Source organism: Delphinus delphis, chromosome 12, assembly GCF_949987515.2.
Source record: "Delphinus delphis chromosome 12, mDelDel1.2, whole genome shotgun sequence".
Lineage (NCBI taxonomy): Eukaryota > Metazoa > Chordata > Mammalia > Artiodactyla > Delphinidae > Delphinus > Delphinus delphis.
In genome coordinates, this window is record NC_082694.2 from 56,138,325 (window position 1) to 56,384,944 (window position 246,620).

At 39.5% G+C, this 246,620-nt stretch overlaps 2 protein-coding genes, 1 long non-coding RNA gene and 1 pseudogene across 5 annotated transcripts; 2 read left to right on the forward strand and 2 right to left on the reverse strand.

The window, feature by feature from the left end:
• Positions 1-12,828: 12,828 nt before the first annotated feature.
• Positions 12,829-165,419, reverse strand: EML4 (EMAP like 4). 2 transcript variants are annotated; one of them, XM_060026734.1, is made up of 24 exons: positions 165,156-165,419; positions 96,334-96,516; positions 81,571-81,700; positions 78,452-78,625; positions 76,468-76,596; positions 75,975-76,000; positions 75,742-75,774; positions 63,136-63,259; positions 61,706-61,855; positions 57,866-57,935; positions 56,698-56,808; positions 54,451-54,546; positions 49,189-49,323; positions 48,939-49,074; positions 39,996-40,147; positions 38,788-38,913; positions 38,571-38,702; positions 37,775-37,842; positions 26,324-26,412; positions 24,827-24,924; positions 18,412-18,499; positions 17,831-17,929; positions 14,721-14,851; positions 12,829-13,811 (listed from the first exon to the last, which is right to left on the reverse strand). In XM_060026734.1, the coding sequence occupies exons 1-24, from the start codon at positions 165,178-165,180 to the stop codon at positions 13,338-13,340; spliced, it is 2,979 nt and encodes a 992-aa protein (XP_059882717.1). In that variant the 5' UTR covers positions 165,181-165,419; the 3' UTR covers positions 12,829-13,337. The 2 variants fall into 2 exon arrangements, with proteins under 2 accessions (XP_059882717.1, XP_059882718.1); XM_060026735.1 differs by lacking the exon at positions 75,742-75,774.
• Positions 165,420-194,299: 28,880 nt separating this feature from the next.
• On the reverse strand, positions 194,300-229,132 carry LOC132435456 (uncharacterized). Of its 2 annotated transcripts, XR_009521546.1 has the most exons (4): positions 229,047-229,132; positions 228,774-228,874; positions 220,563-220,657; positions 194,300-194,575 (listed from the first exon to the last, which is right to left on the reverse strand). It is a non-coding gene; the product is annotated as an uncharacterized lncRNA (long non-coding RNA). The 2 variants fall into 2 exon arrangements; XR_009521545.1 differs by lacking the exon at positions 229,047-229,132 and having other exon boundaries at positions 228,774-228,969.
• Positions 216,262-216,778, forward strand: LOC132434956 (ubiquitin-ribosomal protein eS31 fusion protein-like). Its single transcript, XM_060026738.1, has one exon. The coding sequence runs from the start codon at positions 216,265-216,267 to the stop codon at positions 216,730-216,732; it is 468 nt and encodes a 155-aa protein (XP_059882721.1). The 5' UTR covers positions 216,262-216,264; the 3' UTR covers positions 216,733-216,778.
• LOC132434955 (large ribosomal subunit protein eL6 pseudogene) lies at positions 216,783-217,575 on the forward strand (annotated as a pseudogene).
• Positions 229,133-246,620: the final 17,488 nt, after the last annotated feature.

A 246,620-nucleotide genomic window follows, 5' to 3' on the forward strand; every position in this document is an offset into this window, starting at 1 on the left:
AGGGTGGGATTGACTGTTACAGCACTGGCTGGCTTTCTTTGGTTTATATACTTTTCCTCTCCGTTATGTGTGTGGCCCTGGGCTGGCTTCTCAGGCTTGTCTGACGTTGAGGTTCCTAATGCCCAAGTCTTCTATCGGGCTTTTCTTATGGCTGGAAGCTGTGCAAACCTTTCACTTTCTGGCCTGTTGATACTCAGTAGCTAGAGGTTATACCAGGGACAATAATGATTGACTGCTTAGAAATTCTGATACTGTCTGGTTCCAGTGATTTAATACTTTTATTTGACATTTTGACTGCACGTATCCTGGATTGGAGCACTCTTTAATCTAGCACCAAACACTGCCCGCGTCGGGGTTGAGAAGTGGGACCCTGGCCTTAGTGCTCCTCTTGTCAGATTCAGTGGCTGTCAACCTTGGTCATCCAGGGCTGCCTCTGACCCACAGTCAGTCATTAAGGAGTTCCACTAATCTGCTTCTTCCAGATATTTAATTAGCGTGCCAAAGCCTGGGACCCCAAGATGAATCAGATACTTTGCCTTTGTAAGCAAACACTGTGATTATATTTAAGGAAACTGTTATAAGAATTATTTTTAGGTCCTTTTCAGGTTGTCTCTCAATCGCTTAGGGTTGGTAAACCACATGGTCAAGAAACTCTGTTATGAAGGAATTCTGTTATCCTTCACCTGTCCTGATTTGGGAGCTCCATAAGACTGGTGGGGTTTGGTTGCTTGAGGACAGGTTGCCCCCCTGGCTGGGTGCAGGTAGAGGAAGCCTGGCTGTGGCTTCTGTTCCGGGACCCATGTTGCACCTTGGCTTCGTGGGTCGGCCCCATAGTTGGGAGCATCAGCTGACCCTGGCTCTCATTACATGAACAGAGCAACTGGGGTGGCCCAGCCACCTCCTGGCGGAAGATTAGAGGGGATGGGTCATTTGCACTTGCATAAGCTCGAATCAAGAATCCTGACCTTTGTGTGGCGTGGGCGTGCTGTGCTGCTGCAGGATGGGTTGGGATGGCCAGATTGAGATGAGATGCTGTTTGCTCAGGGTCCAGAGTCTGTTAGAGCTCTTTTCTAAGGAAGCTGCTGCAAACTAATGGAAACAGGGCAAGCGGGGTGGCTGGAATATCATTCTTTAGATACTTCTTTTTTTTTCTTGAGTTCTGTCACAGCCCTCCTAGGACATCATGGCCGGACCTTGTCTATTGACACTGAGCTTTGTCATGGTCACATGGTTGTACCTCAGGGCCCAAGCATAGGTCTTTCAGACTGTCCAGCGTGTACTAGCCAGATTGGAATCCTTGCCTACTCCAAATAGCATTATGATGGGAGTCGGCTGAAGTGCCCTAGGCTGTAAGAAGTGGTGGGGTTGCCTCCCAGTTGGCAGGGAAAGTTTTAGAAAGAAGCAGAAGAAGCTCACTGCGAAAGGGCCTAGATATGGCTATAAACTGTAACTGACAAAATTAGGGACCTGGGTTTTCAAAGGCAGAAAAGGAGAGGCTGGTACTGGGGCCGGGTGGTGGTGGTGGGGGCGGTGGTGGGGAGGAGTGCTGTAAGGGAAGTCGTCTCGGAAATAAGGGTGTTTCCTGAGGGCACCTCGCCAGGCAGGAAGGCCACGCCCTGGCTTTTCACACGTTTGCGCACTCTGAGCCAGAGGGACAGACAGGCGGTGGGGGGCAGGTAGGCAAGGGTAGAGAGGAGGTGCCTGCACCGGGCCTGCTGGCCCCAGGGTCCGCTTCAGGCTGTGGCTGTACCGGGCTTATGCTGAAGGTGTTGAGAGATTAGAGCCTGAGCCCAGGACTTTGGGAGACGTCCAAGGAAGGAGGCAGCCTGGTTGCTCAGCTCAGCCTGGGCCCCTCCCCTCAGGGAAGTCCTAGCAGGAGTTACAGAAGTGCCTTGCCACTGGAGAGGGTGGGGGAAGAAGGATGTAAGATGCTCTAGAATTGGTTAATACCTGTCAGGCTCCAAGCCCATCTTCCACTCCCCGACACCTCCCCTGCTTAGGCCACAAAACCTTGTGAGATAGCAGATTAATTTGAAAATTGAGCTGCAGCTGGATGAGTTGATGTCAACTTCAGAGTTCAGTTGTGTTTAATTAAAGCCATCCAGAGACTAAACCTGCTCCCAGGAAATTATTCTGACCGAATAATTAAAAGAGAATAAAGGTTAGATTTGTGTTTCTGGCTAAGTCTCTATTGCATTCGGCATCTACAAAACATGAATTCCATTAACCTTTTGTGAACCAACATTAAATTGCTTTCAGTTAGTTGTCATTCTAATTAAAGTAGAGTCACACAGAAGAGCCTTTGTTTATACTTGGTGTCTGTTCCCTTTTCTTCTCTGGAATTATGTCCTTGAAGAAACGGTCATTTGGAAAATCGGTTCATAACTTTATGTGTCTGCCCATCCCTCCCTTAGTCGGGGTCCTGTTCACTGAGCATCAGAAGGAATTGCACCAGGGGAAGTAGGCTGCAGCTGCAGAGGACGGCTGGGGTAAGTAATCACTGCGGGTGCTTGGACTGAGGTGTGTAATTTGCAAAAAACATGTCCTGCGGCCACGGGAGATAAAATGAAGGACTAGTTAAGGTCGCCTGCCCAGTTCAGGCCAACTTGGGCAGGGGCAGGCCCCAGGGAAGGTCTTCCCAGAAGGGCCTTGTGGGTTGGGAGAGGGTGTCCTGCCATACTGTGACCTAACTCCCCCTGGGCCTCTGTGCTTTGGGTATGGGTGGCTTTGTTCCTGCTGAGTGATGGGTCAGTTCATCCGGGCCTGTCTGCAGCCTCAGTGTCCTGAAGGAGTCAGCACACTCGGGCTCTGGGCTCGTGACTGCAGCAGCGGGGAGGGAGACGGTGAGATAGAAGGTCTGTGTCTCTGCTCTAGGACTTACCTGTACCTTGTCATGCAGCATATTTTCCTGCATGATTGTGGATGTGAGGTGTTATGAACAAGAGTCTCTAAGCCAACCCAGGATTTCTCAAGATGGATCATTCACTCCAGGCCCCCAGAACTCAGGAGGCAGGGAGAGGAGATCTGCTTTCTTCAGCTTCAGGTCCGGACAGAGGTCAGAGGTGCTGACTGTACCCTTATTTGTGTGTCTTGGGAATGGGAATGTGCGGGGGTTGCTTGCCGGTCTTTGCTGAGCTTGTGCTGTGCTCTGGGCCTAGAAGAAGCTCATAGTGGTCTGGGATCTGGACCAGATGCTGCTAAAAACAGAAGGGGCAGCCTGACTCCACTTGGGAAGATGGTCATGCCTCAGGCTTCAGACCCAGGAGCGCCTCGGGTCTGCGGTTTCCTAGTGGTGCCAGGCGACCTGGCCATGTCTGAGCTGGGGCTTGAAGTCAAGTTGGCTCTTCTCTTTCCTGGTTCCCCAGCTCCCTGGGCTGTCTCTGACTCCTGATGAGTTTTCTGGCCTTCCCTCATGGGCCATCAGGTGCCCTGTTGTCTTTTCTCACAGGGCTTTTCCGTGAGCAGATCTGGGGTTACCTGAGGATTGGCACCCCATCTCCCTAGCAGACTGGGGACTTGCCCCGTCTTCACCGTCAGGAAGCTTTAACAGCATGTACCATTCATTCCGTAATTGCTGCGTGCCAGATTCTGTGTTGGGCAGTAGAGACCAGAGAGAGGTGATGCCGTCCTTGGTCCCCGAGGTCAGAGAATGATGGGCACAACCAAAGTGCAACACAACTGTCCAGAGGCAGGGCCAGGGTCCAGGAAGGCCAAGGAGTGGCAGGGACACCCTCAGAGGGGACACTGTGGAAATTGCATAGTGATGCGTCAGGAGTTCCTTGCTAAATACAGTGGGGAAGGACATTTGGCCTGAGGGAAAGGTACTTGCTGATGTGTGAGAGGAGGTGGGGGAGAGGCAGGCTCAGGCCAGGGGCCGGGCCAGAGCGGGCTTGGACTCTAGTCGGTAAACAAGAAGGGTATGTGTTGGGATGGCCACAGAATCCAGTGTTCTTTTGGTTCTTTTGAATCCATGGTGCCAATATGGAGGACAGATTGGAGGGGAAAAAGACTCGCAGCCTTGGGCTAGTTAAGAGTTATAACAGTTCATTTGAGAGATGATGAGAGCCTGGGGACCAGTGGCAGCGGGCATGGAGAGAGAGGCGTGAAGCCCAGGGATGTTAAGAAGGCAGAGTGAACACAGCCTGACGCTTAGTTGGACATCGGAGGTCAGGGTGAGGCAGGCTTCTGGGTGCTCCCGGGATGACTTAGCCTGGCTCCTGGGTGAGTGGAGGTGCAGGACTGGGGGGTCAACAGGGCAGGGCACGTATGGAAAACAGTGGATTGCCTGTGAGCCCTCTAGGCAAGGAATTCCAGTCAGCAGTTGTGTCTGGAGATAAGCCCAGGGGTCTGGACTGGAGGTAGGAACTTGAGAGGTGGCAGGACGCAGGGGCAGTGGAAGCCTGGGGTCTGCTACATTGTTAGGAAGTGTATGAATGTGAGGAAATAGAATGGGGGAAATACCAGTATTTCAGGAGCAGGTGGAGAGGACAAGAGCTTGTGATGGCTCCTAGGGTCTAAGAACATAAGGAACACAGACATCATGTTGAGTGAAAGAAGCTGGACACAAAAGAGAGCATACCCTGTGATTGCATTTAGATAGAAGTCAAAGCTGGGCAGAGCCAATCTATGGTGATAGAGGTCAGAACAGAGAGGGAGTACTGACAGGAGGGTATCACAGGGCAGGCTTCTGTGCCGGGAACGTGCCAGCTCTTCATCTGGGTGGGTGTGTACACGTGTAGGCAGATAGGCAGATACCCTGAGATGTCTGCACTTTACTGTAATTTATACCTAAAAAAAAAAAAAATCTTTAAAAGCTTAAGAAAGAAGGGAAGGAAGATGGAAGTGTAGGGGAGGAAAAGTAATTTTCCTTCCACCCTGTGAGTTCTTGGCTGAGACCCCTGTAGTAAAAGACAGATAAACAAGAGACAAACAGAAGTTTACGAACACATATACCTCATGTGTACATGGGAGGTACTCAGGGAAAAATGAGCAACTCCCCAAGCGGGCTTAAAATTCAGGCTTAAATACCATCTTAGTAGGGAAAAGGGAGGGAGGGAGGCCTCCTAGGGGAGAGTGCATGATTTTTAGGGAAGATGAAGGACCCTTAGAATGGTGGATGGGAGGTGTGATGGTTTGTGACAAGTGTGTCTGGGTGTGGTGTGGACTCCAGTCTCCTCTCCTGGGATGAGAGTCAATCTCCCTTGGTTGATGAAGCTCCTGGGAGGGGATTTTTTTTTTTTTTTTTGCGGTACGCGGGGCTCTCACTGTTGTGGCCCCTCCCGTTGCAGAGCACAGGCTCCGGACGCGCAGGCTCAGCGGCCATGGCTCACGGGCCCAGCCGCTCCGCAGCACGTGAGATCTTCCCAGACCGGGGCACGAACCCGTGTCCCCTGCATCGGCAGGCGGACTCCCAACCACTGTGCCACCAGGGAAGCTCCAGGGAGGGGATCTTTGACAATTGAGTTCCTTTTGGAGCATCTGTCTTTAGGCAGATGGGGAGCTCAGAGAAAGCCTCTCACTGGATTGGCTGTTTTTCAGGTGCCTACAGCTCAGAATAATCAACATACCAAAGTGGCATATTTGGGGCTGGCATATTCTGCTGCTCTTCAGAAGGAAGATGGAAGGAAGGAAAGAAGGGGAAATAAGGAAGGAGGAAGGGTGGATGGAGGGAAGAAAGAAAGAAACCTGAAGCCGGTGGTGCCTGGCAGGAGAGGATAGGGTTTTCAAGAAAGAGGATGTGACCAGTGTCGCTCACACGCCTAGAGATCAAGCCCTGGGCTAGCTCCATAGAGTGACCTGGAGGCTGCCCTCCCAGTCCTCCCATGGTCACTAGAGTGTGTCCCCAGCGCTGCGGAATGAGTGGCATAGAACAGACCCTAACATTGAATCAGGACAGGGAGGGCATACCTGAGAAATCTCCCGTGCTTGGGTCATAGTTTCCAGCAGTGCAGATGGCCCCTCTGGTTTCCTGAGTGTCCTCCCAGGCAAATCCCGGTGTTGAAATTTGATAACGTTTAATAAAAAATGTTATTATCTACTATAATTTAAAAGAACTTCCTTCTGTTTCAGTGTGAGGGTTTCCCATAGAAACCACTTCAGCCTGGGCGGCTGTGAATGGCGGCTTTATTAACAGAGCCATCTGCAGGCTTTCCTAACAATCTGTCGCCCTGCTCATGGCTTCTAGTGCAAACATTGTTTATTGTGATGTAGGCCTCAGCCTGTCACCCGTCACCTGGAGGGGGACAGCCTTCCCTGCGCCCCGAGGCAAGAACAGCTCATCTGCTTCCCTCGAGCCCCTTGGACGCAGGGCCCTCGCAGAGCAGGGGCGGGCAGAGCCCTCGAGCTCATCAGGAGGTCTCTCCCCTGAGAATCAGATGCCCCCGGTGGGCAAGAGACCAGGGAGACGGGGCCTAAACTTACCTAAACTCATAGTGAAACATGCCCTTTTCATTGCAGCCTTAGGTTTTTTATGTCAGATACCTGACTTGCCCTCACGGAAGGGCTGACTCACCTTCAAGTGGGACTGGTGTGAGAGAGACCTCACCAATGCTCCAGGGGCCTGAGGGCTTGAAGCTAACACATTCTTTCGAGAGAAAAGGGACTCTTGGCTCAGCTCAGAATTAATTCATCTTTTAAATGGAAATGTCAAAGCCTGGCAAGCACTCCTGCTCATGATTCTGGTGCTGAGATATTCATGGGCAGCAAACAGTAGGCCACATGAAAATGGATTTTGCCATTGAAACCAGAGGGGACTATCGCTCTCAAAGGAGAAAGCCTGATCACCTAATCTCAATTCTGCCGCAGTTTCACCAGGGCCTGCTATATAGTGGAATTCTTCTTTTTCTTGTCATTTTATTACTTCTGAGTAAGGGAAGGTGATTTAGCCCAAGCACCTGAGGCAAGGCGGCCGTGGGGCGGCTTCAGGAGAGCATTTGCAAGAAAGGGAGTGAGCATCAGTGACACTCAAAGCAGTCAGAAGGGGAAGCCAGTGAGGACCCAGGAGGAGGCCTCGAGAAGGGGTGCAGAATGCCCAACGAAGGGGAGGACTCCTCTGGCTGCAGGGGTAATGCACTGGCTGCTTCTGGGGGGGCAAGCAGGTAAAGCCTCTGTGTTCCCAGACACACCTCTGACCAGCGCCCCTCCCTTGCCTGGGGCTCCTCCAGGCCCACACTCAGCTAGGAAGTCTCGCACAGACCCCGTGGGGGCAGAGAAGTGGCAGGGAAAGCTGCAGGGAGCGCCGTTTCACATCAGCAGTGTTTTATTTGATCACAGATGGAGTACCTCAAGTGCACAAGGACAAATTTTATTTAAAAATTTTTGTTGTATTAAGGCCCATATTTGTTTCCATATTCCTTTCAAAAGCATAAAAGAGAAGGGAGTTTCTATATCATTATTTAAAAAAAACTTATTTTGAAATAATTATAGACTTAGAGGAAGTTTAAAAAAAGAGAGACTGGTGAACCCTTCCCTCAGCTTCCCTCAGTGGTGACATCTTATATAATGTGTAGTTTTATGTCCAGGAAATGTTCATTGGTACAACAGAGCCATGCAGACCACAGACCTTAATCAGTATCCACCAGTTCTGCCTGCATTCCTGTGTGCGCGTGTGCAGTTCTGTGCGATTTAGTCCTGCTTATAGATTCGTGTAATCACCACCACAACCAAGATGCAGCCTGTTCATCATCGGAACCCCCGTGCTGCCCCTCTGTAGTGATATCCCCTCCCCTCCGTCCCTGTCCCCTGGCAACCACTAGTCTGCTCTCTAATGTTGCTGTTTCAAGAATGTTATAAATGGAGATGTACAGTTGGTAAGCTTTCCAGACTGGCTTTCCAGGATCCATGCTCCGAGAGGGTAGGGCCTGCATCTTTCCATTGCTGGATTCCACGCCGAGCCCAGTACAGTTTGCACATGGACCCGATGAAACAATGACTCCTAGTCGCATACAAATTCGCCGGGTGCAGACTGGCTACCACTTTGAAGGTGTCGGCAGCACAATACGTTTTTAGTGTAGAGTGAGTGAAGTCTGTAGAAGGAAGAGGCCCTGCCCTTCCTGGTCATCCGACTTACACAGTTGCGTTAACCGAGAGAGAGTTCTGCGGCTGATGCGGTAAGAGAATGCCAGCTTCTGGTTTCCCTGCTTCCAACCAGGTCTCCAAGTCAGCCCGACCCAGTGTTGGCTGAATGGGCATCACTGTGCTGAGATGGGCTCCAGAGTACGCTTTGACCCTTCCCAGGATGCACTATGGCTTGGTGGAACATCAGGAATGAAACGGGATGACCAGGTATGAGGGCTTTGCTTTTTATTAAAAAGTTATTTTTCTTCCCTGAGGCCCTTTTAGCACTTTGTCTCCAGCTCCTTTAGTGTGAGATCCGGCAAAAATGAACTCTGCCAGGGGTTGAAATCTGCGTAATCCCGCAGAGATACTGAGTCAACACTGGCAGTTATGCATATTCACGCTTGTCCCTGGGTGGCTCCCTAGGAAGATCTATTTTCAGGACTGCGTGTTTACACTGCTGAGGGAGAGGAGAGGCAGGATCAAAGCCCTCTGGCTGAGCCTGGGCTGGAGGATTAAGGGGAAGAAGCACTTGACTGGTGAAGGAAGAAGCTACTATGCTGCTTTTTTGGTGAAATGGAAATTGCTCAAAGGTTGGAAAATAAGGGAGCAGCTTCTCCACACAAATAGGTTTAAATTGAACATCAGGGACTGAGGACACAGGAGCCAAGAAAGGCAGGAAGGGCAGGGAGTCACTGGCAGCAGGTGCCGCAGCATGCCTGGAAGCTCTGCCCCGCACTCCAGTTGTAGGGATGACAGGAGGGGACTTGTGCAAGGGAAGGGTCCCTCCAACTTTGTGACTGTTCAGAGCCCAAAGACGCTTTTTCCAAAGCCTAATCACTTTCTGTGGTTTCTGCATATACTGGTCTCAAATCCTTCCTACCAGAAGCTCAACCCATTTCATTCTCTTTTTGTTACTAATAATCACTAAATTAACTGTTCTGCAGTGAGCATCTTCTGCAGTGCTGCACAGCAGAGCACGGGGCTGGCCCCAGGAACTCTGGGGGCAGGAGGACCTGCCTTCAAATCTTGGCTCAGCCACTTGCTACTAGGGTAACCTGGCTTCTCATCTGTAAGTTTACTCGTCTGTAAAATGGAGATAATCGAATTCAGGATTGTTGGAAGAATTGAATGAGTTAGTACGTGGAAAGCACTTCAGTGTTACGTTATGTGTTAGCTGTTACGGCTGAGTAGCATTTCGTTCTGTGGATGTGTGCCATATTGTAATCATTGAGCACTCAGTTTCTTATTTTCCACATTTCTTGATGTTTTTGTCCTTTGAGATACAGAAGTGGCACCCTTAAGTTTTTCTGCTAGACTTTTGGATTGGTAAAATTAAAACAAAAAACACAAACGTGTTCAGTTCTGTAAGCTATGGTCTCCTGAGGATGTCACCCATGGATATAGAAATGAAACACACTGACGTTTCTAGAGACAATGAAACTTTGTTTTCTCCTTTTGGGATTCTTTCTCTTTTAGTTTCTTTGTCCACTTTGTATCAGAGGTTACTGTAGGGGTCTATTAATGAGGGTGGAGTCGAAATTCAGGTTTCCTTTGGAAAAGATGAACTGATTAGCACAAAAGGTGTAATATTATCAGAGTCCCTGAGGAGAGCAGGAGTTGCCCCTTTACAAAGGAGACGTTTACTATGGTCCTTGAAGATGCCAGTCCTGGGCATCCTGGACAAAGGCGGCTCTTCAGCAGGGCCTATTTCTGTGATGGGGACAGACGTGCAGCGTTGCTGTGGGCAGTGCCCTCACCCTCTCCTGAACTGAGGACTGAGATGACATAGTCCTCTGCTGTTTCCCCGTCTCCTTTCCAAAAATCTCTGAATCTTCACCCACATCTTTTCCTTCTTCCTCCATTTATAGAGAATGTCGTTCTCCTCGTGTAAGTGGAAGAGGCTCCAGCTTTCCAAGTTACAACACACGAAGTCCTGGCGTGGCAGTTATCTGGGTAAGTGAACGCAGGCCTGTTCCTGAACCTCTCCAGCCCGCCCCTTGCCCACAGGGCAACACACCCCTTGTCATTGCGAGCTGGGGTGTCTGGGGGTGCACTGGCCACACGGGGACTCCTCCAGCAACAGCTCTGCTCCGCTCCACCCAAGTCCTGAACACATGCTCTTCAGCCCCGTCTCCTTTGTCCTAAAAACATGTCCTTGTCCTAAACTCTCATTGTAGTTCCACCTTTAAGCTAGAAACCTAGTTCCTTATAGAAGTTACACTAACAAACACCTCAATATGTCCAAGATCTAATTCATCATTATTTCCCCATAGAGGTTCCTTTTTTGGATCTCCTTTTTTATTAAGAAGAAAAATCATATTGTTTAGTGGGTTGGTTCTGGTGTCTGTCAGCTGTTTTGTCTCTGAATTCTTGAAAGAGGAATTCCTGCCCCAAGACAGCATCTCACAGGTTAGTATATGCGAGTGGCTGTGAACATATATTCATAGTTAACAAGGATGAATAAGATGATGATGAAAACCCCATCATTTCCATGACTGTAAAACTGGGAATGTATGGGATACTCTTAGTCTAATGCTTCATAAAGAAAAATTTGTAGCAGCTAATTTATGGTTGCGGTGTACAGAGGATGTGTCACTAAGCAACACGGGAGAGATGGCGAAAGCGGGACGCTGAGTTCAAGGGCTTCTGGCAGGCTACACCGGGGAGGCAGGCAGTGGAGGCGGGTCAGGCAGGTAACCAGGATCACCAGGATTACCTAACAAACACTGGAGAGAGTGTAGACATGAAATAAATTAAAACAAAGCTATTCCCTATTAAATGGAAGCATAAATGAGAAGTAATTTCCTCTAACATTATGAGATGGAGTCTGTCACTCCAGAATAGCTGTATCCATAGCAGTGGCAGTGGTCAACTGATAAATGTGTCCTTCTGAACTGTCATGTCTTCTGATGATTGGACAGTCACGGAAACTAGCAGCATAAATGAAAAAAGACTCAAGACACATTTGGAGAGACAAATGAAACATTTTATTTTTTAATATCTTCAAAATCTTCTGCCATAAGACAGGAATGCATGATAGAAATGGCTCAACATCTTCACATGAAACACTTGGATTCATTTTCATTCACAAGTTTTTCTAAAAACATCTACAATTTCATAATCCCACCCACTTCCAACCATTATCACAGATTTAGTTGACTGTTAAACAGTAGTCGCCAGCAGTAGAGCTGGAACGCTTTCTGCGTATTAGTAGTGTCTTTGGAAACTACCACCCAAGATATCACGAATATAAATTTCATGGTACACAGCAACCCCAAAGGTGACTGATGTCCCCAAATAAACTCCCTGCTTATCATGGAGAGTGGTATCCCCCGGGTACTTAACGAAATGCTTTTTCTTCTCCTAGAATTACTTGTTCATCTCATAGTATTTTTCTTGCAGGGTATATAGCACATGCTGACCTGATGATTCAGTCACCATAGCTAATAGGCAAATATATATGCCTGATACTACTGCTGCTCTCTGATAATTATGTACAAACATACTGAAAAATGATGGGTTGCTTGGAGTCTACCTCCCTTCTTCTGAAGAGAACTACTTTGAGGTTTTTTTTTTTTTGAACAGTTGTAAACAAAAGGAAAGAGAAATACATGGACATATATCTATACACAGAGATAACACACTGAGTATTTTCAGTGTGGTGCATATCTTCTTATATAGAGATACACAGAGTGAGTGTCTACACTCACCCCTTCACACATACCCACACCCTTACATACAGCATGTGAATACAAATGTCGTGAGTGTCCTTGGGAGTTCACTGAAGTTTGTGTATTACCAAATGATGATGAAATACCTGATTTGTATTACTCCTGAGAAGACAGTAGAAGGGAATGACAGTTCTGATGCACTTTGGAATGGCACAGTCACGTAAACACTTGCATACTTAAGACTTTTGAACTCATCCAAAGTTTCTAAACATGATCTAACCAAAAAAAAAAGATATCAAAACATTGCAAGTTAAAAAATAAAAGTCTTTTTTTATAATCAAAGTATAAACAAATATATAGGAAATGCATATTTGTCAGTAATTATTTTGAAAATAGGAAACACATACTTAAGAAAAACAATCATCTGACAAAACTTAAAAAAACAACTATCCAATGCATAATAACACATGCACTGCCCCCAAACAGCAGAGGATAGCCACATCAGAACTGCAAGGCTTACAGCAACTCCACCAGAGAAAGATCACTGTGTATAGCAGGTCTGTTAGTATGCAATTTATCAAAAATGCCTGTGACTATTATTCACACTTATATAAAAAAGAATTTGCCATTTGTTGAGTATTTTATCCCTCAATAATCTGTATAAAAATTACACCTAAACCAGTGAATTTCAAGCACCAATTCAATCATTTAAACTTTATTAATATTTCTGTTATTGAAGGAGCAAATTATGATGAAGGCTAAGCTAAGATTAGCCAAGTGTAATTTTATAGGCGTGCGGTTTCTTCTGTTCATTCACTTGAATGCCAAACATTTGAAAATGTTTAGGCCAGCAAAGGAATCCTTGGAGGAATCCATTATTTCGGAGTATCAATGGTTTAATATACATTAAAAGCTCTTTAACAAACCACTGCTTTCTTAGTTCTAAGATAAAATAGATTTGCACACAGGAAATTAAGGGGCTTAGAAAAGGCAGCACCTACATGGTAGACTAACAAGCACATCTGGACATCTGCTGGCTACGTAAGAAAAGGGTGTTATTATTTAAGAAGGCAACACCACTGCTCATGGCACTAATGAAGTTTTTAACTAAAAAATTTCCACTAGACATTTGGGGTGGGAGGTTTTTTTTGGTTTTTGTTTTGTTTTTCTGATTTTCAGCATCAGGAAAAAAAAGTAGCACAGTCTGAGCCAGCAGATGAGTAACAGTGTTTGTGATGCCTCTGCTTGTTCCTGAAGAAAACCTGCTCAGATAATGAGGGGTTTATTTAAAATCTATACAACCGCTATTTTTGTTTCCAGTATTAACATCATACCACTCACGTACACAGTAATTTCCGAGACACAATTAATGTTTCAGTCTTTTCCTACTATTAAGTTTGGTTAATTTTCAACACACATCAAACCGAACCTTTAGGTCGACTGCATTTAAGAGACGGAAGATAAGACTATTGAAAACAGATTACGTGGAAACCAAAATCTCCGTCAATAGTGATTCTCCATCACTTCCTGGCCTGTTATCTGAAACTTTATCACAAGACCACATCATGCAGCTGGAGGAAAAAAGTGAGTCACGCGGAAGTCCTGGTGTTAGGACAGGGGTGAAGGGTCTTGCTGGTCCCCGGGAAGAGCGCCTTCGCTCTGCTCATCACTCATCTCATGGGCTGGCTCTTCATAAACAGGCTCACCGAGGTCTTCGCTGCCCCCCTCACTCTGCTCCTCACTGTGGTCTTCGCTGGGCCCCACAGTCTGTTCCAGGCTGTTCTCCAGAAGTGTGGGAGAACTGCTTATCCTGCTTTCTTCTTCAGCTGTCTCATTTAAGGGCTGGGAAGGAGGTGGTGTGGGAGCATCAGACTGCATGACACTTTCAATGGAAGAGATGGGGGCTTTGGTGAGCGCAGTATCTGCTACAACCTCATTTTGAGGCAAAGATAACTTTTCCACTAGTTTCCACTGAATGATGCTCGTGTCTTTTCCACCAGTTGAAATCAGGTGACTGTCATTATGAGTAAAACTGACATTGGTGACATGGCTGCTGTGGGCACTGTACTTGTGACTGGGAGCCTACATGAAATAAATCAGATAGGAAAATTAAACTCATTCTTCACATGCCTACTTACAGCAATGGAGGTGACTAGGTTAGGGAGGTCATTCAGTTTGTGAAACAGGTAATTCAGATCAAAACCACAAGTCATTGACTCTGAGGAATAAAGCTAGCAGTAATTTTCTTTTTAATACCTATTTATGTGGGAGAAACAAAGTAACTGGACAGCTGTACTTTCAGACTGTAAAAAAAATGTCTCTTCTGCATACTTGTTAAGAGTTTAGTGACTATTCTACTGAGACGGCTAGGGGAGAATTTACTAGGTTGGAAAGATTAGAGACGATTTGGGAGTCATAATGTTGATCATGTACCAAAAATAAAATGTTTTAATATGTTTAGAAGAAATTTAAAACTACCAAGGTATCGGGCTTCCCTGGTGGCGCAGTGGTTGAGAGTCCGCCTGCCGATGCAGGGGACACGGGTTCGTGCCCTGGTCTGGGAAGATCCCACATGCCGCGGAGCGGCTGGGCCCATGAGCCATGGCCACTGAGCCTGCGCGTCCGGAGCCTGTGCTCCGCAACAGGAGAGGCCACAACAGTAAGGCCCGCGTACCGCAAAAAAAAAAAACAACAAAAAAACTACCAAGGTATCAAAATGAAAAAAAAAGGACAATAAACAAAAATGAATAAAACATCATCAAGTGGCTTCTCTGTCTTCTCCTTTACCTTAATGAGGAAGGAAAAGACAAGCACTGCCTGCTTGGATGCTTACAGATGACCCTATTCCCTCCCCACAAGCACTGTAGTATCACAGACAGTAATTAGTAACCCTATGAATATTTTCCCACCATTGACACAATATATTCCCAAACAAAAATTATCCCCAAACAAAAGGCCCTATAACACTAGTTTTCATTAAGTTGACTTTACCTTTGCTTTGGAGCAGGGATACTGAAACAGGTGGACTTTGCAAAAGTCATCAGCAACAGCTATCACCTTTCTATTGTGGGATCGCACCAGTGCATTGATATCTGTCCCATCAGATCCTTCTGGCCAGACACCTTTGATATGGAAACATGGTGGGGGCGGGGGGGGGGGGATAGAAAAATTAGCCTGAAAAATACAACTGCCATGCTACGTGTGTTTATTTTAGAATCTTAATTTTCATCCGTGTTCAAACTCTTAGCTGCTAAATTTCCCTTAAAGATTTCTTAGTGGCTCAATACTTCATTCAAATGATGAAATTTTATCCAAAATCTAATAATAAACTGAAATAACCTCAAGATGGAAAATTTAAGACTTTAAACTTTAAGACTCAAAATACTCACTAGTAACCAGCAGGTGGTGCTAATAAATTTAGTTTTAGGTCGTCTCACCTTGACCATAAGCTCCTCCTGTTTAAAGTTTCCAGTTGGAGGGGAAATTCTCAGTTATTTCTGTAGCACAGTGCAGAAACAATGCCATAGCACTAATTCTTCAGAGTGGACTCTGCTCCCTTTCAGGCAGGCACTTAAAAAAAACACCTCATAGAGATTCTTAATGGAAATGTATAGGCCATCCACTAGTCTATCATGTTATCCATAGAAGTCTCCATAAACCATTACTTATGTCCAAAGGTTGACACAGCGAATTTAATTATTCTGAATCATTATGAGGCACTGGTAATCATGTTCAACATAATCAGCACAAACCTCTACTAGACTAAAAACATACAATATATAACAGTTGAGATGCTGGCCTCCTGTAGTTCAGTACTGCTCTAGAGAACAATTTTTTTTTTTGTAAATTCACTAAAGATGAAACACTTCTTGACTGACATCTCTTAATAAGTAAATTAAATATTGTTTCACTAAAATAACAAGGCAAGTTACTAGCTATTGGCCACTGCTTCAGCTTCACCCAGAATAATGAATTTGTTTACGGACTAGTCAGGGTTATTTTGTTTTAATTTCTTCCAAGCCTGGTAGGCTTCTTCATCTCAGTAGCAGTTGTATTTAGAACAAGTACCCATAATGGATTACTTTTCTAATGCACACAGCATAAAGAAATTTTCAGATCTACCATCAGAGTGCAGGAGAGAGTCCAACTTTTCAGAAGGCAGAGATACACTGTTAATGGAAAAATATCTAATATTTTGGGAATTGCTTTAGGTACTGGTGCCACATCCATATCCAATATTCTAATTAGAGTATAACATCTCTTTTTAATCCTAACTTTCTCAGAAGAATTCCTACAGATTGGCAAAGACTGAGAAAACTGTCAAAGGACAGGATTTCTAGAAATGTCCAAAACATGAGGTTAGGAATGATCTCCACATTTTATCTTTAAATAATGTCTACTGAAAATGCCTTTATATGTCAGTATGGTACTGGGATAATTGGACACCCACATGCAAAAGAATAACAACTGTTGACAATGATGTGGAGAAACAGAACCCTCGTACACTGCTGGTGGCAGTGTAAATGGTGCAGTCACTTAGGAAAACAGTCTGGCAGTTCCTCAAAAGGTTAAACACAGTTACCATTTGACCCTGCAATTCCACTCCTAGGTATAACCCAAGAGAATGAAAACATGTCTACATGAAAACCGTTCACAGCAGCATTATTTATAATAAAAAGTGGAAACAACTTAAGTGTCCATCAACTGATGATGAACCGAATGTGGTATAGCCATACAAAGGGATGTTATTCAGCCGTAAAATGAAGTACTGATACATGCTATAACATGATGAACCTTCAACACCTGTGCTAAAGGAAAGACGTCAGTTTCGATGGATCACATAGTACATGATTCCATTTATATGAACTGTCCTGAATATGCAAATCATTAGAAAAAGAAAGAAGATCAGTGGTTGCTGGGAGGTTGTGGAAGGAGGAGGGAGAGAGTGACTGCTAATGGGCAGAGTTTCTTTTTGGAGTAATGAAAATGTTCTAAAATCAGATAGTGAAGATGGGTGCACAATCCTATGAATATGCTAAACCCACCAAATTGTGCACTTTAAACAGGTGAATTATATGGTATGTGAATGGTATCTCAATAAAGCTGTTATTTTGAAAATGCCTTTACAAATTTGAAAGCTTCAATTTTCACTTGCAGGAAAAAATTGTGAAAGGCAATCTATACTATTATGTAAATGCCTTTCCTTTTTAATTGTCTTTCATATTTATTGGGGACCAAAAGTCTGCTGAATTCTGCAGAGAATAAACCTCATATTGGTTCAATCGTAAATACATTCAGCTTCTCTGAACTGTGCATTAATAGTGATAACACTAAAGAGTACTAAGTGAAGTGAGTCAGAAAGACATACTATATAATATCACTTATATGTGGAATCTAAAATATGACACAAATGAACTTATCTATGAAACAGAAGTGAGAGAGTGGCATGGACATATATACACTACCAAACATAAGGTAGATAGCTAGTGGGAAGCAGCCGCATAGCACAGGGAGATCAGCTCCGTGCTTTGTGACCGCCTGGAGGGGTGGGATAGGGAGGGTGGGAGGGAGATGCAAGAGGGAGGAGATATGGGGATATATGTATATGTATAACTGATTCACTTTGTTATACAGCAGAAACTAACACACCATTGTAAAGCAGTTGTACTCCAATAAAGATATTTAAAAAAAATACACTCTGCATCTCTTATTAAAAAAAAAAAAGAAACAGAATGAGGGACATAGAGAACAGACTGGTGGTTGCCAAGGGGGAGGAGGGTGGGGGAGGGTTGGATTGGGAGTTTACGGTTAGCAGATGCAAACTGGTATATACAGAATGGATAAACTACAAGGTCCTATAGCACAGGGAACTATATTCAATGTCCTGTGATAAACCATAATGGAAAAGAATATGAAAAAGTATGTATATGTATGTATAACTGAATCACTTTGCTGTACAGCAGAAATTAACACAACATTGTAATTCAACTATACTTCAAAAATTAAAAAAACACATGTAGACTATTTTTCATTTAGAAATTTAAGTATTATACATAAAAACACCACAAATCGCCTTTTCCCATCAAGTGCAATGTCCTTACCAAAGACTTGAAAGCCTAGCACACAGGTGTATGTTGTCCAATCGATGTCCTTACAATCTGATCGATTCCTGATTAGTTTGCAGCCATTTGGAATGTCCCCTTTAAATTTAGAAACAGGAAGTATAATCACAGTGCTAGTGTACAAATGTATTTGAAAATGCATCTTGACTCAAACTAGCCACGTTTACTTGTATTTATAATCCATACACTGAAAATGTTAAGACACACTTGAAAAGAAAGTGTTTAACACGGTTTATAGAACTATAAACTGTTTCCCACTGAAGTTGTTTTGTCTTTAAAATGCATAAATGCCCATCCATTGTACTCCTTCCTGCCTCCAGGAAAAGTTGTTAAATACAGAACCATTCAGAGCAGGATCAGTCCCCCTGAATAATTTCTCATGACATTCAAGTGAACTCATTACTTTGAGATTCTCATTCCTTAGCCAGCTCCAAGTAGCACATGCTTCTTCAGGTTAGAGGGGCCAGTGTGCAGTGGCTGCACAATTCAGAGTCCATGCAGCCTGCTCTTTACTGCCCCTGACAGACACATCTCAGCCGTATGTAATCATTCATACTTACAGTACAGAATCTCATAGTCTCCCGAGTTAGACATTATGTACTTGTTGTCTGGAGACCAGTCAAGGTGTGTGATATAGCTGGAATGTCCCTAGGAAGTAACACATCAACTATTAGAAAGCGTTTAGAGTTCTGAATGATAAATAGTCTCATAGTAGCCAGTACTGTCTTCTGAGTAGCCATTCACTGGGAATTCCTGAAGTAGAGAGAGCAGTACCATGGCCTCTGGAACTGAACAGGGCTCAGAACAGGTCTTTGGTTCTTTTTCACACTATCTTCTTGGGAGCTAGAACTGTGGAACTGAAGAGATCTGACCACAGTGGAAATGGTAGGCACTTGGAACCTGGGAGTATCCTGCTGGTCTCTCCATTTTGATACCAGCACCAAGTACTACCTGTGCTACACTTCCAAGAAAGACAGTCTCTTAAAAGACACTGAAACAGATACCACAACCTCAGGCCTTATTTCAAGTCACTAATGTCCCTAATTAGGGTGACTTCCTTTTTGATAATGAAGTATTGGTTCCATGTGTGTACAAAAAGAGTACAGTTTTCCTGGGCTGCTGCTTCAGTACCCATGGCACATGGAGGTCTAAAAAAACTCCTATCTCCAAAGAATATTTTTTGGGAAAAGTTATCCAACATCACACTCCCTCCAAACAGCTGGATCCAATAATCATCTGACTCCTTAAACAAGAAGACAGTGATCTTTTTCTGCCTAGGTTTTTACTAACACCAGGAATTCAAACAAAAAAATTACCAAATGCCATATTTTGTTGGCTTCACATGTAAGCATTTGATTATTTCCAATAAACTGCAGATAAATCACACAGGTCTTACAGTTTACACCAAAGCTGACAGAGCCTCAAAAATCACTTTTATCTCCTACACTCTGTATTAAAACATTTAATTTCAATTGTACATTTTGAATTACTAGCTTTCTGCTCACATGGTTTTTATTTTTTATTTTTTTTTTGCGGTACGCGGGCCTCTCACCGCTGTGGCCTCTCCCGTTGCGGAGCACAGGCTCTGGACGCGCAGGCTCAGCGGCCATGGCTCACGGGCCCAGCCGCTCCGCGGCATGTGGGATCTTCCCGGACCGGGGCACGAACCCGTGTCCCCTGCATCGGCAGGTGGACTCTCAACCACTGCGCCACCAAGGAAGCCCATGGTTTTTATTTTTAAAGTTAATAAATTCAAAATACCTTAGGTGTAGTTTTCAATGATTTTCACAAAGTATTTTAATTATTCCAGTAGCCTTCTGAAGCCAAATGACATAACCTAAAACCTCTCTGGAGCTATATCTCCACAAAAGTGCTGCATGGCAAATACCCACATTTATACATTTAAATGAATTTAAATTATGTGAATTTGAGACCTGTGAAGCTTCCTGAAGTCCCTGGAGATTAGCTGGTATGTCAGCAAACAGGTTGGGAGTCACTTGCGAGGCATGTGGGAGACCTCCCAACTTAACAAGAAATCAATTTCAATGCCAGAAAGACACATGTGGTTCTTGGGTATTTTCTGAATATGGCAGGAGGGTGGGGTTCACACAGATCTTTTCCATAGTGTTCATGGATCTGATGCCTGGCTCTGGAATCCAGAGAAGCCAGGCTTCTAAGATAAGAAAACTGGTGCTACATGAATGAAGGATTTAACCAGATTAATCATGTCAAAGTGTTTGAACCTTTGTGAAAATACTTTAATAGTATTATTTAGAAAAGCATCAAAGGCAACGTGTGGATACATAACATGCGTGTAATTCACATCTGTGTTGGACACAGCATATTTAGATGGTAAGTCAATATAAAGGATTCTCAAAGAGAACTCGAGCAGGAAAAGCCCCCAAATTTAGAAAAGACCTTCGGGAAAGTTATCAATTTATATTGGAAAACGAAGTGAGTATTTTTTCGCTGATGTGGAGTCCAATAAAGAAGCAAAGAAAAGAGTAGATGCAACTGTCTGTCGGGAGTCTATGGTGCTGCCTTCCCAGACCACCTCAGAGGACCCTTGTCTCACCCAACTCTTAGGCCACGCAAGGCACATACAAGACTTGGGGGAAAACACCCTCAAACGTCACCCCACAGGCACAGACACAGTTGGGAGCAAAAAGTACACCTCGCTGAACAGAAACAGAGTACTCTTAAGCTGATACTTTCATCACTGCCTTTAAGCAGCTGAATGGTGTAACCACAATAACAATCACAAGTGATGGTGCCTAAGAATAACTGGAAAAATAAGAAATATCTCAGCTGAATCTTTGTTAATCACATGGAAGGTTGTCATCTGCATCAGTGGTTTGCAACCGTGGCTGTATATTAATATTACCTGAGGAGTTTTCAAACAAGTACCAGAGGCCTTCAGTTAGGGGACTAACTTTTTTCCTAAGTAGGTATCCAGGTGTCCCCTCACCCTCTAGGGTAGTGACATCCAATGGACCTTTCTGCAGTGATGAAACTGTGTATCTGCACAGTCCAATGCAGAAGTAACTAGCCACCTGTGGCTTCTGAGTACTCAAAATGTGGCCAGTGCTCCCAGGAAACTGAATTGTATTTAATTTCGTAAACAAAGTTGTGGTTAGTAGCTGTGATGCAGGCTGAGAAGAGTCCACTGTCTCTCTACTGATTTGAAATACCTAAACTTCCACATAAACAGAGATTTGCTTTTGGACTCTCTTTTCTGTTCCATTAGTCTATCTGCCTATTCCCAGCCAACTGTGATAGTTCCGTGGTATGAGGAAAATTTCAGATGAACTTTAGAACCATTTTATCAAGCTCATAAATATTGTGCATCAAATTTAGAGAATAGTTTGTAGAGAACAGACATGTTTATGAAGTCTTTTCTTCTAGAAATATGTCTATTTTTTCATTTCTTAGTTTGTGTTTCAGCCATGTTTCACATAGCTTCCTGTGCTTTTCTTGCTAGGTCTATTCTCAAAGCATCACAGTTTTTGTAACTACTGCAATTAGGATTTTTTTCCCATCACATTTTTGACGTGCTTTGCTGGTGTGAGAGAAAGCTGACCTTTAGAGTGTGGACTGTAGAGTGTAGCCTGTCCAATCCAATCTTTAGACTGTAGATTTGTAGAGCATAGTTTATCCATTCCACATGCTCTTAAGTGCCCAGTTAAAACACTGTTATTTCCTAATCTCTTTTGCAGCTATGGGTGGCAGAAGTCACTGAGTGGGGCTTCCAGGAAAACTTTAAAAATCGACTTAGGAGGAAGAGTGTCTTTTTCCCCCTTGCTCTGTCCCCCTAGAACTAAGATGGGATGACTGGAATTCCAGCAGCACCTTATTGAGGATGATGGAGTAGAAAGAAAGAAGGACCCTGAGTCCCTGATGACTTCTTTTAAATAGGAACACATCCCTCATTTGTTGAAGCCACCAAGTATTGCAATATAATTCCTAACTGTTATGGTAATATTGAAATACGTACTGCATTAGTTTTATGGGTAATTTTCTTGGAGATTTCTAGGTAGACAGTTTTAAAAGTCTTTTACTCTTCTCTTTCTTATATATATTTTCATTCACCAAAATCCTGACCAAAAAACACTTATTTTACCAGCACTTCTTGCGTATTCTAACAGACTCTGTAATGCTTTTTTAGTATATCACTACAACTTCATTACACTCCATCTCCTGGGCTAAGATCTTTGAGTAGCAGTGTTAAAGGTATACAGGAACTGGAGTCAAACACAGAGCTATTATGTTGGCACTCAGGGACAGTTTCAACTGCTTGGTTACAATTTATTAGAGGGACACTTCCTAAAGTTCTAAGCCCAGTATGTTTCTGAAGCTATAGGGTCATTTAAATGTTAACTAGTAACAGGAAATATTGGAAACAAAAGAGAAAACAGCATTTGTATTTGGAACTCTGAGAGTAGGTCTAGTTGCCACATTTTAATCTTTACAACAATCCTATGAAAGTAGGAACTATTATAATCTCCAGTTTTAAGATAATAAAATTAAGACTCAGAGAAGTTAACTTGCCTAAAGTTGCAAACTAGTAAGCAGCAGAGCCAGCATTAACCCAGTTTTTTTTGTCCTGTATCATAGCAGACAACAGATAAAAGGAGTTAATATGAGACTATAAGACCAGCTGGTGGAAGCAGACAGCAAGAAGTGAGAGCTGGAAGCAAAGCACAGAACAGAAGATAATTAGAAAAGCAGAGTGGCTGAGCCTTTCATTATAGCCTCAAAGAGTACTATAAGCTTTAACAGTTCCTGAAGATATTTCAAAATAATACTTCATATGCTCTAAAGATAAAAGCTGCCTAACTGGAGAGGGCAAAGTGTCATGCAATTGATAAACTTGGCAGTTCTCAACACTTCCAAGGTCGTCTCATTATCCCATGTCCAACACTGCTCTTTCCTTTCTGCATCAGTTGCTGTACTCTGAAAGCACAGTACACTGATATACACACTGAAAAATCTGAGGCCTTTTTGTACCTTGGGAAGTCTGCTCTACTAAGAGTTAGGAGAACAGGGTTCAGGACCCAGATCTGCCACTATGTCAAGATGTGACCAAGGACAAGCCATTTATCTTCTCCGAAACTCAGTTTCTTCATCCGTAAAATGAGATCTAAGTTAAGTGCTATAGTGCGACCTGTAAAATTTTATGATTCCACAAGATTAAATTATATTTGATAATACTCTGTTTATTAAGACATGGACTTTTTTAAAAGGTTGGGGTAAAAAATAATTAAGAAAAATTTGGTGCCTGGTAGGGTAAACTTAAGTAATCTGAAAATTCCTTTCAGTGGAATATTTCATTTGATCATGCTGTACAATGAGGCACTATTATACTACTATTCCCAAGTATTAAGATAATAAATCGATTAAAAGATGTATTTAAATAAATTAATGGATATTGATTCATAATTTTTGTCGAAGTAAATGAAAATATTTTGGATAAATTATAAAACTATAAAGTTGCTTGTAGATCAGTTTATAGGCTGGTTTTAGCACATGGTACAAAATACGCCCCATCCCCCCCCAAAAAAGCAAAAAGCAAATAAACAAAAAAAAAGCAGTAAGTCTCTTCTCTGAATAGAAAATGGCCTGGGTTTTACTTTTGTATATACTTTTAAAAATTCATTCTTTTATTCATTCCCCTAAAACTCTTTTGTGATAAAGACTGTTAAAGGGGGATTTCCCTGGTAGTCCAGTGGTTAAGAATCCATCTTCCAATGCAGGGGATGCTGGTTCAATCCCTGGTAGGGGAACTAAGATCTCACATGCTGCGGGGCAACTAAGCTCATGTACCACAACTACAGAGCCCATGTGCCGTAACTACAGAGCCCACGTGCCACAACTAGAGAGAAGCCCGCGTACCGCAACTAGAGAGAAGCCCGCGCACTGCAACCAAGACCTGACGCAGCCATAAAAAATAAAATAAATATTAAAAAAAAAAGACTGTTAAAGGATCTGTGCCACTAATTCATCAAGTAATTTGCTAATCCTAAATTGACTGGTAACATAGATACCAACTACCTCATTTTCTATAAATTCATAGTTAACATATACTGAGTACTTTTTATTTGCCAAGCACTATTGTAAGTATTTTATATGCCTTAACTTGTTTTAATCCAGTGAAGTAGAAAGTACTACTATCTTCACTTTACAGATGAGAAGACTGAAGTAGAAGGTTTAAATAACTTGCCCAAGGTCACATTTGTGGGTGGTGAAACAAGAGTTAAAATCCAGGTAGTCTGATCCCAAGTTCATGCCCTTTAGCCATTATGCTATACTTCCTGCCTCTCTCATCCTGTTCTCAGCTTGAATGCGTACTTTTTGAGGACCATGAGCAAATCTTATGCAAATCCCCAGGGCCTAGAACATTCCCCTAGTTAGCAGACTGCCTGCCATAAGATAAGTACTATGTCTAGAATTGAATCTAATCTTCATCTTAAAATGATAAACTAATCAATCAGAAATGCAGTAAATTAAAGGAAATATGCTTCTATTAATTCTCTTAATACAGACAAACCTCCATATAAATTATGTTTAGTGCTAGAGAGGTCACCTAGGAAATTGCAGAGTGTCAAGGATGGGCAGGATCATGGGACATTGAGATTAAAATGTTAGAGATACCCTTCCATTTCTGACTCACTCCATTTTAAAAAAGCATTGTTTTCTAAGGATTTCCTAAGAAAATAGCTTTGATTTAAGAAACTGCATTAAAACTAGTAGTCAGAGAGAGAGAGGTAACAATATTAAACTCTCATCAAAGGAGAAACCTTTCTAGAGCATACAGGGAACTGCAAGATTCTACTGTCAGGTAATTTCAGTTTCAAAGATAGAGATTAAATTTTAAATCTGCTAAGTTTAAAGGTGATACATCAATGTAAACATTTAACTCTCTTTTTACAGAAATAAAATTTTCCAACAATTTTATAGATTGACTTCACTACTTACAGTGCACTTTCCATGTCTGCTATACTTTCTTCCATTTTCTGAGACTACATAGAGGTAAATAAAGTTGTCATGAGACCCCACAGCCAGGAAGGTGCCATCTGGAATGAAACAGGAAAAAATGTTGAATATAGAAATACACTGATAGGTTTATTTACTGTCACTTTACTGGACCTACACCAAATGGTATTTTACAAATGTTGTTAAATCTCATCAACTTAACTATTCTTTGGTGTTTAATGAATGACTCCTTCCATCACTAAACATACTTGAAAACCAAATGGTCATCTGGTTGAGTACACAATCCCTTCTTGCAAATGCTCACGGGCCTTGGACTCTTCCCTTAGTCTCATCTCCTTCTAGTTAGCGACAGACTGGCCCCAGGGAGGTTAACCTACTTTTATGGGTCTAAGTATACAGTATTCATATGGCAAGCTGAGTGTACAATTGCTCATTTCAGCTGAGGACATGTGATCTCTCCAACTACAGGGTCCATTCTCTTGGGAAAGGACCATATTCTCTCACAAAGGACCATTGTACTCACCACGTAACAGATGGTCAATAAAGTCCATTTGATCTTTGGGTTTTAAATGCTACATCTGCAGTAGTTATTTGCTATTACAGCATTGAAAAAAGCCAAACCAAGACAGAAAACCTTTTCTGCTTCAAGACAACTCTTGCCAAGCTTAGAGCTTGAAGCAAATACTTTTCCTTCCTTGTTCAACACAGAGAATAGCATTCTGAGCTTCCTCTGAAATGACTCAGAAGAAATCAAAAAGATCATTTGGACTCCACACTGACCCAACAACTACTGGAATATATTTTTGAATATAAGAAAATGTCACTCGAACTAACTCCAGGGAAGAATTATGTGGATCAAAACCATATTAATAGCGGGAAAAAGGAACCGACTATCATGGAAACTTAATTAACATTTTGAATAAAGTATGAAAAGAAGTATTCAAAGTAGCTAAACGAATTGATCAAATTCATGAGTTGCTGAGTACTTTATCTAATTAACAGACCAATCATTACTATGTAACCAGTAAAAATCAAACTAGATTTTAAAGAACTTGAAGGGCCTATAAAATTTGTATATTTTGAATATTATTATAATTTATTTTCTATTATCTTATATACAAAGAAAAGGTTGCTAAATAGATTAACATTCAGCCTAATACAGTACCTATTCAAAATTCTAAGTATTTGTAGTTCCAAAAAAATGGGATTTGATTGCACTGTATTCTGTTTTCAATTGCAAATGCAGTTGTAACAGTTTGTTCTAAATTTATGTTTGCTTGATGATTTAGAATGTTGTTTAACTTTAGCAGATCTTTTGCAGTTTCCTGCAGCAGAATTTAATCTAATGTTGGGGGAAACATATTCAATACTTAACAACTCTAGAGAGTAGAGAAAAAAGTAGTCAGCTTTACTGGAAGTGAAAATATGCAATTACAGAGAAATGCTGTAAATGCCAGGAGTGGGAGTAAATCTGCCTACCTAATGAGTAGCGCATCACAGAGAGCTGTTCATTCCCGTCTGTGTGGATAGAAACTAGATCTCTGGTTTCTGCATCCAGAACAAACCACCTGTTAAGAAGTAAAAAATCAAAAATTTTCTCAGATATTATAGCATTTATAGAAAAAAAAAAAGGTTGCTGACTTTTTCTTCCTTTTAAAAGAAAAAGAAATTCTAATAATGCCCTTAAGCTGGACGTGTTTCCCTTTTCTAACAAAGGATGAGTGCAAAATGTTGCGAGATACAATATAAATATACTTATACGGGCCTAGGCATGTTCTCATTTCTATTTAGGTATTCACTGAATGCCGATGATGTCTCTTTTCGAGGCACTGTCCAAATAGAAAATGACAGGATTATCAGTGTCCTTGAAGATTACACTAGAGCCAGGAAAAAGGAAATGAGCCAATTAAAACAACGATTAAGCGCCAATCTCACCGATGGTGACTACATACAGCAGAAGAACTCACAGAAGGGAAATGAATAGCAGACAGAAAAAAACCTTCGGGGAGGATGTAGAATATGAGTTGAGCTGAATGTTGCGGGAAAGAAGTAGAGGCAGTTGAGGCAGGAGGAGTGACAGCTGCACTGCCATGGAGGTGGGAAGGAGCATGGACAGTATGATGGTGGGAGGGAAAGGCAGAGGGCCATTCATTTGGTGAGAGTTCAAAGGGACCAGCAGGGGGCACTCCTCCTCTCCAGTACCCCCTGCACATGCAAGCTCTAAGTTCTTTGAAAAACACGTCTTCATTCACATTTACAGGAAAAGTCAAAATGTAAAAAGCCTCTGGACAGGTAAAACAATGACTTAAATCCAACTACAGAATAAGTGACTCTTATCAAACCCTGTTCTAAGAGCACCTGAAGGAAGAGATGGTACTTCAGAAGAGCATGGTGAGATACTGGGTACAAAGCAAAGACTGGGAATTAGGAAGGACAACTAAAGGATAGATAAGGGAGAGGAGGGCAGGTTATGGACAGCACACACAGTTAGTTGGAGGAGTTTGGAGGTGAGCACTGCCTGGCTCAGAGCAGGCACTAAAATAAATATTTATAGAATGTACAAATGAACAAATAGAAGATAAGTCTCGAACCTGACAAATGCAAAGGTTTAGCAAGAATTATGTGGCAGCAGTGCAGTGTGTAGGAAGAAGTGGTTGGGGTGGCAACAATGGAACAGGAGCAGAAAATTAAAATCACTGTCTTAATCTCATGGAACTGGATGGGACAAAAGAGCAGCAAGTTTTGTTTCTAATTATTCAGATGGAAAAATTCCACCACTAAATTCAGTAACAGCAATCGTAACGACAGTTCCTTTTAATTTGGAAGCATTATAAATAATATCTGGACAGAGACCACTATGCCTTCAGATAAAAAGAAGTATTAGGGCTTCCCTGGTGGCGCAGTGGTTAAGAATTCACCTGCCAATGCAGGGGACACGGGTTCGAGCCCTGGTCCGGGAAGATCCCACATGCCGCGGAGCAACTAAGTCCATGAGCCACAACTATTGGCCCATGCGATACAACTACTGAAGCCTGTGCACCTAGAGCCCGTGCTCCACAACAAGAGAAGCCACCACAATGAGAAGCCTGCGCACCGCAATGCAGAGTAGCCCCCGCTTGCCGCAACAAAGACCCAACACAGCCAAAAATAAATAAATAAATAAATAAAAGAGAAATTTTAGGAGACAGTAAAGGGCTTAAAAGAATTTAAAAAAAAGAATAGTGATGTTGCTTAACATGCCTTCGTATATTCAAGGTAGAAGATAAAAAACTAAAGGATCCTGACTCTTCACCTATCACTGAAATCCCTTTCTAATTAAACATGTTCATGAATGAATTAGTAATTTGTGAGTTATGGGTTGAAACTTCTACGTAGCTAACCTAATTCATAAATTCTGTCTTCTACTCAGGTAAGAGAAATAGCTTCTATCTGTGAATACTTGAGTTTATTAAAAGCCAATTATTAGCAGGAAATTGGCACTTTGAAACCCTGCGCTGAATGTTTGATCATTTCCACTTCAAAAGGTGCATGAAGAACATATCTTATTGCAACTGGACAGCATCCACAGATTATAGGTTTCTTCTGAGAATGTAATTCATTAATCAATTTTTATGGCTGCCACCATGGAACTCCTAGAGCCAAGAAATGCCAAAGCTGATGCCAAGTGAACCACCTTTTCAGAGTAAGGAAACAAAATATTCCAACTTGGACTGAACAGACATACCTAAAGAACAATGAGACACAGCACCGCTCTGTAGGTATGAGGTTTCAAGTTTTTAATGAGTTTATAGAAACTTTACTATACTTTCTTAGGCATTTAAAATCACCAATTTTTATTTTGGAGAAGCCTCAACTGATACTATTTCCAGTTCAGTTTAATCTTCCTATGGAAACTGCAAACAATTTTATCTCTTTGAAAACTCCCTTTAAAAGTAATAAAAAAAGGAATTCCCTGGAGGTCCAGTGGTTAGGACTCTGTGCGTCCACTGCAGGGGGCACGGGTTCAATCCTTGGTTGGGGAACTAAGATCCTGCACACCGCACAGTCAGCCAAAAAAAAGTAATGAAAAAACCCAGAATGTCTGTTGGTATAATATGTAGAAACCTAAAACTCTGAGTCATTTACTGGTTAGAGATGGCAGCTCTCAAAAAAGAAAAAAAAAAACCAACAACAAAACCCTACCTACTTTTTCTGTTTCTTTAATTACATATCAGAGATTAATTCTTCCACTTTTGGCAAGGAATTTTTAGTAATAATAACTTTGCTGTTAAAAGTATACAACTTCCATATGGATCCCCAGCAATAATTTTAAAGCTCCCACCCTTTTCACTGCATGAATTACGTTCTACCTTCAGAAAAGACTTTCTGGCTCAGGACCTCTATCCTTAACAGAAGTATGGAGAGGATTACAAATCCTTTAGCAAAGGGAATTTTCTAGAAATAAATATTAAGTTTTCACTGTGCTCACCTGCATTCTCATTCTAGTCTAGATTATACACATTGAAACCAAGCTTCTGCTTTAAGGTAATTTGCAATCATTACGGGGCTCTATAGGGCCTAAAGGACTTAAAGAATCTTTCTAAATGTCATTGCTCAGCATCAGAGATGGGAAATCTTTGGCCATATATTTAAACTAATCTGACTTGTGAGTCAAGTACCCATACACAGTACCACCATTAACTAGATGACTTTTTAAAAAAGACACTTACTGATTTCTTTAGTGGCAAAAAGAGAATCATAAGATTTCAGAGCTGGAAAGTATCATACTTTACAGTCCCTAAATGAATATATATGTGTTCATAATAGGAGTTAAAAAATATTCATCATAATATAAAGTGTATCCTCTGGGTGGCAGGTTTATAACTTTTTCCCAACTGCTTTTATGAAGCTTCTCCTTATAAGAATAGGAATGTGGCTTTTATAATCGGAAAAACATAAAGTCAAAGTCAGGGGAAAGAAAAGCCCAATTCAAGCCCAATTCAACCCTCTTATTTTACAAATAAGAACATTGAAATCCCATGATGTCAAAACGCTTGGCCAGTCATCAACCAACTAGTTAGTGGCAGAGCCAGGATAGAGCTTCTAGCCCTTGGGCTTTTCACTACATCACACCAGGGAAGGGTGTGATCCCATGGAAAGTGCTCTCTCTGCCTGAGCTACACTAACATTCAGGATCTAGAGAAGAAAGAAGTCAGCAAAGGAGGCAGAATTGGCGTTTATAACCCAACCGGGGAGACGGAGTAAGTTCGTAAAGTGGTAAATAGTTTAAAGTAAAATGAATGACACAAGTTAAGGATTATGAGGTTTCAGAGCAGGAAGCAATCACTGAGGATGTGGGTGGTCTTGGATTTCATCACATCAAATGTGGCAAGGAGAGGTGGGATATAAATAGGTGGAGAGGGATAGGTAAGAAACTACAAAAAGGGCTGAGGTGTACCTGAAGGACAACGACTTAACCATTCTCGCTGGAATGGTGAGGGGAAAGATTTTTAATGGGCTTTAAGGGCCAGGCTAAACAAGTTTGGATTCCACTGTTTAGCAATCAAGAGGCCTTTAGGAATGTTCTAGTCCAGTTAGCTCATAGTTTCTTGTGTTTGCTCAATCCATTCCTCCTGCTTGATATAAGCTCCTAACTCTTCACTGCTTCTTCAAAATCTCAGAACTCTGTCAAGGCAGGACCAATTCCACCTCCTCTGTGAAGTGTTCTCTGACCACTCAGGCTCACAGTAATTTCTCTGTTGATCTTCAAGCATTACTGCCTGTTTATGCAAGTAAACTACTGATATGACATGCTCTATATCTTTTTATGTAGTATCTAATTAGGTTATAAGCTATTTGGGGTAGAGACCATGTCTTATATAATATTTCTTTGTGCCACTCACTGCATCTAGTGCTTTACAACTTGTAGGAGCACAGAGTGACTCCGAACTGGAATTATAACAAGGCAGAACTCAAGGAGATTCATGCTGATAGAGTTCAAAGACACTGTACACCCTGGGAAATGAGCTCTGGAGTACCGATGGGCCAAGTTCAGCAACATCAAATTACAGAGGGAAACAAGCTATTCTTTTCTAATTAGAAGTTTTCTCTTTTAATTATGTCTAAGAATAAAGTCTCAGCTAGTGCTAATATGTCTTTAACATCTCCCTTCTGAGCTAAAGGAGCATTTCTTACACTCAGAACCTTTCTAGTCAACAGTAGAATTTGGTAACAGTACTTCAGCTACATTGCTGGTTTGCCAAGGTTACAGTCATCATCAAAACTAACCTTTAAAAATTGTATAAAAAATTCAAAAAAAAATGATGAGTAGAGCTGGATCACTTAAGTCTCTCCAGGTCTAACGTTCTGTAATTCCACATCGAAAACTAAATCTAATTTTTTACCTTTCTGCTCACCAGGTGCATTTTCCCAGCTTGCTCTTCCTTGTCAAAGCTATTACTATAGATCAGAAACTTTGGGGTCTCTTTTGAAGTCACCTCTCTCAGTCTGCCCTCTCCCCTTTCCATTCCAGTATGGTTATATATAGTATGTTTTATATACTGACTCAAGTCCACGGATTTCTTTCTTTGAAACAATTTGAACTTTAATCTTTGCTTTTTATTCTCCCTACCATCATTTCAAGTCTATTGATTTCCCTACCTCTGGGTGTCTCACCTCCATTTACCAGCCTATAAAATGACTATGGCAAAAACTTCTTTCTTAAATAGTGTATTAGAATAGTGGTTTAGAAATAGAAATGGGTCCAACGAGGAAAAGAGTAAAGTTCTGTGCAAACTGCTTGGGGAATTTTGTCTGAGCTGACACCTGACATCCTGATGGGATGGCAAATATATTTGTGGTTTCTCTAAGGCCTGCAAGTGGTATAAAGATTAAAGCGCCTTTTGAGAAACTAGTTTCAAAAAAAAGGAAGGGAGGGACTTCCCTGGTGGCGCAGTGGTTGAGAATCTGCCTGCCAATGCAGGGGACATGGGTTCGATCCCTGGTCCGGGAAGATCCCACATGCCAGGGGGCAACTAAGCCCGTGCACCACAACTACTGAGCCTGTGCTCTAGAGCCCGCATGCCACAGCTACTGAAGCCCGTGCTCCACAATAAGAGAAGCCAAAGCAATGAGAAGCCCGCGCACCGCAACAAAGAGTAGCCCCCGCTCGCCGCAACTAGAGAAAGCCCATGTGCAGCAACGAAGACCCAATGCAGCCAAAAAATAAATAAATTAATATATACATATATAAATATTTATTTAAAAAAGGGAAAGGATGATTAATTGGGGTCTTGGAAAAATCAAGCAGAATGTATTTTACCAATAATTCAGAGATTATAAACTTTCAAATTCATAACGGCTCAGGTTCACATGTATTGTGAGCTTCATGAAGAACTTTAAATTCCATCAAGAAACACAAATTTAAAAAAATGGGAGAATGTTATATTTGAAAATGTGTGGTATGCCTAAGTGCAATTTATTAATTAAATGGCTTATATAGTCAGTGGTTCAACAAATCTAAAATTTCGATAACTAATGATTAACAATTACCAGTATATACTAATTTTTATCCATTTGTATGCTTTAAGGCTTCATTTCGGTTTAGGAGATATCAGGTCTTATTTAAAGCCTTATTGAAGTGCCAGTATTACCCTGGCAAAACCAAAGACATCACAAGAAAACTACAGACCAATGTACCTCAACAATATAGATGAAAAAAATCTTCAACAAAATACTAACATACTGAATCCAGTAATATATAAAAAGAATTCTATGCCATGACCAGGTAGGATTTATGTCTGGAACACAAGGTTGATTAGACATTTGAAAATCAATTAATGTAATACTCCATATTAATAAAGGACAAAAACCATGTTATTTCAATAGACTGGAAAAGGCAGCTGAAAAACCCAACACTCTTTCATGATTAGAAATTCTCAACAACAGAAAGAAAATTTGTCAATAGGATAAAGGGCATCTATGAAAAACCCACAACTAACATTATACTTAATGGTGAAAGGCTGAACGCTTTCCCTCTAAAATAGAGAACAAGATCAGGATGACCACTCTTGCCATTTCTATTCAATATTATACTGGAGGTTCTAGTCAGGACAATTAGGCAAGAAAAAGAAAAAACAATTCAGACTGGAAAGGAAGAAAACTATATTTGCAGATTACATGATCTTGTATGCAGAAAACCCTGAGGAATCCACTAAAAAAACTATTACTAAGAAAATAGGTCAGCAAAGGTGCAAGATAAAAGATCAATATATAAAAGGTAGTTGTATTTACATATACCAGCAATGAATATTCTGGAAATGGAAATGCAATTTCATTTAAAATGGCACCAAAAAAATGAAATACTTAGGTGTAATTTAACAAATGTGCAAATTTGTACCCTAAAAACATCTTTGAAAAAAACTGGAGACCTAAATAAATGTAAAACATCTCCTGTTCATAAATTGGAAGGCTTATTAAACTGTTAAAATAGTGACATTCCCAAATTGATCTATAAAGAGAAAAAACAATCCTTATCAAAATGCCAGCTGGCTTCGTTGTAGAAATTGACACGTTGATCTTAAAATTCATGTAGAATTCAAGGGATCCTGAATAGCTAAAACTGCTTTGAAAAAGAACAAAGTTGGAGGACTCACATTTCCCGATTTCAAAACGTACTGCAAGGCTATAATAATCAAGACTGTGGTACTGGCATAGGATGGACAGAGAGATCAATGGAATATAACTGAGAGTCCAGATAGAAACCTATATGTTTATGGTCAATTGATTCTTGACAAGGGTGTCAATATGATTCAGTGCAGAAAGAAAAGTCTTTTCAACAAATAGTGTTGTAACAACTGGATATCCACGTGCAAAAGAATGACGCTGGATATCTATACAAAGATTAGCTCACATCATATACAAAGATGAACTCAAAATGAATCACAGACTTAAAGGTAAGAGTTAAAACTATAAAATTCTTAGAAAAAAACCATAGGAATAAATCCTGAAGACCAAAAGACAGAGGAAGAATAGATAAATGGGACTATATTTTTATATAGTAAATTTATATAAATTATGTAATTTTTATTTAAAACTTCAGTGCAACAAATATTACCATCAAGAAAGTGAAAAGACAACCCTTGGAATGAGAGAAAATATTTGCAAATCATGTTACCTGATGAGGTACTGTATCCAGAATATATAAAGAGCTCTTACAACTCAACAATAAAAAAACAAATCAATTCGAACATGAGCACAGGATATGAATAGACATTTCTCTAAAGAGGCTACACAAGTGGCCAATAAACACATAAAAAAGATATTCAACAGCATTAGCCATCAGAGAAATGCAAATCAAAACCACAATGAAAAAGTGCTTCACAGCCACTAGGATGGCTATAATCAAAACACAGGCAATAACAAGGGTTGGCGACCATGTGGAGAAATTGGAACCCTCATACTTTACTGGTAGAATTGTAAAATTGTGTAGCTGTTGTGGAAAACAATTTGGAAGCTCCTCAACATGTTAAACATAGTTAACTCTACTCCTTGGTATATACCCAAGAGAACTGAAGACGTATGTCCATACAAAAACTTATGTATGACTATAACTCAAGTGGTTATTTGAAGTATATCCACACAATGGAATATTTGGTGACAAAGGGAATGAAATGCTGACACATGCTATACAACATGGATGAACCTTCAAAACATTAGGTTAAGTGAAAGAAACTAGTCACAAATGACCACATATTATATAATTCTATTTATATGAAAGGTGCAGAATAGGCAAACCTATAGAAACAGAAAGTAGATCAGTTACTCAGGGCTGGAAGTGGGTGGGAGCAATGAGGAGTGACTGCTAACGGGTACAGGAATTCTTTTTGGGTTAATGACAGTGTTCTGAAATTGAGCTTGTGATGAAGGCTGCACAACTCTGTGAACGTCTTAAAAACTACTGAATTGTATACTGTAAATGGGTGAGTTTTATGATATATGAATGATATCTCAATAAAGCTGTTAAAAAGACTCCTTACTATATGAGGATTAGCAATGTTAAGGAAGTACTATGTCCACTTAGGGCCATGCATTGAATTTTCTTCTCTTAGAAATATTAGTAACATATTCTTTTAAAATGATATTTTTTTAAATCACTGTGATAATTTATTCATACTTGTGCTTACTTCTTTTTAATTCTTTTTTTAAAACTAATTTATTTATTCATTTATTTTTGGCTGCATTGGGTCTTCATTGCTGCATGCGGGCTTTCTCTAGTTGCAGCGAGCAGGGGCTACTCTTCGTTGCGGTGTGCAGGCTTCTCACTGTGGTGGCTTCTCTTGTTGCGGAGCACGGGCTCTACGCACATGGGCTTCAGTAGCTGTGGCACGTGGGCTCAGTAGTTCTGGCTCGTGGGCTCTAGAGCACAGGCTCAGTAGTTGTGACGCATGGGCTTAGCTGCTCCGCGGCATGTGGGATTTTCTTGGACCAGGGCTCAAACCCGTGTCCCCTGCATTGGCAGGCAGATTCTTAACCACTGCGCCACCAGGGAAGCCCTTACTTCTTGACTACAAGAAGTAGAAGATTTCTACATATGGACATGAAGACATCTTTAAACATTTTGCTAGTCAGCTTTTCTGGATCATGAACAATTTGGACACGTGTTGTATTAAACTAACAACAACAAAAATCCTTGCCCTAAGTGTGACTTTTTTTAGGCTTAGGGTCAGTGATAATAATCTGAATGGCTACATTGAGGAATTTTCTGTTTTAGACAGTACAGCCACATATTCACAGATCCATGTAAAAAATAATAAAGGAGAAAGTTCTCTAAGAAACAACAGACTAACCAGATGTGAAACCAAAGACAGGAATTAAGTATAAAATGAACACTGATAACTACATCTCCCCTAGATTTTAAATAATCCCCAACTCCACACCAGAAAGGATTTTTTTTTCCACTTTTTATTTAGTTATCATATCACTTTCATTCATAAGGTGCTTTCTACTCGCAACTCCAAGAGGAAACAATTGGCTTAGCTTTAGCTTAAGTCACTTAAAGTAAGTGACTTTTCCTGTTAAGCTTGCTAATGATGACTTCACAGTAACACTAAATGTTAGAAAGTAACTTCAGTGCAATTTAATTACAAATTGGGGCAAACTGTATTTATGTGTATGTATATATTGCACATTCATCCAATGAAGTGGTGAGTCTTAATGATTCAAGTCCTTCTAACCCTTACTACTCCACTTGGTGTTTAACTCCTTCTTATACACAGTAAATGCTTTTAAAATACTATGTCAGCCAGTGATTTAACCTTCAAAGATAAACTTTCCTTATAATATTTCTAAGTAATGCTACAAACACCATAAGTACATCTCAAAGAGTACTGGTGGAGTAGTGGAAAGAGACAAGCTTTGGAACTATATAGAACCTGAGTTAAATCCCAGCTCAATCACAAGTGATTGAACCTCTATGGATCTTGGTTTCCTGTTTGTGCAAAGGAGATATTAACGAACATTCTGTTGCATTCTTGTGAAGACTTAAAGTACTATATGAAAAGAATTTAGTACAAGGTCTGTCATCAGATACTGAATACAGGGTGGCTCTTATTCTTACTACTTCATTGATTTTAGCATTTGTGATATTTGTTCAGCTGCCCCCAAAACAGATCTGACCTGCCATATGCCTGTTTAGTCCAACTTTAAGTAATAATCTATTACTGACATGTATTTTGGGGAAATCTGAGATAGTAAAGCCATCTGTATTTGCAAGTCATCACCTATTACTCTCCCAAGCAGCCTAATTCTAAAATTCCACTATTTCAGAACCACTCAAATAGCACCTCCAGTTACATGTCCACATTTCAAAGTTTATCTTTACCTTAAAGATCTATTTTTCCATGATGCTGAGCACTATATATGAGGAGGATTTTGAATATGTTTTGACTTTCTAGAGGTATTAATTTGTATCCAAGAGCCAAAGGGGAAAACTTGCTACAAAAAAACTTCACATTGTTAAATTTAGTTAGAATTAAATAAACTGGCTGATTTGAAATATTTGTTACATAAATAAAAATATTTATAGAAGTGTGTTCACAATATTTTCACTTCATTAGAAATCAGCATTCCATATTTTCTATGGGTTTAACTTTTGAAAATTTACTTTATCTTTTTCCTCTGACCCTTTAAAAAAGAAATTAAGTTATTTGTGATGAGGGCTACTTACCAGCAGAGGCAATAAAAAGGACTCAATTAAAAAATACAGATAATAATATATATTACCTAATAACCTTGGAAAGGTACTATACAATGTCTGCAAAGATAAGTAATTAATAACAATTTCAGGAAACATACCTTTACTTATCTACCTGTGTAGCATTTAAAAAAGAAAAAAGCTATAGCACAAACAAAAGCTCAACTGGGTTATTTCAGGTTCATTTTCCTTCCCTAAAAGATAACAAGAGAAATTTTCGATACCACAGAAAATTTCACAAAGGAGGTCAAGTCTGCTGAACTGTCACCTTCCTTAATGAAGACTATTCTGACCTTCCTATTTATCGTTTTGCAACTGCACCCCTTCCAGTTCCCTCTTCCTATGCTCAACCCTCCCCCACCATAGCTCTTCATTTGCTAACTTAATTAGTTATAATGCTTATTTTTCATTCTGCCTCCACCCCTGACACACACTAAAATGTGGGCTCCACAAGGGCAGGGATTTTTGCTTTGCACTCTGATGTAGCCTGAACACCCACAATAGTGTCTAACAAACGGTAGGTGCTCAAATAATTACTGAATGATTAAATGAGTATACATAAAAGAAAAGAACAAAAAGCATAAAACTGTGCCACTTAAAAGATTAATTTTCCAGATCAGATAGAGAACATTCCTGAATAATGGTTAAACATCCCACCACTTAGATTACTCAGCTCACATTTCCCTTAAAGACCCTACCTGCCTGAGTGCGTTCCTATGGCCACCACTGTGCCACTTGGATGAAAATCTGCACAGTGTCCTGGTTCCTAGAAGAGAGACAGACAACTGTTGGGGAGTACATGAGAAAGTCTCCCTAGATCTATGGGAATAGTGGCAAAACATATTTGAAAATAACTTGTTTCACATAAACATGAAATCTCAATCAACTTTACTGTAGCCAATGGTAATACCACATGGACTTAAGAGGAAAAAGGATTTCAGAGAAGGAAGGGGACATGCTGGCAGAGTGGTGAGGGGGAAGGACCACCAGCTTGTGGCTAGGCAGTGGAACAATGGTAAGGATAACAACAAACATTTGTACAGTTCTTTAGAGTCTGCAAAGAACGTGTACACACCTTTTAGGCTAGAAAAGGTGGATATCTGGGTGGGGTAGGGAGAAAACACAGTAAGAGACCAACTCAAAAAGAAGAGAGCAGAATCTGTTAGTGGGCAGTACTTACTGAACCCAACTGCACCACCACCAGAGACCTAAACATATCCATAACAATTAATACTTCATAAAGATGTGAAATATTTTTTATTTTTACTATTGAACCTGACAGAAAAACTGAGCTTCTGTCCTGTTAATTTGCTACTTTGGAGTGGGTTCATGTACTTTGTGACTAAACACTCTCCCTCCACCCCTTCCCCTTTACTGAACTATAGAAATACACTTGGTTTTAACCAATGCTGAGTCCTATTTGCTTTGCTGCTACCATCTGCCATTTTAGGGAGATTCTGTGGGAAGATTATAATCACATTCTGTTTTACTCACATCTACGAGCCTGGTCCATTCCAGCCTGTGTTCCACCGAGTTCCACATGCACACCTGTCTGTCCTGAGCACATGTCAAGAGCAAATCTTTGAAGGGATGTGTGGCAAGACCCCAAAGCTCATCAGTATGACCCTGAAAATGAAATACACCCATTGTTATAAGAAACAAAGAGTATCATCAAAAATACTCAGTTAATGGTTAAAATCATACAGCTTACCTGTACTTCTATTTGGAAGCCATCATTAAACGTTCCCCGTAAAATAAAGTTTCGTGATGTGCCTACCAAAAATTGATCTGCCTTTCCTTCTGCTACAGCTCTGATTGTTCCATACTGATCAGGAACCTAAAAAAAATTTTGTAAAGTCACCATACACATACTAACATGCAATAATTACCACCTGAAGACCGTAGTTATAGCTGTATGCAATTATGTGGTAATAAATGACAGAATTCCAAATTTGAAAGTAATCTTATACTAATAAATTATTTGTTCAGACAATTACATTTTATTACACAGAAGTTATAATGCATTAACAACATTCTTTGGTTCAATTTTAAATTCATATTTTTATATGATTTCAAGAGTTAATGATTAGGAGTAGCGGATAAAGGAATAAGTTCTGATAGACCACATGAAGACTGTGATCTGGTTTTGTTACTTACTGGTTATATTATTCTGGGTAAGTCATTTAGCCTGAGACAAATTTCTTTATCTATAATATGGGGATATATCTTCTTGGAAATGAAACCCAAGAGCAGTACTATCAGAATCCTCTTTTTTAGAGAAGATTTTGTCTACAAAGCACGTTATGAGTAGAAAAGACTGAGCATAAATTCAAAATTTAAGTCACCAACAAACAGAAGCAATATTAAACTGAGTGAATTGCCTTTGCTCTGGCAATCATTGACTAAAATACTATTCTTAACCCATTTCACTTCCTGAGATCTCAGTTCAGTTAACAAACTTTCACTGAGCACATAATACCTGTCAGGTTTTATGGATACACTTGGTTCATGCAATGAAGCAGACACATATGTAGATAAATAGCAATTATCATTAAGCCCACTGTTATTATTTTCAAGTTTTAAAATTAAGCTGGTCATTTTGTATACCTTGGAGTAGGATACAGTTTTCAATGAATGTCTGTTAAATTTTAAGTTTACATGGTTATATTTTTGGGTCACTAAAAATATAATCTCAGAAATAAATAAGCAAATTAATTATTCTGCTGATTTTTCTTATTCTTTCAAACTATTTTGTTTAGTGAATAGTCCTTTTTTTTTTTTTTTATTTTGAGGGAATGAAATGACAAGAATGTGCACCAAATTTCTCAGAAAAGTGTAAGTTATCTCAATGTGGGACAAAAGACATAAGTTTAGAGGGTTTAATATTTAAAAATTTTTATGTTCCGTTTTCATCCTTACCTCTATTTCTCTTTCAGGATTCAGATCGTGATCCCACAGAATTATTTTTCTGTCTTTCCCGCCTCCAGTTAATAACATACCATTTCTCATCTGACAAAGTGTGAACACACTGCCATCATGAGCTTTGATTTGTTTGCTGATCTGATAAACACCTAATATGATGAGGAGTAAAATAAGAACGTGAGTGATAACATTTTCCATCAGATTTTAGAGTCTTTTTGGAAGAAAACTTTAGCAGAACTGTAGAGTGATTGCTGAATGACTCAACAATTAAAAACCTATTTTCAGCAAGTCTTCTGCAAGGCAGGTAGTAAAGCTTTAATACAACCTTTTGCATTTATGTCAATAATCAGTTACTCTGAAAATATTTCAAAATACATTCTTACAAAAAGGTAGACTAAAGCAGTGATAATTCCACAGACAACAGAGGGTATATTAACCTCAGAACTTTACTACCTTTTATAATCATCTTACATGGTAGTTAGGGTAGGTATTATTACTCTTCTGATTTTAGAACTAAGGACATAGGTATAGAATTGGCTTAGCCAATACCACACAGTTAGCTAGTGACAAAGCTGTGACTAGGACTCAAGTCTCTTTACTCAATGTTCTTTTACGTTTGCAAAAAAAGCCTTCATTTCCTCTTGAGGCAACAGTCATAATATTTAACATTTAACCACTGCTGAACTGGAGGACTTCTGCTCTGTCAGGGATAGTAACCCCTTTTATTTGCTGAGATACTGGGGAAGGTGTGAGGCAGAAGAGGCACTGGCAGCTTGCAGCAGTGGCTTTTGACCAACCAGAAAAGTATTTTAAAAACTGATCCAGTCACACCAATGTGATAGCTGAATGACAGCCCAGTTTTCTTGTATGCTCTCAGCACTTCACAAGTACCCAGGAAGGGACAAGGCAGGTACGAAAATATAATCAGAGCCTCTTTCTTAAAGGTGAACATAAGATTTCATGATGCCTTACTCAGAGAAGCTCTTCATTCAGCTAGTGAAGCTGCTAGAGTAAGAGAAAAACTTTTTAGAAGATGAGAGCTTGCAGAATTAGTTACCAGGTTCAAAATGGCAAGGTAGAACCTGGTTTAAGTATGACCAAAGTCAGTTAATAAATACACCTTAGATCCCTTGGAAATGAAAAAAATTACAAGTTTAAAAATTGTTCAGTGGGGGCTTCCCCCACACTGAACAACGGGAGAGGCCACAACAGTGAGAGGCCCACGTACCGCAAAAAAAAAAAAAAAAAAAAAAAAAAAATTGTTCAGTGGGGGGCTTCCCCAGTGGCGCAGTGGATAAGAATCTGCCTGCCAATGCAGGGGACAAAGGTTCGATCCCTGGCCCAGGAAGATCCCACATGACGCAGAGCAACTAAGCCCGTGTGCCACAACTACTGAGCCTGTGCTCTAGAGCCCATGCTCCACAACAAGAGAAGCCACTGCAGTAAGAAGCCCGCTCATCACAACGAATAGTAGCCTCCACTCGCCGCAACTAGAGAAAGCCCGTGCGCAGCAACGAAGACTCAATGCAGCCAAAAATAAATAAATAAATAAAAATTAATAATAATAATAAAAAAGTTCAGTGGGGAAATGGGTGAAGGTGGTTAAAGGTACAAATTTCCAGTTATAAGATAAATAAGTTTTGGGAATTTAATGCACAGCATGGTGACTATAGTTAACAATACTGTATTGTACATTTGAAAAACGTTGCTAAGGTAGTGCACCGTAAAAGTTCTCAGAACAAGAGAAAAACCTCTACTGTATGAGGTGATGGTTGTTAACTAAACTTATTGTGGCAATCATTTTAAAATATATACATATATCGGGGACTTCCCTGGTGGTGCAGTGGTTAAGAATCCGCCTGCCAGTGCAGGGGACATGGGTTTGATCCCCAGTCTGGGAAGATCCCACATGCTGCGGAGCAACTAAGCCCGAGTGCCACAACTACTGAGCCCGCGCTCTAGAGCCTGTGAGTCAAAACTACTGAGCCCACGTGCCACAACTACTGAAGCCCTTGTGCCTAGAGCCCATGCTCCGCAACAAGAGAAGCCACTGCAACGAGAAGCCCACATACCGCAACAAAGACACAACACAGCCAAAACTAAATTAAAAAAAATAAATGTATTAAAAAAAATGTGAACTGTAAAAAAAAAATTAAAAAATATATATATCAAATCATTTTGTTGTATACCTTAACTTACACAATGTTATATGTCAATTATACCTCAAAAACCTGCAAAAAAAATTGTTCATTTTCTAATAAAATTTTTCATCAACTTTAAATGGATAAACAAAATGTGGTATTATTCAGCCCCAAAAAGCAATGAGGTACTAATACATGCTATAACATGGATGAACCTTGAAAACATTAAGGTTCGACTGAAAGAAGTTGGTCACAAAAGACCACATATTCCATGATTCCATTTATATGAACTGTCCCACACAGGCAAATCCACAAAGACCAAAAGCGACAAACAGTTGCTAGGGACTGAGGAGAGAGAGGAATGGGAAGTGACTCCAAATGGGCACAGTGTTTCTTTTTGGGATGATGAAAATATTCTGAAGTTAGTGGTGATGATTGCACAACTCTGTGAATATATTAAAAATCACTGAATTGCACATTTTAGAAGGGTGAATTTTATGGTATGTGAAGTATATCTCAGTAAAGCTGTTATTGAGGTTGTTCATTTTTACTCATCTATCTGAGCTGCCATTACATTGTTAAAATTAAAATTTGTAGAGTTTTGGTTTCCTAAAAAAAAATTATGCTACAGCTGACTCTCAAAATTACTCAGTGTGAGGCTGCTAGTGGTACAAATATTTAATAGATGGGTATATTTGGCAGGGAGAAAGGAACGGGCTTGCCTGCTTTGGAGTAGGGCTTGCCTGATTCAGCAACGCTAGGAGCAGAACTCCAACAAACTTGCTATTCAGGTCAACTGCCTCGGCTCACATCAACATTCATCACGTAAAAATACTTTAAACATTGAACAACACAACTGTGCCCAGCAGGATAGCCAGCCAATTATCTAGCATAGCTCTGATGTGACCAAGAGAGAAAGAACATCTGAGAGATGTGAATTTTCTGAGAGTATTGCTGGCTTTGCTTGGGCATTTAAAAGTGGGGGGAAAAGTGGGGGCAAAGGGCTTATTTTTCTCATGCATGGTCAAATTAACAAGAGTAATCTGAAAGTACCACGGTACCATGTAAGAAATTACAAAACGCAGAGGTGTGGCATTTCATAGCTCTCTATCAGAATGCAGGAAAGTTAAATACAGTTTCTCTATTTTTAATTCAGTTTTCCCTACTTCTAAACATGACAAATACTTTGTTAAACACTTAAGATCTTCCTAGAAAAATGGAGTCTTAGAAAATGAAAAACTGAAGAACAAATGCTTCATCAAGAATAAAAATACCCTATATAAGTAATCAACATGGTGAGATACCCACTTTCTGCCTCCTACCACCCCAGGATAGTTATTTCCTGAGGAGGACCTATATTAATTTAGCTAAAAATATGTCTGTGCTTTAAATTTAAACAAGTTACCAAAGCTTGCTTTACACAGTATTTACCCACAAAATAATTTATAATCCAAGATTTCCTTCTCATGGGTCTATATTTCTGACACTTTAATTTAAGCCAAATAATGTCTGAAATACCTGCCAAGAAAAATAATTATCCTTGTATTACAAACCTATTGTACTTCCTGGCACAATCATGGCCAAGTCCATCCAAGCTTACTTGCAAATCCCCCCTTTCTTCTCAACTCTAGCAGAAACAAGCTTCTGTAAAAACCAAGTTTACCTTGACTGCCAAATAAAGATCCTTTGGAGGGCTTTCTGTGCCTGTTTAACTACAGAATCAAATATCAGGGAGACTTTGAAATTTATGTTATATTCTTAGCAATGCGCAAATGGATCCATGTTGATTATTTGGAGATCAGGTAAAATGGTAGTATTTCTTAAAGAAACCTGGCAAAGATTTCAGAATAATGAACATTTTAATGGTGGTGTTGATACTCTCAACTTCCTCTCCCCCACTTAAAGAATTATGAATTATTTCATATAAGAAAAATTCTGAACCATTTCCTATATGTAGGAAATAACAAATACCTTATACCCACATAAGAAATAGAAAATACTGAAACAACCTAAGTGTCCATAGATGGATGAATGGATAAAGGAAATGTGGTATATATATACAATGGAATAAAAAAGAAGGAAATCCTGCCATATGCAACATGAATAGACTGTGAAGACACTATGCTAAGTGCAAAAAGTCAGAGAGAGAAAGACAAATGCTATCAACATATGATCTAAGTTATATGTAGCATCTAAAAAAAATAAACTCACAGAAACAGAATAGACTGGTGGTTGTCAGAGGCGGGGGAGGTGGGTAGAAGAAATGGGTGAAGGTAGTCAAAAGGTACAAACTTAGAAATTTAACGCAAAGATGGTGACTACTGTTTATAATACTGTAATGTATATTTGAAAGTTGCTAAGGGAGCAGATCTTAAACGTTCTCATCACAAGAAAAAAAAACTGTGAGGTGATGGATGTTAACTAAACTTATTTTGGTAATCATTTTACAATATATACGAATATCAAGTCATTATGTTGTACACCTTAAGCTAGACAAGGTTATACATTAAAAATGTTATAAAACTGGAAAAAAAAAAGAGAACAGAAAATACTAATTACTTTGAAGATTCCTGTTAAATTACACTTAAGGTAAGGAAAAAATGGTTTGGAAGCTAGAGAGCTCCTTATGAGGCATAAAACACAGTTTTGGTTTGTCTCCTATTTACTAGAATAAAAGGTTTAGCTGTGAAATTATACTTCTGCAATCCCTCAAAGTCCCTTTTTCAGATGCAGTATCACGGTATAGTCAAATTTTGGTTGATAAAGACTGCCATGGGTACAGAAATATCATATTAGGGAATATGCAAACTGGATTAATCTACTGAAATTTTGGGCAAGAATTTAAAAATGGAAACTATGAACATCTGTTCTGATCTGGGCTTACACATTTATTTCACTAAACTCACCAAATCCTTTCCAGCCATATTTACATAGCTCAAAACTCCAAATATAAAGGAAGAAACAAAATTCTCATCAAGTTTGCCCATAATAGGGTCAATCATGTAGCAAATTTCATGTGCCCAGCAGTTTACAAGATTAGATTTTCTGTTTTCTGTTCGTGCATATGCAGATTTTCTCTGCACAAAGGCTAAGCCACAAGTTTTTCAGATGAAAACCAAAATAAAAACAACTTCTGAACCTCTCCCTGCCTCTCACCTTGCACATTAAGGCTAATGAAGAGTGCATTTATACCCAAACTCTGCTCAGAGTGGTAGGATAATATGTCAACAATTTAAGTCACTGTTTTGATAATATAATACTGTTCCTGGCATTTCTGATACTGAAAAAAATGTGCCCAGGAAAAAGAAAAGAGAGGTAAGTGGGGAGGGCAACTGATAATACTGTTCTTTTTTCTTAAGAATCCTTAACCAGGAGCTTCTGGGTTGGTGAACACATGGGGATTCAGGGAGAGTGGTGCGCCTGGGGAGGGCATGTAGGCTCTTGGCGGGCCCTTTTCCCTGGCCTTGCCCTGTGCATTTTTTCCATCTGGCTGTTCCTGAGTTATCTTCTTTTATCATAAACTGGTGATCTACTTTACACTGGCTACAGCGCTCAGGCCAGGTGTCAGTACTGGAGGGAATTTGGTGTCCATCCACCGTGATGCCTCCAACTGCACATATGGCCACTTGCTCACACTAAGGATGACAGTGAAATACTTGGAAGATCATCAAACTGAAATCAGAGAACCCATTTCAACTGCTAGCTCTGCAGACTCTGGGCTAATTAATAAATGTCTTCAATTCTTAGTTTTTATGCATGGAAAAGGGGTGTGAAGTGGAATAAAGTGATGTCATGGATATAAAAAAATCCCCAGGGGAATGTCTCAGGAACCTCAGGTTGGTTCCCTGTCACCTCCTTTTTCTTTCTCCCCCTCCTTTTTTTTTGTGGAACTCAGAGACTGACAGGCCTAGCTAGTTTTCTTTCTACTGCTACTACATGCTACGCTAATAAAGAATCTCTCTCTGCTCCCAGCCTACTGATTTTAGAACAAGGTCTGTAATTTTCCTCTCATAACCTTCTACTTTGAAGGAAGTATATGGTTCTCTGGATATTTTTTCAGTTTTATTGTCCTTAAACAGAAAGGAAAAATGAGATTGAAAAAAAGCTATTTTTTTAAATTTAATTTTTATTTTATATTGGAGTATAGCTGATTTACAATGTTGTGTTACTTTCAGGTGTACAGCAAAGTGATTCAGTGACATTCTTTTTCAGATTCTTTTCCCACATAGGTTATTACAGAATATTGAGTAGAGTTCCATGTGCTATACAGTAGGTCCTTGTTGATTATCTATTTTATATATAGTAGTGTGTATATGAAAAAAGACTATTTTCAATGTTTTTCCTCTAATTTTTTCATGTACCATAGAAAAGGGCAAAGTGGACCTGTATATTTGGGTGCAAATGGGACTTGAGGATAAAATATATCTGTGTTTTTGAGGAAAACCAATTTGAGGTAAAGCTGAATGAATTCCAAGGCCCACTACTGGGGCTGGGAAGAGGAGCTGTAGTGAGAAAAAGAAAAAGAAGAAGGGGACTAATGATGAGTTATTCTTTTTATCTCTCCTGTCCCATTTTACCATATGGCCATACACACTGTTCTTACACATATTGTATCTCCAGACCCAGCCCAGGACAGTAAAACCTACAGTCGGTTGCTATGTTGGGAAAAGGAGAAGAGAAAGGGAGGAAACGTAACACAAATGTAGTAATTGGGACTATCTTTCTATATCACAGATAACTATGTTAACCAACAGCTGTTAAGAAAAGGTCCTTGGAACCATCCTTTTGTGAGTTGATATGGACAATTTTAATCACTAACTATTTAGAAAATGATACCTCTAAATTTGTAGGTCTTTGGTTTTAGTATTCATTTATTATAATAAATCCAATTTCCATAGGCAAGTCAAAGGTTTCAGCTGGATTCCAATTCCAACAAGTAGAATTCTGAAGTAATGGAGTCTGATTATGTGATATTTTACTATATTACTACTCTTATATTATCCATTAACAATAAAAACTTCAACTTTTTAACAGGGAGCCACTTTTACTGAGAGTAATGTCATCCTGCATGACCTCCACCATTTAGCCACATAAGATCTCGGGATAGAATGTAGGCTATTACTCTTTTTCAAGGATAAAATCTTTCTTCTTACACTCAAACCAGTTATTCTCATCTCTCTCTCTAAGATTTTTAGTCTTTTTTCCACCACAATACCCAGTTTACTCTCAGGTTTTAGGCAACCTTAAAAAGACTACTGATTGATTCTAGCAACTTTGCCTTCCATTCCATTTTCAACTAGGATTCTCAAAATTCTCCATTTTATTATTATTATTTTTAATACATTTATTTATTTATTTATTTTTGGCTGTGTTGGGTCTTTGTTGCTGCGCACGGGCTTTCTCTAGCTGTGGTGAGCTGGGGCTACTCTTCGTTGTGGTGCGCGGGCTTCTCATTGTGGTGGCTTCTCTTGTTGCGGAGCACAGGCTCTAGGTGTGCAGGCTTCAGTAGTTGTGGCGCACGGGCTTAGCTGCTCCACAGCATGTGGGATCTTCCCGGACCAGGGCTCGAACCCGTGTCCCCTGCACTGGCAGGCCGATTCTTAACCACTGCGCCACCAGGGAAACCCAAAATTCTCCAATTTAAAACTGGATATTCTATACTTAGCTGTTCTACGGCCTTAATGTTCTATTGAAATTGCAAGCTCCTTTGGTCTTTCCTTGGTTCTTATTCTTCTTGATCTCCCTAGAGCACTGAAACTCCTGGGAATTCTCTGCTTCCTTGTTCAGGCACTAAATAAAAAGTTCTATCTTGCTAACTTTTTTTTTTTTTTTTTGTGGTACGCGGGCCTCTCACTGTTGTGGCCTCTCCCGTTGCGGAGCACAGGCTCCAGACGCGCAGGCTCAGCGGCCATGGCTCACGGGCCCAGCCGCTCCGTGGCATGTGGGATCTTCCCGGACCGGGGCACGAACCCGCGTCCCCCGCATCGGCAGGCGGACTCCCAACCACTGTGCCACCAGGGAAGCCCTTTTTTTAAAATCTCACTTCTGTAACCCCTGTAGGCTCTTTTCTGGTCATCTAACTGTGGGACTAAGGATCCTTGGCCTCACAGCTCTTCTCTCTTCCATGGTGGACTCAACCAGTTTTTAGGATTCTTGTGGATAACTCGGAAAATCTGTATCTTTAATCCCTATTTGAATTTTCATTGGCTTAGTATATATTAGTTTAAATTGATAAGAGAAACTGCAATTCACTACTATTTTTTAAAATTGTATTTCCTTCATGCTGGCTATCTCTTGTTTTTGTTAACACATGACAAGTTATTCACACTATCCTGGATGTTTCACGTTCATAACCATCTTTGTCCCTGAACTTACACTGATCCCTAAGTGGGATCAAAGTTCCATATCTTTTGTAGTGTTGCACATTCATTATGGCTTAACAGAAATATCATTTCTTCTGTGAAGGCTTCACAAAATATTGAAGATTGGGATGACTTCTCTCTTAATCTTTACGGTGTTTAAATTAACATGTATCTGTATCATCTCTAATTATTTTGTATTAACCTCCTGGAAGGAAAGGTACAGTGTAGTAAAATGTAGGTTACATATGCTTAATAAATGAGTAAATAATTTGATTTAAAGAAAGACTATTGTGAAGAACCTTAAAAACAAAATGTATGTTGGTGACTCTCATACTGACTCCCTGCAGCTTTCTCTCTCCTGGTCTGGATAAGAGATGGCACTGCAATAGCAATATGCGCAAACTGAAAGGAATGACTTCAATATGAGAATACTGTACCTTTAGGCCCTTTCCCAGGTGTGGGTTCTACAGTAGTTTTGCTCCATATAAGTATGACTCCACCTGAGTCTCCAGTAAGAACATCTCCATTCCCCAAGAATGTCAAACACTGCACAAATTTTGGTTTTTCATATTTCTACAATGAAACAATGAGAATTTTCAGTTTTCCCTTTGGCATGATGACTTTATGCTTACTCAACAATTAAAAAATTCAAGTTTTATAATGAAGTTATAACATTCTGGTCCTTACCCCAAAAACTCCCTGTTTTCTTGTTAGTGAATTGCCACTCCAGGTCCAGAAAAAAATGTGAGATTTACCACAGGTTATTATAGTATTTGCATCTGTTGGATGGAATTCCACAGCCAAAACAACTTCATTTGTTGTCTGTGGAAAGAGAAATAAAGTTTTAGATGAATGTATATACTTATCTCCATTAAGTACCAATTACAGGTACTGATAATCAAATATAGGAAAATTTTTAAGGAAATGCCTTTTCTTCAAAGTTCTATTTTCCTGAAAAATTTTAATAATAGATTTTTAGAATAATGATTTAAACTTGATGTCCTTATCCTATTATATCATCTTTTATGCTATCTATATATAATAACTCTGCACTAGGAAGATATTTACATGAATTAGTTTTAGGTTGTTTTAATTTCTTGCATATTCAAGGAAAAGTACGCTAAAACTACCAAATGAAAGAACAATGTACATGCTGTCTTAAAGACATTGCCATTTTGGTCTTAAAAAAAACAAACCAGTCTTATCTTTATTTGTACCATACTACTGACCATTCATTCAGGAAAATATTACTGATTTAGAGATTCAACCCCATGCTGAAGATGTAAAAAGTAGATACAGAATGGTCACTACTGATTCCTACAGAATGAAAAAACAAAAAACAAAGAGCTTTTATGCTCTTTCCTCAAAAAAACCTAGGAAAGGGACCTCATTAAACTTAAAAGCTTTCGCACAGAAAGGAAACCATAAACAGAACAAGAAGACAACCCGAAGAATGGGAGAAAATATTAGTAAACAATGCAACTGACAAGGGATTAGTCTCCAAAATATACAAATAGCCCATGTAGCTCAGTATCAAAAAAACAAACAAGCAAATCAAAAAATGGGCAGAAGAGAAACAGACATTTCTCCAAAGAAGACACACAGATGGCCAAAAGCCACATGAAAAGACGTTTAACATCGCTAATTATTAGAGAAATGCAAATCAAAACCACAATGAGGTATCACCTCACACCAATCGGAATGGTCATCATCAAAAAGTCTACAAATAATTAATGCTGGAGAGGATGTAGAGAAAAAGGAACCCTCCTACACTGTTGGTGGGAATGTAAATGGGTACAACCACTACGGAGAACAGTATGGAGGTTCCTTAAAAAATTAAAAATAGAACGACCATACGATCCTGCAATCCCACTCCTGGGCATATATCCAGAGAAAACCATAATTTGAAAAGATACACGCACCCCAATGTTCACCGCAGCACTATTTACAACAGCCAAGACATGGAAGCAACCTAATGTCCATCAACAGATGAGTGGATAAAGAAGATGTGGTACATAAATACAATGGAATATTGCTTAGCCATAAAAAAATGAAATAATGCCATTTGTAGCAACATGGATGGACCTAGAGATTATCATACTAAGTGAAGTCAGACAGAAAAAGACAAATAACATATGCTATCACTTATATGTGGAATCTAAAAAAATGATACAAATGAACTTATTTACAAAACATAAACAGACTCACAGACCTAGAAAACAAACTTATGGTTATCAAAGCGGAAAGGTTGGGGGAGGGGCAAATTAGGAATTTGGGAGTAACATATACACACTACTACATATAAAATAAACAATAAGGACCTACTGTATAGCACAGGAGACTATACACTCAATATTTTGTGATAACTATATAAGAAAAGAATCTGAAAAAGAATATATATTGTGTGTCTATATATGTGTATGTGTGTGTATACATATGTATAACTGAATCACTTTGCTGTACACCTGAAACTAACACATCATTGTAAATCAACTATACCTCAATAAAAAAATATATAAAAAAGTACACTAGGGATGTAATGTACAACATAATAAATATTATTAACACTGCTGAATGTTATATATAACACTTGTAAAGAGTAAATCCCAAGAATTCTTATCACAAGGAAAAAGATTTTTTTCTATTTCTTTCATTTTCTATCTATATGAGATGATGGATGTTCACAAAACTTATTGTGATAATCATTTCATGACAAATGTAAGCCAAATCATTAAGCTGTATACCTTAAAGTTATACAGGGCTGTATGTCAATTATATTTCAATAAAACTGGAAGGAAAAGAGAAGAAAAAGGAAAAGATAATGTGTTGATAACAAAGCAAAATTAGTCACCTCTCTTCCAGAATTGGAATCTTTTAAAAACTGATTCAGCAGTCCTTAGTTTTCACTTGGAAAAAATCAAAACTACTCAACAGTTGGATCTTATGCCAAACCGATTAATCAAGGATTATAAAGCTAACTATAAATATTCCCAAGTATACAAACCCATGGTTCCAGTGGTAAGATATTCAAGATATAAACTGAATAATCTATGAAAATAAATCACTTTGGGTATGAGTGTGGCCTTACAGGGTATTTTAACTTTTTATTGATGTGTACTATATAATCAGAAAAGCTCACAAATCCTAAGTACATAGCTTGATAAGTTTTCACAAATTGAACACACCTCTGTACAGCATCTAAAGCAAGAAACAGAACATTACTAACATCCCAGAAACATCCCAGATCCCTTTTCTACTCACTATCCCCTCACTGCTGAAGTAACCATGATCCTCATTTGCAGTAGCGAAGATTAGCTTTGTCTGTTTTATTTAAATGGAATAATACAGAAGGTATTCCTCTGTGTCTAGCTCATTTTATCAATATTACATTTGTGAGATCCACAAATGTTGGTGCATATATTGTAATTTGTTCATTCTAATTGCTGTATAGTATTCCTTTGTATGGAAAGACCACATTATTGATATATCCGTTCTCTTATTGATGGGCATTTGAGTAATTTTTTCTTTTATTTTTGATTACTTGTATATACTTCTTTTGGGTTTATACCTAGAAGTGGAACAAGATGGGTCAGAAGGTATGCATATGCATGTGTTCAACTTTACTAGGTAATACCAAACAGTTTTGCAAAAGGGCTATACCAATTTACATGACTAGCAGCAGTATACGAGAGTTCCAGTTACTTTACACCCTCACCAATCTTGGTGATTTTGTCTGTTCTTACTGATTCATATTTCCACATATATTCAGCTTGTCAATGTCTATAAAAATCATGCTGGGATTTTGACTATGTTGAATGTATAGACCAATATGCAGAGAACTAACATCTTTACAATACCGGCTTCTATCCATTACTACTGTATAATCCTCCAATTATTTAGGTCTTCTTTAATATCTATCTGTCAATAAGGTTTTGAAGTTGCCTTACTGAATTTTAAATATACATAAATTAACAAGTAATGTATTAAATCCCCAATCCTTGTGACATAAGCCAGGACAGAGCTTATCTACAGAAGAATAAAGTTAACACACAGGGAGAAGCTAAGAGGGGAGACAGAGAATCAGTGATGTAGTCCCTGAATCAAATCATTCCTGAGGCAAAATCTCCCTCTGACCTTTACTAGAGGTTTTCTTTAACTCCCTAAACATGAATCAATAAACTCTCGTTAAATTTGCTTTAGTTGTTTTGAAGTTGTTTGCAATGAAAGAGTTCTAATATAGATATTTGGGATACAGAGTTGAGTGAACTTGCTGACTGACTGGGTGTGAAAGTGAGGGAAAAGGAATCATGAACGATGCCCAAGTTTCCAGCTTGAGCAACTAAGTGCAATGTGATGTTAGTCACGGACAGACAAACTGGTTGGGGGCTAACAAATATGATTAGTACAGATTTGGACACTTTGCTTGTGACTTGCGGGATTCAAATAAAGATGTCCAGCAGGCAACAAGAATTGCTCTTGTTACTCTGGGCTGGAGTGAGCTGATGTGGGACATGGCAGGTAGTAACCAAGGCCATGGAAGCAACAGGAGCAGCATATGATATCAACAGAAGACATGGGGTATAACTCTCAGGAACACCAACACCAAAGGTTCTGGAAAGGAGGTCCAGGAGTGGCCACTAGGAGGAAAACCATAAGACTTCATCCGGTAGCCTTTCCTACAAAGGACCAAAATTCACATATTTCACTTCAGTGTAACTTTCCTATGTTTCAATGTTAAATTACTCTGAATGATGGCTGACAGACAATCTATCTTCATTTATGTTTTTTAAAGTCTGAGGTTTCCTGATACCTTATATTCCTTTCAAGTACAATCAAATCTACTCTGCTACTTTCAAAAGATTAACTTATACTACTTAAAAGAAATAACCTCTTTTCATCCAACAAGCCGAAGGCTTGAAGCTTACACAAAACTAGGAGAGCGCACAATTGAAGAGGAATGTGACGTTATTTAAGAGTATAGCAAATATGTCACAGGCTTTTAAAAGCCATGCTGTCAGGACTTCCCTCGTGGTGCAGTGGTTAAGAATCCACCTGCCAATGCAGGGAACATGGGTTCGATCCCTGGTCCAGGGATTTCCCACATGCCGTGAAGCAGATAAGCCCGAGTGCCACAACTACTGAACTTGTGCTCTAGAGCCCGCGAGCCACAGCTACTGAAGTCTGCATGCCTAGAGCCCTTGCTCCGCAACAAGAGAAGCCACGACAATGAGAAGCCCGTGCACTGAAGAGAGCCCCCGCTCGCCGCAACCAGAGAAAGCCCACGCGCAGCAACGAAGACCTAACGCAGCCAAAAATAAATTAAATAAATTAAAAAAAATTTTTTTAAACCCATCCTGTTGCTTTGAATCCCTTTGAACCTGTCAGAGGGAGGCCGTTTCTGAGCCATATGAATGCAGTTGCAATGCTAACCTCATTCCTCTCTTACAAGTTATAGCCTGCTCTAAACGAAAGGATTAACACTATTCTATAGCAACTATAAAGGCTGTAGTATTTTATTTAATAATTCCATACACATAATTAAAACCAAAAAACTTATCATTACATATGCTTTTCAGTTATGTCAGCCATATTCCAAAGGTTGAATTTTTCCCTTAGATTTGTTAATCTTTAAAGATTGAAAAAAATAACATATTTTGTTAAAGAAAAAGAAGCCAAGTAGAGTATACAGTCTTAACTTTGAGATTACACATCCAACTACTTTGGCATTTCAGTAGTACAATGTGTCTGAAATATCACTGAAAGTGGTTGAAGCTGCTTGACTACTGTATCTTAAAACTGACTACCATAAGAATAATGACAAATCAATAAATTTGATGAATTTGGCCAGCTGGTGCTTTCTTGAAACCTAAGGATATGCAATATACTTCCAAGGATTTACAAAACAAATAATGTATTCTAAAAGATAATACCCAATTAAAATGTTTTTACCTTTATTTCTGCTCCTTTTGATTTCTTCTGCCAATCCCATACAGTAAGCATATGCTCATTGGAGTCATCAATAACACATAAATGAACACCTGAATCCTAAAGAAAAGTCAATTTAAATAGGCATTTAAAATTTTTCAGATAAGGCTGACTTTCTAAAAAGAAATACCATATTATTAAAACTGCCAAGTTTAAGATAATCCAAAATCCTTTAAGCTCATGGTTCCTTGAAATATAATGAATACACTATTTACTAAGACTGTATTTTCTTCAGAAATATAATAAAAAGTCTTTAAAAATTGTTTTTCCATTTCTAATTTTTTCCCCTAGGTTGATCTCCACTTGCTCTCTAGCCACTCTTATTATTCAGAGATAGCAAATAATTAATTTGGAGGACACCCTAGTCCCTTCTGCAGCTTAAAGTATTTTCTGCTTTAAAGTAGTCTGACTGCATTTAAAGTATTTTCCTTTGAGGTAGATGTGAAATGTATATAATTTTATAACTTTGCTCCTAAATTTTGGTAGTTTGATAGAACAAGGTAAAATTAATGGCTACTTTAAAGTTTGCCAATTTGTTTTCCATGATATACCTGATTTACATTAACATGAATAAATAAGATAAAAACATAACTAATGCCTCCCAGTTTAAGAAAAAGAACTGTGGATGATACTAAAAGATTATTTTTTTCTAGTAGCATTTGTAGTATATGCCTTATGATGTCTATGGAACAAAGAAATATTGTGGTGATAAGTGAGAGGTACCGAGGAAGGGCAGAGCTTACTTTCCTCTTTATCTTTCTTTTATCCTGTATTGGAATGATTACCTAAATGAGGAAAAGTCAGAGTGTGAGGCAATCCAAGATACTCTTAACACTGTAACAATGGTATCAACAAGATGACAACAGTTCCTGCTACAGAAATTTTGGGGGGTAAAAAAGGTTTAAAAGTATTTCCCTTCTGTCCTCTGATCTCCTTTTCTAAATGCCTTTCTCCCAATTCCTGACTCATTATACCCCTTGACATTCAGTGCCTGCAAGCTAGTAAAGTTCCTATATCCACCCAAACTGATCTTTCTGCTCTAAAAATGTCCCTTGCTCCTCCATGTCCCACAAAACACTCATAATCCAGAATATAGCTGCTGATAGTTAGGAACTGAAGAGACAATATGAATACATAAATATATCCTAAAGCATGAATGAGGCCCAATAAAATCTGGAGGTATATTTGTAATTGAAATTAAAAATTATGATCCTAAAATAAAGAAGTTTTCCTGTATACTCTATAATAATTACATATAATTCAAGAATAAATAGAATGTTTACATGAGCAACATCTTGTTTTATTTTCACAAAATAAAGTCTCAAGGCTTAGGTAAGATTGCTAGACACTGAATTTTAAACTTAAATTTAAAATCATGCTGTCGGGGCTTCCCTGGTGGCGCAGTGGTTAACAATCTGCCTGCCAGTGCAGGAGACACGGGTTCGAGTCCTGGTCCGGGAGGATACCACATGCCGCAAAGCAACTGAGCCCGTGCGCCACAACTACTGAGCCTGTGCTCTACAGCCCATGAGCCACAACTACTGAAGGCTGAGCACCTAGAGCCTGTGCCCCGCAACAAGAGAAGCCACCGCAATGTGAAGCCTGCACACCGCAAGGAAGAGTAGCCCCCGCTCGTTGCCACTAAAGAAAGCCCGCACACAGCAACGAAGACCCAATGCAGCCAAAATTAAATACATAAATAAATTAATTAATTAAAAAAATCATGCTGTCATCAATTCAGAACCAAAACAATTCATGATTTTAGTGAACGCAAAGGTCTGACTGTTTCCTTTACTCCAATATGACATTAAGAAAAGACAATACTTGTGGGAGAACTGGCCAAGTTTCATGTCTGTACATTTTCTAAATAAAATAGATCTCCATGATTCAAGCTGAAGCAAAAGCACATCTTACTGCTTGTTTCAATTTTACTATGCTACGTATGCATTCCTTTAACCATTTCCTGCTATTACGTTAGAATCCTATTTCAGGACAGAACAAAGTTAAGTATAATTAAGCGAAATATCCTGGATCCTATCTAAACCAAAGTACTTTAGCACTTAGGTTAAAATGCTGGCCACTGTTAAGCAATAGCTAACATCTAATTTTTCAATTCAATTATCACTTTCCATGAACACAGACACAAACAAAACTGAGCTTAACTTCTTTTCTGTGTCTTTGTGCAGCTGGCTAACTCCCTTAAATACTTACTGCTTTTGAAAAATCCAGGCATCCTACTCCACGCTCAAAAGTTCCAAGTCCAATAATTTGCAGTGTAGATAGACTAACTGAATCCCACACTCTGACATGGGGTTGCAGGGGCTGCAGAAACAAGGGGAAAAACACAAGACAGCAAGACAACTAGTATTTAGGTAGATGAAAATAAATACCACTCCCACAAGAACTGTTTACATATGCCCCCAAAGAATCTTGAGCAGGTATTTTCTTCTCATACCATGAAAGTAAGGAAATAACAAAAGTGATAACAGTAGCAGCAAATGATTTGAAGTATTTACTATGTGTTATATACTATTCTGAGTATATTACATGTATTAATTCATTTAATTCTCACAGACCTATGGGTTAGGTGCTATTTATTATAACCACCATTTAACAGATGAGGAAACTGAAATGGAGGTAATAACTTGTCTATAGTTATCCAGCTATTAAAAGGTGGAGTCAGGATTCTAACATCAGCAAATTTGCTCTGGAAATCCTGCTTTTAGCATTACTTTCATTCCTGAGAAAATAATACTTTTTAAAAGAATCAGTGTCCAATAAATTGCTAAGCAAACAGTCCTTAAATAGAATTTACAACTGGAAGGGTCTTAAAAGTCATCCAATATAACCCCTCTAACTCCTTTTTCTTTAAAGAAACTTTAAGTCGGAAAATGTCATGAGTAGTCATACACATGCTTATCAGTCATCATTAATATTCACTGTCGATCCTTACAAATAAGGGATTTGTTATGTAAGCCAATTTAACAGTACTGAATAATAACTGAAAAATTTTAAGTGTTATCATTTCTAGTCATATATAAAATCAAGGGATTCATCAATTTAGGGCAACATTGATAAATTATTCTCTGTTTAAAAAAATTTTTTTAACAAGCTTATCAGTTCTCCCATTTTTACAAGTAAATAGTTTCCTTAGGGAGAACACTTATTTTTTTTTGAAACAAAATTTTTACTTTGACTCTCTTTTGTTTTTTTGGAATGTTATTACATCCTAATATTTTTTTTCCCTGCTTATACTAGAAATCCCTTAATAATTAAATTTTAAGAGAATAAAATAAATGAGTTATGGTTAAAATTACAATCAATTCCATTCTAATATCAATATCACTAGGTACAGAATGCATAAAACTGTGCCACTCACCCTTCCATCCTTATCCACTCCAGCTATCTGTCCAGTTGCAATCCTAATTTTGTCAGGATGTATAGCAAGGCTAGAAAGCAGTATTAACAACAATTTTAAATACAGGAAAGACATAAAACAGCAGAAATATGCCTAAGTATCAACATTTTTCAAACAGTTTTTAATCATTAAAAATATCTCAACGTGACCCATTTGATTTACTTTAGCAAATCAAATAAACAACAATTACCTAAAGGATTTCTTTCCTAAGTTTTCAGCTGTACTACTTCCTTGTTAAACTGAACAAATTATTATTAGAACACTAAATCTGAAGAAAATATTTACTCATAATTGTGGCATGATAAATTAAACTGTTCTCATTTGTTCAAGTTCCTTTGCAGTCCTGCACCTAGGAAAAAATATTCACATGGTTTTATTACAGTGAAGATGCAATATTGCATTGTGTAATTTTACTTTATTAAAACATAAGCATTGGGCTTCCCTGGTGGCACAGTGGTTGGGAGTCCGCCTGCTGATGCAGGGGACACGGGTTCGTGCCCCGGTCCGGGAAGATCCCACATGCCACGGAGCTGCTGGGCCCATGAGCCATGGCCGCTGAGCCTGCGCATCCGGAGCCCGTGCGCCGCAATGGGAGAGGCCACAACAGTGAGAGGCCCGCGTACCGCAAAACAAAAAAACAAAAAAACAAAAAAACCCAAAAACATAAGCATTGGCTTCCCTGGTGGCGCAGTGGTTAAGAATCAGCCTGCCAACTCTGGGCAAGAAACTTTTAAGTACAAATTGAAAATACTGCAAAATATATGCCCACATTTCTCATGCTAAACATATGAGTGATGAGCAAGATTTTTAAAAGGATGTCTTCACATCCGTATCTAGAATTCTTCTACATCTTGCAACCAAGGGGTAAGCGCAACTGAGAATGTAATTTTGTTCTTGGTATGTATTGCTCATTAATCTCCGGAAGAGTAGTATCAGTTTAAACTGTCATAAATAAAAATGTTTTAAAAGTGTCACTAGGGCTTCCCTGGTGGCGCAGTGGTTGAGAGTCCGCCTGCCGATGCAGGGGACACGGGTTCGTGCCCCGGTCCGGGAGGATCCCACATGCCGCGGAGCGGTTGGGCCCGTGGGCCATGGCCACTGAGCCTGCGCGTCCGGAGCCTGCATGTCTGGAGCCTGCGCTCCACAACGGGAGAGGCCGCAGCAGTGAGAGGCCCGCGTACCGCAAAAAAAAAAAAAAAAGTGTCACGAAAACTTCCCCATATTAAGAATTATACCTTTTAAAATGCCTTGATAATTTGATTGGTATAAATGGTATCAATTTTTTGGGGGGGGCCACTCTGGGTCTTTCTTGCTACACGTGGGCTTTCTCTAGTTGTGGTGAGCGGGGGCTACTCTTTGTTGCAGTATGCAGGCTTCTCATTGCGGTGGCTTCTCTTGTTGCGGAGCACAGGTTTCAGTAGTTGCAGCACACGGGCTCAGTAGTTGTGGAACGTGGGTCCTAGAGCGTGTGGGCTTCAGTAGCTGTGGCACGCGGGCTCAGCAGTTGTGTCTCGTGGGCTCTAGAGCTCAGGCTCAGTAGTTGTGGCGCACAGGCTTAGTTGCTCTGCAGCATGTGGGATCTTCCTGGACCAGGGATCGAACCCGTGTCCCCTGCATTGGCAGGCGAATTCTTAACCACTGCACCACCAGAGAAATCCAATGGTATCACTTTATTTTCTTTTATTACTAAGGAGGCTAGAGTTTATCAATGTTTCTTTAATTCTATTTCCTCTTACTTAAATAGTTCACATCCTTTATTGTGGTCAATTATATTAAAAGTAATTAAAACCCTAACATTAACATTTTGCCATATTAAAATCCAAAAAAGAGGGGATATATGTATACGTATAGCTGATTCACTTTGCTGTACAGTAGAAACTAACACATTGGAAAGCGACTATACTCCAATAAAAAAATAATAATAGATAAATAAAAGTTGTGGAAAGAATTTAAATACAAAAAAACCCAATCTTTTAAAACACATTTTAAAAAGTGAAATTGCTGGACTAGGTAATATATATGCATGGTTCAAATATCAAAAGCTATAAAAACACATATTGAAATTCTGCTAAAATCTCATCTACCTTGCTATTATCCCTACTCCCTGCAACCCCAGGTAATCACTGTAATCAGTTTCTTTTTATTAATAATTCTGGAAGAATTTTACATATGTGGAAGCCAACATAAATATTTATCTTCCACCTCCTTTCTACACAAATGGTAGAACACTACACACACATTTTCTCGTTCAAACTTTATACTTAGGAGTATGTCTTAGGGATCTTTCCATATTAATACACAAAGACCTTCCTCATTCTTTCTTTTTTAAAAAAATTTATTGAAGTATAGTTGATTTGCAATGTTGTATTAATTTCTGCTGCAGAGCAAAGTGATTCAGTTATACATATATACTTTTTCATATTCGTTTCCATTACAGTTTATCACAGGATATTGAATAATTCCCTGTGCTATACAATAGGACCTTGTTGTTTAACCATCCTCTATATAATAGCTTGCGTCTGCTAATCCCAAACTCCCAATCCTTTCCTCCCCAACCCCATCTTCGCCTTGGCAACCCCAAGTCTGTTCTCTATGTCTGTGAGTCTGTTTCTGTTTCGTACATATGTTCATTTGTGTTGTATTTTAGATTCCACATATAAGTGATATCATATGGTATTTGTCTTTCTCTTTCTGACTTACTTCACTCAGTAAGATAATCTCTAAGTCCATCCAACCTTATTCTTTCTTTATAGCTGCATGGTAACCTATAGGTACACCACAATGTTACTAGTCCCCAGCTAAAAGATATTTAGGCTGTTTCCAATCTTTTCTATCACAAATGATGTTGTAATAAGTAATTCTGTACACATATTATTCTTCTAGTGAAAAAGGCAATATTTTAATCATCTCTAAAAGTTTAACAATATCTATATAATATTTTAAGTCTAATATATATTACAGTAATTTTTTTTTTTTGCGGTACGCGGGCCTCTCACTGTTGTGGCCTCTCCCATTGCGGAGCACAGGCTCCAGACGCGCAGGCTCAGCGGCCATGGCTCACGGGCCCAGCCGCTTCGCGGCATGTGGGATCTTCCCGGACCAGGGCACGAACCCGTGTCCCCTGCATCGGCAGGTGGACTCTCAACCACTGCGCCACCAGGGAAGCCCTAGAGTAATTTTTTTCTAGATAAAGATATAGTTGCCAGAATAGTACAGACATAGAAGAGAAGATTTTAAATGTTGGAAAATAATGAATCTAAGCAATAGATAATTAAAGTTAACTAAGAAGTAGTAAAATTAATTGAGTACTTTAAAAACATGCCAAGTATATAAAAAGAGTTCTCACTTTTTTACAGTTTGACACCCTATGGGATACTTTAATCCTTATTCAGCCATGATTTCCCTCTCCCCCCAAAAGCATCAAGTTCAAAATTTACCTACATAAAATAAATCCTCAAGAAATATTTAGTAACCAATAATCACTCTTAGAAGTATGCAAAAGTCTAGAATGCCCCACATATATCTGATGTTTTAGGCCAGAAGAAAAAGACCATAAAAGATGTGGGAAAGAAGAAGAGGTCCCAATTGAGATTTATAGATGATATGTTTTATTGCAGTGGATATCACACCAACCATTCTGGAGGCCTGTCTGTCTTTTTTTTCTTTCTGAAATTATCTACAGAATGCCCATAATATCCTTAAGTTCTGAGTTTTCCATAGGAAATCATTTCCAATAAAAATCCAGATTTAAAAAATAAGAGCATGAAATTAAAAAATGAACAAATGTTAAACGATACCAACCATTTCACACAGTCTGTATGACCCAGGTAGTGTCGTTGAGTTCTCTCCTCATAATTAAATAGTACTACTACTGATGCTATGAAATAAACGATTTCCCCGGTAGGAAGAAGGTAAACATTAGCTCGACAGTCCTTTCCTCGATAACCATATCTTAAAAGAGTCAAGGTTTTTAATAAACATAATTTTCAAAGTTTAAATAAACAACTTTTTCATGGATACTTAAGGGAATCAGGAAGGTATAAGAAAAGAGGACTGGAATGGAACTAGAAAGCTCATGTCCTGCCATTAGCCCTTGTGGAACCCCAAGAACTTTTAACATGCTTAAATCTTAGTTTCCTCATTCAAAGAACAAATACATATTATGCTCCTAGTATGTGTCAGGCACAGAGCTGAACACACACATCTGAACAAAACAAATGTAGGCATATGTCTCTAGAGTTTATGCTTTACAAGGTGACAAAAATTAACACCAAATATATCATTAGAAATTGTGGAAAGAAAAATAACAGGATGCTAGGAGAAACCATAAAAGGAGTATCTAATTTAAATGGAGAGAGAAAAAGACAGAGATCACAAGAAGGGCTATCTGAAAAAGTGATACTTAACGCTTGACCTAAATGATGAATAAGAGATAGCCAGGCACAGTCTGATATAGGCAGAGTGTCCACTAAGAAGCTGTACAGAATAACAGGATTGGTGAGTTTTCTCAAGCTAATTTCTGCCAAAAGGAGGGACTGATTCAAGGGGTCGGGCAGGAGGATGTAGGAGAATGAAGGCAGAAAGCAGAGTTCAAACTATTAGCTCCTTCTGCTTCACTGAGAGTTTCTTAGAGGGTCTAAGAGAAATGAGACTTTCTAAGTGAAATAAGGAGCACTTTGTTTTATATACTCATTTTTTTAAAAAGCCTGGCGGTGAAGAAGTTAATTCTCAAATTAGAATCCACCTTGCTAATTTGAGCTCTTAATAAAATAATTCACATTATTTCACAGCTTACAAAACGCTTAACTGATGTTTTCTTACTTAATTCTTACAATGGACCTGTGAGATAGGGATTATTAACATCTTTTTGTAAGTGAAGGAAGTAAGGTTCATTAGGGATAAGTGGCAGAGCCAAGGCTCAAACACTAGCCTTCCAATTCTAATCTGATGCCTCTTCTACCACACCACAAGCACCTGCCTCGATGTTCGTAGGATATTGCTTACCTTATCTGAAAATATTAATTTTGGTAGTTTTAAATTGCTAATAGCAAAATACATGTAATATGTGAAAGGATTAGAGATGACATCTCTTTACTTTCTCAAGTGGTTGCTATGTTTATTACATTTCCTTTTTTTGACATAAAGACAATTTTGATAGAGGTCAAGTAAACTAAATTTTCTTAAACTAAAGACAAAGCAAACAAATTTGCTGTCACAATAGAAAAGGATACACCCACTCCAGTTTGAGCTTCTCAGGAGGCAGCTCTGTTCTGATGTCATCATAGTTGTCAACATCAGAAGGAATGAACATTGTAATTGGTCGACCTCGCATAAACATTTTAATATATTCTCCTTCTGTTAAGACACAAGAAAAAAATTAAGACAGATGTATTTGCTGAATATTCATAGAAAAGCGTATTATTAATGTGATACAACAAAAACAGATAAAAAATAGCTACTTCAGAGTTCTAGTCTCATTATACATGATTGCTTTTGTATAAAGACCTAGTCCAAAACACTGTAGGAAAAAAACCATTGGTCATTTCCTTAAGTAAGAATAACTATTTTCATAATTAAAATATAATTTATCTATGAGTTGACACATTTCAACAAGACGGCCAGGAAAGTTGAGGTACAGAAATGAAAAGAAAATAATTTTGTGATGGCAGTTTCTCTGACAATTGAAAAAAGGTTGTCAGAGTAGAAAACAACCATGTCCACCACACTACCTGATCAGCCTACTGACATTTAACGGCATACAAAACATGGCCTCAGAATACACCATGAGGAGTGAAGTCAGACACCCTCATAAGTCAGGAAGGGGAGAGAGACTAAGCGCTCTGCTACATAGGGCAGTGACCAGAGCTGGATGGAAAGAGGACCACGGTCCCCTACTTCACAATCATGCCTACAATCAGCCTTGAGTCTAAGCAATTAAACTATAATACACTAACATTTTAAAGACAGTGCTAGGAAACAGTTTTCGAGTTAGCAGCAAAAACATCTTTTATTTATATAAACCAATAGCTGTTTTTAAGATGTGCAACAGTCTAAAACTAAAAATGTTAAAAAGACAACTCCAGAATCAAATCAATATTTATTGTACACCTTTTACAAATGAAAACAACACTTAAGTGAACAGATGAGACTGTTTTATGTCTTAAAAACAAAACAATACTTAAGTGAAAAAATGAGACTGTGTATGAGACTGTGTTGGGATCCCCGGTCGCAGCATCCCAACCTACATACAGACAGGTTTAATAAATGTTGATGGTGGTCGTGAAATGTTTACAAAAGAACCTAAGCAGGAGGGAGAAAATAAGGGACCGAGTACAAAGGCATAGGCAATGTCTAGAACTTGCTAACTTGTCTGTTATATGAAAATCATGTTAAAAACAGACTGAAATGTGATCATCAACCAGAGGCTGATACAACCTTAGGACCTCTAATAATGACCTAAGCTACTAAGGAGAAGAGTAGATAATCCAATAGCTTATGTAATGCAAACCATGGAAGAAGGAAAGAAATTATTTGCTGAATGTCTGTAAATATTTCTTCAGAGTCAGATTTTAAAACTCTGCTTGTTATGGGTTAGAAGTTCGCATTATTTTTATTATTATTACTCATAGTGTGTTCGGCCTCAGGGTTTGATCTAAGAACAGGCTAAGACCTCCCACGCCATAGTTTTAATACCACATGATGTATGTCTCTATTACTTCTGAATCTAAGAGTGGGCTCTGCTTCCTGATGAGTTGTAGCATAGCTGGACTTTGATGATAACTAAATGATTTAGTTATCAGCTGTAACTATTTCCCTTCAGCAATCATCTTTATCTGTATCTCCTTGTCATTTTTTGTATAGTTCACTTTCTTATAGGTGTCAATTTGTTACCTACTTTTCCCTCTAGTTGTTGTTGTTTTTTTTAAAGAATATGAATTCTTTTTTTTTTTGCGGTATGCGGGCCTCTCACTGTTGTGGCCTCTCCCGTTGCGGAGCACAGGCTCCGGACGCGCAGGCTCAGCGGCCATGGCTCACGGGCCTAGCCGCTCCACGGCATGTGGGATCCTCCCGGACCGGGGCCCGAACCCGTGTCCCGAACCCGTGTCCCCTGCATTGGCAGGTGGACTCTCAACCACTGCGCCACCAGGGAAGCCCCAGAATATGAATTCTTAAAGGGAAATATCCTGTCCTTTGGAATTTCTTCCAAGATCATTGATCAGAGGTGTATAGCATAAATGCTTTCTGAATGGAAAAAAATAAAATATTTAATAGATGCTTCTATTGCCAGTTAGAAGAGATTATATGTCCAGCAAAGGGACTGGGTTAGGGATAGCATCAAAGAAAAAAAAAAGCCCTCTCCTTTGCTAATAGAGACAGCTCAGAATACTGCACTGATCCCTTTAGCAACTGTCAAGCAGCACAAGCAACTAACTATAAGCAAAGGAACTATGCATCTAGCGCCTGTGAACTTTTCTAATATAAAAATGGCAATGCATGTTAGGATGAAAATGCTTTTCCTGCCGATAAAGTGGCAGTATGCATGCTGGACGCAGAGAATATAATCTAGACACTGGGAACAATTCCTGAGACTGAGAGGGAGGCAACACATTACAGTGGCAAGAGCAGGAGCTTTGGAGAAAAAGACTGATAGGGATCTGAATCCCAGCTTTACCCCTTCCTAGCCATGTGACTTTGGCCTCATTTTCCTAATAAATAAAATGATACTACTACTTACCATTCAGAATTATGACTGAGTAAATATCACACTGTAAAGTGTAAGGTCTTTGACAAATATTTATTCCCTTCCCTTTGTGAACGATTTATGACCATTCTAAACACTGTCTAGGAATTGCTTGTAATACATGATTTAACACACGGTAATCTCTCTTCATAAGCTTTAAAGTGACTGTCCACAGAACAGCAAGTGCAGCAAATAAGTTAGAATTCTGAGGGTTCTATCAGGTACACTATAATACATGGGTCACAAGTTCAAATATCTACAGGCCCAGGCAGGAAATGCAAAATGAGAGCAGTGGGAGAATACAGGATGACTGGTTGGGGTTCGGGCACTGGCATACACCAGGCCCCATCTCAGGAAGGCAGCAGTTAATCATTCTCAGGAAAGATGTGAGCCCAGTGCTGCTAGATCTTCTCATTTTTCAAGAGAAACAGAAAATCTATACGTTATTGTGAAATCTCCCAATTTTTAAACGTTTATTCCCTTGCCAAAAAAGGGAGAATACCATGTGAAAACACACCTTTGGCCTGCATGTAGCTCACTAGTTTGCAACCTAAGAAGAGTCTTTACCTTGGGAATTAGGTAAAATATATAGATGAAGAAGAACCTCTTTCCTCCTCAATCACTGTTGAGTCAAATTCTCACTGCAAACCGTTTTTTGAGGCTGTCAGGCTTATTGATCTTATAGTCGAACAACTTAACAATTTGTTTTACCCAAATGCTACTTTCTGGCTGTCTTCACTGTATACCAGCATGAAAGTCAAGGGGAAGAGATGGGCCATGGGACTGGTCAAAGAAGAGTATGAGATCAGTAACACTAATTAATACATTAATAAAGTCTGGTGGTCCAGAAAAGTAATGAGAAAGAAATGATTAAATTATCTCATAATAATTAGTAAACACACTATAGGGCTATCTGTATTCAATAGTGAAGCTGCTGCTTCTTGAAATGTAATGAATCTCAACATTTTATCTCCTATTTTGACATTGTGAAAATTCCTGGGACTGAGAGGGAGGCTATACAGTATAGTGGAGAGAACACAAGCTTTGTGATAAACGCAGACCTTGTTTGAATCTCAGCTCTACCACTTACTAGCTTATGCTCAAATAAAATATTCTTAATTGAATCTGATCAATGCTTAATTATAAAAGAAGAAATTCAGGGAATTCCCTGGCGGTCCAGTGGTTAGGACTTGGTGCTTTCATTGCTGGGGCCCAGGTTCAATCCCTGGTCGGGGAGCTAAGATCCCACAAGCTGCATGGTGTAGAAAGCGAGAAAGCGAGAAAGCGAGAAAGCGAGAGAGAGAGCGAGAGGGTGAGAGGGCGAGAGGGCGAGAGGGCGAGAGGGCGAGAGGGCGGGAGGGCGGGAGGGAGGGAGGGAGGGAGGGAGGGAGGGAGGGAGGGAGGGAGGGAGGAAGGAAGGAAGGAAGGAAGGAAGGAAGGAAGGAAGGAAGGAAGGAAGGAAGGAAAATTCTGGGGGATATTGTTGATACCATAAATACCATAAATTTTATTAGTTCATTTCTCTAGACATATATAATGCTGGAACTGGAAGAAATCTTAGAGCTTACCTAGTTCAAACGGCTACTTTTACAGAAGGGGAAACCAAGGCTCAGAGAGGTCAAATGAGTTCCTAGACTGTGTTCTGTTGGGAAATATTTTCATTCTAAACTATGTTCTAGATCTGCACTATCCAAAATGATAGCCACTGGTAGAACACTTAGAAGGCAGCTAGTGTGAACTGAGACATGCTGTAAGTGTAAAATACACAACAGATTTTGAAGATTTAGTATGAAAAAAAAAGTAAAACATCTCATTAATGTTTGTTTATATTGATCACACATTGAAATGATATTCTGGATATACTGCGTTAAATATACTAAACTTAATCTTACCTGTGTCTTTCTATTTTTAAAATGTTGCTACTAGAATATTTAAAATTATATGTGTTATACATTATATTTCTATTGGACAGTACTGTTCAGACAGTGGTGGTATCTTTAGGCTCGTCCACATAAGTCCAATTACCTGACAGTACAGCTTCCTTATAATCCAAATAGTATTAGCTTGAGCTCTGGATCCCAACAACAGGAAATCAGAGAGTACAACAGAAGAGGAAGATGTTTCTGCTCTATTATCTTTTGGAAGAGTGAATGCTAGGCAAAAATTTGAAATACTGTATTTCCATGTCCTTCTTGCACACCTCTTAGTCCTTCTCCTTCAGCCTCCTCATGTGCTTCTACTTTAGCACCTCCCCTGGGCTGTCCTATCCTCCAAAGTGCTTCAAATTGCAAAATGATCATTATATTCCCTAATCCAAACTTTTTGGCATAGTTATTCTCAGGTGTTCTGAGAAAAGCAGTATTGCTGAAATAATTCATACTGATATAAATAACTGGTTATTAACATTATATGTTTAAAAGATGCTTATCAAAATTTATTAATCTTTCACAGATTATAACAAAGCAAAAGGAAAAATTCAAGGAGAGTGTAGAAGAAAATTAGTACTGGGCATACTCTGCTCCAAGATTGGTTCCTCCTGTGCTTTTTTTTTCCTTTTAAATAGCTTGCTCGATTTCTGCACCTAGAGATTTAAAAAAAAAAAGCCTTTCAAAGGCAACAGCAGAGCTTCAAGGGTCTGGACTATGACTTGTACTTGTTTATGTACTGGGTATTGCTTTGTAGAAAGCCTTCTGAACTTCTAGAATGCTTACAATTTAAAGCATCTTTCTCCTAAAGTTTTCACTTTAGGAATTCATTTTTATATTTTACGATCTTTAGAACTAAAGAGCTCCCCCCACAACTGAATTTGAATTTTATATTTAACTAAAATGTAGCTAGCTGTGAGATGCTACCTAATTCCAGCAAACAAACAGAAAATTTAAGAATCTTTACTTAATTTGAGCTTTTTCTCTGATACTACCAGTTCCATTCCCCAAAACCACAGAGCTACAGAACAGGCTGGTAAACAAGATGCTAGAAATACTGTCCACAATTTTACGGTAGAAAGTGACAAAGACCATTTAAGGAAAGCTAAAATCTTTTCTTGAAACTCATTTATTTTTAAACAAAGTATTTCAAGTCCCAGTTAATGATCCAGTTACACTCGAGTAATAATTTTAAAAATTCCAATGAAACAATGTAATCTGTAAGGATCTTTGAATTTTGAACAAGGAAATTGATTTGTGCTATAATAAAGTCTCAATTTCACCCCTTTCAAATGTCTAGCTGTAAAAATAGATCATAAATGTAGACTCCAAAATAAAAAGGGGAGTCATGAATTTAGAAGGATATATAATCTAATCTTATTGTGCTCATTTAAAAAATTCCTAATTGTGCTTGCCAAATATTATGTAGTTAGTTTTACTGGCTGGGACAAGAACACAGTTCTGAAAAATCTGACCAAATACTAAAATGCTACCTTAATTTTCATTGTTCTATAGGTAGAGTTCTACTAGCTGGTAAATTTTATTGAATTCTTAATTACATGGGGGTTGGGTGAGGGTATACAATGAAGATGTAAAATGTGTTAACCTAGCCTCTTAGGAGCTTAGAAGACAGGCATAACCAAGTCTTATGTATCTGCTGGTCAACACTTATCTAATTACAGTAACAAGCCAATTTGCAGTTAAGTAACTTTCTTGAATCTAAACCTCCTTTAATCAGATTTTTCTTTGCTGTTTTGCTTTTTGGGCTTTTTTTTTTACAACTGTGATTGTTATAAAATTACTTGAAAGTATCAGACATGGGACCTTGCGTAAGACTTTTAATTATTTTTACTGCGTGAAAAAGGCTTTCTTTGGTAAAAGATGGGAAATACGTCTATTCCAACAATATAAGGCACATAAAACTTCTGAAAGATTTGCTATACTGCTGAAAACATTTCTGAACTAAGCAAAACATGGTTGTACTTTACAAAGTCCCTCAAATCACTCATTTATATCCCCAGGAAAAGTTATCTTAAACACTAAATGAAAAAAATTCTTCATTTTATCTGAATACACCAAGTTGGATTTAATTTTTTAAAAATAAGAAATTAAAAAAAGAAACTTCAGATATCAAAATATTTATCCCTCTCTTTCTCAATTAACTATAGCAGAAAGAAAATCAAGAGGCCCAAGGGGAACAATAAAAACTTATATATGAAATTCTAAAGAGTATTAAAGAGTATTGAGAGATTTCATCTTTAATGTTTTATTTCTTTAAAAAAAAAAAATAGGGACTTCCCTGGCAGTCCAGTGGTTAAGACTCCATGCTCCCAATGCAGGGAGCATGGGTTCGATCCCTGGTCGGGGAGCTAAGATCCCACATGCCGCATGGCGTGGCCAAAAAAAAAAAAAAAGTTAATTAAAAAAACCCCAAAAGCCTGAGTCAAATAAAGCAAAATGTAAAGATCTAATAAATCTGGGTGGTCAGTATATGGGTGCTTGAAATATTATTTGCATGTATTTTTAGAAAGATGAAAATATTTAATCTTTAAAAAGTTTAAAAAGCATTATTTAAGGAAATAATCAATAGAATATTTTTGGTGAAATTGTTCCTTGGAGAATCAACTATGAGTATAGCTCAGGAATGTGACATGTGATTTACTATGCCTTTTCTTGCAGTTTTGTATATGTCACTGATCATTTGTACCTCTTTTCTGCTACACTAATCACAAGTTTCAGAATTCTTTTCAAAGTGCTTCAGGAAAACAGTAAACAGTTGATACAGTGAACAACACATTGTGGAGTCTAATTGCGGTTTCTGGACAGAACGGATTTCTAACTATACTAGCTCAGTTAACTGGCATGCTTAAGGAATGGAGATTTTCTAGTTAATTACATTTTCTACTTTAGATTTTTTTAAAAAAAAGTATGCCTACAGTTGTGAAAAGTTCAGTATGGGTGAAAAGTCTTCAACTGGAATAAAATAAATATGCACAAGACTAGGATACTCTCATGAAAAGTCATATTCTCCATGTTCAAAGGGGGCACTTGGGACTTTTTTCTCAGCTGAAAATAAGGAAAGAGGATGTCAAGAACACATATTCTTAGAAGTTGGGATAATTTATACTAAAAAAATTGGACAGCCTTTAAATACATTTTAATCTATAAGACTGTCACCAACAGATACCAGATCTCTGCTTAAAAAAATCTCCAACAGAGAAGAGGTTCCCCCTTTTTGGTCTCCTTTTAAATACAGGTAATACTTGGACAAAGCCCAGACCTAGGGATCCAAGTAATGATTATATACCCTATTTAACATATGCCAATAGGTAAATTTTAGAAGTGAGTGTATTTTTTTGGAGGTGCAATATTTGGTTTCCTGCCCTTCCTGCTTATTCACATTTAAAATAGACTTAAAGCTAGCACCTTTCTTTCTAAATTCTGGAACTGCAAAGTTTTGGATATCATCTCAGAAACAGCAAGGAAAGATTCTATCTGTAGCACAATTAAGGGCTTTTGACTTCTTTGGTTTGTTTCAAACTGTACACCCCCTCAGCAGGGGACAATATACTTCCTCTCAGTAGGTAACACAATATACAGACAGTGTCAGTAGGACTGCTATCCTATATTCTTACAGGTAAATTTTAGTTATTCTTTCAGATACAATGCTCAGTTTACACAGATGTGATCAGGTTTTAGGACAGAACATGCCTGGAGCCAACAGGTCAGAAAACAATACAAGGCACTGAACAAAAGCCCCTGTATTCAAATTCGTTAAAGGTAGATTAAACATGAGTTAGTGAAGGTATGGGGGCTGCCTTCCATTTTCTATTTGCTGCAGGAAAGAGCTTTTAAAAAGTTATTAAAGAGACTCTCGGCAACGTCTAATCTAAGCCTAAGTATATGTAAGAAAACTGAGGTCCAAGGTCTCAAGAGTCATAGGGAAAAATTTATTATCAGATGAAGGATGTTCTATTTTTTTTTTATAACTTCCTTTGGGAAATGAAATTTTTAGTTTCTCCCCAACCAACACTCATAATTTTAGTCATTGTAGGATTCTGATTCTTTAAACTTCTGTGATTCACCCCTAACTAGGTCTCATGCTTATTATTATTATTATGCTCTTTCCACTAAACAACTTTGCTTCTCTTTCCTAAGTGAGGTGTCTAATGACTCTTCTGTTGCTTAGAATGAATCCATATTTTATAAATGTAATGGTTAACAAATACAAAATTGTGTGCACACTACGATCAAGGACCTTCTTGCTGCTCCTAACACAGCAAGAAAGCTCTTGCCTCAGGGCTTTTGTACTTCCAGTTTTCTCTGTTCATGAAATTCTTTTCTCCAGATACACAAATTGTTCACTCACGTCATTCAGGTGGCTCAAATGTCACTTTATCACTTTATCAGAGATGTCTCCCCTAACCACTCTACGTAAAATAGCAATTGTCTACTCTCCTTATTCTTTCCCAATATGTATTACCTACTGACATATTAAGTATTTACTGTCTGTTTCTTATAGGTAGAATATAAGTTCCACAGAGATCAGACAATGTAACTGCTGTATCCCCAAGTTTCTGGGACAGGTCCTGACAAAGTACACTCAATAAATACTTGTTGAATGAATCTTTAAAATTTTAAAAATGTGTATCTGATAAAGAAACAATAAAGAAACACATCAGAACTGTAATAGTTGTTAAAATGACAAGATTATTCAGTTTTTTTTCTTTCTCCACTTTTGTAAATGAGTTTATATTGTATATTTTTAGATTATTTGAATGACTGTTTGGCTAAAACAAACTACTGAAGGATTTTAGACAGTATGTATTTCAAAATGACTTTTAAAGTATTTTTCATCTGAAGCCATTTTGGACAGATAGCTAGGCAGCTAGTAAGAATTAGTCACCTCTCAATTTTCTAAGATGTTACAGTAATAGTTCAATCTAAATACACCTGTAGTTAAGCTACTACTGCACTGGTTTGGTAGTTAAGCAAGAATGAATTTAATCATAGAACAGTGAGGCAGCTCTATAAGAGGAAGTAAAAGTGTGATTTGGTGACTGAGGAGTTCTTTTCCTCAATTAAGCAGATTTCTCTCCAGTAGGAACCTGAATCATTCAGGTTCTCAACATGACCAGACAATTAAAAGAGTTTAAGATGTGACAAGAGAAAATTGATTTAGGATTACTCAAGCCTGAAAAGGACAGTTAACATGCAATAATTTGAAGACATTCAGGTTCTGCTCTGGAAATGAGGACATGTGACACTTATTTTCCATATTTTAAAAATGTAATATACTAGATAGTGATTATAAGATGAGCTTATGAGCTGTACTCATTTCATTACAAAATTTACCTAGTATATTATTTCTCTTGTGATGGGAGAGGATCCAACAGAATTAGGGAGAAGAGTAATGAAAAGGGGCTTAAGTTTCAAGGATCTGAGTGTAGATAAGGATCTAATTCAGTAAGAGCCTCTTTTTATAGGACATGGTGTAACATGTCCTTCCCCCCACATCTAGCCTCGGAGATTGCCCTGTGTACATCTCATTTCACCTCCCACTGCTTTCAACCATGGTTTACTTCCTTCTGTCTAAGTGCTGATCAGAATATGCAGATTTATGCTCTTCTACTCTGCTGTGTCTGAAGGACACAGTCATTTCAAGTGAAGTTTTCTCTGCTACCACTCACTTATATGTACCAAATATAAATCGCCTTGTTCCCAAAACAAAGCAGATGACTTACAGCAAGTCACACTTGTCACTGTCAAAAAAAAAGAGCTAAAGAATAAATCACATTCTAAAAAGACTGTCCAAAAATGACAGATATTTTTTTAAATGACGTATTTTAGATTAATACCTAAAGTATAAGAAAATGTGCTGTGAAATATGTTATGCAAAATGAATACCAAACTTAAATTTATACACAACTTACATCAAGTGAAGATCATCTATTTAACGGTCATCTTTTCATCTTAACTCCATATATTTGAGTACAAGGTTGAGTACTGTCACACTTATATTAATAACTAAAATTTATTTGGTGCTATGTGCCAGGTACTATGTTTAAACACTTTATTATCTTTAATTTTTATAATAACCCTTTGAGGGTTTATTATTGTCTCAATTACAGATGAGAAAACAAAGACTTAAGAAGGTGAATTAACCTGCCTATGGTCACAAGCTAAGTAAATGGTGAAACCAGTCTTGACTTCAATTACACATGTTTAAACATCTACACTATGTTGTTTGTTACACACCTCTACGAGTAAATTAAGATTTATAAACAACTCAAGTGTAACTGTCCAAAACCAAACTATTCTTTTCTACACATCTACTCCTCCTCAAATGTTCCTTATTTTAGTAGATGCCTCTTATCTACTTTCAAGTTAGCCTTCATAGATTCCCTCCGTTCCTTATCTCTCATACCCTACCTGTAATCTCCTAAACCATCTAGAATCCATCTACTTCTTTCCATAGGCTCTGCCTCACAGGCAGGCCTGAATTATATAACAGGCTGAGGCACAAGAGTTTTCCTTCAAGATACACTCTAATGATAAATATAGCTGATTAAAATGGCAAAGGAACAGGCTCAAATTCCAAAAATAAGGCTTAATGCAAGCAACATTTGCAAGCAACAATTTTAAAATTCCAACATCTGGAACAATCTTCTTCAGCTAACAATTCTTGTACCAGAATTGAACTGGCTTTTCCAGTTTTTCATTTCATCCTTCTTCCCCACTTTAGTGATGCTTCTCTAGCAAAACCCTTCCCTTTTAAATACATTTACTTACCTGCCTATTTGAATGGTTTTGAAAATTGTCACCAACACAGAGCACTCACTTACATACTAATCATAAGTTAGATCGCTTTTCCTTCCAAAGGACATACCACAGCACGACAAAGAGAAAGACAGCCCTTTCTCATTTACCCTCTAAGGATTTTTATAAAATGTAAGCTCTTTGGCAAAACATGTAATAATAGGAGCACCTTTTTATAGGTACAGTGTTTTCTGTTTTTAAAGTACTTTCATACATATTATTTCATCCTTCAGCAGTCCTGTGAAGTAAGCTTTATAGTTATATTCTCAGATTAGAAAACTACCCAGAGATGTTGCCATTTTGCCTGGGTCACAAGGTTGTTATACAGTAGAGCCAAACACTAAACAGAGACTCTCCATTCACTGCTCTTGCCACTATATATCACTATCTCTCTCTTTTTAAAATGTTTTGACACATAATAAGAATTGTCTTTGTAAATAAAATTTCATTTGTCCTTAAGGTATTTCAACTATTACTTAATCTATACTTAACTATAAATTATAAAAGAGGGAGTAAGACCTAACTGAAGGAGAACAGCAGCAATAATCAGCTTCATTTAGAATGTCTACGTAAAAACAAATGATCCAAAGAAGATTGCAAATACTCTTCTTATCAGAATCAAAAGTGAAAATCTACAGAAATCAAGTTAAATCTCTGACAAAAATTTTAACCACATTGTATATGGTTAATATAATAAATAACCCAGAAAATAAAGATAACTATGACACATAGAAATGAGCTGTAAAAAGCATGCACGGGAAGGACATGCTTTTATTTAGAACAGCATGCTTCAATTAAATTTGCAGGCAATTGAAGGAGAATGTAAAACTGATGTATAAATCTTACCTACTTTGCAATTAAATTAAGTACACATTTACAGAAAGTCTTCTTTCCTTTTTTGGGTCAGAACAAGCCAACAACAGCAAGTAGCCAGAAATTACAATTAATATAAAAGAAAAATTTAAGAGGAAATGGATTTGCTAGACTTATTATATTTTAAGTCTTAGCTTCAAGAAATGAGTGATTATTTGCAATGAAGTTGGCAAGACAGGAAATCGAGTTAAAATTTATCAATCTTTTAAATGGCTTTTCTAAGTACAACTTTTATTTTTTTTAAAAAGGGGGAAATTCCCCTTGGTATTATACCTCTTTGTAATGATATCTTTATTCCTACTGTTGACCTTAAAACTTCAGAGCTCAGAGAAATAGAAAAGTGGTTGGATTCACTAGTTCAAATTACTATATTTCCTTTATTAAGAGGAAAGTCAGGTAGTGTAAAAAATGAAAAGCCAAATAAGAGATCCAGGAAGAAATTAACTAAGAAGGCGACCAACTGTGTAGCTTATTCTTACCTTGGCTGTTTTTTTCACGGGTTGACATTTTTGCTGGTTGAGACAAAAATGACATATCTTACAATAAAAATTAGATAGTTTCTTAAATGACTATAACAACACACTTCTTTTTTATCACTGTGAGCTAATAAATAAAGTACACTGAATGAAAGTAAGTCAATATTCTTATCAAAAGAAAAAATTTAACTGATGTAGAAAAGATAAACATTTTTAAAAAAGAATTTTTAACTTACCTTGGTTGATGATGACATCTTTATGCCTACAAAAGGAATTCAAAGACATTTATTTTATAATTTTATTTGGCTATTATCATCACCTGAAGAAACTGCAAAAGATTCAATGTCTAGGCCACACCCCAGATAAATCTCCAGACATGAAATTCAGGCACCAGTATTTGTTAAAGTTTCTCACTGGTCTAAACTACTAATATACTGTTTCATAAAAGAAGGAATATTCCATTAGGATCACTTAAACAACAAAAGCATAGAAAGAATTTATGAAAAATACTCAAATTTTATGAGATTATTGAAATTTATTATGAGTTCAGAAGTATTAACAGGAAGACAGCCTTTTCTAAAGACACAAAAGGAAAAATGCACTTCAAAGAAAAAAAGATATCAATACAGATTTTTAGAAATGATTTAAACGTGGCATATAATTGTACATGCAAATGTGATAGTCAAAGAATTAATAATTTTCAGATATAACTTAAAGTATAATACTTACTTGTCTGCATTTTTTATAACTTTTGATATTAATTTTGATGTTGAAACTGCCCTCAGCAATTTATTACGGCTATCGTCTGAATTTTCCCATGAATTATGTGACTTTTCAGCTGTTGGTAGTCGTTTTATGCTGGAAGAAACATATTAGTTTCTTAGAAAAAAATTCTAAGAGTAGCAATTGACAGTTTGACTAGAACATAAAAGCAGTGATTAACATTTTCTTAAAGCTAATCCAGAAAAGAGAAGGAAGGATTAGTTGAAAGTTTCTGTGCCTGGATGAGTCAAGGAGTTAAACAAGGCAATTACCAAGTCTGTTTTTTAATTTTCACTATTATTCAGAAGATTCACTAGAACAAATATTACTTGATCTAAAAAAAAAAAAACCCATTTGCTTAAATATAAATAATTACTATCTCTCAGAATTTATGAAATTGCGTGAATTTGTGAAAAAACCTATTCAAAATCATTACAAGGCTGCTATTTTCATTTTTTATGTCCTCATGGAATTAAATTATACATGGTACAAATGACAATTTCTAAATAATTGTGGGACTAAAAGTAAAACTCTTGTTTATATCTTTTAGAGTCAATTTTATCCATGAAGTAAAAACAATTTAACACAAGAATGTTGTATTATCAAAACTGCTTCCACATATTCATAACTGAAATTTTTTAACTTATAAATGATTTTTTGGCTGCACTGCTAACTGTCCTACAACTCATCCAGCCTTCAATACTTCTTGTAGTAGTATATCCAAAGAGCAATTCAGAATGGCAAGCACATTTCCAAGAGACCTTAAAAAGCTGAAAAAAAGATCTGGGACAAAGAAGATGCCAAGTCAAATCAGAACCTTAAAGAGATTGATTATAAAATCACCACATACAATCCAAAGTTGCAAAACATTAATAAGCTATATCCAAGAAAAACTCCACATCAGACCAGGCAAAAGAATTACAAACCATTTAGATAGCATAAGAATCTGCACGAGACACACAAAGCATTTTTAAAATGTTAAAAACATGCATCAATCAAGTGAAGGGTGTTGTGTTTTCCCAAATTTCCATTAGAGATTTGAGGCAAAATACTAAGCTAATCAAATAAAAATATATTATAAATCTTTTAGGAATGGATGTCATTTATTTTTATTAAAATCCTAGCCAGTTCTGGGAATGGTTTATATTTTCCTAAGATTTCCAAGAGGAAGTATGATGATAAAATACATCTATACCTAATCATAAAGCTTGAATCAACATCCCTAAAGCAGGCAAATTTCATTAAGTTGGTCTAAATATTTGATTACAAGGCAGCTGTAGTGTTGAACTCCCAGCATGCAGGTTTAGATCCCCAATTTAGGCTCACACACATTGTTAGAATGTTTCTCCCTTCTCCCCTTCTCATAACTTTAAAATATTAATTATTATAGACACAGAGAGAAGCCCTCAAGCAAGCCTTTAGCATAGAAAAGATTAGGTGAAATGAATTCAATTCTCTACTCAAGCAAGAACTTATCCTCCCAAAACCCAAAACTGAAACTGAGATGCAGTCACAATGAAGAGCCATTTGTTGAGAAGGGCCCTTGCAAGCTGAAGGTTGTAATGATGCCAAAATATGGTGAGTATAACAACATATGGCAATTTTCTATCCATGGCTATAAATTTATGCACAGTTATATATAAATTTTAAAATATTCTATAATTTTACTATAAAAATGTTGTTTTGGTTTTAGAGTAGGTTACTTTTGCCTTCCTTTCATCAAATTGTTTATAACTTAATTTTTTTCCTCCAGTTTTAACTGATAAATATAACCTCAAATTTTCATTCTCCAATGTGTTAAAATACAGATTACAGCAACAAAGATGTAGGGGAAAAAAAGCCATCAGGCTTTTCTCTTGGAAACCATGGATAGCCAATTTTTTTCTCAAGTCACAGAATTTAGGTATCGTTACAACCATTCCCTAGCTCTGTACTTGGGGTCAGTTAAAACCTTTTGGTGGGAGTAGAATTCTTGCTTTCTTGAGTTTGTCTGTGTATTTGGAGAGGCTGTGAAGAGGGCTGGGGAGAAGGTGATGCTCGAATTTGTGGACTTTGATCATTAGAGTGAGATTCCTCTTTTTTTTCTCTCTGTCCTTGTGGTTTTTCTTTCTTTTTTTCTGTACCACTGTAAAATAAAGTATAACATGGAACAACACATATTTAAACAAATAAAAAAGATATATCAAACGATGGAAAAAGTTACTATTATATAATTCAAAATCCTAAATCATACAGCTAATACAATTTATACTGCTTTCATTCAATAATGAAAATATTTCTTTAAAAAAAAATCTTCAGTAAAGATTAAAATCTTCAGCAAAGAATTTATTATAATTCTAAGGCAACATATCCTAGGAAGATTGCCCCTTTGGACCAAATTGGCCTCTAATGCATTTTGCCATCTTGGCAAATCTGGAAGGACAGTAGAAGCTCTCTTAACTGACTTCAATTTACCCAAATCAGAGCATTAGTGACACTTTACCTCTGTAAAGCATACTGATGCCCAAGGAACACTAAATGTTCATGTTTTGTAGGTTATTCTCTAACTCCTGTTTCTTCTGTATACTTCTGCTTCCACCAGTTGAGTTTCACACTTACCAAGAGTCAACTGTGTTTTCTCCCCCGAACCTGTTTATACCAGTTGTACTTGTTATTTTAATGATTAAGTTAATAAAATACAAAGAAAACTGACAAAATGTACATAGGAAAGAGAATGATAATTTCTATGTAAACTAAGCTGAATGCTTTGGAAAGACTCCATAAAAATGAGTTACTAAAAAAACTGCTGTTAAATTGTGTAGGTGACGCAATTATAAAAGATTATGTAAAAAAGTCATAGAAACAGATGGGTTCTAATTCATATTGTTTTGCAAGTTTCAAATTTCTTACTCTGTCTGAAAGGATGAAACTAAAAATTATAGAAAATGATTTATGGGTGTATGTTATGCAAGATAGTCAACAAGCAATCTAATCAGAGATGCATACTTAGAAAGAAAGAAGGCGGAGACTCAGCCTTTCATTAAAAAATTGACAAATGAACATATGTGAACATATTTTAGGTTAAAATATTTAAGATATATATGTATAAATTCTTATGATTCCACACTTTGACTCTTGATTAATGAAGCATCTCCTATTCCTGATCACACTGGATAAGAATCCTTATATTGCACAAACACTTATGACAGTATTACAAAGCAGATGGAATCAACGATTCCAGGGTTGAATAGGTATAAAACCATCAACTATCTACATTTCTTCTTCTTTTTTTTTTTTTTTAATTTGGTTGCGCCAGGTCTTAGTTGCGGCTGACAGGCTCCTTAGTTGAGGCTCGCGGGCTCCTTAGTTGTTGCATGCAAACTCTTAGTTGTGGAATGCAAACCCTTAGTTTTGGCACGCGAACCCTTAGTTGCGCCATGCGTGTGAGATCTAGTTCCCTGACCAGGGAACTGAACTGGGAAGGCAGAGTCTTAACCACTGCACCACTAGGGAAGTCCCTACACTTCTTAACCAAAGGACATTTTTAAATTTGACCATAAGGTACATAAGCTACAAAGAAGTTTGTTTAAGAACATTCTAAACAAATATAAGTAGTACATACAATTTAATCACATGATAATAGTGAATAATGTTAAAATATAATTTTGACAGTAACATTTCTTAATCTGATTCATTCTGATAACTTCTGACCTCAGACTGACTTTTGACTGTCTTGCTCATATTCAGTTTTTTAATTATGTGCTGAGAAATACAATTCTACCTCAAAAATATCAGATTAACTTTGCAACTTAAAACTGAGTTAGAAATTAATTACTTCTTTCTTGTTGGTCTTCAAACTATCCTAAATGCATAGTATTAGGCTAGTAGTCTTATGTGGGCCCAGTAGATTTTTCTTCTGGGTTATTTAGAAGAAAAACACAAAGCCCCTGCATCATAAATTAACAGACTTATCTGGTTTTAGATTGTTGAGTCACTACTGTACATAATACCACTGCACATAACTACAGCTATGTAAGAAAAATGGGCTGAATCCAAACAATTACTGGACACAAGGAAGTTTATTATTAAAAATTGTATTAAAAATTTCTACTACATATTAGTTTTTCCATAATTTGTCCTTTTCTCCTGAAACTGCAGCAAAGGTAATAAATTTTGGCAGGGGATTTTTAAAAGGCCTAAATATCTTGTCATTTCTTCACCACTCCTGTAGTCAAATGTCTGGTTAACATCTGTAAATACACACTGTTAAATAATTCAGTCACTGGCATTAGTTTATTGAGGCAACCATTTTCCATCAGCACATTTTAAATATTATTCTATTACTGAAAGTTTTTCTTCAATCATTCTTTGAAGAAAACAGCTATAAGATTATGTGGCTGATCTCTTATGGTCTCTCCAAACCCTATATGGAATAATTTGCTGGGTATTACACAAAAGCAGAAAAATCCAGTAAGCAATTTTATTGGAATACACTGAATTAATTAATTGATGAAAAGAACATAGAGAACGTAGTCCACTGAAATTTTATATTACAATATTTCCACTGCCCTCCTGCCCACCACCCCTAACATACTCACACGAACACACAACACAGTAATATAACATTTTGAATTAAGCCTCAATTTTATAGTCATGATTAAAAAATAAAAGTTGTAGCATTTAACCTCCCACTAATATACATATATGCTGAAGATTCTACTCCTTTAAAAATGCTATATCAAATGTATCACTTGCCATGGAAAATTCACTTATATAATTACATTAAATATAGTGATGTTTATCGCATCAACAAACGCCTATTAAAAAGAAACAAAAAGAAACAAAACCAAACCAGGAAATGAAACTGCTTGCTGTCTTTAGTAAGAACCAAAAGCGTCCTCACACTACTCTATAGGTGTGATGAATGTAAACTCAGCAAGTACAGGCTGGATATCTCTGCATTCAGAGACAAAGAATTTAAAGGACATGCTCACCTGAATTCCATACAGCTCTATTTCACATTCTTTTCAAAAGCAGACTGAGTTATCACATTCAATTTTGCAATGTTAGCTTTTTTTTACAAATGCATACCTTTTAGCAGCAGATGAAAGAGTTTCTTTTCTTGCAATTGAAACAGAGCTGGTGTGACTTGGTTTTCTGTTTGCACCACTCCCATTGGTTATACAGGACATGGAAATAGCTTCTCGGATGCCTGGCTGGCCTAGATATGGTTAAGAGAAAACTTTAAAAATCAAACTTCAAAATATTCCTCAAAGATAGGAGCTTAAAAAATTAAGTCCAATAGTGTTTAAGTCCATTAGTGTTTAAGTCTATTAAGTCTGCTAGTAAGCAGACTGTCCCCCCATATGCAGCATACAATATTATTATTTTTCAATAAGTGTTTATTGAGTATATAGATAAGAAAGGAATGAGCGCATAAAGATAAACATTTGTAAACGGAGACAATTCTATGTGGTATATATAAAGTTATAACGTATTTGGAAAAAGTAAATAAAAAGACAATGAAATACTTATTTCCTCTATAGAACAATGAACTTTGTTGACTTGTACACCCAACTTTAATTAGCTACATCTCCAGTGTGGTCTACAGTTCAAAAGGAAATGAATAAGATCTGGAGGTCTCAGAGGAATCCATCATGCAGCATACAATATTACTGTCTGAAGATTTAATCTCATCAAAATAGATCTATAGAAAAGCCATGCTAAATTAAATTGCTAAATTGCAACTAGGGTCATTCTCTAGCTAAACGGTTTGCTGTTCACACATAGCAGCTTTAAAGTGCATGATTCAAAGCTATGCCTCAAGTAAACCACAACTCCCCACATATCAACAATTTTCAGAAGTAGCTCAGGTTCTGTTGAAATTTAATTAGAAATCCTAGAAATCATAAATGTTGAATCTTAGAATATTGTTCCATATAAATAAAGCATAATTATGTAAAATAACCTGTTATCTTAATTTATACAGTAGAAGGTTTGGAACATTTATTCCAGTATTCCAATAACCCATGTGATGGATATGCTGCTATGGTCAGGAAGACTCACAGTCACAAGATAAAACAGCCACATCAAAAAAAAAAAAAAAAAAAAAAAAACAGCCACATCTACTAAGGCGCAAGTTTATCTAAAAATTTGGGAATAAAGAATACTTTTGAATTTTTAGACTCAGTTTTCTCACATGCACACAAGAAAACCTAACTTTTATATCTGGCTTTCATGTTTCTTTGTTTGCTTCACTTCATAAAAGCACAGAAAGCAAAAACATTTATGTATAGAGCCTAAAATATTTCGTACCCTAGAATGTTACATGTATGATAGTATAGCACTGCATTTCTGACAGTAATATGCTGTTGGGAGCCACTTATATCATAATCATCTAAAGTGCTTCCTTAATATTGAGATTCCTAGACCCTTCCTCAGACAGAATGAATCAGAAGAGAGGAAGAAAGAGACCTACTGTATTTATTTTTCAAACTTCCTAGGAAATTTTTCACATATAATAAGGTACAATAACCCCTAAATTAGGCTAATATCACTGGTCATTAGATCTAGTGCTAGTCTGCCAAATAGGTGACTTCTTGTTATATTGACTCTTTCTTTTTACTCTGGTCAAGTACTCATAAAATTTACCATTTTAACCATTTAAAACTGTGCAACTCTGTGGCATTTAGTATATTCACAACATTAGGCAACCACCACCACCACCCAGGTCTTTATTGCTAGCTTTGGCTTTCTTTTTTTTTTTTTCCTATTTCCTTAAGATTAAAGTTAGGTTATTGATTTGAGATCTTTCTTCTTTTTTAATGCAGGCATTTACAGTTATATATTTTCTTCTGAGCACTGCTTTTGCTGTATCAACAGCTGATTTTTCAAATACAATTTTTAAAACTTTTTGTTACACAGAAAACCCATCAGCCACTATATTAAAAACATATATAATCTAAAATCCACTTCCCATGCTCTCTTCCAATGTTCCAAACTTCATCTCAAAAAAAGAGACCAATTATACCCATTAGGATGGCTATTATAAAAACAAACATATAGCACAGGGAGCTCAGCTCGGTACTCTGTGAGGACCTACATGGGTGGGATGGGTGGAGGGGGTGGGAGGGAGGTCCAACAGAGAGGCGATATATGTATATATATATAGCTGATTCACTTCGTTGTACAGCAGAAACTAACACAACATTGTAAAGCAACTATACTCCAATAAAAAAACAAACAAGTGTTAGCAAGGATGTGAAGAAATTGGAATCCTTGTGTATTCCTGGTAGGAATATAAAATGGTACACGTGGTGTAGAAAACAGTATTCGCTGTTTCTCAAAAAATTAAACATGGAAGTACCATTTGATCTGGCAATTCCAATTCTAGGTATATACAACCCAAAAAATTGAAAGCAGGGAGTCAAGCAGATATCCGTATACCCATATTCATAGCAGCATTATTCACGATAGCCAAAAGGTGAAAACCACCCAAATGTCCATTGACAAACGAATGGTACATATATACAATGGAATATTGTTCAGCTTAAAAAAGGAATGAAATTGTGAAACATGCTACAACACGGATGAACCTTGAAGACATTATTCTAAGTGAAATAAGCCAGATGAGAAGAAAAGGGCAAATATTGTATGATTTCAATTATATAAGGTACCTGGAGTAGCCAAATTCATACAAACACAAAACAGAATGGCAGTTGCTAGGGGCAGGGGTCAGGGGGGTGGGGCAGGGGAGAGGAGTGGATGGATACACACTTTCAGTTTGGAAACATGAAAGGGTTCTAGAGATGGATGGTGGCAATGGTTGCACAACAATGAGAATGTGTTTAATGCCATTGAACTGTACACCTAAAAATGGTTAAAGGGGTAAATTTTATGTTCTGTATATTTTACCACAATAAAAAATGTTAAAAAAAAATCAACATATCACCACTGTTTCTAAGTCCTACAGTTTACTGTTGAAGTCTTCAAATGCTTTCAAGGTATCCTGTGAAACTACCATTCATCTTCACAGGATCAGATGGCAGTGCTATGCCTCACAGTTTTGATCAGTCTCAGGAGGCTCTCTATTCTCTATTCTAGGCTCATCCTAAATACTTACTCAAAAAAGACGAGGTATCTTTTGATGTCTTGGCCGTTTCAGGCCTATATATAATGGCTTCCTTTTTATTATTCAATATAAAGGTTTCCAACTACTGAGCCAGTTACAAAGTTTACTCTGTAGAGTAGTAACAATTGAAATGTTTGTGCAATTATTTAGTCATTTTATTATCTTTATTATGTAAAACAAATGGAAAAATAGAAAAATGAAGATGCTGATGTGAATAAAAAGGTAGGTCTCAAAACATAATATATGATTGAAAATTATCAAGTACTATATGTTGAAAACGACAAACCTTTAGCCTAAACTGAATTCTCATTGAATTTGGTTGACTGTATAGGCACTTGTGAAAGAAAACAAAATTAAAAACAACACTGCAGAAATTTTGGAGCTACACCACAGACAGAAGTACAAATAATTTCATTATATTTTATTTTCTTTATCAGACCCCCCCGAACATCCGCACATGATGTAAGCCTTTCAGGAATTAATTATGCTTTAATGTTCTCTTTCTGAAGAACTGGAGTGTAGCAGTGAGATAGGCTGTGGGTCAACAGTTACTTCTGAATTTTCTGTTTTAAATTATTTTAGATCCTCTCTTATAAACAAATATGTAAACAGAGAAAAGTTACTTCATGTTCTTTTACTTCAAGGAGAAAGAAGAGCTTGTATTTCATGCACACCAAGCTAGCAATTGTCTCCAACAGAAAAACAAACACATTCTCCCAGTTAGTATAAATGGGATACTCTCTTCAGTTTCTAAATATTCTGTTTATGGTCACAATTTGCATGAGGAGTAATAAGTCCTCTGTAACTCATTTAGAATTTAATAACCTGTAGGTATTCTATTTGCTAAACACCAGCAAGTTACTGGCATTGTTCAACATATATATACATAATTCTGTATATATGTATAATTTATAAATACATAGTTGTCCCTCGGCATCCATGGGGGATTGGTTCCAGGACACCCCCCTCCCACATGGATACCAAAATCCACAGATGCTCAAGTCGTGGGCCAACTATACTATGCCATTTTAATATCAGGGACTTGAGCATCCTAGGATTTTGAGCATCCGCCCTCAGGGGTCCTGGAACCAATCCCCTGTGGATACTAATAGTGACTGTACACTCAAAATAACTCCTCGATTCTGTATTCCCCCTAATCACCCCACCCCTGACATATGCACCCACCCACCCCCATTCCAAGTCTAATAAAGTATTTGGAAAAGAGTCAGTGGTCTACACTTTCCTATCTGTACCTCAACCTTCTGCAATCTGGTTATCGTCTAACCACTTCACAGAAAGTTTTCTTGCCAAGATCACCAATGACTTTTTTTCCACTAAATTCAATGGGTATTTTTCAGTCCTTATCTTGTTCAGCTTTTCTTCAGCATCTAATATTGCTGACTATTCAGGCAAGGACAGTATTTAGGTAAGGACAATGTCCTTGGTTTCTAGGACATTGCCCTTGCCTGAATTTCTTCTTAGCTCTGACCATTTCTTCTCTCATTTGCTGGATACTCTTTTCTTGCTCAGATTTTGTATCTTGACTCTTCAGTTATCTTGTTACCATCATACCCTTCTCATTATTTTTTATATCTAACTGCTATTGAACATCTCCCCATGAATGTCTGTGTCCTTCCTCCCACCAAACAAAACAAAAACTGGTACTCTGTGATATACTTTATTCTTGGTGAAAGACATTACCACCCATTCACTGTACGAACCAGAAAACAAGAAATCAGGTTTGATTCCTCCATTTCCTTACTGCCAACATTCAGTGGGTGACTAAGTCCTCTGTTGCATCTGTAACTCTTTAAAAAAATATTCCCCCCAGTTCTGTTGAGATAAAACCGACATACAATAAGTTGCACATATATAAAGTGTATGGTTTTGACATACATATATGTAGGTTTTGACATACATACATACATATATGCCTGTGAAACAATCACCACAATCACGATAGTGAACATGGCCATAAGTCTCGAAAGTTTCCTTGGGCCCCTCTGTAATCCATCTCTCCCTCCCTCACTCTTGTCCCCAGGCAACCACTGATCTACTTCCTATCACTATAGTTTGCATTTTCTAAAATTTTATATAAATGGAATAATACAGTATATATATAGATAGATAGATTTGCCTTTATTTATTTATGGCTGCGTTGGGTCTTGGTGGCTGCGTGCAGGCTTTCTCTAGTCGCAGCAAGAGGGGGCTACACTTTACTGCAGCACACAGGCTTCTCATTGCGGTGGCTTCAGTAGTTGTGGCGCATGGGCTTAGCTGCTCCACGTCATGTGGAATCCTCCCAGACCAGGGATCAAACCCATGTCCCCTGCATTGGCAGATGGATTCTTAACCACTGCACCACCAGGGAAGTGCAATTTTTAATGGTTTTAGTCCTCACACTGAGGTCTACATTCCATTTTGACTTAACCATTTATAATTATCTGTAATCTATCTGGAAACCTTACCTGTTTTGTGATCCTTGCATATATCCCCATGCTTAGCACTGTGCTTGAATCCTAGAAAGCACTTAATCAATATCTAAATGACTAAATGAATGCATCTTCACCACTACTGCCTCAAATTTCTCTTCCGGGTTATGTTCAGTTTCTCTATTCTCCCTTCTAGCAGTACTATTACCTTGCTCTTAATGCATTCTGTACACCATGCCAGAATATCTATCTTAAACAAGCTGTATATCTTTAAAATAATATGACATCAATTGTTATATGTACCATTATCACAAACAGCATTAGAAAGAAGTGTCACTTATGAGAACTGTAAGACATAATCAATAGTAAGATGCATTGTAATTCCAGAGATGTTAAAATGCAAGAAATATAGCCATCTTAGAATTAATGGACTAGTGTAACTCTACCTGTCATTCTTCAATTTAAAATTTTTTAATGGAGCTCCAGTCTCCTCAGGATAAAAACTAAATTCCTTAGCAAGGCATAAGAAAACCTTTCACTATGGGCCCTCTCCACCAGTTGAGGCTCACTTTTTGACACTCCCAACCTCACACCTCATGCTTCAGTTTATTCTGAACTCCTAAACTAAGTACTTTTACTCCCCTGCGCTCTGCACCTGGATGGTCCTTCTCTCTGGCATATGCTAGTCATCCCTGCTTGCCTAAATTAACACATATTCATCATCCATCTACCCATCAAATATTTACTCAGGGCCTATTATTATCCTAGTCTTTTGTTTTCAAGAGAATATAAGGGAGCCAGGGCATCAAGGAATTAAAATCTTGCAAGAGAATCACACTAGCAATGAAAACATGTGGTAAGTACAAGAACAAAGTGATCATAAAAGAAATCATCACAAAGAAAAGACACATAATTCTGTAAGGATGATTAGAGACACAGAGCTCAAGAAAGGCTTCCTAGAAAAAAATGCAGAACAAAGTCTTAAGGAATAAGTAAGAGATATCCAGGTAAAAGGGAGGTGATGAAATACTGGGATCTTATTCCAGTGTGTGTAAAGGAACAGAAAGAAGGTAACAGTAAAGTGGGGTATGTAAGTGTGTATGGCATGGGGGCAGGGTAGACAAAAAGCTCTTTATGTGGTGAGAACGCAGAACAAGAAAGGGCAGAGTCCAGATGGTAGAGGAAAGTCCAGATGGTAGAGGTAAGCAGGAGTTAGATCATGGAGATTTTATCTATAGGAAATAGAGACCACCAAAGGGTTTTAAGCTGAAAAAAAGACTTCAGTATACATTTAGAGAAATCCTAGCGGCTATGTGAAGAGCAGATTTCAGGGCAGTGGTCTAAGCATAGCACGATGGGGACCTGAAACAAGAGCTAGGTAGCATAAATGGAAAGGAGGAGGCAGTTTTAAGAAATATTTAGGGCTTAAAAGATGATTTCAGTTTGGGGAAATTTTACATTTATGAATTCTGAGGGACATACAAGCAGTACAATCTAATAAGTAGAAAGATAATTCTTAAGTGCTCAAGTCTAGAATATAGATTAACAATTTGGGAACTGGCACCAATAAGTGGATGTTAAGACCATGAAGGAAGATGAATGGCTGATTTCATCTCCTGGAAGGAACCTTCAACTCCAGTTTCGGTTAGGAGCTCCCACAACACCCTAAATTTACCTTTTTAATGCCAATTATTATATAGTTTTATAATTACTGACTTAGCTGTCTTCTCACTTTACCTAAGGCCCTGTGGAGGCAAAAGTCAGTATCTTTTATTTCTTTAATCTCCATCACCTAAAACAGTGCCTAGTGCATTGAAAAGATGAAGGAAAGAGACAACTGTCAATACAGTAAGTGATGTGAAGTAATATTAATTATCAAGCACTTGCTGAGTGCTAAGCATTGTTATCCTAAGTACTTTATAATTAAGTCCTTTAATCTTCACTATAATCCTGAAAGGGATTTACTATTATCATTCCAGTTTTGCTGATGAAAAAAACTGAAGCCTAGAGAGATTATTAACATGCTCAAGGTTATACTGTAATAGGTAGTGAAATCAAGATTTGAGTCCAGGAAGAAGGAATGGTAAGTAAGTGGAAAGAAATAATTCTGCCTTGTGGAGAGTGACATTTTGAGCTTTGCCGGGATAACAGATAGGAATTCACCAGATGGAGCAGGGGGAAAGGAAATTCTAAGCAGAGAGCAGTATTAAATCATCAAGGTCCCCAGATATTTACATAAATAGCAAGAAAAGACCAAAATAAGATTTTCATGGTCATTTTCCATCCTACAGTTTAATTTCTGATAACTCTCAGTACTGGGAATCCTTAGTATTTGGATAAAAGAGTGAATGATCTCCCAAGGTAGAGGCAATGAGTTAAGTAAAGCAGGTGCAGAAAACAAAAAGGAACGTGGGTGAATGATTGTTTGTCACCTGAGAAGTCTAAAGTATATTCTTTGAAATTTAGAATATTAGGAACCTAACTGGAAGAAAGGAGCGTAAAAATGATTATGCAGTACACAAATATATAACTAGAATGCATCATTAGCTATATATATCACATGTATATATGCTTGTACATATACATCCCTCTCCCCCAAGCCTTGGGCATTATAAAGTCTGAGCCACAACGCTCTCAAAGATCAGCCTGCAAGACTGGAAGCAACCTCTAGTAACCAAAGGTACAAAAGTAGTTCAATTTCTGAGCAGCAACCCAGCTGAAATAAGAGAAATTTAGGCTAAAAGTCTATAAACCAGGAAGGTACTAATTTAGTTTTAATCACAGTTTGTTTTAACCATTATAAGGCCAGGGTTGAAGGCCAATGATAAATTTTATACTTTATCTTACTTTATCATGAAATAAGAATACTAATCATTATTGTTTATATTCCTTGACGATAGACCTAAGCAGATGAACTTTCTGATACCTTAGCCTGACAGTTCCTAAATGCTAATGAATTTCACTGAACTCCAGAATCACACAGTAAAGTTACCACTAGGGACTGTTGCATATGTTGCAAATCTGAAATCCATCTTGCTACCCTCATCTGTAATATCCTCTTATTCTTGCATCTATCCCAATCCCTCCATCCAAAGAGCAATTTTTAAAATAACTTCCTACTTCTATAACTTTCTGTTTCCCACATTTAATTCAACAAACATTTATTGAGTCATTCTAAGGCTAGTTATGTAAGAAACTGTCCCTGCCTCCAAATAGTTTATAATCCAGCGGGAGCAACCAAAAGAAACATATAATAAAATTTTAAAACAATTCTAACAAGAGACAAAAAATAGATCATTTTCAGGAATTAATTTGAGGCCCTAAAGAATGGGAAAATTTTTTATTAGGAGAAGGGTAAAGATGGTCTATGAAGGAAGAACTTTAGTTAACACTCAAAATCTTTTTTCTCAGATTCCCTATCATATGCCCCAGAGCTCCAACTGCATACCTCTTCCACTCTCTTCACATTTTCAAGCTCTGTGCCACCTTTTTCAATCTGTCAATTACTTTGCTTCATTCTTTGGAAATATTGAGGACTACATGTACTTCATCAAATTTTATCTTTTCCATTTAGAGTTTTATGTGTACTTTTCTCCTTTCCTCTTGTTTCACAGGAAGGTGTACTTTAGTTCTCTTGCCTCAGTTTTTTAAAGTATATTTTGAGAAGAAATGACCAAAGAGCATTTGACTCTCACAGAGAAATGGAGCTCTGTAAATGGTAATTGCTGCCTGGTCTGAGGCAATATCCACCCATTTACTGTCATATACAAAGAGCAGCTTAGAAGTCTTTGATCTGTTGTCAAAATAATAAGATACTCTCCCACCCCCTACCATAAGTATGAATCATTTTATCCTAAGGGCCCCACCAAGGAAATTCACACCTTCTAACCTGATTAATGTAATTTACTTATTAACAACACTTACAGCAAACTCATGACAATCCCTGTCTTCTCCCAAATGTTATTTGGAATAAGAGCCAAATGATACGGATCTGTGCCTGTACACTATCCCACAGTCTATATAATTAGGAATATTTTTTGGGGGAGAACCGACATCCTCCAAATTTAAATTTTTCCTCTGGGCTCTCTCATTTCTCAAGTAGCAGTCACAGTGCTTGATATTTCTGGTTTACCAGCAGCTTCCTGGTTTAAAATGACAGTTTACCACCTTCAGATAATTTGACTCCTGTGCTTTTATACCTCTATGTACTAACAGCTTGTCTTCACATATTGCCACTGGGTTGTATTCTCAAATTACATTCATTTGGTCACCCCAAGAGGTCTTAATGGGTTTCCCAGGCACCAGCTGTGACATAATTTGTCTTCCTGGCAGTTAAAACTGCCAGAGTGTTCCCTGGGCCTTCCCTTTTGCTCCAAAGTACAGGTAATTTTTTTTCTTTTGGCAAGGATTCAGCTGCAACTGGTGCATATATTATGAACATATGCCGTCAAAAGGAAAGAATTCTCCAAGAGAAGAGAAGGTACATGAGAAATTTAAATGACTGGCCACCTTAAAAACTATTGGGAAAACTTTCTACCTAAGTGTCTGATATAATATATTCAAGAAAAAATGGGGTTTAGCTTTTAATACTGCTGGCACACTGGAGAGGACAAACTAAAAGAACAGAACTAAAAATACTGAAATGACTAGTTAGGTGTGTTTCTGATTTTGGGATTTACTGAATGGCAATACTACTATGAAATGACAGAGAATGTCGTTAACCCATTAGCATACACATTTAGTTTTAGCCATACCTGAAGCCAAGTCATGTTTCCATATCACCACCACCTAGCAAAACTGTAATACCTGTCTTCATCAATAAGGAAGCTGACCTATACTTTTAAGCACAGCTTCATAAAAGGTTTCCACTTATTTACCTACGGTAGTTTAGTCTCCCCTCTAAAGAAAAATCCTCTAGAAGTTCTAAATATCTTAAGAAGATGGTAGTGATTACTGTCCTGTCAGTAATTTGTGTGAAAGTGAATACTACAAATTCTAATTTCACAAGGGACTAAAACATTTCCATATAAAATTTTTCTACAGTATCAGAAATGATTTTTACTTTTTTTTTTAAAAAATTGAGGTATAATTGACATATAACATTATATTAATTTACTTTTTTTTTTTTTTTTTTTGCAGTACGCGGGCCTCTCACTGTTGTGGCCTCTCCCGTTGCGGAGCACAGGCTCCGGACGCGCAGGCTCAGCGGCCATGGCTCACAGGCCCAGCCGCTCTGCGGCATGTGGGACCTTCCCGGACCGGGGCACGAACCCGTGTCCCCTGCATCGGCAGGCGGACTCTCAACCACTGCGTCACCAGGGAAGCCTTAATTTACTTTTTAATTGAAGGAGAAAATACAAAATCCCTGCAAAATAATTTCATTGTTTTTAAAAAAAATTTTTTCAAAAATATTTTTTTCATTTGTTAGAAAATACTTTGCTTAAAGTGTTTATTCCAAGTATTTATACCATTAATATATTAATCCTGTTTTGTCAAAACTGATGGTTGATCTTTTTAAGGTTACATACAAATGACAATAGTGAAGAATCACTTAATATTTCTTTTCCAATTACTTTCTATAGTATACTATATATAAATTTCAAGATAAAGCTGTTTAGAATTGCAAATAATAAAATTAACAAAACTTTAAATATGTATTTCTCTTGATGTGTTAATATCAATATTACAGAACATAACTGGTCAGGCAAGTTTTTTCACTAATGGGAAATCCAGTGGTTAATCCTTAATGAATTATGCTCATTTCTTAAATAATATTTCCCCAAATTATTATATAATCAATCTTCTCCCCAGCAATCCATTTTATATCCAGCAATTCAAAGTCTGTGTCTAAGGTAACAAAGTAACTTAAAGAATATTCACTAGTGGACTCCATTTCAAAATGTGAACCACATCAGCATATTATAAGAATGGCAGTCAAAGTAAACTTATGACATAGAATTAATGGAAAGGAACTTAGTATCTCTCTAATTAATAAAGTTATTAATAAGAAGTAAGAGCCGGTACTATGTGGAAAGAAAATGTTCCAATGTAGAAGCTGCAGGTGGCTCCAGAACTGGATAAATCTCCACTAAAGAGCCTGTAACAAAACTGTTTCTAAATTCACTTTACAGACAAAGGATTTATGAATGACAACTAGAAAAAGACAACTTACAGAAAGTATGTTCCTAGGGGATAGGAACTCCAGCTATTTAAACTGTATTTGTACTTCATGAAACTGAAACAGGTAGGTGCTAAGGAACTGATGTGTCATACAAAATATCGTCTGCATGCCAAATTAAAAAAAGAGCAGTCTTTAAATTTCTCTATAAATATTTCTTTACTGAAATACCTTAGTAAATAAACAATGAGAGAAAACGTTTTTTTCTCAACACAAGATTATAATGTACTACTGTTTTAGCGTAATAAAATTTTTTTAAATTGTAGGTTAATACAAATTATTTAAAATAAGCTTTTAAAATGAGATAATAACCAAATACTATATCATTTTGTCTTATAGGATTTAAAAATACTTTAATATAGAGCCAGAACCTGAGGGTACACGTATTAATTATAGAAACCTGTTCTTCTCTCTTTACGTACAGTTTACCTTCCCTGTAAAGCCCGTATACATTAATACTCTAACAACTCTAGAATTCTCTTAGAAAAATCAATTTATAACCAAATAAGTTTTTTTTCCCTGGCTTGATCTTGGCAATCCTCAAAGTTGGTTCTCAAAAAATTAAAAACTCACTTATAACATTATTAACCAAAGTGGTTTCAATCAAGTCTTTTGCCAAACTCTCAGGTCCCTTACTTATCCCATGCCACTGACACATTTATCCTACTAACCAGTAATGGAAAAGAACCATCCTGCTATCTAACTCCCCACTATTAACACAAAGGCCTGGAGTGCTGGAGGGTGGGAGGTATGAGAATGGGAATCAGAAAACCAGGCAGAATGAATGCCCCTCCCTCAAAGTTTCACAACTCGGTAGCCAGTACCCTCAGGGTCCCTGAGCATTTCTTTCATGTCTGTGGCCTTCCATTTTCTACTCTCTTACCATTCCAAATGTCGACTGCCTTTTTTTTTCACCAGCAAGGAACTGCCTTACTTTCCTAAATGGCATCACTATCTCCTGAGGAGAAAGTGATAAGGAATGAAACTTCTAGCCCTGACAACTGTGAATATATATCAATCTCCACTTAGTTTTATCTCTTTCCATTCTATTGGAATGGATATCTCAATATTCAGAAGTAGTCTTTTTTCCATCTAAGACTAATAGTTTTTAACTTGCTCTAACATCCCTTCTCAAACTCTCAGGAAACTTGCCTCAATTACCACCACCCCTCCCTCACCAACATCATCTTCCTCTCTGCTGCCTTTTTGTCCTCAATGTATTTTTCTGCTACAGTCTATAATGTCTTAAAAATAAAAATAATTAAAACTGGTCTTCGATTTAGCATCCTCTTCTACTACCCTCTTCCCCGCTCAGGTTAATTTTCTGAAAAAAGTGGCTGGCTACAGTTGCTGCTCTTAATTCCAGAGTTCTCCTCAATTCCTGCTTCTCAAAATACTGCAATTAGATTTGTAATCCTATCACTCCACTAAAATTCCTTTTGGAGAGGTTTCTAATATTCTCATAAATGTCAAATCCAATGGTCACCTCTCAGTCTTTGTTTTACTTGACCTTTTTGTAGCAGCTGGCAACATGAATCACTCTTTCTTTGCTATGCTGAAATATTGGAGCTCCTGAAAGAACTACCCTGAGCCACTTTCTTGTTTTACATCCTCCTTCTATGGCTTCAACTATCATCCATAAGCTGAACATTCCCAAATTTTTATTCCTAACCAAGACTAGCCTGAGCACTAGACCTATAATTCAGCTATCAACAGGTATCTATCTATACACCACACATACCTCAAACTCAACATTCAGAAACTGAATTCATAATCTTTCTTCCACATCTGCTCCTCATATTCTGGTTAACTATCTAATCTCCAGCTAAAACCTAGAAGTTATGTAAGACTCCTCCCTAGGTTAATCATCTGCGTTGACATATTACAGTAGAGAGGTAAGCTGATGAATCTTTTCCTTTTCCCATTGCCAAATGGGGATAATCATGCCTATGTCCATCTACTCTTCTCTACCAAGAAATCAGTGAGATATATGAAATGATATGTTTGACTGTTTGATTAATGTTAAAGAATTTAAGATTCCTTCTGGGTGGCTGGAAGAAGAGAAAAGCTACATGACATCTGCTCCAAACTCAGAGTAACAAGGTCCTGATAACAGTTTATTCCAGTCTGTGAAAATCCCCAATGTCTAGAAGTTAAAATTTCCATTGAACTGGGGTTGGCAGTAAGTTTCAGAGTTTAAATTAAATTCTTCATGATTCTGCTGACTAATGACCACAGGCTTAGAATGAAGCTATATGAACTATAATGCTTTAAATCCTTTCTGTAATGATAAGAGAGTTCATTTAAAAAGTATGAGTGCCTACCTGCTATGTTCAACATACAATGTGAAGTCTATGGGAGACACAAAAAGATGATCCAGTTCCTGCCCTCAGTAAATTTAATTTTGAATTTAATTTTATTTTATACAGCAGGTTCTCTTTTTCTTTTTAATTAATTTATTTTTTGGCTGTGTTGGGTCTTTGTTGCAGTGCACGGGCTTCTCATTGTGGTGGCTTCTCTTGTGGAGCACGGGCTCTAGGTGCGTGGGCTTCAGTAGTTGTGGCACGAGGGCTCAATAGCTGTGGCTCACGGGCTCTAGAGCGCAGGCTCAGTAGCTGTGGCGCATGGGCTTAGGTGCTCTGCAGCATGTGGGATCTTCCCAAACCAGGGCTCTAACCCGTGTCCCCTGTATTTGCAGGCGGATTCTTAACCACTGCGCCACCAGGTTCTTATTAGTTATCAATTTTATACATATTAGTGTATATATGTCAATCCAAATCTCCCAGTTCATCCCACCCCCTCTGCACTCAGTAAGTTTGTTATGTAGTTGAAAGATACTAAATTCACACAAACACTATGACATAAAAGCCAGTAAGTACAATCAGTGGCATTACCCCAAAATTCCCAATTTAAAATAATAAACTTTCAGAATTTCTTACGGATGAAGAAAAAGGAAATGGAAAATAAACTATAGTCATAAGTAATCCAAAAGAGAAACTATAGTTTTATATTACCAATCTTAATGTCACTGAAAAAATACACGTTTAATATATTATTTCAAAGAAAATGTTGCAAAAAGCAAAACTCTTCCTACTTACAACACACTTAATTACCTTTACTTGGGACTGATTTTTTCACTGAGGCTACATGATCTTCAGAGATTGTAAGACGCCTCAAAACATCAGCCAAAGCTGCCTTTAGCACAGTGATTTCATCTTCTTGTTGTTGAACTCGTAACTCAAGGGCTGAGAGGCGATCTTGAACATCAGAAGTACTTGCAGCAGAAATACTATCATCTATAAAGAAAAGAAAATATGGAATATTTTTAAAGTAAACTTCTTAAGAAAGAATCTAATGACATATAAGAAAAACTATACCAGATAAGTCTTTTAAAAGATGAGAAAAATTGAAAAAAAAATTGTTTTTGCACAGATTAATTTCTGTAAAGATTTTCATAGCTACTTGAACTAATCTAAAATAGTAAAAGTTAATACAGCTGACATGTAATTAAAATTATGAAAATTTTCCCATAGTCAAATTTTCCATATATTATACCATCACCTTAATAGTTTTTTCACCAAAATGTTCCCTAAATATATCACTCTGTAGACATTTGGAAACTTGCAAGACTGTAAACTATTCAAAGCATCCTTCTTCTTTTCTTTTTTTTTTTTTTTTTGCGGTACGCGGGCCTCTCACTGTTGTGGCCTCTCCCGCCGCGGAGCACAGGCTCCGGACCCGCAGGCTCAGCGGCCATGGCTCACGGGCCCAGCCGCTCCGCGGCATGTGGGATCTTCCCGGACCGGGGCACGAACCCGTGTCCCCTGCATCGGCAGGCGGACTCTCAACCACTGTGCCACCAGGGAAGCCCAAAAGCATCCTTCTTACTTATTATATCATTATCATAATTATTTATGAAAATAAGGAGTACAAATCACTTCAATTTTGCTTTATGTATCAGATTCAGCATCAATGATCAGAAAGCATTCTTTACTTCTATCTTTATTATTATACTCCGAATCTCCCCCCCCAAATATGGCTACATAATTAGTAAAAGACTTGTTGCTGCTCCTTCTCTCTCCCCAATGCCTCAACCTCTCTTTAAAAAAAAAGGTGGTTTCTATACAGCACATAGCTAATATCTGCCTTAGGTATGTAACAAGAACAACGACAAAATAAAGTTCGGCTGTAACACAGCAATTACAAACTACTTCCAAAGCTATGTAACTTGAGAGTACACTACTTTGTTAGATCAATCTGAATCCAAATGTTTATAAAAGATCAATTGCTATTGGCTAATTCACTATAAGCAGGAAAATTCAGGGGGGAAATTAGGTTCTCACAGAAGAATGGTTTGACCTAAGTGAGATATACTGGGTCAGTCATTCACACACATAGTGTGCCATTTTTCTCATATTGAGATAATGTGTCAGACATCTTAAGCAGACAATTTAACTCAAAGTTTGAGTTAAAAATAACAACAACAGGGCTTCTCTGGTGGCGCAGTGGTTGAGAGTCCGCCTGCCGATGCAGGGGACACGGGTTCGTGCCCCGGTCTGGGAGGATCCCACATGCCGTGGAGCGGCTGGGCCTGTGAGCCATGGCCGCTGAGCCTGCGCGTCTGGAGCCTGTGCTCCACATCGGGAGAGGCCACAACAGTGAGAGGCCCGCGTACCGCAAAAAAAATAAATAAATAAAATAACAACAACAAAACCCTCAGCATTTTAAAACTAAAGTTATCACCCTTTATTATGGAGCAGTAAACATATTCATATTTAAGACCTTATATGCCTAAACATATTCATATTTAAGACTTTATATGCCTACAGACAGCTCAGGCATACATATGTACTCTCTTCTGTCTTTAGAGGTATTTCAATGACAATATTTGGAGAAGTACTGGAATGGAAGGAAAAGTTGGGTTTTATCTTCAATTCAGACTTCAAATTCTAGTACCATAGTTAATCAGTTGTGTAATCTTAGGAAAGTTATTTTACCTCTTTGAACCTCAGTTTCTTTGTCTTTAAATATTGTTATGAGGAAGGTACCCAGGACATGTCCGACATTCAATAAATGTTTAACACACAACTTCAAAGTACAAAAAGTATCATTTGAGAGCTTTGGGCCCATGTATTACATAAAAGGCAGATATGTCAAACTTTGAGATGCTTAAGAAAAGGACTAATAAGAACAATTCAGCTTCTTCTTTTAGAAGTTTTTATATTTGAGGTCTTTTTCATTTCCAGAGTGTTCTAGCTGAATTCTAGCTAATCCATACTCTGTATGTGTGTTACACTATGGTTACTATTATATTTGTCTGCCCAGAATACTTTCCTATTTTCCTTCTTCTGGTAGGAGAACACCAGCTGTTTTGTGGAACTCCACCAGTTTTTGAGGTTCCATTAGGGCTGTCAATCTAGGATGCCTCATTCTCCTCTCTACCACCCTGCACTATTAATAGGTTGAAGCAAAGGAAGTGACCTTTTTAGTTGGTAAAAATAGGACTATTGGTAATTTCATATGCTTCAACCTAATACTAGTATAAAATGGTTGTGAGATATGGGTTAGGCCAAATGGAGTCCTCCCAAATTTCAGAGAGAGAGAGAGAGAGGTGTAGCCCATCCTTCTTGGTTTATCAACTATAAGGACACACAGACCTAGGGCTGTCAGTGATAAAGAGTCTTGTCTGCCCTGAGTTCCAGTTCTAGTCTCTGAAGCCCTGGACCTTCAATTCTGAGAGCTACTCTAATATTTCTTTTAGCTAATTATGTAACCTAATAAACTCTCTTTTTACAAGCCATCACTTGTAAGCCAAAGGTCCTGATTAAGTCAGTAAATTATACAGATATGCCTTTCTAAATTGTTCTTAATTTATGAAAGGTGGGTTATATATCTAAATTATAATCACAGGTAAAATATTTATGTGATTTTTATAAACACATGATCTCCTTAATTCTTTTGAGAAGGCAGCAAAGGCTAGTGGAAAGATTATCAGACTATAATGCCAAGGGTATAGTCCTGGGTTTTAGTACCAGCATGGTAACTAGCTTTTACTTTTGGTAAGTCACTTAACTTTTACAGACTTTGATTTTTTAAAAAATGACTAAAGTTTTTATTTTGTAAAACTTGGACAGTCACATGAAAGGTGGTTCAGCTTGTAAAAATCCTACCACAACCTGCTAGATACTGTGATAAGATACAAGGACAATTTTTCAAAGGCCATAACAAGCAAAAAGTTAACTATTAACAATGTCCTGCATTTATATAGTACCTTTCCTGTTTATGACCTCATCCCTCTCCTCAGTCTATCTGTATTTTGTATTTGAGGAAACAGCTTGAGAAGTTAAATAGCTTGCCCAAGGTCACCAAACTAGTCTTGATATCTGAAACTCAAACAGAGGACTCCTGACTCAGTTTAAGTGCCCTTTACTCTATTTCATGCTGCATCTTAACAATAATCACAGGAGGACCGAATAAATATATTCTTTCACAAAGCCAGACAGGGTTTAAACTATGAAGTGATATAATCAGATTTCTGTTTTAAAAAGGTTATTTTGGTTTCTGTGAGAGAATGGATTGGAACAGAATAAGAGTAAATGTAAGGAGAACAGGCAGGAGGGTAATGCAGTAACCCGTGTGAAAGGTGAAGGTGGCCTAGGCTAGGAGTAAGGTGTTCACGTGTCTCGATTTGTCCAGGACAAACATGTCTGCTATCTCAGTAAAAATATTGTAACGTTCCTTCTTTCTCTCTAAATTTTCCCAGTTTGAATGATCAATTACAGGGTCACTCAAGCTAAAGCAACAGCAACAACAGAGATGCAAAGTGGCATAGTAGTTGATTATAGCCCTGAAACCCTGTAATATCCTAATATCTTGGCCCTTCACCTTTTCAGAGGCAAGTAGAATTGTGCATAAATTCTGGTGTTACACTGCCTGAATAAATCTGTTTGCTACTTACCAGCTCTGTGACTGGTTTCCTCATGTAATTTTTTCATGCTAATTAGTACTTATCTCAGGTTTGAGATTATTAGGTGAAATAATGCACAGCACTGTCATACAGTGAGGGTTCAGTAAGTTACTATTTTGTATAGTGGTGTTCTTTACTACACTGTTTATTATTGCTACAAAATTGGAAATGACCTAAAGTCCCTGGATGGAGTTAATAAGCTATATGTTCACACCACAGAAAGCCATGCAATTAAAAACAATAAGTATATAAACCAGAAGTTTGAAAGATCTATAAGACGACTCAAGTGGAGTAAATAAGCAAATTGGGGAACAACATGTACTAAATAATCTATTGAAACACACACACACCGAAACATACTTCTAAAAAATAAACAAAAAACTTCGTATTTATATATGTATGTAATGTACACATAGAAAAAAGTCTAGAAGCATACACATCAAACTGGTAATTGGGTTACTTTTGACTCGGAAAGTGAGATTAGAAGGATAAGGGTAAAGGGAAATTTTTGCTTTTTAGTGTATTTCTATATTATTTGAATTTCACAAAAATGTATCATATGTTACTTTTCATATGTTATTTAAACTTATATTTAAGCTAATATACAGTGCTTCTGAAGCTTAATTTCTTAAAGCAAGTTTCCTTCAGACACAGTACTCCAATTTCATAAAGGAACATATCAGAGCATAAGGCAATTAACTTAAATTTGCATTCATTGATTATAAAAGCTAGAACAGAGACTATCTTAAATATCAACAGCCCCTACTGCCATTTTATAGATAAGTAAACTAAGACTGTGAAATTAGGTGAGTTACTCCTGGGCACGCAGCAAACTGGAGTTAGCGCTCCTTCCTCAGATGACTCAATAGAACCCATCGCTCTTGCTCCTTCCATTTTCAAAACTTTGTTATGTTTTTCTCTCCCAATCTCTAATGTACCACATGGGCATTCACAATAAACTTTTTAAGAATACATATGTTCAGTAAATGTATCTATTTTCTGGGGGCTTAATTCCACTCCCCCTTCTTGATGCAAGTACATTGATTCCTTTTCCTTATACTGTGGTAGTCTCTTATTTCCTTGCTCCTTCTCAAAATAGTTTCTAGCCTTGAGGGTTAAAATATGAACTACAAATAAATTGCCAAGGGTTATTAAACTCATTAAGGGGGGAAATAAAAAAGAAAGGAAGAAAGAGAGAAAAGAGAAAGAAGTCCATAAACTTCTTTTCCATCAGTCTAATCTATTTATTGGCATAAGTAAGGTCTCTTTTATTAGAGACGCAAGCCAAAAAAAAAAAAAGTAACTAGTAAACTTTCATATCCAATATGACAGTTTTAAAACTACAACAGTAGTCACTCATGCTTTTACTACAGTGAATCACAGTTAATTTGTCTTCTAAACTGTCAAGAAATACATGTTACCTTTGCAGAGATATTCTATTACAAATATCTAAAAGTTGGCTACCCAGCCTCACATCAGAACGAGGCATGCCTATACATTCTAGCATCTTTTGAATATCAATGGTTTTATGTAAATCTTTCTAAAATGGATCACTTATTTTCCTGTCTTCTTAACAAGGGCATATAATTATAACACAGCAACTTCTAGATGACTCAGTCTTCACTGAAAATATTACTTTGTGCTGCAAGCACTGTGATAAAATGACACCCTGGAGGCCATTATATTCCTAATTAAATAATTTAAAGTACATTTTCAAACTTATAATCTTTCTTCATACCTTTTCTGCTTCTTTCTTTGCAGTTAGTATTAACTATGACAGTCTATAGCAATACTCCTTTCTAATCTAATTTCCTACATTATGGGATATTGGATAACCAATCCTTTTGAACTGTTTATAAGAAGAAAAAATAATCTCTGAAATTAGGACCTCTTCTATTAAAAAATTTATATTATGTATGTATATTATATGCAAATAGATTATATATATGATGTATACAATTTAAACACAGAGAAAAAAATGGACACAGCCTCAGGCCTAATATTTGTGTCACTGGAGTCCCAGAGGAAGAGGAGAAAAAGATCCTAGATGAAAAAAATATGTGAAGAAATAATGGCGGAACTTCCCAAGTTAAATTAAAATTCACAAATTCATTAAAATTCAGTATATTGAAGTCCCTATCTCCACCACACATGAAAATCAAATCCAAACAGATTAAAGAATTAAGGGCAAAATTATAAAACCTTTAGAAAAATAATAGAGAATATTTTCATATCCTGCAAGTAGAGAGGAGGTTCCTAAACAAGATACAAAAAGCACTATCCATAAAAGTAAATATTGAAACTACATTAGAATTCAGAATACATGTCCACTAAAAGACACAGTAAAGAGAAAAAGCAATTCACAAACGAGGAATAGTTCTTACACTTACCAAGTGATAAAGGATTAGGATCCTGAATACAGAATTCCTACAAATCAATCAGAAAGACAATCCTACAGAAAAACTGGCAAAAGTCTTGACTAAACACCTCATGGAAAAGAAAACATAAATGGCCAATGAACATATGAAATGAGGCTCAAGCACCTCATTAATAATCTTGAAAAGGAAAATTAAATTAAAACCATATGAAACACTATTTTATGCTCACCAAACAGGCAAAAAATTTTAAGCATGACAATATCAAGTATTCCCTAGGATACAGAGTAATGTGAATTCTCATATATTACTGGTAGGCGGTAAACTGTTTCAAGACTTTGAGATTAAAAAACAAAAACAAAAGTAACACCAACTTTGGCATCATCTGGTAAAACTGAAGATGCACACATTCTATGACCCAGCAATTCCCCTCCTGGGTGTATAGACCCTGACCTACAGCAGGGTTGGCAATCTTTTTCTGTGAGGGCCAGACAGTAAATATTTTAGGCTCTGCAGACCACATCATCTCTGTAGCAACTACTCAAATCTGCCTTTGTAACACAAAAACAGCTATAAGTACATAAATGATTGTGTGGTTATGTTCCAATAAAACTTTTTTTATAAAACAGGTGGCCTGGAGGGGCTTTCCTGGTGGCGCAGTGGTTGAGAGTCCTCCTGCCGATGCAGAGGACGCGGGTTCGTGCCCCGGTCCGGGAAGATCCCACATGCCACTGAGCAGCTAGGCCCGTGAGCCGTGGCCGCTGAGCCTGCGTGTCCGGAGCCTGTGCTCCGCAATGGGAGAGGCCACAACAGTGAGAGGCCCGCGTACCACAAAAACAAACAAACAAACAAACAAACAAAAACAGGTGGCCTGCCAGGCATAGTTTCCCAACCTCTGCTCTTGCATATATACACCAACAGAAATGTTCAATAATGTTCACAACAGCAAAGTTCACAATAGAAACAAACTGGAACTATAAAAGTTCACAATAGAAACAAACCATTAACTATAAAATGTGTAAATAAATTGTGATATAAACATTCAACAGAATACTACAAAGTGGTAAAAATAAACTATGGCTACATGAAACATCATGTATAAATCTCAGGAATATAATAATGAGTGTAAAAGGCAAGTCGGACTTTACATAAAGTTCAAAAAACACAAAAGTAAATAATATATTGCTTAGAACAAAACCACAGAGCAAGGGAATGACATATACAAAATTTATGACAATAGTTACTTCTAATGGTATAGGGCAGGGGATAGTACAGGGAGGCCTCCACAGGTAATGGAACATCTATGTCATAAAGACAATTAAAACATATACTGTATTATACTTTTTTGAGGTGGAAGTTAGTGATTTTTCTCTTCTGAGAGAGGATGGGGAACGTGGATGACTAGACTATATAATTACTCACTTTTTTTTTTAAGAACAATGAAACCATTTTTGCAAATTAAATCCCAAAACAGATAAAACAGATAGAGTTGTACTTCCAAAGAACCCTGAGGTTCTGTGTCATAAAAACAACTAAACCAGGTGGTTTTTATGACTGCTTTGAGGGCTAATGGAATGACCGTAAGATTAGCTGTTACCTATGAACCTTTGGGGAAAAAAAAGTCCATCTCAAAAAGGTATATGATATGAGATATAATACCATCCAAAGAACAAATATTAAAAAAAAAAATTAAAAACAGTCTCTGATCTCCCCTTCCTAAAGCACTTATGTTAAGACACTGGGCAGGCCTTAATGGGTAGAATGGTAGTGGCGAGGATTAGAAGAGCTAATATGGGTAAAGAACCATGAGAAACTAGTAACAACACCATGCATTGTTTACAGTTAAAAAAAGTGAGGGCACTAACCTAAAGGACTATCAATGGGGAACTGATTAAATAAACAGTTGTATTACGGTACACTACGGAGCTCTTAAAAAGGATGGTATATATTTAAAATCGTAAATAAGAAAGTTAACTAGGAGTAACAACATACTATAAAGAAAAAAATTGCAGGCAACATTTATAGTGTAGTTGTATCTGTGTAGAACTGTATATCCACAGGCATACATACACCTACAGATGTATAGAGAGACTGGAGGTATGTCTCTGGCAAGTGGGATTTCAGAGGATTTTGCTTACTTATACTTTTACTTTAGATGAATTTTCTGCAAAAAAAGCAAAATTCTTTGTAAATAAAACTTAAACTATTGGGGCTTCCCTGGTGGTGCAGTGGTTAAGAATCTGCCTGTCAATACAGGGGACACGGGTTCGAGCCCTGGTCCAGGAAGATCCTACATGCCGCGGAGCAACTAAGCCCATGCACCACAACTACGGAGCCTGCGCTCTAGAGCCCATGAGCCACAACTACTGAGTCTGCACGCCTAGAGCCCATGCTCTGCAACAAGAGAAGCCACCTAATGAGAAGCCCACACACCGCAAGGAAGAGTAGCCTCCGCTTGCCGCAAATAGAGAAAAGCCCGCACGCAGCAACAAAGACCCAAGGCAGCCAAAAATATAAATAAATAAATAAATAACCAAAAAAAAAAAAACCTAAACTATTTTCTCAGTAAAGAAAAGCAAAGCTAATTCAGGCTGTGATGTAATCCTACTTAGTAACGCACCCAAATTTTCAATACAAGTTTGGTTAACATGTAGATTTTTATGCATAGTGAATGAAAACATTTCTGTAAAAGTATACATCTCATAATGTTTGAAAGAAATATTCTCAAGCTAATAAGAGTCACAAAAATCAAAACAATACACCCTAAGGAAAATCGGGTCTTTAAACATCATTTCTTCAAAAGAACAAAACAAAATCACAACTGATTTGTCACATTAGTAAATTCCAATCAGAAAGCATTTAGCAACTTAAATGGTTTTTTCTTTGTTTTAAAATGGAATTAGTTATCTTCAAATATTGTCTCATCAAGACAAATATTTAAGTATTATATCAAAAAGTTATGAATTATGTATTCTAGAACAGCTAAAATCTACTTTTGGAAATAAACCATAAGAAAATATATTCATAAAAACAGCTCATAGAAAGATATATTTATGCAGGAATTAATGTTTCCTATTTATCTTAATATTCTACTTCTAAAAGTCAAATTTTTCTCTCAAAGAAGTTTTAATTAAATAAGGCATTTTAACTGTTAAAGCTTGGATATTTTATTTCTCTAATAAATGACAATATTAATTACCTCCACCTAGCAATATTATATGAAAATAAGACTATCTAATTTGTCTTCAACTGAATAACACAAACAATGTTAACTTATATTTTCTACTTTTAAAAACTTAAGTTTGTTTTTCCTTGTAAGATATTCTTACTAAAAATTCCCCTGCTGGCATAAATTATATAAGAAATTGAGTTAAATAAAATATAAAACCACTTTTGCTACAGCACTCCGGACATGAAGGCTAGTCCCAGGGAAGGACTTTACTTTGTTCTATCGCTAGGATTCATTCACAATTAAGACTTTTTTCAAAGTCTCACTTAAAACAAAATTAAAAACAGATAATCGGATAATTCTGCTTTTGATGTTTTTTGGTTAGACTTCACAGAAGCAGAAGTCAAGCTTAATTACACAATTCTGATTTCTTATTATTTGAGAGGCGCTTTTATTTTTTTACTATTTTCCACTAAAAACTGTTTTAATTTTTTTCCTCACAAATAATATAATGACTGTCTTTTGGGGGGCGGGGCGCAGGGAAAGAACAAGTTGAACAAAGCCCATTCTGCCCTTACAACAGGATATATTTGCTTATAAAGGGGGTACAGTCTTAAGTACTTTATAAAAGTAGGTAGGCAAATATTTATGCCATTATTGACACATACATTTAAAGGAAGGAGAAGGGGAGGGACAGAAGAGACCTAGATGCATTCCCACATCCTCAGATTTCTTTTGTCACGAGTAGTAAAGTTTGTGACACAAGTCTGAATCCCCAGGAAAGGAAAGATACGTTACCAGTGCAGAAGCTCCTAAATGTAGAGGAAGCACACACTGAAGCGAGACCAGGCAAGCGGTCTTCCATTCTTGCCACCTACGTTACAAGCAGTATAAACCAGTTCTGTCTACGTTTCCTGCTGCCTTCCCAGATAGTTCCAGAGCAAATCCCAGCTCTCTAAATCTCACGACATACTTTACATTCTGAGGAAATCCTCCCGATCCAGATGGCCTACCACCAAGCACTTCTATGTTGGCACAAATAAAAACTTCTTAAGATAGTTCTCCTGCCCCTTTGCTCTCTGATCTAAAGAAAAGTTTTCTACTTATTTATAAAGAGAGACAAAGAAACTGAAGGAGAGAGAGGAAACAGAGCACGCAGGCAAAAGGAGGGTAAAGATACAGAAAAAAAAACTTGGGCTGCTTTGGGGAGTGGCTAAATTCCAGGCACAGGCAGAAACACATTTTTAATGCACCACATGAATATTCACTACAATTATTTGGTTGTCCTCAGGCACTACTTTTCTGATCTTCTTTCAATTGGTTAAGAGTAAGGTACAACTGCTTCAAATGCAAAACCCAGTTTTTGCTTTCTGAAACTAAAACATATTAAATAGTTTCTATAAATAACAGTTAAAGCCCCCCAAATGAGTATATTTCTCTACTAGGAAATTAAATAAACAATGTGTGTGCAAAGTGGCAAGTCACATTTCCTTTTTCCTTTTGCTTTTGTTTAAAATAAAATGAAATCCACATGAACTGTAAAGAAACTAAAAGAATGATCACTTTTCATTAATTTTTAAAACCTAAGTGTAACATGTCTGATTTATTACAACCATTTCACTAGAGTAAGATAATGAATACAATTAACAATGAGAATAGTCCCTTTTCTTAATTCACTAATTTTCCAAATTATTTTAAAATAATACAACTGTATTAGTAGTAACCTATAATGGTTTACATCTGGACAGATATTCTGATATCAAACCACATATGCTTACAATAATGTAAAAGTATAAGGGAACTGAAATTATAAATATCTTTAGTCTCTCTTATAAAACCATGTAAAAGCAGGTGAAAGTTAATGAATGAAACGTGTATTTATTCTTTTGATAACTACTTCTAAAGCTAATTAAAGAACAAATACATGGAGATAAGTGTCAAAACAAAGCTACTGACAGATCATCTCTTCAGTTTGTTGCTTTTAAGCTTTATATTTATAATTAAGAAAAGCAAATTTAAACCAAACCAAAGTAAAACAGAAACAACTGGACTACTATAAACACACACACCCACACACACAATACTGCAAATGGATAAAACCTAAACCAAACTGAACATTAAGAGCTATGCTACAAAGATTGAGATGAGGATAAACTAAAAGCAAAGCTGATAAAAGACAGAGGAATGAAGCAAAATGACCTAGATTAATATTTACAGAAGAAAGTGGGAACCATCAAGAGTGTTTCCTAAAGTGAGACTCGGGAAAGTTCTTCTCTATAGATTAATACCTGGTACAGATTCATCAAAATACAGGAGCTACTTGGAAGATTAATAGGAATTAAATGGGCTGGGGTGTGTGTAATGTGTCTGAAACAAATAGGGGATACCAAGTAGGATGAATAAAAGCAGACAGAATGGGAAATATAATGATACAAAGGAAATGTAATGCTAGGCACAGACTAGGACGGAGTTCAAATTCTTGCTATTGATTGGTGAGAAGCTCTGAAGCAGATTGTACTTTATTGTTTCTCTTCAGTCAACAGACAAATGTAAGACTATAGTTTTATAATTTAGGTCTCAACTACTCTTCTTTACAACAAATGCAGCCCAATTAAATGACTGCTCACAGACTCCTAAGGTTAGAGAAGGACTGTCAAGAAGTTCTGCAACCTAGTGCTTTGTAATTAGTACGTAACGAAAAGGCTCCCCTTATACATACACTACAGTACATGGGCTTCTTTTTACCACCTCCCATTTGTAAACTGCTACTAATTTGTAGATATATATCTTGGGCATTCCTTTCTTCTCAAATCAAAATTTGATGTCAGGCCAGAAAGTATGTGGTTCCTAATCTCAGCTTAGTTTTTCTTTGCTCAAGAATCATCTTCTCTCTTTACTATTACAGTCAATCTTTCCATAACACTTACTCATACATTCAAGTATTTGAGTACTATGATGTACAGAATCTCTTCGAGATGCTGAGGTGAATTAAAAGGAATTTTACCTACTAGAAATTAGAAATTAAAGGACGCACTTAAAAGATGCTACTCGAGATGCAGGATTGATGGAATATGGTCACTGACTGGATGAGGGGATGAAAAGTAGGGGAGGGTCTCCTTGTTCTATTTGGAATAGTGAGCAAATGGTTAGATAACATTCACTGAGCTAGGAATAAAGGAAAAGAAACAAGGTTGGGGGAAATGAGGAAGTAGAATGATGAGCACTTTTGGACCTGCTGAGTTTGAGGTCACTGCAACAAAAGTATAACTAGGTCTTGGGCTTAAGACAAAGGCCTAAACTAGAGACGTACTTTTGAAAACTGTACTGGGATATAATTGATAGCTAGAGTCACTAGAATTGACTGGGAGTGAGAAGAGAATAGGGCCAAGGTTATTTTCAGGGCAGCCAGAAGGAAAGGAACGTGCAAATAACACAGAATAAAAACTGTCAGAAAGGTAATAATAGATTCAGGAAAAGAATAATAATTTCAAAGACTGAAAGGACATCAAAAGACAAGGACTGAAAATGGTCCACTGGATTTGGCAATTATTAGGAGACCTTTACCAGAGAAGTTTCAGTGGAGTGATGGGGAAAGAAGCATGACTGCAATGTACTGAATTGTGACTTGGAGGTAAAGAAGTCTTTTTAAGGAATCTGGTTGAAGATGGAAAGGGGGAAAATGGAATGAGGTGGGGAATGAGTTGTGCAAGGTTGTTGAAGGGGTTTTTGTTCAACATTTACAGGGTTTGGGGAAGGAACCGATGAGAAAGTGAGCTGTACTAACACAAGAGGGCATGCAGCAAAGCTCTTGTGTTAGAGACGATGTGAAGGACTAGAATAAAAAACACAGACCAAAGGACGAGCCTTAAGAAGGGACAGCCAACATTGTCCTCAATGGTGAAAAACTGAAACCATTTCCACTAAGATCAGGATCAAGACAAGGTTGCCCACTCTCACCACTATTATTCAACATAGTTCTGGAAGTTTTAGCCACAGCAATCAGAGAAGAAAAAGAAATAAAAGGAATCCAAATCAGAAAAGAAGTAAAGCTGTCACTGCAGATGACATGATACTGTACATAGAGAATCCTAAAGATGCTACCAGAAAACTACTAGAGCTAATCAATGAATTTAGTAAAGTAGCAGGATACAAGATTAATGCACAGAAATCTCTTGCATTCCTATACACCAATGATGAAAAATCTGAAAGAAAAATTAAGAAAACACTCCCATTTACCACTGCAACAAAAAGAATAAAATATCTAGGAATAAACCTACCTAAGGAGACAAAAGACCTGTATGAGGAAATTAGAAGATACTGATGAAAGAAATTAAAGATGACCAAATAGATGGAGAGATATACCATGTTCTTGGATGGGAAGAATCAACATTGTGAAAATGACTATGCTACCCAAAGCAATCTACAGATTCAATGAAATCCCTATCAAACTATCACTGGCATTTTTCACAGAACTAGAAAAAAAATTTCACAATTTGTATGGAAACACAAAAGACCCCGAATAGCCAAAGCAATCTTGAGAAAGAAAAACGGAGCTGGAGGAATTAGGCTCCCTGACTTCAGACTATACTACAAAGCTACAGTAATCAAGACAGTATGGTAATGGCACAAAAACAGAAATATAGATCACTGGAACAGGATAGAAAGCCCAGAGATAAACCCATGCATATAGGGTCACCTTATCTTTGATAAAGGAGGCAAGAATATACAGTGGAGAAAAGACAGCTTCTTCAATAATTGGTGCTGGGAAAACTGGACAGCTACATGTAAAAGAATGAAATTAGAACACTCCCTACACAATACACAAAAATAAACTCAAAATGGATTAAAACCTAAATGTAAGGCCAGACACTATCAAACTCTTAGAGGAAAACATAGGCAGAACACTCTATGACATAAATCACAGCAAGATCCTTTTTTTGACTCACCTCCTAAAGAAATGGAAATAAAAACAAAAATAAACAAATGGGACCTAATGAAACTTCAAAGCTTTTGCACAGCAAAGGAAACCATAAACAAGATGAAAAGACAACCCTCAGAATGGGAGAAAATATTTGCAAATGAAGCAACTGACAAAGGATTAATCTCCAAAATTTATAAGCAGCTCATGCAGATCAATAACAAAACAACAAAAACCCAATCCAAAAATGGGTAGAAGAACTAAATAGATATTTCTCCAAAGAAGATATACAGATCACCAACAAACACATGAAAGGATGCTCAACATCATTAATCATTAGAGAAATGCACATCAGACCTACAATGAGGTATCACCTCACACCGGTCAGAATGGCCATCATCAAAAAATCTACAAACAATAAATGCTGGAGAGAGTGTGGAGAAAAGGGAACCCTCTTGCACTGTTGGTGTGAATGTAAATTGATACAGCCACTATGGAGAACAGTAGGGAGGTTCCTTAAAAAACTAAAAATAGAACTACCATAGGACCCAGCAATCCCACTACTGGGCATATACCCTGAGAAAACCATAATTCAAAAAGAGACATGTACCAAAATGTTCACTGCAGCTCTATTTACAATAGCCAGGACATGGAAGCATCCTAAGTGTCCATCAACAGATGAATGGATAAAGAAGATGTGGCACATATATACAATGGAATATTACTCAGCCATAAAAAGAAATGAAATTGAGTTATTTGTAGTGAGGTGGATGGACCTAAGGTCTGTCATACAGAGTGAAGTAAGTCAGAAAGAGAAAAACAAATACCGTATGCTAACACACATATATGGAATAAAAATTTTAAAAAATTCAGAAGGACCTAGGGTCAAGACGGGAATAAAGACACAGAGAATGGACTTGAGGATACGTGGAGGGGCAAGGGTAAGCTGGGACAAAGTGAGAGAGTGGCATGGACAAATATACACTACAAAATGTAAAATAGATAGCTAGTGGGAAGCAGCCACATAGCACAGGGAGATCAGCTCGGTGCTTTGTGACCACGTAGAGGGGTGGGATAGGGAAGGTGGGAGGGAGGGAGACGCAAGGAGGAAGAGATATGGGGACATAAGTATAACTGATTCACTTTGTTATAAAGCGGAAACTAACACACTATTGTAAAACAATTATACCCCAATAAAGATGTTAAAAAAATGCAAAAAAGAAGGGACACTTTTATTTAAGAATGAAGGGGAGAAGATGAGAGCAGGCCCACATATTTGTTTTTGTTTGTTTTTTTTTTTGCGGTACGCGGGCCTCTCACTGTTGTGGCCTCTCCCGTTGCGGAGCACAGGCTCTGGACGCGCAGGCTCAGCGGCCATGGCTCACGGGCCTAGCCGCTCCGCGGCATGTGGGATCTTCCCGGACCGGGGCACGAACCCGTGTTCTCTGCATTGGCAGGCAGACTCTCAACCACTGCGCCACCAGGGAAGCCCCACATATTTGCTTTTATACCTAAATTTTTATCTTGTGAAGCAGGAGACAAGGTCACCTGCTAAGCCGAGCTGGTTAAAGCTTAAGCTGAGTGGCTAAGTGTGGAATTGTTTATACCATCTGACTCATCACAATGCAGGATATTATAATCATCTTTTAACAAAGTTACATTTTAAATCCCTAATTAGATTGTAAAGTCCTCTAGAGAAGAAGTTATTTCTTTTTGTTTTCCTCTACACCTGGAAGTACCACATGTAGCAGTAACTCTCCAAATAGTGGTTGATTTATCGTGGCTGTACTTTAGAACCAGCAGCAAAGACAGGATAAAACAAAGGACGAGATAGAAACCCCTATTACCTTAGTGACATGCAGAAGACGGAGGATGCTTTAGAAGAACAAAACCCCCCACATGAGAAGTTTCATTGAACTGGGAGGAGGATCTAGAAGAAACAATTTCAGCCAATGACTACATGATAGAAAAGATAGGTATCTCTCTCCTATTTTCTTCACTACCTTAAATACTTCTTCCTTTTTCAGCTTCTTTTTCTGAATATCCCCCTTCCCTCTTTTGTAACTGGACTTTGAGACCATCTACCTACCTACCTACCTACCTATCTCGCTGCCTTTCCTCCCCCTCCTCCTCCTCTCTCTGCCACAACATGCCTAAAATGAAGTACATTTTTGTTACTGCTGTCACAGTTTTAGAGATTTAGCCTGATCAAAAGGTTGGATATTTTTGCACTACTGTGCCTCAACCCAGACGTATTTATTTCACCACTAGATGTTTCTTTTTCTTATTTTCATAAGTAAATGAGCTCAAATGCTTATATTTCTCTTTAAAAAAATCCACTTTATTCCCCTCCTTAACTCCTCTCACAAACTCATAGCTTTCTCCAGGTATTTAGTCCTAAATTTACTCACATTTTCTCTCTCTCAAGCGCACGCGCACGCACGCACGCACGCACACACACACACACACACACACTCCTGGTAAATCACTGGCCTTGGTAGAAAATATAGCATGTCTTGCTTTTAAGAAAACTATTCTACCATATTAGTTTTTGTTAAAAAAACTGTTCCTGGAACACAAAGTTCATGTGTAACTGAAAACTAATTTGCATACACTGCTTAAGAATATAATGCTGGGTTTAGACTCTATGAATTCAAAAACTGGCCTTGCCATTTACTAAATGTATAACCCTGGGGGCTTCCCAGGTAGTGCAGTGGTTAAGAATCCACCTGCCAATGCAGGGGACATGGGTTCGAGCCCTGATCCGGGAAGATCCCACATGCTGCGAAGCAACTAGGCCTGTGCGCCACAACTACTGAGCCTGAGCTCTAGAGCCTGCGAGCCACAACTACTGGAGCCCACGTGCCACAACTACTGAAGCCTGCATGCCTAGAGCCCATGCTCCGCAACGAGAAGCCACCGCAATGAGAAGCCCATGCACCACAACGAAGAGTAGCCCCCGTTCGCCACAACTAGAGAAAGCCTGTGTGCAGCAATGAAGACCCAACACAGCCAAAAATAAATAAATAAAAATAATAATAATAATTAAAAAAATAAATGTATAACCCTGGGCAAATTTTTAAACTTCTCCATGCCCCAGTTTCTTCATCTTTAAAATGAGGCTAAGAGCACCTAACATATAAAATTACAGAAAATTTAACAGATAAATCACCAAAGGGCATTTAAAAAAAATGAAAGTAAGAACTAAAATAATTATTAAGATTCTAAAATAAAGGTCTGGTAAACCCACACCTAGATTGCCTTAATTCTTAATGATTAGTAAGATTTGTGTGGTCAGGCACCCAAATAGGTCAAAGATTTCCTGAAACAGTCTCAAACATCAGCAGAAAGAGATGCTACATTATTTTACTAATTATTTATTCACTAAATTCCATTTCATCATCAGGAAGTTAAAAAGACTAAATTGGAATTAGCAGAAAAGATTAAACACAACACAAAAATATGTGTTATTTATTTGATAATCACTTTTAACATTCAGTGAATTTGTAATTATATGCCATTCATTGTTAAGAGTTTGAATAAGATGGTCTCCAAACCCAAGAAGCATGGATGAGTGGGGGAGAGAGAAACTGTAAACAAATAAATACAATAGAGTATTATACAACAGTTGTCCTGATAAATATATACAGAAAATAGTGGGACCCGAAAAAGGAAGTTAGCCAAAATTTTTAATGGTGGAGAAGGTCTGGTCTCTGGAACAAGTTATTTTTCTGTTAAAAGAAAAATACCAATGAGAATTTTTTAAAAAGCAATGCAACTGGAGAGCTTACTACGTAAGCCTATTAAACATAAGGCAAAAATGTAACTTCTAAATAATAAGATTACAGACATAACCCAAATGATATGATTATTAGTACTGAATATCAAATATTAAATGATAAACTCTGAGTACATGATACTTTTACCTACTTAAAAAAAAATAAAAATTAAAAAAGAGGAGGAGGAGGAGGAAGGGAGAGGAAGAGACCCAGAGGAAACACATCAATTAACAACCACCAGTTGTATCTACAAAACTCATCAATTTCATTCCTAAAACTATGTAATTGAAGGGCATATGTATTGCAGTTTGTCACACAAAATTGAATTCTTTGACCATGAGCACGTTTAGGGTTTTTCTTTGTTGGGGAGAGGTAGTCAAAGGAATAGCCTTAACAGGCCCATATCAATTTTGAAAGCAGGTAGGATGTAATTCTTTAAAACTTTAAAGGAGAAGGGACACTATTTTACATAGTATATAAAACTAAAAGTGGAAAAAGACAGGATTAAACAAGTACAGTACAAGGCCCAAGAAAATCCTGCTTTCTGAGGGGATTCCCTTTGCTGAACCTCAGAGAAATTGCGTGGGATTCTGCTACTGCAATCAAAACTGTATTTTTATACAACTGCCATCCATCACAGGCCTGAGAATTATCTGCAGTATGTGCATCTTTATTCAGAATTTAAGTGTATCTGGAAGATCTAACAGATTAACTCTCCTTTAAATGACTTTCAGACCAAGCCCAAACTGACAAGAACTCTCCTTCTAATCCACTTGCAAATAAATGTACCTAGGGCACTCAAACAATGGGAGACCCAATACACTATTAGATAACCATAAAGGTACAGTTTACACATGGCGGTGCAAATCATTAGCACTCATTTGTCACTTAATTTAGGTAGCATTATTTCTTTAAAAATAAAACAGGGGCTTCCCTGGTGGTGCAGTGGTTGGGAAGCCGCCTGCCAATGCAGGGGACACGGGTTCGAGCCCTGGTCCGGGAAGATCCCACATGCTGCAGAGCAACTAAGCCTGTGCATCACAACTACTGAGCCTGTGCTCTCGAGCCCGTGAGCCACAACTACTGAGTCCTCGTGCCACAACTACTGAAGCCTGACCGCTTAGAGCCCGTGCTCCGCAACAAGAGAAGCCACCGCAATGAGAAGCCCGCGAACCACAATGAAGAGTAGCCCCCGCTCGCCCCAACTAGAGAAAGCCTGCGCACAGCAACAAGGACCCAACACAGCCAAAAATAAATTAATTAAAAATAATAAAATAAAACAAATTTTTATATTTCCACAAAATATTTATTCATTCTACATTTTACTGAGTGACTAATTTGTCAGGCACCATATTAAACCCAAGGACACAAATTCAAATTTTCTTCCCACTTCAAAAAGTAAAAAGTTTAAAGGCAAAACTTTAAAACAGACATTATAATGCATATAAGAAATATGTAAATATTGCCTATAGATCAATAAGAAAAGACAACCTAAGAGAAAAAATGTGACAAAGATATGAATAGGCAAACTTCTGTTTGTAGGGAAGATGAATCAACCTCACTGCTAATTAGGGACATACAAATTAAAATCACAAGCTACTATTTCATATCCATTAAATAAACAAAAACTGTAAATTCTGGCCACATCAAATGTTGGCATCAGAACTTTTATACATTTTGAAGGAAAGTGTACATTAATAAACTACTTGGGAGCAAGATTTACTGAATTTGAAGGTACACTTACTCTACAAGCCAGCAACCCCACGCTCAAAAATAGGCCATGGCCTTGAATAAACATTTCTCCAAAGAAGATATATAAATTGCCAATGAGTACATGGAAGAATGTGGAGAAATTAAAACTCTGTGCACTTCTGGTGGGAATGTAAAATCATGTAACTGCTGTTCAAAACACCCCAGCAGTTCCTCAAAAAGTTAAACATAGATCCAGCAATTCCACTTCTAGGGATATATACCCAAAAGAATTGAAAGCAGGGACTCAAACAGATACGTGTGCACCAATGTTCATACCAGATTATTCACAATAACCAAAAGGTGAAACCACCCAAATGACTACCCACAGATGAATAAACAAAATGTGGTATATACATACAATGGAATATTATTTGACCTTAAAAAGGAATAAAATTGACACGAGCTACAACATGGCTTATAATTATTATGCTAAATAAAATAAGTCGGACACAAAAGGACAAATACTGTATGATTACATTTAAGTGAGGTATCTACAAGAGACAAATTCATAGAGACAGAAAGTAGAACAGAGGTTACCAGGGCTGGGAAAAGAGGGGAATGTTGAAATATTATTCAATGAGTATGAAGTTTCTGTTTAGAATGACAAAAAATGTTATGAAAATGGACAGTGTTGATGGTTACACAACACTGTGAATTATATACCTAAAAATGGCTAAAATAGTAAATTTTGTTATGTATATTTTATCACAATAATAAAAAAAATCACACCACACAAAAATATTACACCACACACAAAACAATCACAGTGTGGTATCACTTCACACCCACCAGGACGGGTGCAGTCAAAATGACAATTAGTGTTGGTGAGGCTGTGGAGAAGCTGAACCCTCGCACACTGCTGTGCGGAATGTAAATGGTGCAACCACTTTGGAAAACAGTCTGGCAGCTCCTCAGAAAGTTAAACATAGAGTTACCATATGACCCAGCAATTCCCTCCTAGATATATACCCAAGAAAAACAAAAAGATATGTCCACACGAAAACTTGCACATGAATGTTCATAGCAGCATTACTCGTTAAGAGCCAAAAAGTAAAAATAACCCAAATGTCCACTGAATGATGAATGGATATTCACTCATGTGGTATAACCATACAATGGAGTATTATTTATTTTCAGCCATGAAAAGGAATGAAATACTGATATATGCTGTAACACAGATGAATCCTGAAAACATGCTAAGTTAAAGAAGACAGTCACATATTGTATGATTCCATTTATATAAAATGTCCAGAACAGGCAAATGTGTAACAGAAAGTAGACTCGTGGTTGCCTATAGATTATAGGAGATGGGGGAAATGGGGAGTGATGGCTGAAAAACAAAGAATTTCTTCCTGTGGTGATGGAAATGGTCTAAAATTGATGGTAGTGAAGGTTGTACAACCCTGGGAATATTCTAAAAACCACAGTGTTGTATAGTTGAAATGTGTGGTATATGAATTATAGTGCAAAAAAGCTATTACCAAACCAACAAACCCTTCATTCAATAAGCAACAAAAACTTTCATTTCATAATTTAAATTGTAAATTCCCTTTGAAGGTATAAGTAGAGTTGACATTTTCCCAAAAGTATAAATGACTGGCAGAAGAGCACACTGGGGCATTACTGAGTATGCAAAAAGGGTACAGGAATCACCTAAATAAGGGTACAAATGAGGGGAAAAAGAGAAGCTGGAGTTGTAAGCACTTCAATTTTTTCATAATGTAGCTTACAGCCAGCATTGCTTAGATTATCTCTATTTACTAAATTGTCCAAAGATTAACAAAAATTTAATGGCCTCTGTAAACAAAGATGTTACTCACTGTATCTAGATGTGTTTTAGTGAGGATGTTTTTCATATACTGAGAGAGATCTGGGCTAAGTAGGTCAAAACCTCTCAAATGGTACTCTTGTAACAGGGACAGACTTCTTGTAAGCAAGGAGAGGAAAGATGACTGGCTAGAGTAAAAATTGTAATTTGTGGCTGCTGACATTTAAGCTCTCTTCAAAAACAGAAAGAAAAATGAAATGTTGAGATGATGAAACTTCAGCTCCTTTAAAGCATGTCTTTATAAGTGTAAATGGCTTAGCTTCTTTAGTCAGCAGGAGATTGAAAACTAAAATAATTTTTACTGATCTTAGGGGCAATTTTTTTTTAAATGACAACAAATAGTAGCCAGAGTGTTAGGACACAGGCAGTTGTACTGGTGCACTTGTGAACTGCTATGAATTTTTTGAAAAGTAATCTAGTAATAGCTACTTAAATTAAATAATCAGAATTACACATACATACTCTGATGCAACAATGTATATAGTATGTATAAACAGACCTAAAGGTCTACCTAAATGAGATCAGGTGAATGAAATATGGTATCTAAATATGGAATACTGTGCACCATATATCAGTGTAGTATGGACAGCTATCGATCAGCAGTGGATAAGCGGAAAAAGTTAGTTACCAATAAGTATAATATAATGCATATCCATTGCACACACTGTATTTTATGCCCTGCTTTTGAAAAAAACAAATGACAAAACCTGTTTATGTATTACAGGGGTCAGCTAACTTTTTCTGTAAAGGACCAGAAGGTAAATACTTTAGGCTTTGAAGGTCAAAGATCTCTATTCCAATCATTGCACTCTGCTGTTACAGAACAAAAGCAGCCATAGACAGTATCTCTACAAATGAAATATGTTCCAATAAAACTGTATTTATGAACACTGAAATCAGAATTTCATGTAACTTTCATGTGTCATGAAATATCATTCTTTTGATTTTTTCAACCATTTAAAAATACAAAAAATATTCCTGGCTCACAATGATGTACATACAAAAATAACAGATTTGGTGCAAGAGCCATAGTTTGTCAATCCCCGATGCAGAAGAATACAAACTAAACTGTTAGCAAGAGTTATCTTGTGCAAAGTCTGACTTGTTAAAATGAGCAAGTGTATATTTATAATTTAAAAATATATAAAATAATTTTAAAAGTATCTCTCTTCTCAAATGACAGTAATCAGTTTTATTGACAAAGTAATTTTTATTAATAAGAGTAAGAAATGTCTTCTCCATAATCAAAGTAGGTGGCATATTAATTTTATGACTCTATTACTCCATGGCTACAGAGAGAGAAGAATAAGGAGAAAATAAAGAAGGTAACTTTAAATTTTTTTTTAGCCCCAAATTAGAGAATTTGGCATTTCATGGTACTTCTTGCTTCAGAGAATAAAATCTTTGCTTATTTATAGTGAGGGTTCTCAAGCTGGTAGAAATGATAAAGTTCTACAACAAAGAACAGAAACATAGCATCTGAGGAAAAATATGAGACTATTCAACCAGAGTTCTATGAGAGGATAAATATGCTCACATTTTCAGAAAAACCTTCCTAGGCTTCCCACAATAGAGCATATTTTTTAAAAATCACCAACATGTAGTATTCAAAGGATTTGATATTGTGAATAAGGAACTGACTGAGAGACAAAAAAAAAAGTTATTTTCCGGGGCTTCCCTGGTGGTGCAGTGGTTGGGAGTCTGCCTGCCGATGGAGGGTGCGCGGGTTCGTGCCCCGGTCCAGGAGGATCCCACATGCCGTGAAGCGGCTGGGCCTGTGGACCATGGCTGCTGGGCCTGCGCATCCAGAGCCTGTGCTAACAATATCTAGTGCTGGTGAAGATGTGGGACAACAGGAACTCTTGGAACTGCTGGTAGGACTATGTACTGGTACAACCACTATGGAAAACTATTTGGCATGATCAACTAAAGTGGAATAAAAACATTTCCCACGACCCAACAATTCCAGTTCTATGATTATACCAGACAGAAATGTGTACATATGTGTACCAAGAAATATATACAGGAATCAGAGCAGCATTATTCATAATAGACACTGGAAACAAACTAAATATCCATCAATATTAGAATCGACAAATAAACCGTGGCATATCCATATAACCATGATACTGAATGAACTACAGCTACACAGAACACCACAAATGAATCTCACAAACATAATATTGAGCAAAGGAAACCAGACATAAAAGAATATACGCTTTGGGGCTTTGCTGGTGGCGCAGTGGCTGAGAATCTGCCTGCCAATGCAGGGGACACGGGTTCAAGCCCTGGTTGGGGAAGATCCCACATGCGGCGGAGCAACTAAGCCCGTGCGCCACAGCTACTGAGCCTGCGAGCCACAACTACTGGAGTCCATGTGCCACAACTACTGAAGCCCGTGAGCCTAGAACCCGTGCTCCGCAACAAGAGAAGCCACCGCAATGAGAAGCCTGTGCCACGCAACAAAAGAGTAGCCCCCGCTCGCTGCAACTGGAGAAAGCCTGCGCACAGCAACAAAGACCCAACGCAGCCAAAAATAAAATTAAATTAAAAAGTATATATATATGCTTTATGATTCCGCTTATATTAAAGTGCAAAACTATACCATATTGTCAGAAATCAAGACAGAAGTTATTATTAGAGATGTGAGAGGGGGTAGTAATTGGTAGAAGCATAAGAAGGGGGGTGGGTCTTTTGGGGTTTTGGATATATTCTCTTTAGTGACCTGGATTATGATTACATATGTTATACAGCAATAAAAAGGTTTTTAAATATTGAGCTCACACCCCCAATATACGTATATTTTTATACATGTACTACTGTGGTAATATGTTATAAACTCTACAAAACATATATAAAAAATAAAAACGTGAAAATTATGGAATAAAGATAAAATAAATGATATCTTAAATGTCTTGCTAGTATTAATAGTTTCATACTTTCATTAGATTGTTTCTGTGTGTTTGCTGGAAAACAGCATACTTACTTCTTCTAAATGAAGCAAATATTTTAATCTTGTGGTTGCCATTTTTTTTTTTTTACTACTTTCACACACTTCAATACATTGCTTTATTCTCCCAATAGGACTTAATCCCCAAGATGCATATAATATTTAAATTTTATGCAGACCTGGAGCAGTGAATAATATTAAGACATGACAAACTACTTTTTGGTTTTTCAATCATTAGTTAATATTTTAAGGCACAATACATATACTTAGGGTTCAAACAAGTCTTCTCAATAATACTGACTTTGGCAAGATTTATCAGACCTGATTAGATCACTGGTGTTAAAACTGTAACGTGGCTGACAAAGAGCTTGAACTAAGACTAGAAGGATCAGCTGTGCCATTTTCTTATTATTGTCCTGTGCTTGACTTACATTATCTTAAACCTATGGTTTCTTCGAAGAAATCTTTTAAAGTCACTTATCTATTTTGTGAGATTTAGATAATATGACAAGTAAATGCACTTAATAAAGTACAGGTAAATAGCAATATAAAAATTAAAAATTCTAATATTTTTTCCTGTACCACCAAGAAACCATCTTACATCTCACTCTTAAAACCACTGTCTTGGAGGACAGCAGGAGAGTGGCCAGATCAAAATCACAATTTAAGTAGCTCATCCCCCTGGCAGCTAAATGGAGGATGAAAGGCAAAGGATAGGTTTGAGAGAGATGAGACTAGGCAACAGATAAGAGGCTGCTAGAACCATGCAGGTTAGAGGTAACAGTCATCTAAATAAGGCAGTGGCAACCTAAATAAAGGGGCAGATTACTGTCAGCGGTGGAGTTAATGGGTGGCTTTACCCTCCCCCTTCCCTTTACCTCTATTACTAGCCTCTCTATCAAAGTTACCCAAAGAGTAACTTTCTTCAACTGACAAAGTATGTATTTGATATGGACAATTGGTATTTTTAAAATCACAGATGTTATGTATGCATTATATATAAATAAGAGCATTTTTGGAGAACTTTGCTGCTTTGAATGATCTATAACGTACAGTATGAGTGAAAATAATGCACTTATTATTAAAAAGTAGCTTAAGGGCTTCCCTGGTGGCGCAGTGGTTGAGAGTCCGCCTGCCGATGTAGGGGACACGGGTTCGTGCCCCGGTCTGGGGAGATCCCACGTGCCGCGGAGCGGCTGGGCCCGTGAGCCATGGCCGCTGGGCCTGCGCGTCCGGAGCCTGTGCTCCGCAACGGGAGAGGCCACAACAGTGAGAGGCCCGCGTACCGCAAAAAAAAAAAAAAAAAAGTAGCTTAAAAACAAATCACACACACTCACAAATTGACACCCCTAGCCCCTTCTTAACATAGAAATTTCAAAGAAGCTACTCATGGCTGCAAAAGGGTTTCAAATGCTCCTGCACCAAAACAAACCACCAAACATATTAACAAACTTAACTTTTTAAAGCTTAAGTTAAACACAATCTGTCATTTTTTAATTTGTGAAAAGAAAAAGAAAAATCAATGTAAAGACTAAAGCAATCTAAAGATGTGCAGAACTTGGAAATTTATAAGGTAGTCCTTTTCAAAGACATCTGATATCTCCTTATGAAACGGGGCTCTTCTTCAATTGATGCTGTTTCTGCAATAATTAATCAATTCAAGGTCTACAATTAAACTTATTCCTGGCTTTAGAATTCACTTGTTTCTATATTCACTGTGAGTTCCTCATTGCCAAGAGTCATAATTATTTAAATGATGAACTGGCAAATGTGTCTGATGAACAAGGCAAATGTGTCTCAGTTAAATTTTTAGGAAAATGCATAATGAACTACTCAACTGCATTATACCTATACTAAAAGTTTTCACTGATTTTGAAGAAAACAAAGGAGAAGCCACTACCATACTATTGGCTGAAATCCCCAAAGCCCAAATATTCTTATTGTCAAAGTAAAGCACCCTCAAAATTGAAAGGAGTACCCATATTCCTAGTACGGAATTTTATTGTGTGGTCCAGGTAGGAACCAAGTATGAAAGGCTGATATCAAAGTAAATATGATGGGACAAATTTAATTCTTCTTTCCTCTACCCTCTATTCTCTTCAGATGGGCTCTGGAGGATACATATAAACAACAGATCCAAGTAGTAATTCTCAAGTGTAGAACACATGGGATGTCCTAGAGCCCACTTTGTAGAGGATGGTGCAATCTTATGGGATTACCCCAGATCTGACTCAGACCCATAAATTAACCCCAGGATCAATCCTACATTCTAGGAATTTTCCAAAAGTGAGATGATCAGAACCCAGATCAAATTCCCCATGTCTTCCCCAAAGTAAATCTACACATCCAAAATTCAGATCAAATCCAGACCATTTTCTCTAGTGAGGCAATCTGCTATAATATTTGTTGATAGATCTGATACTTGGGCATATGTTCTAAAAGCCCCAGCAATCAAGCAGTGTAGTTCAAATTACATAACTACTCATTAAGACAATGAATGAAGACACAAACATGATGAAACGTAGTCCAGAAGCATATTTTAAGAGATGCATCTTTTTCACGGGCAGAAAGCTCTGTTTAGGCCTGTATTATGTAAATAACTTAATTCAAGCACACTGAAACCTAGAAGACAAATGTTAGGTTTAAAGTATCTAAAGTTACTATATGAAAAACAGCAATCATCTGTTTCCAGAGAGGGTCAAACAGGATGAAGTATACTCCGTACATAACATGAAAAACATAGGACTGGGGCTTCCCTGGTGGCGCAGTGGTTGAGAATCTGCCTGCCAATGCAGGAGTCACAGGTTCGAGCCCTGCTCTGGGAAGATCCCACATGCCACGGAGCAACTAAGCCCGTGCACCACAACTACTGAGCCTGCGCTCTAGAGCCCGTGAGCCACAACTACTGAGCCCATGTGCCGCAACTACGGAAGCCCAAGCGCCTACAGCCCGTGCTCCACAATGAGAGAAGCCACTGCAATGAGAAGCCCGCGCACTGCAACGAAGAGTAGCCCGTTCTCCACAACTAGAGAAAGCCCGCGCGCAGCAACAAACACCCAACACAAATAATTTTAAAAAATAAATTAAAAAAAAACAACATAAGACTCAGATACAAAAGAATTTTTTTTTTTTTTTTTACTGGTAAAGGTTAATTCTAGGAAGAATAACTCTTGACAAATAAGAACTGCTTTCTCTGAAAAATCTTTTAATAAAACAAGATTTAAATGCTTTGATGGGGTAAGTATAATCCTATATCATTGTAGGAGAACTCATAAATTATCTTCTACAAGACTCTGTTATCCCTAAGATTACAGAATTCAATTTGTTTGAATATCTCTAATTAGCTAATTATGCTCAAGCTGGGAGAAAATTTTGAAACCACCACTTATGAAAGTGTACATTAGCAAGTGGTAGTTAACTGGTTACTGCTTCTCAGGGTTCATAGAGGAGTTCCACAACAGGAATAAAATTCACTGAAAATATAATATACATATCTAGTCCTTATACTCTGACACCAAAGATTTCTAATATGCTTAAACTTGAAGGTAGACTTTAAGTAGGAAATTTACTCAGCCTAACTGAGAATACTGGTAAAAATGAAAATTTCTTAATTGACAAAAATGGTCCATCAAAGTTGAAAGTATAATTTTTTTCTAACTTCCTTATTTCCTCCTGATGCAGTTACAAAGTCAATCAGAACTGAAGTTCATCTTTGTTCCTTCTAACTTCTGTTTCTCTGCCATCTCATCATTTTCAACCCTTAAGGTTGTGCAAGTCAGAAGGGTGGGATAAACTTTGTATATAACCGATTTCACACAATAAGTAGTAATAGTTCATTGGGTTCAATAGCTTTTCTCAATTGGAAAGCAACTTAATTGTCCAAAAGTGGCAGGGTTAATAATGATGATCTAGCCAATGAAATAACAAACACTCATTAATTATCAGGCTATAATACAATAATCTAAAAACTTCCCATATTTTTAAAAAAAGATTTAAAAACTACATATTGCTCACCCTTGAACAGCATGGATCCACTTACACCCGGATTTTTTTCAACAGATACCTACTACAGTAATACACAGTCCAATGTTGGTGTAATCTGTGTATGCGGAACCCAGATACAGAGGAACCAAAGATACAGAGGGCCGACTGTAAAGTTATCAACAGATTTTCGATTCCATGGAGGGTTGGTATCCCTGATCCCCACGTTTTTCAAGGGTCTACTGTGCAACACACCAGAAATAATTATAAAAATACTAGAAATGGAAAAAGAACAGGAACACATTAATGAGAATAGTTGTGCTTATGCTGGGATTGTGGGTAATTGTTTTTATAACTTAAAAAATGATTTCTTCTTTTCCCTCAAAGATCTTAGTGAGACTCTCAGGCTTAAGAGCTGTCAAAAACTAAACCATAGTTAGGCTGGATAAGCGATGAATAAGGCAGGCTGAAAAGTTCCTAACAGGTAAGTTCTCAAAGAGAGAAGATATACCACTAGAGATTCTTTATATATTCTGACTATCCTCCAAGGTAAAAGGATCGAAGGAAAAAGTACCTTATATCTACATCTGAGTACCTGCATCTCTTGAAGTCATCAGAAAATAAGACAGGCTGATGATAGACACGTGATAAAACAAGTATAGCAAAATGTTAATTACAGAATCTAAATGGTGGTTATATGGATGTTCACTGTAAATTACTTCATCTTTTTGTACATTAAACAGTTTTCATAATAAAACAGAAAAAAATTATATGTGAGGTACATACATTTCTAGGGGAAAATATAAATTGCAGAGTACTCTGGAAGATTTTATAGGGAAATAAAAATATTAAGGTAGTTGGGCTATGGGATTTGAATACCATCCTGTTAAAAAAAAAGTAAGTTTTCTATATATACTATGCAGAGTTATAGATCCTTAGATCCTGTAGTATAGCTAGTCTCCAAAGGTGACAGCCCCAATAAACCATGCCTTCCAGTATTCATGCCCTTCCATAGTCCTCTTGGAATCTGGGATGGCCCTGTGACTTACTTTTTAACTAATAGAAGTTGCATAACTTTCAAGACTAGATATTAATAAGCCTTGCATATTCTAAGACTGGTTCCTTTCTTCAGGAGTACTGAGCTGCCATTTAAGAAGTCTAACTAGTCTGAGATACCATGCCAGAGAGGCCACATATACGTACTCAGTTTGACAGTTTCATCTAAGCCCAGCCTGCCAGCCATTCAGACGTGTACCAGACATGAAACTGTCTGACCTTCTAGTCAAATATCACCAAGTGACCTTAATGTAGAACTGCCTAGTTAAGCTCTGCCCAAATTTCTGACCCACAATAATATGATATATAATAACGTAATTGTTATTTTAAGCTAAGTTGTTTTTTTTTTTTAATTTTATTTATTTATTTTTGGCTGTGTTGGGTCTTTGTTGCTGCGCATGGGCTTTCTCTAGTTGAGGTGAGCGGGGTCTACTCTTTGTTGCAGTGCGCGGGCTTCTCATGGCGGCGGCTTCTCTTGTTGCAGAGCATGGGCTCTAGGCACACGGGTTTCAGTAGTTATGGCACGTGGGCTCAGCAGTTGTGGCACCACTAGCTGTGGCGCACGGGCTCAGCTGCACAGCAGCACGTGGGATCCTCACAGACCAGGGCTGGAACCTGTGTCCCCTGCATTGGCAGGCAGACTCTTAACCACTGTGCCACCAGGGAACCCCTAAGCTGCCAAGTTTTGGGGTGCTTTTTAAAAACCAGAATACATAAATAAGGTACCTTACACAGTAAATATTTAGCCCAAATCCTTCATTTTTATAAAATGATCCATTCTCAATGTACTGAAAAATAAAAAAGAACCCTGTAATCTCTAGGCCAAGCAAGTGAGAATAAAAAAATAAGGAAAAGGGCTAGTTAGTTAGAAATATCACTGCCTAGCCTATTCAAATATAAACACCCCACTCACTGTCTAATAAAAACTCAGCTAAGCAACAAATAGCAGGCTATTTCTTAAACCATTAAAATTTTACATATTGGGTGATATGTACAGAAGAGCAAATGTGGTAGATGTAATTTTTGCTATTTAAGTTCATACTGAATCCACCAGCTGACACTGTCAGTGATCTGAGACTCCCATACAAGTTGCTACCTTAATAAAGAGTTAATAGATGGGACCCTGTAGAGAACAAACAAGGGGGAAGCAGGGGGCAGGGGCTGGGGGTGGGTGGTGGTGGGAGGAATTGGGAGATTGGGACTAACATATATACACCAATATGTATAAAATAGATTACTAATAAGAACCTGCTTATAAAAAAAAAATTAGATGGGACTTCCCTGGTGGCTCAGTAGTTAAGAATCCGCCTGCCAACGCAGGGGACACGGGTTTGATCCCTGGTCCGGGAAGATCACACATGTCGCAGAGCAACTAAGCCCATGCACCACAACTACTGAGCCTGCGCTCCAGAGCCCACGAGCCACAACTACTGAAGCCCATGTGCATAGAGAGCCCGTGCTTCACAACAAGAGAAGCCACTGCAATGAGAAGTCCGTGCACTGCAATGAAGAATAGCCCCCACTCACCATAGCCAGAAGAAAGTCTGCACAGCAACGAAGACCCAACTCAACCAAAAATAAATAAAAAGTAAAAAAAAAAAAAAAAGTTAATAGAGAATTGACTGCATCTGTAATGATAAAATGTCTTAAGCCTCTACCAGTGAAATTTGGTTTTCAGTGACTTGTTGAGAAAAATTTAGGGATCACAAACTCATATATGTTATCCACCAATTAACACAATACTTGATACAGGCAATAAAACAAAGTTTATGACTATACATGTAATAGGTGCTTGACAAATGTTGATGGAATGAATATAAAAAGTCTACACATTCAGCTTATAAATTATAATTGTGTGAGAGAATCATAAGTTGATGCATCTAAATAACATAGTCATTAATACCCTTAATTTTATACTTGTTTTAAGAAAACGCAAAAGTACCTTCTAAAAAACAAAAAAGTACCTTCTAAATAGTTATAAAATATGAATTAAAACTATAATTCTTATATCTGTCCTAGAAGTGAAAATTCAAAAGATATTAAATTACTGCCCTTATTAATCTTTTATTTCTTTAATATGTATGCTTCTAGAGTTTTTTCATGCTATTAAAATAATAATCAAACTATTCCTTTCTTCCAGTAAAGGCAGCAGAGCAAGATTCAAGTGGCTGCTAGGAAAAAGCAAAAAAGGGAGACATTAGGCTACTTTAAGTTGAAGAACCCATTCGCAACTTGAAGTCTCATTTAAACAGTATATAAAAGTATAAATTGGAAAGATTCAATCCCTGAAGATTAAAAAACTATCAGAAGTTCTTAACTTTAAGGTAGTTCAATTTATTTTTTTCCTTTATGATTAGTCCAACAGAGGACTGGATAAATCAATATATTTATACTAAGAACGCTACATAGCAATGAAAATGAACAAGGCACTGTTATACACCTAAAAGTTATATAGTACTGTTAATCAACTATACCTCAATTTTAAACATAAATTTAAAAAAAGAAAGTGAACGAATGACAACTCTACTTATCTTACAAATATAATGCTGAGGGAAAGAAACCAGGCACAAGAAGCCATACTGAATGATTTCAAAACACAGCCAAAATTAATCTATGATGTTAGAAGTCAAGACAGCAGTTATCCTTTGACAGGGGAGGAAAAGGAGTGACTAGGAATTACCAAGGGGCTTCTGAGACTCTGGTAATGTTTTGTGATCCATGTTCTGTGTTATTATGATCTGTGTACTTTTTTTGTATGTATGCTATACTTTAATTAAAAGCTTACTTGGGTGGAGGGTGGGCAAAGCTACAAGATTTTAATCTTTTTACACCTGAAGCAGAGGTATTCCAACACTTTATTCTATTTTATTTATTTAGGCTGCACCAGGTCTTAGTGGTGGCACACGGGATCTTCGTTGTGGCGTGCAGGATCTTTAGTTGCGGCATGCGGGCTTCTTAGCTACAGCATGTGGACTCTTAGTTGCAGGATCTAGTTCCCCAACTAGGGGTCAAACCCGGGCCCCCTGCATTAGGAGCACGGAGTCTTACCCACTGGACCACCAGGGAAGTCCCTCCAACACTTTATTCTTTTTTCTTATTTATTTATTTCCAACACTTTATTCTTTTTTCTTATTTATTTATTTATTTATGGCTGCATTGGGTCTTCGTTGCTGTGCGCGGGCTTTCTCTAGTTGTGGCAAGCGGGGGCTACTCTTTGTGGCGGTGTGTGGGCTTCTCATTGCAGTGGCTTTTCTTGTTGCAGAGCACGGGCTCTAGGTGCACAGGCTTCAGCAGTTGTGGCACAGGGGCTTAGCTGCTCCGTGGCATGTGGGATCTTCCTGGACTAGGGCTCATGTATCCATGTCCCCTGCACTGGCAGGTGGATTCTTAACCACTGCCACCAGGGAAGTTCCCAACATTTTAATCCTCTTTTTTCTTTTAAACATCTTTATTGGAGTATAATTGCTTTACAATGGTGTGTTAGTTTCTGCTTTATAACAAAGTGAATCAGCTATACACATACATATATCCCCATATCTCCTCCCTCTTGCGTCTCCCTCGCACCCTCCCTATCCCACCCCTCTAGGTGGTCACAAAGCACCGAGCTGATCTCCCTGTGTTATGTGGCTGCTTCCCACTAGCTATCTATTTTACATTTGGTAGTATATATAAGTCCATGCCACTCTCTCACTTCGTCCCAGCTTACCCTTCCCCCTCCCCGTGTCCTCAAGTCCATTCTCTACATCTGTGTCTTTATTCCTATCCTGCCCCTAGGTTCTTCATAACCTTTTTTTTTTTTTAAGATTCCATGTATATGTGTTAGCATATGGTATTTGTTTTTCTCTTTCTGACTTACTTCACTCTGTATGACAGACTCTAGGTCCATCCATCTCACTACAAATAACTCAATTTCGTTTCTTTTTATGACTGAGTAATATTCCATTGTATATATGTGCCACATCTTTATCCATTCATCTTTCGATGGACTACGCTGCCTCCATGTGCTGGCTATTGTAAATAGAGCTGCAGTGAACATTGTGGTACAAGAATTATGGTTTTCTCAGGGTATATGCCCAGTAGTGGGATTGCTGGGTCCTATGGCAGTTCTATTTTTAGTTTTTTAAGGAACCTCCATACTGTCCTCCATAGTGGCTGTATCAGTTTACATTCCCACCAACACTGCGAGATGGTTCCCTTTTCTCCACACCGTCTCCAGCATTTATTGTTTGTAGAGTTTTTGATGATGGCCATTCGGACTGGTGTGAGGTGATACCTCATTCCAACATTTTACCCTTGATACTTTACACTGTACGCTAATTTATCCGCAGAACCATGGTGTAAAACGATATAATTATTGAAGGTGGCTTGGAAATCACATAAGCCAAATGAGAATGCAGGAATTGACTTCCAAGTTTACATAACACAGAGCAGAACCAGGACTAGAACACAGGCCTCCAAACTCCTATTCCAGTGCTTGACACTATACAATAGTGTCAAATCCTCTTTCTCTAGTAGCTGCTTTTACAATATCTGCAGATATGCTTTCCTAATTCCCAAGTCCTGATCAATATACTGTGGTACAATGCTGCCCCAGAAGGAACACTGGAAAATGTTATGAAGATACAGAAATGCAAGAAAGGGATAATAATCTGCCTTACTATGGTACCAAATAACATACATACAGTAAATGTATCTGTCAGTGTCATGTCAATATATCTGTTAATTGGATAGAAATAAGTTCTAATGAGAAGAAAATTAAGACAGAATTTTAGTAGTGACTTGTTGGGGAAGGGAAGCTTCTAAAAATGACCCCCCAAAATAGTCTCAAACATTTATAAGACATTCTGGGCTTCCCTGGTGGTGCAGCAGTTGAGAGTCCGCCTGCCGATGCAGGGGACACGGGTTCGTGTCCCACATGCCGCGGAGTGGCTGGGCCTGTGAGCCATGGCCGCTGGGTCTGCGCATCCGGAGCCTGTGCTCCGCACGGGAGAGGCCACAGCAGTGAGAGGCCCGCGTACCGCAAAAGAAAAAAAAAAGAATCCACTTGCCAATGCAGGGGACACAAGTTCAAGCCCTTGTCCGGGAAGATCCCATGTGCTGCGGAGCAACTAAACCCGTGCACCACAACTACTGAGCCTGCGCTCTAGAGCCCGCGAGCCACAACTACTGAGCCCAGGCGCCTAGAGCCCGTGCTCCGCAAAAAGAGAAGTCAATGCAATGAGAAGCCTGTGCACAGCAACAAAGAGTAGACCCCGCTTAGCCGCACTAGAGAAAGACCGTGCGCAGCAAGGAAGACTCAATGCAGCCAAAAATAAATTTTAAAAAAAAGAGTCATAAATTATGTTGCTACTATGTACCTTGATATGATGTGATGAGAATGGTACTTTATCTCTGTGGTCTTCATCCCCCAAAACCCATAACCCCAGTCTAATCATGAAGAATATCAGACAAATTCTAGTAGAGGGATATCCTACGCTGTACTCAACCAATACTCCTCAAAATTGTCAAGGTCATTAGAAACAAGGAAAATTTAAGAAACTGTCACAGCCAAGAAGAGCTAAACAGAAATGACAACTGGTGGGAACTTGTAACAGAAAAAGAACACCAGGTAAAAACTAAAGAAATCTGAATAAACTATGGACTTCGGTTAATGATAATGTATCAATATTGGTTTGTTAGTTGTAACAAATGTATCATACTAATGTAAGATGTTAGTAACAGAGGAAGTTTTGTGTGTGCATGCGTGTGTGTGTGTGTGTGTGCGCGCGCATGTGTCTGCACGCAGGAGTTAATGTGGAAACTCTGTGCTATCGACTCTATTTTTCTGTAAATTTAAAACTGTTCTAAATAGTCTATTTAAAAAAAAAGGTCATGCCACATAAAATGATTAAGTAAAACAGTACCAGTTATAAGAGACTGGGAAAAATTATGAAGGTAGTACTCAGATGACTGAAGTTCAGAAAACACTTAGAAGGAAAGAAAGCCTTTTCAATCACAAGGTCCAATCAAGGCTCTACCACCTACTAGTTATACCACTTCCTTACCCATAAAATGGAAAGAAGAATATGAAGACATCATAAGACTGTTGTGAGGATTAAATCAGATCATGAATATCTGCTTTATAAGCTGTTAAAGCCCTGTAGATATGTTATTCAATGTACGAAGGAATATAACACATTCTCCCGGAAAAAAAGATGCATGTTGAGTGAAGTAAAGTTAAAATACTATTCTGCTTTGTGGTACTTGTGTATAAAACACACACACACACACACACACACAGAAGGTAAAATATAAGTGTCTAAAAAAATTACTTCATGTTTTGAAATCGCATTTTTGGTTATGTGGAGCCTTGAGTTTCCAAATAACTGCTTTTAGTACTATGATAATATTAGTGATTATATTTTTTATTATTATAATTTCTCATTCTTTTTATAATCCGATAAAAAAAACATGCATCTGTAAGTACTTTAAAAAAAAAAAAAAGTGTGACTAAACTCTAGTGCCCAGTGATGGATACTTACAGGGGATAAAAACCATATGGAAAAAATGAAGTGATTACTACAAAAGTCAGGATTGGTAGATAATTTTGGACAGAAGACACTGTGATTGGAAGGGGCATATGTAGGAGCTTCTGGAGTGGCTGACAAAGGTCTATTTCTTCTTCTGAATTGTGGTTACAAGGGTGTTCACTTCACAGTATTGTAGTTTACTAAGCTATACATTTGTGTGGCTTTCTGTACCTGTTTTAGTTTTACAATAAAAGGTAAAAAAGAGAAAGGAAATAGGCTTCCAAAAATATATATTGTAAAACAACATTTAACCATTGCGAACACAAAATCTTAAATATAAGTCTATCTTAGTTATTTGATTATAAACATATATACAAAATCGGTACCTTAAAAAATTCTAGTTCTAAATGATGTGAGGCAAAACTGCTTCAGCTTCAAAGCAGGTATGAGAATGGAAGTTCACCTCAAAATCTGAATACTTATGAGCGTAACAAATATTCTTAAACAAATCACTAACCTCTCTACTCAAAAGATAAAAATAAGACTTCTCTTCCAGGGTAAGTGGGAAGAACAAGTGGAATAAATACACAAATGGGGTTGAAAACCAGCGTGGTAGACAATGTAATTTGTATCTGTCCAGTGAAGAAGAAGAGATGAGACAAAAATCTGAGTGGCCATCACAAAGCAGGATCTCAAATACTCATTCACGTCTGATTCCAGGAGGTGTCAATACTATAAGCATGCTCATCTCCAAATACTACCATTTTCAGAGGACTCTCCATTACAAACCTGTATTGCAACATTTAAGTTAGGGGAAGAAGTCCTACAAATATAACTGCATATCAAATATGACTGTCTAAAATATAGAACAATCAGGAAATTAATGACTCATCAGGAAAGCAAAGGTGAATTAACATTTTATTTTATGCCAAATTCACAGAGAAGTCATTTATTTTTCCGCTCCAACCAACCAGAACTGAGCCAAGAACCAGGAAGTAACCAAAAAAAGGAGCCTAAAACAGTGAAAACTGAAACCATGAAGTTAAAATACTAAGTTTGAAAACCACTTCATTTATTTTCAGGAAGGTTCCTCTGGCCCTCATAATTTACGTCTTAACTAAGCTCATTAAAACTGTGTACAAACCAAAGTAATCTGGTTTTCCAATTCACAGCAAATGAAAAGCAGTAAATTAAAAAGTGTTTCAGGTGAAGCTGCTAAGGTAAGCAAGAACAGCTCACCAATAAGAACACAACTATTTTTAAAAAGACACAAGAAATCAAAGGCCTACAGTCCAAGATCATTCAGTGCAGAGGCAAACCATCTTAAGACATTTTCAATCACTCTTGAGGTATTAGTTGTATTTTTTAAATTATTTATGTGAAAATTAGTTATACCTGATATTATTATATTACCATATATTTGGAGACTATATATATATACACATATATTTAGTTATACATATATTTATTAAAATTTTGGTTATGTTTGAAAATCACTTATGTAAAACTAAATGATAATACCAGATAGAGGTGCTGTATATCCAATACAAAAATGACTTCGTTTTAGAATGTAATCAATAATCATGTTGACATCTTTTAATAGTATTTTTATAGAAATATATTGAAAATAACAAGTTACATAACTCATGTGTATTGACGATTTATTCAGTCCTCCACGCAGTCTCATTTAATCTTCACAAATCCAGAAATATTAGACAGAGCCATATGAAACTGTCAATATGCAACTGTTTTTTTGACCTACAAGAAGTATTTAAATTATCTGCATATTACAGACGTAGAAATTAAGCAAAGAGAGGTTAAGCTAAAGGTTACATAACCAATCACTGGAGGTCCAGAATTTGAACTCAAGCTTGTTTTGTTTTTGTTTTTTTTTTAAATTCCTGGAGATTTAGCTTATAGTCTGTTTTTTTTCAGTCCTCTTAATGACTCTGGAAGCCATTTAGTACCACTTAATAAATTCCTTTCTGCTCAAACTAGCTAGAGAAGACTCTGGGTTTTTGCAACTGAATGTGACAGATACATAATGGTTCTAATTATTTTTCCCAAATATAATTCATTAATGAATCCATCCTCTTCCCCACTAATCTGAAATGTAACCTTCATCATATGCCAAATACTTTATATGTTTGAGTCTGTTTTCAAAATATTTTTCCTATTTATTCGACTACCAACACCACACTTTTTTGATTACTACAGCTTTACAGTAATCTTTAGAATGTGTTTGGATAAATGCCCAGGCCTCTCTTGATCGCTGTGCTATTCAAATTCACTAGTGACTATTAAAATTCACTGTGATGATTCCAATTTTATTATTTACCAAATTAAACAGAAGTTGGTATCCCTCAAGTTAATGTAGGTAATGCCCTCAACTATTTCTTATATTAACTAGCTCCACTGTAGGAGAGCACTTAGGTCCTGTTAAGCAAAAAAAGAACCACTTTAACCAAGTGCTCAAAGAAAACATCACAAATAACAGAAAAAACATCTATCACGTGCCCCTTATATGATGCACTCTAAGGACACAACATCACTTATAGAGTATACATATGCCAAAAACGCATATTCTAAATCTAATCATGATGAAACATAAGACAAACCCAAATTGAGAGACATCCTACAAAATAAATGGCTGGTAATCTTCAAAAATGTTTATCTCATTAAAAAAAAAAAAAAGACTGAGGAATGGTTCAGTCCCAGATTAAAGAAACCAAGAAGACTAAAGAAACAAAAACTAAATGAAATGCATGATCCTGGACTAGAACAGAGGGGAAAAAAATGCTACATGGAACAAATCAGTGAAATATAAATAATGTCTAGAGATTTAAAACTAGTATTGTACAAATGTTTATTTCCTGATTTTGATCACTGTACTATGGTTGTATAATGCCCTTACTCTTAGGAAATGTACACTGTGATATTTAGGGATAAAGGGGCATAATATTTGCAACTTATTCTCAAATGGCTCAGTAGGAAAAAAATGTATGTAGAGAAAGAACAATAAAGCATACACAACAAAATGCTAGTAATTTTGGATCGGAGTGAAGAACATTCATTTGTTTGAACTATTCTTGTAACTTTTCCATATATTTGAAACTATTTCAAAATAAAAGTTAAAGAAGAAAAAAAAGTTAAAGAAGAAAAGGAGAAATAATACACTTTAGAAAAAAAATTTCATACCCACAAACATGGAATTCATGAAGTTTTTACTTTCCTCCCAAGGTCTGAAATACATCAAAACAAGTACAAGATATGGTCTCTGTTCTCAAGGAGTTTTCCATCTGGCTGGGATGACAAAGCAAATACATAATATTTTTATAAGAAGTGTCACAAAGCAGTAACTGTCAAATGTGTGAGAGAAGCAGTAAGTGCTAGAAATTTAGAGGAAAAAAAGATCACGATGGATAAAGTTGTCCTACTGAAAGAAAAGAGACTGGATTCAGGTCCTGAAGTTTAAGCAAAACCTGGCTAGGCAGAAAAAAGAAGAAAATTCCAGAGAGAATATTTGTGGACAAATGAGTAACAGAGATTGACTACACAGTTTGTTAACATCAGAGAATGAAAATCAAGGCTGGAAAGAAAGGCTAGGGCCAAATTATGGAGCGCTTTGAATCCTACCCCAAAGAAAATTGGATATCATACTATATGTAATAGCCAACCACTAAATGGTTCTGACATAGTATTACTAATACAAGTAATTTCCCCATTTCTGTCTAGAATCTGACTGATTCAATCAACTTAACAATTCCTAAAAGAACCTTTCCTTTTGTACTAACAGATCTTTTGATTCCTCCACTTGAGTGCCTGCTGACACAGAATTTAGTATGACACGTATATTGAATCCTTATTGTGGGTTAGGCAGGCCAGGGAAGCTGGCTCAGCACCAACCATACAGTCATTATAAATGGCCACTTAACACCGTCGATACCTATAATTGTTATCGGTGAAACTGAAACTAATTTAATTTTTGTATATCTCTTTTCCTTGCCAAATATAAAACGGTAAACTTTTGCTGATAAACTTCACTATGTGTAGGGACAGATTTTTATCAGTGTCAACACTAAAAGTTTCATTAAGCATTTTAATTCAGAATCATATACCAGTGATCACATCTGGAAGTATTTTTTGTTGCACATAAACCAATCTTACACTAAATTCATTCTACAAGGTTAATAACAAATTGTAATCTAAGATGCCAATTTTGTAAACTCTGCACGAATCATCTTTTTTGAGAACCCTTCATTATATTTCCAACACCCCTTTTCCCTTAACAGAAGAATCAAATTACAAAAAGAAAAGGCCCAGAATCAAAATATTTTGATGGTTATAGAACAAACTGGCAATTTAATAGGAGTGACTAAGAGTTGAATATTTATGATTTCTAAAAGCATATGGTATGGTAATAAGAAATAAAATACTAAAGAGTTTCATAATCTTAGCATTTCGTGAATATCTGCTCAAACGAACATTTACCTAGATTCACTTCTAACTTGTAACTGTACCTAACAATACTAGTTTATTCTAAAGAACTGTTAAGAATTCTCCGTTTCTGTTATCCTTGGTAAGGTAAAGAACAATTACATCAAGCCATTCTGCAGAGGTCAACAACTACTGCCCACAAGCCAAATCTGATCCCACAACCTGCTTTCGTAGGACCAGCTAACCAAGAATGATTTTTCATATTTTTAAACACCTGAAAAATGAATTCAAAGACCAGTATTAAAGGACCCAAGAAAAGTACATGACATTCAGTGACTATAAGTAAAGTTTTACCACAGTCTCACCCATTTAAGTAAAGTTTTATCACAGTCCTCCCCAAAAGTTAGATATTCCTTTAGGTATTCAGAATTGTTGTGATGTTTAGAGCCAAACTGCTGAACTTGAGGATTATTATCTCTACAAAGAAAGTTTTTGAGTCTGACTTAGTGCCATAATTTCTGAAACTATCTTTTTTTATTTTTTAAAATTTATTTTTGGCTGTGTTGGGTCTTCGTTGTGGTGCACGGGCTTCTCATTGCAGTGGCTTCTCTTGCTGCAGAGCACAGGCTCTAGGCGCGTGGGCTTCAGTAGTTGTGGCACACAAGCTCAGCAGTTGTGGCTCACGGGCTCTAGAGCACAGGGTCAGTAGTTGTGGCGCATGGGCTTAGTTGCTCTGCGGCATGTGGGATCTTCCCGGACTAGGGCTCGAACCCGTGTCCCCTGCATTGGCAGGCGGATTCTTAATCCCTGGGCCACTAGGGAAGTCCCCCTGAAACTATCTTTTCAACTAGAGAGGGTTCAAGCAAAAGACAGCTTTTGATCCCAATGACCAGCAAATAAGAACTCAATATATATATTTGTTAAATGAACTAATTTGCTTGACAACCACAAATTAATATTTATCCACATAAGCATTTACACTGAATTCACAAAAGATTGCTGTCTGTAGCCATATGTATATATAGCAAAGGTCATTAAGTAATTACCACTGAAATTCTTACTTCCTTACTCATATGTACAGAGCACTGGTATTTCTATTCTAAATCTTAGCAACCTTATTTAAGCAACAATTGTTCATCTCATTAAGGAATGATACCATACAAAATTATTTTCGGATACTGGCATAAATGATGTGCCATGTATCATATCACCATCTCATGGCAAATGGTCTCCTTCCATGCTTCCACAATAACACATAAATCACTTTTGTTTCCCTAACACATTCACCATCTGACTAGTAAATGACAGACCTCAAATTTCTGTAAAGCTTGGTTCCTTCTCTTTCCTACCCATCCTCTCTCCTGATAGGTCGCCTTCCTTTCCAAAGCTTTTCATTATGTCGTTTGCAATGCTCCTCCTTTCATGAATAAACTTTCCTAGACCCTTTACAGAACCTCATTCCACCTATCTTTCTCTGTACCTCATACAATAGACCAGGAGATATCAGCATTTTCTTATCTTCTTCCTATTGTGGCACATAGATGATTACTCAAAAAGTCTACTTTCTCCCGAATTTGTAATTAGGCTCTACTTAAACTTCATCATTATCATCAACCAACTTCCCAGTCACTCCCCAACTTAACAGAGAAGTTTTAATGCCTGTCTCACTACCTCACTTGTCTTTTCAGATATCATCAACCTGTTGACTTCCAAATCCATGTGAACATCCTAGCTGCTCTCCTCCTTAAGGAGTGAGGAGATATCCAACTACACTGGTCTTTACCTCCAATACTCAACTGAACAATCTACCTCTATGACCACTCTAGACCTTATCACCCAGAACAATTATTCACCTGAAATCTTAAAATTCATGGCTTTGACCTATAACCACCAGTTCTTATCCTTATCCTGCAGCTCTTTCACACTTTTCACCCCCATCACACTTTACTCTAGCTTCATGGAAACTTCTGGTGTTACGCTCCTCCATTTTCTCCCTATCAGCCTTGTTTTGGCTTCACTTCTTTCCCTATCCCGCCTAGACATCCAAGATATAGCCTTTCAATCACTCTCACTACAATACCTTTAATTTTTTGGTCCCTGCTTCTTCTCACACCATTCTCCTTCTTTCTCAAATTTTGTCCCCCACGTTTACCAGAGTACTGCGTGGGGGTGGAGAGGAAGATACACAACACAGAGGACACCACAAAATCCATGGCCATCAAAACTCATCTGAGTCTCTCTACATTTCTCAAGTAAACTCCACTCCCATTAGCCTCAGTAACTACCTCAAATTCTTACAACTCTCTTCCAGCTTTCAACTCCGCCATTTCTACCTCATACGTACTCTCTGAAAGTGTCCTCACCTCTTCTTTTAAAGAGAAAAGAGCAGACCGCAGGTAGAAATACCCCTCCCCAAATTAGTATCCTTACCTCCTTTTCTCTCAACTCAGTGAAACAGCTGTCTCTTTGGTTAAAAACTAATCCTTCCCCTAGTGCTCCGTAGTACATCCCCTACTATTATCTGTGGAAAGCTTATGTCCATCATACATGGCCCCCTTCCCTCACATCTGACCAATCTACTGGTCATTTGCCCTCAGCATATAAATATAGTCACATCTTCATCAACTCTAATCTCTATGATTTCAAAACTCTCAATTATAATACTCAACGAAAATAAAATATTTTATCTAAATGTAGTCAAAAGTATGATGTGAAGTATGATCAATATTTAAACAATCATCAAACACATACCTGTTTGCCATGAAAAAGGAATAACTAATCCTATACCATTTGGTTAATGAAATACTAGGCTCTACAGAGAATTCAGTTATTGACAAATAATTAACTTTAGTTAACACCTGGTACAATAAAGATTAGAGAAAAAAATCTCCGATGACCTGATTCTCCATTTCCGTCCAGGCTTCCTGTAGTAAATATGTAATGTTGCAATAAAGCTCCTTGAAAAATGAGTCATCTTCAACCAAACATAATCAACAAGATAATGATTAGCCAAAGGCTGGCACAAATCCTACCAGAGTAATATAATTCAAATTCAGCCTCTTAAAAGATAACTCATGTTTAATGCTGGTATCTCAAAAATGTAAACCAATGATTGGGTCTATGTAATGTGTCTATATATTGACACAAGTACATGTAGAACTACATTTAAAATTTTCCTGTGTCTTAAATTTTTTATAATAATTATCATTTACCCACAAAACCTAACAACAAATGGACTTTACAATGTCATGTCTCTATTTTCTACTCTATACAAAACTCTGGAAAATTATTACCTAATGTTCACTAGAATTAATGTATTTCTGCTTATTTAGTAAGACACAAAAACTGAGCATGCCACATTAGGCACTATATTAATATGCATACTACATGCTTTAAAAATGTAATAATGTACTGTCTTTCACACAAAATCAAATTAGTGAATTATCATTAGGGGATATGCTCTAATGTTTTATTTGGTAGCACAATGGAGTTAGGCTATATCCTCTTACTTCAGAACAATACAAGTCTACCAAATGGCTAAAGCAGATTAGAAATATATCTATGGCCACAAAACAAGGCCAAGTTAACTGGATCCTGAAGGAATGAACCTGTAATACTAAACTTGGAAGCACAGTTGCTATAACCAATGAGCTAGCTATGTAACTGCTTCAAGAATTATTTTATAATGTAATATTCAAGCCTAATAGGAAAGTAAAGCAAGGTCTTTAACAAACAGTGTTGTTTGTTATTGAGCATAAGGAAAAAATTATCTTTATCCCTTATCTCATACCACATACAGAAATTAATTTGAATTATAATTAATTTGAAGTATAATTAATTTGTCACTTATCTAAAAGTAAAAGCACTAGTCATAGGGAACAAATGACAAATTAGACTTCAACAAAAGTTCTAAAATTCCTACTCATCAAAAGACGCCATTAAGGGCTTCCTTGGTGGCGCAGTGGTTGAGAGTCTGCCTGCTAGTGCGGGGGACACGGGTTCGAGCCCTGGTCTGGGAGGATCCCACATGCCGCGCAGCGACTGGGCCCGTGAGCCACAAATGCTGAGCCTGCGCGTCTGGAGCCTGTGCTCCGCAACAAGAGAGGCCGCGATAGTGAGAGGTCCGCGCACCGCGATGAAGAGTGGCCCCCACTTGCCACAACTAGAAAAAGCCCTCACACAGAAACGAAGACCCAACACAGCAAAAATAATTAATAAACTCCTACCCCCAACATCTTAAAAAAAAAAATAGACACCATTAAGAAAATAACTACACAAGCCACAGTGTGGAGGGACTTGTATTCAGAGTACATAAGTACAACAAATCCACAATAAAAGTATAAATAATCAAACAGAAAGCATATGAAGTGAAAAATAAAATAACTGAAATATATACAATTTTGTCAATCTTATTTTAAAAGACTTGATTTTCTTCAACAAATACTGTAGGATATTCTAATTTTTAAATAAACCCTTGGCCTTTCTCACCTTCTGAGACGGCCCAAACTCTGTGGAGTGTGTTTCTCTCTAAATAAACCCACTTCTTACCTATCACTTTGTCTCTCACTGAATTCTTTCTGCGATGAGACATCAAGAACCTGAGCTTCATTAAATCCTGAAACCAGAAGTAAAACCCTCCAACAAATGGAAGACTCGATGAAGCATTCTTCATTCCAGAGAGAAGGTCACCATTTCATAACCTGGAGAACCACAGAAGCTCATCCAGAGACCACCTGAGGCCAGATTAAAGGAATGCAGGCCCTGAACACACCCTGATCCTTATCAGCAACCCTGCCCTTGAACCATTGCTATAAAACTCCTCACCAAATCCGCCCCGCCCCTGCCCCCCCCCCTGCCCTGGCTTGGGACAAACAGTTTTGAGGGTACTAGCCCACATGTCCCCATTTGCCTGGCAAAGCAATAAAGCTGTTCTTTTCTACTTCACCCCAAAACAAATAAATAAATAAACCCTTAACATTAGAAGTGAAAAGTTTATGGTAACCATCTCTTTATATGTATTTTATGTACAGGCTATAAAAAATAATATATTACAAATATGATTTAAAATAAGCAAAACATGAATTGCCCTAAAAATGATAAAAGGGAAATCTTACAACCATCTGACAATAAAGTAATATCAGCACATTTAAAAATAAGAATGTATATAACTCTTAAAAATTAACAGAAATGAAAAAATTAAAACAAAGTATATAAAAATGTCCCTTTAAGAAATCTGAGATGAAAACAGCCAAAACTTAAATGAAGTTAAATCGTTTTAGTCCTCATTACAGCATTAGATTGGGTTTGGCCCTAAGAAATAAAACCTCGACAGTAATTTCTTTCCTAAGAAATTTTTCCACTGTCCGTCTAAACAATTATACAACAGACATAACTCTAAATGATTTTCCTCTTTTAATTCTTCATCCTCAAACCACCTTTTATTAATTTTTCCTTCAACAGAATGAACCGTCCGCACACTATGCAGTATTTACTATGAAGCATGCTGTGATGTAGCTAAAGACCAATGTTTAGCTAATGGATCCAACCAGCCGAAACATGTCAATTTCCACAGCCTCCCAGCCATAACTCTCTACAATCTCAGATCCTGCAAAACAATTTTACTACTGTTGGGCTTCACCTGTCACCCCTCTACAGTAGCAAAACCCTGAACGCTTTGTACAGATGTATCAAGAATCTCGGGTTCTCTAGATAACGACTGGAGAAAACTGAAAGTGAGAGTGGAATCAATTACTCTGAAAACTCTAAGACAGCAGCAACTGTTTTGGGGGCTTTTGAATTCTAGGGTAAGCCAATTATTCTACCTAAATATACTCATATTTTAGTGCCTGAAGTTTCCAAATGATCCTCACTTATTTCTCATCTATCCTTGTTGTTATGGAAGTGACAAGAGATTGGACCAAGATCTTTGCCATAAAAGTGTATTAGTATTTGAGGGACTGGAGTGGTCAGGAAACAATGGAAAGAGTACAAACTTTTTAAAAGAAAAGAGTAACTTTCACTGAGGTATAAGACCTAGAATCTTGAGAAAGAGACATTCAAAACTAGGGATTTTTAAAATTCAGTTTGAGATGGTGTTAATAATACATAAACAAGTAAGTAGCAATGAAAACTAGAATGTAGGAAAGAGAATTGAGTGTGATACAAACAAGTAAATGAAAAGAACACAAAGTTAAATCCGAAAATTAAACAATGATTGTAAATACACATGATTTTGGTATGGCTGTCCAAATCATAATTCCCCCAGGTGGCCATGTGTGTGCTACCCTTTAGACCTTCATTTGAGAAACTACTAAATCCCCCTCCTATTATTCTAAACATTGGTTCCAAAAGAGAACTGTTACTGTCCTACATGATGACATTGCCCTTCCGAAAAACATAATGCTTGGCAGTGGGATAAAAATTTGATGTAAGCAGGACCAAAGTCCTGTTCTTGGATTTTTCAAATTAGTGCTAAGGGAAGGAAACTTTGAGGATGCAGTTGCAGAGCTACTGGGGTGACCCCTGCTGCTGAATAAAGCTTACTTCAAAGAACAAAATCAATACACACAGAGAAGTGGAGGTAAGAGACAAAGAATTCCAATGATAATGCACATCCTTGCCCTCAATTATGTACATAATGTGCATTTTATGTTAAGCATGGTAAATATTTCCTACAGTTATTGCAAGAATTAAAAGAAATAATATAAAAGTACTTCATAAACTCTAGGTTTATCAAGGCTTATATTACTGTAATCACAAAACAAATGCATAAGACAAATCTGGTCTGCCAGTGGGTTTTGTATGGCCTGTGAGCTAAGAATAATTTTTACATGTTTAAATGTTTGCAAGAAAACTCAATACCAGGATATTTTGCTATATGTGAAAATTAATTGAAATTCATGTTTCAGTGTCCATCAATAAAGTTTTATTGGAACACAAGCACACCCAATTATTATATATTGTCTGTGGTTGCTTTCATGCTACAACAGAGTTGAGTAGCTGCCTTTATAGAGAGTTTGCCAGCTTCTATACAAGACTGTAAATACACACACACCAAAACACTTTAAATGACTGTTAGAAAGGTAAGAGCATAAATAATTTCATCTCGTCTCTATCTTCTCAGTCTGAGATGTGATATTACTTTCTATAAAAACCAAATTTTAAAAATAGAACTACCATATGACCCAGCAATCCCATTCCTAGGCATATACCTGGAGAAAACCATAATTCAAGAAGATACACTATTTACAATAGCCAGGACATGGAAGCAACCAAAATGTCCATCAACAGAGGAATGGATAAAGAAGATGTGGTATATATACACAATGGACTATTACTCAGCCATAAAAAGGAACGAACTAGTGCTATTTGCAGAGATGTGGACAGACCTAGAGACTGTCATCCAGAGTGAAGTAAGTCAGAAAGAGAAAAATGTCGTATAATATCACTTGTATGTGGAATCTAGAAAAATGGTACAGATGAACTTACTTGCAAAGCAGAAATAGAGACACAAATGTAGGGAACTAACTTACGGAAACCAAGGGGGGAAGGGGGGGTGGGATGAATTGGGAGATTGGGATTGACATATATACACTACAATGTGTAAAATAGGTAACTAATGAGAACCTACTGTATAGCACAGGGAACTCTACTCAGTGCTCTGTGGTGACCTAACTGGGAAGGAAACCTAAAAAAGAGAGGCTATATGTATACATATAACTGATTCACTTTGCTGTACAGCAGAAACTAACACAACATTGTAAAGCAACTACACTCCGATAAAAATTAATTTAAAAAATTAAGTTAAAAAAATTTTTAAGTTAAAAAAATTTTTTAAGAGGGCTTTAACAGCTTCTATCTGATTTCCATTCCTCTACTGTGTAACTCTTCCAATGCATCTAAGTCTTCTCCACACCAAGTAAATAGCCCCACCAAGTTGATCAGGCTAAAACACTACGAGTGTATACACACTATCAAACGTAGTAAGGTAGATAGCTAGTGGGAAGCAGCCACATGGCACAGGAATATTGGCTCGGTGCTTTGTGACAGCCTGGAGGGGTGGGATAGGGAGGGTGGGAGGGAGGGAGACGCAACAGGGAAGACATATGGGAACATATGTTTATGTATGACTGATTCACTTTGTTATAAAGCAGAAACTAACACACCATTGTAAAGCAATTATACCCCAATAAAGATGTTAAAAAAAAAATAAAAAAAAAATAAAACACTACGAGTGGATAATCATGGGATCATGATTCATTCCTTTTCTTCATCCCTTACATCCATCCATCAGCACATCAATAGGCTCTCCAAAATACATTCCAAATGCTACCACTTCTTTCACCTCCACACAAACCCCAGCTGTCATCATCTTTTACCAGTACTCCTGCAAAAACCTCTTAACTATGATCTGAGGTTGTGGGGATTTTGGGGGAAAGAACTTAAGGGAGTGGCAATATAAGAGAATACTACAGATAACACACACACACTCAAATAGTCTAAAATTTAAGTTTTATTGTTCTTGTTCTCACTTTGGCAAGAATACCCTCATTTCTTAAAACAGTTCTTTTAGAAGGAATTTTTCAGCTTTCATTTAATGAAACAAAACTATAAATACCTATTCTGGTTGTAAAACACACCACCGGAGAAAAAAAATGAAGCCCAGTTTTAACTTCTTAATGTGTCTTGTGATGTTGGTTCTTCTATAGCTCTATACTTTAACTGAATTAAATTTACTGATTGAATTTTTCATAAAACACTCATTCTCCAACATTCAACATAAGAGAAGAGTAGCAAATGAAAGTAGTGTGGTATAGTGGAAAGCATACTGGATTTTTGAAGGCATAACATTTGGGCTTTAGTTCTTCCTTCATTACACTACTTGTATGATCTTAAACTATTAATTGTATGATCTCAAACTAACACAACACTGTAAAGCAACTATACTCCAATAAAAATTAATTTTAAAAATTTAAATATTATAGCTTCCTCATTATGAAAAATTAATGTCTGCTCTAACTCCTAAAATTGTTAGTGAATCAAGAGATCATATTCCTGAAAGTAATTTTAAAAGGTAAACGCTAAAGTATGAATATAAAATGTTAACAACAATCATTGAATTAATGTGATTTTCTGTCAGTCTACAAAGTTTTAAAGTTAAATTTATTTCCTCTAGGGCTTACCTGGTGGCGCAGTGGTTGAGAATCTGCCTGTCAATGCAGGGGATACGGGTTCGAGCTCTGGTCTAGGAAGATCCCACATGCCACGGAGCAACTAGGCCCGCTCGCCACAACTACTGAGCCTGCGCGTCTGGAGCCTGTGCTCCGCAACAAGAGAGGCCTGCGCACCGCGATGAAGAGTGGCCCCCGCTCACCACGACTAGAGAAAGCCCTCACACAGAAACGAAGACCCAACATAGCCAAAAATAAATTAATTAATTAATAAAAAAGATTTATTTCCTCTAAATTATTTTTCAAATATAAAAAAACTTAACTGAAGTCTTTACAGCTATAGTAATCAAGACAGTGTGGTATTTACTTAATGATAAACATAACAATCTATGGGACAGAATACAGAGTCCAAAATAGACTGACACATATGTAGTCTATTGATTTTCGGCAAAGGTGCCAAGGCAATTTAAAGGAAAAGGGCTAATCTTTTCAACAAATGTTGCTGGAACAAAGGGATATCAATGTGCAAATAAATGAACCTTGATTCTTACCTTATACTATATGTAAAAATTAACTCTAAAAGGATCACAGACCTAAAAATAAAAGCAAAAACTATAAACTTCTAGAAGAAAATAACAGGAGAGAAATTGTGACATAATAAGAAATATATATATATATTCGATTTCTGTCCCCATTTCCTGGCATAGAACTTCTAAAACCCTTGGAATTTTCTGAGTAATAGGGGTGAGAGGAGCCCCTTTCAACCATACCTGAGTTTATGCTAAAGAGGTGACTTTTGGAGGGTGGGGGCTGGTTACCAGAGGAACCAACCCTGTGATTAGAGGGTTGGAACTTTCAGTCCTACCCCTCAACCTCTAGGGAGGGGAGAGGGACTGGAGACTGAGCTCAACCACACTGGCCAATGATTCAATCAATCATGCCTATGTACTGGAGCCTCCAAGAGAACCCTAAATGATGGGCTTTAGAGAGCTTCCAGATTGATGAACATAGCAAGGTGCTGGGAGGGTGACACGCCCAGAGAGGGCATGGAAGCTCCACACCCCTTCCTAAGTACCTTGTCCAATGCATCTCTTCCATTTGGGTATTTCTGCATTATATCCTTTATAATAAACCAGTAATAGTAAGTAAAGTGTTTTCCTGAGTTCTGTGAACTGTTATAGCATATTATTAAACCCAAGGAGGGGGCATGAAAATCTCGCATTTATAAGTGGTCAGTCAGAAGTACCTGAAGTCTGAACTTGTAATTGGCATCTGGAGCAGGGAGGCAGTCTTGAGGGACTGAACCCTTAACCTGCAGGATCTGCACTAATTCCAGGTAGTGTCAGAATTGCCTGGTGTGGAAAACCCACACATTTGGTGTCAGAAGTGTTGTGAGCAGAGAAAGAGTTTTCTTTCAGAATCTTTGTGACCTTGGGTTAGGTAAATTTCTTAAATGGGACACAAAATATACCATAAGAGAAAAAAATAATACATTGAACTTCATCTTAATAAATCGATAAACTGGATTTCATCAAAATAAAAAACTTTCAGGAACTTCCCTGGCAGTCCAGTGGTTAAGACTCCACGCTTCCAATGCAGGGGGCTTCGGTTCGATCCCTGGTCGCGGAACTAAGATCCCACATGCCCCACAGCATAATAAATAAATAAATAAATAAAAATTAACTTTTAAAAAACCCCAAACTTTCACTCTTCAAAGACACTGTTAAGTAAGTGAAAAGTTAAGCTGCAAATTGGAAGAAAATATCTGCAAAACACATAACTGATAAAGGACTTGCATCCATAGTATACAGAGAACTCTCAAAACCTAATAATAAGCCAAACAACCCACTTTTTAAAAAATGAGCACCGGATAGGCAAATGCATAGAGTCAGAAAGTAGACTAGTGGCTGCAGGGCTACAGGGAGACATGTATTCCAATGTTCACAGCAGCTGTATTCTTAATAGCCAAAAACTGGTAACAACTGAAATGCCCATCATCTGGTGAATTGATAAACTAATAGTGGTATATTTATACAATAAAATGTTATTCAGCAATAAAAAGGAACAAATTACTGAAACATGCAACACAGATGAATCTCAAAAGTATACTAAGTTAGGACTTCCCTGGTGGTGCAGTGGTTAAGAATCCGCCTGCCAATGTAGGGGACACGGGTTTGAGCCCTGGTCCAGGAAGATCCCACATGCCGCGGAGCAACTAAGCCCATGCGCCACAACTACTGAGCCTGTGCTCTAGAGCCCGTGAGCCACAAGTACTGAGCCCGCGCACCTAGAGCATGTGCTCCACAACGAGAGCAGCCACCACAATGAGAAGCCCGCACACCACAACGAAGAGCAGCCCCCGCTCGCGCAACTAGAGAAAGCCCGCGCGCAGCAACAAAGACCTAACACAGCCAAAAATAATTAATAAATAATAATAAATTTATTTTTAAAAAGTATACTAAGTTAAAAGCACAAAAGACCACAGATTGTAAGATTCCAGTTATACGATATTATAGAAAAGACAAAATATAGGGATAGAAAGCAGATCAGTGGGGGTAGAGGGAAGGGACTGACTGCAAAGAGGTACAAGGGAACATCTTGGGGCAAAAGAGATGGTCTATATCTTGACTGTGGTAGTGGATACACAACTATACAAAATTTTCAAGACCCATTATACAATTGAAATTGGCATAGTTTATCGCAGGTAAACCATAGCTCAATAAAGCTGATTTTAAAAATTTGAATTCTCAAAACTACTCTGTAGTTCTACTCTTTTTCACTAAAATCAAGATATGATAATGAGGTGCTCGGTGATGTTTTAAAACAAATGACTGTGAGAATCTGCTATCAAGAATGCATTGTATTTGATAACAAAACTACCAAATTCCCAAAGGAACAGAATATACTCAGTTTTAAGGAAGTCCAATGAGGTTTGGCAAAAAAGCAGATTGGCTTATGCAGGGTTATACAAAATACGAGTGATGAGAGGAAGGAACAGGTTAATAAGCAGGAAAAGAAAACAATTCACAAAACCTTGCTCTAAAGATACTTTCTCATACAACTCTTAGGAACGTGTCATAATCTTACCTGTTGGTTTTCAAATTCCCTGATTTCCCCTAGGGTATTATGGCAACTCTGTCAATATATTATATATGTAATATATAATAAATAATGGCATAAGAAGAAACAAGGTAGCAATAAATGAGGCAAGAAAAGGGATACTGAGAGAATCCACATAACATTCCCCAAAAAGGGGTGAGACTGGTAAAGTAAAGTTGGAGCCAGGTGGCCCAAGCTAAGAGTTTATCTCACAGAAACTGAAAATGATAAAAACCTTTTAAGCTGGAGAGTGACAATAAAAATGCTGTATTGAAAGAATAATCCAGTGGCCATATGCAGGTTAAATGAGAGCAGGAAAGATCAAATGCGAAGACATTAATTTCTAGACATTAAAACATTGCCTAAAACTACCTGCCTAAAACTACATCAATGGTTTTCAAACTCCTGAAACAACTTTTTTGTTGTTGCTGTGACACAGTCACACCCCCGTGAGTCCCATCAAAAAAACATCTAACATTACCTTATAGGTGCTACTACTAAACAACTGTTCAGAGCACAGCAAGAGCCCAAACTGCTTTAAGTACCAAAGTAGGTGTTAAAGTCCGGAAAGAAAGAGGGCCAGAAGGTAAAAGAGGTGACCTCACCCTGGTCACACAACCCACTGTTTGCCTCTACCCTCACTACCACCCACGAACAGCTGTCTGGAGAGCTCCACAGCATCCTGGGAATTCTCCTTAGTAACTGAATAGGGATCCTGAATCCAGGTTGATAAACAGTGATCTATACTAATTAACCTGGAAGAAAAAAAGTTTTTATAGAAATATAATTAATTTTTTCCACAAGAAAAAAAAATACTAAAACTCAAGGAAATACATATCCAAACACATAAAAGTATTTTAGTAAACAATAAAGCCTTAAATATGAAAAAGGACAAATTAAGAATCTGAGAATGGACATCTAAGAAGTATATATACTATTCCAAAACCCTGTCATATGATCAGATACAGTGACTAAGATGTATGATGATAAAGTAGGCTTAGCACAGTTGTCAGTGTTTTACCTACCTGTTTTTGCATCCCGAAAATTACTTTTCTCTAAGCTTATATGACACAACCAAAGTCCACACAGGCTATATCACCATCTATTCTATGAAAAAAGGATGGTATATTTATAATCAACAATGCAGACATCAATGTTTATACAGGAGTCAATAATGTCTGAAGAGTGAATAATTTCATGAAAATTGCTTACTGTCTATCTCCCTTCATTATAATATATACTTTAGTAGGAATTTTTGTTTCTTTTCTTCACTGATATATTCCCAGTATGAAAACAATTCCTGGCATGTAGCACTTGCTGAATTATTAGATTTTCATACTGGCATGAATAGTTCATTTCAGTCACAAGAAGTCCGTCACTATAATCATCATCCTCATATGAAGGGTTGTAATAACAAGTTCAGTTTTATTCAATCTACTTAAAAGTTACCCTTGAGGGTATTTTTTTAAACTGAAATTAACAATTTTTTTGCTGTTTAGTTATTAGTTAATTTATGAAAAGTGTCTGACATAGTTCCTGAAATCACAGCGGAATAAAGGTTAGCGCCTTTGCTTTGCTACTCCCTTTCAAAAAGTTACCCATGTCCATAACCTGCCGCATCAATGATTATTTCCTAAAGCAAGTATATTGAAGACCATAGATTTAATCACAGGACTCATACTGCAACAAACACATAGAAAAATACCTTAGAAAAGTACCATTTGTATAGATAACAGAGAGAGGATAGAAGTTATTGAATTCATTGACTTAAATTAGGACGACACCAGGAGAGCACAGCTGACAATGGTCTCCGCACAGGTTGAAAACTGCAACAAAAGTGAGCACTGTTGGTAGTTTATCATTTTCTCAGGTGTATGGGAATAGGGAAAAAAAACTAAATGTCATTCCTTTAAGCCATTTTCAAGAGCTGGGAGGGCTACTGTGACCTGACTTCTATTTTTCTGCTTACACCCTAAACAAAGACATGCATTTGAAAAAACCATAAAAGGCTGGATGGTGGAGGTTTAAGACAGCCCTCCTTTGTTTCCAAAGCTTCCTATACTTCACCATCGCCATCCTTATTACTCTGTATTTTAAAAGCCAACATCATAAGCTCCATCAGGACTATGTTTATAGCTGGAAGAGTGCTGAGCACATACCAAGCGTTCAATAAATATTTCCCGAATAAATACTGCCTGAATCCCCCACAGAATTATAAGCTTCATGAGAGCAAGGATTTCGAGTGTCTCATACACCAATTTTCCACTGCACTTAGCACAGAGTATGATCCAAAGAAGCTAATCGAAAGCTATTTACTTAATGAATGTGTTTATGACCAGGAAACACACACAAAAAAGTGACCTATATGAGACTCGAACCCATAACCTTAGTTCCATTATAGTATGCACTAATGAACCAAGATAATGAATTTCACAGTGTGCAAGTTTCAGTGTGCATATAATCATTAAATCTCACCCACAAGCACTCACAAAAGTTTCAAGAAAATTAGTCAAATATTGATTACTTTCCCAGCCATTCTCTTTATTCTAAACTTTGTTCCCCAATACCTTATCTCAAATGACCCATAATAATAGATCCTAAAAATTAAGAAAATGTTGTTTGTGCCAAAAAACATATCTTCACTAAATAAAACTGGAGAGGATTAAAGAAATAAGATGAATGCCAAGAGGTACTCAAAGCAGTCAAAGAAAATCAAAGGCTATGCCCCAACTAAACTGAAAACAGGATATCCTTCAAATTAAAAAATAAAATAAAATAAAATTCCCACTCACTCATCAACAGAAGTCAGTTTTGACACTTTTCTGGAACAAATGGCTCAAAGAAAAATGCAAATTTTGTCATTTGCTCTAACGTGTCACTTAAAGATCAGCATAAGCAGTTGCTCGAGACCAACATACAAGAGTAAAAAATGATTTAAGGAAAAATGTCAGATATCAAAACTAAATAGCTTTGTTTTAAAACAGCAAGTCATCTCAACTTTAGGAACTCATCAATTTTGGAAAGTCTGAAGAAGTACATTCTCTGGAAAAAAGTTTTTAAATGAAAAGAAGTGTATTCTTATTATGGAATATGACAAATATAATATAGCATAATTTGACTCTCTAAGATACTAACACCTCACTGAGCCAGAGATTTATCCTAAAAGAAAAACAAGAAACAAAAGAAACAAAAGAAAGATAATCTCAACAAAAGTAAATACAGGGAGCATAAATTGTCTATAATTTAAAACATGCACATATCATCAAGTTTGTGAACTAAAAGCTCAGGTATTTTATTATTATTAAAGGCCTCATTCAGAAGTCTATTATTTTACTCTGAGGAACATCTGGTATTATGTTATTCACATATTACTAACATTAGCAATATTTATTAGGTATGATTCTGTCCCCGTAGGTGCTACACCATACAATTTAAAAAGGCATAGACCTTGATCTCTGGGTTTTTCGAGGTCCAAAACAATCCTTATGTACGTCAAACCAGCTTTGTTATTTGGTTTCCTAGCCTACAGCAGATTTAAAATTGGAAATCAAAAGAATGGCTAGATTAGAAACAATAACCAATTCAGTTAACAATGAGCACCTCTAGAGCCTAGAGTACCACTTCCTACCAACAGGAACCACAACTTCTTAAAGAAACAGCTGACCGCAGAATTGGAACAGGAAGTGTAAAAGAAAAGTTTGAACATCTTGTCACATCAGAAAGCAAGGAAGCTAAGAAAGAGCACTAGGACCAGGACTCAGGAAGCAGTGTGAAGATACTCTCAGAAGTCAAAGATGGGAAAATCTAAGCATCAAATTTTAGAAGAGTAATGGTAGCAGATCAAAATACATCAAATATATAAAAATCTTTAAGTTTCAATTTAAAGGATAAACAGAAGACAAAGAAACATGTTTGAAAAAAAAAAACACCAAAAGATACAGTCAGTACTTATGTTAAACTTTACAGAAGAAAAGGTCTAGCTTCTTTAACAAATTGCAAAGGGAAAAAGAAAAGGGAAGGGAAATATATAGATTAAAATACTTGAGACGTAACAACCAAATGCAACGTACGATCTTGTTTAAACCCTGATTTAAACAAACCACTGTAAAATGACACTTTTGAGACAATCAGGGATATTTGGCTGGATATCTGACATTAAGAAATTATTGTCAAATTTTAGGTCTAATAAGAGAAGAGTCATCTTTCCAGATATATAAGCTCAAATATTATGGGTGAGATTTCTTAAGTAATTAAATAAAAAGAAAGGAAAGGATAAAGTACACTGACACTAGGTGACAAACAGCAAGGAAGACAGTTATAACTGTCTAGGGTCACTGAATGTATGGAGCAAACAGTTCTACACAAATAGCTCTCAGAGGCATCACTGTATTACAGCACAGAACCATGTCTAATGCTCATAGTAACCACCATCAGTCGTCAAGAATAAGGTAAATTATGTTCTATATACACAGCTTAGGCAGATCAGATGTCCAAATAATGGAATACGATGCATTAAAGTTTATATTTATACTCACTGAGAAGAAAAGATGATCACAACATTTAAAGGGGGAAAAAAAGGTTGATTTTGCTACTTAAATCTGTTTTCTTTTACCCAAGCCCCCCAACAACACACACCACCTAACAGTACCTTGCTCTAAGATAACTGCTGATTGTTTAAATGTAGAAACATAAGAACAAACATCCTGAATGGCTTCCCACTTAAGAGCAAACACCTTCAAACTAATTTACATTAATGGTCTAGTCCATGTGTTTAACACAATTTTTAAGTGTAAGATAAACTATTATGCAGTTACAAAATTACAAGAACCGGGGCTTCCCTGGTGGCGCAGTGGTTGCAAGTCCGCCTGCCAATGCAGGGGACACGGGTTCGTGCCCCGGTCCGGGAAGATCCCACATGCTGCGAAGCGGATGGGCCCGTGAGCCACGGCCGCTGAGCCTGCGCGTCCGGAGCCTGTGCTCCGCAACGGGAGAGGCCCCAGCGGTGAGAGGCCCGCGTACCGCAAAAAAAAAAAAAAAAAAAAAAATTACAAGAACCATAAAGAATGTTCGCTAACTTAAAATGACTTAATTCAAAAATCTCACCTGAACCCTACTTAAAATATATATGCAAGTTATCATGGGCTGAATTGTGCACCTGAATCACTTCATTGTGTCAAAAAGCAAGAAAGTCCTCAAAGAATGATGGGAACATGTCAAAAGAATACAGAAGCCAGCATGAATGGGTAGCCGATAGCCAAAACAGGACCAATTTGAGTATCAAAATAAATAGTAATGGATTATAACCCATTGGAAAAAAATAGGATACCTGATTCATACAGATATAAATAAACCAATAATTTGAAGGTCTGATGAGGAACAGAGTATTTGCAGTTTCAAAGTACCTCCTACAAAACACTAATTACAAAGATTTTTTAAAAATGTATATATATATTTATTTATTTTTGGCTGTGTTGCGTCTTCGTTTCTGTGCAAGGGCTTTCTCCAGTTGCGGCAAGCGGGGGCCACTCTTCACCACCGTGCGCGGGCCTCTCACTATTGCGGCCTCTCTTGTCGCAGAGCACAGGCTCCAGATGCGCAGGCTCAGTAGTTGTGGCTCACGGGCCTAGTGGCTCCGCGGCATGTGGGATCTTCCCAGACCAGGGCTCAAACCCGTGTCCCCTGCATTGACAGGCAGATTCTCAACCACTGTGCCACCAGGGAAGCTCTTACAAAGATTTTTTTTTAAGTAATTTTTACAGTGGAAAGGCCTGGCAGACACCACCTTAATCAAATGGTCAAAATGGCCATTACCAGAATGGGACAAATCAAAACTGTGTGCCACCTGACAGGATGCAGTGAGACAAAACATAGCTTCACCTGTGTGGCTTTTGTGCCAAAGATACATAACTTGAATCTAATCAGGAGGAAACCTCAAATTTAGGGACTTTCTACAAAACAACTGGCCTGCAATCTTGCAAAGCATTAAGGTCATGAAACCCAAGGAAAGACTAAGGAACTGTTCCAGATTGAAAGAGACTAAAGAAACATGACAACTAAATACAACATTTGATTTTGAACTGGATCCTTCTGCTATAAAAGACATTATTAAAACAATTAGCAGAACTTGAATGGGTCTGAGGGTGAAATAGTAGTAATGTATCAATATTAATTTCCTCATTCTCTTCACTGTAATATGGTTATGTAGGAGAATGTCCTTGTTTATAAGATATATACAATTAAATGTTAGCAGGTGTTAGGGCATCATTTCAACAACTTAATTCTCAAATTGCCATGACCACAAAGAAGACACTCCCAACACCTCTTGGGCAAGATAAAGGCTGCAAACATATGCCTATAGAGGCCAGGCAATAAGGTAAATACTTGAAACAAGCTAGGTATAAAGCAAGGACTGAGGCTGTTTACCTGACGCATCACTCAGTGAGTATATATCATCTGGAATGCAAGTCCACAGTGGCAATATCATTCCATTTTTCAAGAGAAACCAAAGATGCAGATTTTTATGTGAAATTTCCCAATTTTTAACACACTCAAAAGGGCCAAACAAAACATGTCTGTCGACTAAATTTGAACCACAGCTGTCTCTGGCCCAGAGGCATGTTTCTCAAACTGAAGCCTAGGGATAAAAGGAAACCACATGATATACGTGGAACATATTCTTGGAGCTGCAGTTTTATCCCAAGAGTTTGCCTGGAATTTTCTGGGAGAGGAACAATTTCTTTATTTTTAAAATGCAATATTTTGGAGTTGAATGCAAAGTTCATATGATTTTTAAAAACTTCTCATTTAAAAATAATTTCAAGCTTACAGAAAAGCTGTAAGAACAAGAATAGTACAAAAAAACACCTGTACAGTTTTAACCAAATTCATCTATTGTTAACATTTTACTCATTTGCATTACTTGCATAAGAGCATCTTCGACCCTCCCTCTTCCTCTCTACGCAAACATACAAATACATACACACGTAAATACATAGCTCTCTATATACATATATGTGTATATATATATAAAAAACATATATACATGTTACATTATTTTTTCTGAACCATTTGAGAGTAGGTTATATATCATGGCATTTTATTCCTAAAAATTTCAGTGTGTATTTCCTAAGAATAAAAACATTATGTTACAGAACCTTAGGATAGTTACCAACTTTAGTAAATTTAACATTGATGCCATACCTTTATCTAATCTACCATCCATATTCCATTTTTGCCAAATGATCCAATAATATCCTTAATATCATTTCCCCCTCTAATACAAGATCCATTCTAGAATCAGGTACTACAAGTAGTTGTCATGTCTCTTTAGTCTCCTTTAATCTGGAACATTTCCACAGCCTTTCTTTGTCTTTATAATATTAACATTTAAAAAAGTACAGTCTCGCCCCCTACCCTTTTAAAAAACAGGATGTTCCCCATTTGGAGTTCAATGTTCCTCAGGATTACATTCAGGTTATGCATTCCCGGCTGGCGAACTACATAAGTGATGTGTTCTTCGCAGGCATCACATTCAGAGGCACACAATGTCCACTGGTGCTATTTATTTTGATCATGCACTCAAGGTGCTGTCTGATTTCATCACTGTATAGAGTTACTATTTTTTTCCCCTTTTAACTACTAAGCAATATATGGGGAGATATTTAAGACCATGCAAACATTCTGCTCCTCATCAAAAATATCCCCAGAGATTTAGCATCTATCAATGATTCCTGTCTGGACTAATCTTTATTATAATGGTTGCAAAATAATCATATGAATTTTTAAGTTAAGTAGACTCAATTTCTGGCTACACTCCCAGATCCCTTAGGTGTAAGCACTCGGTCTCCTCTACTTTAGGAGCACTACAGTGCAGTAGTTTGAGTGCAACACTAGAATAATTAGGTGCGGCTTCCAGAAAAAACAAGCATACCTGAGCCATGCCTTAGAGACTGGATAGATTTTGTAAAGCTAATGAGGTGGAGAACCAGTCAAGACACATACAACTCCATCAGGAAAGCTGAAAAAACAATATGGTGAATGCTTTGCAAAGTAAATAACATACCTTAGCCTACCAGTTTCATAAAGCCACATTTCCACATATGGAGTTTGCCTGAATTACACTGATTCTAGAACTATAGATATACTTTCGCTGCTCCTGATATTAACTATATTCTAATCATTATATTCAGATTCTAAAAACTTTTCAAAAACAGCACAATTCATTATAACTACTTCTCATTGTTCATCCACATTTATATATATATATATATATATATATATATATGTGAGCCCTCCGACCTAGTCTCTCAAAGATAGGGAACAGACACTAAAAGTGTACCTTTCATCTGATTGTGACCCCTAGAAAGAAAGAAATTTTATACTGCCATCTAAAGCAAACATATAAAACTGAAATTAAGTTTCTTGAAGCAATATCATGCAAAGCACCAATATTTTATAATCTTTCTTTCTTCCTCCTCATTCTTTTTAGTATTTGTCTTGACTGCAAATAAATTGATTTCTAAATCCTTAATAGGTGATGCACAGACCTGCACTTGAAAAACACTACCCTAGAACCTGGCACAGAGTTCTTTATCATATTCCCAAAAAAGTCCGGAAGAAAGTTTTCATTTATTTCAGGTGAAATAAGAAGAAAACAAGAACATAAAGAGTTATTTATATTTTAAAGGATTCTGAGATTGTGTATGATAATTTTTTTGGTCTTCAAGTTATTATTTTTTTATGCAACCATGGTAAGAGCGAAGGTTGTAAGCTGCCAATTATATACTGGTTCCCTAATATTTTTTCCCCTAATTTTATAGGGTCATGAAATCTCCACTGCTCTGCTATGAGATTTCAAAAACACATGAGAGTGTCAGCCTTCAATGGGTTTACAATTTGGCTGGGGAAATAAGACTTACAATAATTTTAGGACTTGTAATAATTACTTCTACCTTTTGAGAAGAAATATTCTGTGATAAGTGCCCTAAAAATGTTCTTATATTAAAAGTTCAAGGGTGAATATTTTAAGCTGGGAATGAAAGAGAACAAATAACGAAAGGTGTTCAGAAAGGAAACAATATTTGAGTTGGGCCTTGAAGGGTACTTCAAAAGAGAATAGTCACAGGGATGGAAAAAAGCCAATCAAATATGGGGAAAAAGAAATAGGTCAATTAGGCCAGAACATGTTAAGACAGTAGAAACAGATAATGGAGGACCCTTGACAACAAGGTTAAGGTGCTTGAATTTAGTCATTAAGGCAATGAAGCAATCTGAAAGAGTGAATGGGAGAGTCAAAGCACTGTTTAAGGAAGATTAGTCTGAAGGTCCCACACACACATACAACAAATTATAAACAAGTGGAGATTCTTGAGGCTATGCAATAATCCAAACACAGAAAAATAAGGACTTCAACTGTGGTGGTGGAAAAGGAAAGTAAGGAATGGGAAAAGGTGACAAGGATTGATATGTCTTAGAAGAGATTTTAATGTGGTAGGCAAAAATGGCCAGGAGTCAAACATGGTTCTAAGATTTCAAGGCTGGGTGATACTTACAGACAGTGGAAAATAAGAAAAAGAAGCTGATTTAGAGGATGAGGAGCTCAGATTCAGGTATGTTAGAGTCAATGTACAAGTGGGTTATAAAGTGTCAGTAATAGTGTAAGGAAAAGAACATTGGACCCCATCAGAAAAATCTGAGTTCAAGTGGAAAAAAATGGGGACTTCCCGGATGGCACAGTGGTTAAGAATCTGCCTACCAATGCAGGGGACATGGGTTCGGTCCCTGGTCCAGGAGGATCCCACATGCTGCAGAGCAACTAAGTCCGTGAGTCACAACTACTGAGCCTGTGCTCTAGGGCCCATATGCCACAACTACTGAACCCGCGTGCTGTAACTACTGAAGACCGCGCACCTAGAGCCCATGCTCTGCAACAAGAGAAGCCACGGCAATGAGAAGCCCACGCACTGCAAGGAAGAGCAGCCCCTGCTTGCCACAACTAGAGAAAAGCCCACGCGCAGGCAACAAAGACCCGATGCAGCCAAAAAAAAAAAAAAAAAAAGAAAGAAAAAAATGGTTAGGATCTAATGAAAAAACCACCAGAATGCAAAATTATATCTACAGTATAATTTTCACTGTGTAAAAAAGGAGGCATAGGAAAAGAGTAAAAACAAGTACATCAACATGACAACGTCAGCTGAATACAGATAAACTGGAACAAAAGATAATTTCTTTTTCTTTCTTCTTTTGTACTGTGTTCTCATTGGATACAAACCTTACAAATTAGGCTCCCCACCAAAAAAAAAAAGAAAAGGAAAAGAAAAATCTGGATTTGAATAGTCTTTTTAAAAACTGCAAACTCCTTGAATCTTAGTTTCCTCATCTATGAAAGAGGAAATAATTTCTTCTCTCCCAAGGTTAGTGTGCAGATTAAATGAGATAAAGTTTTGTAAACTATAAAGCAATATGCAAAGTTAAAGCATTATAACAGCAACAGTTAAAACTATAGGACAAGAGATCACACAGAGACATAGAAATATACTACAGATATGGGAAGCACATTATTTCCTTAGACTATTTTAAAGTTTTAGAATCCATCTATTTTAAAGTCAAAATGTTGGGACTTCCCTGGTGGCACAGTGGTTAAGAATCCGCCTGCCAATGCAGGTGACACGGGTTCGAGCCCTGGTACGGGAAGATCCCACATGTCGCACAGCAACTAAGCCCGTGCACCACAACTACTGAGCCCGTGTGCCACAACTACTGAAGCCTGTCTGCTCTATGGTCTGTGCTCCGCAACGAGAAGCCAGTGCAATGAGAAGCCCAAGTACCACGATGAAGAGTAGCCCCCATTCACCACAACTAGAGAAAGTCCCTGCACAGCAATGAAGACCCAACGCGGCCATAAATAAATAAATAAATTTTAAAATAAAATAAAAATGTTGTCATTTTTTTTAATTAATTAATTTATTTAATTTATTTTTGGCTGCGTTGGCTCTTCCTTGCTGCGTGCGTGCTTTCTCTAGTTGCGGTGAGCGGGGGCTACTCTTCGTTGCGATGCGTGGGCTTCTCATTGCAGTGGCTTCTCTTGTTGCGGAGCACGGGCTCTAGGCACGCAGGCGTCAGTAGTTGTGGCTCGCGGGCTCTAGAGCGCAGGCTCAGTAGTTGTGGCGCACGGGCTTCACTGCTCCACGGCATGTGGGATCCTCCCGGACCAGGGCTTGAACCCTTGTCCCCTGCATTGGGAGGCGGATTCTTAACCACTGCGCCACCAGGGAAGCCCTGTCATATTTCTTATGAACAAATATTGAAGTTTTACATGTAATAGAAATGGACTCATATACATAAAATTAATATGGTACTTGTCCTACATGCTATTCAAACTTAAATACAAAGCAGAAAAAGACCTAGTAATATCATTCCCTAGTATTTGGACTTCTAAATAAATTATTTCATGGTTTTAAAAGGCCAGTCTCTATAGAGATAAATTCAGAATCTCCAAACGTTGTCTCTCAGAAGTTACACGCTTGATACATAGCACTGCATTCTAAATGGTGCTTCCCCCTTCAACTCCCATTTCTGGTACTTTACTTATATCTCTAGATATGTATTTAAAACCAGACAGTAAGCTCCTAAAGGGCAATAAGAATGTCACAAAAATAGGTACACGTTAAGAAATACTCTAGCTAACTCATGTTACAGATGTACGAGTTACTACTCATGCCATATTATAACGTAAGCCTATCTTGAGCCCTTCAAGAGACAACCATTAAGAAATTAAAAGTTAAGAGAACATTCCCCAAGTAATATTATTACATGGGAAACATTTTTATATGAATAAATATATACAGAATGCTTTAGACTAGATTAATATTTAAAAATCATATACTACACTGTTCCTTTAAGAAAGCAAGAGTATACGTGAGATGAGAAATAAGTGCTAATATTGTGATGTTAAAGAGATTGTTTTAAAATATCTCATAAACTGAAGCATACTACTACTGCACTGAGACTGTTACATTTCTTATACTAACACTACAATTTCATCCACTACAATTTTCCTTTAAAAAGAAGTTTTGGAGTTTTGCTTTTAACCTTTGGAGCAGAAAAAGTTAAAATTGATGTGGTTAACAATATGCTTTCTTTAAAGCATAAACACAGACTAAACCTGTAGGCTAATCCCTAGACAAGTCTAAAAATTAAAATCTTTATTATGAAAAAGAGATGCTAAAAAAACTAAGCATGAAATGCACCTAACCCCGCCTTAAGAAAATCAACAAAAAAAGCTGTATCAAGTTTCCCACTTTTGCACATAGACCTGAGATTTAAAATATTTACTGTATATATGTTTTGTACATGTATGTGTGTATTCTAAACTGATGTGGAGGCAGGACATCAAGATAGATTGTTTTCCCCTCACTAAGTTAAAAAAAAAATTGTTTCTAAAGTATTGCATTTTTATATTACCCTATTCGTGAACTAAAAGACACTTTGCCTGAAGTAAACGGTACCACCACCTGCCAGCCAAACTGCCTGAAATTCATCAGCTGTAGAGATTAAAAGCATCCTTTAGTTGTTTTTATGTAAAACAAAAGTAATACAAAAGGTATATAATTTCTATGTGGAACATATAACACAATCACCCACAGACAATCACCTAACGTTCCTCTCAGTGATTTCAAAACCACTACACACAGTTTTAATTGCCATTAGACATCTTATAAAATGCACATAATAGTGTTTTCCTTATCTAAACACACAACAATCAAGGGTACAGTTTGAATTTTAAAAGTTTTTCACTTTATGAAATGATGTACCATAACATTCCCTTAAATAATCAGCTTCTCTATAACCATTGTTTACAAAGCACTGAGCTTTCCTGCTTATAAAAATGTAGTTTTCTTACACTTTTTTTCAAGAACTCATCTAGTACATAAAAGGAGACACACACATACACTTCCTTGAGAATAAATGTTTTCAGTACTTGTGACCCCAGAAGAACTTCACATGTTTTGAATTCTTGTTTGGTTAAAAAAAGTTTTTAAACATCTACTAGAATACAAGAACTTGCCTTTACATTCATGGCTCTCGTGATGATAAAATAAAGATCAATGTAACTCTAAGCTCTAGACTAATGAACTGCAGGGAATAGAAACAAGCAATTTGGCAAGAGCTGGGTAAAGCTATGTTTAAAGACTACCAATAAAATATACCAGCATTACCCTTCCCTCACTCCCAACTCTTTAAGGTTTCAATTAAGATGGGGCCTAGTTTTACTCTTTCAAGGGGGACAGAAAGAGAAAGCACAGAGCTCCTGCTGAGAAGTATCTTCATGAGAAGCAGCTCCAAAAATACTGCCAGGAACCATTTCTTGCCCCCCGGCTGACATAGGTTCCTCTCTTTAAATACAGGTATATCCCCTGCTCCTGACCAACACCATACTTAAAGAAAGGAAGTCTCATCAAGGTACCATCCAAGGATGGCATCAAATAAATAAAAAAATTATCAAATGAATAAAAAAATTCAACACCAGGGTCAGCTATAATGTTCTTGATGAAAAGTGGGAGCCTCAACTAAAATTCATCTTCATCTCTCAGTCTCTCCTATCAGTTGCCTCATGAACTGGATAAGAAGGGATAGCTGTTTAACAAGGATATCCACTGTTTCAAAATAAACTTAAATTAGTGAGAAAGACTCCCACAAAACACAGAAGATGAAGCTTCCGCAAGCCTTCGACGTCCTCAGAACCAACAGGAAAGAAGTAAAAGCTGATTCTAATTTGAGCAGTGATCCCACCATTCCTACAGGCTGAGGAGCCCACAGTTCAGAGATATCTCAGTCCCACCACATCCCCCAAGACACTCAGTTTTTTGGCCAAGTATATGATCACCTCTTCGTGAACATAAAGGACAAGTCTTTCAGTCCAATATGATTAGAGAATAAATCCAGGCATAAGGCTTAAAGAAAAAAAAAGCAGTGAAAAGTTGATCCCTCTTTAAAAGGAGCCCAAGAATGAAACAACTTCACAATGTAAGGAATTATAAGACATCAAAGGTTAGATAATGGACAACAGGTGCCTTTGGGGAGGAAAGAGTAACACTCAGTTGCCTCCTATTTTAGGATTTCCACTCTCAAAGTACTTGTGTGTGTGTTTCCCAAAGAAAGTGTGTTTTTCCCCAAAGAAAGTCAAGGCCAAAATTATGGTTTTTACTATTTAATACCTATAATGGGTCCATTGCTCTTTAACCTACTTTTTAATTTTAGATTTTACGCCACCAGGGAAGTCTAGATTTTTAAAAACCCATTTAATCTCAGTGTGTCTGAATAAAGTATGGCCTATGGCCAGATTATGCACTGATCCATGAACATTAACCAACTAGGAATTTACTATCAAGAAATGCAAAGAAAGGCATCTGAATACAATCTACCTCCACATAAAATACTCAATATACAAATCCAGCAGCAGGTATCACATTAACTGCAGTATCAACCAAAGCAGAAACTTTCTCTCACCATCATGACAGCTGAGCTCAATCTTTACAGTAACCAGATTCCAATGGCCTCAAAGAATAGTAATTCCAGACAGAGATTATAGGGGACTGAGTACCAGCCTTCAGTTCTGATTCCCTTGGCCAATTACAAAATTTATTACCTTTATCTGGGTGAAAGGGAACACTGAAAGGATACTTCAGCCTACTTCCCTTTCTGCAATCCACAAAGACAACATATTCCAAAAATGGAGAATCCTTTCTTTCCCTGTCAGAGGCCCCCTTTCCTATGGATTAACTGGGCAGGATTACTTCTCCCCAGCATGCGTGCAGAGCCAGCAAGCATAGTTCTGCTTTCACTCCTCTTTTAAAGAGGGTCCCCAGGCTTCCCTGGTGGCACAGTGGTTAAGAATCCGCCTGCCAATGCAGGGGACACGGGTTCGAGCCCTGGTCCAGGAAGATCCCACATGCTGCGGAGCAACTAAGCCCGTGAACCACAACTACTGAGCCTGTGCTCTAGAGCCCGCGAGCCACAACTGCTGAGCCCGCAAGCCACAACTACTGAAGCCCGCGTGCCTAGCGCCCGTGCTCTGCAACAAGAGAAGTCACCGCAATGAGAAGCCCATGCACCGCAACGAAGAGTAGCCCCCGCTCGCTGCAACTAGAGAAAGCCCGCACGCAGCAACGAAGACCCAACACAGCCAAAAATAAATAAATAAAATAAATAAATTTTAAAAACCCCACTTATGTTAAAATAAATAAATAAATAAAAATAAAGAGGGTCCCCCAACACAGATGCACCTCTTCCTTTCCTGTATTAGGCAAATGATGCTTCAGTGCTTCTGGTTCTCTCCACCACTGCAAAATGTTCAGAGAAGTGGAGGGAGTGAAGGGAAGTTGTCAGTTACTCTGAGAAATACCTAAAAGAAGACTCCAAATTTAAAGTGAATACTTGGTGGGGCGGGGGGGAGTGCCCCCCCTCCTGAAGAGGGAATGGGGGTCCCTTCCCTAAAAGGGAGCCTCTGCCTGGGTAAGGGGTGTCCCCAACCTGAAAGAGAACTCGGTATGTGGGAAGGGGGAGGAATGTTGTACCCAGAAAAGGGGTCAGGGTTTGAGAAAGGTGTCCTAACCCTGAAGGTGGGGGGAGCCGTGAGTGTATGGGGAGGGCTGTACCAGCTTTGGGGGGCCGCGCTGAGGGAAGGGGTTCCCACTACGGTGAAGAAGGGCCCCGCACTGAAGAGGACGCTGGGAGGAAAGGAGGGTCTTGCTGAGGAGGGCTGGCATGGGGGGAGGGGTTCTGAGTCCACCGGAGCCCGGAGAGGGGCAGCAGGCTCGAGGGGAACATGTGCAGTGGAAGTGCCGCCATCCCGAGGGGCAGGGTGGAGAGCAGGCCCGGGCTGCGTGTGGAGGGAACAAGGTTCCCACCCTGCGCAGGAGAGGGAAGACTCCCGGCCGTACTCACCGAGGCTGCCGGCGAAACCGTCCATCTTGCGGGGAAAGCGCCGGGCTCCAGGCTCAGCGGGGCGGGCACTTCATTCAGCGGACCGACTAGGGTCGCCGACGCTGAGCCTGACCCGCTAGCTTTCTCGGGCGCCCGGCTCGGCTCCCACCTCCCGCCTCCGTCGTCCGTTCGTCCACCACGGGGCAGTCAGCCGCAGACGCCCGGACCACTTCCCCGTCAGGTTGAGAGCCGCGCCGCGCCGCTCCGCCGCCTGCCCGGCCTCCCTCCCAGACAGCAGCCGCGAGCGCCCCGCCGCGCCCCGCCCCCGCGCCCGCGCGCAGCGGTAGCTCCACCCCCGCGTACGCCGTCACGCTTCCGACTCCGCCTCCCACGTGACGACCCGGAGGCGGGGTCTTGCCGACCCTTCCCTCTCACCTTGCCTCGGCCTCGGGTTCCGCCCCCCGCGCTCGGGAGGGGTGGCTACGCTTGCGCGATGGGCCTGCTGAGGGCCTGGGACTTGGGGCTTGAAAGTGCTTCCGAATGGGTGGGGATAAGGGGAGACCTCCGGCATGGGATCCTCAGGAGCTTCTAGGGATTCCTTTTCCTCGCAGCCCCTGGGGAGTTCGCGGAGACCCATCGGAGCTTACGTTTGGAGCCCCTCTAACAGGAGATGGTCACCCCGTGTGTCCAAGAACACTAAAGAGGCAACCAAGTGCGGGGAGGGGTCCAAATTTCCCGGGTTCTCCCTTTGCCCCAGTAGGATGAGGGACAAATGAGGGCGAGTCTTCTTGACTAGCTCAAGGCCACCATGCCACAACCCAAGGCACACAGCAGAGCCTAAGACATACCAGAAGCAAGGAATGTTAGTACTGGACAGGACCCAAGAGTTCATCTTGCCTCCCCTTCAGGGAGGACACTGAGCCTTGGAAAAGACATGAACTGCGCAAGCTCATGGAGCCTGGTAGAAGCAAAGTTAGAACCTAGGCTTCCTAATCCCCCTGGTGTTTTTTCCACCAGGGATGCAAAGCCACCCCTTATCGGGGATATCATAGGATTGCCTACTAGGGAACTATAACAAAGGGTTGAAATGAAGTAAGCCTGAATTCCAGGCCCAACTCCATGTGACTCAGTAGGTGACTGTCAAGTCACTAAACTTATTTGGACCTCACTTTATTCATTTGCAAAAGGGAGGACTGGACTTGTAACCAAAACCTCTTAAGTATACACAGCGTTCTTCTTCCTCCTCCCTCCCCAACCCACATTCTCCATCCTTCTAAAGACCTTCTATTGATTTCCCAAGTCCCTCTTGGGACTATGTTTTGTGGATCAGAGTACTAGTTACTGAGAAGAAATGTAAGGTGCCCAGGAACTAAATTGATCTATACAATAATAAAGAGCTGAGTTAGAAGAGAATAAGAGTCATTGTAGACAGAGTTCCAGGAGAGAGGGAGGTACTAAAGGGAGATGAGAACAATGAAGTAGCAACTGTCATGAGAGGGACTTAGAGGAATTAGATGGTTGAAAGGATTGTTAAACATTTTTTTGTTGTCTTGCAGTATACTTCTTCCCTTTGGTGCCTCTTTAAAAATCTTCCCCCAAAAATCTAAATTACTTTAAATTTCTTTTTTGGATATCAGACCTGTGTGTCTTCTGAATACCATACTATGTGGAGAATGGCCATAAGGCAGCCAAGATAAATTCAGATTACAGACAAAATGGTGTCTAAAGTTTTCTGTTTCTTCAAAATTATTTACCCAGTGTTTCCTTTGCTATGGACATTTTCATATCTGTATGATGCTACCAAGTCTAATCGCTTAATATTTGAGACATCCTCAGTTCTGACAGCTGCTCTTCTGTGTCTGCATGCAAAACTTTGTGCCTTACATCAATTAAAAGAATAAGAACTTGCATTGTTATATTGGTATACATACATATACACACATTTTTTAGTTAAACTTTTTATTTTGAAATAATTGTTGATTCACATGTATGTGTTAGAATACCCTTTACCCAGGTTCCTCCCAATGGTAATAGCTTACAAAACTATAGTCAATATCACAACCAGGATATTGATACTAATACAATCAAGATACAAAACATTTCCATCATTTCCATGAGCACAAGGATCTCTCAAGTTTTCTTTTATAAACACGCCTTTTTTTCTCCTGATACCACCCCCTCCTTCACTCCTGGCAACCACTAACCTGTAATCCATTTCTATAAATATGTCATTTCAATGGAATCATATAATATGTACCAGTTTGGGATTGGCTTTTTTGACTCAGCGTAATTCTCTGGAGATTCATCCAGGTCACTGTGAGCACTAAGAGTTTGTTCTTTTTATTGTTGAGAATTCCATGGTGTGGATTATCACTGTTTGACCGTTCACCTGCTGAAGGACATTTGGGATGTTTCCAATTCAGGGCTATTATGTATAGGTTTGCTATAAATGTTCATGTACAAGTATTTTTTGTGAACATACTTTTCATTTCTCTGGGATAAATACCCTGGAATTGGGTTATTTGGTTGTATGGTAGCTGTACATTCAGTTTTTTAAGAAACTGCCAAATTTTTTAAAGAAGAATAGGATCCAGTTTTATTTTTTCTTCCAGTTTTATTGAGATATAATTGACATACAGCACATGTATGTATATTTTTAATTCGGAGAAAGATCCATGTTTTGTGGCGCCTGAAGCATTTACTATTTGCGGGGCCCTTTTAAGAAAAACTAATACAAAATGTACAGATACAAAATTAGGTTAAATGGAATATTTCTTTAGACTAAGAAAAGAAATCACAATACATTACACATTTTAAGAAGACTGTAACTACTATAAACATTACAAAATTGAGAAATGTGACATTTAATTAAATGCCCAACATATCTCCAATACTTTTTTACTTTTTTAATATTTGAGACAACCTCAGTTCTGACAGCTGCTCTTCTGTGTCTGCATGCAAAACTTTTTTTAATAGATGTTATGTACTGGGATCCAGCTATATGAAAGCTTTTGTATCCAGGTACTTTGTATGTCTAACCCCATTTCAATGTCACAGCAAGCCTATGAGATCAGTGTTATGAATATGATAGTGAGTTTTTAATAGAGAGGACAAAAGAACTTTAGTTTTTCCTCTAGTTGATGGTTGATCAAATTTGTCTTTATTTTTGACAGTTGGGATGCCTAAAAAACCACTTCACACATATCATATAGGCTGTTCGTAATATTGCCGCAGGAATTCTGGTTAATATCATTTCATGTGATTCCCGTTTTAAAAAAAGAAAAGAAAGAAAGTGTATGGTGAATTTAAAAAGGATTTAGAAGGATTTTCCCTAGACTTAGCTTCTGGCTCTTTATGTTTCAAACCTTGTTTCTCCCACACTACCCACATACTTCCAGTGCCAGCCATGTGTTCATATCACATTATAACCTCTAGCCCTGTAACCTCCATGACAGGATGCCAGGTGAATCAGTGCAGGGGGCCATCGGAATATTCCTGGAATCTGTTGCTAAATAAAGACGGCCAGCAATAACTTAATTAAATGTGACTGTAACCCATGTAATTATGTTTCATTAAGCCTGAAATTAAATGTATCCCCAACTCAACTTTCCCTTAGCCAGATACCCAAAATATCCAGGGTCACTCCAACAACACCTGACATCAAGGGAAATGTGATAAAGTGGAGGTTGTAGTAGAAAGACACTTTCCTGGAGCCTTGAAAGAAATCCCTTAGAGCTTAAATTTCATTAATTTCATGATAAGTATGCCTCTGTTTTAGTTACTTTTATTTTTACAAAAGTAATCCATGCTCATCCTAACTAATAAAGTCAACCAAAAGTTTATTTAAAACAAACAAACAAACATACAGGAAAGGACAGGAAAAATGAAATAAATCCTCACTCAGAAAAAGGACAAACGGGAGGAGAAATACGGCAGTCACTCATCCACAGCAATTACAGAATTCTGCTGGGATAGATATTATGAAGTGTAAGGAAAGTTCTTTGCTTAAATCTTACTCTTCTTTCCAAGGAGCTCCCTTATCCACTGTACTCCAGGGCCCCTAGCTTTGCTATTCTACAAAAAGAGGGTGTTGGGGAATATACCTTCCTCATAGGCTGCTCAGCTCACTTCCTATTGGTGCAAATATGAAATCCAAAGATTACTTTCAACTCAAATAATCAAACGATTTCTTTGAGAACATGATTCACTCAAAAACTTGGTAGACTTTTTATCTGTTTGCTTCCAGTCAGCAACGTGTGCCACACCCAAAGTTCTCTATTATACGTAACTCTCAAGCATGATTTATGTCTTTGCTTTTCTTCCCCAGTTTCTCTCTCTCTCTCTCAATTTAATGGGGGCTATCTTCACGCCATTAAACTTGGATGAGAAGACCACAATCTTAATCAGGTCTTTGCAGTGAGTCTGGGTCTAACTGGACCTTTGCTACTCAAAGGTTTTTAATATTTTGTTTCTTATCTCGGTGTCTAGAAGTAGTCAGCTTTCTAATCTTTTATTCCCCAAATTTCTGGACTTCCTCTAACTCTTTTACTCCTGCTTACAAACCAGCCAATTCTTGCTTGAGCTTTTCTCTTTGTTGTAATGCCTTACTAAAGTTAGGAAATAGTAGCTAACACACACTACCTCTCTCTTTCCAAAAACTTCCTCTAGAGCTTTAGGCCTGCTAGGCAAGTAGTGTGCCATCTTCTAATTGTCACAAGCAACAGTTGTAGCAAATCTTTTGCCACGACATAACAGACTCTCGAGTATTCCAACCTCTAATATCTGTTTCCATACCATCCCTGACCCAACCTCAAATTCAAAGCAATATGTTTTAGGTTTTTTTCTTTACAGCAGCATTCAACTTCAAGTTTTCATATTCTGCATTCAAGACAGGCTGACTGCTATTAAAAAAATCCCAAAATTTCAGTTGGCTTAATACAATAAATTTGTTTTTTACTCTTATCACTATCCAGTGCATATCATCAGGGACTCTGCTCCATGGAGTCGTTCAAGGCTTCTTCTGTGTTAGTCCACATTTTTCAGCCAGCAGATAGGGGTGGTGGTAGAAGAACAGGGAGAGTCAGTCAGGAAGTTTATGGTTCAGACAGGGAAGTATGAACCTCACTTTCATCCACATTCCATGATCTGGAAGTAGTTGCATCACCACACTGAACTGCAAGGGAGGCTAGGAAATATAGTCTGTGTAACCAGAAGGAAAAGAGAAACATTTTGGTAACAATGACCCAAATAGTTTCTCCCATATTCCTTTTCATAGCATTTATCTGAGTTATAATCTTTCATTTACTTAAATGATTATTCAATTAGTATCATACCCATTAGGTTGTACACTACAAGAAGAGCTTTTAGAAAATGGGAGAGGTAGTACATCCCAGTGCTTAAGAGTGCAGACTCCGGAGTCACACTGCCTAGATTGAAATCCCAGCTCCACCACTTACTAGCTATGTAACATTGGACAAATTACCAAATCTCTCTGTGCCTCAGTTTTTTCATCTGTAAAATGAGGATAATACTATTTCTACTTCTAGAATGTTGGGGGGCTGCAATGAGATAATACATGAAAAGCCCTTAGAATAGGGCCCCATATGTTGTAAGTATTCAGTAAGTATTAGCTGCTGATATTATTAAAAGTAGGCTTGCATTGGGTCTGTTTTTACTCACCATTATATACTGAGTGCCTATTACAGAGTAGCTGTTTGATATTTAGTGAATATCAAACAAACGTAGAACTCTGAAAACTAGTCAATCTGAAAACATTATTTCAACAACCAATGCCCAATTGCTTTAAAGCAGCCAGTATTAATTTTTTTGTATTATATTTATCAAATTAGATCTTGTAAACTAATACTGCTATAATAAAGTGAAAGATTTAACATAAATCCCTCAAAATGAAAATATAGTTTCACATTATCATGAAACACACCTAAAAATCCAAATGTACTAAACAGTTACCAATTACTGGGTGGTTATTTGGAGCTTTCACTCTAACAAAAGATTTATCTTTAGATTATTTTCAATACAGAGCTCTCCTTACCCCTTACTTTGAACCCTTTAAGTACAATTTAATTCAAGTGTAAAAATATGCACCAGTTTTTAGGAGCTCAGTTATTGCAAAGGGCTAAATATAGCTCTCAAATAATAAAAATTAAAAAGTTTCTTCATACACAGAATCTTGACTCCGTGTTTAGCTACCTTCCCCTCTACGTCAAAATAGGATTATTGTGGGAGGGGTTTCAGAATACTTGTGAAGACACACAACACCTGTTGTCAAAGCCTTGCCCTAAGATTTGAAGAAAAATAAAAATTCCTATAACGGTTTCTTTGTTTTGCTCTCCTTAGCTAGATGACCTTGAAAGGTAACTAGAAACTCTTTTTGGTTTCTTGACATTCTCTCCCCAAGACATTTTTAAAGTGACATCAAGAGCAATTAAGTTTGGGTTTGTTTTTTTTTTTTTTAAGTATGCTGGGCTTTCCGCTTTTATTTCATTGTCTTAATGTTATTTTTAAAACTAAACCCTATGGTCATGGAATTGTGTAGATTATATAAATCTATAGTCCACATAAGCATAAATATGGTAGAGAAAAAAACTTAAATGTTTTTCTTTGGCCTTCAGAATCAGAAATTAACTATATCTAAGTGAGAGGAAAAGGGTTCTTTTAGTTCTTTGTTTTTATAATATGTTTAACATAAGCAGTGTATGGAAGAGTTCCAAGGTCTGTCAGAGGCTAAATGGCAATGTTGTTCTAGCTTCTAACCATAAGGAATGCTTAGGGATAACTTTAAACTTATTTCAAAAGAAAAAAAGTGTGGTAGGATATACCCCAAAGTGTTAATAAGTAGTTGCCGCTGGAAGTGAAATTGAGTGGGGGAAGGAAAATGTAGGGAGAGTTACAGGGGATTTCACTTTTAAGTATATCATATCATACTATTAATCATAAAATAATACTTAATAATCATAAGTATTATTTTAATCATATAATTAACATGTGTTCATTTTTAAAAACATTAGAGAGACCAAAAAATGCATTGCAGTGCATATTAACTCACATACCCACAAACTGTATCTGCAGAGACTGGTTTAAAATATCATGCTTATTAAATAACTTTTACCAATCTTGGTACAATTGTTATCTTCAACCTAAAGTCTTACTGACCTCAGGGGAAAAAAATCAAGCAATTAGCAGTGCTGTAAATTCTTGGCAAGAGTTTATGAGACTGAAATCTACTCTCTGGGGTTCAGCAAACACGCCTGACTGAGGGGGATTTGCTGCGTGGATACATGAGTGAGTGAACGAATGCTGACTGAGGTTAATTTGGTCACTCTGATGGTGCCATTCATGACTAGCAGAGAGAAGACCCAGCCTGGGCTGCAGAGCTGGATTTTCCCAGTGCTAACCCAGAATTTTTGCCATGAAGTGGGGCTGGTTGAGTTTGTGGAACAAATTTTAAAGTTTCTTTTTATGTGCTAGAGCTTCACCACATTTACAGAATGCTGGGTGAGCCTTAGAAATAATAGCTAATAATTTTCATCTGTCCACCCTAACTATATACTTTTTCCCCTTAAGGAATTCATAGCAGCCTCTCACAAAATTGAAATTCTGCAGGGAAATACTTCAAAATAGCAATGTTATAGTGGAAAGCAGCCAGTCAGGGAAATTCAACTCCCAAAATTAATAACACAGGATGTTCTCCACTTGCAAATAAAATATTTCCAAAAGGTCACTTGCAAGTCAGCTGTTTGAAATTAGGAACAATGCTATAAATGTTGGTTAGATTTCCACTTAACTCCCAAAACATGTAGCATACTGATCCTAACGTGCCTTCCTTAAAACCACATTGATGACAACCTTACTTAAAGTTTTGAAATAGACAGGTCTGTAGTTGAATATTGTTCATTATAAGCATCTGTGAGTTGATGTTTTAACCTAAATACAACTCATAACACCATTCCAACCTTCAAAGAACTGACTTATAAATGCCCTAGGAGATAGGTTTTATTTTTCCCGTTTTTTGGACCAGGAAAATGAGCCTCAAAAATATACAACTAGAAAGTGGGAAAATGGGGGTTTGAACCCGTATCAATCCGCATCTGAAAGTCAAGAACTTTCCACTGCACCAGTCTGCCTCTCTGTCTCATTAGAATTCTATTGTGGAGATCGTTGAATGCCAGGCTGAGAGGTCTACAATGTAGTTTCAGCAGCAAGTGATAAGATCAAAGTGTTGCTATAGAAAAAATTAACCTGCAGGGGGATAAATTGGAGGAGGCACTGAAAGTGGAGAATGCAATCTGAAGCCTGTAACGAGGGAGGAGGAGCTGCAGAAAGGTCCAAGAAGAAAATAGTGTAAAGGAAAAGAACAAATGAGAACAACAAACAAATCCTTGCAAACCTGGATGACTGATTGCCTCAAAAGCTGAGAGAAAGGAGTAAAAGAAATCATCTAGATTCAGCTCCCAGTAATGGAAAGAATGGTGGTGGCATTAAATGCAAATGGGGACTTAAGGAAATGAAGTGATTAGGGAAAAGAAAATATAGTGGTTGATGGCCTTTTTTTTTTTTTTTTTTGCGGTACGCGGGCCTCTCACTGTTGTGGCCTCTCCCGTTGCAGAGCACAGGCTCCGGACGCGCAGGCTCAGCGGCCATGGCTCAAGGGCCCAGCCGCTCTGCGGCATGTGGGATCTTCCCGGACCGGGGCACGAACCCGTGTCTGCTGCATCGGCAGGTGGACTCTCAACTGCCGCAGCACCAGGGAAGCCCCGATGGCCATTTTTTGGTTGGCCTGTGTCGGATCCCCTTTCCCTCTGTGGGAAACTGAAGGGAATCAGGAGTCATCTTTGGCAGCTGGGGCCCAGGCACATGACCTGGACCAATTGGAAGCCCCAGCGCAGGTCTTTGAGTCTGGGGGGAATAACACAAAAACTAGCAGTTAGGGACCACGCTGGAAGGTGGCTGAGATATTGAAGACCAGCTTTGATGGTGTGCGGAGAAAGCCAGCTCGAGGGCAGCGTCCTCAACAGATTCCTCCTATGGAGTGAACCTGGCCGTGCTCTCTGTGCCCTAGACTGCCTGGGTCCCTGCCCATTTTCCATGCTTGGTCCTCTGGCTTCCCTGTAGACCCAGTGAGCCACCTGATACCTTCCCAGTGAATTCGTTTTCTGCTTGAGTTAGCCAGAGTGGGTTTCTGTTGTTTGCAGTTGAAAACCTTGTGTGGTAAAAAATACTACCTTTAGTTTTAAACAGATTGCACTGGCACCATGAGCAGATGCCCAGATGGAAGCCTCCAGCACACAGTTTGAAACGTGAGATTCAAGTTTGGGAAAGGGCTAGGTCTGGGAATATAGATTTAGGATACTTCTAAATAGAGCCAATGATTTAAGCCATGAGAAATTACCAAGGGAAAAGATTTGAGAGAGAGAAAATGGAAGTGAACAATGTGTAGAAATGGAAGGACCACTAAAATTTAAGAGGCAAGAGAACGAGTCAGGGAAAAAGCAGTAACAGTCATAGAAGGCAAATCATGCTAGTGTCATATTACAGAACCCAAAAGAGACAAGAGTTTTAAAAACTGATGGAAATCAGATGCTATTAAATGCTACAGAATCCAAGGAAGATGGGAACTGAGAAAGGGGCACTCCATGTAGTGATTAGGAGGTCACTGGTCTTTAGAGAGCTGTTTTATCATGATAGTGGGAAAGAAATCAGGTTGGGGGGCGGGGTGGAGACTGAGAGGCTGGTGTGAAAGTCAAAGAAGAAAATGTAGGCTAGAGTTTAAAGAATTTTGGCAAGACTTTGTTTTGTTCACTAGACAAGCACCTGGCATATGGCAAGTGCTCAATAAATGTTTGCTTAATGAATGAAGAAGTGCAGAAGCAGAGAATTAACTGGAGCTGAAGCATGATAAAGACACAAATTTTTAGAATTGGGGTACCTGAGTATGCTTGCAAGCCAGGGTTACCAATCCTCTTTCCCGCTTCCTCCTTGGGCTGGAGAACCTGATTTCCTAGACTCTCACTAGTTACCTAGTAGATGCTTTTTCCCCGCCCCATACTACTGTCCTCCTTACTCCACTTTTCAGTTTGTTGGTACTATAAGATAATATAACAGCCATTCCCTAAATTACAATTTCTTATCCTTATTAATTTCTTAATTTCCTCAGAAAATTCTTTCCTCTACTAATTTATATCCCATACAGAGCTAAGTCAAATATTCCTTATCCATATTTATTTTGTCCCATATTGTGGATAATCTGATAAAAACCAAGTTTGATTAACTAGAAACTTAATTTCAGCTATACCATTAGGTGATATCTTGATTGCACGTTTCTAGAAATTCACTACTCTGTGGTGCTTTGAAACACCAATTTTTTTAAAAAATTAATTTATTTTTGGCTGTGTTGGGTCTTCGTTGCTGCGTGTGGGCTTTTCTCTAGTTGTGGTGAGCGGGGGCTACTCTTCGTTGTGGTGTGTGGGCTTCTCATCGCAGTGGCTTCTCTTGTTGCGGAGCACGGGCTCTAGGCGCGTGGGCTTCAGTAGTGTGGCTCGCGGGCTCTAGAGCGCAGGCTCAGTAGTTGTGGCGCATGGGCTTAATTGCTCCGCGGCATGTGGGATCTTCCTGGACCAGGGCTTGAACCCATGTCCCCTGCATTGGCAGGCGGATTCTCAACCACTGCGCCACCAGGGAAGCCCCCAATTTTTAAAAATAAATTTACTTATTTTATTTATTTATTTTTGGCTGCGTTGGGTTTCTCTAGTTGTGGCGAGTGGGAGCTACTCTTCGTTGCAGTGCACGGGCTTCTCATTGGAGTGGCTTCTCTTGCTATGGAACTCAGGTTCTAGGCTTGTAGGCTTCAGTAGTTGTGGCACGCAGGCTCAGTAGTTGTGGCTTGCAGCCTCTAGAGAGCAGACTCAGTAGTTGTGGCGCATGGGCTTAGTTGCTCTGCAGCATGTGGGATCTTCCCGGACCAGGGCTCGAACCCGTGTCCCCTGCATTGGCAGGCAGATTCTTAACCACTGCACCACCAGGGAAGCCCTGAAACATCAAATTTTAAATCCAATAGCTAAATGACCAAATACATGATCAAAACCTTGTAAAGAAATCTTATAAAAGCATAAAGTTAAAATGGCCTCTGATTTAAATAACAAAAAACATAAAATGTAAGATTTATTTTATTATCAATCTTTCTCCAAATGTCAGAAGTCTATGAGTAAAGAACCGGCATTTAAAAGATAAATTGTAACTAGAAAAGTAAGAAGTCATGAGTGGTTCTTAAGCTCAATGAAACACTTGCACTATAATAATAAGATTAAAGACCTGGAGATTTCCCATCCCTGGTTTATGATTCTTCATGGATGTAATTAAAGCACGTAAAGCTTTTCCAATGAGTTTAAGAAGCAATTTCCTTTTTGTCTGCAAACTTAAGGGAGGTAGTCTGAGTGCCTATCATAGATTCATCAGAGCAGTAAGCTGTATGGGTGTTACTGTATTAATTTGCCTTTAGAAATTATTTTTGGAAAAAGATAGAAAGAAATATAAAATGAATAATTCGCTTTTGATCATGTCATTCCGTTTAGTTTCTTTTGTTAGTAATTTTATGTAAACAATACATGCAAACAGAATGCATTTGTGGGCACATGAGTATGTGTGTCTCCAGATAGGTGGTCAAGAAATTTTTATATCATTCCTCACCCTCATCCTAATCTAAAACTTGGTTTTGCCCACACTGAGTGCTTGATTGAGGTGGAAATGGTCTAATGCAGAACATTTCCAGTTGCACAGGCCAATGGTGCTCATCATCAAAGTCCTTCCAGTCACAATAGGGGTGCTTCATTCTTGGGTCTTGGGAATTTGCACTCAGCTGAATGGTCATTTCCAGATAAGGCCTCCCTGGCCACTTTCCTTCCATTGAAACCGTGACAGCTGAAGTTTTGGGAAGATCTATTAATCTGTTAGTCTACGAACTAAAATGGGTATGAGATTACCTCAGACCTGAAACCTTCTTTCCAAAATGGTGGCATTTTGGCACCAGCCTGTGCAGTGAGATATAACCCAGGTACCATGGTGTGAGATGGACCATTCTCATCCAAGAGTGAGAAGCCATTTCTGTGGAAGAGCCTCAGGGGCCTCCCAGGGACAAGGTGAGAGAAAGGCATCTTCTCATCAGTGCCAGTCTCAGTCATCCAGGATTCTGCACAAAACCAGGCTCACCAAGTGGCCCGTTGGCAGGTCAAGAAATGTAGGAATGGCAAAGGGCACGAACAAGCATTTCACTAAGGAAGCAATACAGATCACCAATAATTCTGTTTAAGAAGAAGAATTGAAAAAGCAATAAAATTAAGATGAGATACCATTTGCCAGAAATCAGTTTGGAAATGTTCTCTTTAAAAGAATTCTGTTTAGTGTAGATGAGGAGGCAGGTAAACAGGTAGTCTCACATACTGCTAATAGGTGTGGAAAATGGTCCATATTTCTGGAGGGTATGTTAGTACTATTTATCAAAAGCCCTAAAATGTGACTACCTTTAATTCAGCAACTTCACTTTGAGGAATAAGCCCAAAGGAAATAATCAGAGCTACATACAAAGCTTTATCTACCAAGTCTCCTCATAATATCACTTTTAATGGTGTAAACACAAAAACAACCTACGACAGAGAAAAAGGAGATTGCAGAATAATACTGTATGATCTCAGGATTACAAAAGAGATGACTGTATGTCTATAGATCTATGGATAAACGAGTGGGAAAAAACATCTACCAAAATGTTAATAGTGGCAATCTCTGGGTTCTGGAAGTATGGGTGATTTTTATTTTATTCTTTGTACTTCTGTCTATCTCTCCCATGCACATGCATTACTTTGGTAGTCAGCAACAGTATTGTTGAGAACAAATAAAACAAATAAAAGGAAATGTAAAGCACCAGTCCAGGTTCTTTCATGATTTAGTTACGATTCAGGAGATGCAACTAAACCTCTTGCTTAGTTTTCACATCTTCTCAGTGGAGGATTTGTGATGTCAAGTGTTGAAAGTGCAGAATGGAGCTCTAGTGAATTCTAGAGAACTACTTCCCATGAATTAATGAAGTCAGAGAAATTGAACGGTTTACAGGGAACAGTTTGCTCCTGTTTGGAAGCAGGCTCAACAACATGGTAGATGTTTCTGGGTGGACTGTGCCCTACATGCTCCTGCACACTTGGGGTGCTGGGGCCTCAGAGCTGCCCATGGTTATCCTTGGACTGAGGGACGCCCTTAAGGGAGAGCCAGGACAGCTAGTGTGAGCACATCACTTGTAATGTTCCTCTCATGGCTATGCCATCAATTCAGCCCTGAAACTCATCATGTTCTAGTGGACAACGTTACATACGTCAGTCTGGTCCTGTAAGTGGTCTCCACGCCCGCATTACACTTTGCCATCAATATTCCCCATAATGATATGTAAAGTCACGATCACTCCAAGTATGTTATGTAAGACCTAGCAGGCATTTACCTAGAGGCAAGATACCTACTCGTGGGGATAAGCTTGAGAGAGTCGGAGACAAGATTTTCCCTCAGTCATGCCACCAGAAGATAGATTATTTTACCTTGCTTTCAAAGTAGAGAGAGGAGAATTAAGAATAAGCTTCCTTTAAGGGAAGCTAGAGAATTCTCTCTGTAAGGAATATCAGTGTTTCCTCACAGCCAAATCTGCTAAAGAAAGACCATTGTGGAAGTAAAGAAAGGCAATTCTTTTGACAAGGAAATTGAGACATATTTCTCTGTGAAATCTCTTGGTAACAAGCAAATGCCTTCCTGTGTCTGTCACATTTAGCCTCTTTAAATGAGCACAGCTCATCCCCCAAATGTGCAAGTTACCCTGTGAAGATGGGGGCGTAATGGTTATGGAGTCCTTCTGGGTATGATCTTTCCAACGGGCAATTTGTCAATCTATATCAAAAGGCTAAAACCGTTCATACCATTTGGCACAGAAAATAGACTTCTGAGAACTTATCTTGAGAAATAATTTTTTTAATACACCAAGGAGAATATGTCACTGCAGTGTTATTTACAAAAGTGCAAAAATGAAAAAAAAGTCCAACAATTGGAATTAGCTAAGTAAATCAGAGCATAATCATACCATAGGGTACCAAGAGGTCATTATTCATTATATACTTGTTATATACTTGAATAATATTTAAAGATACTAAGAAAACTCGTGATATAACGGGAAAAAGTATATGACATAAATCCAATGTTGATATAAATACGTGATACACGTATGCACGCACACACACAACACACATTTATATACATATGGAGAGAGAGAAAGAGATTATCCAGATTTTCCAGCTTTATTGGATTACCTTCCTTTCCTCTTTCCAGGTATTTACATATTCCGCAATCCATGCTGGTTTCCACTGGTCACCTTATACTCAGTAGCTCTGCTCTAGAATTCTTCCCCAGTCACCTCTGGCCATCTTATAATAGCTTTTCCAGCTGGCTGTCACTCTCTAATATCTACCTTACCATGAAATATGAAAACCTATTTCCCATGACGCCGCTAACATAAGGCTGCAATTTTAACAAACTTCATGAAGTCTGAAGGATCACGGAAGGGAATTACAGTGCAGAAAAAGAAAACGTAAAAGTGGATATTGGATATCACTGCTCCTAAAGTTCCCCTGTAAGGCTCTTTCTAGGGGCTCCCTCCTGGCGGTCCCCTTCCTTAGCTCTCAGCCACCACTGTGGTGTGGGAGCTTGCCGCACCTCCTGGATGAGAGTCTCCTGTAGTCCTCTTGATCCAAGTCCTGAGACCCCAACTGCTTAATTCAGACCATCAACAGAGGAAATGAGACATTACAATAATCTGGACAGAGGTACACCTGCCCCCAGTAAGAATGGCTCTTTGTGTTATTAAACAAAAACCTCAGTATTTCCATCTAAAACGTCTGCATTTGGATTACTCCACCAGTCCAGGGCATCCCCAATAACAACTGATTGTCATTTCTTTGGATCCTTAAGAACATAAAAACAGTTGCCACTAAAGACATAGTCCACCTTCCACCTTTAGAACATTCAAGAAAAAACTCTTTAAAATTGCAATGCAGAGACAAGAATGAAACAGATGTCCACAGGGGAGCAGAGATGAGAGCCTGGCAGTGGGAGAGGGGGAGCTTGGAGGGGGGCAGAAGAGAATTGTGTGGTTTTCTCTTCCTGGCTTTCCACTTTGGGACACAATTTTTTTCTTGTTTTGCTTTGTTCTGCTTTCGTATATATATAATTTTTGTAATAACAGCTTGAGATATAATTTACATGCGATAAAATTCAACCTTTTAAAGCATACAATTGAGTTGTTTTCAGTATAATCAGAATAGTGCAACAACCATCACTATCTAATTCCAGACCATTTTAATCTCCCTCAGAAGAAACTCTGGGCCCATTAGCTGTCACTCTCCATTCCCAACTCTGCCCAGGCCCTAGCAACCAACTGGGATCATACTATAAGTGACCTTTTGTGTCTAGTTTCTTTTACTTATTCAAGGTTCATTCACGTTGTAGTATGTATCAGCACTTCATTTCTCTTACAACAAAATGATATTCCATTGTAGGAGTATACTAATTTTTTTTATCCATTCATCAGTTGATGGACATTGGAGTTGTTTCCACTCTGCCTATTATGAATAATGCTGCTATGAATATTGGTGCACAGCTTTTGTGTGCACATATGTTTTCATAGGAGTAGAATCACTGGGTCATATGGCAACATCACTATGATTAACATTTTGAGGAACTGACACTAGTTTTTATGAGTCCTGGCTGCCCTCGCGCTACTTTAGCATCCTTCACATAAACATGTGAATTCCTTTTCCTTTTTCTTCTTTAATCAATATGAGTTAGTTTCAGCAACAGTATTTGCAACCTCAAGAGCCTTAACAAAGTCACCTACTCCCACTGCTTTTGGCTTAGACTTTCCTGATTTCTCAGTCCCCTTTATTTTGGCTCTATTTTTGCCTGCCTGTTTGATAATGCTTTACTTTGGCTTTTTTGGCTACAAGTATCAGGCACTCATTCCAGCTAGCTCAAGTATAAGAACTTTAAGAAAAATACATGATAAGATAATGGAAGCTTTCAGAAACCCAAGAACAGAAACCACAATGGGCTGGCCTCAGAGAAACTAGTGCTAAAAGCTAGTTCTCAATTTGAGGTGGCTGGAAAGATTTCACTAATAGAAATTCATAGGTGTTTGTGGGATTTCATCATTATAAATATAGTTCAGACTTCCACCTATCTGCCCTGCTAATAACTGGTACTTTCTGGCTTTGCTTTCATGTCACCTCTCTGAGAGAGAAAGAGAGAGACTCTGATTGGCCCAGCATCTCTTTTCATAGCTGGCTACAGGTCATGGGAATCTAGTGGATTTATGGATTGACTGCCCTTGAATCAGGTATCCACCTCTTGTCCAATCAGCCATGAGAACAGACAGCTGGATTACATGGTACAAAATATGGCTGTTGGACCTACTTCTTCAGCAGGGACCAGGGTTTACAGCAGTTTCCATTAGATGAAACTGGAGCGGGAGGGTATGGTGATTAATTTTGTGTGTGTGTGGTTGATATTTTTAATGAAAAATGGATCACTTCTTTTTCAATCAGTTTCTGTCTTTGGCTTAGCCATTCTGCCAGGATCTAGTTTCCTGTGTTCAATCTCCAGCATTATGCACTGTAATTAAGTAAGACAAGCTCACAGTCCCATCCAAACGCAATGCCTTCTTGCTCAACTACCTCCCTGTGAGAAGAGTTGGATTAGACATACAGGCATACCTCAGAAATATTGTGGGTTTGGTTCCAGACCACAGCAATAAAGTGAAGATTGCAGTAAAGCAAGTCACATGAATTTTTTGGTTTCCCAGTGCATATAAAAGTTATGTTTATATTATACTGTAGCCCATTAAGTGTGCAATAACATTACATCTAAAAAAACAAAGTACATACCTTAATTTAAACATACTTTATTGCTAAAAAAAACGCTAACCATCATCTGAGCCTTCAGTGAGTAGTAGTAGTAACATGAAATATCATTGATCATGTCACCATAACAAGTACAATAATAATGAAAAAGTGTGAAATATTGCTAGAATTACCAAAATATGACATAGAGATATGAAATGAGAAATGCTGTTGGAAAAATGGCGCTGATAGACTTCCTTGATGCAGGGTTGCCAGAAACCTTCAATTTATATAAAGCACAGTATCTGCAAAGCACAAAAAAGTGAAACACAGTAAAGTGAGGTGTGTCTGTATGTGTAGAGGCAATTCCTCCCTTTGGATGATGCAGAGACTAAAGGAGTAGAAAGAAGGCCCTAGGAAGACCGGAAGACCCTATTTCCTGTTCCCATCAGAGATCCCCCACATCATTCTCTCCCTATCTCCCACCCTATTTCCTAAGACATAAAGCACTAGAGCCATAGCAAGGCTCAGAAAGTATAGCAAGTTGTCTCTTGTTGCCAGGTTTATTTTCAACATGTCACAGCTGGAACAGGACAGGAAGCTCCTTGAGCCAAAATTTAAGCTTCAGGATGGGGTAGAAAACTGGCCTTAAGTACTTTCTTTCTAAAAGACAGAACCCAGAGGTAGAATTTTATTTATAAAAGGAAAAAACACAGGTTTTAGTATGTTAGAATAAGCAATAACTTTTGAAATGAAAAATTAAACTCTAATCATTAATAAGAACTTTACAGAATATTAAATTATGTATGTATACATATTTTTTCCATTAACAAAGCAAAAAAAATTAAAACCCTTCAGTTTGATAAGGTCTTCCATGTGGAAAGATATTCTGATTTCTAAAGAGGGTAAGTCCATAGTCTGCCCTAATTTTATTCTTTGTTCCTCTGGGTTTTTTTTAAATAAATATTCTTCCCTGTGGCTAATGTCAAGTGTGGATTTGCCAGATTGTCTGGACATACTCCAAAAGAAATATCTCACCCATATCTTTAAAGAAAAAGGCATTTAGTGTACACATGTCTAAAAGCTAAAGTAGCTTGAGGGTAGGAATGGGGGCAGTGATGAAGGCAGGGTTTCATATTTAACTAGCAAACTTTGACCAGACTTTCTGAACATTAGTATTTTAGGAATTTGAGTTGGCCGAGTCAGTTAAAGACTCATACACCACAAGAATCGGAAAAAGGAAAGATTATTTGCATGAGTTTTGCACTACCTAATTGGATACACACTGTTCCATAACCGGGTACAACACAAACATGTTTGTTTATTTTAAGGCTGTCTGCTGACCTGCATTGTGAGTTTGCTCAGCGGGCCAGCATGGCACAGAGAGGCAGAGTTGAGAGCCCAGACCTGGGGCCTCTGAAGACAATGCTGGTATCATCACTTGAAGGGCTTTCTTGACTTTGGCTGGCTATTGGCAGAACAGTCCTTAGAAAAGCTGGCTCTTGGTAGTTTAAGGAGTCGGGTTGATTCAGCAGTTACGTTCTCTTTTAAATTACCTGTATATTCCTAAGTATATTCCAAAAAGGCTGAATTCCCATCCACAGTAGGGGTGTGAAATGTGACAAGATGAGACTCAGGGTCTTATTGAAGTGATGCCACACAGATTTTAGATCAAAGAGAGGTACACAATGTGGACAGGGAGGTCAAGAAAATGGACTTGGGAGCCAGACTGCCTGGGTTCGAATCCCAGCACTCCTTTTCCCAGGCATGTGATCTCAGGTAAGTTACTTAACCTCTCTGTGCCTCAGTTTCCCAATCTGTAATATGGGGATTAAATAGCTCCTACTTCAAAAGCATCATTATGAGTATTAATGAGTTAACATTTTAAAGGTGATTAGGACATGTGTGTGACAGGTAGTAAACAATATATATGTTTGTTAAATAGATAAAGTGAAATATACTTATGGCAGGTGAAGCTTATGCTGATTGACTCCAGAACTCTGTATCCTCAGATGAGAAAGGGCTGAATGCTAGAAACAACCCAAATGGGGGCACATCTAAATAAATTGCAGTGTGGTTATACAATGAAACACCATACTAGCCACTTTTAAAATGAGGTATGTCTATACATACTGCTGTGGAATAATCCCTAAGATATATTGTTAAGGGAGAGAGCAAGTCCCAGTACAACATATGTAGGAATAATTGTGAAAACTAGCACTTACTGAGTATTTTCTATGCATTAGAGCTTTGCATATATTAACTCATCTAATCTCCACACAAGGAAGGTACTAATTTTTTCCCCATTGTGAAACTCATGAGAAAACTGAGTCTCAGGCAGGCCAGAGTTGAACCTAGCATGCTTAGGTTATTCTTCCAAACTTGTCAGATAAGTCACTTTGGACCCAGGGAGTAGAGGAATTAAAGGGACAGAAAGGGGCCTGGAATTATTTTAACTGAATGCCTTTCATCTGGAAGGTACATTCTCTTAACAAAGACTATATGGACTTCCCTGGTGGCTCAGTGGTTAAAAATCTGCCTGCCAATTCAGGGGACTCAGGTTCGAGCCCTGGTCCGGGAAGATCCTGCATGCTGCTGGAGCGACTAAGCCCGCGAGCCAGAACTACCGAGCCTGCGCACACCTAGAGCCCGTACTCCGCGACAAGGGAAGCCGCCGCAAGGAGAAGCCTGCGCACCGCAACGAAGAGTAGCCCCCGCTCGCCGCAACTAGAGAAAGCCCGCGTGCAGCAATGAAGACCCAACGCAGCCAAAAATAAATAAATAAATAAATTAATTAAAAACACACAACAATCTTCCTATACTTACCATTCTACATTTTGCTTTTTTCACCTAAAATGCTATCTCAGAGATCTTTCCACCTGTGCGCTACAGGTATACTCCCTATTTTTTAAAAAATTAATTTATTTTTGGCTGCGTTGGGTCTTCGTTGCTGCACGTGGGCTTTCTCTAGTTGCGGCGAGCGGGGGCTACTCCTCGTTGCGGTGCGCAGGCTTCTCCTTGGCGGCGGCTTCTCTTGTCGCGGAGTACGGGCTCTAGGTGTGCGCGGGCTCAGTAGTTCTGGCTCGCGGGCTCTAGAGCACAGGCTCAGTAGTTGTGGTGCATGGGCTTGGTTGCTCCGCGGCATGTGGGATCTTCCCGGACCAGGGCTCGAACCCTTGTCCCCTGCAATGGCAGGTGGATTATTAACCACTGCGCCACCAGGGAAGCCCTTATTTTTCTTTTATACCCTTTTTATTGCTTTAGTTTTCTTCCCGTGTGTATATTACTTTCATTGTTTAAAATGCTGTTAGGGTTATCAGGACTGTGGGATTAATGATCGTTATTGTTTTCATCTTTATTCTTCCCTGCAAAAATAAATTATGATACATGTTATTTAAAAAAATAAAAACAAGGCAGCATAAAAAAATAAAAAGTGCCTCCTAGCCTTAGGAGTCCTAATGAGCTATAATCATAGAGACGCCAGGCTAGTCAAAATTGGAAGAAAGAGCTATAATCACAGGAAAAGGACTCTCTCCGCAACTTGAGGTATCCCAGAAAAAGCAGCAGTAATGACAGCAGGCCTGACTTCAAGAAAAGCAGAGACAAGAGTCGCCGTGGCAGGTCCTGCAGTGGCTGGTGTGGGCAATAACAAGAAATGACATCAGAAAACAAGAACTGCCACGCAGGACCCAAGAAACCCAAGAAAGAGAGAAACTGAAGGGCCTGAGGTGTGAAATCAACGAGAGGGAATTTAGGAGTAAATGCTAAAGTGATTATGACTCATGGTCTGATGGTCCTCAAGACTTGAGTGGCCTTGGGGAAACTGGATCAGAGTTGTGTAACCAAGGCGCTGTGCTGGAGAAACATGATGGATGGATGATTGAGTTTCTTCCTGCAGCCCCAGGTGATCAAAATGAGGTCAGTGTGCCAGACCCTGCAGCGAGGCAAGATAGGGGCCTCAAACAAGCATTTCATCCCGCTTCCTTCTGCCTGCCAAAACCCTGGCAGACAAGAGCATTATTACAGGAAAGCATGCATGTGGCCTAATTATTTGTCATACTCTGTCACTAGACCAGACCCTGTAAGAGAATTTCCAAAAAATTCATTTCACGGGTACAAAATACTGTAATTTGTGTTGCAATCCTGCCCAAATCACTGAACAGATACTTTAAGACCCAAATTCCTTAAAACCAGCTTTGATTTACCACACGCTACACTTTCCAACTAGAGTTTGGAGTGGAGCTGCCCACGTGAAGCCATTTCTCACTGATCTCTGGCAATTAAGTGCTCAAGAAGAAAGAGATTTCTTAAACTTCCTTTGGGTCTCACAAAACGAAAGCAGCCGTTACGTAATAAAGCCTGTAAAAAGCTCCTTGGGTTAAGAAGTCCCCGATGCTTTCCCTGCCTTCAGTCATTTTCTTTGTTTAAAGTATTCAGAAACAGTGAAAATTCACGAAGGAAAAACATCTTCGGCAGGAAAAGAAGTGTGAGAGTTAGTCAGCAGCTCGACTCACTCATAGGTCCGTGAGGTTGTAACTTAATCTTGACAACATAGCCTTTCCTGGAAGAGCTTTGAGCAGCGATTTATCATTTTATAATTTGTGGTTTCAATGTGAGCCATAAACCAAGCAGCTGTATTGGTTTCAGGCACTTTTGAATCTTTTTAAAACCCCAGGAGGCCAGAAGACAGATTCAAACTCCAGGCCCCAAACTCTTGGGGCTTAAGGGAGAGCACAAAGGACAAGGTTTCTGCGTGCACGCTTGTCTTCGCAAGTGTATGGAACGCGTTCCTTTGTTTGTTTTAGGCTTGGGGCGGGGTGGGGGTGGGGGAAGCATACTTTGATAGCTGGAGCCCTGAGCGGGCCCCCTCATATCTCAGTGCGGCAGCTTTTCTTCTATTGCAGGGTCCCATGGGAAATGAGAAGCTGGAAGCTGACAGGGGGGAAATGGGTGGAGAGAGGGGAAGCAAGGGGGAAGGGAGGCGTGCCGGCGATAACTCTGCTGACTTCACAGTTTTCCACCAGGGCCTGCCCTGCCTACCTCTGTTGACATCAAAGCTCGCAGAGCGCATCTGCGCGCGTGCTCAGTCAGCCCTGCGGCCGCCGGTGGGAGAAAGAATTGGCTATTAGCCCGAGAACAACATCGAGAACATTTCTGAAATTAACTTTGCTTTGAACAAAAGGCAGCTCTGGGTCACACCGTGCTTGGGGGGTTCCGGGATCCACCAGGGCTAAAGGCAGCTTTTACAGGGATGTGCCCAGAAACTCGGGCAGCTTCCCAAGGTGTCTCACTGGTTCTGCAGCAGTGTTGGCTGTCTGTGTGCCGACGGGTGTGGCTTTTGCAATCATGTTGGGGCGCCTGGATTTGGGAAGACTTGTCTCCTCTCCTCCCGAGCAATGCAGGGCATCAGATGTTTGCTGGCAGCTCCCACTGTCTGTCACCATTCTCTCTCCTCTCTGCTCCCCATGCTGGGATTGACTTGTTTTGCTTCCCACCTCTTTTTTCTCCGGAGTCCTCCCACCTCTCCCCGGAGAGGAAGCAGAGGAAATAAGAGGACCATCCTGTCGGCTGTCACTCATGACCTTCAAATCTGCTTATTATTCTAAGCCCAGGGCGGAAAGAGGCAGCACCTTCGTGGAGCAAAAACAGTCACTACAGATGCCACATGTTAAAACCAAGTTGCCTTATGGTTTTCTCAGGGTATATGCCCAGTAGTGGGATTGCTGGGTCATATGGTAGTTCTATTTGTAGTTTTTTAAGGAACCTCCATACTGTTCTCCATAGTGGCTGTATCAATTCACATTCCCACCAACAGTGCAAGAGTGTTCCCTTTTCTCCACACCCTCTCCAGCATTTATTGTTTGTAGATTTTTTGATGATGGCCATTCTGACCGGTGTGAGATGATATCTCATTGTAGTTTTGATTTGCATTTCTGTAATGATTAATGATATTGAGCATTCTTTCATGTGTTTGTTGGCAATCTGTATATCTTCTTTGGATGGACCTAGAGTCTGTCATACAGAGTGAAGTAAGTCAGAAAGAGAAAGACAAATACCGTATGCTAACACATATATATGGAATCTAAGAGAAAAAAAATGTCAGGAAGAACCTAGGGGTAATACGGGAATAAAGATACAGACCTACTAGAGAATGGACTTGAGGATATGGGGAGGGGGAAGGGTAAGCTGTGACAAAGCGAGAGAATGGCATGGACATATATACACTACCAAACGTAAAATAGATAGCTAGTGGGAAACAGCCACATAGCACAGGGAGATCAGCTCGGTGCTTTGTGACCACCTAGAGGGGTGGGATAGGGAGGGTGGGAGGGAGGGAGACGCAAGAGGGAAGAGATATGGGAACATATGTATATGTATAACTGATTCACTTTGTTATAAAGCAGAAACTAACACACCACTGTAAAGCAATTATACTCCAATAAAGATGTTAAAAAAAAAAACAAGTTGCACAGCACAGGTTTAAAATATATATGCATGTGTATGATGTTTCACAGTTCTCTCCTGCACTAGCCCCAGATAGTACTGGAAGTGTGAGCTTTAACCATTTTCTACTGTTCGATGTGAATTTAAAGATAATCATAGGCTAGAAGTAGATGCCTTGGAAATACAGCTCTGGCAGCAACCCTAAGCACTATCAGCAGTTTAGAAGGTTCTGTAACTGATTACAGATCCCAGTTACAGCATTCTCCCCCTTCTAACTTTCCCCTAGGTCCTGGCTCGAGAAAGTTCTTAGAGGAGGCTGGCCTAGGCTCTTCTGGAATGTGGCTACACCGTGGGCTGTCTGTGCCTGTGGTGTCCAGCTTTGTACTTGGATGGAAGGGCATTTGAAAAAGAACACACGATTCTTGTCCTTAAGAAAATTAACAGAAACATCAAAATTTAGCTAGGAAATTAGTGAGTAAGATAGCCCAAACGCTCTATAACTAGAGAATTTAAAATTGGGAAGTGAAAACTTAAACAAGTTAGTTAAGAGACCTGCTTAAGGTAAAGGTTTCTTTGGTTAATCCCACAAACAAGATTTAGAACGAGAGTCAGTTTGTAACAAATGCATCCTTGTGGACTCAAATCTGAATATGAGTGTTACTCAAAACCAGGCTACCATAGATATACTGAGGTTCTTTTATGGTTAAGGTAGCTGATGGGGAACCTGCCCTAGGTTTTCTAGATTCAAACTAGCTCCACCCACCCTCAACCTTCTTCTGGGGTTTCAACCAAGTACTGTCAACACATTTGAAATTGATTCAAAATGCGTTTTGGAGAGCCATCTCAGTTGAACTTGCAGGAACTCTTGGGGTCCCCTTCCAAGAAGGAATGGACCAGCATTCTGCCTGGGCTAGATCCAAGTTAGGCTCCGCCTGCCTAGGAGTGTGTTGTCTCCCTCTCTGACAGTCTGATGGCTAAAGCTACAGGTTCTTGCTCTTCAATCAGCACCACCAAATGTCTGCAGTGTTAGCTCTACTCACCAGCCTTAATCTTCAGCTCCCACGTAGTTGAGACAGTTCTTTTTTTAAAGAGACATGAAGGATATACGTAGCTTCTTTTTCCTGAAATCTCTTTCTCAAACTTCCATTGTCACTTTTTACTACTATTTACTGAGTATCCTGTATGACCTGCATGCTAGGGAAAACAAGGTGACTTGATCCATGCCCTCATGAGATCTGTAAGTGCCACAGGGAATCACTGTATAACCAAGTTAGAGATGAAAAAAACAAAATAAGATGAACAGCCGACAGCCTTCTGTCTCATTAATCCCGCATCTACCCCAGCTAACAAAGTAAAGGATCTAATATTCAAGTACTTCAGAGTTCTCTTGGCTCACTTCCCAGCTGTGGTCAAATTCTCTGCATGCTCATTCCTCCTTTTCTGGATTACTTGTGGAATTGCCAGGAGGACAGAGGCTTGAAGAATGCAGGCAGTGAAGAAAAAAAAAAAAAGAGCATCTGCAGATGATTGACTGAAACCAGTTGTAGCTGGACAGAGTCAGGGTTCTCAGTTGCAAGCAACAGAAACTGATTTAAGCAGAAAAGGAATTTGTTGAAAAGCTATGGAGTAACTCATAATCACTGAGAAGCTTGGAAAACAGGCTCAGAACACACAAGAACTGGGAACTTAAGATCCTATCCAAGGCCACAGGTACAGTCACAGCCTAGAAAAGGTGAGATGAGGGTACCCCTGCAGCCACTGCCTGGGGCTGCACCTCCGCTTGCACTGCCACCATCTTCAGCCCTGGACACTAGATACCACCATGGGCACAGGGAGCCTGGATATTTTTTTGCCCTGCAGCCTCCCCCAGAAAGGATTCTCCAATGTCCCTGTTTTTTGGTGCCAGTAACTTCTGATACTATCTGGAGCAAGTGCAGCTGATTGACCAAGTCTTGGTTGTGTGTCCGTGTCCTAGCTGCAAAGGAGACTAGTCTCTTGTAGAGACTTCTAGAAGAATAGAAAGCTCTTTCTTAGGGCACTGAGATTCATGAAGTGATAAATGTCCCAAACATGGGAAGGGCGTTCAGATGCTGAGTAGCCAAAAATGATCCTAAGCTCCCTCCCTTCCTATAATCCCATGTGAAGGGGAGAGCCTGAGTCAACACTGGCCTGCCAGAGGGTTAGAAATGAGTTCAGTATACACATGCCAGCACTAAGGCCAGTACCCACTGACCTAGAAGCAAGCACCCTAGGCAAGCAAGGCCAGCACAACCAGACTGAATTTCCCTAAGAGAAGAAGGGAAACACTTCTCCCTGGCTGCCCCCTCCCCCCAGCCTCAGGGAGAAGGGGAGAGGGAGCGGTGGAGAGGCTCCCTGGGAGTGAGAAGAACAGTCCCTCCCGCTCTAGCAGCCTCTCCACGTGCACCTGGATCGGCTCCGCCTACTCCAGCCATGCTTTTCTCAGCAGCAGGAAGGAAATCCAAGCTGCCGCCATCTGAAAACAAAAGCATGTGTCAAAGATATTTACTTTTGGCCTTGATCTCTCATCTCAGACCTGCTGCTTAGACTTTTGAGAATTTACGGATCCTGACATGTGGTGATTCATCTTGGTTTTGTCACTGTTAGCCGCCAAGCACAAGGGCTGGCATCCGAGATGGGGGTGGGTGGCTAGGGAGAGGGGACACGTGTGCTCATCAGCAACCCCTCAAAGCCCCAGGCCACAGTTTCCTCTTACTGACGTTGCCCAGCCCAGGGTGGGGGGGTTAATCTGTGGCTTATTTTCCATTTGTTTGTTTTAGCCCACCACGCATTTAGCAAGTTGGTTTAAAAACAAAAAAGCCCCAAATAAAACCAAAAAAGGAAACTCTTTTTTGAGTCATCTGATTATTTGTTCCCTGCCTTTAGAAGAGAGGCAAACTAACCCCAAAGTGTAGCACTTATTGAAGGATGATATACGGGGTCAGGCAGTCCCTCAAGCCATTCTCAGGCCCCTGGGGTGGGCCCTTGGTGACACACTGTTTTCCTTTATCGCTTTCCTGGGGATGTGGCTGGGAGGTGCCTCCTGGGTAGGGTGGGTACTTCCAACCATCTGCTTCTAGCCTGGGGAGAGGAAGGTTGGGTAGGCAGTGGAATGTAGCTTTTCCCAGCCATGCTTCCTCTACCTCTCACCACAAACTTAGATTCTTACAGCATCCCCACCTTCTCCTTAAGGCTGTTAGAGCTCCTGGGGGAGCCATGCATGAAGCCTTTATGAAAGCTCTGGGCCGCTGAAAACGTCTGAGTTCCCCCTTATTAATCAGATCATTAGAAAAAAAATAGGATATATTGGCTTAACTCTTTATAAAAATGCCTTCACTGAGCCAAAGTCCAACACTAGAGTCCCAAATTTCTTACAAAGTAAACATAAGAAATAGAAAAAAAACACAAACCACCCACATTTTTGGTACCTTCTGAAAACTCAGTTAAAGACATTTTCCATTACGTTTCTCAGTGTCCTGCCTTTTAGGATCTATGTGATAAATTTCATTTAGAATTTATCATGAGGAAAAAGATTGTTTCCTCATGAGCTAATATTGCTTCCTTTTCTTCAGACAATAGGAGTGACATAACCAATTGTGTTTCCCTTTTTGCTTTGACTGTCAGGGAACCTGGACTTAAATTTAATACCCATTTACAAAATTATCTATCTCCAGCTCCTGGTCTTTCCCTTCTGTGTGGTCTCTCATCTCCCCTTTCATCTTTACTTGAACTGCCTCACCTATTTGTACATTTAATTTCAGCTACATCACAGTTTTTTTTTAAATTTTTTTTGTGGTACACAGGCCTCTCACTATTGTGGCCTCTCCCGTTGGCGGAGCACAGGCTCTGGACGCACAGGCTCAGTGGCCATGGCTCACGGGCCCAGCCGCTCTGCGGCATGTGGGATCTTCCTGGACCGGGGCACAAACCCATGCCTCCGGCATCGGCAGGCGGACTCTCAACCGCTGCACCACCAGGGAAGCCCCACAGTTTTTAAAGAACAGGCAAAGTGTAACAAATGGCAAAACTAACCACCAAATCAGTAATGTGACCAAGGTCACCTAGAACTTGATCTCACTTCCCTGATGTCCCCTTGGAGAGACTCACAGGCTAGACACATGCAACCATTAGAAGAATATGTTCAAGTATTAAATGAGAAGAATAAGGGTTTTCGGGACTGAGGAGACAGATCAGTGAAGACTGGGACAGTCAAGGAAGGCTTCCCGAAGGAGGCACTACTTATTGGAAGCTTTGAAGGCTTGGGAGTTAGTTTCAGGAGTTCATTTCATTGGACCAGCTGTATGGTTTGGTTGAATTACAGGAAGCATTGGGGCAAGTACCTGGGAATTTGTCTAATTGGCTCTTTCCTGGGGACAGTTTCTGAACTTCTCTGAGAGGCCAGTGCATTGCTTTCTAGGAGAAACTATGTGAAGGCCATCAGGTGAGTCCTCAGTAAAGGGTGGGACTGGTCTAGCCACTATATTGGCATTTTAGATGGGATAATTCTTCATTGGAACTATTCTACATACTGCAGTATATTTAGCATCCTGGTTCACACCCACTAGATGCTCATAGCAATCCCCAGTCATTGGGACAGCCCCAAATTCCTACACATTTTCCCCAACGCCCCCGGGAGGGCAGTAACCACCCAGGTGAGACCTACCACTCCCTCAAATACCCAAGATTCTCCTCTCTGGTCTGCCATCCACAACTAGGATTTCCAGATTTAGCAAAAAAAAAATATAGAACACCCAATTAAATTTGAATTTTAAATAAACAATGCATAATTTTTTAGTGTTAAGTATGTCCCCAATATTGCACTACTCGTTGTTTATCAAAAAATGCAAATTTAACTAGTGGCCTTTATTTTATCCGGAAGCCCTACCCACAGCCCATCACCACCACCTACAAACCCGTCTCCCAGAAATTCCCTTGGGCTGGTCACTGTGGTGTGTGCTGAGCCATCCCCTACTTCTTCCCTGTAAGATCTGTCTGTTCTGTATTTCAGTTCCTGGTGTTCCATCACTGTGGGATAAGTCTCAGTGCGATGGTAAATACTTTTAATCAGATGAACAGATTCTTCCTAATAGGTAGGCTACTTACCCCATCTAGGTAGCACCTTCCATTAACCTGGTTAAAGTATACACCAGTCTCCGGAAGTCTCTCAGATTGAACGGTGGTGGGGAGGACAGACGGAAACAGGAAGCATTCCTAGGGCTAACAGCTTATGTTATGTGACCCTAAATTCCAATGAGTCTCAATTTTGCCTGCACAATGGGGAGCTTTAAACACTGTTGGTGTCTAGTCCTACCCTCAGAGACTCTGAGTGAATTATTCTGGGACGGAGCCTGGCATTGGGGATTTTTTAAAGCCCTAACCTCCCCCACCCCTACCCAGGGTCTCCCTAATTTACAGCCGAGGTTGAGAATCACTCCTCCACTTCCTGAGAAAAGCGAGAGAAAGGAGAGAGCAAGATAAAGGTCGAGAGGGGAAGAGAGAGAATGAGACCTGATTTCAGGGGCTCTGCCTGGCACTGGTCATCGAGGGGATTTGGAAGAATCAAGAGGCAGACACATTCCACTCGAGCAGGGGGAAAAAATGTTCAAGAAAGTAATATACTTCGAATGCGTTCCATTTAGAGCAAAACAGATGTGAAAAAGCACTTCTGAAAAGCCCAGAGAGTGTTTCATTTTGTGCCAAACACTGTCCTTAGAGATGCCCCAGCTTACCAAAAAAAAAAAAAAGAGTCCCCTAGAGAGAGTCCCATTTTTCTTTATTATCCGGTGAGTCTAACCAACGCCAGGATCAGGTTCAGAAGCCGGGCTGCTCACACGCGTGGCCTTCCTGGTGTTAGCTGAGGAGCAAGCTTCTGATGTCACCATGGGCACCTCAGCGAAAGAGCCTCCCCCCTTGGCTCCATGTGGGCTGTGAGCCCAGAGTGTCAGTCCCTGTGCCGTCAGCACACGCCGGCCTCGACAAGTAGGGCAGCATCGACATGGCTCCAACCTCCACCAAGAGGTACTTGCCGTTGGCAGGAAGCTGCTTCTGCAGAATTAAAAACCATCAGAGTTGATCAAAGGAAGTGCAGGGTAGGCTGGCGGGCGGGCCAGATCCTAATCTCCACTTGTTGGCCTCACACATCACTGCACATGAGTCACCCCGCTGAGCTCAGCGGACATGCTGTTTGGATTAGGCTTTTACAGGCGAGGCTTGCCAAGCTTGCCTCTGCCGGCTCGCTGCACAGAGCAGCAGAGAGGCGAGGGAGGAAGGTGGGTTGCGGGTTAGATGTGGTTGCCCAGGTGCCAGGCGGGGAGGCGGTTGGCTCCCCAGCTACACAGGACAGTGGCAGCAGGGGGTGGTTGTGAGTCCCACCGTCCCCCACCCATCTTCTCAGCTCAGCTCCACGAACCCCATTAGGAGCAACGGAGCCCACACCAGGCCTACACATCCTTCCTCTCTTGCCAACTCTCCAATTAAGATGTACTATTACAGGACTCACATCTTGCCTTCACTCAACCATTTGCCTCTCAACGAGCAGGAATTCCTTTTCTCAAAAGCAGGCAACACTTCATCACTCAGGCATCCTGCTCAAATGCAGTGGAGTCCAGCAAAAAAGGGAGGGAGGTCAGAAAATAAAAATTCCTAAATTAAGAGCCAATCCATAAAAGCAGGGCTTCCCCTAGTGCCTAGCTGGTGTGACATCACCACGAGTTACTCAATGAAAATGGTGTCAGAGTAGCGGCTCAATTACACGTGGAAGATTTCCTCAAGAAACAGAAGTCTGCAGAAAATGAATAGGGGTAGAAGATATTCTGCACTTAGGTCTTTGGGGGGCTGCCTCCAGAGGGGCTGATTTCCCTGGGCAGAGAGCTAAATGGGATTCTCTTTCAAATAGTGCCTAGCAGAGTCTTGGTACTAAGGAGTGGCAGTAGAGGTAACCCAGTGGTTTGTTTTGCAATGGTAGGAACGAGATCAAAATCCTTTGTCTCCAATTCTGCCAAGTTTTGCTTCTGTGCATGGTAACTTGGGAAGAAGCAGCCCCCATTATTTTGTGAGCCAAGGATTCTTGGCTTGTAGTGTCTGCTGGGATTCTCTTTAGAGTATTTTAGACTCTCATTTATTAAAAGCTTCTAAATGGAGGTGGCAGTTCTTGACACTTTCAAAATAAATGTTGCCACTGGTCCTTACACCACTCTTGACTCTAAACCACAAATTTCCAAACTTACCATTGCTCAATTAGCTGTAATTTAAAAAGTATTTCTGATTCCTGGCTTCAGGTTTCTTTTCACCTATCTATAATTCTCAGGGTGCTCAAATTTGCTCATGAAACCTGTCCTTTCCTTCCTTTCCTCCTTTATTATTTTCACTTAAAAATGCAAATGGAGATAGAAGGTACTACCCTGGGTAGGATTCCAGTCACTAAAGCACAGCACAGCAGTGACTGTTAGGTGAACCTCTGTGAACTCCAGCTCGGCCACCAATTCCCAATGTGACCTTGGAGCAATTTTCTAAACCCCTCACAGTCTCAAATTCCTCAGCTGTAAAATGTGGATAAAAATCACCCTGAACTGGGGCTTCCCTGGTGGCACAGTGGTTGAGAGTCCTCCTGCCAATGCAGGGGACACGGGTTCGTGCCCCGGTTCGGGAAGATCCCACATGCCGCGGAGTGGCTGGGCCCGTGAGCCATGGCCGCTGAGGCTGTGCGTCCAGAGCCTGGGCTCCACAACGGGAGAGGCCACAGCAGTGAGAGGCCCACGTACCGCAAAAGAAAAAAAAAAAAAAAAATCACCCTAAACTCATTGATGAGGACTAAATGAGCTAAGGCAAGAAAAACATTCAGTAAAGTCCCTGGCACCCAGTAAACACATAATCAATGCATTATTATTTCTATTACAGTAATTACTCTGCAACCAGCATTACACAGCTAATGGTGGTAAGCTTAATTGGATTTTACCAATAACATTTCTTCCTTCTGAAATTCCTCAGCGCCCAGAGAGCTGACATTTGCTTTAATCAAAAGTATTTGCTTGATGGTGCCTGTGCATCCTTCGTTAGGAAAAGACCATAGGAGAGGAGAAGGAAGAGAGGATTGTGTATCAGTTATGAAAAGAAGGTATTTTCCCTTGGGGGTTCCTTTCTATAACTAGAAGGAAAGTCTCAACTCTTGAGGGCTTGCTATGGATGGGGGACAGAGGGTGCAGATTCACATCCTAATGGAATCTGTGAGTGGAGGAAATCATAGGTAGGAATGTGATGTGGCTCAATGTATCAAAAAGGCACATCTACCGAGTTTCTGCGTAGCAGGGGATGATGTAAGGAGTAGAGGTCTTTCTGTTTAGAAAGGTACCGTGATGGGCAGCATTTCTAGTGCACGGGTAGGCCCTGGGCGTAGTCTACAGGTGGGAGCTGAGAAAAGGGGAATTGGAGGTGCTTTGCATAACAAAAATAAGGCATGCCCCCATTTAGATTTAGTTGGGGAGAATATGTGGGAAGATTGGAATATGTGTTGGAAGATTCTCCCCTCCCTTCCTTAATATGGATCTGGACTGAGACTAATGGTTTGTCTTTGGTGTGTGTGTGTGTGTGAGAGAGAGAGAGAGAGAGAGATATCTGAGAGTTACAAGCAATCAGAAGACCACAGGAAGAATGAGGAGGGGTATCTTGACTACACGCTGGCAGAGGGACCCTGAAGAGAACAAGAACTGGAGAAATGAAGCCTCCCTTGGGTTGTTCTGGGCCTCATCTAACTACATGGCATTACTTCTAACTGAGTAACTCAGACTTTGAGAAATGCATGGCTGTGGAGTATCTTTACCTTACAGGTGATCCTATTTGTGGTAAGAGGTAAGGTTGGGTTGGATCTTGTTGAGTGGGGATTTCATGGGCCGGGTTGGGGGGTTGCATTAAAATGTAAACATAGTGATAGCTTGTATTCTTTGTCTTTTGTGTGCTTTGATCCCAGCACCTAGAACAGTGCCTGGGACATCGTTGGTATTTAGTAAACATTTATTGAATGAATGAATTTTGCCATGGAGAAAAGCAGGCTCACAGGAAAAGAAGAAACAGAGGTTGGGCCTTGGGGCTGGTCATTAAGATAGGAAATGGGCCATGCCTATGAAGACACCCTGCTAAGGTTTTTTCCTTCTTCCCTTGGCCTCTGGGAACAATCATATTTAATATTCAGATTTTTTCCCCTTCTACATATCCCCAAATTTTCAATGAAGTGGCTTACACATACATGTTAGAGGTGTAGAATTAGGTGACAACACAACAAAGGCAAATGTGGCTTCCCTGCATTGTCCCTTGTATTAGTTTCCCATGGCTGGTATAACACACTGTCACCAATGCCACAAATGTATTATCTTACTGGTCTGCAGGTTAGAAGACCTAAAATCAAGGCATCTGCAGGGCTGCATTCCTTCTGAAGGCACCAGGCAAGAATCTGTTTTCTTGCCCTTTTCAGCTTCTAAGCACAGCCCGCATTCCTTGGCCTTTTCCTCACATCCCTCTGACCTCTGCTTACATTGTCACATCTCCCTCTCTGACTCTTACTCTCCTTCTCTTATAAGGACCCTTGTGGTTACATCGTGTTCACCCAGATATTCCAGGACAATCTCCCCAACTCAAGGTCCTTAACTTAATCACATCTGCAAAGTCCTTTTGCCACGTAAGGTAACATATTCACAGATTCCAGAATGTGGACATTCTTGGGGGCCATTGTCCTGCCTACCACATCCCCAAGGCACCATCGGTGTCATGTCCAGGGAAGATGGCAGTCCCGGAACACAGGCCAAGACCCACACTCCAGCGAGCAGAGACCCTGGCTGAGTGTGGAGTTTAAGGGCAGGTGAAAGCAGAGGCATAGGCAGCAGCCTGGACTGGCTTTGGAGATGAGCGACCCATCCCTTTCTGCACATATACTGGAGCAAAGTGATTCTTAGTGACAGAGACAGAAAGATAGAGTCTGCTTTTATGGATAGAGGGGCTGTCTAGGCAGCAGACACTCAGGTTACAGCCCTTTTCCAGTTTGGGGGTTAAGAATTTGAAACAATTTGTACAGTGCAGTGTCTGGTTTATGGCAGGTGCACAATTCAATAAGAGCCATCTATTATTAAAACCAGAAGGAAAGGGGGCAGGGGGGCTCCAGAGCCCCAGCTGCCGGAGGAAGCAGGTCATACACAGCTCTACATCCCCAACCCCGGGAAAACAGGAAGAAGACCTGTCATGAGGGAATAAGGTATGAGGCAGGTGTGCAGAGGTAGAGTTTCAAATGCCCTTTATCTTAATTTCTTCCCATACAAGCTAGGAGGAAGCATCTGGCCGGTTCTCTAATGAAACTTGGAACTCACTGCTGAAGGCAAGAAGAAAATATTTTTGTGGTTTTTCTGTGGGGGAAGAAAGCAATAAATTTTTCTGTTGTTGAAGGAACACCTTTCAGTTGTGTAGCTCTGAGAGGGATGTATTATTATTAAAGCATACGTGCCTGAAAGTTTATTACTCAGGCCACTGGGAAGCTTCACATAGACCCTGAAGGGTAAGAACAAAGGATGAGCTGGTGGTCCCAAGCTCAAAGGTAGTCACAGTAGATACAGATTTAAGAAATTGACATTCCTACTAGAACAGCTAGGTTTCTGTGGTGAGTGTTGGCTCTGGAAAGCTCATCTGTATCTCCCCATGGATTTCTTACAGAGCCCCTGCTCAGCAAGGAGCATCTGTTTTCAGTTGGCCTGCTCTTATCAGTCGGATGTGGTAGGAGAAGAGGACAAGGTTTTGCTCTTTTTTTATTTTCCACTTAAAAATTAAAAAAAATTTTTTTTAATGTTTATTTATTTATTTTCTTATTAGTCATCCATTTTACACACATCAGTGTACACACGTCAATCCCAATCTCCCAATTCATCCCAACACAACCCCCCACCCCCAGCAATCTGTATATCTTCTTTGGAGAAATGTCTGTTTAGGTCTTCTGCCCATTCTTGGATTGGGTTGTTTGTTTTTTTAATATTGAGCTGCATGAGCTGTTTGTTATATTTTGGAGATTAATCCTTTGTCCAATGATTCCTTTGCAAATATTTTCTCTCATTCTGAGGGTTGTCTTTTTGTCTTGTTTATGGTTTCCTTTGCTGTGCAAAAGCTTTTAAGTTTCATTAGGTCCCATTTGTTTATTTTTGTTTTTATTTCCATTACTCTAGGAGGTGGATCAAAAAATATCTTGCTGTGGTTTATGTCAAAGGGTGTTCTTTCTACGATTTCCTCTAAGAGTTTTATAGTGCCCGGTCTTACATTTAGGTCTCTAATCCATTTTGAGTTTATTTTTATGTATGGTGTTAGGGAGTGTTCTAATTTCATTCTTTTACATGGAGCTGTCCAGTTTTCCCAGCATCACTTATTGAAGAGACTATCTTTCCTCCATTGTATATCCTCACCTCCTTTGTCATAGATTAGTTGACCATAGGTGCGTGGGTTTATCTCTGGGCTTTCTATCCTGTTCCATTGATCTATATTTCTGTTTTTGTGCCAGTACCATATTGTGTTGATTACTGTAGCTTTGTAGTATAGTCTGAAGTCAGGGAGTCTGATTCCTCCAGCTCTGTTTTTTACCCTCAAGACTGCTTTGGCTATTCGGGGTCTTTTGTGTCTCCAATACAAATTTTAAGATTTTTTTGTTCTAGTTCCGTAAAAAATGCCATTGGTAATTTGATAGGGATTGCATTGAATCTGTAGATTGCTTTCGGTAGTATCGTCATTTTTCACAATATTGATTCTTCCAATCCAAGAACATGGTATATCTCTCCATCTGTTGGTATCATCTTTAATTTCTTTCATCAGTGTCTTATAGTTTTCTGCATTACAGGTCTTTTGTCTCCCTAGGTAAGTTTATTCCTAGGTATTTTATTCTTTTTGTTGCAATGGTAAATGGGAGTGTTTCCTTAATTTCTCTTTCAGATTTTTCATCATTAGTGTATAGGACTGCAAGAGATTTCTGTGCATTAATGTTGTATCCTGCAACTTTACCAAACTCATTGATTAGCTCTAGTAGTTTTCTGGTGGCATCTTTAGGATCCTCTATGTATAGTATCATGTCATCTGCAAACATTGACAGTTTTACTTCTTCTTTTCCAATTTGTATTCCTTTTATTTCTTTTTCTTCTCTGATTGCCGTGGCTAGGACTTCCAAAACTATGTTGAATAACAGTGGTGAGAGTGGACATCCTTGTCTTGTTCCTGATCTTAGAGGAAATGCTTTCAGTTTTTCACCATTGAGAATGATGTTTGTTGTGGGTTTGTTGTATATGGCCTTTATTATGTTGAGGTAGGTTCCCTCTAAGCCCACTTTCTGGAGAGTTTTTATCATAAATTGGTGTTGAATTTTGTCAAAAGCTTTTTCTGCCTCTATTGAGATGATCATATGGTTTTTCTTCTTCATTTTGTTAATATGGTGTATCACACTGATTGATTTGCATATGTTGAAGAATCCTTGCATCTCTGGGATAAATCCCACTTGATCATGGTGTATGATCCTTTTAATGTGTTGTTAGATTCTGTTTGCTAGTATTTTGTTGAGGATTTTTGCATCTGTATTCATCAGTGATATTTGTCTGTAATTTTCTTTTTTTGTAGTATCTTTGTGTGGTTTTGGTATCAGGGTGATGGTGGCCTCATAGAATTAGTTTGGGAGTTCTCCTTCCTCTGCAATTTTTTGGAAGAGTTTGAGAAGGATGGGTGTTAGCTCTTCTTTAAATGTTTCATAAAATTCACCTGTGAAGCCATCTGGTCCTGGACTTCTGTTTGTTGGAAGTTTTTTTTTTTTCCGGTACGCGGGCCTCTCACTGTTGTGGCCTCTCCCGTTGCGGAGCACAGGCTCCGGACGCTCAGGCTCAGCGGCCATGGCTCACGGGCCCAGCTGCTCCGCGGCATGTGGGATCTTCCCGGACCGGGGCACAAACCCGTGTCCCCTGCATCGGCAGGCAAACTCTCAACCACTGCACCACCAGGGAAGCCCTGTTGGAAGAGTTTTAATCACAGTTTTAATTTCATTACTTGTGATTGGTCTGTTCATATTTTCTATTTCTTCCTGGTTTAGTCTTGGAAGGTTATACCTTTCTAAGAATTTGTCCATTTCTTCCAGGTTGTCCATTTTATTGGCATAGAGTTGCTTGTAGTAGTGTCTTAGGAGGCTTTGTATTTCTGCAGTGTCTGTTGTAACTTCTCCTTTTTCATTTCTAATTTTATTGATTTTAGTCCTCTCCTTCTTTTTCTTGATGAGTCTGGTTAATGGTTTATCAATTTTGTTAATCTTCTCAAAGAACCAGCTTTTAGTTTTGATCTTTGTTATTGTTTTCTTTGTTTCTATTTCATTTATTTCTGCTCTAATCTTTATGATTTCTTTCCTTCTGCTAACTTTGGGTTTTGCTTGTTCTTCTTTCTCTAGTTCCTTTAGGTGTAACGTTAGATTGTTTATTTGAGATGTTTCTTATTTCTTGAGGTAGGCTTGTATAGCTATAAACTTCCAACTTAGAACTGCTTTTGCTGCATCCCATAGGTTTTGGATCGTCATGTTTTCATTGTCATTTGTCTCTAGGTATTTTCTGACTTCCTCTTTGATTTCTTCAGTGATCTCTTGGTTATTTAGTAATGTATTGTTTAGCCTCCATGTGTTTGTGTTTTTTACGTTTTTTTTTTCCCTGTAATTGATTTCTAATCTCATAGCATTGTGGTCAGAAAGGATGCTTGATATGATTTCAATTTTCTTAAGTTTACTGAGGCTTGATTTGTGACCCAAGATGTGATCTATCCTGGAGAATGTTCCGTGTGCACTTGAGAAGAAAGTGTAATCTGCTGTTTTTGGATGGAATGTCCTATCAATATCAATTAAATCTATCTGGTCTATTGTGTCATTTAAAGCTTGTGTTTCCTCAGTAATTTTCTGTTTGGATGATGATCTGTCCATTGGTGTAAGTGAGGTGTTAAAATCCCCCACTATTATTGTGTTACTGTCGATTTCCTCTTTTAGAACTGTTAGCAGTTGCTTTATGTATTGAGGTGCTCCTAAGTTGGGTGCATATATATTTATAATTATTATATCTTCTTATTGGATTGAGCCCTTGATCATTACGTAGTGTCCTTCCCTGTCTCTTGTAACATTCTTTATTTTAAAGTCTAATTTATCTGATATGAGTATTGTTACTCCAGCTTTCTTTTGATTTCCATTTGCATGGAATATCTTTTCCATTCCCTCACTTTCAGTGTGTATGTATCCCTAGGTCTGAAGTGGGTCTCTTGAAGACAGCATATATATGGGTCTTGTTTTTGTATCCATTCAGCAAGCCTGTGTCTTTTGGTTGGAGTATTTAATCCATTCACCTTTAAGTTAATATTCGTTATGTATGTTCCTATTACCGTTTTCTTAATTTTGGGGGGTTTGTTTTTGTAGGTCCTTTTCTTCTCTTGTGTTTCCCACTTAGAGAAGTTCCTTTAGCATTTGTTGTAGAGCTGGTTTGGTGGTGCTGAATTCTCTTAGCTTTTGCTTGTCTGTAAAGCTTTTGATTTCTCCATTGAATCTGAATGAGATCCTTGCCAGGTAGAATAATCTTGGTTGTAGGTTCTTCCCTTTCATCACTTTTAAGTATATCATGTCACTTCCTTCTAGCTTGTAGAGTTTCTGCTGAGAAATCAGCTGTTAACCTTATGGGAGTTCCCTTGTATGTTATTTGTCATTTTTCCCTTGCTGCTTTCGATAATTTTTCTTTGTCTTTAATTTTTGCCAATTTGATTACTATGCATCTCAGCATGTTTCTCCTTGGGTTTATCCTGTATGGGACTCTCTGCACTTCCTGCACTTGGGTGGCTATTTCCTTTCCCATGTTAGGGAAGTTTTTGACTATAATCTCTTCAAATATTTTGTCTGGTCCTTTCTCTCTCTCGTCTCCTTCTGGGACCCCTATAATGCAAATGTTGGTGCATTTAATGTTGTCCCAGAGGTCTCTTAGGCTGTCTTCATTTCTTTTCATTCTTTTTTCTTTATTCTCTTCTGCAGCAGTGAATTCCACCATTCTGTCTTCCAGGTCACTTATCCATTCTTCTGCCTCAGTTATTCTGCTATTGATTCCTTTTAGTGTATTTTTCATTTCAGTTATTGTGTTGTTCATCTCTGTTTGTTTGTTCTTTAATTCTTCTAGGTCTTTGTTAAACATTTCTTGCATCTTCTTGATCTTTGCCTCCATTATTTTTCCAAGGTCCTGGATCATCTTCACTATCATTATTCTGAATTCTTTTTCTGGAACGTTGCCTATCTCCATTTCATTTAGTTGTTTTTCTGGCATTTTATCTTGTTCCTTCATCTGGTACATAGCCCTCTGCCTTTTCATCTTGTCTATCTTTCTGTGAATGTGGTTTTTGTTCCACAGGCTGCAGGATTGTAGTTCTTCTTGCTTCTGCTGTCTCAGTCTTGCTCTTAAGGAGGTCATTCATTCTGTACAAATGTGGTGAACCCTTGCTGGACGTTCTAGGCACTGATCTAGGTTCAAGGGATATTACAACGACCAAAACAGACAACAAATGATAACCATGTATCTGGTTGTGATAAGTGGTCTAGAGACAGACAAGGCAGAAGAAAGGGTTGAAGAGCAGCATTTGATGTGGGGAGTGGGAGGAAGGCCCCTCTGATAATGGGGTAGTTGTGCAGAGACTTGAAAGACGTGAAGGTGGCAAAGGGGCAAGTCACACAGACATCGCAAGAGCGGGCCACGTGGAGAGAACATCTATTGAAGCCTATGAAAGTAGCTCAGTTTTCAGTGGGCACTATGTACAGTGCTGACAGGGTTACAATATCTGTCTCCCTCCTCATGCAGAGTCCTCACCCACAATGGTGGGTGGCAGCTCCTTTGTGTCACACATCCCAATCTCCAGCCACGGTGAACTGGACCTGAGGAGGGAGGGCATCCATCCAAACTGAGCAATCTTGCATAAAGTAAGGGCAATCAATCATCAGGGAAAATCAGCAGTACGCGGCGACTGTCTCTCGAGGCTCACCTGGGGTTTTGAGTCTAGGAGGCTGGAGTTAGAAGGCCAAAGCCTGTGTGACTGAGAGTGGGTTTATCAACCTGTTCTTGAGGCAGAGACACACCCCAAGGCTATGCTGTGCAGTCGAACCTTTCCTAGGGTGAGTCCTGCTCCTCTGCAGGTATCTCCTGAGTGCAGGTACATAGATTAGGTGCAGAGATTGCAAAGGAAGAGCACACAGCAAACAGAAATACTTACACTGAGATTGCTTAGGCTTGAAGCAACATTCCTCTAATGCTCCCTATGCACACGCACTTGATAAGTAGAAACATAATTTGGATTTTTCAAAACTCTTTTTTTTTTTTTTTTAAAACTCTTTTTATGAATGGTGGGGTTTGTTTGTTTGTTTTTTTAAGGCACTACTTTTTTAAGAAGCCTGCGTGCTTCTATCTTGAAAATGTAATTTATGGGTGTGAGGAAGGATTTTTGTTTTTGTCTTTTTTTTAAAGGAAGTTTTCCGATGAGGAAGCTTTGTCCTTTTAATACCTTGAATATACAGTGTGGATGGAGCCAGTCAGGCTCTGACACGCCTCTTGTTCCAAGCTCTGCCGTCTCTTGGACTGCAGCCTCTCCACAGCTTACCCTGAGTTGGCTGAGCAGATTTCTTCATGAGTAAAATGCAAATAGCAATGTTCTCAAGGCCAGAGCATTTCTTTCTCCCAGGGAGGTTGTGAATTTCCAAGGTGCTTCTCTGCTAAGCTGAGATGTCATTAACTAAATTGTGTAAAAGGGCTTATTGTCACACCTTGCACTAAATATCAATACCATACAAATACCAGTAGTTGCTAAATACTAGTGCCTATAGAGGTTATGTCGAAAAAGAAAGTCCTTTTTAGATAGAGATGCATACTGAAGTATTTATGAGTAAAATGACATTGTGTCTGGAGCTTGCTTTTAAAAATTCCAGTTAAAAAAATGTGCATATTTGTGGGGGAAGGAGGTAGAAGTAGGGTGCTAGTTGCAACAAGATTGGCACCTGTAGAGATTGTTCAAACTGGGTGGTAGGAACATGGGGGTTCACTATTCCATTCTGTCTCACTTTGTGTGTGTTTGAAACGTTTCATGATACAAAGTTAAAAGACAGAGAGAGAAAGAAAGAAAAAAATAGTCTGACCCACTCTTTTCTCTCTGGACTCTGTTATTACATAACGTCAGCAGGGATCCGAACGTGGGGAATTTGATTATGGGAGTTTTTGCAGTGTGACTTCAACAAAGGGAAAAGTTTGATGGATTATTTCTGGAGAGTGGAACAGTCAGGGTTTCCAAGAAGAGTGATGTTGAAATGAATAATGAAGATTCCTTGCTCAGTGATGCAGCCTGCGGGCTCTTGTCAGACGTTCTGGGAAATCGCGGAAGGGGCTGGCATCGACCTGGCGGCTTAGCGCTTACTTGTGCAGGGCAGGAAAGATCCACGTGCTCCCTGCAGTTTCCCTCAGTCTCTCGAGAATGGTAGTGGGATTTACTTGTACTTTATATCCAGGGCTATGGCCAGGACAGTGCAGCCGTCCAGGTCAGTCGTGCATCCTGGCTCCCTGGATGTGGCATTCTCAGAAGCCTCGGTGTCTTGCAGCGGAACACGGTTGAGGGAGTGTGTGTAGGGCCTGGCAGCCAGTCTCCAGCATTCTCGCAGATTCCCACTAAGCCCAGAAAGGAGCACCCGAATGCAACACAGGAAGTTCCCTCTTCTCAACCCCCGTCCCTGGGCTTGCAGGGTGGGGTGGAAATTGGCCTATGGGTGACCACACCCAGCTCCCTATCCACCCCAACCAGAGACTTTACATCCTCAACAGCTGCTGTCTGTGTTTGGCTTTCAGCTCAGGCTGCTTTGACCCAGCTCCCAGAAACCAGTTTGCAGGGGACAACTGTGACACAGACGTTCCAGTCATAACTGACCTGCAACTTCTTCCTACTGTCCCCCTGCCATGCACATAGTGTGTCCTCATTTCATTGCTAAGACAGGATTTATCTCAGGAGGTGCCTCCTTGATTTGCCTATGATTTTGTTCTGGAGTTTCTTAAAACTTATTCCAAAAGCTCATCTCATCACTTAAAATGTGTGAGGATTTTTTTTTTTTAAGTGGGTTTCAGTGGACTAAAGAATAAGGTGATGGAGATGCCTTTATTTGTTTTGCTCAAGCTGCTCTGTGGGAGAAGATTGGACAATGAATGGTGCTTTAGGAAGTAACTTGGCTCTTCCATATCATAATCAATTCAACAAATCAAGAGATGACGTGGGCTATGAACTCTTTGGTGCTGCCTTTTTAAGGGCTCATAATCCCTGAAAATCATTCAAATCCTTCAGTATGGTAATAGCACTCCTGGAAATTTCTACAAAGGAAATAATTCAAAAGAAGAAGGGGGGAGGAAATCTTTATACGTATATAGATATTTATGGGAGAATCACTTGTAATAGTGAAAATTGGAAACATAGCAGAGGAATGGTTAAAAAAATTATGATATATCTGTGGAAAACCATGTAGCCACAAAAAATGATGATTAGGAAGACTATACAAGGAAAGTGTTTATTAAGTGATGCTAAAACACAAAAATTATATGAACATTAAAATTATGTAATTATATTATAATAATGTAATTTCTATATCTGACTGAAGACTGAAAGGAAATTTGGGAGAAGGGAAAGTGGTTGTGTTAAATGGTGGAAAAAATGAGTGATGTTTTTCTTTTTAAATACCTTTAGTGTTGTTGTAGACTTATTTTAGTAATAAGTAATTCTTTTTTTTTTTTTCTTTTTTTTTTTTTGCGGTACGCGGGCCTCTCACTGTTGTGGCCTCTCCCGTTGTGGAGCACAGGCTCCGGACGCGCAGGCTCAGCGGCCATGGCTCATGGACCTAGCCGCTCCACGTCACGTGGGATCTTCCCAGACCGGGGCACGAACCCGCATCCCCTGCATCGGCAGGCAGACTCTCAACCACTGTGCCACCGGGGAAGCCCATAAATAATTCTTTAAAAAAAAAAAGAATACTCAAGCTCCTTAACTTGTTGTGGTTGTTTTAACTTTGGGCAGTAAGTGAAAAAATATTCAAAAACTAAAGGAAGTCACATCAGCAACTATCAAATCTTGAGCTCAGAATGTGACTAATTGACAATAGTAGGAGTCAGATGAGAGAATCTAAAGATAACAGATACAGGAAATAGGTCCAAGAGGCAGTGGGGGAAAGGATTTGCATAGTTCAATATTTACAAAAAGGAACAAACTCACATCCATTCATTAGTCTATATTGAGTCTGATGATACCTGTGAACAAAAAGAGAGAGCCAAAGAGGCATCCTATATTAGCCTTTCTCTAACATTAATGGTCCATTTTGGGTGCCTTCCCTGAAGGCAGCTGAGCAACTCACCTAGAGGAATGGTTCAAATCATTCCTGATTTTTAAATATTAACCCTTGGCCAACTTAATTAATCATAGCGTACCAGCACTTGGAAGCACTCAAACAAAACACCCTTTACCCACAGGAGATGCATCCACCCCAAGCTGCTCTTCCCTTATAATCTTGCCCCAAACTTGCATGGGCAGCTCAGGACAAATTCTGGTCCCAGGCTGCCAATGTCGTGTATTGATGGAGTGAAGCAGGCTGACAGTCTGTAACCTGAGAAGGTTTTAGGAGAAGAGTCTGTGTTAAGTGCCAGTGTTAATTACAGTTGATTTAAACCTTAGATTGTGGATGGACCATGAAAAAGGCAGATTGATGACTACTATGTGGTCAGATGAACCCAGATACTTAGATCTTTCAAGAGAAAACAAAAAGCCTTAAAATCATCTCCAGGGTACAGACACTGTGGTAGGTCCAGTGAAAATTATAAGTTTAGGGTTAGACACGACTCTGCCCACAATCCAAAAGAGTGTGTTAGGGGAGCAGGATGGAAATACAGACAGAATTCGAGTCAATAAACGCATCACACAGAACAAAATATAAGTACCTCAAAGTAAAAAACTTTGAGCTAGGTAACCTGGGTTTAAGTCCCAGCTAGGCCCTCTGATCAACTGTGTGATGTTGGACAACTGTCTATGACTCAATTTCATTTCCTGTAAAATAGGAACGAATAACATCTACCTCAAAGGCAGGTATGAAGATTAAATAAGATAATGCATTTGAGAATCTGTTGAATCCGCAATGTGGACTGCATAAGGCAGTGGTTCTCAAACTTGACTACACATTGGAATCACTTGGGGAGTTAAAAAAAATACTGATGCCTGGGTCACGCCCCCAGAGATTCTGAATTAATTGGTATCATGTGTAGCCTTGGCCGTGGGATATTTAGAATTGTAGAAGAGAAAGAAACAAACCTATAATTATAGTTGGAGATTTCAAAACCCTTCTCTCAATAATTGACGGAACAAGTAAGATAGAAAAATCAGTGAGGATATAGAAGACTTGAGCAATGCTATCAAACGATTAGACTTAATTGACATTCCACTTAACAATGTCAGAGTATATATTCTTTTCAAGAGCACACAGAAAATTTTCCAAAATAGACCATATTCTAGCTATAAGATAAGCCTTAAGAAATTAAAAAATATCCAAATCAGAAGAGTGTGTAATTTGATCACAGTGGAATTAAGCTAGATGTTAGTAACAGAAAGATATCTGGGAAATAGCCAATTATTTGGGAACAAATTTGCATACTTCCAAATAACCTACAGGTCTAAGGAGAATTAGGGCAATTAGGAAATATTTGGAACTAAATGAAAACACAACATATCAAAATTTGTGAAATTCAGCCAAAATATATTTATAGGGAAATTTATACCACTAAACACTTACAGTATAGAAGAAGAAAGGTCTCAAACCAATGGCTTTAGATACCACCTTAAGCAACTAGAAAAAACAGCAAATTAAACCTAAACTAAGCAGAAAAGTGTAAATTATAAAGATTAGAGAAGAAATTAGTGAAATAGAAAACAGAAAAACAATGGAGAAAAATCCATGAAATTAAAAGCTGGTTCTTTGAGAAGTTCAATAAAATTGATAAACCTCTAGCCAGACTGATCAGGAAAAGAAGAGAAAGAAGACACAAATTACTAATATCAGGATTGAGAGAGGTGATATCACTATAGATTCCATAGATATTATGGAATAAAAGTATTATAAGGGAATATCAAGAACAACTTTGTGTCAACAAATATGACCAAATTAGAGGAAATGGAAAGATTCTTTGATGCAATTTACCATTTATTAAAAAAAATAGATAACCTGTATAACTCTACATCTATTAAATAAATTGAATTAGTGGTTAAAAATCTTCCCACAAAGAAAATTTCAATCCAAGATGGTGAATTCTATCAAATATTTAAGGAAGAAATAATACCAATTCTACACACGAACACTTCAAGTAAATTGAAAAGGATGGACTATATCCCAACTCATTCCATGAGACCAGCATTACTCTGATACCAGAACTAGACAAAAATATTACAAGAAAAGAAAACTAGAGATCAATATCTCTCATGAGTATAGATGCAAAAGTTCTTAAGCAAATTTTAGCAAATAGAATCTAACAATATTTATAAAAGATAATAAATAATGAGCAAGTTGGTTTATCTCCAGAATGCAAGGTTAGTTTGATATTTGAAAATCAATCAATGTAATTCACCATATTAACAGACTTAAAAGAAAAACCATATGAATATCTCAGTAGATGTAGAAAAATAATTTGACAGAATTCAAAGTCCATTTCTAATTTTTAAAAAAGCAACTCTCAGCAAAGTAGGGAACTTCTCAACTTGAGAAAAGGCATCTATGAAAAACTTAAAGCTAACATCATACTTAATGGGAAAGACTGACTGTCTTTCCTCTAAGACCAAGTACAAAGCAAGGTTGTCCATTTTCACTATTTTTATTCAGCTATGTATTGCTTCTAGCCAGCACAATAAGGCAAGAAAAAATATAAGAGGAAGTCAGACTGGACAAGAAGTAAAGCTGTCTTTATTCTCAGACAACATAATTATCCATATAGAAAATTCTATGGAATCTACCAAAAAGCTGCAAAACTAATAACTGAGTTTAGCGAGGCTGCAGGATACAAGATCAATATTAATAATCAACTGTATTTCTAAATAATTTCAACAAACAACTGGAAACTGAACTTATATAAACATCAGCATTTACAAGTGCATAAGAATATCAACTACTTAAAATTAAACCTCACAAAAGGAGTCTGAGACGTGTATGCTGAAAAAACATTGCTGAGAGAGACCTACATATATGGAGAGATATACTGTGTTCATGGATTAGGAGATTCAAAATTGTTAAGATGTCAGTTCTCCCCAAATAGATCTATAAAATCAATGCAATCCCAATCAAAATCACACTATTAGACTTTTAAAACCCAGAAATTGATAAACAATGTAAAACTTAAGTTCATTCTAAAGTTCTTATCTTTCTTAGAAAAAGAATAGAGTTGGATTTCAAGGCTAACAATAAAGCTATAGTAATCAAGACAATGTGACATTAGTATAAAGATAGATCAATGGAACAGATGGAGAATTTAGAATATACCCACAAATATATGGCCAACTGGCTTTTGCACAAAGGTGCAAGGGCAATTCAGTAGAGAAAGGCCAGTCATTTCAATAAATGGTGCTGGAACTATTGCATATCCACATGCAAAAAAGTAAACATCGTTCCAAACCTTGCCTCAAACATAAAAATTAACTCAAAATGGATTATAGACCTAAATATAAAACTTAAAATTATATAACTTCTGGAAGAAAACATAGAAGAAAATCTTCGTGACCTTGGGTCAGTTATACCACAGAAAGTAGGATCCATAAAAAAATTAATAAATGAGACTTTATCAAAATTAAGAACTTCTGCCCTTTGAAAAACATTGTTAAGAGAATAAAAAGATTGGGAAGAAGTATTTGTCAATCATATATCTGACAAAGGACTTGTATACAGAATATATAATGAACTCAAAACTCAACAATTAAGAAAACAAAACCCAATTTAAAAAATAAGCAAAAGATTTGAAAGACTCTCACCAAAGAAGATATAAGGATGGCAAATATACACATGAAAAGATTCTCAACATCAGCAGTCATTAGGATGTAAATTAATACTATAATGGAGATATTATTATACATCTATCAAAATAGCTAAAATAAAAAATACTGATAACACCTATTCCTGGAGAGGAGGTGGAGCAACTGGAACTCTTATACATTTCTGGTGAGCAAGCAAAATGGTAGAACCACTTTGGGAACCAGTTTGGCAGTTTCTTTTAAAGTTAAATGTATACTTACCATACCCACTTCTAGGTGTTCACCTAGAGAAATGAAAACTTATATGCTCATACTTGTTCATGAAGATTATTCATAATTGCTTAAAACTGGAAACAACCCAAATGTCCTTCACTGGGGAACAGTTAGATAAACTGTGGTATATTCATACAATGGAATATTACTCAGCAATAAAAAGGGCAAACTATTAATACAGGCAACAACCTGGATGAGCCTCAGAAAAATTATGCTGAGCGAAAGATGTCAGACCAAAAAAAAAAAAAAGGAGTATGGTTCCATTTATGTAAAACTCTAGAAAATGAAAACTAATCTATAGTGGCAGAAAGCAGATAAGCTATTGCAGAATGGGGGCAGGGATTACCAAGGGGCACGAGGAAACTTTAGCGGTAATTAGCTTGATCATGGTGATAGGTTCACAGCCATATAACATATATCAAAATTCATCCTACCATATACTTATTTTTTTTTTATTATTAATTTTTTGACGGCACCATGTGGGATCCTAGTTCCCCGCCCAGGGATTCAACCTGCGCCCCCTGCAGTGGAAGCACACGGAGTCTTAACCACTGGACCACCAGGGAAGTCCCTTTCTTACTATACACTTTAAATATGTGCAGCTTATTATATGTCAATTATATCTCAAGAAAGCTGTGTAAAAAAATGTTATCTAGGTGACTCTAATGCGCAGCTAAGTTTGAGGACCCTGAAACACATACAAAGCTATCTTATGTCCTTCAGTTTTGGCTTAGAAGTTGGCTGCCATTAACCCACAGAGAGTTTTCTATTGTCCAGATTCCAAACTTGTTACAAATCTAAAACCTATAGGATAGCTACAGAATGAGCATGCAGTCCACCACATAAATTCATTTTCATAGTTCCAGGGCCTTCATTTTAAGCTGCAGGGAAGTACTAGATAAAAATTACTAATCTGAAATGAAACAGAGCAAGAAGTTTCAAGGCTTTAAGCGTCCAGGACTATAAATCAGCCACAGTGCAGAGACAATTTTGGAACTGGTAATTTGGTGAAATTGCTCTTCCCATCCCTCATAGACTCAGCTTCTGTACTACCCTTACTTTATTAGAGTTTGGTATTTGAACCCACTCCATTTTCTGCTTCTCTTTCCTTTGACCTAATCTGCAGTGCTTCTAAGAATAGGTACTTGAACATATTGAAGAAGTTGCTAACTCTGTTAGGCTATGCAAGACTTCCTTAAATGAGTATATTTCCCCTTTCCTCTCAATGACTCAAACGGGACAAACTATAAAGGACCTGAAACTAGATGAATGAGACCAGTGTATGCGTTGTGCACAGTTTTGCTCAAAGGCAGGGGGATGACTTAGACTGGCATAGTTTCATCTTCAATGTGCATATGAATCACTTGGGGATCCTGTCAAAATGCAGGATCTGAGTCAGTAAGGCTGGGGTGGACCCCAAGATTCTGCATTTCTAACCAGCTGCTCTTTGGTAATGCCAATGCTGCTAGCTGGGTTGCAAAGTGACCCTTCAAAGTCCTTTCATGCCTGGGACACTGTGAAACAATAATCACCCTAATAGGGAAGAAGAGGGCATTCAAGTCAAAGGGAGGAACATTGTGTTAGCACTGCCTTCGATGACGCTTTCCAAGTTATGAACCCCCTGCATTACACAAATGCTTATACATCTGGTAAGGGTAAGGATTCATTTGTTGTGAATAGCTCAGAATGTTTAAAAAAATGTTGATGGAATTTTCTTACCTTTTACTGAAAAGGATTTGTAATAGAATGGTTTTTGTAGGTTATAGTTAGTCAACCAAATTTAAGTCACTTTATCACTGTTGCATCTAACCATGTCCTGTGTGTGCCCCCCTTTTCTTCTTTTTACAAAAGATACATAATATTGAAGTATGAAACTCTAATGTTTAATTTACTACGTAGCTGATGTTTTCAGTTCTTATGACAAATGGGCTGGTTTCTCTCTTAGATAGTGAGAGGATTATATTGCATGTCCTGAATTTTCTTCTTTTTGAGGCAAAGATAGCTTTGGTAACAGCAGCAGTTGCTTCAAATGATTTAGAGTTATAGTAAAATCGCTTGGAAAGAATTGCAGGACAGTATTGAGGCATGGTCATGAATCTTCCTGGGGAAGCTGGCTGCAGTCCTTGGGTGGGTCTTTCTCACCCATTACTTACTTTCCTTCCCCTCTGCTTTGTACATCACACTGCATGATTTTTTTCCAGAGCAGATTCTTGATTTTTGGAAAGGAACATAGTAGTTTAGTTTTGCCTAAAGCTGACACATTCAAACAAACACATTTCAAATCTCTCCGAATTTGCAACTTAAACCAAGAGTCCTTGATATGCTTAAAACCAGGCCAGTCTATATTTTCATCAAATTTCTTATTATGGGTAATTTTCCATCTCAGTTTACTTTGCTATTTAAATTAGTTCGTCATGATTTTCAATGAAAATAACTGAGAAAAATGCATCCATAAAAGCTAAGAGTAAATCTATATTCGTAGCGCTGTATTCCTTGTCCAGGATTCCTTATTAAGTGATTACAAGAGCAATTTTCTGTCTTTCAAGTCAATTTCTGCAGAAGAATTTGAATCACCACTGGAATGAATGTGGTAACAAGAGTAGGTCTGTCAACAATATGTGACACTAGGGAGGGGAGCATAGGAGCTGGGCTGTCTGGACGATGGTTTTGGATGGGGTTTGGGGTTTTTGTTGTTGCCAGAAAACTCAAAGTTCAAAGAGAGAAAAAAAGCATATTGATTAGTTTTGGACTGGTCAAAGACTAGATTTATATCTGAATTTAACTAATGTTTTACACATGGTCTCCTTTGTGTTTTGAAAGATGTTGTACCCCGGGTTATTTAAAGACCAGGGCCAGCTGAAAGTAATTCCTCTTCTTGTCTTCTCCAAATCATGACCATTTAATAGGCTGGTAGATATTAAATCTCTAGGAACAAAAGGGAGTGTGACTGGCCCATATGACCTGTGATCTCTAAAGTCCCCGTTGGCGCCTCAAGATCTTCATGGCTTAGTTTTCTACCCAAACCCCCTATTCTAGAGGCCACGTTCGTGGGGATGTCTGGAGAACCAAGCTGACCACTTGCCCGTCTCCCAGTGCATCTTTCTTTTGTCCAGTTTACGAAAGATATTTGGATCTGCTGATGTCAACTTCAGCTCCATCAGTTAATTTTTGTTTAAAAATTAAGTTGCTAACATTATTAGGTGCATTGTGCTAAGCACTTTACACATATTATCTTAGTTAATCCTCATGATACCCATTTTATAGATGAGAAACCTGAGGCTCAGGCAGGTTCCATAACTTGCTGAAGTCCTCAAGGCCAGGATCCAAAACACAGACAACTTAAACCCCAGACATATGCTCTTAACCACAGTGTATCCTGCTTCCTTCATCTGTAGATTTTTACAGAACTTGGGAACTAAAGCAGTTTGGGAAAGGGACAAGAATATGGATTCTAATGAAGCTGCCTTAAAGTTTCATAGTCATCTGCTCATTCAACAATAGTGTGCTCCTCAGATGGAGAGAACAAACATATGGACACCAAGGGGAGAAAGTGGCAGGGTGGGGTGGCGGTGGTGGGATGAAGTGGGAGATTGGGATTGACATGTATACACTGATATGTATAAAGTAGATAACTAATAAGAACCTTCTCTATATAAAATAAAATAAAATAAAATTCAAAAAAAAATTAAAACAATAAAAACCAATAGTGTTCTCCCGCTCAACTCTTCCAGAAGCATGCTTTCAGTTAAAGGTCATCACATCACTCTATAGCAGACACTTTTTCCTGGCAGTGGTCCTCACACTAATTCACAGGGTAAGTCTTCTGCAACCATGTTTCTATTTTAAAATCTGTCCCCCTAGTCAGAACAGAATGAGTCCTAAGCTGGGTCAAGAAGACTCTTTCTACTGGAAAGCTGAAACTGGGAAGAAGACATGGAGAAGTAGCTTCTGATATAGCCAGAACTGTGTCATGCAAACTTAGTGCAACATGCAAACTCAGGAACTGTAGGGAAGCCATTTTCTTCCACAAACGAGAACAGGGAGAGGGGAGCGGGGAAAGGAAGGAAGGTGAGGGGATGTTAGAGGACAGGAGAGGAGAGAGAGAGAATATGAAGAAGATGAGGCAAACACACACAGTAGCTGAGACCAGATAGACACGGGACTTTTTGCCAACTTCCCAGTACATGGCTTCAGTTCTTCATGAAGTATCCCTATTTCCTTAAAAACACTCTTTTTTTTGCTTTTTCCCATCTCGCAAGATGGCAGGTGAAAAGGCTGAGAAGCCAGATACTAAGGAGAAAAAACCTGAAGCCAAGAAGGCTGATGCTGGTGGCAAGGTTAAAAAGGTGAAGCACTTCTTTTCGGATCCGCCATCTGCGGTGGCACCAGCCGCCAATATGCAGATTTTCGTGAAGACCCTGACGGGGAAGACCGTCACTCTCGAGGTCGAACCCTCGGATACGATAGAAAACGTAAAGGCCAAGATCCAGGACGAGGAAGGAATTCCTCCTGCCCAGCAAAGACTGAGTTTTACTGGCAAGCAACTGGAAGATGGACGTACTTTGTCTGAACACAACACTGAAAAGGAGTCCATCCTTCATCTTGTGTTGAGACTTCGTGGTGCCGCTAAGAAAAGGAAGAAGTCTTACACCACTCCCAAGAAGAACAAGCATAAGAGAAAGAAGGTTAAGCTGGCTGTCCTGAAATACTATAAGGTGGAGGAGAATGGCAAAATCAGTCGCCTTTGTCGGGAGTGCCCTTCAGATGAACGTGGTGCTGGAGTTTTTATGGCCAGCCACTTTGACAGACATTATTGTGGCAAATGTTGTCTGACCTATTGTTTCAACAAACCAGAAGACAAGTGATTGTATATTGGTTAATAAAAGACATGAACTGAAAAAAAAAAAACAACAGGTGAAGCAGGTTAAGAAGGGGAAGCCCCATCGCAGCCGAAACCCTGTCCTGGTCAGAGGAACGGGCAGATATTCCCGATCGGCTATGTATTCCAGAAAGGCCTTGTACAAGAGGAAGTATTCAGCGGCTAAATCCAAGGTTGAAAAGAAAAAGAAGGTGAAGGTTCTTGCTACTGTCACAAAACCAGTTGGTGGTGACAAGAATGGCGGTACCCGGGTGGTTAAACTTCGCAAAATGCCTAGGTATCATCCTACTGAAGACGTGCCTCGAAAGCTGTTGAGTTACGGCAAAAAACCCTTCAGTAAGCATGTGAGAAAACTGCACGCTAGCATCACTCCTGGGACCATTTTGCTTATCCTCACTGGGCGCCACAGAGGCAAAAGGGTCATTTTCCTGAAGCAGCTGAGCAGCGGTTTGCTACTTGTGACTGGGCCTCTGTCCCTCAATCGAATTCCTCTGCGGAGAACACGCCAGAAATTTGTCATTGCCAGTTCCACCAAAATTGATATCAGTGGTGTGAAAATCCCAGAACATCTCACTGATGCTTACTTCAAGAAGAAGAAACTGCGTAAGCCCAGGAAGGTGAGATCTTCGACACAGAGAGAGAGAAATACGAGATTACAGAGCAGTGGAAGGTTGATCAGAAAGCTGTGGACTCACAAATTCTGCGAAGAATCAAAGCCGTTCCTCAACTCCAGGGCTACCTCCGCTCTGTGTTCGCTCTTACAAACGGAATTTATCCTCACAAAGTCGTGTTCTAAACTTCTTACAAAGAACCTAATTAAATAATTCGGTCCATTAAAAAAACAAAAGACAAAAAACACTCTTTTTGCTTAAGCTGCCTCAAGTTGATTTCTGTCCCTTGCAATCAAAATCCTAATTAATGCTTATTTGAGCTCCTGCAAGACCCAGGAACTCTGACACTTTTGTACCTTCCCCAGGGCCCAACAGCAGACTCTGTGTTCAATCAATGCTTTGTTCTCCATTCTCTGCTTCAGTGTGCTTCAACCCTGCCCACTTATCTGGAGGCTTTATTCAATCATCTAACTATATGGCCTGAATCCAGGCTCTCTTCCCTCTTGCTCACCTTACATTCTACCATGAGATTAATCTTCCAAAACTTTGTTTTCCCTCAAGCATTACTTTCCAGCTCTAACATCTTCGGTGGCTCACTAGCTCCTAATTGTGTCTCATGGAACACCAAAGGAAATGGTCCATGATAAAAAGAGTTCTGGGGTCAAAGACTCTTAGGAAGTCCAATTTCCCCCTCTCTTGACCTTGCCACATAAATGAGCAATATTAAAGGCTTTGAGAAGTTCTGTTTATAAACCATCCTCCACCGCCCCTGGCCCTACACACACCAAAAAACAAAAACAACTCAGCTTGAATTTGACTTGACATTTCCTTCCTTGGTGTGACACCTCCAGGACAGGGGGAAACATCTACAGAATTAGGGTCAAACTTCTTTTTGGCCCTCTACCCATGTGCCCCATATATGACTTATCTGGTCTGACTGACCATCTCTCCCAAAGCTGCAGCCACAGGAACCTCCTTCTTGCTTCCTGTGCTTCCTGGCCTCTGTGTCCCCTCCACATGGAATATTCCTTGCCTACCCTGCCTCGAAGCTCCACCTGTTCCATGGAGTCTTCTCAAACCGCTCAATTCTACCTTGTGCTTATACTTTTCTCACCTCCTAAAGCCCTTGCGATTTGAACCACAGATTAGCATTTAGTCATTCACACATAATCTGTTTCTACCTAACTCTTTCACACCTATATGTTTGTCAACCCATGAAGAGTAAAAGTTTATGAAACACAGAAACCATATCTTTTCTTCTATAATATCCAGCTCAGGTCTAGCACAAAAAATATTTTTGAGAATGATGTATTGAATAAATTGGGCCAACTCCATGACTTAGAATGACAAATATTTTCTCTCTGTCTGCTCAAGAATGGCCTGGCCAGTAGACCTAAGGTTGCTCAAGGCCTAATGCCAGGCTTTCCCTGAAGAGCACAAGGACAGCTGAATGCTTGTTACTTCTGTCAAGGCAGGGTTCTCTTGGGTATAGACCTTTGAAGGGATCCTTACCTGCTTGTAAGGGAAGAAGGTTACCTTGTTTACCTAACAAAGTTAGCTTGTTAGCTGAAAACAGGGGTGGTGCAGACAACCCTGCCACAGTTAAGATCTCATGCTTGGAAAAAGCCTAAATACTCTGCCACATAAAATTGGTTGATAAATCTATGATAGCATACCTATAGCACAAAATCATAAATAGCTTTAACAAATCATATTGTAGAAGAGTATTTAATGACTTGGGAAAAAATTAGGATACACGGTTAAGTGAGAAAAAATTTCTAAAAGAGCATATATACTATGTTTATAATTTGATTAAAAAAAGAATATGCGTGGAAACAACATTGGAAAGGTAAACAAACATGTTAACATTGATTATATCTGGGTGGTGGGATCACAAGTGTTGCTTCTTTTTTTTTTCCAATCCTTTCTTGTACTTTTCTGTATTTTCCTGGTTTTCTACATTGAACATATGTTACTTTTGTAATCAGAAAAAAAATAATCAAAAACACAATTCTCTGTTTTCTCTCTTCTCCCAGCTCCTGCCTGCACACTGAATGCTTCAAGTTCAGAGGCCTACAGAATCCTCTCCATTTTGACTTTGTGCCTTAACCTCTTGTTGGTTGTGTTCAGCTTTCTTTTTTAATCAGGCTAACATAGGAATGTCTCAGAATCCACTGATAATCTGGGCACTGTCCAGTGTAGGCATCTGAGCTATGTATAAGGAGCAGATCAAAAGATGTCTTTCCTTCCCCAGACATGTTCTGACTTCTCTTACTCTGTCTTTCCTCTCTTGCTCTCTTTTCTCCTAAGAAGAAAATGATGATGGATGTGGGTATTAAAATGACATCCTTTAAAGAGATGTGGAGGAAAGGCATAGGATTACACAATATCTCCCCATGAATATGTATAGCTTTACCTGACAACTGCCTAAGAAAGATTCTAGCTCAGCTGGTCTGCTACTGTGCTGATCAGAGTAAGAACCAGGAAGGACTAAGGCTTGGAAGGAGCCTGAGCCTCCAGGAATTGTTACATTGGAAATACAGAAAAGGAAAGGTCCAGGGAGGCAGGGCGAGAGGAAGGGCATCAAGGGCCTCTGTGTGTGTGTGTGTGTGTGTGTGTGTGTGTGTGTGTGTGTGTGTGTGTGTGTGTGTGTGTGTGTGATGGAGGTACACAGGGTGGGGGAGGATTGTGAGCTGAGTTTTGGAAGAGTGAAGAGGAACAAAAAAGGGGCAACTGAGCGGAAGAAAGAGAAGTTAGATTGAGTGTTGAGAATATACTTAAGCCCTTTGAGCTTTTTCTCATGGGACTGGGTAAATATTTTAACTGATTTAAAATATATATATAATGCATATATATAATACATGATTATATATATACATATGTATTATATATAATACATATATATATATACACACACATATATATATATATTTTTTGTTTTTTTTTCTTTTGGCTGCGTCACGTGGCTTGTGGGATCTTAATTCCCTGACCAGGGGTCAAACCCGGGCCAACTGCAGTGACACTGCCGAGTCTTAACCACTGGACCGCCAGGGAATTCCCTAAATTATATTTTTATACAGGAGTGCGGCTTCTTCTGCTGTGTTTTGTGCTCACTCTGAACCTCATAGGGCATCCCTATTCGTGTCAAAGATGAATGCCTTCCTTACGAATGAATGTTTTCTATGGAGAAATGACGTAGGCTTACCTTATTTCAATGCCTTTTGCCGCTCTCTTGGCACTAGGTGAGCTCCATCAACGCACATACGTTCCTTATGATGAAAGGCGTAGCTGAGGATGCCCCTGTTTTGGAAGAAGGCAATTTGGTTCGAGTCTGTCCTGGGAATTGGGGTCTTGTCTTCATGTCTGGCCAAGGGGGATCTTCTGGAGCTTCTGCCCAGACCCCTCTGGAAGCTTTGCCTGCAGTTATTTAGGCGTGTTGTGAGCTGAAGCCTGAACTCTGTAAAGGCTCTGAGATTCTATTTCTCCTCAGGACAGGTAAAGCCTCCTGCCCCAGAACCTACTGTGGCCTCAGCCCCTGGTGCAGCCACAAGGCTGATACCCCAGGGTCTCTAACTAAAATGTCTGGAGGGCCTCAGGAGCCTCGTTTAACTTGTTTATCCTTAGTGCAGAGGCTCCTCGCATAACACTGGCATCTTTCGAGAAGGAATACATTGGCAGTCAGCCTGGAAGCTGCAATCCCTATGGGAAAGGAAGGCATGGACTCCAGAAGGCCTCTGTTAGCAGTGGACATGTGGGGGCCAGGCAAGCAGAACTATTAACCATCTGCATCCAATGATTGCAGAATTCTGAGGAAATGGCTTGGGTACTGCCCCAAACATCTGGTACTGCACTATCCTCTACTGAGAAGGCACTTAGGGGAAGAGGTGAAGAGAGACGAGTTTCTTTTTCAAAGTCCTCACTTGTAGGACCCTGTCCTTTTGCCTTTACTCTCTGTGGTGCCTCTGACAAACTGTACCGTTGTCCCTCGGTATCCACGGGGCACTGATTCCAGGGGTCCCTGCAAATACCCAAATCCGTGGATGCTCAAGTCCTTTATATAACACGGCGTAGTCCACTGAATACAGTTGACCCTCCGCGTTCTCGGATTCAACAAACCCCAGATCAAAATTTAATCTGCTGTCCATGGTTGGTTGAATCCCCTAATGCAAAGCCCGTGAAAAGGGAGCGCCGACTGTACATTTGTTGAAAAGAATCCGTGTATAATTGGACCCAGGCAGTTCAAACTCCACGCTGTTCAAGGGTCAACTGTAACTGGCTCACTTAGGGCTGGGAGAACAGCTAAAAAGCAACTGACAATGACGGGAATCGGATAAGTCGGTGTCATTGGCCCAGGCTTTTTTTTATTCTATATGTGGTAAATAAAGTCGCTTTATTACCTACCATGTGGGAGATTCTATCATCTATCTATCTATCTATCTATCTAGTGACTATGAGCACACAGTTTGTTCATTCCAACTTGACCTGACTTTGCCCGTAAACCATGTGTTTATGGTCAGCTCCAACTGTTCTTTCTGGTTCCATTTTCCCTTTTGCTCTTGGCCCAGACATTTCTGATGAGCGAGGGAGTAAGTCCCTCTCTGCCTGGATTATTTTCATTCATTCCCAAAAAATACATATTGTTTCCCTACCATGTGTCAGGCACCGTTCTAGGCATTTAGGATACATTTGTGAACAACATAGAGAAAGATCCCTGTGGGGTGGGGTCAGGGGAAGATAGATAATAAGCAATAAACATAAATATATAAATTACATAGTATGTTAGGAGATAATAAATGCTATGGGGACAAAAACGAACAAGGTTGTGCAGGTTAAGGGTGATCAAGAGTGTCAGGGTGTAGGGAAAGGGCAAGTTTCAGTATTAAACAGGGTGGTCAAATGGGTCTCACTGAAAAGGGGAGAATCTAAAGACTGAAGGAGTGAGAAGGTTGGCAAGTAGATTTCTGGGGCAAGAGCGTTCAGGTAGAGGGTAGAGCTAGAGCAGAGACCTCACTGTGGGAACACGCCTAGTGTGTTTGAATAACATCAAGGAGGCTGGACTCCCAGAATGAGTGAGGAAGGGAGTATCCAAAGAGGAAGACAGGGAATTCCCTGGCGGTGCAGTGATTAGGACTCTGTGCTTCCACTGCTGGGGGCCCGAGTTCGATCCCTGGTCAGGGAACTAAGATCCCGCAAGTCACGTGGCGCGGCCAAAATTTTAAAAATAAATAAATAAAAGAAAATAATCCAAAGAGGGAGCCAGGGAGGTGAGTGGTGGGAAGAGTGGGCAGATAATGGAGGAACTCTTTGGCCATTGTAAAGACTTCCGTTTTTACACTGAGAGAAATGGGGAGTTATTAAAGCGTAACCCTAAAAGAAACGGGGGAGAGGGGGCTTTTGAAGTTTTGATTAGAGAGTGATGTGGTCTAAAGTATGTTTTAAAAAGATCACTCTTGGGGATTCCCTGGAGGTCCAGAGGTTAGGACTCCGCGCTTCCATTGCAGGGGTGTGGGTTTGATCCCTGGTCGGGGTACTAAGATCCTACAAGCCCCAAGGTGCGGCCAAAAAAAAAAAAAAAAAAAAGATCACTCTGGCTTCTGTGTTGAAGGCCAGAGTAGAAGCAGGGAGACTTTTGATAGGAGGACACAGCAGTAATCCAGGTGAGAGATGACGGTGGCTTTGACTAGGACAGCAGCCATAAAGGAGGTGAGAAGTGGGTGGATTCCAGATGCATTCTGTTGGTAGAGTTAATTCCTGTCAGATCTGATGTGCATGTGAGAGGAAGACAAGAGTCAAGGATAACTCAATGTTTGGGCCTGAACCACTGGAAGAATAGAGTTGCCATCAACTGTGATAGGAAAGACTGCAGGTAGATCAAGTTTGGGGAGCATCTCAAGAGTCTAGTTTTGGACATCTTGAGTTTGGAGATGTGGGGCGGACAGTGGGATATATGAGTCTAGAGTTCAGGGCAGAGGTCTGGACGAGGTATAAATGTGGGTCATGGGTGCATAGATTGTATTTAAAACCACATATCTAGATGAGATCATCAAAAGAGGTAGATAAGGAAGAGTAGAGGACTGAGGTCCAAGCCCTGTGCACGTCAACACTTAGAGGTCAGGAAAAAGAGGCGGAGCCAGGAAAAGAGACCAAGAAGGTGGGAGCAGTGAGAGAGGAGGAAAACCAAGAGAGTGAGGTGTTCTGGAAGTCCAGGGAAGAATGTGTATCAAGGAGGAGGATGTGGTTGATTATATCAGATGTTATTAATCAATAAGATGAGAACTGAGAAGTGACCACTGGATTTATTAAGCCATGGTAACTTGGACCAGAATAACTTCTGTGGAGCACTGAGGGATATAGGCCTGATTTGGGGTTGGTTTAAAAAGGACTGGAGGAGAGGAACCGGACATAGCAAGTACAGATGATTCTTCTGAGGAATTTGCTCTAAAGGGGAGCAAACAAATGGGAGAGAGGCTGCCAAGGGAAGTACAGTCATTAAAAGGCTTTTTTTTTTTTTAAGATGTGGGAAATAATAGCATGTTTGTGTGCTGATGGAAAGAATCCAGCAGAGAGTAATAATTTGGTGTAGGAAGAATTGCTGAGTAATATCCGTGAGTAGGTGAGAGGGACTGGGCTGCCTGCGCAAGTGGAGGAATTTGCTTTTGATGGATGGGTCACCTCTGATAGTAGGTGGAAAGGCAAAGTGTGAAGACGCAACTGCTGGACGGGATAAATGTGATGGTGGGAATCTGCAGATTTCTCCTCTTGTTGCTTCTACTTTCCCAGTGAAAAAAGAATCCAATTAGCTTCTTTTAGAATTCAGCTGAGAGTGAGAATGGGAAGGGAATATTAAGGGTTTGAGAAGAGAAAAGAAGGTACAAAACTGTCACCCAGGAGCATAGGTGAGTGAACGGATCAGGGAAACGTAAGTATGACTGTTGGGCAGCATTAAGGGCCCACTTAAGTTTCATCAGCATGAACTTCAAATGAGGTCAAGCAGCGGGGCTGTGTGTATTTCTCTGGCTAGGTATGGCCATGAAATTTACACTGGGTCAGGAGGGGATTAAGAACATCAAAGGGGTGGGCAACAGTGAAGGGTGTAGTGGGATCAACATATTGGAGGCTCTGGTGGGGTCAGAGGATGGCTGGGATCAAGCAAGGAGGTGAGCTGGAAAGATAGGAGGAGGCACGAAATTGAGATCATGGAGGGACTGCAGTTGTGTGTAATCACAACTATGGGTTGAGGGGAGGGAAAATCACTGGAGGAGAGAAATTCAAGAGACTGAGAGGCTGGGGTATTGGAAGGGTCATCTACTCTATACTGAATCGCCACGAGTTAAGACAGTGTTGGTGAGAGTGGCAGTGAACCAAGACCTAGAATATTTGCAAAATAACACCTGGGGGTCAGGAGAAGACAGCAGTGATTGGTATAATTTGATAACACGAAATTCAACGTGGTGTGCAAGGGAATACTTCTAAAGGTGACGATGACCAGTAAGGAGGACACCTATCTCACCTCCAGGTCTAGGGACGGGGGCTGCGAGAGAACAAAATCAGGCCCTGCTGGAGAATGCTGTGAGGGCAGCAGTGGACTCAGGGGAGAGCTGGGTGTCCCGTAGGGACAGAAGTGAAGAGGATGCTCAGACAACAGGTTGAGGATAAAGGAGAGTTTGCTAATCACGGATTATGAACTCCAGAGGTCACGGAGGAAGAGTTTCAGGACTTGGGGAGGGTGGGAGAGGCCACAAAATAGGGGAAAGACAGGGCCTCTGGGAGCCAGGGAGATTTTAGGACAGACATGAACAGGAACGAGGACACAATGCACAGATGATGGCGGCAAGACTGAGTGCTGGGGTTTCAGGGGCTCCTGATGACGCAGCAGGGGAGAGGAGGCTCTCTGAATAGAGTGTGTCCCTGCCCCAGCCTGGCAACTCCCCGAAGGGGCCTCTCCTACCCCTTTGCTGCTAATTTGTTCTTTTCCAAAGGCTTCACCTAGCAGTTGTGACAATTCTGATGGCCATGTTATTCACTCACTGGTTTTGAAAGAAGTTGAATAGATTTTCCTGTCTCTGATAACTGTATTTCCTGTTTCTCTAAAAGCCCTAAAAGTACTTTATCACATTCACACCCTCCACACCCCAGAGTACACATCTGGGGCTCTGTTGACACACTTGTCCCATGGACTACTGCCAAAAAGGTCTGAGTTCAAATATTCACAGGGCTGAAACTCTCCCAGATGAGCATTTGGGGAAGGCTGAGGTTGCCCCGAGGACTATTATACAGTCCGTCAAAGCCCATCTCATCCCTTCTTACGTCTCCATACAAAACCTTTTCACCTCTCTGCGTGCACGATAAACTGCTTTGGCAGAAAAGCTTCCAAGTTCGGGGAAGATGGTTTTCCCTCATGTGGTCCACGTTTCAGAGAACACAGCTGCTCACCATCTTGGTGAATGAGGTCGTGCTTCAGTTCCTGGCTGCTCAAACCCCTCGTCTTCATTCAGCTCCTCCTCTGGGCTCAGCTCTGTCCTGGTTGAAAGCTCAGCCCCATTCCTTTGGGCTCGCTCATAGCCTGAGTCGGCAGCCCTCTAATCACCTCCAGGGTTTGCTTCTGGACACTCCCCAAGGCACTTCCAGAAGCAGGTTTGGGAAAGGCAGCCCAGGATGCTAATAAAAGAGTGGTGTTTGCTAAGTTAAACGAAAGGATGAGCTCCTGGGAAACAGGTGAGGTTCTGACATCCATGTCAGCTGTTCGAACACCAATTTCTCATCTTGTGGTCTTCTGGGAACTCAGAAATCTGCTCTGTTCTGGTATGGCCTGATGCTTTGTTTGGGGGAAGCCCACTTTCTCTCCTACCCTCACTTTAACTTACCTCAACTATTCTACCTTAACCAGCTCTCCAGAAAAGATAGCCAAACTGGAATGTGACCAGTTAGACTCAACAGTTACCTCTTTAGTGAATAATTGCATTTTAGTGAGGAAGATGGGGGTCAGCAAATTCAAATGTCAATGGGCCAAGCAGGAGGGTGGGAATAAAAAACGGGATGGGATGGCTGGGACTGGGGTGGACCACAGAGTACATGTCAGTGTGGCCAGCTCTTAAAGATTGGGGGGGGAGAAGCTAAAAAAATCCAGATATTTCTGCACAATCTTCCAATTTTAAATGTTTGGTAATTAACTCAACTTTTAAAAAATGCTAGGAAAGCCAGACAAAATATATCTTTGGGTCGCCTTGGCCCATGGCCCAAGGTGAGACAGCAGTGACCTGTGTAAATTTAAGCACACATCTGGTTCTGTGTTAAGCACAATGGTTCTTTTATGGTTGATTTTTAGTAAGGAGGCCACTTGGGGCTCCCTGTGGTCCTGAAATCACACAGGAAGGGCTGACCTTGGTGACTGCATCCAGTCCATTCAGAGTCCTCCTCTTACGGAGAGTTTGTTCCTCTATACACTGGGGTCTTAGGGTAGGTTGCCTGGCCCCCTCAGGAATGCCATCAAGTTCAACGAGGCTGCAATCACTCGGGTCTACTAGAGGCAGGCAGGTGTTACAGCAATGTCTTCCTCACTGTTAAAGACAGCTGAAGGCTGAAGTGGAGTCATGCCAACCTCTGGTCTGAGAGACCATCAGAGCTGATTAGCCTACAGCAGAGGTTCCACAGGTAACCGCTGGAGTCAGATCCCTGAGTTCGAAACTCTTCTCTGCTAGTTAATTAGCCTCTCTGACCTCAGTTTTCTCATCTGTAAAATGGGGAATTAATAGTACATTCTAAGCAGGATGAGCTGACCAAGTGCTTCCTTAGCACAGCAACTCGAGAGTAAGCGCCCACATTGGAAGAGGAGTGTGACTTCATTTTTTAAACCAGGGCTTTATTTAGCATTTAGTTAAAGCTTATTTTTACAGACACATTTGAAAACTGGTGGTTCAGATCTGTTTCACTCATTATCTCCAAACCTGCCTTGCTCTTTGCCACCCTCTCCTGGAGCCATCAGATGTCCGAGTTTCCTGGGAATAATTTTTGTGTCTGAATCCCTTAGCCCAGGTGGTGGAACTTCATTAACCTTTTTCCCAGAGCAGTCTTATTGTGTCCAACAGGCTCCTTCTCAGGGAGCTGCACCCCATTAAGTCCCAGGCTCAGGAGACTGGCTCAGAAAACTGCACCAAGCTCCTGGGAACCAGCCTGCTGGGACAGCAACTCTCTTTTCCAGCGGAGAGATATCCCCTCTTCACATGTGTGTACTCCCAGCTTTTTTCCCCTCTTTTAGATTTACTCTGCCTGCAGCCTGTTCCCCACCGTCGTCCGTCCCCACCTCCACCCAAACGAAAAGGGCCATCAAAAATTTAGAATCAAATTTTACATTTAAAAATGTGATTTCGTTCGTTGCCTTCTAACCTAAGGCAGCACCCCCCACCCATCTTGAAAGAGAAGTCAGCATTTCAGGAAGACTGGCCACAGCCTTTAAAAAATACCAGGGGAGGGAGGAAACGGTCTGCGATTGGGAGTTCGGGAGGTGTATCCTGAGTGGAGAGAAAACCCTCAGGTTAGGCACTCAGGGGGTCTCGGGCGAGGAAAAGGAAGCCAGGCCTCTGCTACGGATGGAGCCCGCCCCTCCCAACTCGGAGAGCAGCCTGCAGCGCAGCGATGGCCGGAAGTGCTGGGCTCAGAGGAGGGTGGGTGGAGACGGGCTACCCGGGAGCTGTGTCTCCCCGCTCGCCGGACTGGGATATTTATAGCACCTGTGTTTCTGGACCTGTCTCCACCTGGATTTATGCGGTCTGTGGCTGTAGCGTGTGTGTGTGGTGGTGGGGGAACGAGGGGAGCACGTCTTGCTGCAAGGGCTGATTCTCGGCCTTGGCGCTCTGGCTGGAATGGAAGTTTCAAAATCAAAACAAGGAGCCATCTGGGGGAACACCGCGGCAGAGCGGCTCCTCGGTGCTGCGTCTGCAAAGCAGTCCGCGGTTAGGCCCGGTGAAACCCGGGGCTTTCCAACTCCGCTCAGTGTCACATTTACCGCAGCCGTGGGCGGGGGTGGGCGGCAGGGGAAGTGGATCCCACCCACCCAGTCGCCTAGGGGCTCTGGCTTTCCCTTTCTCGCTGCTCTAGCGCAGAGTTAAAGCTGAAAGAATGTTCGTTCTCCCGGGGGCTGGGGGTGGAGGATCTGCACTTTGAAAGAGGAGCCCAGAGAGCACGTGGTGGCCCAGCGTCTGTTGAGACCGGCACGTGGAGTCCACGTCTGCGGACCTACCATCCCAGTCCGCACCCTCAACTTCCACTAATCGCTACGTGCCTGGTTGATGTCAGACGGCGATGACATCATTTAAAAAATGAAATAACTGCCCCTTAGGTTTTTCAAGAACCTAGCGGGCAGATAATCCCGAGGGAGAGCCTACCGCCGGTCCTTGAGGCGGCCGTCTGCAGTGCCTACCTGTAAAGCCGCCCCGACTGCTCCACCAAGAATTAGTATGGAGAAGAGGCCCTGGGCAGGGTGGGCGGAAGATCCAGGAGAGCTGAGGACAGCAGCGATACCTAGAGAAACGAAAACATCGTTGACATTGCTCCAGCACGTTCCCTTTCTCATTTAACCTCAGGGCGGCACAAATGAGGTAGCACTATTGTCAGGGTGCCCATTTCACAGGTGGAGAAACTGACGCTTAGAAAGGCTAAGGGACGTGCCCCAAGGTGACGTAGCAAAGGCCACCTTCAGTTTCAAACTGAGATTCGGGGGACCTGCGGGTTAGGGTGCGCGGCGAGGACGGAGGAGGCAGGCGGGCGTGGGGCGGGAGCGATTCCGCCGGCTGCGGCCGCGCGGGGAGGAGCCGGGGTCCCGGCAGCGCCGCGCCGGCCCGGGGCCGCTCCAGGGCCGGTTTGGTCGCCCGGGACGAGGGGCGGCCAGCCGGGAATCTGGAGCGGGACGGCGAGGCCGGGGCAGTTGCCAGACGCGGCTGGTGACGGGCCCGCGCCGCCGGCCCCCACCTCCGGGCCGCGCTGCGGTCGGGCAGCGAGCAGGCCACATACCGCGCGGCGCAGAGGAAATGGCTGGAATTCCTCCCGCGGCGCCTCCCTCGGGCCTCGGGGAGGGCGCGGCGCTGGCGAGGGCTGCCCCGGCTCCCAGCTCCGGGCACGGAAGGGGACCCCTTCCCTGGGAGGGCCGCCACCACTCACTGCGAAAGGGCACAAGGTCGGCCCCCGCAGAGACTCCCCGGCCCTGCCCAGTCTCCTGCCCCCTTAACCTGTCTCGGGCTTAGATTGTCTGGGCCGGCCATCTGGGGAGAGGGTCCTGCACCCCTACTCAATCCCCTGCTGATCAGGCCTCAGGCCCCAGCAACCGGGATGCTGCACAAAGCGTACAGCGTGCGAGGGGCCTAGCTGAGCGCGACGCTGAAGCTCCGGGCAGTGAGGACTCTGCAAGCCCCAGCCTACGCTTTTGGAAAGCCCTGGCCACTGATATCTGCAAATGTTCTAGGCTATTTAAATGTTTGTTAAATGAATGCATGAGAATTGGGTAGGCACGGTACAAACGGAAGCAGAGACCAAAGGAAAAGCAGGCCAAATGTAGATCCTGCTAGAAAGCGTTCATCTTCGCTTCCTGCTTAGGCAAAGAACCTGCTACCTAGGCCTGTCCTGCTCTCTCTCACCTGCCAACCCAAGGCAAGCACAGCCCAGAGGGCCTGGCACCAAGACGACTTTGACCTTCACACCTTGAGCCTAATCTTAATCTCAAGGCCCACACTCAACTCTCTTACCCCAACTTTAGGCTCTGGTGTCTTTTTGCATATCCCACCCTTCCCCGGCTCCACCTCCAATACTTCCCTGGCTGGCCCTCTTCCTTTCTTCACAGAGGGCTCAGGAGGGTCTGATTCCACATGAAGTGGGGCTCTCCTCCCATTCCAGATGGGACTGGGGCGCAGAAGGTGGGGCCCCAGGCCAAGGCTGGGGGCGGGGATGGCGTGGCTATGTCTGCACCCGCCCCCCCCAGCTGCCATCCCGATGGTTTCAAGCCTGGGAGCAGGGCAGGGACAGGGTTTCCCAAATTAATCCACATCTGAGACCAGGTTATCAGCTTAAATTTCTACCCTCTCTAGGGGCTTCTGGGCAGCAGACCAACCCTGGGGAGGGACTTCTCCTGCAAGGCCCCAGGAAGCATTAGGAGGCCAGAGGCAGGCCTGTCCTAATGCACTTGTCTCTCCTCGGCCAGGTCAAGGTGGGGGGGGGGGCAATGGGGAGGGGCAGGGAGTGAGGTGTCATTGTCAAGACTGCCCCTGGACGCTGGCCCACGAGGAGCAGGCCCAGGAGGCCTTGGCGGACCTTCCATACAGATGCAGGCAGACAGAAACACAGACGGCTCACAGTGACAGTCTTGCTTCTGGGAATTTTGGAAATGAAAACTCGTACATTTTTCACAGAAAAAGGAACAGATTTTGGCATCTTCGCTCCAGAAACAGGAACTGACCAAGACAGTGGCCTCTGATAATCACTTCCTCATCTCAGGGCTCAGAAGCTGGTGGGGAATCCCTCAGCTCTTCTGTTTTCTCCCCAGTGTTCTGTGGGTAGCAGCCCGAGGGTTTTAGGGGAGAGAAAGGAAGGGAAAGGAGAAAGGCATAGCAGAGAGGAGGGAGGCAAGGAGGGGAGATATTTTTAAACTGTGTCCTTGAGGATTGAGGAGGCCGGGAGCCAGATGGGGATGGGGTCGGGGCCAGAGGGCACTTAACGGGAGCTCAGTGTAGCTGTTATTTCCATCTCCTCCTGGAAAGAGCGCCCGTATTCTGTGTCCCTCAGAGTTCACGGTTCTGTGGACCTGTGCCTCATAGTGAAGTACGGCAAACACACTTAGCCATATTACCTCCTATGCATTTATTGAACACCTACTGCATGTCCACAGGTTGCTAGGTACTGAGTGGATAAGAGACAGATTTCTCCCTTGCAGAGCTTAGAGTTGAATAGAAGGAATTGGCATTCCAAAAATAAAGCATGAAGGTAATGGAGCTGAAAATAATTGCCAAGAGAGGAGAAAGAGGCCAGATCAGGTTGGGGTGGAATATGAAAGGCCTTAGGAAGAGGTCACATTTGAAGTGGGCCTTGAGAGGTAGCTGGGCATTTGCCAGGTGGAGATGGGGAAGGAGGCCCTTCCAGGGCAGAGGAAGTGCATCAGCATAGGTGCGGGGGAGGGAAAGTGTGAGCACATCCAGGACACTAAGAATGTAGGGCAAAAGCGGGTGCAAAGGAATAATGGGAGAAACAGCTGGAGCAGGAACTGGTCCACTTTGCAGACGGTCCTGAGTGCCAGGCTGAGGTATGTGGGATTCCTCAGAGGGCCATGAGGCGGCCTTGACTGGCAATGGCCTGACAAATGCAGCACCACGTGCTGCTGGCAGCTCAGAGAAAGGAGTGAGGCAATGGGGAGGACGGCGGAGAGATGGGGAAGCAGCCAGACCCATCTGTGATAACTCAGCCAGACCATTAAAGTGTTTTATAGTCCAGGCCCCTGCTATGTGCAGCTGACCTGAAATTGGTCCCACTGAGCAGATCTTTGTTTGTTCAAGGTTTTTGCTGCAAAACTCTGAGCCTCAGTTCTCCTATGGGAGCAAAGTGAAGGTGGTACCTGTGTTCTTGTGTGGAATGACCAGAGTGGTAGTCCCTGTGGGCAATCAGAGACCTTCCTCTCCTAAACCGGCTGATGGGAGAGTGGGGTACCTGCGCCGGCATGGAGAGCGTGAGTGGGAGAAATCACAGATGTGGGCTCTGAAAAGGGTGAGACCTTGGGGTAGCCCAGATAGGGGAGAGAGAGAGCCAGTCTCCTGAGGCAGCCAGGGTGGGAAGGGGTTGGGGAGGAAGTTCCAGGATCCAGAAGGTCTCTGAATAGACCCAGCTGGACCCTCTTCCAGCTCTGTGCCTCTGTCCCTCACAGAGCACTTCTCACGTGGGGCAGGAAGGAACTTTCTCAGCAATAGGCAGAGAGGGTTTATGGGGTGTAATTATTATTATTATTTAAAAATTTAAAAACGAAATTTATTTTGAAATAATTTCAAACTTAAAGAAAAGTTGCAAGAAGAGTATAAACAACTCTCTTAGCTCCTTAAATCAGATTCTATAATCATTAACATTTACCATTTCCTTCCTTCCCGGCCATTATCGTTATTTCTTTTCTGTTCAATCTGAGAGCAAGCTGCAGACATGATGCCATTCCACCCCTAAATATTTCACTGAGTATATTTCTTCAAAAGCAAGTACACTGTTCTGTAACCCGTGTGCAACTCATTCAGATTTCCAGATCCCATTCAAATTTTGCCCACTGTCCAATGTCTCCTTTTCCTTTCTAGGCCAGGATCCAAATCCAGATCGTGCGTATAATAAATTTGTGAAAAATAACGTTATTTCTCTTCCTGGATTGGAAGGTCCTAGAGAGCAGAGGTGCTGTTTCCCACAGGCCTTAGTACTTACTAGGCACTAAATAAAAGCCGAAGGTAAAGGATCGGGATCAGATGCCGCATTATAAGGAGGGGAAGCCCCATGGGTGAGAGCAATGGCTGAGTTTGCTGTTTTGTCACACATCCCCCTCCGGATCTTCTATGACTTCTATGAGTGTGACTGAAATCCCACTTCCTGTGGGGTCTTTACTGGGGGGCCACCTTCTCTGTACTTCTTTCCCTGGCTCCCCCCCCCATCTCCCACTTCTCCCATGGGGCATGTTAGCCTTTCATGAATACACATTTAAGGAGGATTTCACTTTGTCAGGTTTTGTGCCAGGCATGAGAATACAGTGGTGAATAATGCTAATGATGGAAACAGCTAAACGAATCCCCAGCCCCTACAAAGGCCTGAGGATCTCTCCATGGCCTCATAGGGTCTGAGATGGCTACTTGGCTGGAACAGGCAGAATTGTCCTTGCTAGTTATGATTTTGTGGCGCCACCTGCTGGCCGTATGTAAACACATGGACACAGTTACGTGTAAAAGTGTACGCACAAAGAAATTGACTATTAAAACAAAGGGAGACACACAAAAGTATGTACACACTGTGAAACATACGCATGTTCGCAAAAAGGCACACATACATGGAAACACAGACATATAATCACTTACAGAAATTCAAGATCTAGCATAGTACCGTATCTCTGGTAGGAGTCCAATAAATATTTGCTAGTGTGTAAAAAAACCCCACCAAGTTCTTTAGATCAGTTTTCTTTCAGGCTTATTTTTCACCACCTTTTCTAACCAGTAAGGTAAGAACGCTCCACGGTCACTTGCTCCCTGCCCACATTCCTTCCCTCCATCCTATTCTCTCTTTTTTAAAATATTTTTTATTGAAATATAGTTGATTTATAATGTTTCAGGTGTACAGCGAAATGATTTGGTTATACATATATATCTATTCCTTTTCAGATTCTTTTCCATTATAGATTATTACAAGATATTGAATATAGTTCCCTGTGCTATACAGCAGGTCCTTGTTGTTTATTTATTTTATATATGATAGTCTGTATCTATTAACCCCAAACTGCAAATTTTTCCCTCTCCCCCTTTCCACTTTGGTAACCTTAAGTTTGTTTTCTATTTCTGTGAGTCTATTTCTGTTTTGTAAATAAGTTCATTTGTATCATTTTTTTAGATTCCACATATAAGTGATATCATACGATATTTGCCTTTTTCTTTCTGATTTACTTCACTTAGTATGATAATCTCTAGGCCCATCCATGTTGCTGCAAATGGCATTCTTTCATTCCTTTTTACGGCTGAGTAATATTCCATTGTGTGTGTATATATATTTCTCTGGCTATATGCCCAGGGGTGGGATTGCTAGATCATATGGTAACTCTATCATCCTATTAATTCATTAAAACCAAATTCAAATGCCATCTTCTCCCTTATCTCTCCAGCTAAGATAATGACTTCCTCTTCTGAACTTTCATAACTTTATGATATTTATCATTTTACTAATTTGCATTTTAGCTATTTGAGGATATGTGTTTTCTCCCTTTCTAGTCTGTAAGCTCCTCAAGGGTAGGGTTTGTGTTTGATTCATGTCCGTGTTCCCCCATAGTACCTGGCACATTGCCTTGCACAATGGGGCTCAGTAAGTATTTGCTGAATGAATGAATAAATGATACAGTCACAGACACAGAGAAAAACAAATATAATGCACAGAAATGCACATCTATCTACATAAATTTCTCTCTTCTTGCAAAAATGATACACGTTTACATGAAAGCATAGAAACGCGCATATCTATGACTAAAGCTGTGAGGAGACACATCTCTTAAGTTAAGCACTTTCTTATTTCTGTTTTTATTCTGATCCAGACCTTCCCACTGACTGACAGCAATAGCCTCTTAACTCATCTCTGTTCCTAGTTTTTCCCTTTCTACTTTTCCATTGCCCTCAGCCTGTACCTTCCTAAAGCGCCTCTTTGATGATATTATTCCTTAGCTCTAGAATTCCAGAAGTCCTTGCATGATAAAGTCTGGAAAAAGCTAAATACTTTATTTTCTAAAGGGAAAGGACTCACAGTTATAACCAGTGAAAAATAAATGGAAGCGGTTTCTTTCTGGGAAAGTTTCTCATGGCCTGTTAAAAAGGACAGTCTCGGCTGGTGCCACCTGTTCTCCTTCCATACTGCCTTGAATGTGGTTACAAAGGAGCTGCAGCAGCCATTTTGCAACCATGAAGGAAAGGCCAAGGTGTTGTTCCTGACCTCACCGAGCAGCTAAACAAATGCTACTGCTTCTAGATTCCTTGTTTATATGAGAGAAATAAACCTCTGTTTGTTTAAGCCACTGCGAGTCATGTTTTTTTGTTAGGACATATCCTAACTCAAGATTCATGAATATCTCCCTAACTCAAGATTCATGAATATCTCCCTTTCCTTAACCTAGTTTTTTTTTTTTTTTCCCTTAACCTAGTATTTTAAAAACTGAGCCTGAAGGATAAGAAAAAGCAGACATAGGACAAACAAGGGAAAGTTTTCCAAGCGGAAGTAGCAGCATCTACAAGGGTCCTGTGGGAGAGCATTGATGATCTGGCCCTGCTTTATCATCCAGCCTTGATTCCCAGTATTCCCAATATTCTTTTCATGGTCACACCCTAGCCCAAGTCTCCATCATTTCTTGCTTAGACACTTTCAATAACTTCCCAGTTTATCTCCTTGCTCCCGCTACTGACCTCCTCTAATCCAGTCTACTCTCCCCCTTGTCATTCTCTTGTTGTAATTTCCTTATTTCTCTCTTAATAATTGCTGCCATTTAAAAACTATATATTTGTTTGTCTTTGTCTCTCCCGCTAGACTGAAGATTGCAGAAGGGCAGTTTATGGCCTTTCTGGTGTGGTTCACTTCCTGTATTCGGAGCCTAGCGCAGTGCCTAGTATATGACAGGTGTGTCAAGAACTGTGAAGGAATCTGAGAATTTACCCTCCTTACAAGTTAACAAGTTAGCTTCATACTGTTTCATGGATGCTGGCAGAAGACACAAGACTCCCAGGACAGAGACAAAGGATGTTATTACTCAAAGCAATAGCAGTGGCTAGAGTATCAGCATTTGTACTGCTTCCTCGAGTCCCAATTCCCGTGGGGCGATGTGAAGAGGTCCAGGTGACACATGCACATGTAGTGGGTTGCATTACAGAAGAGGGACCCTGAGCTTAGGGAACCAGGATCATTTTCAGTGGGGAGTAAACCTACTTCACCTTCGTAACACTGGACGGTACACCTGCTCTTTGCTCCAGGGGGAAACACTGTCTATCTTTCAAGGTTCTTTACTATGCCAGCATCTTTGAAAAGAGAGTCAGAAGCAAAGGGAGCTAGTGCCTTCTCTTGCAAGACCTGCAGAAATGGGAGAGACACATGGAAAACCCTTTGATCACCCAGGCTTTCTGCCCGGAGGCTCTTTACAGACCAAGCACAGAGAAGGGGCAACCGCAACAGAGCCTGGAGGTCTCATTTAGTTGAAATGTCAGCTATTAGAGGTCAGGAAGCCTCAGGCCACTGGAATTTGTGGCACAGAATACTGGAAAGGAGGAAGCTATGCAGAGAAAGCGCTCCAGCAATTTCCATGGGTTCCGTTGAGTTTTGGCTAAATATTAAACCGTGCATGTGTAGTGCAAGACTCCCACCAGGCTCTTCCTATAATTACCAGGAAGCTGTAAGCTGAACAGTTTTCCAGAGCTAACATCAGGTCGGGAGATGTTAGAGTTGCAACTAGCCAGACTGGAGAGCAGAGAAACATTCTTGAATATGTGGGCATCGAGTAGCTATCCCAACAGTAGGGTAACATTGGTCCCAGGTTATAAGTACTCTAGAAGAGGTTTTTCATCTTTGGTACTGTTGATATTTTGGGGGGAGGATAATTCTTTGTTTTGGGGGGCTTTCCTGTGCATTGCAGGATACTGAACAGCATTCCTGATCTCTAATCATTAGATGACCTTCCGGGTTGTAGCAACCAAAAATGTTTTCAGACACTGCTGATATCCTGCGTTGGGGGTTGGGCAAAAGTTGTATCTGATTTAGAACCATTGCTTTAGACCCACCCTAACAAACACAAATACAAGACTAGAAAGCATTTAGCATATCTATAAGTAACTCAACTATCTGACCTCCCCGGCCCCATCTCAACATTCTTCAAAGAAAGACAACAAAATTCAGACACCCAACAACGTAACATTTACAACGTCCAGCAGCATCCAATCCAAAATTATTAGGCATACTAAGATGTAGGAAAAGATGACCCATAACCAGGAGAAAATCAATCATAAAAACCAGAACCATAAACCATAGCACATTGATTAGACATGGTGGAAGAAAATATCTATCAATGTGCAAACATAGCAACTATGCAAACTGGAGCTCCTTAGAGACTCAGTGACACGTGTGACAGCATCAGCTGTCCAATAAGCATGTAATCAGAGTTCCAGAAAGAGAGAAAAGACAGAATACGGCAGAACTGGAAAAAAAAAATGTCTAAAAACTTTCCAAATTTCATAAAGTTATAAATTCAAATATCCAAGAATCTCAACAAACCCCAAACTGGATAAGTACAAAGAAAACCATACCAAGGCACTGCATATCAAATTGTTAGACTCTAATAATAAAGAGAAAAATCATAAAAGCAGCCGGAAGAAAAGGACACGGTACAGAGAACAAAGGTAAGAATAAACAGTGAATTCCCCTCAGAAACAACAAAACCCAGAAGACAGGAGAATGATATTTTTAAAAGTCTATAAGAAAAGAATGTCAACATAGAATTCTATACCCAGCCAAAGATATCCTCCAAAATGAAAGTGAAATAAAGGCATTTTCAAAAAAACAGAAGCTGACGCAACTTATCACTGGCAAAATGCACTACATGAAATGTTAAAGGAAATCCTTCAAATTGAAGGAAAATGATACCAGAAGGAAATGCTGATTAACACAAAGGGGTGAATTACCAAAGCTGACAAAAGAAGAAAAAAAAAATCTGAATAGCTCTATAGCTATTAAAGAAATTGCATATACAATTAGAAACCCTTCCCCAAAGGAAATTCCAAAACCCCAGCTTCCCTGGTGAACATTTACGAAAACAAACAAACAAAAACAATGTCACAAACTTTTTCAGAAAATGGAGGAAGAAACACGTTCCAACTCATTTTTACTTTATTATTTTTTTATTATTTGGCTGCATTGCATCTTTGTTGCGGCATGCGGGATCTTTCATTGTGGTGCAAGGGCTCTTCCTTGCGGCGTGTAGACTTCTCTCTAGTTGTGGCGCGCAGGCTCCAGAGTGCACAGGCTCAGTAGTTGTGGCGCGTGGGCTTAGTTGACCAACAAAGGATCGAACCCGTGTCCCCTGCATTGGAAGGCGGATTCTTGACCACCAGGGAAGTCCCCCAACTCATTTTATTAAAGGAGGGCTTTGCAAGTGTTTTAGGCTGTTCTGGGTGGCTACTGCTGTTCCTCCTCCCCACAATCCTCCTCCTTCATCTTCACAATCTTTAAAATTGTAAAAGCCATTCTTAGCTTTCAGGCCAGAGAGAAACTGGCCAAAGGCCAGGTTTGTCCTGTGGACCCTGGTTTGCCCCACCCCGGGGCTAAAGCATTAGTAAGCCACACTGTTTTTACCAAGGATTTTTGTGCGGCAGTTGACAAGAGAGTTGTATCTCACACCAAACAGCAACAACCTAGTAATACTTGTATCAGACATTAAATTTTCAAATATTTGGGGATTTTCCAGGTGTCTTTTTGTTATTAGTTTCCAGTTTAACTCCATTTTGGTCAGAGAGCATCCTTTGTATAATTTCAAGTCTTTAAAATTTGTTGAGATTTGCTTTCTGTTCCCCACAAATGGTCTGACTTGGTGAATGTTTCACAAACACTTGAAAAAAAAGTGAATTCTGCCGTTGCTGGGTGGAATGTTCTATACATTCCACTAGGTCAAGTTCATTGATGGTGATGCTTAGGTCTTTTATATTCTTAATAATTTTCTACCTTTTTTATAACTTAATTATAGCCTCCAACTATAACTGTGGATTTACCTATTTCTCCTTTCAGTTCTATCAGTTTTTAGTCATGCATTTAGAAGCTCTTATGTATTAATATTTGTTAGGGGCTTAAAAATTTAGGATTATTACGTCTTCTTGGTGAATTGATCCTTTTATCTTTAAGTAACATCCTTCGTTATACTTGGTAATATTTATTGTATTGAAATTTACTTTGCCTGGTATTAATGCAGCCACTATATATTTTTTGATTAGTGTTTGCATGGTGTATCTTTTACCATCCTTTTTCCTTTAACCTACTTATATCTTTTCGTTGAAAATGGATTTCTTGTAGACAGCATATAATTAGACCTTGCTATTTTATCCTATATGACAATCTCTGTCTTTAAATCTGGTTGTTTAGACCATTCACATGAATCAAGATCTAACATCTTGCTAGTTGTTTTCTATTTATCTGTTATTCAATTTTTCCTCTTTTTCTGCCTGCTTTTGTTTTTGTTTTTGTTTTTTTGCGGTACGCGGGCCTCTCACTGTTGTGGCCTCTCGCGTTGCGGAGCACAGGCTCCGGACGCGCAGGCTCAGCGGCCATGGCTCACGGGCCCAGCCGCTCCGCGGCATGTGGGATCTTCCCCGACCGGGGCACAAACCCGTGTCCCCTCCATCTGCAGGCAGACTCTCAACCACTGCGCCACCTGGGAAGCCCTCTCCTTCATTTTTGAAAACTATTTCACTGTGTATAGGTTTCTGGGATGACAGATTTCTTTTGTTTGTTTGTTTGTTTTTCCTTTCAGCATTTAAAACAGGTCACTCTTTTCTCTTCTGGCTGGCATGGTCTCTGATGAGACGCCTGCTGTAATTCTTACCTTTGTTCCTCTGTTTATTTATTTATTATTATTATTTTTAATAATATTTATTTATTTGGTTGCACTGGGTCTTAGTTGTGGCATGCAAACTCTCAGTTGCACCATGCATGTGGGATCTCGTTCTCCGACCAGGGATCGGACCTGCACCCCCTGCATTGGGAGCGTGGAGTATTAGCCACTGCGCCACCAGGGAAGTCCCTGTCCCTCTGTTTATAAAGCTGCCTCTCCTCAGTGGCTCCTCCCTGCAGACTCAGCCTCCCCTCCACTGTCCTGAGCAACTGCGTACATCACACCAGTTAAACAAAAGGCTATCTCCTTACAGAGTGGTTGGACCCCCGTCCTTTGTCACTTGAGCATCTGTTATTGCCCTTAGTGGTCTGACTCCTACCACTGCCTGCCCACACCTCCATTCAGGTAGCTTCTAGAGTGTTCCATTCTGTCACACACGCACACGACAATGTGCCCTTGGCCTCAGGTGGACCCGGTGATGGGATCTGAAGGTTCCCTGCCCACCATGCTCCAGCCAGGATTGTTCAATGGGCTTCTTACCTTCTCTTTTAGTCCTTCACGTGCATTCCCTGTCAAGGATCCTAGCTTTGTCACCTTCAAACAAACACAGGACATTAACTGTTATGTTTTTAGTTGTTTTTATTGGAGAAAGGGCTATATGGGTGTGTTTCAACCTGGCAGAGTTATTCTATTAATCCACCCATTTTTCTTTTATTCTGATTTATTTTATTTGTATTAATAACTTAATTTAAGACCCTTTCCATGTATCTAGCCTATCTATTTACAGTAAGTGTCCCCTGGGGAGGCTGACTCTATATACATGTGGTAAGAATTGTAGGTCATAAGGATGGAATATTATGGGCCTTCTGGGAGGAACAGTAGAGAAAAATTGGGGACCAATGGTTAGGAACAAAATGGATGAAGAAAGTGGAGGACAAGGCTGTGGGAAGTCTCTCTTGGTGTTGACTGCTCTTGGGGGGTGGAGTGGGGTCTTACCCTGAGATTGGGAAGGATTGAGGTGCAGGGTACTAATTCAGGGTTACTCCCCAGGGATGCTGTAAGGTGGCATTAGTGGATAGTATTCTATGTCCTTCAACTTTTTGCCCTGGGGGACCATTTAAAAAGTTATCAAAGAGAAGGGGCTGTAGTGAAATGGAAAGAATCAGGCCACCTTTTGACAAATTAATGCAAAGAGACATCCATGCTGGGGAGACTTTTTCCCACCTTGGCGAGAACTGCAGCATTGGAAGCAGTGCTGACGTGGGTACCTGGGCACCCGCAGAGAGAGGTATTGTGGGAGCAGAAGGAAATCTTTAATTACCTGTGAACGGCCTAGGTTGCTGCCTATTTGCTGGGAAGCAGCGTTGTGATGAAGGACGCTCATAGATGCTCCTGTGTCCTCAAGGGAACACTGCTGGCCGTGACAGCTTCAGAATTCCCATATAGAACGGATTAGGGACCTGAGTGGGGAGTGGCAAAAGGACACGCATCTGGGCGTGTTTTGTGAACGCACTGTTTGTGTTCAGGTGGTGTGCGTGCTTATATGGGATGGTTTTGGGGGCACTGCCACTGTTCCACATCCAATTCCGATAATGGAAATGAAACATGTTACATGGAAATATAAGAAAACAAGTACAAAACACATACAAGTATTATTGGTAATTCGAGTTACAGGGCAGCTCTGCTCCTGTGCACCAATCCTTTCAGCATTCAATTCTCTTATTACTATTTCATAGGCCTATTGCTCTATGAGGTAGCGAAGCGGTTGTTGTTACCCCACATTATAGCTGAGGATGAGGGGCTCCACAGTGAAAGCTGGGTAATTAAAGATGCCCCACTAGAATGTAAGCTCCCTAGGACAGGGGTTTTTACCTAGTGTTTTGTTTGGGACTTTGACCATACAGTGTACAGAAATAGGATGGAGGGGGTCAATTTTAGTCAGAACTCACTCACCATTATGTAGAGCAAAGGTACTGCGTGCATGTGCCTGCGGGTGTCTGTGTGTGTGTGTGAAATGGGATTGACCCACTCTGGACAGTGAAACCTCAAATGATGGAAAAATTTCATATGGAAGCCACTGAATCAAAGCTTTGTTTGTACCACGCTCCCTGTCCTGGAGTAGTAGCTTCCCAGGATGAAGGGTTGAGTTCAAAGCTAGGGAGAAGGGGGCTGAGCCCAGCCCAAGGCAGGCAGGGCTGGGTGGCCATGATGCAGATCAAGACGGGGCCGTTCAGCACAGGGTCCACATGGTCTCTATTTTCCTACCTCTTCTTGCTCCACTCCTGAAGCAGTGGGGAAAGCTGGGGCTGATTTCTCTGCGGCTGGGAGCTGGGCTGAAAGCTGGTGGGTAGCTGCTAGCCCACAAGACAGTGGAGGCTAGAAGTTGGGCGGAATGGCGGCTTCCTCTCAGTGTATTTCTTCCCTTGGCCACCAGATGGCAACACATCCCTTGAAACAGAACCAGAGCCACAGGACTCCACGCAAGATGGTTACTTATTCTGAGGACTTCCAGCTGCCCTGCATTATTTGAGGAGGGTCTTGGCACCCTATCAGCTATTTGTTCAATCAGATTTTACTGAGCGCTTACTATGTGCCCAGCCCCGTTGGGGTGGGGTGGAGAGTGAGGGTGCCGCAGCGGACAGGACCCTACAAGACCCACCAAGGCTACTCTTTCCACAGCTCTTACAGCCTAGCAAGGGAGACCGAAGTGAGGCAAATAATTACAAAACAATGAAATCATTTAATTTGTTCGGTGAACTAATTTCAATAGTGTTATCAATGATAGATATAAAGTGCTTTTGAGACCCTATTAAGAGGAGGAATTTTATTTCATCTGGGCTGTTGGGAAAGGCTGCTCTGTGAATGAAACACCATGTGTCCTAATAACTCCCACCCCTTCACATACCCTGTTACACCTACCATCACACACCCCGTTATATTCCCATTTTATAGCTAATGAACCCCTCCCCCTCCCAAAACCCCCCCATCCCATCCTATAATACCATCTCAGACTCCATTGCAGACCATAATAACAGACCCTATTCCAACCCCTACACCTCCCTCACATAACCATTGACAAATCCCTTTACAAGTCTTTCGCAGTCTCCTCCACATCTTTGTTGTAAATCCCATCACTCATCCCTTTGGAATATCCCATCACTAACTTTTTTTTTTAATTTATTATTTTTATTTATTTAATTTATTTATTTTTGGCCGCGTTCCTGTGCACAGGTTTTCTCTAGTTGCGGTGAGTGGGGATACTCTTCGTTGTGGTGCGCGGGCTTCTCATTGCAGTGGCTTCTCTTGTTGCGGAGGATGGGCTCTAGGCTCATGGGCTCAGTGGTTGTGGCTCACGGGCTCTAGAGCACAGGCTCAGTAGCTGTGGCGCACAGGCTTGGTTGCTCCACGGCATGTGGGATCTTCCTGGACCAGGGCTCAAACCCGTGCCCGCTGCATTAGCAGGCAGATTCTTAACCACTGCACCACCAGGGAAGCCCCCCACCACTAACTCTTAAAGAACCCTGGTCTTATTCATCTTTGCATTTCCAAAGCCTCCCAAAATACAGACAGGTAATATGTTCTTGAAAACACTTGGCAAACCAGTGACCAGATGGCTCAATACTCTATCATACTCTATCACAGGGCTGTCATGGCTCCTATCACAGAGCCAGGGGTACAGCCCCCAGACTGGAAAGGCTCAGGCCTCGGCTGCCTTCTTCCTTTAGGAGAGGGCTGAGGTGGGAGTTGCTGATCTCTGGTTGCTCCCCTCCCCCCACCAAACCTCATCAGTCCAGACAAGTTCCCTTCCTCCCTCCCTCCACAAGGTTTGTGTTGCTTGGGACCAGGTCCCGGTCCTGCAGTCTGATTTGGTCTATGTCGCCCAGACCCGTCAGTGGTCACCCTTTTACCTCCTCCTTGGAGCGTATGTAGGTCCTGATTGTGGGTCTGCGAACTGTGCCCTTGGTCCACGACTTGCCCTTCTCTCCTTCTCTGAAGGGCCAGAGAGCACAGGAGGGAGTACCCCAGGGCTGGAAGGGACCTCAGGGAATCATCAACACCCTTCTCTTCCCCCGCTCCCTCTCCTTTCCCTGCCCCCTCCTGTTTATCTAGTTTTTCTTTGGGGAATGTAAACGTACGGCAGCATTACTCAGCAGGCAAGAGCTGGAAGAAAACATAAAGACCAAGTCTAACTCCCTCATGTAACAAGTGAGGAAACCAAGGCCCAGAGAGTGGAAGTCACTTGCCCACACGGCGCATGCTCCTCGCAAGTGTCCTTCCAGAGACCACCCTCTCTGTGCACATTAGCCAAGAAACGCTACTTCCATTAGGAAGGCACGTCCAGTGCAAACCACTCTAGAGATTGCATTTCAAAGATTGATAGACATGGCTTTTGCATTATCTGCTGTTTCATATTAGCTATGCTGTGGCTTCATTCTTTAGTGCTGATATTGGGGGTGGGAGGGATGGGGAGTGGGGGGTATGGAGCCAATTTTGAGACCTTCTCACAACCTCCAGCCTGCACAACTAGGCCCGAGAAGGACAGGGTGATCCATCCTATATTTTCAGACCGTCAGGAGATTTCATTGTTTAAACAAACATTTCAGCGAAGCCATCCAGCTGGGCAGTGATTTATGGCTCTGGCTGCAGTTTTTCCCCAACAAAGATAAACAATCCTACAACTCTTGGGACTGGGGCTGGGACTCCTGGTTCTAATAACTTGGAGCCGGCTGGACCACACCAGCCATCAACTGGTCTGGGGTTTGGTTAGGATCTGTTCGCAATGGTCCTGCGGCTCAGCCACAAACCTGGGGGGATCGTGTTGTGTTTGGAAGCTAGAACCATACCTCCAGGGCAAGGGAGAGTGGCAGGCAGGAGAGAACTAGCACAGGGTTGGGGCTTCAGGCCCGTCCCCCACTTCTAGGAGGGACGCAGTGGTGTTCTGCGTTCTGTGCGGTGATTATCTGGTGGTTTGGTCAACAGCATCTATTCTTCCTTCTTTTGGTCACAGTATGTCATTTCACTTCTTTTTTTTTAAAATTTTATAATTTTATTTATTTTTTTATACAGCAGGTTCTTATTAGTTATCCATTTTATACATATTAGTGTATATATGTCAATCCCAATCTCCCAATTCAATTTCCTTCTGTGGAACTGTTTTAGGCTGTGTGCTGTGGCCCGGTGCTCATAGAATCCACCCAGTCTTTGGCTCTGAGAGTGAATATGTGCTCAGGTCCTCCCAAAGCAATGCTTTCCTGTGGTCACAGTCATTGGCTCAAGGGTAGACATCTAACCCATTAACAGATGGAGAAAGGCAATGAGACATTTGCTGGGGCTGCTAGGAGAGAGGCAGATTCAATTCCCTCTGGACTTGACTTTTTTTTTTTCTTTTTTTTTTTTGCGGTACGCGGGCCTCTCACTGTTGTGGCCTCTCCCGTTGCGGAGCACAGGCTCCAGACGCGCAGGCTCAGCAGCCATGGCTCACGGGGCCAGCCGCTCCGCGGCATGTGGGATCTTCCTGGACCGGGAAATGAACCCGCGTCCCCTGCATCGGCAGGCGGACTCTCAACCACTGCGCCACCAGGGAAGCCCTCTGGACTTGACTTTGAGATGATATGGGAGTACAGTTGACCACTAAGCTGTTGCCGCCATCTTGCCTCCATGGGGGTCACATGGTCCCTGTCTGACAATGAAGCCAGTAAACAGGAAGTGAGGCTGAGGGCTGCTCCTCCACCCAACAAGTCCTTTTTTTAAGGGTTGGGATTCTTTCACTTCCAACTGAAAGAATGTTAACCAGTACCCACCGTCTGACACAGCGGGGGAGATTGACTAGGGAAGGGCAGCTCCGGCAGCCTCCGGCTCAGCTGTCTGGATGTGGTGGTTTAGCCAGAGGACAGTAACTCCCTCATAATCTACCCCTCTTGCCCCCATCAATCTGATTACTTGTGTCTACAATTTATTTCAACAAGTGGTTAAGGAACTGTGGCAGATGCAGAGATGAATGAGACACAGCTCACATTTTTCTTAGAGTTCTTGGTTTAAGGCGGCTTGAGATGCACATCGCAAGAGAAGAACACACAAGGTGCTTTGAGTGTGCAAGGGAAGAAGAGCTCACATCTGATGGTTGGGGACCAGTTGAGACTATGGAGGAGGGGTGTTTGGGATGGGTCTCGCAAGATGATGAGAATTTGGGTAGAGAGAGATGGGCAGAAGGCTTTACAGGTAGATGACGTAGTGTGATGGAAATCAGGGAGGAGGGAAAGACTATTTAGGGGAACACTGAAGAGTTGAGTTGGATGGGAGGACAGGAGATATTTAGGGGAATCACCAGCTGGCAAAGGAATTTGGTGTCATCTAGGCAGATGCCTCTAATGAGAAGCTTGTTCTTGGTTCAGTTGGTGATGGGGAGTAATTGAACTCTCTTGAGCAGGGAAGTGCCCTGATCGGAGTTACTCTTGAGGGACTTCAGATAGGAGCAGGAAGAAATTGAATGTGGAAAAGCCACTAAGTATATATTAGGAGATAACCTTGACTCAGCTGTAGGACGGGGAGACAGTGAGGGGAGGAAGGGCAGGGAGGGAAAATCACGGAGTAGTTCTAGTTTCTATTCTTTCATACTTCAAGAACTGTGAGGTTTCTTAAAGTCCAAAAGTTGTAAAAGGAAAGGTTGGTATATTTAACCACATAAAAATGTAAAATTTCTACATGGCAAAAATGCCATAAATAAAGTCAAAAGACAAGGACAAACTGGGGAAAATGTTTGCTACACAAGTGACAGAGGGTTTATTTCCTAAATATATACAAAGAGCTTTTATATTTCAGAAAGAAAAAATAACAAGCAATGAAGAAACGGGCACAGGACGTGAATAGACAGTTCACAGGAAAAAATTTACAATGGTCATTAAATATATGAATATGTAATAATGACAATTAACACATATT

Coding starts and splice junctions, on each gene's coding strand:
- EML4 (XM_060026734.1), bottom strand. CDS start 165,180: ATGGACGGTTTCGCCGGCAGCCTCG. Junction 96,517..165,155: donor CGGTTTCGCCGGCAGCCTCG/GTGAGTACGGCC, acceptor TTTTCTTTATAG/ATGATAGTATTTCTGCTGCA. Junction 26,413..37,774: donor ATAGGAACGCACTCAGGCAG/GTAGGGTCTTTA, acceptor ACTTCTTAACAG/GTGGTTTGTTCTGGATGCAG.
- LOC132434956 (XM_060026738.1), top strand. CDS start 216,265: ATGCAGATTTTCGTGAAGACCCTGACGGGGAAGACCGTCACTCTCGAG.